Source organism: Seriola lalandi, unplaced genomic scaffold (genome assembly GCF_002814215.2).
Source record: "Seriola lalandi dorsalis isolate HSWRI2012SDOR001 ecotype SW California unplaced genomic scaffold, Sedor1 jcf7180002054758, whole genome shotgun sequence".
NCBI lineage: Eukaryota > Metazoa > Chordata > Actinopteri > Carangiformes > Carangidae > Seriola > Seriola lalandi.
In genome coordinates this window covers 824018-1047882 of record NW_019525311.1, presented here as the reverse complement: position 1 = coordinate 1047882, position 223865 = coordinate 824018, and the positions used below count along the sequence as shown (strand labels likewise).

The window sequence follows — 223865 nt, the reverse complement described above, 5'->3', positions numbered from 1 at the left end:
CTAGTTAAGACTCACACGGACGTAGTGCCAGTAGATCGTAGAAATATTCCAAATGAAGGCAATTACAAGGTCCAATTAGGTTTATAGAAACTATAAAATAAGTCAGAACTTCTGAAAAGTTGAAAAACAAATATTAAAAGTTAAAAAGTTAGGTTACCGGCGAGCAGCGGCAGCAAGTTGCGCCAGCGTTCACTCATGTTGCCATGGAAATATAAGTATAATATAAGTTATATGTAAAAAACAAAACAAAAGGGCTACAAGAAACCAAAGACTTTGTAAAAATCTCTCTTTACATTTGTGAAAAGCATTTAAATTTGTTTGTATATGTCTGTTTTTTAACTGGCTCTTAAAATATGTGCTTACTACATTTCCAATATATGAAATGTCTTTTTACATGTAACTGTTTTGAAATTTGTCCATGAAATTCTTCATACCTTGTAGCTGAATGGTTTTCAGAAGAGAATAGTTATTTGGTGAACATATAAAAAATGTGTTTTGACATAAGTGTCACTTCAGAGTTGTCAAATATCATCTCTGTACAAAAGGACTGTAATCTTCACTTCACTGATGACTTCAAAATGCCTCTTAGCAGAGCATCTTAACAGAGCATTGAATAATTATTCTGACAGTTGTTACTTTCCTTACTACTGACCACACTACATCTGTACTACATTGTTGTTCACATTTTGTAATTCAAATCTTTTCAGTCTCTGTAAAGTTCTTCTGCTAACGGAGCTTGTGATTTACTGTCTCTTGCAGGAGAAAAGCAACGACAGGATAACCAGGGAAAATAGGCAGATTTAGGCTGTCAGGTGTGTTTCAGTGAAAGGTTAGGCCTGTCACTAAAACAGGGGTGTGGAACAAAGCTGACACGTACTTACAGCTGCACATCCATCCCCTTCTATCGACATTGCTTTATCTCGAGCAATAATAACATTTTATAGATCTGTTGACGAACTGTCCAAGGCAGTCATTACAAACTGCTCCTGTCTTATCACAGCTGGCTGAAATTACATTAATGTTTGCTCTCTGTTCAGTGGCCATCATGGCTACAGATTGCAGTGATCTGGTGTCTAGCAATTCCTGGTAATATGTTTTCTCTGATAAATTGTGAAATCAATGCTGCCAGTGGAAGACTTGAATTCCAAACATCAAAGCAATTTCTTTGCATGGAGCATTTCTCTTTGTGGAGGCAGCTGTTTCTACAGTCTTTAATAACATCTTGGCACCAAACATTCTGGCTGTGGACAAATATCTTCCCTAAAAAGGACAAAATATCTAATTGCATGATGATAATATATTCTGTCATCATCTGTTTTAAGATGATGACACTGCTTTTCAGTGTTTTCTGGTGTATGGGAAATGGTAAATAAGAGATCCTACAGTATAATGAAGTGTATTTAGTAATTGTGTGTATTTGAGTGACACCTGTCAAATTCCAAAAACTACTGCTTTGTAGTTTATTTTTCACAAAGGGAAAAAATAGGATTCCAGTGACACTCTGTGACCCGACAGTTGGGGCTGCAATCTCTTTTGGTGTGGGTGTTGACAAAAGCCACAATATTATACCTCCAACTGTTCCAATTTCTCGTTCTCTGTTTCTGAAATGAGGCTGCCACTGTTGTAAGCTTGAAACTGAATTAATAATGAACAAAGTCAGTAGGTTTCAGGATCCTGTTCTCACAGGTATCACCTTGAAGTGACTTTGCTCAGGTATTGCGGTACGAAGTATGAAAGGAAATCCTACGCATTGCTAGAGTTAGACCAATCTGTACCCCATTACTACGTGAAAATGTGGTTGCAGTGATTTATTGTGTCAGACCTCAGATTTTATCTCCTTATGAGGCTTCGTTGCCCAAAGTAAATGGCAATTTCTAGTTAAACTCATGTCCAGCAGCAAGTGGGGTCTTTATATTTGTCCTTCTTGAAAGGAAAGACTTAAAGGAAAACAGCTTCTGAAATTGTGTAGCATGTCTGTCCCATGTTTTCTTTGTATTCACTGAGAGACATTTCAGTTCCACTGTCTGTAACTATTCGGAAATTAGATTGTTCTGTATCTGTTTTGTGCAAGCTAATAAAATATGCATCAGCTGGATGCTATTTGGAGCCCTGCTGATCGATACATGCGCCTGTTTTATGAGAATTCTCCAAAGAGAGTCCTTGTCAATCTGTCAGAGATCATTAGCAAGGCTGGCGATGTGATAGATTGTGGCTCTGGTGGGGAAAAAAATCAGGTAGGACTGACATTAATATCCCATTGCCCATTTTTCATTTGTCTCATTGTTACCACGTCATGTTGCTGAGAAATAGATTCAGTGAGGACAGACTTCTGTTTTTTTTTTTTTTTTTTTACTGCTCTAGATCTGCAATTCTGTCTTTGATAAATACAAGGATATCCTAGAGGCGAATACAAGTCTCCATGCATAATCCCCAATATATCACACAGCAATTTGATGCATTTCCCATTCATCTTTTTTTATTTTAAAACCTTTATTCCAGCAGGTAAAGTCATTTTGAGATTTACCTTTGAGGAAAGTATCTCCATGTGAGTACCTCTAGAAGTGTGTGTGTGTGTGTGTGTGTGTGTGTATATAAGCGATGTTCATTCAACCCCTGTCCACATTTTTTCCTGCCATACATGCTGCTTCTGCTGTTCGGTGCTGTTAATATATAACCATCAATCAGGGCATTATACTGTATTATAATTGCAGTTATTTTTAGATGCAACACTTCACTGGAGATATTTTTTTTTCATACAAGCAAGTTCATGTAATTATCATATTCATTGGTCTGATTCATCATAACTTAAACTCACACTGAAACCACAGCAGAAATTATCTGGAAAGTTACAACACTTAATGCACCTTTATGACCACATGGCAGAGCCTGCTGCATCATCAAGAACCAAAAGTGTGTAACTTGGCTACATGTAAAGAAAGCTGCTTGCTTATTTCACAATGAAAAATGTCAATTTTTTTTAGTGAAAATCTGAAAAGAAAATGCTCAAACAAGAACACGGTCTGCTGGATGCTATACATCTGTTAAAAACCTTTTGAAGCTGTGGGTATATTTAAGAACCATTATCCCTGATTCATTACTTTTGATGACCACTTATAAAACGTGCAGTTGTAGGCAGGTTCTGGCAGCATGTGCAGTAGATTTTCTATAGAGGACAATATACTGACTGTTAAACTAAATCCAACGGACATATTCACACACTTCAATAAAACCAAAGTCTTGTACTTTTGGCCAGTGAGAAGCTTCACTGGAGTAGTTGCAGATTCAATAAGTGTCTTGCTTTAGGGCACCACAGTGGAACAGTAGTGTTTGAGAGAGACGGGACCTGCTACGTCTGGATTTAATCTGACACAAACAGAACATAATCTTAATAGCAGAACTGCTTTAAACTGCACCTTTACATTGGGGGATCATGTGTAAGAATTTCATGGCAATATGAAGACTGACGTATAAATGGCTTGCGTGCTGCAGTGCATAAATTCAAGGAGCAGATGACATTTAGGTGAAATGTTCTGAGTTTGTCAGTTTCAGTTAAGTAGGAATTTCAAACTCTATGTTGTGATCACCTTTTCAGACGTTTCCTGCTGACTTGGAGACTCCAAAAATAAAAAGGAAAAATTCATATTTCCCCATTCAAACTGGCCTTTTTTGGATCCTTTGGTTGCTTTTTGACATTAGGTAACATTTATTGTTCTTGGCAGTAAGTTAAGCCTTCACAGTATACCGTTTGCTGGCTGAATAATTTTTGGTCTCAGATTTTTTTTGACCCCATTGTATATGCATTCACCCATTGGGATTTAATCTTAACTTTTTTTTTTTTTTTTTTTTTTTTTTTTTGGCATTGATTGTTGAGGCTGTACTCTCTTATTACGTCCTTGATTAGGCTAAGGTGCCTCTCTTAATTCTTCTGTAGATAAAACAAGGATATATAGTAGTAAAGATATGCTAATGGTATCCTTCTTTGGCAGGAGGCAGTCAAGGGTGTATGTCTGTTGCCTGAGTGAAAACATTGGCCAAATGGGCAGCTCAATTACTGTCTGGCTGAATGTCTTTCTCAATGTACTGTAGCATTAAGGGGGGGGCGCACATGCTCATTATCCCTCCTACAAAACTCTGCTTCTTCCTTGTTACTATTCCATGCACAGTTAATTTGTAAAGATGCAAAAGGTGACTGCAATGGCAATATTGCAAACTGACAGTATCACTACAGAAAGGCTTTTATTTGTGGTCATTGGAGAAACAACAAACCACAGTCCCTACAATCAGCAGGTCTACAGCAATGTTTTTTAATTTCATACACATTGTTTTCAAATATGATAAACATGAACTCTGAATAACCGGTGCGGGGTGTAATTTTCCCTGCAGGAAAAATCATCAAAAACCACACAGAAATATGAATTTGAATAGTATAAATTATATTAATAGTGGAACACTATTACTTTTGAATCACAGAGATGCCAGTGTGATAAGATCACTTGAGATGAGATAAAGGAATACTGTCAATCTCAGTGGTCCAAGTACATTATGCATATTAAATTGCTCTCCTACTTACTGAATAAATCCAGCATGAGTAGTATAATGCAGTAGGACAATGGAACATGTACCTGATTGAATTTAGAACTTGTTTTAGGGGCAAAACAACTGCTAACTGATTTCCTGTAAGATTAGCTGATCATTAAGCAGCGGGTGGCCTCTGGCATTCGATTCAAGCAGCCTACAAGCTGGACTTGCTTAAATTGACTTTTGACTAAGTGAAACTGCTGCTATATCAGCTGATATGATTTGCTGTGTGCCCTGGCAGAGATTAAAAGAAGGATGTGTTGCTTAGCCCTTCACAAGCCACTGTATCCCTGTATTTGTCTATTTTTCAATTAATGCTGTCCACTGTCTGCAACTCTGCCTCCTAGGAATTGGGTTTCTACACAGCTAAAATGCAACAGAAAAATATGCTTTGTAGGAAACCTAATTGTGACAAGATCAGGTTTTCTACTAATTTGATGAGGATATGCTGTTAATTAACATTTGCATGATGCAAATATGTTAATACTGAACATATTTGTTCTCCACCAAAATGTCTATCTTGCAGTACAATATCCAGAGAAAACAGCATTATTAAACTTTTATGTTTATACACTCACAGAACTTGGTTAAGGTTTGAGAAAGATCGTGGTCTGGTCTACAGAAAAAGTCCACAGTGAATTCAGACATGTTTGCTCTTGTAGTTGTAGAGAAATGTCATAAACTTCTTGGAGACAGGATTTGTCTCTGAAAACAATCTGCACTACTCAGGGGGAAAAAAATGAATCAAAAGAAAATTAGCATACAAAAATGACATTGACCCTTTTGCATTTGTTGGTACAACACATTGGTGTGTGTGTGTGTGTGCGCGCTTATGCAAGAAAAATAACAAGTAGTTCTTAGCCACAGGTGCGTTTGTCATTGAGATGTCAGGCTTTTGTCCCAAAGATTTAACTTGACAGCAAGGACGAGAAGGACCGAGAGTATCTGCACTGAATGATTGGCAGATCTACTGACAATTAAACTGTAGCTGTTAAGCAAAAGAGAGGATTTGGATCATGAGAGGTGTCCGCTAATGTCCCTGTGCATGTCATTCCTGCCTCTGTCTGCTCTGCCCCCTCCAGGCTTAAATGGACAAGCTTCGCTTGCACCTGTGACAACTGTAGTGGGCAATTACACTATCGCAACTCCTCGTCTGCTGTATTTTACTGCTATCTTTTAATTGGAGGAACAGGGGAGTCATTTTCTACCAAGGATGAAGGAGATGTGTTTTACCTGCCTTCAGCTTGCTAAGAATAGAGTGGAATAGAATAAGAATCTCTTGCTGTCTCTGTAATGTGATTTCACCTCTAGGCCACAATTTTAATAGTCGGGATGGCTCTCCCATTGAGGTTACTGCCATTTCACAGGCATGATGCTTCTTTTGTGCTGGCCTTGCACTATAGGGATGTAGGATTTTTTTCAGCTTTGTCATTAATAGTCCTGTATTTAAAAATTGCCATCACATTTCTGGAGGGGTTACATTAATCATATCGGCACAAATGGTCCAGCCATATGTGAGTTTCTTTTTTTTTTTTTTTTTTTTTTTTTTTTTTTTTTTACTTCTTTTAAATCAACGAAAGATAGTATTTAGGTTTAAAGTGATGAATGATATAATTGGGTTACAGACATACTTTCCAACCCTGTCCTTGCAAGCAGAAGAAAACTTCCCAAGAACTGCAAATCAGTTTGATTGATTTTGCCAAATGAAATGGTAAATTATGCATAACTTTTTAATTGGCTGGTGGTTGTGGAATTTCTTTTGAGAACGTGTGACGTGAAAGGTGAGGGCATGTTGTGTGTTTCAGAGGCAGGGTTGGATGGTTTCCAGAGGTCACATATCTGAACAGTAGGGAGCTCACAACCTGCTGTGCTGCCAGTCCCTTACATACCTCCTTCATTGCCCCCCACCCCTCGCCTGCCCCCACACTGCCTCTTGATAGCAGCCAGTTTACCCGGAGGCCAATAAAGGGGACATTTACCACATGTTCATGCAGCTCTGCTTCTGTCTGTATAAATAGTCTTAATATAGCTGCCCTCCTTACAATGAAGGTGTTGGAGAAAGGACATGATTTTGAACTTTAATTGGTTATCCAACAAATAATTTAACCAGAAAGGCCGACCTACCTGTGACTAAATGCTCCAGTCTTTACACATTTTCAAATTGAAGTGATTTTTCTATCCAAGAGAAAAGGATTAGTTACTTCCTTTACAATTATGTACAATAATTTGGCAAATATGTATTATTTTGTCACTCATTTCCACATGAAACAGGAAGTTACAGTAGAGCCATCATATCATGGAAGATGTGCAGGTGGCAGACTGACACCTACATGAGCACCTCTGAACTCACTGATCCAGTTAGACTGAAGGTAGACCTGTAGTTCTGGATGGATGGCTTTATGTGATGGCCCCAGAAATGATGCACATACCTGTAACTGGAATATGTCTGTTAAAATTTTGGCACACTGATGAGGGTGGGAATTTCATATAAAGATTTATGAAACACTAAATATACTTATCACAGTTACAGTGATCAACTGCTTATAAGGATAAAAAAAGCATGGGAAAGATTCATTCCTATACAAATGCTGTTTAAATAATTCACTTATAGTAATCAAGTAGTGTGCTTACAGTGTTATATTGTCTTTTCATACATACAATCTTAAATCGGTAAATAACAAAGCTGTCTCTTTCATGACTTTATGTAATAAACTTTCAAATGTCAATTAGATGCATGAGAAGTAAAGAAAATGGAAAATAATTTGGTTATACAAATCAACTGCTTATAGTGATCAATTTGACCCATACAGATTTGATCACTGTAAATAGTTTCCACTGTAGTTGCATATTTGTTGGTAGCAAAGCAATGTACCAAAGAGTTTTAAGTGAGAACATTTGAAAATGCATTTTCATTTCACTGGACCTTTTTGGTACAAACTAGTTTTGTACATGAAAGCATTTGTGCAACAGCTTTTATAATATACATTGACCTTTGGCTAAAACCTACATGTCAGCTGAGAAAACAAAGCCCTTACATGCTGTAAAGTGTAGCTGACATTTGCTGTGACAGCTTGCCTGGTGAACTCCCTTAAAGAGTCAGTAGATGTAATTACTGAGATTTGGTGAATCACTGCACTGGACCATTTGCAGCAGCTCAGTGTTTTTAAAGCAATGGCTAATATCAGCTTCAATAAATTGCAATTAACAGACCATTTTAAACAAGTTCTTCCACAGCTAATGATCCACTAGCTTTTCTACTGTGCAGTGTGCCTTTAGTCCAGCAGTAGACATCTTGGTGCATCCATATTTATGGCAATAGGAAAAAGACCCCAGAATTGAAAATGGTAGTCAAAAGTGGATGTATACTTAATTCATTTGCTAAATTAAATCGTTTACTTTTTAAAAATATCTTTAGATATCTGCAGTGAGAAATGATATTATCAGTGAGATACAGTATATGTATCCTTTGTGACCATTCTGTTGTACAGAATCAGAGCTAATTAAATTGGAAAGAAATCAGGTTTCTTTAGATAAGGCTAAAAAAAATAGCTTGTTTGCTGCAAGCTTGGACAGAAAGTAAAATCTGAAGCTGATAATGTGACTTATTGATGAAAATTCATTAATCAAGAGTTACAGATCATTGGAATTAAGACATAAATTTAATTAGTTACTGATTACTCACATTGACAGATATGTCTGTGCACAATTAAAAGCCAAAATGACACCTGTCATTGTAAATGGCAAATACAAAATCTAACCCAACAGGCAGTATGCTCTCTACTGAGGTGGCTCACCTGGCAGATTGCATACCATTAAGGCTTAGTCCTTGCCGCAGCGGAGAGGGTTTGATTCTGGCCTGTGGCCCTTTGCTGAATGTCAGCCCCTCTCTCTGTCGCCCCAACTTTCCTGTCTGTCTCTCACTGTGACAAAAGGCAAAAAAGCCCCAAAAAATTACTTTGAGAGAAATCTGTGGGCTAGATTTGAACTGAGACACAAGTTGCAACATCTTTGTATATGGACAGAGCCTTAGGCATCAATACTCAGTTGGGCTGTCAATGCAATAAAATTGTTAAAGGCCAAGTTTACAGGAAAACTCAAAAAGGCTTATTTATTCCTGAACTTCATCTTGTACAGAAGTTTCACTGCCTTTACATGAATGTGCTGCAGAATATATTCAGATAAATGTATTATGTTACATCAGTAAACCCTCCAGAAGTTGACCTCAAACCCAATCCCTGTGTCATGATACCTATTTTAAACTGCAAAGGCAGTACTTGCAGAGAGTAGTTGTAATAGTAGTTCAATATAGATCATGTAGCCTACATTTGAAGTTTTTTTTTTTTTTTTTTTTTTTTTTTTTTTTTTTTTTTTTGAAGTGTCTCAGAAAAATAACATCTTTGGCATATGTCCTCGAGTAGCTGTATTATCGTTACGTTTTACATGGTTTAAATGTCCTTTTCTGATGTGAGGATAATGGGAGTACACCTATTTTGAATCTCAATTGAACTATGAGCATGATGACATAAATGTCAGTGTTGCGCATTAACCTTGTACTCCATCTTACTCACAGTACTTTATAAATCACATTGATTGGATTTATCTGTGTACACGTAGACAAAGCCAATGTCAGCCAATGTAGTGAAGTGAATAGTCAAAACTGACAGTTTTATTGATATTTGAATGTTGTTAAAAATGAAAACTGAGTATGTACAGTACACAGATCTCAGCCATTTGACATATGTTGGTTGCTTCAATAAAAGCCCTGTCCATGGTCCTTAAAATTAGACCTTGGCTGCATTGCATAAGGATAGGAGAGTTTAAAAATGTGGTAAACCCATCTGATCCCTGCAGCTATGTGGCCACATCTACATACACTATGTTGCAAGCAAACAAATTTCATATCACAAAGTGATGCTTGAATGTTGTTAAAAATGAAAACTGAGTAGGTATAGAAAGCACGGCACTCAACCTTTTGACTGATGTTGGTTGCTTTTATAAAAGCGCTGTCCGGTGCTGAAGAATAGGACCTTGGATGCATTCATCAAGGATATCGAGGTTTAAAAATGTGTTAAACCCGTCTGGCCCTACAGCTAATGTATCTTCTCTACACATATTATAGCTGACATTGTTGTTTCAGCTGGTGATTCAAGCGAGTTTGACTATATGTTGTTTTGAAGTAACAATTTTAAACCTTATGTCTTTCAATGCTCATTGTACTAATGAATCTCTTTAAAAGCCAACTCATGGCTTGCCCACCTTACCAACTATTGTTTATGGTAGACAATGATCAGGGATGTTGTGCCAAGATGCAACTGTCTCTACCTTCCCACCTGCTATGGGAAGATCATCTAATGATGGTGGATCGGGGAAGTTTCTATATCACACATTCCTGAGACATGTATAAGCACAGAAAGAAAAGAGTGGGATAGAAGCTTTTCTGTTACTAGTGCTGTCAATAATAATGAGGCGAGTTTGAGTGGCCCTTCAAGAGCCTACTTTGACTTTCTTCTGTGATTAGGGGTCCATGCAGCTAAGCTACTGGACCCCAAATTTTCTTGGCATACAGTCAGAATCCTTATGCCATTTTTATCTCTCAATTCATCTGTATCTTTTTTCCATTGGTCTTCTGTTCTAAAAATGCCTTATTTTGTAGTTATTTTCTAAGAATGTAAAGCTAAAGTCAAACAAACTGTCTAATTTGCTCATAAAACAAAATTAGTTAAAATTATTGTAACCAAATTCAATGCATGTGTTCCATCACTAGGTCCTTGCTTTGCTATGCAGTCTTGGGGTATTCTGCCTCTAAGGGGTGCTATAAATGTGAAAACTTTATATTTCGTAAATGGCTGCATGGATCTAGGGTTATATCTCAATCCATGCATAAAATTTGACAATGATTGATTTAAAGTGGGCGTGTCTTATTACAAAATCAAATTTCACCTTCTAAACTTCAAAAAATCGAAATCATCCGTACGTCCTACAGAGCGAGAGTTTTTTCATCACATCCACTGAATCTGAGAGAGGTTTCAGAAGTCTGTAACTATATTTTTCACACTATGCAAAATCAATTATCTATAGCTCCAGTCTTCATTCAAATGCTACCAAAATTGGCACAGCTCTAGATGGTAGATATGAAGTCTATCAAATGGTGTTTGGGTTGGTCAAATGATATGAGTGATATTCACCATCTTACTGTAATTTGTACTGTATGCACAACATTTTCTGTTTTGCTCAAGTCACTAAAATATTTGATACACCCAAAATCAGCAGAATGTGTCATTTATTTTATTTTTTCAGGACTTTCGCAACAGCATGTTGACTATTGTGCTTTGAGGTTAAACAGAGAAAAGTACCCCAGTTTTGCACGTTTGCCTCAAGTTGTGAGAAGTGTTTGCGGGTCACGTTTCCCCAGTGGTACAGTCAGTAAGTCTCCTTCTCTGAGGATGTAAAGGTCAAGTGTTTGAAATTTGAAATGATGACCAAAGTCCTACTTTGGCAATAGTGTAGTAATTCATTCATATGGTATCCAAATGCTTGTGAGCTGCTTGCACCCTGATCATTTTGCTTGTGGCTGTATTTTCAATTAAAATGCTGTTTGTCCATTACTTTGGCATTGACAAATGGCAAGATGACCTCGCTACTTCTAAGGTTTCTGGCTAGTTTATATAGTTGCAAGTATTTAAAATATATTTGGTGTTGGTTACACTTTTATTTTTTTTTATTTTTTTCCCGAAAATATGACTATATCAGATAGTTGATATTACTGTATTCAGATAAGTCGTAGGATAATGGCATTGAGTGATTTCAATGGCTGAACTCAAAAATAGTTTTGCTGCTATCATCTCAGATCAAAAAGATCAATATCCTTAATGCAGCAAACATCAAGATTGCACTGTGGCAATTCTGGAGACAAAGTTGTATCAGATTGTTAGGAAGCTGAAAGTGTGGGTGCTTGTTTGTATCTATGTGGAGCAGCGATTTAGTGCTGATGCACAGAGGGAGGCCAGGATGAAACATTTATGCCCAAAGCAGCCTCCGAGACCCAGTTAGCCTGCAGCCACACCCGCAAGGCACTAGTGCACTCTTTTCAATATACCCAGGGGACTCGCTAAGAGGTGTGACAACTTTTTTCTTCTTAGATGCTGCTGCAATATGACATTGAGTATAACCGCTGGTCTTTAATAAAAGAATGATCCAATCCAGTAATGGAAAGATATGTTTTTCAATGAGTACCTTTGTCTGCACATTAATCACACCATATGCCAAAACCTAGTACAGTAAGACTGCATTAGGAAATGTGTTATGACATAACTACCGAATCCCTTGCATTACAGTATTGATATTGGAGCCATTGAGATCATGGAGGCTGCAGGTTCTTTCCTATATTTTTGTTTCAGTTTTTTTTTTTCCCCAACTATGAATAACTGCTAAGCAGAATGGGTAGTGATTAACCTCTTGACCTTCTACCTTACTCAAAGTTTTACAATTCCTGGATTTTAGTCTTACATCCACCACTTTCCTATTTGCCCTTTGTCTTTCTCATTTAGTTATCTGAGAACTAAGCTTTTCTAAACATACATGGTTAAAATGTATGTCTAAAAGTTTATCTACCATCCAAAAACCAGGGGGTCACTGTTTTTGTCATCTCAACAAACCCTTTGGCAGGGATTGATTGCTGCTCTGCTGATTCCTATGGACCTGCTGGGCTGTGCAAATGCCTTTTGACGTGGGGTGCATTTTTTATGTGTCAACTGAGACCTAAGGCGGACTTACCATGAACTAAATTACAAGCGTACTAATTTGGCAGTAAAAACAAAAAATGTATGAGGCTTTCAGGTGCAGGTCTCAGCGTTAGGTGAACTCTTGACTACTGGCAAAAGAAACTCATTTATCTGCTGAAGGCTGCTTTAGTGTCGTATGACCAATTATTATCCAACATAGCGAAGTAAAAGCGACAAGATTTTCAAGAACTTATTTTAATGAGGTTCTATTACATCAGCTAAAAAGGTGACATTGAGTTTCATTAAAGGCTGTTGTAAACACTGTATTGGGTTTTTGGGGAAGGTAATTTACCAACTGCAGTCTGTGCTTAGGTACACATGCCTTGTCTAGTTCACCACACCAAGAGGTGAAGTTGTAAAGAGCTGCTGTTCGAGCTAACACGCTGACAGCTGACCTGCATTCTGCCCGCAGCTGATGGGTTTATCCTACACATAGGTTGATCCCGTGGTAGGGAGCTGACTGACTGTGCTGGCACATCACTTAATTTTGCAATGCCTTGGTGAGCGCTGTTATCCACCACAGTTGGGTGTCCTTGGATCTGTGGATGGCCAGGACAAAATAAAATCAGCTAAATAGTACCAAAGGGCATCCTATTACTGTCAGAGAAATTAATTCCATTATACAGCTGCATTTTGAAGTCTTGGATTGGTCCAATCCTCGCAGCACCGAAGTACTGCTTATCAAAACAAACTCGCACTCCGATCTGCGACATATCAAAGATAACTCTAATCGTCAAGAACAAAACAGTTTTCCCATTACACAGAAAAGAAAAAGGAGCAGTGTGTTTACAAAAGCTGTTCTCATTATTCTCATGTCCCTTTTTAGCTTTCTCATAAGCTTAACTGACCTTCAGGTGATACTAATCATCTGTAGCTAATTACTGGTCTACCTGAGTAAACAATGTGTTTTTTCCATACTGCAATCCAAACATTAATCATAACACACAAGTACAGAGTTGTAATGAGTTAGATAATAATAATACATTTTTAAATATGGCCTACTGGTTCCACTAGAAAGGACACTTGGCATTAATTGTCTAATGTGACATTTTCTAAACAGACAATATGACTCCATTGAGTACTTTTCAAAAAACTTCATTTGAAATAAACTGATTAATAAAAATCAAATCGTTTTGCCTATTCTCATCTTGGAAATAGATGGATGAATGATTTTTCCACCAAATGGTCAGCTGACCCACATGGCAGGACATTATTTTAATTACAAACCCCTTAGTGGTGTTTAGTCCCAGACACGGGCTAGATATGATGGTTTAGACAAGGCTCTCATCTATTACCATTATATTTGAAGATGCAAAACTAAGCCTCCAATTTTTTTGAAAAATAAATACCTTGCAATCTTCAGTCACAGAATTCAACAAATCTTGCTGCTGTTCTTGAAGTATTTTCCAAAATACTCCTATCCAGAAAAATTTCCCATAGCTGTGCAATAAAACTTTTTTTTTCTTTTTTCTCAGCCAATCCCAAAAAAAAAAACCCCACAAAAAATGACGTTGGATCTGAGCAGGTAGTGTGCAGTGTATTTTTAGAGCTTTTTCTCTGTAAACAGCTGCCTGCTGTGGTTAAACCATATTGGTGACATAAAATTCTGGATGGCAAGATACTTCCTGATGTTAAATACAGATAAAACTAGGGATGTTATGGGAACATATTCTGTGGTACCAAGTCAGTGCCAAAAATCTGAAAATGTGACGGTACTTGTTTTTCTACAGTACCATAGATGTGACTTTTCCAGGAATGATCTGGGCAGATAACAGCCCTCCAAGTGTTTTAGTTTGATATCAAAGTTGCAGAGGATAAGAAGTCAGGCACAGTAAACAATAACACGTGGAATGGCTGCAGCAGGTGAGGGTGCAGCAACAAGTCTGATGTATGGAGATATTTTGCATTTGATGCAGACCAGCTAATGTTATTTTGTTTAGGCTAACATAGCAACAGCTCATAACGTTAGCTGGCGTTGTCATTGCGGCTCAATCTGTCAGAATATAATGTTGTCTTTTTAAATTAATTTTTTCATATCGCTGGTCTGTGACCTTGGTTGTCAATTTAAACTGCTTGCACACTTATTATATGGAGGCATGTGCATGTGTGTCAGCACACTGAGTGTGCAGCAGCTTATGTTGTTTTTTTTTTGCCGTGGTATCAAATTTGGTATCCAGAATTACAGATATTAGTTAAACCATTATGTTCAATTACTCTGTGTAAGTCAGGGAATGGAAGTGAATGAGCTTCAGCAGATGCTACAGATGTTTTGTGAAAGATGAGTTGTTCCTTGTGAGATGATCCACATTTCTATGTTTAAAACAGGTGACATTCTCATAAAATGGCATTCCACTACTCTGTGGTCTCTTCCATGACACTTTATAGAGCCTTGGATATAATATATATACTGTACATGCACAATATACAAATATTCCATTTTGCGTTTGTCAGTTTCTTGTTTGGTGAGGTCTGTGGGGCGATTCCAGTGAGGGGACGTCACTAGATTAGAACCATTCATCAAGTTTCTGTGGAGAGGATGGTCATGGTTACCAAACTGGGCTGTGTTTTTCTCAACAATTCATCTCATTTTCACATTTGACAGATTTGCTATACCAACCCCGTTGCTCATGCCGTGTAAAACTGTACAAATAAGTAATTTAGCAGTGAATTGGAGTCCCTTCAGCACAGGAAAAACATTCAAACTAATTTCTTGTTAGGCACCAAAACAATTATTCTTGCATTGTCACTTTAGTTTCTGCACTTTGAGTTTTCTCGTAGGACTAGCGCAGTTAGAGATTAACTAAAACATGCAGAATATATTAATTCTAGACCTCTATCATTCCATTTCCACCCATCCCTCTGAGGATGCTCATAGCTAATTTGCCCTTGAAGCTACATTTTCCTTGTTAAGACTGGAGGGCTTTTCTTTCATCTCAGCCCCGCCTGTACTGTGCATTTGGAGTACGCCTGATGTATGTGCAGTGAAAGGCCAAATGGAGCTTTGCATAGAGAGAAAATTGGATAAGCTGTCATTCTTATGGAGGAAAGCATTATTTTGGATCCCAAGGATTGGCTACTGTGCTTGGCAAACATATGCCATCAGGTAGAGAAGCATCCAGGATATTCTGCTTTCTTTCTGAAGCAAATGTTTGTACAAAGGTTACTTCAAGATGTGTGTATCCAGAAATGACACAGTTACCTTTCACACCCCACTGGTTAGGAGGGTTATTACTTAAAGAGGAAACACCTTAGTAGTCAAATCCATCTAAAAACTGAGTTACTGTATACCTTAGGCTGTATGATAATATCCACGGCACAATTAATTGAGGAAAAATGGTGAGAATACCTTGAGGGGAAAAAAACAACTGTGTGTATATATTATTGTACTAACCCCAGTTTAATCCGCCACTTGATGACAGATAAGCTTGTATTTGCATCTTTGCTTAGAAGAATAGCTTTATCTTTGAAGTTCAACACTTCAAGAATAAAGAACAAAATTATCTTTGCACACTGTTAATTGTAAATATAAATGATTAAAACATAAAAAGAGGGTTTCTCATCATTATCATTTCAACATATTTTAACTCTGTGTCAAAATGTCTGTTAGTTTAATTTTGTTTTCCCGTGAAAATCACAAAGTCAAACATGCAGAGTTCATGGTAGTTTCAGTGATGATTAGCGTGAACAACCACAAAGTTTTGACTATAAGAGGGTCAGAGAAGAGAGAGAAGCTTGTATTGTTTCTCTCTGGTCAGACTTAGAGGTTACAAAGAAATTGGACTTGTTCAGTGGGGGATGGTGGTGTTAAGTGTCTGATCAAGTTTGTTGTTCCAAACTCCAAGTTTGGCTTTACAGGTATTACTAATTGTAAGTTTTGTGTCTCTTTCACACATGGTGAAGAACTTCCACTCCAAAGGCGTGTGTGTGTGTGTGTGTGTGTGTGTGTGTGTGTGTGTGTGTGGCTGTGTCTCTGCTGCTGGGTCCGTGAACAATCATGTGACACATGAATGTTAGTCCGGCTGGCATAGAATCGGATATCTGAGACTGATCAGCCGGTCACCGATCATAGCTGATCACATTGAAAACTGGCCAATCGACTGGTGCATCCCTACTTAATAGCTTTTGGAACTTTGAATCTCATCATGTGATTTTCATACATGCTATAATGGAAGCCACGACTAGGTGTACTAGAATAATTATTATTACTCTGTAAACTCTTCTAATACTCAAGACTGGTCTGTTTACAATGAAGCAGTGTTCCTTTAAACACTGGTTTTACTCAGGTTTTGTGTCATAGGCACCAAAAGGGGAAAAAAAAAGAAGAAGAAAAAAAATGGTGGCATTTTGGCTCCCTCTCCACAGAATGTGTTGAGTCGGTGATGAAGGTTCACGATGCCAGGTGGGAAAACATTTCAGGCGGGAAGACTTGGAACTAGAGTCACCTTGCCTGGGGGGGTGAACTTATGCAGTTTCTGGAATTCTCTGGTGTTAGTGCTGAGGACATGGAACTAGTGACTCATGCTGGCCCAAGGCCACTGGAGTCTATCACCTTCAGATGGCCATTTGCCCAGTGGTGTAGAGACACTTTGAGTGCTGGTGCTCACAGGCTCAGCGTCATACACAGAGCAGGTGGCACGAACATACTGCCAATGGGGACGTCTTTCTCTGGCATCAGTCTTTAATGAACATGAAAGTCTTATCAGAATATTTCTACCCTGCATTGAGGACATTCACTCAATGGCTTTTTAATTACAGATAGGTGTTTGAGACATTTGATGCCTTACAGCAGAAAGTGGCAATAGCATTTCTCTCATGATTACCAACTTTTGACTTATTACAGTATCAGATGGTAATCTGGTGAAACCTGCAAAATGAACAAAAGAAATATGGTTCAGAGCATCAGCCACAATATACAGCTATCTAATTATATTTTGATGATATTAATAATTTTGACTTGCTCTGATTTGAGATCATTAATGGAATATGAATTAATGGATAATGACCAATAATTAAGATAGAAAAGATATTCCTTGTGACAAACCAAGCTATTCCAGCATAAAACACATTTTCTTCCTTTTCAGTTCACTGTTTGAGGGAGATTCCTCACAATATCTGATAGCTGTTTGTAGGGATGCTGTGGTGAGCTGAATTGTGCATGTGTGAATCCTTGGTGGTGTGTGGGGTTATTAATTGAGAACATCAATAACAGGCCCTGTTTCTATCTCTCTTGAGGAGAGCATTCATCATGTGAGGTCAGTGCAACCAGGCAAGAGAAAATAGGGCAGATTTGGTCATAGTAAGCAGAGTCTGGCTGAAGTGGAAATCTCCTCTTCCCTCACCAAAGTGACAAAATGCCATAACATCAGCCACGCTTTAGTGTGAAATTACTACAGCATGTTTCTGCCAGTGGTCATGTGCACGGGTGACAAATCCAATCAGGTCTTAGACGTGTCTTTTCTTTTCTTTTTTTTTTCTTTTTTTTTTTTCCCCATGTGTCCTTTTTTGTCTTTGCAAATTTGTCATAAGAGCTATAACCACAATTAGAAAATCCGGGGCCTGGAACACAATAAGGATTTACTGAGTTTATGAAATTCAGCTGAAAATCCTTCACTCCGAAAAATGACTGCAAACTTAGTCAAACAATTACACATTTTTTTGTTATGGTCTAGAATAGGCAAAGCATTTGTGAGCTCAAACAACAGTTTCTCCCAAACTGAAAACTTTAATATGAAAAGTTTAGCACTAGAATTAGTTGATTGGGGGAATATTTGAGAGGATCTGACTGACATTCTTAAAGAAGAAACAGAAAGAAAAAAAAAAAGCTTGCACTAACATTGTTACTGTCATGACCAACTAAACTCTAATTACTGGCACTGCATTATTCACATTGTGCTCCCATATAATGGAAACATTAACTCTCTCGTATTCCCAAAACAGCTATTAACCATCAAGCCAATCCTACACTACCAAGTTCTGACTACCAAAGCTCCTCCAGAGGTGTAATAAAATAATATAAAAAACACTGGATATTATTTCTGATAAATACTGTATACAGTATATTATAGTATTTCCAAACTCCTAAAACATCTCTCAAATGTTACATTACATCCAACAACTGACTTCTTAGTGACTTAAATGATACATCATCTGTGCACCAAAACAAAAGCAATGAACAGCCATTCTGCAAATTTTGTGTTCACTGTACAACTCTTACATCAGCCTTAAACTGAGCAAAAGTCTTTTCCTGCTTTATTATTAGGCGCAAACTCAGCAATATAATCAACGTAAACGAGCTTGACTACAGCGTTGTTTTTAATGGATCTGGTAAACCCACACAACATTGTCCCAAGACACTGATTAGTGCAAATAGTTCCATTCACTCCTTTCCATGCACCATTCACACACCCCTTGTAACAGCTCTGACCTTAGTCATTGGGTTGTTAGAATGTAATCCAAAGCACTAATTAAAACACTAATTACAAAGCATCAGCACTGATATTACCTTGCTGGTGTACAATATTACTACTTTGCATGGATCTGCAGAGATGTTTGACTGTTTTCTAGCTTTAGACTGAGGGGAAAATAGCTGTGTCAGAACATTTAATGTCATTGACTGCAGTACTACAAGGCTGTATTCTCTCTTTTGCTGCATATATTGTGCACAGATGACAAATTGTGTGCAATTTACTATAACTGAATCTTTTCTCCAGTGAGGTCACTGATGATCATGTGGATGAATTACTTCATTACTGGTGTGATGATGCTAGTCATGATATCAACTGTCACTCATGATTCCAGTTAAAGGCCTCATGCCTGCCAGGTACCATTATAAAAGTACTGTGGACTCTCTAGATGACAACACAATATTATTTGAAACACACACTTATTCCTTGTTTACAGTGGAGCTCTGACTGCATTGCTTAAAGAAGCTTGGTTTTCTTAGAATTGCACAAAGTCTGATTGTAAGTGTTGAGAGTTGTTGTATGATTTGTTTGTTTTACAGCTACACATAACAAATACAGGAATGCAATAAAAGTCCTCCTCCTGACTTTATCGTGTAAGACAAAGCAAGAGGGTTCTCCTCTGTTGATGCTGGCAGCAGGGCCAGTGTGCGGCATAAATGGCACAAATCAGTGGATTGATCCTACCTGAAGTCGGATGTGTACAGGCTGGTTGTGCAGTGGAGAATAGTTTCATGATATCTTGAGAAATGACCTTTAGTACTTACATTGCTTGATTATGGAAGAATCTATTATATCGACTTCAATGACACAAAACCACAAAAGCTAAAATTTCAAGAAAATCATAGCTAGCACTTTATTTAATCGCATCTTCAGAACCCGTCAATCTGCCTGATCGAATTATGAAACAAATCATTGAAAAAAAACATTGACTTTAGTTCTGAGTTTAGTAAAATTCTGCCATTTACTGCCTAATTTCATATTGTAGTAAAATTATGCATGTACACAATCCCTTATTTGAGCTATTTGGAGGATGCTTTGCATTCACACAATGTAGTTTTAGTGCAAACAAATCTGATTACAGTATAATGGAATTTTTCCTGTTCTTATTTTGTTCCACTTACGCTTCTAAGCATGAGGATTTGCAGTCTGTCAACATCAATCTACTTTCATCCACACACCGCAACATCTTAGAGATGTTTCTTTTAGTCTTAAAATTTTGTTTTCATGCCTCACAAACCTCTGTAGATGTCTTGAGGACTAACAGATATTTTCATTTTCACCATTGTCCTTACTGTTAAATTTCCTTGTTCAGCCTTGGCTAATATAAAATATTGTGGCAGTGCTGGCTTTGGGCATAAGCCACCTAGGTGGATGCCTAATGTGCCACCAGTTAGAGGAGCACCAAAGAGGAGGAAGTCATTTTTTTTTTTTTTTTTGAATTAAAACAAAAGTTAAAATATGAGCCACACCAGGATAAATTGTAATGGGATTTGGATAATATTGTATATCCACAGGTGTGTCCTCAACTCCAGTCTTGTAGTCAGTAAGTTGGTAGGTTTAACAAAAAGCCTATAATGATAAACAATTAGGCTACACTGAAATTCAAATAATGCCATTCATGTTGTGAGGCAGGTAAATCCAGGATTTTGATATAGGTCTCCTTTCAACTATAAATCCAGATGTTTACTTCTGGAGTGACAGCTGTCAAAATCACTGCTAAAACACTGAAGTGTGATGGCTTTGAGAGCAAGTGACTTGGAGCCACAAAATATATAAAAATAGCAGTTAACTTCAGTTTGTTATATAACAGCAGCAGTGAACGAAGTGAGAGCAGCTGTTTTGCATCCGTTTCAGTGATATTTAGCAGTTGAACACACCTCGACAGTGCTGCTGTTAGTTTGACATTTTGTTGCTGCTGATGTTAATGAGTATCCATCTAAATCCTGCCCAAACCTTCCTGATACAAAAAGTGCACACTGACATCCTCTCTCTCTATGGAGGCCTAAAGTGTGTACTGAAAGTATAAAAAAGGGAACTAAATTAAATATTGCATTGTAACGTGGTCAGGACAGCCATAAGTGGGAATCTCTAACTATGACACATTCTCTTCAGTACAACAATAAAAGATCGTGTAATGTAGAAGCATCAAAATTTCAGGTTAACAAAAATGATAATGTTAGAAACATACAGAGAAATGAACAATCAGATTATGATATCCTGAATATGGTTAAAACCAGGATGATGCATAAAATGGACTAGTTTGCATTTAAGCTGCTAATTGACAGATGGTATTGATGACATATCACCCAACAGAAGTAGAATAAAGGATCTGAAATGATTAAGTAATATAAAATTAGTATGATTGTCATAAAATAGTCTAAATAAATCAGACTCCCATGGGATGTCTCGCCTAAGGCACCAAAATGTTCAGACGGCCCTGTGTTGAGGATACTATATCTTGAAACTTTTTAAATAAACTAAATTAACTTAATAAACACACTATCCCAGTGCTTAAATAAAACAATATACCTTACTGCATTTTCAAATCCATGAGGTACAATGGTCATAAAATAGTTTATTATTTCTATTTTTCTAGTGTTATCATTTAAACTGGAATTGGAGAGAGGGATTGTGCAGCTACTCGGCTATAGTGGCTTACAAATCGGAAAGCTCAGTGGTACAAGCCATAGTTATTCATTAAATGAAGTCATATGTTGAGTCTGGTGGCTCCACACCTGTTTCCTGTGCAGACAAAAAAGCAGACGTTCGGTGAAAATGAGTCATGGTTGCAGTGAATGTTGGACGTGACTATATATTACCTGAAGGGCTTTTTTCTACATGATTTAGGTGAGACAGCTTCCTGTGCCAGAATCATTTAGACTGTCAGCATACGAGCTGTAACACGGTTTTTACATCTTGTACCTAATGAGGTCTTTATCAAAGCAACATTTCCACAGCCTTTCATTAAATATGTATAAGCTTAAATTCAGGTGTTGACATAATGTTGCCTTGGGAGTGCAGTGAAGAATATGTTATGTGCTTGAACTATTCAATACTGAACTGAGTCGCCCACTTTGAAACTCCTCATATTACATCATCTCTTTCTTGTTTAGACAAATTCACCTACAAGAAGGACATGTCCATACTAACTAGTGTTCCCTTCCTTAATTATTTATTTATTTTAAACATTGATTCACTTTGAACAACTTCAATTTTGAACAACTGTTTCATGTCTGCTTCCAGCACCACACTGTGCTTGCACTGCATTGGCATCGCAGCTGTGTCTCAGAGGAATAGCTAAATGCCAGCCCTTATTCAAGCCTCACAAAACAGCTACTAGCTATCTTGTACCTCAGAAAAGCAGCCGTCAAACAACCCATGGCTTACATTTTGACATCGCTGACAGCCAAGCTTAAAACAATCCCAAGAAGGGAGATGATGAGAGAGGAACACACAGTAAATTCATATTTTATTAAAACGGTTAATGTCACTCTAGACAAAGTTTTGCCTTTTGCTGTTTTGCACTATTTCTGCAGTTTAATTCTTTAACCTGATGAAGGATGCCTCATAAAAGTTTTAGCAGATATATTTTTCCTCTTTTTCCAATTTCATGGTCAAATGCATTTTTTTCCAGCAATTCAAGGTTTGTTGTCAAGACTTTCTGCTTTCAACATGAAACTAGCTGGAGAACATTCAAAAAGGACCACCCCCATAACACTGTCCTCCAAACTTTGCATCAAAGTGCCATTATAGTACTTTTGTGATTGCCACTCAGTGAATAACTTGAGTACCCATACAAGTACAAAACCCTCTCTTGTCATATTTGAAAGGTTGAAAGCCTTTCTCATCTTTTCAAGAGGAGGAATTGCTATCATTTTTGTTGCAAAGCTTGAAAGCTTTCAGCTTCTTCTTCCAAGAAGGAATCCCAATAATTCATTGAACAATAAGTAAGACAAGGCTGAGGTATTCAACAGAACCGGGAAAACTGGTAATGAAGAGTATTTGGGGAAAAAAAATCATGCCTGTACTCTAGTAGATGGGCAGACCCCAACAGATCACCTTGCCTCTTGCTTTAACTTGAACTGATGTGTAAAGCACTTTGACTGTCTACACAGGCTGAATATATCCTTTATGTACACTGGAGTGTCAGTGAGTCATTGTGATGGCCTGTCCCCTGACACCCAGTATAAAATATCCTGTCATACTCTAATAATATTTTGAATACCTGTACTGAGCCCTGTAACAGGGACATAGTGTTCAATAGTGTCTCAAGCAACAGTGTCTTTGTTCACTTTGTCTGAAATGTCCCTCTGGACCAAATAGCCTAAATAATCCCTTGATGGCCTCTTCCTCAGACTTGGAATCAGAAAAACATTATCGTCCATCACAAAGCAATTGAAAGTAGTCTTTGATGTGGCTCATGCGAAGCCTGGTTTAATGTTTGCCTGAGACTAAGCTCATACTGTGTGTGACTGTCATTCTTAATTGGATTCCATTAACAGTGCAGTAAGTAAACAGGACTTTCACAAGGCCCAGCGAAAATCAACACCTTTGGAAAACACCTCGTCTCCAAAAGTGAAAACGTTAATTGCATCTTTTGATGTGCGCATTGAACAAGTGACTCTGAGCATTTATTTCTTTTTTGGACATACTGATCTGTACTCAGTAGGAGCTGTAATAAACCTTTTTTTTTTTTTTTTTTTTTTTAAAGCACATGGCCTCAAACATTCTTTATGCTTCAATGCTAATTTTTTTTGAATTTGATTTTTTTGTTGGTACTCATTAAACAGTGAGGTAGTGCAGCATGATGACTACATATTGGTTTGGCTCTGTGGTCAGTTTTATAACTGAATCTGTAGTTTTTAACTCCAACTATAACAGATTCTTCCATTAGCACTGTTTGTTAGCACTGCTGTGGCTTCCTGATGTGGGTGTGATGAATATTCTGCTGACAGTGTTGACTAGTGCACGACAAAAGCCAACTGGCAAACATCTTTCCTCTTTTTGTAGGGAAACCCCTGAAGAGGTCACGCACAGTTAAAACTCAATCACAAAATTAGTCTTGAACTATGACAGAAATGATGAATAAAAAAGAAAACATTAATTTAGTTAAGTTTAACATATGATAATGGTAAGTCAGTAAACACTAAAGCTATTTTCCATGTTATAAATATGATACAATAAGTGAATGCAACTCTTAAGAAAAAATGTTTTAGGTCACCTATAGTACATGTATGCACAAGGAGATAAAACTCAAACATTATATGCCATTAATATAAGTCTTATATGAACTGATATTAAATCCAGTGTTTCCCCTTGATTAATTGTGCAGATTTGTTTTTCATGAGACTAATGAATCTCATTAGTACACTCACACTTTACTGATCTAAAATAGAGTTACATTAAACTGTGAAAGGGTTTAGTAGCAGGGTATGCCACCTTTTTTATATTGAATTCACGCAGCTTGTTATCTTAAATTTCAGTCTTTTCAAATGGTCACCACTGGCTTTGCCTATAACTCTTGATGTTGTAGGCGCTCAATGATATAGTCATGACCTCTTGTGATTTGTTTTTATAAAGCAGTGTGAAATATTTGCGTCCACTATGGAAAGAGTTTAATGCTAATTTCATCATGTTGCATTAGTCCAAAGGTGGTTAACACTGTGATAGGCTACGGATAGTTGAAGGTAATGTAGTTTCATAAGTAAAGCTGCATATTAACCATGACAGAGGCAGAGAGACAAAGTTGGAGGTAGAGCTTGTTGTTGTCAGCCAATAGCTTAATCATTCAGAATCTGTATAACTTTGAAAATGTTTTTTATGGGCCTCTAAAGCAAATATTTGGTTAATATTGCCTACATTATAACCTTATTTTAAACTTGGCGCAGTTTTAACATGACAGTGGACAGTACTCATCTGTGTATATTCTGTAGCAGAGCCACCTCTTCACATCAGTTTACATAATTAGACATGCATATCACACACAGGCACACACATACCCACTTTTATCTGCTTTGGTCATACCACGTCAGATTTAACAGACTACTGCTCCCACAGATTTTTGCTCTATGTTGCCATGACAGTTCATTACTGAAAAAAAACCCATGGATCCTCCTCAGATAAAAAATCAGTTCTGGGGGAGTGTTTATTTATAATTGCTCAGATTTAAAATAACCTGATGTGCTAATATGATTGGTGTGAATGATTTAATCACAAATCTTTGGTGGTCATTGCATTCATTATATTTTGTTCAAAGACATCAAGACAAACACCAGATTGAAGTGTCTTCAAATCTGCTCAGTGTGCCATAGAAATAAACACACACTTTGTTCTCACTCTAACTGCTAACAAGTACCTTGTGTCTCAATATGGCAAAGCTATTGCGAGCTCACTCTGTATTGCCAACCAAATGAGATCTTGCATTCCAATTTGCTGTGCAGTGCCTTACTACAATATAATTCATAGCTGTGTTGTGTATAATTCATAGTTGTTTGTGTTGATGGTGATGCTTAACAAGGCTCCCTAAAGATCACAAGTAAGCTGCTTTACTGCCCTTTTCCCCTTGCTCTTTATAAGAGAGCATGGATGGTACGGCACATATTAACCCAAATCGCAAGTTGTTGACAACCGTATTAATTAGCTGTATAAAGGTCATATACCAAGTAATGAAGCAAGTTCTACAATTCCACCACAACAAGACAGTGTTTTTGGTAATTCAGAGCAGGATGGTCAGACTGTTATTTTCATAGTTAATTACAATGGAGAGAGTATGAAAAAACACTACTTTCACTGGTCATTATTTACCACTTACACTGATTGGTTATAACATGTTTCTATGCCTGGATAATATAACCAAATCACATCAATCACGTCATGTTTTCTATCTATCTAATAATTTTCCTAAAGAATGTAATGAGCCTAGAAAGCTCATTGCATATGGCAGTGTGATAGTGCTGTTGAGAATTTGTGAAAATATGAAATTGGATTAAATGAATTTGATATTGCATGCGGTGTATAATATGTGGGTTATTCATTCTCATATGGGAATGATCATAACCATGGCATGTCAAAATAGTAGTTTCATAATCTTACATCTGCTTTGCATGACAGGGCACATCTGATGACCTTTCTATTTTATTTCCAGTACCACATGTCATGAATCATTGTCACAGAGATGTCACAGCCAGCTTTCTCCCTCATACTGTGCTCGATCAGTAGTGAGAGGTTGAGATGCTTAACAATCTCCCATTGCCATCCCTCCACCTTCAACGTCGGACACATCAAATTGATTTTAATCAGGCAATAAAGTAGATCTGATCCTCCCTCTGTTGACTCACTTTCATGCCCCAAGGGGGCTGACCTGATCGACTTTTCTGATGGATTTTACTCATAACTGCCTATAGCGCCGTTCAGTACAGAAAATCTCTTTCATTTTAGTTGCATTCAGAAAGAGACTGATGCTGTATTGGTGTTTGCTGTGAGGTTTCAGCAGTTTATTTATTCAATACTTTGATCCTTTAATTCCTGTCTTCCTGAGCTGCTCAAGAGGAAAAAAATTTGCAGGCCTGAATGTGAGAGTAAGCTTTTTTTTTTTTTCTTTTTTTTTTCCCTTATAGCTCATTCCGAAATGAGCATGGAAAGATCCAATAGCACCAAAATGACACTGAGATAATCAGTTTGCCTGCCTTATTCTCAGACACCTTTTATTTATTTTCACCTTTATTTATGTAGTGATGCCTGTAAATATGTGATTCTGGGATCTAAATACCAAAAATAGTGTTTGCACTGGTGTTCAGACTTTAGGGAGACTTATTTTAAGATCTGAGTTACTGTCTTCTCCTTAAAGGGAGGAGACACAGTATCCATTTATTGAAATTTTATAAACTAAATCTCCAGTTACCTCAGGACTACCTAATGTAATATTCAAAGTGAAAATTGTGATTTATTTATTTTTTAACCTTCAAACTGGCATCGCAATGGTTATATCAGTTAAGTATTTAACATTTTCAAACTATCTAATTTTTCCTGATGTGATTATCAAACAGTTGAATCTTTTGAGTTTAACTGTAACTGTAGTTTACTTAGTCTCCAAATTACCATAAACTGTACCAGTTACTATATAACAGTATACCAGTAATACCAGATCCTGAGGAGAGCCTGGTGTTTTTGAGTAATTGATGAAAACTATTTATGGTGCTATCAGTCACCACTGTTATTTATTTGAAGTTGACAATGAAAGGCTCTGTCAAACCTGCATACAGTGGGGTCACAAAAAAATCCCGAAAGTTGTGATATTCAAAGTCCCACATTGAAAATAATTTACATTTTAAAATGCGACCTTTATGCAAAGTTAAAGGGCAGCTAAACCCTTCAGCTCCATCATTTTGTTTGTCCTTTGTACATCTTAGTTGTTGCTTCAGATCGCATTTAAGATTTAAAGTCCCTTTGGAAATATTTGTGTAACCTGAGCATTGCAAAAACTAATGGGCAATAGTGATAAAACTGCTGCAGGGAGCACTGTGCATCTTGACAACAATATTCACATTAAAATGTATTTTAATAAATGCCCCATTGTGTTCAGAAGGCCCATGGTAGGTTTGTAAAAACCCTGTGAACAAAGATAATGAGTGGTCATAGGTCATCATCAAAAACCAGAAATGCCAGGATTTGCTTTTATATTCTTGGTTCATTCAGGATTCTACGAGGCCTTGCGTATAAGCCCATAATACAAATTGCATTATATATCTGCAAGGCTGCTCTTCTTGTCCTGCAGCTTTTGAGAGGAATTTAGATATTTTCTCTTTTTAGGAAGTATTAATGGAGCCAGATTAGTCTTTGCTTCAGGCTGAGATGTGGAAAGCACTCTGTTCCCAGCTTTGTTTAACAAGTAATGCGTGTTGCTTATCATTTCCTTACTTTTGTTAGACCTACGGCGGACACTAAACACGCAGTACACCCACATATATACACATTGGCATGTTAATACATAATTGATATTTATTAATCTACGGAATGGTTGAAACTCCACCACCATTTAAATTTATAATGTTGCCAGAGACAAGTTTATTCACAGTAGGCATAATCAACAAAGTGCACTACTTAAAGGTTTGACACCTATGTTTGCTGTCTGATTTTATACAAACATTTTTTTAATGGTGTTGAACTGCTTATTTACCATAGATCTGGTTCTGATTTTATGGTATTGTTAAAGAAAGAGTAGTAAATTAGAACTTTAGCAGTTTTGATAAAACTGTGTTCACCAAAGTAATTATTGAAATCTTATCTCAACGCTGCTATAAATAGAAGGGCCAATACAGCAACAAAGAGAGGTCAAAGGTGAACTAAAAACCTGGAATGGGAACTTTGATGTTTAAACAGTCAGCTTGGGTTGTAATTTTACAGTGTGACTTCATTTAATTTTCGAAATACATTTGACTAACATGGAGGCTATTCTATGGCTGCTTGAGTGGCTGAAAGATCATAGGATCATCCAAATTCTATGCCATTGTCTTCTGAGGTCTTTGCGATTACAAAATATAGAGCAAGAAAATAAAACCCATAAATAAACCATAGTTTTTCTTTTCTTTTTCTGCTTTTTTTTTTTTTTTTTTTTTTTTTTTTTTTTTTTTCAGAACGGAAAACGGAATTAATTGTTTGTTAGCTTGTAACCAGTGTTGCAAACTTCGCAGCTGTCACTAGATGTAGTGACTTTTCAGACCGTTTTTTTGTTTTTTCACTTTTTTTTCAAAAAAGTGCCTAGCAACAGATCTAGCAACTTTTTGAACGAGCCGTTTTGCTACTTTCCAGAGAGTTGCCAGTGCTGTGCTGTGGGCAGGAGAATAAATAAAATATATTAAAATACTGCATATGTGAACACAGAATAGGAGAGAAGCAAATGGTTAAAGGGCTGAGAGGAGGCTGAGTGCAAATACCATGTGATGACGTTGTGAATATGCTGATTAGCGTATTACGTCATCTAGCGACATTTAGTGACATTTCAAGCAGGCTTTAGCTACTTTCCATTGAAAGCAGTTGGCAATGGTGCTTGTAACTGGCACTGGCTGACACAGTGTTAGTGGTTGTGCTAATGCAAGTTTTCGCTCTCTGTACTAAGGTTTTGGTGACCAGTGAAAGAGCAGTCTGTATCAAGATGGTTGGTGTTAGAGGAAACATCAGTTAGACTCAGGTAAATGTTTGAGCCTCAGTCAGACCCAGACTCAGGTCAGTCTGTTGTGACCAAAATCGGTGACTGGCAGACTTATCAGAGCAGTTAGCCTAGTTAGCATCTTTTATTCGTTTATGTTGTTTGTTAGCTTGTAACTGGCAGGGGCTGACCGTGTTCGTGGTTGTGCTAATGCAAATTCTCACTCTCTGTACTAACAAGGTTTTGTATTTATTTTACCTGCCCCCCCATCCCTGCAAGTTGACAGGATTGGTTCCTTAGGTTGTATGGCGTATGAAACCCTTGCTGTCTGAAGCCATCATTGGTTCACTGCAGTTCCAAGGTGGAAATATGCAGTCATGGTGTTGTGGCCCTGTCTGTGCGGCTCATGCCTGCATGGCTCTGACTTCTTTCCAGAGTCCGAAGACATGCACGTTAAGTCGTGTTTTCACACCTGTGCTTTTTTTTAAATTAAGTATAGTTTGTCTGTAATTTTCTGTAGACTTTGTAGTTTATATATACACTATATTTCTTTTACTAATTCCAGTTCACACATGAAAAGTACAATGCAGTACTCCTGGAAGGCATTTTTTATCCAGTTCTTGGTTCACAGTTTAAACAGTAACACTGCTATCACAGCTAATAAGGCCTCTTTGTGTTGTAAGTCAGATTGGAAGAGACATGTTTTCCTATTTCTAATGGAATGAAGCTAATCAGATATGTGTAAGATGACTGCCAGCTGCGTAACTTTGCAGAATTCACTAGAGAGTAAAGTGGAAAAACTTAAATAAAGGGCAAGTCCATCTTAATCACATGCTTCTTTGCTCTGTGGCAGGCAATGAGACAGAAATGTCACATTAGTAATGCAGAATGGTTAATTACATCATATAGAGTTAAAGCAATGTGCCATTTGTTGATTTTGGCTTTTAATTGAAAGTTACATTTTGGCAGGTTAATTGCCATTAAAAAGAATCTTTCTTAAAGTACATTTACCGCCATAGACAATTTATTAAAAAAAAAAAATTGAATGTTAGGCTACAACAAAATACTATCATTACACAACGAATACACAGATGTTATTAGCCTTTTTGTCTTTAAAAATCAAAAGGTCAAAGTTTTTTCTGTCAGCCAGCCATGTCTGTTGACAATAGCTAAACAAAATGTACCACATGACTAATCACTGTTAAAGAAAACCTTTCTGTGAGGCTCATCCAGCCATTTATCTCTTATGTTTTATCTCCTTAATTGTTTCTTCTGAAGAGCTTCATGAAGAAGGCCTGCAACATGATGAATGCAGTATTTGTACTTGATTAAAATCAACTCCAGTGGGTGATTAGGGGGGAAACAAAAATCTACCAGTCTATTTTGTTTTGTTATTTTTTTCACTGGCAGTCTTGTGGAGGACATTATACTTACTGTATGTGGATTTGGGATATCCAGCCATTCCTTATTTCATGTGTCCTGGTAGATTTTGACTTTTGATATTATAGCAACCATTAAAATGCATCCCCCTATTAGCCATGTTTGTTCATGTAGTGTTATTTAATGAGTGCATGTTAATTTTATCTTTTATAATACTGTAGTTGAACTAGGTAACATTCAGGTACTATTGCAGATTTAGACTTGTTTGTACAGTTTTTATGACGTACTCCCTTGTGAGTTTCAAGGTGGATATGTAGTTGTTAGATAATGTACAGCTCACTTGGTGTCTGCAGTGGTACAGAGGTGGCCAGTGTGGATGTGATCCCTCACTATAACAGCTCTCACTCCACTCTGATAATGCAGTTTAATCTGGAGGCTACACCCAAGGCACTGACATGCCCCACAGAGTATCAGCCGGCATTGGACAAACGCAGTGGAAACCTTGACTGGCACTTCACCCCTCAGTGATGACAAAAACCCTGTCTGCTTAAGCAGCTATTACTCCACCTGATTGGTAATCATGACATGGAGTGAGACATAAATCCCTCAGACTGCTGCTGGTTAAGATAGAGGTCTTTGAAGGAACATAGTGATTAGGTGACCTTGGATGGAGCATGGAAAGGGGGCCAGGCGAGGGTAGGCTTGCAGGGGGGTTGTACTTTTCTATTATTGGCAGTATAATGACACATTCTTATGCAAATGAAATGCACACACATAGGCTACATTCAGGCTGGAGAGAACAGTTCAGAGCCCTTAAAAATGATTTCTTAGAGTATATGTAACAACTAGTATCACCGGTCTTATCAGCCTCAATCATACTGTACTTTATTTGCACACATTGAGATGCCATTAGTTCATCCCGTTTGCACACATTCATTTGTGCTTTTATATGAACTCTGGCCCCACGACGCAGGTTTACTGCGCCACTTAGTTTCACAGACTCTGAGTCAGACACATTTCGTGAGGTTTAAATCTTTTTTTTCTTGCAATTGTATAGCACACTTGGTCTCTTTTGATCTGTCATTTAACTGAGGACTAGTATTACATGTACAAATTTATTTTCTTGTACAGATTTATACCTTTTAGACTAAATTGAATTTTATTATATTGCATGGTTTTGCACGTAGTCATATTTGGTGTACTAATTGTATTTTTTTTTTTTTTTTGTGGTCTGATTTATTTTCTGTAAACACGTACTGTTAACAACAAAAACATGTTCATGTCGAACAGCTAGTTGTATTTACAGACACAATTCGGATAACTTTTCCAGCTCACTTATCTTGGCTGGTGTCACAAACGTTGGAAGTTATCTGATAATTGGTGGGAGACACTAAAAATCAGTCAGTATGTATCGTTTCCTGCTCACAGTGAACAAAAAGGGAAACATATCTACTATAGTTAATTTTTTGTTGATTTTAGAATTATTAATACATATGATTTTATTTTCGGGCATACTGTACAAACAAGCAAATCAACTACAATGCTTTAAACAAAAGTATTGACATGCTGCTCTTCAGAACAATAGGGTGAATAGCAACTGGCAAAATTAGATGGTTTTGGGTTATGAGGTGAAAGAAGCATGAAAAGGAAAATTATGAACATGTTGCTGTTCAAACATGCAGTCCAGTTCTGTGCTGACAAGATGTGCTTTGATAGGACACATTTTGGAGTTCTTACTCACAGCAGGAAGGTTCTGGGTTCAAACCGGGTTTCTTTGTGCAGTTGGCATGTTCTCCCTGTGCCTGCGTAGGTTCTCTTTGGGTACTCCAGCTTCCTCCCACAGTCCAAAAACATGCACAGTATGTTAATTGGAGAGCCTAAAGTGCCCATAGTTGTCAATGTGAATGTGAGCGTGACTCTCTGTTTGTCAGCCCTGTGATGGACTGACGACCTGTTCAGGATGTACCTCGCCCAATTGCAGCTGGGATTGGTTCCAGCCCCCCTGTGACCCTATAGGGATCAGCGGCATAGATAATGGATGGATGGATGTTCACCTTACTGTAGTTACTGTAAGGTCACCCAAACATAAAAATGTAAGAGGAGGCTTTCATTCATGAGAAAATTATTATATTTGTACCAATTGATGATAAACCAATGGGAAATTTAGACCCAAAAGGCCTGATTCTTCCAGTTAGCTCACCTGGTACGACAGAAAAACCAGCAGCTCCAGGATTAAATAGCAAAATTACCTTTTATTTATAGTTATCAGTAATAGGTTTGGGTTTTTTTCTCGGTTGAAGACTGGAGTAATTACACATTTAGCAGGATTCCTTGTGAGAGGTGACCCAGTGGCAGAGAAACCGGCAAGTATATAATAAGAATTGACCGATTTTTGCAGACTTTAAAATCAAAATCCTAATAATCAATGATCATCAGGAAAATGAAAAAATATTTCACAAATTGAATAAACAGGACAACATGAACAGAGATAATGCTTTTTAAGATTAATTTGACCTGCAACATTGTTCACAAAGTATAATAACTGAATAGTCATATTTCTCTTAACATAAAAATTTTTCAAAAATGTTCAGATAATCCTTGTAATATAGTTGTTTCTTTCTGTGAATGTAATGTGCTGTAAGGTATTCCCTTGCATGTGGAGTAAAAGGGCAGTAAACAGCATGCAGCTTAAGATCGGTCTTATGAATCATTCATTGTTTACTGGTGTAGGGATTTATGCCAGGGAGCAGGAGGCCATTCTATGATTGTCTTCTGAAACTTTTCATATGGCGCTTGCTTTCAATAATTTGTTGACATGCCCCTGCTGTTGTAGAGAAAATAAAAGTGACCTCGCTCTGTGGTGAAGGTCAGGCAGTATCTAATGAAAGCCCCAAAGTCTTACAACATTGATTTCTTACCCATTTCATGGGTAGAATGCAGAGTTGTTCAGTGTTGCCATGGGGGATGGCCCCCGGTATGAGCTGGTACGTTTCCTGGAGCCAGTTATACCTCAGATTCTGTAAATACCATTACTTTTCTCTCTTAGTACATCATTATTTTCGCTCTCTCCTTTTTTCTAACACAGCTCACTATCCTAAGCTGGCTCAGTGATTTCGAAGAATTCCTTTTTTAAAAGATATTTCTAGGATCTAGAGGGTAGCGAGGGATGAGTGCTGCTGAACTGACGTGCACATATAATTGTGGGCATGCGTCCAGAAGTGCTGTGACATTCTGAAATCATTCATCAGTCAGCAGAGCCATGGCTCTCTTTAGTCTCCATATTCTGATCAGACTTGACGTGGATGGCATTTAAGTCTAAATACCACATGTCGTATGTCACTTCTAGAGATACGGTTGTAATCAAGATTCATTATGCAGGTGAGGCATCATTGAGATGTATCACACTTCATTGCATCTTTTGGCAGATTAAAGATATGAAGATTAAGGGAGAGACTGCATTATACTGTTGTTATACTTAATAACCTGCTTAGTTTGGCTCATAGCCCTATGCTCATCCATAATGCATATGACCTCAAACTGGCCAGGACACTCTGCCTTCTCCGACACTGTGATAGAATCACAGATCCTTGTATGTATGTATGTATGTATGTATGTATGTGGGTTTCGTGTGTGTTTATGTGCACACAATTTCACTTTCAACATTTCCCAAAAATCTTTTTAAAAAGGCAGACTGAGTGAAAATGAATGACTTTTGGCATTCAACTATTGCTATGGGTTCAAATAAGATTCAAAAAGACTTTGAGCTCATAAAGCAATTGATGATCTCATATAATTCCAAAGTTTGTAGTTTACCTTTATAAACCTGTAAAAGGAACATGCCTGAGAAATTTAAGATACAGATACAATATTAGTCATTAGTGACAGTGTATGGGACTGGAAACTGTTTTTGAAAAACTGTTCCAAATTTTGGGAAATTTCTTTTCTTGCCAAGAGTTAAAAAATAAGATCAATACCACTCTCACATCTGATGTACGTTGCAGATATTCAACTTCAATTTTCTCTTTTCTCCCACACTGGTTGTTGGGTGACCTTGAGTGTCCTGAATGCAACACAGGTCTGATGGACTATCACTGCCCTGTCAAGTTCACACACAGCTCTTTAAGTACAGCTGACCAAGTTGGGTGAGCTTGAAATAGTCTGGTTGAGAAGCAGCTCTTTCCCAACGTGCAATTGTAAGATAGCTCTGACTTAGGAATATTCTCAGATCTGCTTTTTTCAGCTGTATAACATAGCTGATGTTTAATTCGCCACTTTGAGCTGTGTACTGCACTGCTGCTTTTATAACACAGGTTTTGTTTGAATAGGCCTGTGGCTTACGACTTATCCACTGTACCATATTGTGAACTGTGTGTCTGATGCAATTCAGGGGATTGTAATGCCTTAGTGCTTTGCAGCTTACGTCATTGGAATATAATATTGTTTAGAGAGATAAATGAAGACCTAAGCTCTCATGTAATTCAGAGTTTAATAGGACTGAGCAAATAGAAGAGGGGATGCTATACTGCAAAATGCAGGATGAAGAAATTAGTTTTGCTGTCTCAGTGTTCATGTTGCAGTTTACTGGTTAACAAAAAAAACTTGATCAAAATACAAGCTGCAAAGACGGCTGGCTGGTTTTCCTTCGGCAGGTTTGCAAACTATCTTTCCTGTCTGCCTGCTTCCAAATAACTCTTTGTTCCTCTGAAAATCTGGCACATTTCAAAGGCTCAATGGCTTTAATGAGCCACAATGTTGTGCCAGTGGTGGCCCCATGAAACTCATGATAATGTGCCCGACTGAGTGCCACTGTGTGTGTTTCCCACTGTTATGATAATGCCACCAGTTTGGGGTTATTTTTCCATTCACTGAAGGTAGCTGCTGCTTTTTTAACTTGCTATTCCTGTCATCACCACTCATTTGATGTTTGTATAGAATTGTGTGCAAAATACATAATGCTGTGTAATACTATACCTTTTGGCACCTTCTCATGCAAATGTAGTGGTATATGAAAAAGGAACAAAAGAACAGTAGGATGTTTACTTTTCTTCAGTTGTGCATTTGTCCCATTATTGTGCCCCCACCGGCTGCAGGGACAGTAGAGCCTGTGTCAAGGAGAGGCTGTCTGGAGAAGGGGGAGATTAATTGACATAAGAGGTCATATGCTCGACTCATATTCGGCCCCTTTCAAGGTGAAAGGAGGTAGAACATCAATAGGAAACTGGGCTGCTCTGAGATCCAGGGGCAGTTTCTTTCATGGCTTCCGTCGGTAGCTGAGGAAATGGCCCTTCTGTCACCAACCCTCTGCTTTTCAGTGGTAATCAATTCAGCTTTAAAGGCTTAGGAGACATCCCTTTAGAGACTTCAGCAAGTTGCCTCTGCCAACCTCAAGCCCAGCATGTGCTTATTGATGCCCTGTTAGTTCTTTGAGGAGAAATGTAAATAATGTAGTCAGCGAATTCAGCTCATATACAGTTCACATGTGTTTTGAAAGTACAGTGTTTAGACTAGATTATATGTTTCTGACATAAAATTAAATGTAAAATAGTTTGTTCCGGGTATAATTAATGTCACAAATATTTGTGACCCTCATTATGCTTTACCATTAAACTGTCAAATCATGCACAGTCCATCATATTATTATTAAATCTGGTGCTGAATGAATATTCAGTGCATGTGATAATCAGTATGCATTGAGGTTGATGGCATGTTTTGCCAAAAATCATAAAATTGTGGTGCTTGATGGTTTAAAGAAGCACATTTGACTGCAGCCAAGAATCTTGTCTTAGTACAAAAATATTGTGTTATGAAGTTAACAATGTTTTCAGAAATATTTGGCATGGTACATGTTTAATTCTGGTGCTTTTCCACTGTTTACAGTCAGAAATAATGATCATGCACCAATTCCTCTTGCAGTAAGCTACCTTGATATACCTTTTTTTTCTTATCAACATGATGTGAATTTAATTTAATATTTTAAAGGCTTGATGGCTTTGGTTTGCAATTTTGCAATGTCCCCCTTTAAAGCCTGAAAAAGTCTTTGAATATTTCAAAAGAGACCTTGATTCAAATTGTAAGATTTCAGATATATTGCATCAGTGGGAATAGAAGAGGTAGAATGGATAAGATGTTTGACCTTTTCAGATTTGTCCCTGGGTAGTGAATTTGCTGGAGGGTGCCAGGGCAGAGAGCAGCGGTGCGTTGAATTATCACTCCCACTGTTCAAACGCTGCAGACCTGATCCCCCACTTGCTCCACTCCCACCACTAATGGGTTAGGAACACACTGGAAAAAAGACGCTGATAGAGAAAGAGAGTGGGAGGGGGAGGGGGAGGTAGAGCCTGTCTGATTGTCTGTGGGTTAAGCTTAGAAACAAATTACCGTTTTTGCTTGGCACTGAGGAGAAGTAGCGGCAGGTCACTTTTTGGTGTCAGAGCTTTAGCAAAAGCTTATGTCATTCTGCAGAATGATCGAGCTGAGTCTCTGACAGCTACCGGCAGGAAACATGTCAACACTTTGACGGATGCTTGCTATATTGAAAGCCTATGATGACTTTTTAGTTGACTGGGCTTTCACTGAACTCCCCCCCATTCCACCATCCAATGAAAGCACACACCAAGGAGGCAAAAAGATAAGAACAAACTTGCCAAACTGCTTTGTAATAGTTTGCCAAGGCGCAGAGGACATCATGTCTTTGTTAGAGGAGAGTAGCTGTCAAAATCACAATGCCTGGGCAGCATCTGTGTCTGCCTCTTTTGGTACAGTTTTAATCTTCTGGAAAAATGTATGGCCTCCCGCTCCGACAAAGAACTGCGTTTTACAAAATACATACCACGTACAAAAGGACATACAATACTCTATTAATTGTCAACCTCAGTACTGTATATAAAGCACAGAGCTATAGCCTCTTGAAAAAACTTTCTCTGTTTCATTCAGCCAAATGCTCCCATTGCAGATAACTTAATGACAATTTTGCTTTTGTCAGTGCCTCTTCGCCATTTACCACATATGGTTCTAAAGAAAGTCCAAGTACAGCCATTTCCTGTCCTCCCACACGCATGTTTACATCTAGTACATGTTCTCTGGGGAAACATGTGATCCACCTGCTCAGTACCATCACCTCATGCTGCATCTTTTCTCCTGTCTCCTCCTTCACCCTTTCCTCATGCCATCCAGAAGCCATCCTGTGTGACATAGGGGAGTTTCACTGTCACGACCAGAAAACCTGCATTCCTGAGGCTTGGCTCTGTGATGGGGAGCCGGACTGCCCTGACGACTCAGACGAAACTGATCAAACTTGTAAGTCACCCATTCCATCCATCCCTCTCTAATGCAACACTGTCATATGGAATTTTGCCACACTCCCTCATCTGCCAGCGAGTCTCACCTTTATAGTATAAGGACTTGTGTTAACATGTATTAAGTGATATTCCACCAGAAAAGTACCTTCTTAGTATCGAATGCTACCCCCTCCAGACTTTAAAGTGCTAGAAGTCTGTGGATCCCTCTGTCACAGAGAACAGCTGCTGTGGTCATTTTGAAGACATGAAATGTACTTACATCTTGCTGTAGATGCCTTGAAAGCAGGCAGCAAACGAAATGGTGTGTTTAAGAATACTTCAGTGAAACTATGAGTGTTTGGAACACTTAGCACCCAGGTGGACAGCTGGATTGTGCTGCAGGAATGGTTTGAGATGTTGAGCTCTAAATAGGTATGTGTGAGTGTGAATTGTTACCAGCCCTGGGATAAACTGTCTGGGGTGTAGCTCACCCCTCCCCGTATGTATACTCGTATAGGTTCCAGCCTCTCAAGACACTGCACAAGATTGCAAGCAGGTATATATAATTTCAGTGGGAAGTATTAGTATTTGCTGATTTAAAAACTATCACCTGAAATATTATTATTGTCGCCCTATTTTCATTTCTGGTACCTGTAAACCCAGTGTTTGCTGCTGTGTTGTTTTTGTGTAGTGCGTTACACCGTATAGTATATTAGGATGATGATAAGAATACTAATAACGATAATGACTTGTATTGTATTTGTATTTTATTTCATATTGTATCAGTCATTATTAAAAATAAAATACTGCAGAAATGTCTCACTGATTATAGTTAAGATTTTCCAACTACAGCAATCATCTCTCACATGATAGACATTGAACTGTTGCTGTAGTAATGTCTTTTATATATTACCTACAATAGATTCATTCTTCAATAGATGTATTTTTATCAATTTACAAAATATGCTCTTAAAAAAAAAAAAAAGTATTTATCCATAGTGTTTTTTTTTTTCTTCACTTTAAAGAGTTATTTATCCAAGAGGACTCTTGACTACTACTTAACTCTCAAGGGCAGGACAGCACAAAAACAGCTAATCATTTCAGAATAAAACAAAACACCAGTCTGGCTGAAAATATGGAGTTATTGGGGGGTGTTGTATTCGGTGAACAAGTGGAAGTGCTGTATTATTCCTCGAAGAATATGCTTGACATGTTCGACTGCAGTCATGTAAACCTTCATTTGCCCTTCATACAAGGGTTGGTTGTAGCGGGCATGCTCTCTTTAGTATTAGTATTTACTCACTTATGGAACATAGATTTCCTTTAATGGACAAACGAAGCAGCAGTTTCACATTATTATGAGCTAAATTGGCTTTAGTAAATTATGAGGGTGGGAAAAAGCAACAAAACCAAATTATTAGCATTCACTGCAGGTTCCTCATCAATGTGAGTCATTGGGTATAATTAGGACTTTATAGTTTTGGCAGTGACATCTGTGCATAAATTGACCGCGGCATGCAATAATTATTAATCCCAAACAGGTCATTTATCAAGTAGGCTACTTGTGGGCTGGAAATGATTGTTACAAAAAAAGATGGAGGCCTCACTGCTTATATTGAAATTATATTACATTATATAGTAATACATTATATTGCATTGTCTCTAATGTATGAATGCAATAGTTTCCTAGACTCAATTCACACTGAGATAAAGCAGCACAAGTTTGTGCCCTTAGGTAGGATTGGGGAGGTATAGAAGACGGAAGGATGGATAGTCTTTCCTCAAGACTGCAAAATCAAATGTTGGACCAAGCACTTTTGCATCTTTTCCCTCAGATGCTTTGTTGATAAAGTGAGTTGTAGGCTTTGCTCATTGCTGCATATGTCGCTCCACCTTTTTATATCTTGTGCTTCTTATTGAATGCCTGTCACATGTAAGATCTTTTGTATTAGTGAAAGACTGTCTCAGAATTCTTAGTGCAAGTGCTCTTTTTAAAGGGGCACTCCAAGGATTTTACACCTTTAGGCATCATGAAAAATAGCTGAATAATTTATTCTGTGTTTAAGACACTTTCTAACATTTTGAAAGGTATAACCAGTTCAAGTGTTTTTTGGAGTTTGATCCACACTCGGAACTAAAAGTCATGATATCTAAACCTGCACTGCATTAGTGGGTTATCAGTCATCGGGCAATCAAGTCCTCCAATGTCAGATAGCTCTAAGACCCTTTGACACCTCAGACTGGATGGCTCAATAGAACATTAGCAAAAAGAGAATTTTTTTTTTGTAATTAAAACTGTTGTTGATTATTATTTCAACCTGAACAACAGGTGAGAGCTATAGAGGAGAGCTATGACAAGAGTTTGGTGCATATGAATGTAAGTTGAAAAGTAAATCATCTTAATTTATTTAGTTTCATTGTATGTAAAATTGTATACACTCGGGTCCCATGTGGTGTTTGCTGCAGATTTCTGATATCCTCTGTTATTGGTTTCTCTGTGTGCTATGATCTTTCACTCTCCCTTTTTGTGAAAGATGTTTTAAACATAATAGATATAATATAACCTCTGCACGGTCGCTGTGGGCCAAGTCGTATAATCTCCAGAAGGCCATTAATTATCCCTTCAATTAATGTTGGCACCATTTTATTTACAATGCCTGCAGAAAGACGACCTTGCATATTCATCTATGGAATCAGGCACAGCTCATTATAATGGATTATGTATTGATAGAAAGAGGAATTAGATCAGCTTTGCCCTGCAAACAGAAGACAGGATTGGAATATATTCTGCCTTCTTAAATGGTAGCAAGGGCTGCAATAACCTGTGGAGAAAAGAAAAATCCTTTCTATAGGATGATATTCACTGAGCACAGCCTTAGAGGATTAAAATAAAAGCACAAAAAATTCAGCATGGTGCCAAGCCATCAGTACTTTAATTTAACTGTGAACAGTTTGGGCATTATACAGAGGAATTTATTATCTTAAGAAAAAAGCAAGGTAATACATTATACACTATCACCTAGAAATATAAAAATGTTGGTGCAACTGATGGCCTCTCTCCACTCGATTCTGGCTCGGTCAGGGAGATGTAATCACTGCATCTTCAGAGCCTGTGGGGAGAAGGGAAGGGAAGGTGGCCTTGGACTGCAATATCTCAAGAGTAGAAGGAGGCACCGGTTTATCCGCTGAGCCACGGGTCCCGTGGGACAGGGCAGCTGACGACAGTTATTCAGGGAACTGGGAAAAACAGTCTGTCTCCATGAATGGCTAAAGAAAAGCCAGCAAAATGGCAATGTTCCAATTGTTTAGAAACTGTCAGATTGTGTGCTTTCTGTGCAATAAAGAGTCATACCTTTTGCTATATCGTGGAGCTAAGCAGCATCTAAGCAGTGGTGATGGTGAAAGCGGAAAGATTGAGAATTTGCCAAGAGCATGATAATCATATTCTTAGTTTTTGTATTATACTTACAAGGAAGTTTAAATGTCAAGACTGTCTGTGGGCAGGCAGATCTGCTGTTTGCTGTGCATTTGAGATAAAGTGGGACTGTCATAATTTACTTTCTGTAAATATCTTCTTCTAGAATTTAATAAACTTTCAGTTCTAATGGCTGTCAGCATGCAGCTCTCTCCCTTTGTTGATGCTACACGCTTGCAAACAGTGTCTTAGAACTTAAATCCTTCATGAATCCTTCAGGAAAGGATTTCATGGACTTTTGGCTCGTCTCAGTAGTGCTGCCATGAGACGCTTTGTGAATCTGGTGGACATGGAGACCAGTGAATCCTCTGATTGAATTGTCACTCCCAGAGGAAAAGACAATAAAAAGGGTCAGCGACTGACTTCAAAAACATGGTCACTGAAGCTGTGTTTCATGGCTGTAACTTGGCTCGACCCAGTCAAAAATTATGTTGATCTCGGTGTCCTCGAGGCACAGGGGAGGAGAACTGTACAAAGACAGCTCTCTCAGGGGTTTTTCCGTTTATTCTCCTTCAACTGCAGGGGAGGGCATGTCTCCCCATGCTTTGCTCTAAAGTCCTCAGATTCTCTATACTGAGTTCATTGATATCCTACAGAGTTTAAAAACAAACAGTATGGTAAAAACACAGCAAGAAAAGATAAACTCTTCTATGATGCAGCACTGAGTGCAGCATTTTTAGCAGCAGCAAGTTCTGTGTAGTTTTAAAACTGGTGAAGACAAGTCTTTTTCTTTTCAAACTTGTAAGAATACTACTGCATATAATGTTTGTCTTGACCCTTTTTCTATACATCTTGTGTGTTTATAGCAGTGTCAGGATTCCATCTTATTCCCCATATGGTTGTGTTTCACTCTGCATTGGAGAGTGTTTTACTATCTTTAAGCTATAGTTCTTTTGGTTTCCTGTCCCACAAACTCTGGACACTACTTGCCCAGCAACAAACAGCAGTGTAACATTCAACAAGCTCAAGAGGTGGATATTTTACTATGGGGCTGATGGATACCAAAGCAAAGCTAAAAAAAGGAAGTGCGTATTTGACATTTGTCAAGAGGTCACCGATAAAGATTAGTGTTTTTTTTTGTTTTTTTTTTTTGTTTTTTTTGTCATGTAGCCTACATGAAAAAGTAACTGACAAAACTGCCTGTTGCATAAGAATATTTATCATTATTGAAATAAATGACAGTTAATAATGATAAAGATTACAGAATATCATAGATTGTAAGGCCTTTTTTCTACAATTTTACTTAAATTAAATAACTTATGAACACATCACAGTAAGTTGGACACCAAACATTCTTCACTGCGCACTACTCATAGCGCTGCTTTTCATATCACTGTCTCAACATCGTGCCTAAATCCTTTCCATATGGACGCTCGGCAAAAAACAAATTTTGCCTCCTTACTATGTGGCCCTGAGGGGAAGGAGGGGCTGAGTGAATCAGTGCGCTGCGCGCAGCTCCACAAAGAAGTAAAGGCACAAATCACAACGTCAGACATATTTTATATTGGGCCTATATGAGAAGTGTGAATAAATCTTCAGTTCATTATAGAACTGTGGAAAAAATTAAGGTGATTTACCAGGTAGTAAGATAGAACACTTCTCCGCAGAGCCTTGTGTAACACTGCCTGTGTTACAAGCAGTGTATGCACATTGTACGCCTACATATTAGGCTACTCTCTTGATAATGCTCCTTAAAGGTGTAATGCGTAAGATCTGGCCAGAATTTTAGTTTAAAATGTCAAAAAAATAAACTAACACTATAAATAGTATGTGAAGGAGCCACAGTGATGATGTCATTACCAAGACCTCCATCGATTATATTTCAGAGATATCTACTGAAATGAGCATGCTAACAGACTAGCTGCATCCCAGGCCGTGTTGTAATACCACCTAAACATACTAAATGCTGTGGGGGTCAGTGTAGCGTCTAGTCTGCCCTCAGACCCACGAACAAGAACTTCCTCCTGAGCTTGAAGTAATGCTACAGCTCCCGACAAAAAAACCCCCCAAAACTCCCGACTAACATCACAGAAAAGCAGAGATGGCTGAAGCGCCTAGAAAGTGATCTTTGTCTCCATCCCAAAGGACCACTCCGACAAGAAACCACATTCAACAGCAAAGACAAGAAGAAAACACAAGTAAATCCTGGGGTGGCTTCCCACCGCTGGAGACAGCTCCGGGTAAAGAGATGTGGTTTGATGCCGAGCTGCAACTTTTCTTTTAGACTGGTGAGTAACATTTAATGTTGGACTGTAGCGAAAAGTATAATTATTGCAAATGACAAACCGTACCGACAAACTCTTTGTGGCATGAATGTATGATTGATGATGTTGACGGACGTTTTAGTGATTTAGTAGAATTTACCCTGTTCCTGTGGCCGTTGTCCAGCTAGATGAGTCAGTAAATTTATTTTACAAGTAAAACAAAGAGACTGTTTGTTTGTTTGATCCAGAACCAGCGAGTTCAGGATCGACTGCCTAATACTGTAATTATTTTAGCATATTCTTATCTATCCTTACTATTCATTATATACAGACAACAGACCTAACATGTTTGAATATAAAGAACTTGTACGCTCTAAACTAATTGTCCTATCACATGTTTGTCTGTATCACGACCAGAATTCCAGTCGAGTCATCCCCAGTGATGGACCAGCACCTGCCTTTTCTTCTGTGTCTGCCCTCATCAATCAACAACCATATTGCAGTAACACCTTGGAGTATTATCCCTGCACAGAACAGATATTGTCTATACTTTGATCTCTTGTACATCCTGCAGCAGGAGTTTTATCAACACTTTTGCGTAAAGTTTATTTCATAGTTTTATTTTTTAATAAGTCTAAGTATATTTATCTTTTTGACTATTGCGGTATTTTACCTTTTTTATTGTTTTCTTTTAATGTTTATTCTATACTGCACCAAACACCAAGCCAAATATATTACAAGTAAAAACCTACCTGGCAATAAACCTTATTTTCTGATTCTGCCTTTGTGATGTCGTCATACCTTGTTCATGCTACTGTAGCCTGACACCCATGTGTCATGCAGTATCCCCTTGCCTTCATATTTTTATAGGTAAATGAAAACATACTGTTTGCATTACAAATATTTATAATTTGTTTCAGTGCTATCAACAATAAATGCACATATAAATGATAAATTATAAGGAGCATGGAGAAAAAAACATGATTAACTCGACAGGGGCAAAGAGGTGAAATGCTGCCCCCTATGGAGGTGGAGCAAGTAGCACGATCTTACACATTACACCTTTAAAATAACATTGAAATATTGTGCCACTGACTTCAGACCACAGCGCAAGTGTATTTGCTATTTAAACACTCGGAGGTGGACGGGAAAATGAAACTGTCGTTCTGAAACTAGAAAAGACACTTGGTCTACATTAGCCTTGTACTGCTTTGCACTGGGTGTAAGACAGAGCCCTGCATCTGTGATGCACATAGCTGGTTGATGTGGGGATGAATTGTAGAAAGGAATAAACTTAGATTGTACTTCCTCTGTTTTCTGCTTGCCCCACACTGTGTCTCCCCTCTCACTCTGGCTACTAAAAATCAATCCATTTGACCCACACATAGCTGAGTTTAGCTAACCAGTTGTTTACAGGTATTCTTTCTAGTTTATGATTTGTCATGCTGCGCCTCCCTGAAGTTCTGTGGTGCCACCCAGGGAGGTGAGCCTCACACTTTGAAAACCACTGTTTATCATTTGTGTTTTCTTGTGCTGAATTTACATTCACTGCCAATGGAAGCAACATACCCTATATTTAGTGTGCCACATCAGACATTAATGCAGGTGACTGGAGTCTGTAACTGTAACCTTAAGGTCTTAGTTTTGAAATTAGGGTTGGCAATTAACTGGAAAAAAAAAATTAGAAGCGCCAATTAGAAACTCTCACATACTTAACCAAATTAACCGGCATGAGCAAGTTAATACTTTCCTCATTGCGTACGTTCATAAACCTTTTGTTCAACCTTCACCCTATCCAACTAACGTTAGTCTGCGCTTACTTAAACAAGGCTGATGATATGGATGACAGGAGAGCAAACGGTGAGCCTCAAACCAAGCAGCAGCACATCTTGACTTCAGTGAGGAAGACATGGAACAAAAATTCAAATGCAGACAATGCAGAAAAAAAGAAAATCACCGCTCAAAGGGTAACACTACCAATATGTTTAATTACATTAATTACAAAACATGCATGGTTCAAAAAAAGAGACTGATGAGCTTCAAACTTATCGTTAATTAATCGTGATTGAGGTAAAAGTTTGAAATAATCATGATCTTTCCCTAATCTTAACCATACTATTGTTGCTGTTATTGAAGAAATCATGAAAATTTTAAAAATGCTGATTTTGGGTTTCTCAGAATTCTCCAATATACAGTAGATGTTCTTGTCTTATGATACAGTTGGCAAATAACAGCTTTATGTTGCTTCAGCTGCATGAAGGTATAGTGAGATCATTTGACGGTCACAGCTAGATTCCTCTGACCATACCAGACCATTAAACGCAAGTCTGATCGTGATGCACATTTCTTTGATGTCAAACTCCCATTGTCAACTACTTCCGAATGTTTAAATGGCAAAGTCCCCATGGAAACACTGCTTAGAAGTGCAGAGAATATTTGGTCTGTCTGTCTGTGATGAAGCTGCAGTAATAGTCAGTGGATTCCAGGCTGCCTATCAACATCCTGCAGGGTATTTTATCTGGCAAGTGCCATATTGAAATAAATGTATCGCAAATGTGTCTGGTTCCCGTGAGAATTGGCACCAGTAGGATGGAGGTTTAGGGGGTAATGTAGCGTAGCACCTTGTTATTGAGCTGAAGGACAGGGCCTTTTGCATTATGTAACGTTTATTTTCCTTCCTCTTCGTCTCTCCCTCCCTCCCTGCTGAGTTGTAACCCTTCTGTTGACTCATCAACTAAAAAAATTCCCAAACATGCCATTATTACAATGCTGCATGTTTGTGTTCAAGCACCACTTCTGCATATTGTTAGAATTATTCACTGACAGTGCCCGACTCATTGAATGTTTAGGAGACCATTATATGTTCATGGTTCAGCTTTCATACTGCTGTCTTGTGTAACGATGATCTGGCGAAGTTATGAGAAAGCTCACAGGTTATATTGTCAGCACACTCGACAACATTTAATGTGACTGAGTGTTAGTAAAGTGAGAGTTAATTGGATATCATGTTAGGTTCCTCAGCCCTGCGCTTGACATCTGGATTTTATTTGAGATCAAATGCAGCACACTGTCCTCAGCTATCAATATATTTAACCTGCCACATGTGTATTTTGTTTGCAGGCTTCGTGATCTTGTGATTTTTAGTCTGCTATCAATATATTTAACCTGCCACACGTGTATTTTGTTTGCAGGCTTCGTGATCTTGTGATTTCTTTTTTTTCTTTTTTACAGCAGAAGGCATACGGCTTTGAAATAAGACTTTTAATTTACTATTTCTCTCCCACTCCCCCTCTACATTTGGAACAGAACTTATGTACACTTCCTAAGGCTTGTGCCATCTGTTTTACCAGTAGTTTCAGTAGGCAGAGAACAGACACAACAAATATTGTGAGTATGTGTGTCTTTGTGCTTGGAAACATTTATTCCCACGAAGGCACTGTATTTTTTTTCTTTAAGTCTCTGTGATTAAGACTTTCTCTTCTGTCAAAATGCGACAGAAAAATCATCCTCTTCGCCCTTAACATATAATTTGTTCCCATTCAGTCCTCTGCTTGCTGCATTGCCCTTGTTTCTGCAGTTTGACACATTTCTGTGTGTTTGAGTATTTGTCTTACGCAAAACCATTAGTGTGAGAATGAATTTCGTTGCCTGGTGACAATCTTGCACCCTCACCATGTCTCATCCATGTCAGAAGTGATGCACTGGGAGGAGCGCATTACTGCTTTGTCTTTGCTCTCACAGCCCCCATCTCAACAACTAAGCTGCACTGACACATTTTCCCTTTTGCATTCCCTCCTAGTACGAATATTATAAAGGACAGCATCCCAGCTTGTCACCTGAAGAACCAAAGAAAAGAGCATATTTTATAAACCTGACACGCTTACTGTCATGGAACCAGTGTGACATTAAAGTACTAAAGTCTAGATTATATCCCTGCTGCTACAGCAGAGAACAAAGCATCATAGTGATATGAGCTTTAACTGGGAGCAAACACAGTGACACATATTTACCATGACACCCAATGAGAATAATGGCCTGTAGCCTCAATGTGATGAGTGCTGTTCTTCTCACAGTTATACAGTAGCCAGGACTTGACTCTCAATGAGCATGAATCAGTGACATTGGCCTTTATTTATTTATTGATAATAAATAATGGCTACTCTAATAGATAGTGAAAGGAATAAGCTAACACCCTCTCTTCTAGCCACTCTATAAATATGGTCATAGTCCAATGATTATTTCAAGGGAGCTGGGATAGCGCCAGAGGATATTTACAGAAAAATACATGTCCTCCCACTTGCTGTGTTTATTATAGTCTAACCATGGTCCTCATTAAAGATATATATTCACAAAGAGTGAAACATAAATAACGGCAAAGGTCATGGCTTTTTGCTAGAGCTATTATAATTTAATGGAGGGATCCAAAGCCAAAGGATATAAGAACTCCTCCATTTTATTGGAAAGACATGTGGTTAGTTCACACTGTCATTCACATCCAAAGTTCAAACCGCATTTTGATTCAGTCCATCTCCTGCCTCCAGCACATGTGGCCAAACATTGACTGTAGTTATAACAACAACAAAAGGACCAAACAAATAAAGAAAAAGACAATTTCATTAGAAATTATAAATATAAAGGCAACCTATTGACTCCTGTCACTGTTACCCACTTAGATACAGTGTAGGAAGTACTGCAATTTAACTGGATCACAAGTCCTCCAAACTAAATGTTGTTTGTCCTTGCCTTAGGAAATGATTGATTTGAGTGTTTTCTCATTTTGCGCCTTCATTGGCAGCTGGTTAAGATTTAACTACTTGCTCTAAGTTTGTTCAGTAATCATGGTTTGTGTTAAAAAAAAAAAAATTCTTAGTGCAAGGGGCTGCTCATAGTGATGAACCCATAGACTATAGGTATATCTTGACTATGCACTTCCCTTGCTGCACTAAGCATTGCTTTAGCACCAAACATCTGAAAGGCAAAGTTTCCGCCTAGCTTTTGATGAGTTGGTGTGGAGCAAAACTCTGCTAAAAGCAGAGTGGCTATTGGACTTCATCAAGTGGCCAGAAATGCAATTCCAAATGAATGTTAATGTTGCTGTTTGTATACTGGATGTGTAAATGGCCAACTATGTGCTACAATGGCTGCCAATTCAATTTTATAAGATGATAAAATGGCAATATTGTGTTTAAAAGCTGTCATGCTCTCTCCAGGTGGCCAAAAACAATAAATCATTTCTGCATAGTTAGAAGAAACCAGCATTGACAGTTGGTAGAAGACAGGATACGGACAGCAGTGTCTTGTGTTAAAACTAAACACTTTTTTGAGTGTAAAACTTAAATAATTTTAGGCATGTGAACAAATAACCAGTGTTGGTGTTTTTTTTCATGAAGACAATCACTATAATAGATTTTTCTTATAGACTGTACGTTATAATGGTTATTGTTTACTGTAATTGTTTCCTCTCTGCACAAAGAGATCCCTTCATAAAACAATATCATTGTAAGTGATGGTAGACAAACTCCTCATTCTGTGCAAACAATGCATTCTCTAGATCAGTTGAATATAAATTGAGGCCTCAGCAGTCTGAGTTATACAAATCAAGTGGGGGGTCTTTTTAGTGTGAAAGCTGCAACATCCTTTAATCAACACTACAAATCTTCCTGCAGGGGATCCTAAGGTAATACTGACTCCATTTGGGGTCGGTAAACTATGTGCCTGTCTGAACATTTGTTATACAAAATACTGTATGTCAAAGAGCCATTAGCCTACAACACCACATACGGTGCATGGATTGAGGATTTGCAATGCAGTGACTCTGTGTGAATTCAGGGAAATGAATTCAGTTCAGACAATGCAATACATCAGAATCTCATTGCACCAATGATGACATTATCACAATTGTGTATTTGTTTCCTTGATGAAAGAATGCCAGCATTAAATACAACACTGTGCATTATACTCCTAATGAGATCATTTTCTCAGTGAATATTGGTTTGAGCCTCTCTGACTACAATATACTGTATGTATTATTCATTTGAAGCTGGCCCCAGAACAATTAGATTATAACATTTGCATAATGGTCGGTCACAAAAGTATCTCTATTGACTAATTATGTTGGTGTTTTCCAAATAATGATAAATTGGCCATTTTGCTGTTTTTTGTGTATGGTCTTTCTGAAGTGCAGCTTTAATACACTGTCCCACGACTCATTCCTCTCTGCGGACTGATGTATTGATTCTTTATTATAGAGCAGAGCCAGGATGTCAACATCTGGCTTCATTCCACTGCACAGTGGCAATATGTTTCCTCTTTCAAATAGATTTGATTGAATCCTCAGCATAATTTACAGCACATGATAAGATATACAGATTTTATCTGCAAGTGGTATTTAACATTTCCAAGATAAAAGAGCCTACAGGTGTGAATGTGCGTCTCTCATTCTCTGGTTGAGCCGACTCACTGGCTGTTTTTCCATCATAAATGCACAATGTCAAATATTTCCCTGACTATAAAATCAAGTTATGTACTAGCGACACCGAGTATAGCATATACAGTATTTAAGACATTTAAAACTAAGCGGTCAATCTGGGGTCTGGAGCGACCACAAACCTATCGGAGAAATGCAGCTGCACAGTTTAGCCTATTACACAGTCAGTAGAATGGTACAATTGGTTAAATGTTCACTGATAAAGCATTTTGTTCTGCCAAGTTATCTGATTTTACATTAGCTTACAATATCCAGTTAGGGTGACTGTAGAATTATTAAACTTCTGTATGGTTATGTCCAGGCACTAGCATCACTTTGGTCAAGGCTGGATCATGTCCAGTTTTAATACAGAAAAGGTTCAGTGACTTCTGATAGAATGTGTTTATAAAAGTGTAACCAAACCGTGATGTTTCCTTAACTTTATCCAAAGGTTAAGGAGCTTTAGTTACCCTGCCCTCTGGTGCCACAGTCCTGCACTTTTTACTTCAACCCTTTCAGCCCAACCACCCCTGGTCATTCTGCCGCTGTTAATAAATTTACCACATCGTTCATTCAAAAATGATGTTGCCTGTACATAATCCAGCTAGCAATTACAATTCTCATCACAATGTAATTGGTAACAATATTTAGTAACATATAAACACAGTTTCTCATAGCTGTCTTTCCCTCCCCTCATATTGCAAGCAGTACAATATATTTTCAAAGATTGTTGATGCCATAGCATAAGACCATGATAAACTACAGAACTTTTTCAATGCTTCAGTTATTTAAAAAGTCTAGGCTACAGTACTCGATGATGCCGACTGAGTATACTTAACAGTCTCAATGCAGCGTGATGTGACATTATACTGTAACACTTACTGCAGCATAAATGTGCTGTATTCACATAAAGGTGGTTTACCATGATGCAAGAGATTTGATGGAAGGGTTCATGTGAAATTTGCCTCTGTCTCGTCTCAGTAGAGAGACAGGTCAGGGACATGTAAGCTTGGGGGCTTGAGATGGGGGAGGAGGGCTGACCTCTGCTAAAAGATAAAAGTTGCACCATCCATCAACTCCAAACTTGTTTTATTAACATGCTGTGTCTTTTCAGCTGGCTATCCAGCTTCTGGTAGGCCACATGCAGGAATTAGTTGGGTGTGTGAACCCCGTGGCTTCACTGTGCTGCATGCAATCAGTGGGCCCAGGTTAACTACTGATAGCCAGCAAGTACCACCTAATTGTAGAGTGGCTGCTTTAAACACAATGTTTTGTTTTTATTTGAGTTAAATAAAGAACATATGACTTTTTGTTTGTGGAAGCTTTTAAATTGCTGGAAGGCTCCTCAGACAGAGCTTGGCTGAGTAACAAAAAGTATCGAGTATTATAACTAGCTATTGCAGATCTGATCCTTAATGTACAGACGGACAAACAATGGAGTTTTTTTAGAGCCAAACACAGTAATGTTCTTGATTGGCCAAGTTGGTTTGGCCTCTGTCCAAATCACATGTGGTTCATGTGCTGAAAGGTGTAAAGCTACTGAAATAAGCAAGAACTGAGGATGGCTGTAGTACAGGCCTGTCAGAGCATCACCAATTGCTGGCCATGCATACCCACAAACATGCAAAGCCATACGCATTTTTCCACATCCAGTTCATACTGTGCCACTGGCTGCTTCTCGGTAGCTCATTGGCACTCACTCACTCACTCGCACACATTGACGGACCCTTCTGCCAGATTGACTAAAAACAAAAATGCATACCTGTTTATTTGCATATAAAACGCGGAAGTGAGATCGGATCACAAGTGGTCACTCTAGATACATGCGGAGATGCAATTTAATACCAGATCTGAACATGGCCTGATTAGTTGCTCCTTGTTCTGATGATTCTGAGAAAGGAGACAAGTGCTATACATTGTCAGTTACCAAAGGCACCTTTATCTTTTTGTGTATTGAAAATTAGGCATTTAATCCAGTCATAATATGATTAAGTTGTTTCTTTCACTGTCTGTATGGAAACTTCTTGTCCTTGGGACGTTCTGATTTGTGGAAAATATTGTATATGTCAAGGGTCAGACAGATCCAGCAAAATAAGCTCTTATGGCAGAGTACATAATTTCAAATGCCAAGGATATAAAGGTCACACAGGAAAATAATCATTTTAAAGATCCCTTCGTGTTAAGAACACTGTGCTTTCTGAAAGACTGTGGCTGAGATGGTAGTAAACTCGTGTTTACTCCATTGCACTTTATCCGTCTGCATTTTAGCCGCTCACTTTGTTGCCATGGTACTTTTGCCACATACTTCAAGTGACACACGTTGTTCATGACAAGGAGCACGATAAGTAGTGCTGCCACACATCATAAATTTATCCAAAGACTGTTTGCCTTTGTGATATGAATGCAGTGCTGTGTACAAAGAGCACATGTAATCAAATCAAGCTGAGATATGGGGGAAATGGCTCATCAGCAGTACTCACACAGTGTTAATAATATCATTGCTTTCCATCCGTTACTCAAGTAATGCCATAACACCACAGTGCCCAGACACTTTGTAATCCAAACTTCCTCAAGCTTTAAGCATGACAAGAATAGTGACTTCACCACGGACAGACAACATGAGTTCAGTTTCCATGAGTTCTTGAAGCTTTAGCTCACACAAACACACACAGAGCTATACAAGCAGAATAACTGAAATATTCATGCCTTTTACACTTTATATTTATTCTTCCACACCAGTGACACAGCTCATGAGCTCATAGATGAATGCTAACAACTTCTGGCAAAATCATTTTTGTCATGGATTGTTTTTGTCAACTGTTTGTCCTTGAATTTTGTGAAAGTTAACACTGCTGCAGCTAATAGGACCAAGTTAACAATGTTTGTCATATAAAACCAAATTACGTTAATTGCACATTTGAATATATTGTGTTTAATTTTCAGTCTATGTGTATGTAACTCAAATCATACCACAGAAGCTATAATAATTACTGTTTGTTTATTTGACAGAAAAAAATTTAAATTGTGTACAGCTCCCAATTTCACTCTGCACTGCTGTGGAATTGAGGGGAAGCGTACTGTATATTCTCTCCTACCTATGCAGATGAATTTGTTATGACGTATAAGGCAATGTGTCAAAGGGCTTGTCGTTACTTGCCCACAGGCAAAGTAGCTGCACCGCAGCACAGTGCAACGATTGAAAGCTATTGCTGTCTCCGCCGTTTCTGACATTTTGGCTCAGGTTCAGATTTACCAAAATGAATTTGCACTGTCATCATGCTGTACTCATGATCATGATTAGATTAGAGATTTATGTAGGAAGAATATACGGTTAGGGTTGAAAAATGTAGTGCATACATGTCATTGTAATTGCAGATTCACCACAAAAGTGCCTGATACTGTTATGAAGCCATTATGGGAAGTCTGCATTGGCGTAGCCTCAGGTCAGACATCAGGATGCTACTTTAATCAAATCAATCAAATTTAACCATAAATTAAGGAAATTAAAGTGTTATTTCTTAGGGATATGATGAATCCCTCTATATGGAAGTTCAAGGAGCTTCCCCTGCTGATAGATTATCTGTTGTTTTTTTTTCCCGAGAAATTCATTATTCCACACAAACTGGCAGTGGCGCAGATTAACATGATTATCATAATGAACATAGCTGCTGAAATTTCCCCCTTGAAGCCTCTCATTTTACATTAAATAGAGGTATTAGTTTGGCCCAACTGATTCCTCCTCAGTCACTCCTCAAAGTAGGCAAATGGCAGCATGGTTTTTAATTAACATGTTCCTATATCTAAAAGCTTGCTAGTGCCCCCTACAGGCTACATTCTTCAGTAAACCTTCAGTGCAAAATTGTTGAACATAATGAATAGAAATTTGCTACTCTATCTAGAATTACCAGTAGTAGGGCTCAAAATGTGGGGCTTGTCCTGATGGTGTGGCAAAGCTACAGTCCAGGAATTGTCTGAAATTGAAAAGGTTCATCCTCTGGAGAACATGAAAAACACTCTACTGCCTAGCATCAACATGTTAGCATTGTCATTGTTACCAAATGAACATGCTGACATTAGCATTTAACTCAAAGCACTGCTGTGTCTAAGTACACACAGAGCTGCTAGTATCGCTGTAGACAGTGTTGTTGTCATAAACACAAAACAAATGGAATATTACTTAACTGTATATTTATGAGTAGAAAACCAAAACTATCTTTTCCCCTCAGCAGTAGTACACTAGTTATTAGTTTATCATATAATACTCGCTAGATATTTTAAGTGTGAAGCTCATAGTATAACTACAGGACAAATATGGGATTGATTGCAGCAGTGCCACTAATAAATGTGCAGTATTTCGACTAGATGGGAATGTTTTATTTTAATTAATAGTTGTGTTATAATAAAGTAAGTGATTGATAAATATTGATGCAGAACTTAACTGTTTCCCGCTTTGCCTGGATAAACATATCACACTATAATTTTTTTTTTTACCTCACCAGGGGAACATCTGCCTTCCACTCAAGGTGTTATGATTAAACTGGTATTGAAGTGCACTTGCCCATTTCATCTCTGGACATTATTCATTTATCAAACCATAACTGGGACTGCACAGTTTTTCTCTAAAATAATTGGAGATTTATACATCAGGAATTACCTAATTCAACAGGGACCCACCACAGTTTATCTGCTTTTGCCTCTCCTGTCTATTGATCTATCTTCTTGTCTGTCTCTGATGTGTTTAAATTAACTTTGTGTGCTTTGTGCATATTAACATATATATATATATATATATATATATATATATAATGCTAAAACTTATTCTGTATTTAGTGGCTATAACTAAATATACATATAAAAAGATTTTTAGTTTTTCAGAAGAATAAGGCTGTCATCACATTTCTAGAAACGCAGTTACCTTTCAATGAAACATACTAATAATATTTGCCTCTGAAGATGCTCATCTAACTGCTCATCATTACCAATGCTCTTTAGGGAGATGTAATTACCAGTGGATAGTATAGCTGTCTATCCTATAGCTGAGGATGTTGCATAAAATAGTGTACTATGCTGTATATTCAACTTTGAACAGTCATCCAACAAAGTACAGTAGTGTGGGAATTGACAGAGGAATTCTGAGTACCTCAGCCGTTGAAAGACCATCTGTGTACCCCTGCATGACGGATTAGAGCCACTGAATATTCATGCACCATCCCTCCCCTTATCACATTAGATTAGAACTCATGTGGTGAGAAAGCAAGGGGGAAAGGCTGACAACACTGTTATGTTGTCAGGGACCCTTACAGCTGTGTGTTAAATAGCATTTTTGCCAAATGGACATGTGCCATGGTGTGGCAATGGGTTGAATGCTCTGTGTTTCCTGTGTATTTTGAAACTTACATCAGTCACACTTTAACCTCCACCATCCTCACCCCATCCTCATTTAGCATTCATAATAAGTATGCAGATAAATGGTTTATGAAACACTACAATCTAGTTTTATAAGTGGATGTAAGAGACATATTTTATATTTATTTACAAGATAATGATCATTAGAAAGCAACTTATGCCTTTTTATAATACGTATTTTTAATATCATATTCTCTATATACGTATGTATCAAAAATATATTTTTTATATGCAGCTTGAAAGAAGTAGAGATATCAAAAAGTCCATCCCAAAAGTGAGACTTTAAACGCACACTGGAGCCCAGCAGATGAGGCTGCCAGTTTTCTCATGTATGAAATATGAACTCTCAGAGACAAGGTCACTTATATTTGACTTACCTGAATGTGGCATAAAATACTGTGAATCACTGGGGCTTAAAGATATAGCCAAGATATATTCATTAAGGACAAAGATCTCCTGTCACCCTTTTAAGGCAATAAAACGCTTGGGAGGAGAAACTAATATGAGTCATTATTGTGTCAATACAGACGCACGCCTACTTATCCACATATCCCTTCTGTAAATCAGCACAGGATGACAGCCCTCTTTGTAATAGCCACATTAATTGCGGCATCTCTTACCTTACAAAGTAAAAATGGATGCTGTGAATAAGTAATTACCCAGTCAAGATGGTCGAAGTGTGCTGCGATGTGAATTCGTATGGGTGGGCAAACTCCAGGGATTGTTACAGATCCCATCACGTGGGTGATAAATCTTCCAATTAAGTGGCTACAACGGCACATTGGTAATTGATACCAGTGTAGTTAAGGTGGAGATGTGACACATTTACAGTGATGGTGCAGTGGTCAGCTGTGTTTTATGTGCTCTTGTGGCTGCCACATGACTGAGGGTCACCTATGTGCCTCATGAATCCTTAAACAGCTGCTTTCCGCTGGCAGGGAGAGTCGGGCAGTTTGTTATCGGACTTCACCAGTGTGGCTGCAGAGCAGTGTGGTGAACATCTGTTTTGTGTAAAGAACAATGCTGTGAAGTATAAATACAATTGCATTTGCATATGAATAGGTTCTTCCCCCTCCTATAAAAGAGGTCATATCAGCACTTTGAGAAGAGGCACTCAAAAATACTGGAAAAATGTATTTACCTGTTTTTAAAAAAAAAAAAAAAAAAAAAAAAGATTATAATGACAATGAAATATTCAATTCTTTTTCACATATGGTGGGTATGATGATGTACACACACACACATATATATATACATACATACATATGGTGTAGTGCTACTCCACATGCTGAAATAATGCTTTGTTGAGCTCATCTGGCTTTGCTCTAAAGTGATACAGTACATGAATTAATGTTGAAATAAAATATTCTCAGGTTTTTGACACTATTTTTTCATTTCAGGTGCACAGGAGGTGGTGATCAGATGTCCCCTTAATCACATACAGTGTATCGGGACAAAAAAGTGTATTCATTTCAACAAACTTTGCAATGGGGCTAGAGACTGTGAGGACGGCTATGATGAAGGAGTTCACTGTAGAGGTAAGAGTTAATGATGTTTTTCTATCTGGATTCTTTTGCCTGGGGTTTAGAATACATAAATTAATAAGTATTCTCATTATTATGGTAATTAATTAGATAATTCACATTTTATTTGGATTATTAAGATTGTGAAATTTATTTTACCCATTAAATCTGTATTAAATTTATAAAATATATAGCTGTGGTAAATGTTTAACTTTTATTTCCTGCTAATGTGCTTTGCATAATAGGTTCATTTGTAAATTTAAGCTAACTTGTGGTTTTCTGTTATTGTAGGAGCTTAAGATTAATTTTCAAATGCACACAGATGAGCACTATTTGATCTATCCTATGTTACATCCAAATTCAACCCTTAGTGCTTTGTTTGGTGATGAAAATGCAAATACCTGATATGATGGCATGAGCTGGCACTTTTTAACTTTTGTGGTTAAACTGATTGCCAAGGTGACTTCTCATCATCCTTCCTGTCAGAGCAGACACAGCACGACCGTAGCACCAGGTGTTGTGTTGTACACAAGTTTTTGTTGTTGCTCACATTCTTAGCAACTATTGCAAGCTGCTATGGACACCTGGTTTCTGTGATAAGGTAGCATCTGCCTTGTGACTGCTGTAGTATTGGCACAACATTAGCCCCTGTCTGGCAGAAACCATGAACTTTTTTGACCTGTAAGACGGTTAAAGTCATGCTGTGCTTTGTCTCTGTGTGAGTGCTAGCTGTAAAGAAATGCTATAGCCTCTGATTCAAAGCTCTGTCCAAAAGCATGGTTGTAGTGGTTGTAGTGTTTCACTCCCTACATTAATACTTGATTTGATTAATTTACATGGTAGAAAGCCTCTGATGAGAGCATGGAATTGAATCATTATTGAATGAAGTGGGAACACATTGTAGCAGTGTACAATATAGCTGTTTTGGTTTAAAAGTTGCCATTGATGTTTATAGATCACCTCAAATGGATAGACCAGGGATAAATTGTTTACACAACCTGTCTTGTCGTTACACCAAGGCTTGGGATTTAGAGAAACTGTAATGTAACTGCAGTAGCATAAATCTGATTCCTTGTTCTGACTACTTCTCAAATCTGCTGAATTGTTTCTCAGCTGCACATCTTCAGTATTACTGCCTTAAGGTCTGTTCATCCAGCTTAACAGCGAAGCAGAATAAGAGGTCTGCAAGTGTGGTTCAAGAGACTGCGTTCATGTCATGTCAGGTTTAATGAAAATACAAAATGCCACCTGGGAGAATTGCTCAAGTCAGCCCCGCTAAAACAGGAAGGCAGTTCTTGCAGGCTCAGATATCTCCCATTACTTGTCTTGTACAGTAAAAGTGTGTCAACACAGGCTGAAAAATGACAGGTAATCCACCAACGCTGGAAGATGTAGTTGATAAAAGTCTAAATTATCTGCTGCTATATCAGCTACAATATTCAACAGTATGGAGTCCTTTATACTTACAGCATTATACATAATGATACACTAATTTTGCTTGTAACTTCTTAATTACCCGGTTACAGATCCCCCAAAAGGAAACTGATTAGACACTATTCTAATATACTGCTGGTATATGATGGCAATAACCCTTACCTTGCTCTGTCTTACTGGGAGCACAAATGAGTCACTGGCCACAATGTCCCAAAGAAAGAAAAATAAATTTTGAAAAAGAGAAGGTCAGACAGCTCTTTTAATGGCATTCTGCAATTGAATGTTTCATCTGTTTGAATAGGATGTGTGCTTCATTTTGCTTTTCTGTATTTTGGAGACCAAGCAACAGCTTCTTGGAATCTTCTCCATAAGCGTATCATTGCAACTTGCAATTACAGGGTATATATATATATATATATATATATATATATATATATATATATATATATATATATATGTGTGTGTGTATATATGTGTGTGTGTATAAAGTGTAACTTTATTTAAGTGTTGTCTTTAATCTTTACACAAGACAGCTGTATGATTTTATTACCTGTTGTGTGAAATTGTGGCAACAACATTATACAATTAATATACAGCTGTATGAATTCTCTCATTACTTTGTTGCAACTGCTGTTATTTTGTATGATTTTATTAGTAGCATGTTGAATGAAATACTGATGTAATCATTCCTAAGTGATGCCGGTGCCATATGCACTGTTACTTATTATTAATAATAAAAACACTCTGTGTGTAATACGGATCTTTTTCCACCAGATCCAGATTATCTGGATCTGCCCAAAATATTACAAACTCATTGATGTCAACACCATAAATGTCAGATTTTTTTTTTTTTTTTTTTTTTTTTACAAGATCCTTACAGTGTTCCTGAGAATTGCAGGAAATGTCAAATGTTCAAAATGTTAAGTGAAATGATAAAAAAAAAAGTCTTAGCTGTAACCCTTTAACCAAACAAACAACAAAACAGCCTTCTTGGTGGAAACAATAATGATTGTATAATCTTATATTATTGTTCATCAGAAATAGAATGAATTTATCTCATGATTAGTACTTAAACATATCTTGATATGTTAGTACATGGCATCTCACTTTTAAATGAATGAGCAACCAGATAACTTTTTTTTTGTCTTTTCAATATTTATACACTTTTGTAATGAATACTACTTAGTCAGTGGTATAACACATTTGCTGTTTTACACAAGTGAATCTGAAGCTTAAAGTGGTTTCACTGTCCCTGGTTCCAGGACGTCCCTCCACTTAAAACAACATTGTTTTTCTCTCTAACTTAAAATGCAACAAGTTAAAGGAAGGATAGAGCCACAGTTGAAATACTAATAAATCCACAGGCACATGGTCTCTTATTCATCAGCTTAATTCAAACATCAGGGTTAGAATGTCAGGCCTACAACTACCAAACAAGAGATGTAATATTACATGCTTCCTTTCACAGTGAGAACAACTTTCTATTGGACTGCAGTATTCATCATTGACATTGGTCCTTAAAATCTATGCAGAAACTATTTAAAATTTTTCCAATGTAACTTAAGAATCCCTGTTTTTTTTTACTATGAATACAGCTACACACCCGTAGGGCTGCACAATTAATCGAAATATAATCAAAATTGCAATATGGTCAAGTGCACTATCCAAATTGCAGGAACAGCAATTTTTTGATAAAGGTAAAATGTGTTACAACATTTGTTGTGCATTGTTAGCACCATAAGTGTGGTGCTACATAGATGTCCCAGCCTACAAATCCTATTCCAGACATAGGGAAACATACTTGTTTGGTACAAGACTCATTTTAAAATTTTTTCTTGGAAAAATTTCAACTTTCATTCATTCCAACTAAAACCATGACTCATATTGTAATTGCAATATCTGACAAAATAATTGCACTATATATATATATTCTTTTTTTTTGGATTAGCATTCAGCCCTAACGTCTACTTTTTATAGCTTTCAATAAAGGCACACTTTACAGGCTTAAATTTCTGGTGCACTGTGATAAATCATCTATTGCCTATGACAACTTGAACTGAAATCTAAATTTTAGTCGGCCTTCACTAAATTATAGTGGCTACCCATGAGTATTAGAGTTAGGCCTTTAATCAACCAACAAACTTTAAAACCCCCCGAAAGCTATAGCTCACCACTCGCTAACATCTGGCTCTTGTCCACCATGTGAAAGGGTGCAATCTGCATACACTCCCGGGGAAAATGACTCTTTAGTTGCATGTATTTATCACCTTCGGCTATGATTGGCAGTGATGTAAACATTACACCTGGGTGAACATGCTAATTTTTGCCCCTTTGCAGTGCTGTGACGTCTTTCAGAGAAAACGACGTACGATACTGTTAAACCAGAAACTCAGCGGCTACAACTTCCGTTGAGAGTGAGCTTTGTCAATAAATTTTGAAAATACCCACTCACTAACCAAAGCGTCTCACACAAAGTCTCCGACACTTCATAGAGCACAATCCCGGGGATGAGATGCGACGTATCCAGTGTACGGGTTTGCACAACAGCTAACAGCTCACTCTTTACATGTTGATCATAGACGACCAGTTTAAAGCTCATTCAAAACACCCTAGCAACACGAATGAAGATATAAATGATTAAACCTTAGTTAATATTGACAGTTCATTTTACAGAAACCATGAGTACAAAGTATAATTAATTCAGATTTACCAGCATCATAAACCAGTAAGATGGCCATACAGGGGTGACTCCCTACCGTAGAATTCCAATTGTTTGTCTGTTCCTCAATTATTTCTATTCTTCAAGTCTGTAAAGGTCCACCGATCAAAAGAATTAAGAGGATTTTTCATAAAAATAGGCTATTCCTAGTCGTGAATATTGTCATGTCATTAAATGAAAGAGCATAAACATAGCTTGCTTAAAATGCTGAAATGTTTGACCTAGAAGGTCCTGAGGGCTCCCCACTGCTAAATTATCTTTTGCTTTCATTAAAAACCATTTACAAATGCAATTCTATTTGTATTGGGCTGAAACAATTTTTATCAACACTCTTTATATCTATGGCTGTTATAAGTCCAGCAGAATCTGCTTTTGTGTTTATTTCCGATTGAGTCTTGGTCAGTCTTGTTAAATAACCTTGCTAAAGCCTTGGGAGATTTTACATTTCTTATCACTGATATATCTATTTTGGCCTCGTCTTCCTTATCTGGACTTTTTAAATAACTGCTGTTTGTTCCATTATGGGTTCAACACTGTCTTAATCTTGTGAATTGTAGACATCCTTTTTTTGTCTGTCATCTCACACATCCCTTGTCAGTTGATGTGTAACATGACACCTCTGTGCTCTAAATTTCTTTAAAAGGAACTATTTGATGTGTAAGAATCCATGATCTGAATTCTAACAATCTACCTCATAATGTGGCACTGCAGTCAGCTGCTTTGAACACTTCCTAGCCTGAAGCAGTAAAAAGATTTATTCTTCCTCATAGAATGAATTAATCTCTATAAAATATGAATTTATTTTCTTTCTTTACATTTGTTTTTACTTCATGTTAATGATAACACATTATGGCGTATCTGTGCTGTGCCAGCCTTCTGCTTAAGTGCACTCAGGGACACATACTGTATACTTTATGCTTAGTCCCACATGGACAGACTAAACTCATTGGGAAGCAGGAGAAATTGAGGTCACCAAAAAGAAGTTTTAGGCAACCAGCTGGGTCTGTTACAAAACTTTTTTCCCTCCCTTTCCTGCCCACCTCTTATGAATATACATGCTGAACATCCCGAGAGGCGTTGATATGAAGGTGCCCAGATGGAAAACCACTAAACTTCTTTTCGTTCACCTTCAGGAGACTTGCTCATTCTTAATCGCTTGCTCATGGCTGTGCTGGGGGATCTCTGAAGTCTCTACTGCTTTCACTGAGTAAGACAAATGTCAGACTTAAACACAATTCAGCATCAGACATCATATGTTATCTCTATGACAGTCCCAGTCTGTGAACACAAAAAAATTTCTCTCAAATGAACATGGTTAAAAGAACCAAGAGCCTGAAGCTGCTTAAAAACTTAATTTCCAGACTGCCAGTTAGTTCTCTACTAAATTTAAAAATGAAAGCTTAATTCTGATGCCAGGCTTAAACCATGTCTTGTCAAACAGTTTACTTCATGTTTTCACTTTTGCACCAAAAGGTGTTCAATATTAAAGTGGTGCAATCAGTTCTAACCCAGATAATTTACTGATATCCTAATCAGGGAAATGATTCTAGTTAATATCACAGTCTTCATTTTTATCTTTACCAATCAAGTATATTTTTTGTTGTGGGGAACAAATCATGATGACAAAATTATTAAATATAAATATTTGTCTTCTAAGTACAAAGTTCTTGAGTTTGCATTTTTTATTTATTTAAGCAGTGATGGAATCTTGCTCAAGACTGGATCATGATAGTATCGTCAAAGATCACTGACAGAATGATGCCAACTTACACTGTCATATTGATTTCAAATGCATGTAATATTGCTGAGTTTTCCCCTATCCTCTCTTAATCTGAGCCACATTTCTGTTAATTCTTTTCTTACTTTAGATCTGAGTGAGTGAATGTTGGGCGAGCGGTACATGTAAAAGGTAACTGCAGATACCTCTCCCGACATTTAGACAACACATTAAGAAGCACTCTGGTATTTTTTTCCCTGACTAAGCTTGACCCACACAATTACATTCATCATTAATAACCTCATTTAATTATAGCATGTGATTACTTGATATTTACTGCAAAAGCAGTCCATTTATTAATGGTGTGTGAAAGTGTGGAACAGAAAAAAATCTTGCACTGAAAACAGGTCAATTTGAGTATCATAAATGGCACACACACAATAGATATAATTCATGCCTTGTTAACCTTCCAGCCTTAAAAGAATGAAGCCTATGAAGCTAGTTAAGACAACTGGACTCACTGCAAAATTCACACAATACACTTGACTCACATACTGTATACACATATCCTGAGCCCTACTCTAATATAGTGTTCTGTTTAAGCTGTTACGCATGTGCTCACTCTCTTTGAAAGAGCAGCTTCACTGCTCACAATACAACCATAGCTGCCACAGTTATTGCTGGCACTTACTATTCTATTTCATCCTTCTGTAGGCTCCGAATCTGTGTTTACCCCCAGTAGGGAACTTTGTTGCTCTCTGATCTCTCTCCTCTCTCTTTGTGCTAAGCTTTCAAGGGTGATATCTTGGGAACAATTGATCAATGTTTTGTATCGACTATCTAGTATCTACTCTTATCTAAATTTGTTTCATGTGAGTTGTCTAAATGAACTGTAATTTTACCCTCGTGCTTCTACAGCTGTTCAAATATGCAGATTTCAACCCTATCTGTCCAACTGTTTAAGTCTCATAAGGACACATAAAAACAGACTCTCCAACTCCCTATTGGTATGGTCTGCCATATGGTATGCCAAATTACTTAGAAATGGCGTGATTGAATGTCCATTGGCTTGGTATGGTGGTGTTGTAAGCATAAGGCTCATAATTGCACATGCATTTAAAAACAAGACAAAACACAAAAGGGGATAAAAAAATTTGAGACAAATTCTACAACGTGAAACAGGATGGATAAGTTCAAGAAAAAAGGTACAAGTGCCTTTTATTCAAGTTTCAAAAAAAGGGAGGAAAAACAGAACGTTTAATTTTGTAGACAAACAATTTAGCAGTTGAAAAACATTTGCTTGTCTGCATCCTTTCAAAATCTTACTGGCGCCACATACCTGTGCTTATACAGCTGAAACTCTTGGCGCAGACTGATTATGTTCTTATAAAAAAATGACTCTTATACACTATACCCTATTTTTGTGGGCAAACTGAAAAATAACAAAACTCCACATGGGGAAGAAAATAAACATGAAAAATACTAAACAAAAGTCAAAAATCTCATGTACTAATATGAGACTTCAGGGTTGAACGGAACCAGCAGACAACTATTGTCAATGATGTTGGCTCTAGTCTATTAAGTGTAACACATCGTTCTACTCATACTATCAATAATCCTTCTGGTTATCCATGAGCCTTCAGGGGCATTGGCACCTGCCCCTAGTACAATATGACCTCACTCAGTTTCTTTGGGTCCTGAGCTGTTTTTGGTGTTCTTGCATAAATGTAAGATATTCTCTTACCCATCTTGAACAAAGGAGGTCATATATTGCACTGGCATAGTTATCATCCTGCCTGAAGATTCCTGGCAGCGATATGAGCTAAATCCTAGGTAGGAGCAGGTGGTTGGGTGTCAATGGTTCTAAATCATTTGCATTATTTGAAACAGCCATCTATTAAAGATTGCTTCTACTTCACTTATGACCATGGGTAGATTTTCGATGTTCAAAGTTTGTTATTTTACCATATAGAGCAAGATTCTTTTCAGCACCCCAGTTTCCTTTCCCATGCTCCTCCATGATGCGCAGGAGGATTAAAGATCCACTTCATGCCCTTTTGCTGCACAGTCTTCTCAGTCTTGTTTTAATTTTCAGTTTTGATTCCATGCCTCAATGAATTCCTTTAATTCTCTTTCTGATTAGACAGTTTAGTTACATTGTCAGAACCTAACTTCTGATTTTCCTTCTGCGGATGAAGTGCCTGAGTGCATTGATGCAGGAATCTGTTGAGGGAACAATACATTAGGTCAAATACGTAAAGATAACACCCTAGCGTTTTACACTACTTCTTCCTCATTTAACATTGATTGGACCAAAATAGTCCATTCCATCATGGATAAAGGGTGGTAATTCAGGCGCAGTTGTACCTAGTGGCAGGTCTGTTATCTTTTATACGCCAGCCTTCACAGATTCATTTTTGCATGTTACACAGTTCCAGAAGAGTTTTCTTGATAATGCGTTGGTGCAGGATATCCAATATTTTTGGCATAACACAGACAACATATGGTTTCATGGTTAGCCGATTTACTCCCTGCATACTCTCAGAATTCCTAGTAAGCTTGGCATGCAACTTGAAAATTGGACTTTTGTACATTTGCAGCACATCAATTTCCTCTGGAAAACTTTGTGCCTGACAAAATGTTGTGATGGCAATTTCTGCAGAATTTTGGTCTTAGTCCTTCTTACAGTTTAACTCTAGTAAAACAGCTTTGACCATTAGGACCCATCCTACAACTCTCTTTAGTTCATTTCATGTGGGCAGAATGGTGCATTAAAGCATCAGTCACACTGGACTTTGCAAGTAATAGGTTTGTTTTGACAACAAATATCTCCCTTTTAATATCAGGGTCACTTCTACAGGTTAATGGAGCCACTCTGTTTCAACATCAATGAGGAACTGGGGGCCTCCCTTTCAGAAATTGCACTTAACAAATGCTTCAGGAGTCATACCACAGGGACCAAAATCAGATGGATTAGATTTAGTGTTGATGTATGTCCACAGTCTGACTCTCTGTAGGCACCAAGACAGTTTGCAACAAACATGCAATTAACATCACTCTTAATATACTTTAGGGCAGTAGTACTGATGGGACATCCCTGATTGGTTACAGAGCTCTTGCAGGGGGTGCTTCATTGTGAAATTTTACGGTGCAAGGAATTCAAGTTTTGGAACCTTATCATGTTGGTACATGCTTTCAGTGTCCACCATGACTGCGACCGATTCCTGTTGGAAATGTGTAAGGTCTCCCAATAATGATAGTTGGTAAGGTTTGGCACACGACACAGGTTCAGGAAGGTTCCTTGAAACTGTACAGAACAGTCAAACACAGGAGGAATCTTCAGCTTTTTTGGGTGCCTCACTCCATGATGTGGTAAATACCAGACCTTGGCATTTTCCTGGGCCAGCTGGTTTTGCGGTACCTCCTGTGCATTGCCCTTTTTGATCATGTCCTCCAGGAAATCAGGTATTGTTGATGAAATTGTATTTTTCTGAAACTTTCTATTTAAATGATGACCTTGCTGCTCTGCCAGTGGGCGATTGTTAGGCATAGAAATGTTTTCTTAAAAGAATGGGAGTTTTAGCTTATGTCAACCATTCAGTCAGGTTGTTGTGGACATGATGTACATAAACTGCTTGCTCTCCACTGATATTTCTTATTCCTTTTGATTTATTTCCATTTGTTGGTTTTATAGTCATACATGTTTATCACTGAAAGTTGATGAGTATGATTCTGTTCACTGTTTTGCTGCGTAACTATTGCACCAACAAGCCCATTAATCACTCATCCTACCCATGTGTTAACAGCTTAGGGTCCATCATTTCTGTTGTTAATCGTCATCGTGCATCAATTTCAATCAGAAGTCCAATATCGGCTTCATTGATGGTCATTTTAACCTCTTTTATGTAATCCCATTTCCTCAGACCTTCTGATGTAGGAATTTGTAACTAGCATTTCATCTTGGTTCTAAGCTGTTAGTCTAGGAAATTAGTGCAGTATTCACTTGTGTCTCTTAACTGCTTCAGGGCAGGAGTTCTCAATATGCAAGATGCTAAAATGTTTCAGTGAACAAACCTCATACCTGAGTTTTGTCATGTGGTCCTTGCTAAAATGACTTTTGTTCACATACCCAAAGCAAATAGTTTTTAAAGAATGCAACCTTCCCCATGATTTTTTTACTCAACTCTTTACAGTATATGGTGGTATGGTCCTTTCACAGTATAAACACAACTTGTTTTGAGCTGTTGTAACTGATGGAGCTGCAAGGGTTTGTGCTCAACATGTTATTCCCAAACAATAGGTCACTTGTGATGTTTGCTTGTCTTTCAGTCGCTTTAAAAACAATTCTTTACGTATTGCATTCAAAATATTCATAAGCCTCTGAGCCTGTCATCTTTGTCAGCATCATACCTTATGTCAATACTGTCATGTCCAAAGGTGAAATAACTCAGCCTCCCCCCTTTCAAGAGAGAGTTTATTTTCAAGACCCTCTGCCTCAGCAATTAATGCTTCCCTCTGAGCTTCAGCTTTACATCCCTCTGATGATGCAGAGGAGGATCCACCATGTCTACTTAAACTTCTGACTTTTCCCAGAATTTCCCACAATATCCCAGCAGAAACAGCAGAATCTTGGTATTTCAGAAGTCCTCTGCTGTGTTGCCCTGGTAAGCCATTGTTGCGCCACATTTTGAAATTCTTAGAGCTGCAGCAATCTTTGGTACCACAGCATCTGATCAATTTCTGTTTTCTTCTGGTATCGGTTCACAAAGCAACCTTTACAGCTGAATAAATTCTGCAAACAGGTCATCAAAGGTATCAAATATCTGCTGTATAATCTCTTGCTTATCATATTCCACCACTAATGATTTGATCTGTTTTCTTGCCAGCTGCTTTAACTTGCTGGCCCTGACCTTTTATAGCTATTCAGTTTTTTTTTCCCAAAGCCCTTTTATATCATTTTAGGTACTGTTTTATGCTTCTCCTGTGAAAAATTGCTTTCCTCTTATATCTCTGTGAGTGGCATGTGAAAATGGTGGACATTTTGTCATGTGCATTTTGATTGCTGCTCCTTGTTGACATTGTTTCCTCGATTCAGCACCAGGTTACATTTACTGTTAATTGTGACATTTAAATATTTTTTTCCAGCTCAAACCATTTCACTATTTTCTTATTTCCTCCTTCAGAGATACTTTCTGAAAACAGAACAGTGTCCAGCATAGTAACCGATCTGTGAGTCCATTAATAACCATAACTATCAATAAATAAACAACAGAGTAGTCAGTCTTCTTTATATAAACAATGCCTTACATGTTTCAGTTTCAGAGAGGTAGCTCAACATACTACACATTTCGTCAGGCCACCAAAACAAAATATGTCAGCCGTGTGTAATTTTTACAAAGTGTATGAGAATGATATAATGTGCAGCATCTGCAATGCATGCCAAAAATTAGTGCTTTCGGCCAATCTCACTCATAGATGATTGGTATTGGTGGCAAAAAACTTGTTAGCAGCACCCTTAGTTTTCACTTAAACAGGCAAAATTTGCTCAGAAGTTGACCCATCTGAGGGAGGAGGACCTCAACAACAAGAAACTGCATTATTCTGTCAGCTTTTGTTAAAGTAGAAACAACATACTTTAAGTTGATGATAATATTTATTGTTATATACCATGTAGACCATTTGCAATATTGGTTAGAGAATAAGGGGAAATATTTTCTTAAAAGCGTACAGCCCATGGTTTACTTACAATTAGTCAGATTTCAGTAGTCGCATTTCTGTTTTATAATGAGCTATCTGACACCTTTTTAAGAATTTTAGAAATTTGTAGGTTAAATTCATCATGTATATAATCCATCTTGACTGCAACTATTCACATCAATGTTCTCTTAAATTTCAGATAGCCTGTTATCCTGCAAAAAGTGCATTATATCTGTATTTGAACTCATCTGTGAGGAAGATAAAAATGGAACTGAAAGGCATTTTTAACTTGGACTTTATAGGGTTAAACATGTATTCAGCTCTTTCTTTGAAGTCACCAATACAGATGTGATTGCACTTATCTCCAAGGAGATACTTTGAGATACTTTGTTTCACTGTAATGTTGGTGATCTCCCCCCAAACCTGAGTCCTATAGATGAACGAACAAACTCTGTAACAAATTGCTTTCTAAAGAGTATAGCTGCCTGTGATGACATATTTGATTGGACTTTCATTGTCATTGTCAGCCTGTGCCAATCTCACTCACTGCAACAGAAAACCATCAGCAAGAATAATTATCTGAATGTTGTTTAATGTTACAGTGATGAGGTACGACAGCCTTTCCCAGCACTCTGTTTTGACAAGCTCTCTGATAATTATGATCCCAAAATATATGGATCAGTTCCTGCCATGTAAGGGTAATCTGAACTTTTATACAGTAATGATTTCCATGTCATAGTACAAGTTGTCAAAGCTATTTGAGGATCTGAACTGTAGTTATCTCCCAACTACAGTGACAGAAAATGGCAGAAAAAAATCTTATTACTGACATGGAAGTGGAGAAAAGTATTGTCTCTTGGTTCATCTTCTTTGGCAAACACAAACCATAATTGTATGACTGACTTCTGATACTAAAAATAATTTAGAAGGTATGTGCTTTTCTTTTGTTATGATAAAGCCTCGGAAAATAAATGTCAAACATGCAACTTTCTTCACATAATCTGTTTCTGAACAACATTCAATTCTCTCACTTGATTAACTTTTCATGAAGACATCTCAAACAAACACAGGTTGAAGGAGCTTTGTGATAAGTGATGCTCTTTTTCCAAAACGACTAGCCATGAATTCCGCTCACTATTTTTTCCAGTGTTTCTCAGTAGGTTGAAAATGTGCTGCCAACCAGCCTTGTAGACTGTAACATATTAGCATATTTATTAAATTTTTGCCCCTCTAATGGATGGAACATTTGCAGTAAGTAGTCAAACTGATCGCTTTCCTCTCTCCGGTGCTACACTGTAATGTGCTGTGCTTTTAGTGTGTTATTCTACCTCACTGCAGTCACTTTACAAGAGAAGATGAGGCTGTAATTTTTAATGGCATTTTATTTCTTATTTGTGTGATGATTTTAAGGTCATTTCCAAGGCATTTCTCAAAGTATTGTATCAGACTCATCTAATTTTAAATTCTTTGTCCAATTTTGCTTTGCTGTTTGAGAAGTTGAAGTTCCAAGTCTTGTTATCCTGGTAACACTGGTTACGATTGACTGCCACTACACACTAACAGAAACACAAACAACACAAACAACAGCAGACACTGGCAATCAATATTTCATGCATCTTACTTTGTTGTTCCACAGTCTGGAAAGATATTGTCACTCATATCATTACTTTCCCTAATATGAGGAAACAATCTGGTGTCATCAAATCCTATTACAGCGGATTTTCTTCCTCAGGAGTGGTTGGAATTAAAATTTCATTGTTTGCTGGAAGATTTCTACACCCACACCCATGATGTTTCTTCCAATATTTAAGGGCATGTCAGAAGCCTGGCAGTGCACCAGTTCTCAAATCCCTCAGCAAATTGTGCTTTGAGGGATTAACAACATTTACTGTCACATTTGAGCCCTAGTTTGAGCTACAGGATTACATTTTTTGAAAAGTACATGTATATGCGCATGTAGCTCTCAATTTCTAGGGAAAATTATACCTTCAAGACCATCCGGACAGCTCTGTGTCACATCAAAGCTGACATACTTAAGCTTCTCAGATAACTGTCTAAAGACTTATCAATAAATTGTGTCACTGTGATCATAGCACATTTTATAGAATAAAATTTCCCTGTACTCAGTACTTGAATGTTTGAACTCCAGAGGATGTATGACCCAATTTCATCGTTGTGGAATCAATCCTGTCTTTGTTACCACCCAGAGGATACCAATCACAGATACAGACCTGGAGAATGGGTTAAGCTTTTAATTTATATAGAGGAAATTCCACTCATTAAAGGTCCTTGTGCCAGCCGTGGGTGTACCTTGTGTGTAGGGTTTGCATCTTAATTTGGTCCCAGTTTTGTGGAAAAGCTGGCTATTCACAGACAAGGGCCATAGCCATTCCTAAAGGGAAGCCATAATTAGGCCAGATGGGGCAATCTGACTGTTAGCCTTGGGTTGTTCTTTTCTTGCCCATGGTGTGGCTTCTCCATTTTTATCGGCAAATACAGTGCCACACTCACCGTACATTTTCTACCATCTGTGTGGCGGAATGTGGAAGGTCTGAGAAACTCCTGCTCAAGTGGTCTGCTAGAGTGTGACTTTTCATTTGACTGATGCTGTGGAATGAAATTTCTGTCCCAAATAGGCAAAAATCCAATGCTACTGTAGTTTTTCAATGTCAAGAATAGAACCAAAACTTTTAAAGCTGAATTAGTCACACTTTTTTTTGGAACTAATATAAACGAAGATGATACTGTAGCTATGGTGCATATTTTTTTTTTCCATTTTTCAAAAGAACAAAAACGGTAAACATAGAGTGGATTTACTTTTCTGGGGGAGGAAGAGTGATTTTAGTATATCGTCATATCTGGTTTCCTCAAGACATGATGCTTAGAATTGGGGCCAAACATTTCAATCTTGTTTTCATCAGACCAGAGAATCTTATTTCTCATAGTCTGAGAGTCCTTTAGGTGCTTGAGGTACTTTTTTGCAAACTTTGGCTGAGGAGAGGCTCCCGTGGCTTGGTTTTTGGTCTGAAAGAGTCTGAATACTTATTTAAACTTATATTAACCCCTGACACTCTAGGGACTTTAAATGTTTTTAGCTAAGGTGTATGTAAACTTCTGACTTCAATTGTATATTAACATTGTCACTTTCAGACCACTGAAGAGTCATAACTTTCTCAAAACCCCAACAACAAGGCAGCAAAGCTTAAAAAAAGGCATAATGGGAAAACGGATAGAATTGTTACTCATTCTGTTGATACATGTGATTATAGCAAATTACACTGCAGTACACTGCAAATTATACTGGGCTTGCTGTTGTGAATGCATATCCATCTGTGCTTCAGACTGAGTAACATTTGACTGCATATTTCAGTAATTCCAACATTTTACAAATTCCAGTTTTTCCCATTGTGAAAAGGTATTGGGTCATTAGGCTCAACTAGTTTCTTTTGTATCTGTTTGTTCAGCAACTCGTGAATACTCTTGCCTGTGCTCTGAACTTGAATAGTCACTTATTGAAGGTGCAGTCGTTATACTTTTAGCAGAAGATGATTGAACAATTTAATATCCTGTTTCTCAATTTTGTGCCTACAATTCATAATTCAAGGTAGTCTTTCCTTGCCAATGTGCCTTTTCACGGCTATATCGTCCTTCACAGTCAGGCTATATTGCAGACAACATAAAAGAGTCATCTATCAGGGATAAGTTTCAAGGTCTGTTTTTCATTAATGCCAGTATTTAATAATGTCAAATAAGAGAGATTATAGATGACAAAAAAATGAAAAGCTATTGTAAGTACACGGGGCATATGTCTTCAACATATAGCATATTTGCAGACCATAGTATCAACACTACTAAATGCACTTATCTATTGTCTCATGTTCTCAGACGTAGCACTTAGATATGTGAAAAGAATCAAGCAGGCTCAGTGACAGATATACAATCCCTGCAGCACTGTGTGTTTGCCAAGAGGGAAAGCCGATCTGGCGTTTTTGAACAGATATAAGGATTAGTTTTGAGTGTCTTCAGCCCGGCATGTAGTCATTTTGCATACTGCTTCACAACAGGGAAGCGTGCTAGTTACTGTTACCATGCAATGAATAATAATGCACAGGTCACATGGGGTCTACACACAAGCTTGAAAAGGAGTAAGCAGAAGTGGCTGGATCAGCGTCAGGGACTGACGAATTTTTTAAAAAGTACCTACTACTTCAAAATACTTAACCAGCCCACATTTTAAATACAAATTTGTCATTATGGTTTATAATTTATTTGTATTCATGAAGAAATGCTGAAAGGTTTGCAGAAGTTTGAGTAGCAAAGGAATGTAGACATACAGAGATGCATTATTTTGATCTGAATTGGAGCAGTAATCAAATAGGCAAACTTCTACATTACTATTAGACAACCTTTTGTCTATTTCCCCCACTTCCTGCTAATTCCTGTCCTGTCTCTGGTCTGTATGAGAATTCAAACAAAACTAATCTACAGATTTGTTCTAAGTTAGCAGAGAGGGAATAGTTTCAAAATGAAGCTTTCTTTCCCACCTGTACTGTAGAGCCACCCCAATAGCCAACCAGTCATGAACAAAGCCACTGTTTTTCTTTGATTTGATTGACATAAAATACATTCAAAGTGTATGGCATTCACAAGGGACTGATAAAGTCTGTTTTATACAGAACCATTCAGATGCTAATTCCTCAGGAAGATAGCATGGCAATGTATCTACCCAAGCATATAAAAATCTTACCGGCATGTGGTTCTTTGTATAATTATGGTTATTTTCAACCTGCACTGTTTTTCCAGCTATCACAATGGCCAAATATATTAAGTCCACCCAGATATGCTCATGACAGTATCACTCCATGTAACCCAAAACACATCTTCATCTTCTGCATTAGGTTGACATGAATATTTTGCTCCCCTTGCTTGTTTGCTCATATTCACAGAAAATATGGTTTGAAGTATAACACAGTGACTTCTGTAATATTTTGCTCACACATAAAATAGCCTTTAGTATGTAGTTTTCCTGTTAACCAAAGTTACCACTGTTCAGCTGTGACTATCATTTTGTCCTTCATGACATGATTGGAGAACAGCTGCCATTGTTAGCTGCAGTCACAAAGTAGAACAAGAGTTTATTAAGGTGCAGACTTTAAAAGCGTTCAATCATCCTGATGAAAGACGAGGACAGTATGGCTGTATGCAAACTGCGTGGTTGAAAATAAATGTAGCCATTCTTGTAATTTAGATCCTGCTTGGCCCTATAGAAAGAGTAAACTCAGGCCGAATGGCAGTGTGTATTCTGATCTGGAGTTAATCAATTTCTAAGGTATAATGTTTTTCTACTGCATGTTTTCAATTTAGCTTATCCCTTTAAGATAATTTCTATATAAACATGAGTAATTCAGAACTGAACAATGCCAGATAGATGCAGTTGTTTTTTACTATCTCATTATCAGTGCCACATTGTGTCAGTACATTAAAATGTTTTAACAATGAACCAACAGACTGTTACTTTCATTCTCAGAGGATAAAACTTTAATGTTGTTGTGTTCAATTGAGCTGAAAATGCATTTTAAAATTGTGGTTAGAGCCAAAAAGTGACAATTGTGTGTATTTCTGAGTGCTTGTATGCATCTACAGTATGTCTATTTTTTTGTTATATTACTATTGTTATATATTTTTTTTTTTTGTTTCTTTTTGTTCATGATGCTTCACCCTGTACATTTGAGATTTACGTTTTTATTTTTATTTTTTTACTTTTTTTTCTTTACATTTCTTGCAATCAAAAGAACTCTTCTTAAAGTACAGAGTAAAGGAATGACCTCTTTACATACGGTATTTTCTACCAGTGTACAGGCAAACATAATGAGAGCTGAAACTCAGTATAAATGTAGGCACTCATTTAACACAGACTATCAACAGAACCCTTGTAAAACTTACTGAGCTTTTTATGACGTCGTGTCTGAGAAACCATCTTTGCATTCTTACTCAACATAGACTGAAATAAACCCCATCCCCATCCACATAAATGTTTGTTACTTTAAAACATAATCTAGCAGCTTTACATTTCCTGCAAACTATTAACCAATGCAAATTATTTATATATGAAAATACAATTAAGGAGACAGGGGTATGTCTCCTGGGGTTATACTGTATAACTGCAGTAAACTCTGCAACAGGAACCAGAACTTGGATATGAGCTTCTTGCAGGCTTTAACATCATTGGCATTTTTAGGCCCTTGCTAACCTTTCTGACTTGTTTGGTGGTCTGAAAACTATTAGTTCTTCTTCTTCTAAAGATCTAACCTTGTCTTTAACTTAAGGTTTGTCTTGGTAGCGGTTAAAATTCACTTTGTTTGTGAAAATCTTTACAGGCTGCGTTGTTGGGGACTTTCATTTTGTGCTCAGTTTGAATCTTGGGTAGTTTCAGCAGTCAGAGAACGATTTGGCCTTTGACAACATCACTAAGCTCTTTTGACACGATTACAAACAACTGTGGTATTTTCTACTCAGCAAGAGCAGCATACAGGTTTACAGGTTTGAAATCACTCTCAAAAATTAGATATCTTTTTATAAATGGACTTGCATTACAACAACAACAAAATTTTTGTATTTTTCATGCACATCAGAAAAAAGGCTTTTATTTTCAGTTATGATCACTTGAGGGAAAATGCTGATTGTCAGCTGTAACTCAAAATCTCCCATTATTCATGTGAAACACTGCTTTTTATATTTGAATGAATTAATATTAGTAAAACTTCTAGAATAATGGGTTATAGTATAACCACAGAATGATTCATGTTAACAACATATACTATAAGCGCTGAAAAACAATGCCATGGCTTACGGGAATATATGTTACCAGATTCTCTTTAAGTTCATTCAGCTCCAGCTCTTTGCTGCCCTAGAATCATTTCACCACCATTTCACCAGTGAGGAGTATTAATAAATATCCAAGCAGACTCTCTCTGGTCAGTGAGGACCAGAGGCTACCAGGCTTTTACCATTTTAATACTTCTGTGTTTGCTTGCTCTCTATCAGCTCAAAAAAGAGTTTGCCCCTAAATGAAAATTTTGTCATTTTCCACTCAACCCTCTGTCAGTCAAAACTCCTCCGTGGGCTATATGAAAACCAAATACACATAAAGTTCACCCCTGTAGCTCCATCTCAGCCCTATCCGAAGCTGTTGAAGGTAACAGGGCTATTGTTTTACAACCTGCATATTTTAATATCAATAAAAGTACTTTTTACACAATGCAGTGGTGCTTAGAACAGTTTAAACATAGTTTATAACAATTTCTTTTTATTGTGAAGTTTTTTAAAAACCCTTTCAGATCCTAATACATATTAACAACAGTTAAGAAGTGTAGTTGTGTGTACATGTACATGTTTGTCAGAATGATCCATGCATACTGTAGCTCTGGCTTGTTAGTCACAGTCACATTCTATGCGATGTTTTTGTTTCCCTTCACTATTACACTGTTTTCTTGATTATCAGTTGACATATTGCTCTCCAACAAGCATTCAGAGATTTATATATCGCTCTCCAAACAATCCAACTGCACCATCCGTCTTAATGTGTCAGTGAGCTAGCAGGAAGTTTAGATACTGTAATGAAAAACAGACTTCTGATAACTGTGTTTAATAATGTCTGATCTACTGACATCACATAATTCCAACTCTTCAAAATCAAAAGCAAAGACTGTGTTTTCATTCAGAAGGAAATGATAACTGAAGCTTTGATTGTCATTCACTTCCCAATATTCTGTTGAATTAAATACACCCTGTCAAAAAAAAAAAAAAAAAAAAAGATTTTGTCTGCTGCTGCTGTCGCATTTCACAGTGTATTGAAATGGTTAGCACAGGAAAGACCAAGGACAATCAATGCAAGCCTTTATCTTTTGGGCTGTAAGTTGACATTAATTAATGTTCAGCAGTGGTATATCAATCTTTGTGCAATTAAAGCTTTGTTTTGAGGCTTATACTACTCAATTGTGCCACTTATTCTGTGTAACATTCATCATGCCACAATTAGCTGTCCTTTGTTCCTCTCTGTTTTAAAGATTAGTGCTATGCAGAGCATCGTCACCATCCACAACATTCAGTAAATACATGGGAAATGACAGTGTTTGCACTCAATTTGTCATTTGATGACTTTACAAAGCAAAGCTGGTAATACATTTTATCACTTCTTATAAGAGGTGTTAGATTGTTAAGTGTCATTAAACTTTACAGTAACAAACAACCTTTTACTGCCCACCTGTGTATACCATGTGACATTTAATAATTAACACAATGACATTTCTACAATTCTTTTCACACATAAAATCGTAAAAGTTTTTCATAAAAAAAAAAAGAATCATAGAAACTCTTGTCTAACAATGGTTTCAAACGCGTCATCATCAGTCGGAATCTTTTTCCAAATGAAATGAAATGAAAAAGTAATTTCCTAAATCAGAATGTAATTTCCCATTCCACCTACCCTTTCATACCATTTTCCTCCAATCCTCTTATTTTTTCTCTCTCCCCTGCAGAGCTCCTGTCAGCTTGCCACGAGCTCCGGTGCCGCTATGGCTGCGTCATGACAAGAAACGGCACCTTCTGTTTCTGCGCTGACGGCTTTGAGGTCGGCGAGGACGGAACGAGCTGCAGAGGTAGGATTCTGCAGCGCTGGTGGGGGCCTCCTGCCATGGAGCCCTCCCTGCTTTTCTTCCCTTGTCCTCACACCAATTTCTCCTTTTGCCCTCGGCCAGACCTCCTTCAGTTGAATAAGCAGGAGGTGCTGGGTATATGAGAACCATCTGTCTGCAGGCAGGGCCTCGTGTACAGTGCATTACACTCCTTACACACACGCATATTGTATACAGAGTACACCGTTTCTCTGTGTCTCTTTTTCTTCTTTATGCTCTTCTTATGTGCCACAGGCCTGGTTTCTGACAGCCAGTCAGGAAGACAGGATTTTGCTGTCAAAGGTGCCTCTAGAGTTCAGTCTAGAGTCTTACTTTACTCTGCACTTACCTTATGCCAACGTCATGGCACAAAATTGCATAATTGTGCTGGAGGAAGAGGTTTAACACAGTAGCAGTGCTTCCTGAATTTGATCCTGTTTGTGGAAGATATGAGAGAGTGGTTTATAGGGTACTGCAGCTCCAAAAAAGACTCATTGGTTATAAAAGTAATTATGCCTGAGGTGCCAGAGTGAGGCCACATTAAGTATACTTTATGTATTTGGGTCATGTTTGAGCACACCTAATTTGTTACAAATGACTCTCTTCCTTTTTCCATAAGATCATGATGAATGTGCCATGTATGGTGCATGCAGCCAAACCTGCACGAACACCTACGGGTCATACAGATGCAGCTGCACAGAGGGATATATCCTACAGCCTGACAGAAGATCTTGCAAAGCCAAACAAGGTGAGCGGCACACTGACATCAGGAAACAACATAATCTGCATAGTGTGTATGTTTCATTTCTAATAATAAACAGGGCAGTTTTGTTCAGCCGGAGTCGAATTCTAGCTTATCATCACTATGATTCTCACCAGTGTTGGAAGGGTAAGATTAATGTGCTTTAGGAGTGACCACATCTATCACCCATGTGGGAATAGGTAGACATGGTCAGGCCAGGATAATGATAAAATTAATGAGCATGAGACTTTAAGTGGGAGCAGTCTGGAGTATTTTGTGCAGAGACAATGCCCAGCGTCACCCTGATTTATGTTAATGCCTGATGCTGGTAACAAATCTGTCCCGATGAGTAAAATAGCCCACTTAGAAATAAAACAACCAAAAGAGAATTGTGTTTTGGTGGTCCACCAAGCACAAGTACAAGCTTAACCTTGTGCAGTATATATTTGTGTCATGCATTGAACCATAAAGTGAAATATATTACTTTGGGTGTTGTCACAATGGCATATATGGGTTGAAGATAGCTGGAGGCCCAATACACCTAGCTGGGGAGAACACCACTGTTGCAGCTTTTAATCAATGTGACTGGAGTCCTACCAGGAATAAACTGAATATGATTACCCATAAACTTAACTGAACCCAATGCTCACATGCATTAATATTAATTTAGCAGAGAGCGATAGTGGTACGGGGATAACTATCAGGTTACCATTAGTTGTAAAAGCTTATGAATATAAATTTCAGATAGAGCTCTCTGAGGCCAGAAGATGAGGAGCAGCATGATATGAAAAACATTAATGTGGTGAGTGTAAGATTGAAGTCAAAACTGTAGCATACAATTTTATTTTTTTATTTTTTTAGGAAGGAGGTGGGGGTGGATTAATCTTGATTTAATCTCTTCTCATTTGGCTCAGACTAAAGTGAATGGTATAATATCTATTTGTTCTCCTAACATAAATCTGACTCTACTGATGGTTTTCATGTCTGCTTGATTATGTGCTTCACTGATTCATGTTAAATACCAAATTACAGATTATGGAATTATGGGATAATTGCACATTGCCAACAAATACCTTTATCTGACCAATGCAGAATATATTTAATGGCAGGAATTGTGTGAATCTCCAAATAATGGACCCGCTACTGCTCATTCAAATAATGAGGGTAACTGTCTCTGTGTGTTAGTTTGTTTGTGTGTGTGTGTGTATGTATATATATATTTGAATATATAAATCCTTTAAAACAGGTCATGGGTATATAGCTATATGTATTTATTTTTGTAGAGGTAGTTTTCCTAACCAGCTGAGCACCTTAGTAGTTTTTTTTCTCAAAAAGCAGTAAATAGTGCATTTGCTGCGGATGAAATAAATTGCAGTGCCTACATTTGTTGTAAAAAAGCAACATGTAATTCTCAGCTTTGAAATATACTGTATGATGGTCTGTGTTCTAGAAAAGGTTTGCTGTTATTGCTACATTATCTAACAAAATCTGTATTAGATTGAGAGCTGGGACAGACCTCTATCAAAGAGTCTGGTCAAAACCCCATCTACCCCCTAGTGTGGGAGAAAAATGTGTCACTGCTAAAAGTTGGTTGATATGTGACCTCCCATTCTGATTAGAACTTAGACTTGAACTTGTGTGGAAGATCAGAATGAGTAAGTAAGGGTCCTTTTTGAGGGATGAACTTGATGTCGGAGAATTTGCACGGTCAATTAAGCCCATAAAGCAGCTTATCTCGGTTGTACCACCATGGATAGTCCTCTCATGAGTCCAAGCAGGAGAAACAGGCTCAGACAAAATCAAGTCCACCACCTAAGTGGAAGATGTTAATGCTCCTCAGTTTGTTGTGTAAGTTCAGCTCAATGGGCCTCATTCACCAATATCTGCAGTATTTTCTTAAATTCTTAAGTTGTTGAAAACTCTACGTCAGATTCATGAATGTGTTCCTAAACCGCAGAATTGTGCGCACCTGTTTTCTTAGATTGATGAATGCCAATCTCCTTCTAAATTGAAAGTGTGTGCCAGTTGGACCTAATTAGCATAGGTAAACACCTGAAAATGCACTTAAAAGGGCACGAGACTGAAGGGTTGTGTGCAGACATAGACAGAAGTCACAAAGAGATACCATAAGGGAAAGTTGAGGAAGTGCCAAAACGAAAATCGGTGCATCGGAATCAAAACTGCGAACGAGCGGTTAAGTGTTAATGTAGTGTTAATTAATTTTTTTTCAGACCATAATGCTTTGTAAAATAACAAGTTATTATTATTATTTTTTTTTATATTAAACATGACAAAAAATTATTGTAATTTAAATAATTTAATATTATATAACTGTAGAAAACGCAATAACCACTTATTTTGGTCAAACATGTCAGCGCTCAAATGTGCGTAAGAGTGCTCTTGAGTGTGCGTAGTTTCTGTTCTTAGCTGTGAACAAATCCCAAATAAGAAATCATTGGTGAATGTCAGAATTCCTTTCTTTCTTTCTTGAGTGTGATCCATGCCGAAGGACTCTTTCTCATGGCATACTTGCTGCCTATCTTTTGTTTTTTGTTTTTGGTCTCTGTGTTTCTGTGTTCCTCACAAGTATTTTTGAAACTATTTTCCACCTATTCCTTTCTTTAATGTAATCTTGTCTTTCCTTAAGGTCTCTTTGGTCTCTTGATGTTTCAACAGTAAAAATAGTGCTTTCGAAATAAAGGAACAAAATAATACCTCTGTTTTCCCTTTCATTCCAGATCCTGGTGACAGCCGTCCAGTGCTTCTCATTGGTGGTTCAGATCGTATTGTCATCACCCATCTAAATGGAACAGGCCTCAAGCCCCTAAGGTCTTTGGGATTAAATGGAACACTGGCATTAGATTTCCAGCACAAGCAAGAAAATGTGTGCTGGGTTCTGTCTACAGAGTCCTCTGGGCAGCTCCGCTGTGCTGAAACGAGGAATCTGCGTGGATTCACACGGGAACAGGAAATAAGAACACAACAAAGTTTGCAACGTACGTTTTCAGCTGTTCATACTTTACTTTTCTTACATACTCCTTTCCTTCCTTTTGTGATCATTTTTAAAGGATTATCTGAGATCTCTTACCTAACAATAGAGGATAGTGGTGCATCTTTTCAGCTACGATATACATCACTCAGCACACTTGCACAGAGACTCACCCTTCTATTGCCTTCTCTCTCTTTTTATCTTTTACATTCTCACCTGTGTTTCTCTCTCTCTCTCTCTCTCATTATTTGTGCAGTTTAATGCAGGTTAGGCTCAGTGGTTTGGACTGTGTGATACGCCAGCTTCGCAACTTCAACAGTGCTTTCTTTTCCTCCACTTAGTTGATCCAGTCCAGATTCTCACAAATATCAAACAAATTTGAGATTTTTTTCTGGTTTTCATGGTTTTCGTTTGTGAATTTTTTGAGACTGAGTCAAACTGTTGCTGATATTACTTCTTTATACTGAAACTGCAAATAAACACCTGCATCACAAATGTCAGGTTATAGGTGTCTGTCCTTCAGAAGGAAACAATGGAAACCTGTCAATTAATCAGGATTCTCATAGGCCATGGTATAATTTAAAGGGCCATTGCACCAACTTTACACATCAAGATTAGTTTACTCGTGGTGAATACTTGGAGACAGAATATTTTTGACAGAAACCTTGCACTACAAACTTGTGCATGGAGTTTGAAAGATGTTAAAAGATGCAAGTTGTAGTATGGGAGGTGTAGGATCCTTATGATCCAGTATATTTGGGGTTAGGCCTATGTGGCTTCTATTTTTTGTTTCATTATCAACTGTATTATATATTTTTGTTCAGTTTTTTTACACAATAATCTAAGCCTAGTTTGTTTCATTGCAGATGTGGAGTACATGGCCATTGACTGGCTGACGGGAAACTTCTATTTTGTTGACCGGGTCACTGACAAGATATTTGTCTGCAACCGTGGTGGGGACACATGTGTGACTATCCTACAGCTAGACTTACTGAATCCTAAAGGAATAGCTCTGGATCCTCTCATGGGGTGAGTATTCTGCAGCCTATATAATAAAACAACTCTGAAAGGCCTGCGAGGCTCATTTATCATCATGCATCTTTTGTGAAGAAAAAAAAAATCACAGAAGAAGAATAGGGAAAAAAAATACTATGCATAACAATCGACTTGTCTGGAAGAATGTGAGTGAGTTACAATTAAGGGATTTAAATGATTCCCTTTACTTCATCTCTGCCCTTTTCTCTTTGAGCTGTGTAATTTGGTGGATAGCTGTTGATGTTTCAGGCAGCTTCTACTGTCTAGACATTCATTTGTATTCACTGATTTCACCCCATCCCTCGATAGAAAATGCCCCAGCAGGACTTTTCATTACAGGATTTTTGTCTCTGTAGAGATCACAAAAAAACAAAGCAACTGCGGATTAAAAACTATTCCCACACTGCTCTCAGTGAAAACTGAAAAATTGGTGGTTTACAGTCACATGGATCACAAATTCGCAGAACTTATGATGGTTTCTTACCAGTTTCCTGTGCCATTGTGCAAAAGCACAGAATGTCTAAATAATTTAAATAAATTGCATGTACCAGCTGTACCCTGGTTATCAGCAGATCTGTCTTTTTTACGCTTTTATTTGCTGTAAGCAAAAGAAGCAAAAAGCCATTATATTACGAGGACAGAAGGACAGGCAGGTTGGAGTGGAAGCAAGTTTTAAATAATAAACCTTTTCTGAGATTTTGGAAATTGTCACATGCAATAATGACACATCTTTTCTGAAAAGAAAAAAAGTTGTGTGGCATTAGTACTGTAACTTGTAGCACAGTAATAACCACCTCCAAACATTGGTAGCATTGGCAGCATCTTACTGCTGTACACCAGTTGTGTTAAACTGTCATGATCAGCCCCCATAAGACCAAGGCAATATACATTAATATTTGTATAAAATATAATTAATTTGAATGTTGAAGCTGAACTATATTGCGTCTTTGTGGATTTCAGGTTTATAGACTGTGCTTAATTCTTTATTCAACAGCTTGGGTTACAACTGTAAGCCACTGGGTTTAATCAAAAACTAGCTGCTGGTTTCTTAGTGACTTGAACAACTTTGATTTGATTAGCAGCGTCTCTGTTCTCATTAAATGCTGGTCAACCACTGGAAATCAATATAGCTAATGGTAAATATAGTGTATGTCAATTTCTACTTAAGGCAGACAGCTGTGGATTAACTCAGATAAGTCAGGCTGGTTTTTCACTGGTATTTAATGTTATCACAAATGACACACACACACACACACACACACAGACACACACACACAAAAGTGCTCATTCTTTTCTTTGTATAGAGGGATGATTGTATGGATATAGAATCTGCTGGCCCACGAGGGAGCTGGACATGCAGGCTGCTGGCTGGATTGACTGTATAAGAAGTTTTCCAAGGCTTCTTCCTGACTCTAATTGGAGAGACATGGTTGTTTCTGTTTCTGTTTTCCGTTTCTTAAAAAGTGAGCCCGAGAGAGGTCTGTCAGCCTGGAGCAATGGAGTGAAAACAAAAGAAATCAAGGAGGTGTTATAGGAGCACAGCGTGAGGGGCAGTGTTTATAGAATATGCTCTAGTTTGGCACTCCATTTTTATTGTCCTGCCTCTCTTACTATTGAGTTGGGCATTTTAACTTTGCTATAGGAAAGCCTTTTGATGGACAACCTTTATTCTTTTATGGTCCGTTGGCTAAAATTCTTATCAGCACTACAAAACCGAAGCTTCCTGGGAGTCGCACTTTAGTTCATGCCTGTGACGGGAAAGGATGTACTTTGTTTTTTTAAAGTCCAATATAATCATGTTTGGCAAGATTAGTCAAGCCTAGATAATGTAGTATGCTATATTCACTGGTGTGTGTTGATCAGTGCAAGAATCAAGATTTCATATTAGCATTACATCACTGAGTCAGCCTTGTGTCCTGTGGAAATTATGAATTTATTTTACCAAACAAATTTTACTACCAGGATTATGTATCCTAAAGGAGTTTTTTAAATCGAAAACAACTGGACTAGGTTATTTGTCTGTGAAGACGTTTCACCTCTCATCCAAGAGGCTTCATCAGTTTGTGTACGCATCTGACCAGGCTAGGACCAGTCCTAGCCTGGTCAGATGCGTTTTCGATTTAAAAAACTCCTTTAGGATACTATGACCTGGACAAATGAGAATATACACAGGCCTACCAGGATTATGTTCAGTGGCAACATTTTGTTGAGTGAATGAAATTCTAAATTTTTTTTTACTGATGGTGCCTGACGATGGTGTTAGATTAAACATTATGGGCTCACCAAAGTTATTACAATCAGTCCTGTGGGAACCATGAAAGTCTGTACCAATTTTCATGGCAATCCATGTAAAAGTTGTTGAGATATTTTATGAAAACTCAAACATCACATCATGGTGGTACTGTAGGAAAAGTCAGGGGATAACAGAAGTCACCCTGAGTCATATTCTTGTCCTAAAGTTTCTACTTGTTGTGAGGCTTGTTCATACAAGTATTCAAAACAAAGAGTCCCTGTCTGAGAGCCGATCAAGGAGACAGTCGGATATTGAGATACTGAACTAGATAATATTGCAGCCTACAGTATGGTAATGTTACACTGTTAGGTGTTATAACAGAGGATGGAAATGGACCTGTATAAAGACCTTGTGGCATCTCTGTCATAGAATTTACCCAGCAACTACTGAAATGAATAAGCTGCTGTGACAAAATATGATATAATATGATGCAACATAAATGCTAAAATCTGAAAAACCTCTCAGTAAATTGGCAAGCCATGATGATGACGATATGGGAGAACAGAATATTATCCTGCATTAACTTTGTTATAGATTTCTTTTAGTCAATTAAATTTTACTATCAAAGCTACTATAATTCTTAAGGTAAACAAGTGTGCTCTCCCCCTGTGGAGGAAGGCAATCTATCTGCTCATGACTTGTACGACAGGTCTAGACCACCTGTGAATTTCACTTATACCAAATCAAAAAGTCTAGTCTACAGATTCTCCTAACTTGCTCGTAATCACAACTTGAACAAATCTTTTTGGATCCCTGGTTCTTACATAAGGTTCATTGTCTGTACAAAATCCAATGGTTGTTGTGATATTTAAGATTGGACCAAAGCAATGGATTGTCATCCATAGCACCAGGCTGCTAGTATGGCTGAAAAATGTAATATGGCCAGAATTACATTTCTGTCAAAATGTATTTGCTGTTGCGAATTAGTTGTATACGAATGTCATTTCTAGGAGATACTGTAGCTGCATCTAGATTTCCAAAAGCAATATCTGAACACTGCAGAGCACTAAAATGTTGTGTGGATTACAAAGGTTCTGGCAGTAGAAAAACTTTGACTTTTTCCATTTAATTTGACATGAATACAAAATAAATTCTCATATCATATATTGCTGTTTTAATTTTAAAGTTGCAAAAGATTAAAACTACAAAGACATACCTTACAACTTTCGAGCCACTTTCACTTTTCACTGTCAAACTAAGTGATTGAAGGATTATTGCAGAATTGAATTAGAAAAACACAAAGAAGTCCATAATTTTACAGTAGAGGTAATGGTTTAATTTTCTGCAATTGAAAGAAATGTTATAATATGTCAAAGGCATTTGCTCACAAGGTCAAAGTCCTTGACAATTTCCATGGTTGTTTTATAAAGATTATATATTATAAAGGGTATTACAGCATACAAACTGCAAATCTGAACAAAGCAGCTGAAGGAATTTAACTGTTTGGTTTAGTGCTGTATGAAATGGACAGAAACCTACTACCTAAAGAAAAACGAATTATATATGAAGTATATAATATACTATATAGCTTTTATTGCTTGTCAGTTATAACCATAGGGTTGTAACAGTGTCTACACAGTTTTCTGTCTCACTGTGAGATTTTCCGTGGTCCCACCATGCAGTTCATTTTATCAGGGGTGCTCAGTTCCAGAATCCAACATGGATCTCGTTGTAGCTGCAGATTTATAGTATAGCATCAGCACCATCCTAATCCCAGAAAGCTATCATTTGTATGCCACATGGAGGTGCACCTGTTTGGGGAGCTGGGTTCCTTGCTGACGCTGACAGTTTTTCAGTGCAGCCTGATCTGGGGTTCAAAGGGCAACCCATCTCTCCCCTGACTTGACTTGTGCAGATTAAGTCGGCTTCCCACTGCTCCCTGGCTAGAGCTCGTTATCATTGGAAGCTGTTGGCGCTCCGTCCTCACAGTGCCACAGTAAGACAGCATGGCAAGTCCTCCATGTTAATTACTTTATGTGCAGACCTTGCAATTTTAACTACTTAAAGTGACGGTCCAGGAGATCTTTACTTGAGTTAAAGGACATTACAGTTATTGTCTGATGTTATCCATTCCCTAAGAAACAAATGAGTCTACATATAACACCTCTTTTCCTTGAGTTACACTGGTTCCCTGGGTCTTTTTAGAATTGACTCTCAAGCCTTCCTCATGGTTTCAGAGGTACTTAAATGGTTTGGCTCCTCTGTGCAACACACATCGTCTATCAATTTATGTCTACTCACATAGCCTGAGGTCCTCTGCAGCCTGCCTTCTAAACGTCCCCAAAATTACCACAAAGAAAATGGGAAATGCTGCTTTTATTGCATTTGCCTCCATGTTATGGAGCTGCTATGCATCGAAGAGCAGCCTCACTGGGAATTTAAAACCATTCTGCTGCTGTTTCAATCTTGTTTCACTTTAATGTTATATATACCCCTTTAATGTGTTATTTTAATTTTTCGTTTGTTATCTGCTGTTTACCTTTGTGTTTTTATAGTTACTACTTTTTCCATTTCTTCAGCCACAACAAATACCTCCCATAATGACACAAATTAGTGTCCTCTGAACTGGAGCTTTCATCAGCTTTCAATGAGCCTTTCATCAGAACAACATTGTTACAAAGTGCTGCATAACTGGAACATATTATCGTGAGAAAAAACATTTATATTATTTTGAGATCACAGATTCTGACCACAGTTGTTAAGGTTTAGTTGGGTTTAGGCACAACATTTCTTGGTTAGGGTTTGATTATGATTATGGTTAATGGAAACCAACATTAACTGCTGGCAGGAAATGGGCTGTGAACAGCGGCTTCTAGTGTCAGTGATTTGCTTTGTTGACCAAACTATTCATTTCAACCTTTTCCCTAATCTGTTAACAGTTGTGGGGATTAAGTAAAATAGCTGAAGTGCTGTATTTCTACATTGAAGGAAAAATGAAAATTCATAGGTTTTTAGATTGTTAGATACTTAACTTGTGTCATCATCCACTCCTTTGGCTCCTCTTTCATTTCATGTTGTGCTGGGCAGACCACACACAGTTTGCACTAAGAATGAATGGGCTGAAAGGAGTATATTGACTTCAACAATTTTGACGGGTCACTGTCACAACGGAGGACTTTTTTCCAAACAAAATATCAGGAATCAGAATAATACAAGATGCTAAAACCACATACATTTGTAGCGGGCCCAGATCAGGTGTATAGATGCAATTGAGAGAGAAGTGCAGCCAGTTTCATGCAGCTGTGTTATAGCTTATATTATTTCCTCAGTTTGGAACTGTTTCGACTGGATGCAGGGCACTTACTGTGGGTAGAGCTTTGCTGACATAACCATAATCTAATATTAACACCTTATTGTAATTAGAGCCTGACGATGCAGCGAAGTGGTAGGTCTTATTGGAATCTGATCTAGCATGTGTAATCTGTCTGTTCATACTGTACAGTTACAGATTCATATGTTAGATTAACTATCCTGCTGTTGATTTCAAAAACACTTTCTTTATGTAGTTAAGACCAAGTGTCAGTGATCTTGGTAATTGTTAATACTGTGTGGGTCCTTTAATATATAGTATGACATGATAACATGTAAAAAAAAAAAAGAAAAAAGGATATTGCACAGAATCAGTTACATTTTAATAAAAAGTACTTTTTTTTAAGGCCCATCTTTCTTTCTTAGTGTCACTATGTCTGTCAGTGTCTCAGGCTTCTCACAGCACATATAAAGTTAACAATGAGAAGAATGGCAGACTTACAACTCAAAATTATGTATAATTTATAAAACAATGGTCCCGTCTTTGTAGACAAAAGGAGGACTCACATTTCTAGCAGGCAAATGTCAATTTTGACAGCTGAAATAAGTGTTGGAAGATTTTATGAGCTGGCAGTTTAATTAGCTAGCTGGCTAATGTTAGCTCCATAGCTGGTTAACTTGTTTTAAAAGAAGAATCCTGTAAATGGGGTCTCACACTTTCACTTGGCTTGATGGTTTTATTAATTTATCATGCAATTTTGTATTGCAGTGTAGTGCTAATTTGCCCTAGTATAATTGTATATAATAATTATGAAAAATATAGTGTCAGGCAGTGTTATTTCAGTTACCTCACATACTTGGCAAACAAGAGAGGGGATTACTCATACTTTTGCTCTTAGGTTTTTGGTTTTGGAAAGACTAAACAAATACAACCCACCCCTAATTCTGCCTTACTGTATCAGTCTTACTTAGAAGGCCATGCCACCACTTCAACATGTGGACATATCAAAAGCTTGAGATACCTGGTGTGCCTCATCATGAAAATTCTGTTTCATCAAATGTCTTGCTATATATGCAGCATCACATGAAACAAGCCTGAATAATACACTAATGTGTATTGCAAGGTAAAGTATGTCTGTACATATTGTGGTTGTGATGAACTTATTGTATGTAGAAGAAATAGCTCTTAGAAGATTCGGATCAAAGAATGCAACTCTGCTCTCACAATAAAGTAGAAAATTTCTTTTGTAGTATTTAATAATGTGATCACTCCACCCTCTACAGAATGCTCTTCTTCACTGACTATGGGAATGTGGCCAAGGTGGAGCGCTGCAACATGGACGGCACCAACAGGACCCGGCTGGTGGATTATAAAATTGAGCAGCCCACTGCTGTGGCATTGGATGTGGTCAAGAAACTGGTGTACTGGGCAGACGCCTACCTGGATTACATTGATGTGGTGGATTATCATGGCAGGAATAGGCACACCATTATCCATGGAAGCCAAGTGAGTATCACTTTTCACTGTAAGCGCTGCTTTTTGTCTTCCATGGGCTGCACATCATAAGGAACCATTGTGGACAAACGTCAGTAAGAATCTGAATAGACAACTGGCTCCTCTTATCATCACTTTCTCCCTCTTCATTTGAGAGACTTGCGAGATTGTGTCATGAGAGGGTGTTTCTGTGTTAATTTTCAGATTTAGGGCACTGTGCTTTATCACTGCAAGACAGGTGGTAAATTTAGTGCTTGTTATAATTCACTCTGCATTTTCATAGAAAAAGGTCTTTTGAATAGGAAACAGATGATTTATTAAATTGAAAAAACTGAGGCACATCTGTGGTTGTCTTCTAAATGAGCAAATGAATTGTCTTTCCTTGTAGTACTTTTGAGCCTTTTCATCATAGATTATGACTATTCATTAGATAACCCTTTAAAACAACTTGGAGTACATATTCACACTTTATAAGGAAAGAAAAATGTACATTTCAGGCACCTTATTGTGTTCCACAAACACTTGCATAATCTTAGGCCACTTACATGTTTCAAATGATAAGCTGTGTATGAGGTTGAATAATGATAAGCGAAAATTTGCCTTGTGTGTGCACATCACCTTCTCAGGGTCATTCTTTACCCTCTTGAAATGATCCACTTTGGATTTCCTGGCTGCCATATGACCACAGGGAGCAGCTGTGTAAACGATGTGTGTTTGTCAGTGTCACCACTTCCTGTGGAGTTGGATTTTTTTTTTTTTCCCCTGCGACCAACTGACCTATCAAAACATGGTTGACTAAAAGTCTTCTCATCAACTGTTTGGTTGACTTTTTGGGGGCAGCCCTTGTATGTTTTCTGCCAGTTTCCTCAAATTTGGCTCAGCTTCCTCACAGTAACACATGACATTTTGAAATAATCCTCAACTCTCTAAATGTCCTTCATTTATTATCATAGTCAGGATTAAAAATTCTGTTTGGGTGACATGGCCGTATTATTGCATTTTCTAGCTGTTGAGTTGATCATTTTGCACAAGGTGGCCTTCACGTCTGTGATGGCTACACACTGCTGTAGTACAGGGTTGTAGAAATCATTTCATCCTAATTAAACATCTGTTAATTACCTCGATCCTGCTTTTCTGTTTTACGTCTCATGAGGATTATCCTGTCTGGATAATTCTGTCATCATATTCAATCCAGCAAGTACTTAATAGAACACTTTACGTTCTGTAGGTAAAGATTCTAGCGTAGTATATGCACATCCTTTTGAAGCAATATGTGTGAAAGTTATGCTGAGGCAAACTCCACAGAGAGAGATGGTTGAGTGGTTTGTTTATTTATTTATTCTGACGCATGTTTTCTTGCTGCCCCTCATGTTAAGGTGTCACCTAGTGAGCCTAGGTTTACTTCTTGTGAATACAGATCATCCAGCCATGTCGCTTAGCGTGTGTGTCAGCCTGCTAAATGTAGCATGGAGGCTGTGGTGTCAGGGCCAGTAGCTTCCCCGTGGAGTCGAGTTTTTGACCCTGTTTATGCTGCCAAATGTACAGACAGCACTACCACTCTCTCCATCCCCCTCACGCTTGCTGCATGTTGAAAGAAAAAAGTCCTCTTGTTAATTTACTTTGGTTATTGTTCTTTTTATATTCCTCTTGTGGTTTTACTTATTTTTGGCTTCAGGGATAAAGGAAAAAAAAAAAAGGGACCATGAATCTGCCTTGTTTTTCAGGTGTCGTACATTTATGCATTAGCTGTGTTTGAGGACTACATCTATGCTACCCACTTTGACCCTTCCAAAGGGAGTTCGTCTGTGGAGCTGCTGCAGATCCAGAGGTTCAACATCACAGCAGAGAGTACGACACTGGCTAGCCTGGGGAATACTAGAGGACTCTGTGTTTACCACGAACTCACTCAGCCAAAAGGTAAAGAACATTTTCTATATAGGTTAACAAGTGTCAGAATCTGCCTCATTTTATGGCTCACATGTTGGAGTCTGGGTCAGAAACATGATGCTTCCTTGACTTATAATGATTTGGCTGTCCTTTCTGATTTTCTCCACAGTCAGGAGTCATGCATGTGACATGGATTCATATGGAAAACCAGGCGGCTGCTCTCATATCTGCCTTTTGAGTGGCAGCTACAAGTCCAGAACCTGCCGCTGTCGTACTGGCTACAGCCTGGGCTCTAATGGACAGTCCTGCAAAAGTCAGTACATACAGTATTTTGCTTTGGATGGAATTAGATATATAATTGTGTATTTTGGTACATATCCTTAATAATGTTTTTTTCCATTAAAATCCCCTTCTATAGGATTGTCATGAATAAGATTCCTGAGTTATGCCTGAAAAGAACGTTCTACATCACTGCTCTCTTTGATATTGACGTGGGCCTGTAAAGGTCACGTGTCATATTAGAGCTGATGGTGTGCCACACATGCATCATTCATTGACTGACAGTGATAAAGATGAGCGCTGGTGGACACAGACCAATTTGAAAGTGACGTTCCGCTATCGACCTTTCGCGATCCTGATTGATTATTATCATAATGAGGTTTTAAGTTTGTCTGCATTTGTTGTCTGTTCTGATCAATTGCTGGACATTGTGCAGTTGACAATAAAAGCATAAGATCAAATTGATGACACAATCTGAGGGCCCACCACGTTTCGATTGGGGTAAAGAAGCACTGGGAGGCTTGGCATGACACATTTGATTTATTCCCCTCTCAGAGATGTTCTGATGACACCAGCTATCTCTCTCTTGCTCACGCTTTCTCTCTTCCTAAGCATAATGAGATTCGGTGCTAAATGGTAGTGCTTCTTCATACAGCAGTCACGGTGGGGTTTGATATCTGGGTCTCTTGCAATGTTTAATTGTCTCTTGGGTAGTTGGTCTCTCCCTCACAAAATGATAAATTGAAGTGAGGCATGTGTGGTCCTCACCCCCAGCATCCCAGTCTCTTGGGTGGGGGCTGAGAGTGAGGAGAGGTCTGCTTTTCTCACTGGAAGCCCTCTTCTTCATTCCTGCTCTTGCCTCTCTGGAGGATCCCAAAGGGTTCGGGAACGTACAGCCCCCTGAGTGGCTAGCGGGCCACTGAGGAGCTGCCTCAGCTTTCTAGGCCTCTTTGTTTGCCTTTCTACCCAGACTCCATGTTATTTTAGATCAGAAGCAGTGTTCACAGCCAAGGTAAGTATTGCCATTGTGTGTTTGCTCATGCATTTTCCTTCTCTTACTGTCAAGGCAGCATTGTGGCAGGAGTGTGATTGAGGGAGGAGAGTATAGTCATTGGCACTGATTACTGGCTCCATTAAGGTGAATGGATGGCCCTGGCTCTTGCTCACATATAAGAACAATGTGGCCAGTAAGAGAGTTTAATGCTGAGATCAGCATTGATGAATTAGGCCAATTAATTGACAATAACAGTAAAATGGATCCGTCCTTTCTTGCCTTGTAGAGCCCAAAAATGATCTCTTCCTGTTCTACGGCAAGGGGCGTCCCGGCGTTATCCGAGGCCTGGATATGAACATAAAGTCCAGCGATGAGCACATGGTGCCAATTGAGGATCTGGTCAACCCTCGAGCCATCGACTACCACACAGAATTGGGACACATCTACTTTGCTGACACCACCAGTTTCCTTATTGGGCGGCAGAAAATAGATGGAAGCAACAGAGAGACGATACTCAAAGATGGTGGGTCTAAAAGCTGTTTTTATACTAACTGCAGCATTTCCCTACAATGAATTCAGCTGACTGTATGCAGTATCTTATAACAGTGACCTTCTAATGTAAGGTATACTGTACATCTCATATATTTTAAAGCGGTTATTTTTTATTCGTTTTACTAATCTGGCAAATCTGTATTATTTATATAAACACCATATAGTACAATGTTAAATACATTTTGATGCCACTGGATGACAAAACTATTTCTCACCAAACAATGTTTGGTTGCCCGAGTGTGCAAAATAAAGTACTGTATATTTGAAAGCTGATGTAATTAATACTTATTATTTGATGATTGCATGTGTAAGATCTTTCCTTCACAGTTTCCTTAGACACTTTATCATCCGAATGCTGTTTTAAGCACTCTTATTTTCCAAACATTAAATATGGATATTCCTGTTTTTCATGGTACTGCATCAAAGTTTTCTTTAAAAAGTTATAATCAGATGACATTTGTATCTGGTGATCCTGTTGAATTCTGTGCTGAGGATTCTGTTCTAGAGCTCGACAATGTTGAGGGAATCTCAGTGGACTGGATTGGGAATAATTTGTATTGGACCAACGATGGCTACAGGAAGACAATCAGCGTTGCCAGGCTGGAGAGAGCATCACAGACCAGGAAGACTCTGTTGGAAGGGAATATGTCGCACCCACGGGCCATTGTGGTCGACCCTCTTAACAGGTCAGGGGAAAAAAGCACCATTCATGGTATTGTACTGTATTGTACCGTGGATATGAAAGAGACACCCTAAAAATCCTGTGGCCAGAAGCTAATAGGTATTTTAAGCAAAAGATGCTTGTAACATGTACGGCTAAGGAGACAGGTATGGGTTGGTTCAAAATTAGATGTGTGCAGGCTGTGGGTGATGTAAGAACAAAGAGAAAAAAGTGTCCTGTTTGTAGTCTGTTTCAGTGTAATTTCCTTCGCCACTGACAGTCAATAAGATCATGCCACTCACATCTCATAATGGGTTAAGTTAAAAAAGTTGGTCAGGCTTTCTATCATTTTCTATCACAATTTTGCCTATACTGCTTTTACCAGCAACCTGCTCTAAGCCATTTTGACTGGTTGGTTAGTTCTGTTACTGAACTTTTTGGTTGTGGTGCATGTATGGGTTGGCAAACCTGGACCCATGCAGGACTTTGGCTAAAGTCTATGTTCACCTGCTTTGTTATAACTGTAATAGGCGTAGGTTTGACAAAATTGACAAATGGAATTTAAACAAAAAAGTTTTTTTATTCAGATTTTACAAGCCAGACTTAACAAATTAAGATTACATGTAAATCTCAAATTGCTTAAAATAAATTTGTTTTTGCATCTTTTTTTCATCTCGGATACCAATGTAGGGATTTAATCAGTTTTTTTTCCCCAACACAGCCAACGACAATCGTCATCAATGAACCATGAAGTAGATAAAAAAGGGGGAGTACTACAGTGGCCTACCAGGGGGTGATTCATGTTATCCAGATCCAAAGACCACTGTGCCTTTTTGTAGATATTGATATCACTTTGCTTCAAATACTAATCCCGAAGATCATCTGTTTTAGCGGACATCTGCTTTGACTGATGATTTGACTAAGCACCTTTCAAAAGAAAATATGTAAGTGTTGGGAGCATCCTAACCTCCAAGTAAACCAGCACGGTTAAATTAAGAGAATCTTAGGCAATCTGCTGTTTTAATGAGAAGGAGGCTGTAGGGGATTTTTGAGAGAGAAAATGGTGGCTCATCTTGTTCCCTTAACCCAAAGCAGAGCTATCCGCTCGTTAACCACAATAAACCTGTGTGATGGCTGTTTCTCCATAGTGCTCATAGATCATCTCTTTGCTCTTCCAGTGCAAATTTATATATGGAGAATCCCACCAGCAGAGATGGTAATTAACATATAGAGAAGATGCTGCAAATCTCAAATTCATTGAGTGTCTTAAGGATCTTAAGGATTAACACTTTCAGGCTTAAATCGTATTAACACACACCAAATCCATAGCAGTCAGAGATTAGTTTTCAAGCCTCAACGGGGTTGTTCTGAACATTTTGCTATACACAGCTATTTCATTGCTATACTGCAGGCACATACACCAAAACCAGAAACCAGAAGTTATTCATTGTTAGTTTTTTTTTTTATTCCACTTGTCTGTAACAATTATCAGTACTTTCAAGTCCTAAAGTTGTGCACCGTCAGGACAAGTAAGGTAAGCAGTCCTTGACCAGCTAAAGCTTGAAAATAGCCATCAATGAGAATGATACTGAAGTGGAAGTGATATCTCTGCGATAGCCTGTTTGCATTTATCTTGAAATTTACAGGTTTCTTGTTGCTGCAGTAGGGTGTTGTCTGTAGTAGCTAGATTGCCTACCAACCATTAGTTTCTATCATTTTTGTAGGTGTCCTGTTGATAAAGGGTGGGGCTCAGAGGTGACTGCCTGTATCCAAAGTGTACTTGTCAAGCTTTCCATGACTCGGGTTTCTGCTGTTTTGAGATTAATTATGATATACCACGTATTATTATACACATGCACAGATGTGTGTGGACACTGAACCAAAGCATTAAAAAGAAAATACTGTTATTTTCTAAGTATTAACAGGATGCAATAGCAATAAAACAAGTAAATTACACTGTGACTTATCTACATCACTGCAAGTTGTCTTACTAATCACCTTGGTCAACATGTGTGACGGCAAGGAGTAAGGGTGGATTGTGGAGCTGCTTTTAATAACCCCTTTTGCAAGGAAAACTCAGACATATTTATTCAGTTTACATATTTACAGTTAACCATGTAACATACTATCCAAGCCTGTTCTGCTGTTTAGTTAACATATGAATGTTTTTGGCTGGACAGCAACTGTAGGACCAGCTCGTGAATGTCAATGAGTTACTGAGTTGGAGTCTCCCCATTGGCTGTTGCTCTTTGAAAATGAAATAGCGCAAACAGTTTCTATTAGGGGCATTTACAGCCTGCAGTGTTGGTAGATTTAAAGACTTTTTGGCTGGACTGCAATTGCAGAGCAGGGCCTTTATTTACTTCAACTACTGCAAGTAACAGGTATTTATTTTTAATTTCCACTGTTTGGTATGTATAGTTGGTCATAGTGGTACAAAGCCTAGTTTTGATCCACTCCTATAGAAATTGCTACATTACGTGTTAATACAAACTTTTTTTGTAACCATTTCAGATTAAAAGCTCTCTAGCGTTTCAGTGAACAGAAACCCTTTATTTCTTAATTGTTTTTTTTTTTTTTGCTTTGCTGACATGTTGCAGTAAGTGTTTTTTCTCATTTTCGGTTGCTGGCATTTCTGTCATTTACATGCATTTCAGATCTGCTAGTTTTTCATCTTAGTAGTTACCAATGGCATCTCCCTCCCTCCCAGGCTGAGAGAGACAAAATAAGAAACATATTTTGGCGCTTCTAACTTTCTCCCTGAATGATAATTTTACAAGTTAAGTTAGCTGATATCACAGCACAGTCTGTGTTAAATTTATGTATTTGGGGATCAAATCAGGATTATTGCAACTGCAGAGCAGCAGCTTTGAAATGTCTTGGAAATTAACATGTAGTCCTAATGGGCTGCATTTCAGTCACTATTTCAAACTTGTTCCATTTGACATTTATCACAGATTTAAAAAAAACAAACAAACAAAAAAAACAATGATTTTAAAACATCAAATATATGCCTATGTTTCATCTGCAGAATAAAACAACTGAAGTGAGAACACAGTCTTAAACCTTTGAGACTATAGTGAGGAAATAGCATGCTGTCCTTTGTTTGTAGGATTTCAGCCCTGACAGACCATAGCAGCAGTGTTGGGGAATGGGGGGATATCATGTGACGTTTCTGTATAAGGATTAATAAGTTTTACTCTGAGCCTCCCACCGACAGCACAAATAATTAGAAAAGCTTGTTTTGGGGTTCTGAGGGAGCGTTCAGCGTGAACCCCACAGTCCTTTGATCTCTATCTGCTCTACAGGAAGGGTCTCTTCAGGTGAAATGGATGCATGTCTCCAACAGATTTCTTGAATGCATTCTGCAACCTTATTTCCTGCTCTGTTTGCCACATTCAGTCTGTGTTGACATGATAAGGACTACTGGCGTCAACTTAACAGTGTCATACCTCTCTATCTGTGCTGCATTAGGAACCTCATACATGTATTCATATAAAAAAACCTCATACAAATACCATTTGACTTGAGTGGTGCTTCACTCAGCTTTGCTCATGTCTGGATGCCTGGATGAGGGTGTATTTATGACTGTTGTCACATACTGGCATAGACAGCGTTGTAGCAACATTAATGCATTTTCAAATTTTAAGTTTATTTATGAAATTAATTTCAATAATAAGGACATGAACACATCCTCTAAAGATACAATAACTAATAATACATTGTACTAAATGAAAAATGGGGCTGCAACTCATAATTACGTTTGTTAGCTTTTAATCTACTACATTTTTTTCTCTTAATTGATAATTATTTTGTCTATTAAATGTCAGCAAATTGTGAAAATGATTACTTTAAATGTCTTGTTTTGTGTAACCAACAGTCTAAAACTCAAATATATTGAGATTACTATCACATAAAAGCAAAAAGTTTCTCTAAAATTTTTGCCATTTTCCTTGAAGATTACAGTCAGTTTATTGACACTGCAGCTCTAAATGAAAATATTGATCATGGATAATTTCAGTTATTATATCCAGTCTTTATTCAACAGAATGGAAGTAGTATTAACATTTTCTTACTATAAAAGTGCCACTGCATGGTGTCCATCAGATTATCTGATGTGGCGTCTATGTCTGTGTGCATGTTAGTGTGGAGCACCACTGAATAATTCATGAGGTTGTAAAGATGACTTCGAGACAGAGGGAGTCTTCATTCACCTCCATATCCCATTCTGTTTCATCTTCTCTTAGCCAGCCCTCTATCATTGATGAGAAACAGGGGGCCACATGGCTAAGTCAGCAACACTCAAACAGAGCAAATCCTCTGGGCATGGTTACTAGAGAACAGATCACGTCAAATCGTTGATCCAATCATGTTTCAAATACCAATGGCCCACTGGGAGTTGCAGTCTCAGCATACATAAGATAAACTAAAAACTTTTCTTTTTTTTTTTTTTTTTTTTGTTGGTGGGGAATATGAGACCTCTAACTTTGCCTTGATGTGCAGTCAAGCAGCACTTTAACTTAATAAGCCTCAATAATTTCTTAGGTTATGATGCACCCTCTTTCGACTACCAAAGATGTTTGATTATTTTGTTTTACATATGGGAAATCTGGATCCCAGTTTATTTCCATTTCACTTGAGAACACTCATTTCGTGAATATAAAACTGGTTTTCTGAACTAATGCTTATGTTATGTATTTGGCAGAACAGGTCCTGTTCTCTGTAATGTTCCCTGCATGAATCAAATCAGCATGTGAAAAATTCAGTATGGGACCACACTCATACCTTCCCATGGGTGCATAGAACAGAACACACAAGATCCATTTCACTCTAATAAGGAATATCTCATTTTGAGAGAGGCCTGCAGAAATGGGCTGTCACATGTGTATTGACTAATAAGAAATCAAAGCAGGAGGACGCTGGTGGATGGACCAACAAGCACAACTAGGAGGAGGGGCAGACAGCTAGAATGAAATTACTTAGTTTGACTGTGAGATGTAATGAGTGTTAGTTCGGATCTTATGAGCTACTGATTTTGCTGCATGATTAACATGTCCCCTCTGAACTAAAGCAATGCCTCATTATGCTGGTTTATTGCAGCATTAATTGCTTTTTGTTTGCCTGTACTGTATGGTCCTATCTCTCTTTATGATAGCTGGATGTACTGGACAGATTGGGAAGAGGATGAGGTCAATGACAGCATAGGGCGGATTGAGAAATCCTGGATGGACGGATCCAACCGCCGCATTTTCGTCACCTCCAACATGTTGTGGCCCAATGGTCTGACCCTGGACCACGGCACCAGCACCATGTACTGGTGTGATGCCTACTACGATCACATCGAGAAGATTCATCTCAATGGAACTGGAAGAATGGTGAGTTTCAATATGTAGCAATCACGCACAGTAGCTGCATTGTGGAGGAACTTATTTGCAGGAGTTTTGGTGGCTGTTGTTCTAGTTAAATTTAAAGTTAGGCAGCTTGTGAGAGTTTAATAGAGGGCATTAGGTGGAATTCAACTGAATAAACAATTCATTTTAATGTGTCAATGTAGGTAGTTCTTTTGCATCCTAAAAAAAAGGTTCTCCAAACTCCAAATCATTAACTAAAGAATGCAGTTAAATTTTTTCCTGGCTTTTTTTTTTTTTGCAGTTTTTCATTTTTTCTAGATTTTGTGTTGCAAAGTTACAAAGCTAGATTTTAATTTATGTTTGATTAGAAGAACTTGTAAATTCTTTGAAATAATCTGAATAACTTTTTGAATCAAACCATAGACTCGTGTATTATTGCCATCTTAATATAATATTAAATGAGTGATTTAACTCTAAATTGAAATTATATCCATTGAGTGTTAAAAAATAATTTCAGAAGGGGTTTTTATTGACATGTTGGTGCCTTAGGCAAGATGTCTCCTGAAGGCTCTGATTTACTCATTTTAATATCTAATTATTTTATAATACTTAATCATTTCATATCTAACTTTGTATAATTTCCGTTTAACAGCAGCAGTAATAAAATGCCCAACTAACAGTGCCACTGTCGAGGTGTGTTCACCTGCTAAATATCACTGAAACAGATGCAAAACAGCTGCACTCTCGCTTCGCTCACCGCTGCTGTTATATAACTGAAACTGCTAACAGCTATTTTTATATATTTCGTGGCTCAGAGAATCGCTTGCTCTCAAAGCCATCCCTTCAGTGTTTTAATGCAGCACAGTGGATGATTTTGACAGCTGTTATTCCAGGAGCAAACATCTGGATTTATAGCTCATAGTCTATCTGAATGCCTGATAACATCAATGACATTAAGTTAAATTCAGGGTGACCTAACTGTTAAAATAAACCTTCCAACTCACTGACCGGAGTTGAGGACACACATACAGTATTATCCCTATTGTGATTATGACTTATCTTGGTGTAGGTCATATTCTAATGTTTACATGGAACATAAGTAACCTGGTTAGTCATGTGATTCCTACATTGTAGGAGAAAGAGAAAGTCAGCCCCCAGCAGTGTTGTTTACCGTCTTTCTGTACTTTGCTTATACTGCACTAAACACCTGATACTGAGTGAAGAGATTTCTAACAATGTAAGGGGTGCACAGACTTTTAAAAATAGATCAGAAGGAGTTATTAGAACATATTTCACCTTCTACCTCTTGGGCCCCTGAATTTCAAGGTCCAAACTGGTTTTGATATTTTAAATATGATACAATGTTAATCTGTAAAGCAGTGGTATGATTGAAAACTCTTCCTCGTCCCACATTAACTGCCAACAAAACATCCCTTCATCCTCAACTGCTCCTGTCGACTGTGGCTGTACTGGCATATTAAGCTAATGAATTATTTGCAAATGCTATTTAATCAATGCCAAGATTCTAGCAAACATTATTATAAGCAGACAGCGCTCCGTGAATAAATTTGTGCAAAGAAATTGAATCACATTCATCATATACTGTGATCAAATCATTTCTAAGCCAGTATCCAAACAGCTAGAACCCTGTTTGACATTGATTTTTTTCTGTGGCTGGTGGTGTCTTGATGTAACTCTCCTAATCTTCTGATTACACTGCATGTTTGTTTCATGTTGCAGGTGGTGTACAACGGAAAAGAGCTAAACCATCCATTTGGAATCTCCCATTATCATAATTTCATCTTTTGGACGGAGTACATGAACGCTTCGGTCTTCCAGCTGGACCTAACCACTGGCGATGTCACTCTGCTGCGGAGTGAGAGACCACCACTCTTTGGCCTGCGTGTCTACGATGCACAGAGTCAGCAAGGTTGGCTGCTTTCTCTTCATTTACTCCTCATCCAGTGCCAGTGAACCATGGCTTCCCTAACAGAGAAAGTGGGTGTCTTGCACTGAAAATAGAACCACTCTGTGCCTCATGTCAAGACGTGTATCCCCTATTCAGCTTTCTTTAATGGGGAGTACTTTATAGGATATATACACCAGAGATTTACTGTACTGGCCAAAAGTTTTAGAACACCTACATTTTTTCCAGCTATTATTTAAATAATTCAGTGTGTCAGTGTTTCTGAAATTAAAGCAATGTAAAAAATAAAAATAAAAAATTGGAGATAAGGATTAAGTTTTTGTTGAACTAAATTTAATCTAGATTATTTTCTCATTCAGCAGCTGAACACACTCGAGATGTTCTTCATACAATACATATCAAACATTTTTCAGAAAATTTCTCCTAACACTGTTGCAGATGTTTCCACTCATGTGTTAAGACTGTGCTGCTCTTCTATCTCGTGAAGCCACCGTCTGGTTCTTTGCTTCTAATGTTTTGGCTCATTAACTTTCTGTAGGATGAACCCCAGACCAACCAGTCTGTGTTCCTTTGTTACTTGCCTTTTCTCACCATGCTGATAGTAATATAAAGTGCTACTTCCTGCAGTACAATTTTGTCTTAATAATGCATCAGCAGGTGTAGTAACACAGTTTGTTCCAACATTTCCTTGGTACAGACAGAGGGTTTGTAAGTCATCTGCAGAAGTCATCTGTAAGAATTGTTTGCATTCACTTTCAAGGCTGATTTCTATGAAAATAAATACATATTCAAGTACAATTTGTACCTTGGGCAGTTCAGCACATACCATTTAAGATTATTCACTGAACTGAACTCAATTTCAGTAACAACTAGAAAAACATATGTGTTCTAAACCTTTTGACCAGTAGTATACATATATGCCAACTGGTGTCAAATTTCATGGTGAAAAGCAGTACTGATCAGCACTGACTTTGCCTTTGAAATCACTTGGGGCTCCACTCTATGAAGTAAAACAAGGTGACCAAGGTTTGGAGGGGTTTGCTTACTTCTGTAACAAATGATGATGGATTCATGCTGTTAGAGAACTGAAAAGAACAGATAGGACAGGGACTGGATACGGCTGACAGTGGAGAACTGCATAGGCCTCCACAGCAGGCATTTCTTTTGTTATTCCATAATAGGTATGTAAAAACCAGTGCTCAGACAGAACCTCCACAATCAGGGGAGATTGACACTATTACTCCAAATGAAGAAAAAATTAATTGTTCCCAGTCCAGTGATGAGCTTTGACGTGAGATTGTTTCAATCTTGTGACAATGATTTTCATACAAGAACTTGCATGAAGATTTTGTGTAGGAAAGTCCCAAGTATATGATGCTGATAAATGGTTTGCTACTGTATGCACAGTGCAATTCACACCATGCACAGAATTTTTATTGGACATTTTTCCATTGTTCATGTCACTGAGTAGATTAATTGGCTGTCCAGTTCTCTGAGTATTACTGATTGGCTCTTACAAAACCAAAGGCTTTATCTCATTGGCTCAGGCACTGCCTTTGCGCTCAGTGTTAAATGAAAGTGACAAAGGTGTCTTGTGCCTTAACTTTATATGTGACAGTATTTTCTGTTTTTTCATTTGGAGATTGTCCGCTTTGTCCAGAAAGACAAATTGTTCCTCCAAAAAGGATAAAAATGTCAAATGTCTTTCTCCCACAGTGTTCACAATAATTCACTTGACAAATAGTTATATATCACATGACATAGACCCGGCATGTCTCCCTAAGACAGGGGTTTTGTAATAATCAGGTGATTTATTTTTATAGAATTTAAAGTGACCCCTGGACCTCTGCTATCCACTATACAGAATAGAGAATGGACAAAACAACAACAAAATCACGTGTCACTTGAGGTGGGCTTCAGAAAATGTAGCTTTGAATGTGTAAGACACCTTATTCGGGATCTATTCTTCCAGGTGACAATGCATGCAGTGTGAATTATGGGGGCTGCGATACCCTCTGCCTTGCCATCCCAGGAGGCAGAGTGTGTGCCTGCGCTGACAACCAGGTCCTGGAGAAGAACAATGTCACCTGTGCAGGTAGGAGGACATAATGAATCAGACAGAGCAAGAGGCCTAAGCTCATCTTGTCCCAGTATACTGTAATACTGGCTTCATCCTATGGGACAAAGACCAAATAAGAACCTTATCTATTCACATGCAAATCTGCTAATAAACAAATAAATAAAGGTGATAGAATTCCCCAGTGGTTTTCCAGAAATACAAGGTAAATCCCTGTTGCGACACTCGTTACACATAAGGTCATGAGACGTTATTAACATGTTTTATGTGCTATTATACCTATGCCAATAATTTCCCCCAAACACATAGTTCATAGGATGTCTCTTGTTGATTTTGTCTCCCCGCTGTTTCTCCCAGAAGCCTCCAGCAGTGGGTCAGAGCCACAGCGATGTAAAAGCGATGAGTTCCAGTGCCATAATCATCGCTGCATTCGGGCCTTGTGGAAATGTGATGGAGATGATGACTGTCTGGATGGAAGTGATGAGGAGAGCCACAGCTGCTGTGAGGATTTTAAAATTATGCTACAGGCCGACACACAAATATATGTACAGATAGCTTCATCATATGATACACTTATTGTAAATGCAGAGCTTTTCACCAAGCAAGGAAAGCCCAAGCTGTTTAAGGCTGATTCTCTCTTTCTGTCAACTGTTACTCAAGTCGCTGAGGTCGGGGTGAAAAGTGTTCCTCCTCTGCGCTGCTGTCTCCCCTCTTGCTCTTGCTGAAGTGGTTTTTGCTCTTTAACAAACCGGTCATGTAAACACTACGTTAAATGCTTGGATGCTGTTTTGTTTGTGATACTATTCTCAAATATCTGTCTGGATATCATACACATCAACTATCATCTAACATGGTTTGTTTTAGTGGGTAGGGCTGTATGAAGGGTGTTTTAAATTGCAAATGTTGTCATGTGGTGAGTTTGCTTTCTCACAACCTGTTATTGAATTAAAATTAAGTTCAATAGATTGAAATAACGCCTGTGATAAGAGACCCGATATTTAGAGAATTTATCTGACCACTGGTCTCAGTGTAGCACGGTCTTGCAGCATCTGGCACTGAGATATTTCTTAGCACTACCACCACTGTCTTAATTATTAGGAATTAAATCAAAGGTAATTCATCATTTACACAGAGCTGTGTCACAGTACCTCAGAACTACAAAGAAATTTGCTCACATTAATTTAGTATGATTTATGAGTGGTGTGGCTTAATGAATCTGAATGGTCAATGTGTAATTAAAGTTAAATGACATGATTGAAAAGAAAATAAGGAGCTTGGCTGCTACTTCCAGTGATGGATATTTTGTGAAAGTGGCTTCATACAAAACAAAAAAGAAACTAAATCCTACTACCACTAAAACCACACAGCAAATATATTTAAGACTTCTTATGGAGACTCTGTCAATTAAAGGACAAACCACCAAGGAGAAGTTGAGCGAGATTCTCATCTAAAATATTTCCTTTTATGTTTTTTATGTTTCCTGATGCTGGTGCATCAGTACAAGTCAAGATTAGTTGAGCTAAGGATCTGTGAATAAACTGTATATGAACATTAACCTTTTTTTTTCCGTAGGATCAAGAGAGATGATGAGCTGGAGAATAGATAAAGCTTTAATGTTAAAAAATCAAACAGTTCTAGCGCCTTTGCTACTACAGAAACTGAAAATGTGATGCTTAATGTTAGTGCTTTTTCTTTTTTAATTTGTCAATTACGATAACATTTTTAATTGACGCAAGAGCTGCAAGGCCACTGACTGACTTTTGATGTGTGAACTTTTGACAGATAATCACAGCTGTCCCATTGATCAGTTCAAATGCAGCAACAATCGCTGCATTCCCAAAAAGTGGCTTTGCGATGGAACAAATGACTGTGGTAACAATGAGGACGAGGCCAATACTACCTGTACAGGTATGTACTGTACCATCATTATGTTTGTCTTAGATGTAGTTTTGCTTTGGCTGCAGTTTGATAACTGTATTATTATATCACTTGAATATAGATAATACTGTGGAAACCGCTTATAGTGATCACATCTGTCCAGGTCAAATTGGTCACTATAAACGGATGGTAACTACAGATTTTTTTTTTTTTTAGCTTTATAATTGTTACATGATTATAAAGTAATGAAATGGACAGCTTTGCTGTTTAGTTATTTAAAGAAAAAACAACATGAGCAGCACTTTGGCCATCTCCTGCTCCAGGCCTAGTCTGAATGATCAGGGTGAAAACATTACACTCCACTCATGTAACACATCTGCTGCTATGAGAGAGTGGGGATGATAATTACGCACTGTAAAAGTCCCAAAGCAGGAGCAGAGCAGGAACAAGAGAGAAAAATAACTAAGCCATGGCAGTGAGTGCGCACAGCACACACACACACACACACACACACACACACACAATATGACAGTATTACAATAGCAGGCTAAAACAAAAGTTCTTTACATATGTTGTCATTTATGAAAAGACCCAAAATGAACACTGTAAGTGGACTACTAATTATTTAAACAGCATTTGTAGAAAAATTATTCTGTCCCAAATTGTATCCAATAGTTTCCACTGTATTTTACAATTTAGGCATTTTTTGCAAAAATGATTTGTTTCCAGTGGTTCTCTTTGCACACTGAGTGATTTTCAAACTTTATACACTTGTTTGTCTCCAAACATGCATCAGTCATTTTGTGAATGTATACTGAAGTGTCATTTTCTGAAATAGTGATATCACCACGACATATTGTGATTTCAGCCTATTGTTCAGTTAACTGATCTAGTTTTGAATTGATTTTCATGAAGCTTATGCAAACAGTAAGAATTAAAGATTAAACATATCTCTCATCTATAGAGTAAGGCAATTCAAAGCACTTTACATAATGCATCAAAAGTATTAAAACAAGAAAGGGAAACGGCATAAATAATATTTTTCAGTGCCGTTTTTTGATGAGATTCTCTCATTTCAGATGTACTTTATTCATCAAAGTCTTGAACAGAGGTTTACTATGCTGTCAAAGCAGTCATTACTGTTATAACTTGTGACTCCTGAGTAGCTTTAGTACAATGCAATCAATCTCATTGTGTGAGAGTACTCTCCAGTATCAAAGAGCTGTAGCACCTACGTGGGGCGACTGTATGTCAGGAACACTTACGATATATCACATTGCTTCCCATGTCCTCAATGGTATCTCTTAGGAGCTTTTTATCCTTAGAGGATCAATCAACCTGCATTAGGCAGAGGATGATGAATTCTCCTTCATCGTCAGATTGACATGAATATCCCACATCAGCAAGAAATCACTTGGGTGCTGTCTGTGGCCAAGCAGCATGTAACTGACAGCCCATCAAGTAACAGCACATTTCCAATGGCCTTTACACCGTCCATGCTCTGTGTGATTGAGTGATAAGGAGTATCCACTGGGCGGACACTGATATCCTGGTGTAGTAGTGATTATTAGCGTTGTTGTGCACATCCTGCATTGACTTATGCACATGTGATTGAATTAAGTAGCTTCTTTCGTATTTCTCAGCCCAGCCCTGTCAGGCCGACCAGTTCTCCTGCCATAACAGACGATGTATACCTCAAGCCTGGAGCTGCGACCGGGAGGATGACTGCGGGGACATGTCTGATGAAGTATCATGCAGTGAGTCACACATGGCTATTTGCCACATGTCACATGTGTCACTCTGTATGGATTGTTGCTCTAATGGGTCAAGATGTAAGATAGTCCAGCTGTGTGAATGAAGCAAGTACTAATAAGAGCATTATGGCAAAGACTTTTTAATCATCACACGTGTTTTTGGGGTCAATCATTCCATTCTTGAAAGTGCGATGTCCCAGTCATGCCTTTAAGGAATCCTTTCAAATCTGGCACAAACATTCACTTGGACTGAAAGATGACCTGATTGGATTTTGGTTGTCAAAAGTCAAATTTCAAGGTCATTGTGACCTCAAAAATCACATTTCTGGTCTCTTGAATTTGATATCTCAAGATTGCCTTCAGGGGAGTTTGTCAGATTTTTCACAAACATTCAATTGGACTAAAAAGATGAACTGATTAGACTTTGGTTGTCAAAGTCGCGATCACAGTGACCTCATGTTCTTGTAAATGGAATATATCAGGAACGCTTGGAGGGAATTTTGTTACATCTGGCATAAACATACACTTGGATTAAAGGATGAACTGATTAGAAATTGGTGGTCAAAGGTCAAAAGTCACTGTGACCTCTCAAAAGAAGTTTTGAGCCATAATTCAACAATTCATACACTAATTATGATGTGATAAAATATAGGATAAAATGTGTATACAAAGTGATGACATTTTCTATCCAAACTTCACTTTGACATAATGTTCTGCAAAAACACTTCTGGTCATTCACTGCTGTAACTCAGGAAGGGGAGATTGTGACCATATTTACTGCATTTGACTGGTTGGCGGAGGCGTACAACCGTGAGGTGGTAATCCCACTGTCTTATAAAACATCTATGAGGGGTGATAGGGTTGTTGATTTGAACTGCTAACTCAATGATTATGTCATTAGGTGTTTGTGTTGCTCTTTGAGGTCAAGATGTAAAACAGGCCACCCAGTGAATTAATCAAACACTAATTTAGGTATTTCGGGCAATCACTAATTGTTTACTCATCACAGTTGTTAATGATATACCTAATCAGAGGAGATTTGAAGTTACAATAAGTAAGATGTCTTTGTGCCTCAGTGCTGGCGAGAGCTACAGCCGGAGCCATTATATTTTTGGGTTTTCCATTTGTTCCATTCTCGTACATGAAAAATTTCAAAAATCACTTTCCATTCTGCACGTGGAACACTCTAAATGTGACTTTATCAACTGTCAACTGTGCCAGAACCTTGTAAACTTTTTTCTTCTTATGGATAAAACTTCAGGTTTAACCTCTAATGGATAGGGAGAAGATATGGATTCATTTGATGTAATTTGTTAAGAACGTTCTTTTTTTTAAACATAATGTCTTTTAAAAGCAAAACTTGTAAAGCTAATAAAATTAATTGGACCTAGACACTTCTGGCTTTCATTCCCATTTAACATTCATGTTGCAGTTTTCCACCTATAGTGCTGTTAGTGATATATAAAACATAAATCACATATAACAGCCCCCCCACCCCTGAGCCTCAGCACTTTGTGTTTAGTGGTAATCATTTGTAGCATGCTGACATTAGCATTCGAGCCGGTATAGTGTGGCTGTAGACTTATAGTGTTGTTCTATATCAAGTTAGACACAGATAAAATAATGATTTTATTGATAATTATTAAAGATAATTATATCCTATGCTTACGTTAAAACAGGGAATTGAGAAAGGAAAAATAAAACATTTAAAAACCATATATTTGGAAAGAATTAAGTTACTTTTACGCAAATGGTTTCAAAGAATTTCAAACATCCATATTTGTTGATGCATCACTTGCCAAACAGTCAAGCTCTTTGAAAATAATGCTGCTCACAACTACTTATCATTTTCGTTACTTCCTGAATATTTCCTGAATATGTCTCTTTCACATGTATCACTTAATAAGAGTGAGAGAGTTTTAGGAGTTGATCTATTGATGTTTTGTTCATTAGACCAAGAAGTAGACATGAGCTCACTGATGGCATTAACTTAGAGGGGTGGTGCTGAGTAAACGGCATACTTTTGTGCAGTAGTTCACTGTTCTTAGTTGTTTCTCAGTGGTATTATAACCTCAGTCAGCTTCAGTTGGCAAAAAGTTGCAGGCTGTGTTTTGGATTAATCTTGGTAAATATAAAGGAGGAAAATACGTGGCACACCATGATGGCCTGAGCTTTGCGAAGTTCTTTGAAGTTTAACCTTTTCTTTATGGAAGGGAAAAGAGCGTTTTAGGCTGTAAAATATGTTTTCAGCAGGGAAAGTTGAACTGGATGAATTACCAGCATGCATTTAAAAGATGGGGGTAAAGGTTTAAAGATTCTCCCTTAATCACTATTTGTACTAAATCAGCCTTTTACAGTGATTGATGTTTGCGAAACGCTGCACTGTGCTCTATCGCCCCAGCCTCCCTTTGTGTGTCCTAAGCTGCTTCAATACACAGTCACAAACAGCCAGGGTGTAAGCAGTAATTAAAGTTGCTCATGCTCGGCTTCATTCAGTCAAAATCAAGCTGTGCAGCAAAACATATTCTCTCCCATATTGTTGTCTGAGCTTCCTCAGGCATTACTTCTCTATAGGCACTGTACTGTGCAGCTTTGGCAGCTCATTTAGCTTCAGTGGCGCTACTGTGGGTTTTGGAACACCTGAAGCTCAGTGGTGGCCGCCTTAGAGATTGATGCTAATTTGGATTTTGTTTGTCAGTAGTTTAGTAGTTGTCACACAGTGTCTCATATTTGGCTCTCTGTTCACTTGAAGCAGTCATTATTAATGGATGCTGGTGTTTCATTTTTAGCCAAGCTCACTGTTTGCTTGAAACCTTCATTATTTATGGATGTTCGTGCTTCATTTTTAATGAATGTTAAATTCCAGCCAGTCATGCCCTGTCAGTGAGACCTAACACATTTGATGGAAATATAGAAGACACTTTGACAAAGATATAGTATGTCTCTGCGACAGTGCCTAAGGTATTTCAGGCAGCAGCAGTAGATGCCAACAAATCAATTCAAATGAATACTTTTCATTCTTTTCATTTCATACTGAAGTCAATAAAGCTTCAGGCATCCAGTAAGGATATTTTAAAAGTTCTGTATGTACAGTATCTTAAAATCCGGAACAGGACTGGTATCTGATGGGAATAAAAATGTTGATCCTAACAATGTCATTAGACCACAAAATGCAGTAGAATCTGTATTCCTATACCTCCTGCAGCACTGCTAGAGAATATTGATGCTATAACATTGACCAATTTAGTTCATGTAGTCTCCTTGACTGCAGTGATGGATGTTGGATCAAATATTGGCTGACTACAGAGGTAGTAATTTGCTCTCACCAGCTTACATTGTCAAGTTAAGTTTGCAAACGGTCTATAGCTCAGTATCACATACATGTTGTCTCAATTGACTGGCCCAGATCAGCAGCAAACGCAAAAACTTATAAATAAGAATAAAAATGCAACACAGAGACATCCCTTTCCAGACTTTGCAGTGGGAGCTGTTAAAATATACAGTTTCAGAAATGAAAAAGTGGCTGGGACTGCATGGTGACTGTTGAATTTCCAACCAAGTCAGTTAGTTGATGAAAGTATTCTCAAGACAATAATCTACAAATACATCATTTTTCTTTCCCTCTTTATCACCAACCCCTGATATGGACCCAGCTCATAGTAGTTTCAGAATCTATGTCATCTGGATTAAAGATTATGCAGACTCACCATGATGTGTCCATTGGATTACAACTCAAAGCTGTTTTCTATTATATTTCACCCAAAACAACAGATATCAATTGTAGAATTGCAGTGTAAATACTGTATGTCTTTAAGTTGGATTGGACTAGTAGTTGATGTTTATCTGTTTGTAAACCTTTCCAGGCTTCCCCACCTGTGAGCCCCTGACCCAGTTCAGCTGTTCCAATGGACGATGTGTCAGTGTGAAGTGGCATTGCGATTCAGGCAAGGCCAAGAACAGAAATCTGTTGATTTTCTAACATTACATTTTTCAGCCATGGTATTTTGTGTGTTTGTTTGGTGACACCTTTCATGAATGTTCGCGCATATGTGTAGATGATGACTGTGGAGATGGCAGCGATGAGGTGGGCTGCATCCAGTCTTGCTCCAACACCCAGTTCCAGTGCACCAGTGGCCGTTGTATCCCAGACCACTGGGCCTGTGATGGTGACAATGACTGTGGAGATTTCAGCGATGAGAACACGACCTGCAGAGGTGGATCAGCACGTAAGAATGCCAGCATTACCTTTTTAAAATGCTGTGAAGTATTGAGTCAGATAAAAAGTACGTAGACTAAAACATCCCCTCCAGCATAAGACAAATCTTGTTATTATTCATGTTTTACATCAAGATATTAGTAGTATGAAGCCAGCTTATTTATAATGATCCCATTATATATTAAGTCATCACAAGGATATGCTCCTTTGGAATTTCACGAAATACTGTATCTGCTCTGCTTCGAGGCAGAGCTGTCTGCCAGCACCTTTGTCAGGGTGGAGTTGCCTTTATATCTGTTTCAGTGTGCTAATGATTTTATTTGCAATTCTAATCAATGCTTGAATTTAGGTGCTGTAATTACAAGTTTAACAATTAATCAGCTTGAGTCCAATAACTTTGTTTTCACACTCACGTGTGACTAATCTTATCCAGTCTGTCTGGGGGAATTTTACCATCAGGAGTTGAATCATTTAATCTAATTACCACAGAAACCTCATGCAAGCTCCTAGAAAACTCACAGCTCACTTGCTTGTCACTAGAATGTGTAGACTATTCATCAAACCATTTCCTGATGGGAGCTGCAGGCTTCTCCACTCCCCCGTGCCTGCTTTTACCCTAGGGGACTGAATCTGTCTTAGCTTTGCTCCGGCTGTTGAGGAAATGTTTTTTGGATTTGACTATAACATATTAAGTTTATGGATAATCAGATTCCGAACATCATATAGACTGAATTAAAAATGCAATAACACAATTTAATTTATAATGCTGTTTATTATGCAATTATGTTATGTTCTCTTGGTTTTATTTGGTTTACAAATTCTTTATATAATTTAAAATATACTATTTCGTTTCCTATTAAATGATTGAGGGATATTAAACCATTACGGAAAACCCTCACAGAAAAAGTGTGATGTATTTCCCCCCAGCCATATAGCATTTTTTATCAATAGAGGATCTATGCAGTGACTCCAATATTTGCAATGCAACACATACAACATAATGGTCTAGTGGTACCAGTTTCTTTTATTTGTAATGAATCCCTGCTGGAGAGAGATATAGTGAACATTAAAAGAGACAGAAACATCTTAGAGACGTAAAACTTAAATGCTAGAAGTGAAATAACATCCCTCTTTGGAACTCACTGACCTATTATAGCTGCCAAGTGCCCTGCTTGCGAAGATAAATATTTGTAAACAGTAAAAGATGTCTTGTAAAATAATAGTTCAATACTGCCGTGCCTTTGCCCATGACACTGTGCTGTAGATTCGTGAAGCACTCGTAAAATGACTTTTGTTTCAGTGCTGCCACCTGTGATTGAGTGCAGTGGGGAGGAATTCCACTGTGTCACAGATGGAACCTGCATCCCTGAGCGCTGGAGATGTGACGGAGACAAGGACTGTGAAGATGGAAGCGACGAGAAAGACTGTGAGGGCACCAAAAGGATGTGTGACCCCAAGGCCAAGTTTACCTGCAAAGATACAGGTAGTGAGGACAGTACACTGTGAAATGACACAATGGGTCCCAGAAGTGAAATATGTCTTGATACAAGCTATTGATGCTAAAGATGCAAAAAGATGCTAAAGGTGGTGTTTCCTTTTTATTGACAGTTTTAGTTGGTGAGTATATATATAAATCTTGTCCAGTTGATCAGTTGTCTGAAGCAGATGTTAAACTTCTAGCATAAGGGACGTCTGACTGAACTAATGGATAGAGGAAGGACAGTGAGTATAAGTGAGGCACATCAAAAGAGACATAGCCCCATCAGCTTACCTGATTGACTATTGTTTCACATATAGAAATCACTTCAAGAAACAAAAGACAGAGATTCATCATTTTACCGTTCTGTATGTGGGTTATATCCTAGAAAACGATCCAAAACAATTCACAATTTCACTTTAAATTAAACATGATCGTGTGGATTTTTATCAAAGCCTAAAGCAAATGTAGTTTATCTTCTTAACCTTCACAGAGAAAGCTGTAATAAACAGGATATATTCGACTAAATAAAAGACCATCTTTACTCCAGTCTCTTTTTTTGGTTTTTTAGAAAGGTGGAAAGAATCTTAATCGTTTCATGGGCATTTTTGTCTCCATCAGTTGTAAATTAAGCTGCAAAATGGCTCTTTCCTTTCATAAAATTTATTTTCTGATGATGGGCTTAAGAAATATCAACTGTGGAAGAGCACAGTGAAGTTTTCATGTACTTGTTCGAAGAGTTAAGAGAAACCATTTAAATGGTCTATTTAAACAGCCTCTTGTACCCAAGCCCAACATCCACGTTCTTTCAACAACTGAAAGCAGAAGGTCAGAGAAATGTTCTTTGCTTTCTGTTTTTAACTCTACAGCTTTCTGCTCATCCCTTGACAGTATTATCAAGAATGGAAGCAGTGCTGCATGGTGAAGGGTTGCTTAGACCACACAATTATTATTCACCCTAATTCTGCAGTGTCACACCCCTGTGCACTGGTGCAGTTTGCTCTGTCCTCCCCAGAAGAACGGAGTGCCCTTTCTAGCAATACTCAAAAAGGCTTTATGAAAAAGGCCATTTTAACTGTTCAGTTGAAATACAGGGAAAGATTCTGTTTCTTTATTTACACTTTTATTTTACTTTACTTGACCTTATATTTATAAGGCAAACATGTCAGAGTACATGTGGATGCAAATACACATGTAGAGGATAAAATGCTGCTGAATTTTCAATGTGGACAACAGTACAACAAAACAACCTTGGTATGGTCATCCGCACACAGGTTTATTTGTTTGTCAGTGTCCATTTGGAAAAACATATGTAGAAAAAAACATATAATAAACCTACAACAAATAAACACAAAGAATAGGTGAGCTTACAGTAAGAACTAGTAAGTATTTATCCAGCAGTAAATAAAAAAGATATAAAAAATTAGAAAACAACGTATCTTGAACAATTCTAATATTTTGTAAAAGAGGGATGTGTTGAGGTCGACTGTCATGCAGAGCATCCACTGTTCTCAGGCTCAGTTCAGGATCACTGCTTTGCTCAAAATGAATGAGTTTATTTGAATAGTCAGTGTTTCCAGCTCTTACCCCTTACCATTTTTCTACCTATGTGCATGTATTACACATGAGTTAGAAAACAAAAACATGTACAGGATGACAAAAAAATTTGAAGATATTTGCAAAGTTGATAATGACAATAATGAGCAAAGTTCTTTTTTTTAAGTTATGAGTATTTTTGCCTTTACTTTTGATGGTACATTGAAATAGACAGGGGAGTCTGAGGGGATGACATGCAGCAAAGGGCCATGGGTCGGTTTTGAACCCATGGCCGCTGCAGTTAGGATTAAGCCCATGTGGTGCACACTCTTCCAGGTGAGCCACCGAGGCGCTCCCAGTAATCAGCAAAGTTAAACAAAAAAAAATCAACACATGAATTTACTCATGTTATTTAAAAATACAGGAAGGACCACCATAAATAAAAAAGTTGCCAGCTCTGTAGGCAGTCCATCTGTGGATATGCTTCAGTTTTGTTGAATTAAAGATGAAACTTTTAGATGTTTAAGATTTTCTATGTTTGGAAAGAACATAAAAAATTTATTTCATACTAAAAATAATAGGCAACGGTTATGTTTAATAAACTCACTCAGAAGTACTCCTTCCTTTTTGTTCCTCCTTCTCCCTGAATAGAATCATGATTTTTCCTTCCTCTGCTTTCTACACACTCATGAAACTCATCAGGTTGAAGTAGTGGGATTTTTTTTTTTTTGCTGTATCATTCAAGGTGAATTTGCCAGAATCAAGACTGGTTAATTCAATTATACAAATGATTAACCTCCTTGTCTATATGCATTACCACAAGCATGCATTTTGATTCCACTTAAAAGGGAAGATTTTTGTGCCTCAAGTGTTGTCCATATTTTACACATGGAAAAGCTTGTGCACTTGAAGTTCACATAACCTTTCATTTTTATCTGTGCAGCTGCAGTGGCGTCGCATTAAGCATTTAGAAACATGAAGGGTTAAATCAAAAATGTTGTGGGACTATATTTTTGTAGGGCCAACTGGAAAGCTTAAAAGTGATATGAAACCAAAAATACACACAGACATACCTGAACACACACAAGATCCACACACCCTCAGCAGTTGCTTCAGCTTCCCACATCCGTTTGCACTGATGCGGCACCAAGCACAAACCAGTGGGATCTCAAAACCCTATGATGTAGCTTTGATGGAAAAACTGTAAATTGGAATATGCTGCGATCCAGGCTTCACCTGGGAGAGTGCAAAAATGATGATACATCCCGGTATCTGTGTTGTTTTCTTCCTCGCCTCTCCCAGTGGTTCCACCTCTTTCTAACTTGCACAGTGAGGGAATTACACATTACACTCTAGTGCAAGTATCAGCATAAGGACTATTGATCTGTGGATTTTTTTTCCTGAAGATGAACATTAAGTACAGAACTGAGAAAGAGTTTGTTGTTGATTGAGCCCCCCTTGAGAAATAAGATTCTTGCTATGTAATGTTTAATCTTAGGATATGATTAAGAGCATTGCAAGCACTGAATTTATCACGTTAACTTTGGGGCCAGTAATGCCAGGAAATGTATTTATGAATCCCATGTTATTTGTATAAAAGAAACGAACCGCAGTCAAACTTGGAATTGTTAATTCTCAAATGTTTACATGCTTAAAACAATTAATGTCTGCCTATCTCCACATCCTATATGCTACAGGCAAGTGTATCACAAAGAGCTGGGTGTGTGATGGAGACATTGACTGTGAGGACCGCTCAGATGAGGAGTCCTGTGAATCTGCTATCTGCAAGCCACCCAAGTACCCCTGTGCAAACAACACCTCTGTCTGTCTCACACCTGATAAGATCTGCAATGGCAAAGTGGACTGTGCAGACCGCTCGGATGAAGGACCCATCTGTGGTAATGTTTGTCCTGTCCGTGCATGTCATATCTTTTTTGTTTTGGTTTTGTTTTTATTTATAAAGTGATACTCCACTCAAATACACTACAAAAAAATTGGTATTGCTGCTGTAAGAGCCATCACTCTTCTTGGAAGGCTTTCCACAAGATTTTGGAGGCTGGGCAACGAACTAGCTCAGTCGGTGTTCCAATTAATTCCAAACATGTTTGATGGGGTTGAAGTCAGGGCTCTGTGCAGACCAATCAACTCCTTCCCCACTAAGCTTGAAAAAAACATATCTCTCTGGACATGGCTTTGTGCATTCTATCCAACCATCGTGTCTGAACTACTAATCTGGGTGTGGGTCACAGTGGCAGCAGACTAAGCAAGACAGCCAATACATTCTTCTGTTTAGTGCATTGTCATATTAAAATGATAAAAGGCCATTCACAAACTGGTGTCACAACCTTGGAAGAAATGTATCAGTGTCTGTCCCCAATATTGACTAAATATACTTCTTCCTGAGTTCCAAGGAGGGTGATGGACTAGATGTAAGATTTGTGCAAAGTTTGAGAAGTTGTAGTTGTTTTGATACTTTACGCCATCAAAACTTGTCAACATTGGAATCTGTTGTTATCAAAATTCAAGCTGACCACAGCTGCTGCTCTTCATTAGGAACTTTTTATAGCCACGTTTCAAGCCTACAGGGGGTGAGTGTTTGATAGTCAAAAGATATATTTTGAGCGAAAATCACTTTTAAGTGAAAAGATCAAGAACACCTGTCAGAAATAATGACTTCCATGGACTCTTAGGCATTTTGGATCTTGCAGTGCTCCAACTGTGTTTGAGTTCTTTTGATTGCCATGTCTTGCAAGTATAGAAACATTGGAGTCAGTGGTGTTGTTTTAATGGAAAATAAAACAAAGAAAATGGTGACAAATAAGTAAACCACATTTACATTGCAAATTAAAACCAAGCAATTTCTTCTGTGCAAATCTTTATTTAGATAAAGCACTTTTTAATTTACATAAGATCAGCTAAGAGCTGCAAAAAGCTTTAGTGGAAATATTGCAGCTCTGTCACATTTCAATTTTCACTGTCGAGGTTGAGGACATGTTACCTGCTGAGGCTCCTCACAGCATCTGTGCTAACTCTCACTTTTTTCACCTAATGTTATATCAGGGGATGTTGAGAAATATCTACCAGTGAAGTTGTGCTCTCATCTTCTCCTTCACATTCAACAGCTTAGTGCCTGACGAGGAACCAGTGTGTGTTGTCACAGAGACCGAAGGGACAAAACATAAAGAAATACTCTGCTTTCTCGATAATTGCAAATGTGGAAATGTTTGTCCATCAGCCTTAAGAGGGAAGAAAGGGATCTCATGTGACTAGCCCCAGCCATCTAATCTGTTAAAGTGAGCAGTGTAAACATGGAGGTTCATTCGCTACAGGACTCTCGAGTGTCTGTTATTGTAGCTGAAAAGAGCTTTTGCCTGCTCATAGACAATTAGGATGTGTTCAGAAGGACCTTGAGGATCCGATTGATTTGCACCAGCTCAGCAGGATTTGCACCCACTGTTGACAACTATGACCACATAGTCCATTTACCCCCAGCTGAGGGATTGTCCTTGCCCACAAGACACGTCTTAATCACGGTGGGAAAAGGGAGGCCAGATCAGTTTCATTTTCACTGATATTCTTTGCTGTTTTGACCTGGCAACTTCAAACAAGAATTGGGTGTGCTTGGCAGAAAAACAACTTTCTTACAAGATTAAAGAGCATGAGCAAGTTAAGACATGTCTGTCTTTATATCACATCTGAAAGGAACAGCGCATTATGGTCTTTTTCCAGTTTTGTTTTTGAAGCGGTGTCAGAAATAAAACCCTTTCACCCCTCAGGTGAATTCACACAGCTGCTGTACTGAGGCTGGTTTGTTATGCAACACTTTTGTCTTCATTAGATTGTGAAAACATTCCTTGTACTTGACTTATGATCTCTTGCTGTGAGTGAAAAGTGTGTTATCCTTGCAACATTATGTTCACATATAAAACATTTCAGTTGTTGGAAATTAGAGGATCTGTAAGATGGCCAGATACTACTTTGTTACAGAGCCACCACACACATTTTTCATTCATCATTCATACATAATGCTATTTTAAATCTCTTTCTCTGGGCACCCCGTTGGTTCAACCGGGAGAGTGCGTACCACTTAGGCTCAGTCTTTACTGCAGCGGCCATGGGCTTGAGTCCAAGCCGTGGCCCTTTGCCGCATGTTATCCCCTCTTTCTCCGCGACTTTCCTGTCCCTATCCGAATAAAGGCAAAAATTGCCCAAAAAAATAACTTAAAAAAAAAAGAAAAGAAAAATCTCATTCTCTTTCTCAGAATCTGTAAAGCTTCTAAGACTCTCTGTCCTCTCTTCACCCCAGATATGTGTCTTGTAGCCAGAGGGGGCTGCAGTCACCAGTGCACCGTGGCACCGGGGAAAGGGGTTGTGTGTTCTTGTCCCCCTGGGCTTCACCTGGACTCCAGCAACAAGACGTGTGAGGTGGTGGACTACTGCAGCCATCACCTGAAGTGCAGCCAGGTGTGTGAGCAGTACAAGACCACAGTGAAGTGTTCCTGTTATCCAGGATGGATGCTCGACCCAGACGGAGACAGCTGTCACAGCACAGGTAACAGACCCTAGCTTTTTAATATTTGTTTTATTGATGCTGTTGGTTGTCATGATGCTGAGCGGCTTTGGGTTTGTCTGCTGTAATATTAAATTTGATCCTAGGGCAAACTTGTACCTCTACAGTCTTTGCTTCTGAGCTGGAATCTTTGCTCTTAGACTGTATTCTTGCTGTGTTGGTGCCTGGAAATATGAGTTTTACATTACTTACTTAAAACTCATTTTCCAGAAGCAAAGACTCACACCATAGAAACTGGAAAAAAACATAAGTCAAACTACAGAATTAGAAGGTTCTTGTGTTAGGGCCTCTGAGTGCTGAACGAGTGCAGGGGGTGGTCTGACGAATAGCAATAGATGGTGATTGAGAGTACTGTCAGGTCAAATTCAATCAGCCTCAAATCTGAAGCGACATCTGTGTGATAGGTCCTGTCTGTTTCTATCCGTGCTGATGCTGAGTGAAAGAAACATGTTCTCCTGTCGTAAACCCCCTGAGATTTGTTACTTCACTTTTTTGTGCAGAGGTTCACCTCAGGCCTAATCTCATACAACCACAAACATTGTACCAGTGTAATATCACATTATAAATTCAAACTTTCCGCTATTCTGATTGCTGTCATTGAATAATCTGTTTGATGGAACCTCTTGAAATACAATAGTTACACACACATGCTGTTGGCTTGTCATATGCAGATTTATGGACCTCGTTTGATTACTCGCCTCTCTATTTCACTTCAAGATTGATGGCAGTTGCAGCTCTAATCTTGCATTAACGCAGGAAGAGACTACACAATTTTCTCTGCAAGCAGATCAGAATTCTACAGCTTCATCATAAATCAAGTTTTGCATACAAACACAAACAATCCAGTTTCATATTGAGAGAGGTGTTATTGGATTCTTTGTGAAGTCCCGAGCACAAATCTACCCCTCTTTTTCCTTTGCTTATCTCCGTAATAAAATATTTGTGCGGAAGTACAAGTACAAATCTTCTCTCTGGTAGCATTGTAGCAAGTTTGGTTACAATACTGAAACGTATCATTGAAACAAGGACATAATTTTAATTGCATTTGTGTGCAAACAGTTCTGTTCCCTAAAGTATTGTTTAGTCTAGAGTGCTGTGAAGATAAGGCTCACAAAAAAAAAAAAAAAAAAAAAAAAAAAAAACATATTTGAAAGACTGTGCGTGTATGTACAGGGTGGGTTCTGTGTGTTGTTAAATTAGTTTAAGTGTGTTCAAGTGTCATTGTGTGATGGATTTCAAGTTTTAGTTTTCTCAGAAGCTGAGCTGTTCTGGAGCTAGAAATAATCTTACTGATTGAGCTAAGCCTCAGTGGGCAAGGCCAGACAAGTTGAGTATGTGAGCACTGTTGCCAGCTTTAGGACTTGTCGCTAGATTTAGCGACTTCTTAGAGACCCTGCAAAATGTATTTCTCAAAAGAGACTACTCTCAAATGTATCTACTTTTTAAGAAAATGGAAAAAAGGAATTTTTTTTATTCCCAAAGTATTTGGTAACAAATTGGTTTGGCTGTAACTGATGCATATAAATTTAGACTACATGATGGTGGAAACATGTCCTCTACACAGTGGATCAACAGAGAGAGCAAGCTAAGTGAAAGAACTAGATTAAATTGTTAAATTGTTTCAGGTCCTCTGCAAATTTTATATATTAATATAAGCATACAACTATAATACATACAGAAATTTTGACATGTCGAAGTAGGAAAAGCAAAGGTGTTGATCAAAGCGTTTACAATGGTTTTCTTCTTTTCAAGTGTCCGATTAGTCGATGACTCTATGACAGTGAACTAGCACACACAATATCAATCTGAACCAGCAAAACAAAATTCCTTCTATGAAAGAGGCCTGTAATGTGCGTCTCTTTTGCCTTTGTACCTGTAGGTCCCAGATGCTCAAAAACACAGTGCAACACATCTATTGGCTTTTTAGCTAATCTTAAGTGTGTCCCCTTGGTACATTGAAAAAGTAGCAATTATCTCTGCTCCCAGACCAGAGGAACAGTCTTGGTTAAGTTTCTCTTTTGCTGCTTTTATGCAAATGTTATGTCATCTGGTGAGTTCTTTAGCAGCTACAGATTTACTCAGAAGCTAGCAGATAACGGTTATCTGTAATGTGAAGTATTGTTTTGGGTGTTTTCTTTGATCCCTTGCCTTTTTCATCCAGCCTGAAATCAATTTATTTACAAAGCACACTGTAAGCAAAAAATGATGACCGACGTAATAAGCACTGATGTTAAAAACATATGTTGGTACTTTCATGAAAAATTAGTAAAGATGAGATGTAAGGGCCCCTGCGGTGAGCTAGGGGCCCAAGGGTGTCCTGATACTGTATGTATTTTAAAAGTAGTCAATACAATGATAAACTGTGACCTTAAAGTTATACAACAGCTTCGGTTCTATCAAATACTTGAACAAAGCAGAACATGCAATATATATTAGTGTATGGGCAGATACTTATAGGTAGCTTTGTTTCTCCGAGCACATGTCCATAATGTCGACACTCTTCCTTCTTTCAAATCCCACCTCAAAACGCACCTCCTTAATTTTGCCTATTCTGTTTGACACCAGCGCTAGCATTCTATGCATTTCTGTTTATTCTTACTTATTTTATATGTTATGCCTTGTTGGATTACTGTCTGTCGCTATTCTTGATTACTTACTGTGTGTTGCGAGGTGTCCATGAGTGCCTTGAGAGGGACCTAATAGATAAAATGTATTATTATTATTAATGATGTTATGTGTTCTGTATGTAAGGTGTATGTGTGCATCTCTGCATGCTTGCGAATATGCACAGTGGCTGATCATTTTCACATCTTGTCTTGACCTCACAAAACTGTCATGGTTTGATCTGATACAATTTTTAATTGTCTAAGTGTCTTAACACTGTCCACAACATGATTTCACACATTGCTGATCAACTAATAGTCAAGATGTTGCGCTTAGACCAAGGTGGCACTCTTATAAAATGTTGTGATTGTTTCTTGTCTCTCCCCATGACCAGATCCCTTTGAGGCTTTCATCATTTTCTCAATCCGGCATGAGATAAGACGAATAGACCTTCACAAGCGGGACTACAGCCTGTTGGTGCCAGGGCTGAGGAACACCATCGCACTGGACTTCCACTTTAATCAAAGCCTACTTTACTGGACAGATGTGGTGGAGGATAAGATCTACAGGGGAAGGCTCTCTGAGTCTGGCGGTATGCACACACATGAGTACACATGGCCATTTACACAAACATTTGTTATATATCTAAAGACTGCTGTGATGTATTAGCTAAAGAGTCATGTTTTGCAATTGATAACACTGTTCCACACTATTACCAACTACCACTACTACCAACACTATTCCATTGCGTTTACACATAGTCAGCTCTGATAGTCAGTTGATATTGTCACTGTTACCAAAGCTAAAAATACTGGTATTGCAGGTCTAGAGATCCTCAGCTGTTACAGTACAATATCTCCCTCTCATAAAATTATGAATCAGAACTTCTCCTTCACACTGTATTTTTGTGGGTGGCATTTGCTGAATTCTTGTGCCTTTATTTCCCTCCATGGAACTGTACAAATCGCCTCTTAGTTGTGCTATTCCACCCTTTTGTGAAACACACATAAAAGCCCCAAATTCTGAAAATAATTGTAAACAACTGGATTATAAATATTGTGGAAAATCCCTTTTGATATGTTTAATGGAACCCAGTAGAAAGCAATCTTATTTATATAAAAGAGCATTCCTCTAGAGTTTGAAAGTTTTCTCTTCTGCTTTTCAAATGATTTCCTGAACACTTGAGAGAGACACCAACCACTGCTGCCCCTTGAATACAATGTCTGTCATAGCCCTTGTCCACCAGCTCAACCCAAGCTTGGCTCTACTCACCTTTTTGGTTTTCCATCAGGCAAAAATTGTGGATAGTACCTGGTACTTTTTTTTGGTGTCACCTCCGCTGAGGTTCCAAGCACTGCAGACTACTAATAGGTCAATCTTCACTACTGCATTATCATTGTGCGAGATGGGACGTTCTGAACAAACCGACCATTTTCAAACAGCCAAACTGTACACCGCTGACTGTAGGCTGTTAGATTTCTTTTATTTATTGTACTATACTTTTAGTATGACAACCCGCAAAACCATGCCGTGATCAATTGAGGTGATGCAGACATTTTGTATCCCATTTGTATCCCATATTCCATTATTCATGTGTGCTGAAGATGACATCACAATAGCTTCATGCATCGTCGCTATAGTAATAGTGCCACATTGAGGGTGAACTATCTGCAATACAAAAAGAAGTACCTGGTACCAAAAGTCAAGTACTGTCGGTACCATGTGGTGGAAAAACTATATTAGTTCTACATAGTAATATTGTGATGTTCCTGTTGTTGTTGTTGTTGTTTCAGGGGTGACAGGGATTGAGGTGGTTGTGCAGCATGGCCTGGCCACCCCAGAGGGCCTGGCTGTGGACTGGATTACAGGGAAACTGTATTGGATTGACAGCAATCTGGACCAGATTGAGGTGGCCAAGCTTAATGGAGATATGCGCACCACACTGATTGCTGGAGGCATGGAGCATCCACGGGCCATTGCTCTCGACCCAGGGCAGGGGTATGTTATGCACTAACTCCCACACAGAACCTGCTGGTAGCCTTGCCATCCATCAGGCCCCAAGATTATTGGAATAAAGTAAAATTACAACCTCCTTGTATTCCTCACTTCTGCATCTGCCTTGATGTATGAAGATGTCTGCTGTGTTAAGGTCCATTAAGGCAGCAGATATAGAATACATCAATAACAGTGCTGTGCTCTCCATTCCAGTAATGACAACTGATGTGGGTAATACCACCCCGACCATTTCTTCCATTTTATATGCTTTACTATCCTTTCACCCTTGTTCCCCGAGAATGTTTTTCTTTAAAACATTTCTAGCAAGGCCTTCAAATAAACAGCCCAAAATATGCTATGTTCTTGTTTGTTCATCATTCCTCTCAGGGCCCAATTTTCAAAATCATAGTTGTTTATCCTGCTGAGATGCATGGGGAGAGCATTTGTAGACTGATTCGTGGCTCTGAAATGGCAGCCTTTACTTCATTTTACTGTAAGCAAGCAAGTCATTAGAGGAGACACAGCACCTGTTGCAGAGCACTGATTATATTTTCTTTTCCTTGTTATAACGAGAGTTCTGATAAACCTTTTAATTTGTTAAATAAGGTTGTTGGTGGGTCAGCACCGACATCACACGGGTCTGACTCATTATTTCCCTCTGATGCCACACACCTGGAAGAGTTTGTTTTGCACTACGTAACAATTTAGATCTTTGCCATTCACCCTTTTGAAATGAAAGTAAACTGCCTAAACAGAACACACTCACATGGGACAAAAAGGAAACTCCTCACATCAAACTTGCAACAACAGGGGAAGGCTCTTAGGCTGCAGGCATGACATACATGTTTGTCATGTTATAATACATGTTTTTCTTATTGTGAAATCCAAACTTTTTGCAGTAATCTTGTTGTAATGACAAACAAAGTAGTTTTGTTATCTCCTTATTATAAGAAATATATTTCATTTTACAAGATAACAAAACACATTACATGTTATTCTAGAGAGGAGAATTTAAGAGATAAGGTATCTGTAGCCCTTGAACATTAAAGAAATTGTGTGTATGTTTGGGAGGTGCTCACTAATCTGTAAGTGCCTGCGCATGTGTTATTTACTATTGATGTTGATTGTACTTTTTAATCTGATAATAAGATTTACTGAGTGGTGCATCATTTTATAGAGCCTTGTGGAAAATACATTATAATGTATCATAATTGTTAGGCATTCTGTTTTTGTATTTAACCATTGACATAGCCTTAAATTCATGCAAGATGTCATGGTTGGATGTGTAGTGATATGGTTCATGTCAGTATTATTCAGTATTTTATTATGGTTGTCTGTCCACAGATCAACATTATCTTTGGATGGAGTGTTTTAATCCAGGGTTAAGAACATAGTTTTATTAAGTCTAATTAGCTGCCATGATTTTTATGCGCTGGCAACATCTGTGGCTGGAGACGTTATGTTTTGAGGTTGTCCGTCGATACTTACCCCACTTTACGTCTGTCCATCTATCCCATTCTCATGAAGGCGATATCTCAGGAACACCTTGAGGGAATTTCTTCAAATCTGGTACTAACATTCACTTGGACTGAAGTATGAACTGGAAGAATGCTGTGGTCAAAGGCCAAGGTCAATTAGTTATTTATTTGTGTGTTCTCAACACAATTGTAAGTGTACAAAGGTCTGAAAATGTATTCCGTGCACATGGCTAGGATTTGTGTCAATGCAGCCCTCTCTGGCTTTTAAGCTGACCTAAGAAATTCACAGAAAACTATTTCAGGTTACTTCAAATTAATTTGGTAGTGGAACTGGAGGTGGGTATATAATAGTGAGAAGTCAAAATATCTTACATCAAATATAATCATTTTAGAAAAAAGCTGAATTTATTTCAACCACATAGGCCCCGAAGGATTTTGCTTGTTAGGAAAACATCAAACTAAGTTTAATTTTAATAAATAATGGTTAAGATGTACACTTTTTGTTTATATATATAATATATAGCTTTAATATATAATGCAGGTATAAATTGTTGCCTAGCAGCAGCTGCTTTGAATCAGAGAAATGAGGTTTGCAAGGAGCGATACTGAAAAGATTTAAAAAATTTAGGGACATCCGAGGAAGGTAGGGAAGAAGCACTCACCCACCACTGCAGAGAACGAGGTTCACTTCCCAGCAGGTATGCCTCTGTCTGGCCATTCAACCCATCAAACCCAACAGTCAGTGTTTGCCAGAGCAAACAGCTGATGGGGCTGCTGAAGGATCATTTCCATGCCATGGCACTGTGACTTTAACGGTTGGTTAGGGAACCTGGTAGAGAAGGGTGGAATCTGGGCAGGATGCCATGATCCTTTATGCATCTGAAGATACGGTTACATTAATTCACATGCAATGAAACTGCCCTGCAGGAAAAAATTTGAGATCTTGATTTTGATATGAATAATAAATATTTGGTGGAGTGGAGGGAGCAATGCTGCAGTTTGCAGTCTTTGTTTTGTGGATTGTAGGCCTGAACTTGTGTGCGTGTTCTGTGTGTTGTTGAGCATACATACATACATACTTTGATTTTGTCTTGAGAAATGTGATGGGATAATGCCATCTTTGTTAGAACCCGGCCTTGCGTGTTGCAAGTCTGAGGTCCTGTTTGTTCCTTGTGAGTGTGGTTTGTTTCCTGGGCCTGCAAGACAGACTCCAGCCACAGGACTGGAATCTTCACACACGACATCCTTATACAAGGATGGTGGTGATGGTAGCTATCTGGCTGGTAGGCCTCTTGCGCTGCTCCTCTCTGGATGTAGGCAATTAATAGTAGCTTTTGTTATATGGGTAAAAGACACAGATGGTAAAAAAAAAAAAAAGGAAAGCTCAGAGTTCACCCTTGCAGGATCTTCTCGGCACAACTCAACATTTCAACAGCTGCTCTCCCTATGTGTCTCAGGTGATTTGCATCAGCAACTAATCATGAGTCAGGCCTGGGATTTCAGCTCTGACCTTCCAACCTCTTCCTACACCCATACAAAGTGTACTGCTTGCTTAAAATAGCATTCAGGGTAAATTTTGGTCCATCCAGGTGCTTTCCACTTTGATAGATTTGTATACATATTCGTTAAATATAAACATTCAATCAATTAAAAGTGTTTACTTTTATCAGAGATTAATGACAAACTAATTATCTATTAACTGAAACAAGTAGTCATTAACTCTCTCTCACAAACCACTGCAGTGCAGGGAAGTTTTACGGTCCAACTTTTCACAGAATCTGGCAATATGTTAGTAGATGATACAAATAGGTGACAAATGAAAGGAAAAACCAACATAATGCTCCTTAGTAAGGCTTTGGGCCACCACGTGCTGCCAGAACAGCTTCAATGATCCTTTGCATTGACCCTACAAGTTGCCGGACTCCACTGAAGGAATGACCACCATTCATCCAAAAGATACTCTCTCATTTAGCGTTTTGACGACAGTAGAGTGCTGTGTAGCACGTCAGTCAAAAATCTCCCATAGTTGTTCTACTGGGTTAAGATCTGGTGACTTTGAAGGTCATAGGATATGATTCACATAATTTTCATACTCATCAAACCATTCAGTGACCCCTCATGCCCTATGGATGGGGGCATTGTCATCCTGGAAGAGACAGCTCTCATAGGATAGAAAAGTTTCATCACAGGATAAAGGTGTTCACTCAGAACAACACTGTATTGGCAGTGACTCAAACCATGACAATAAAATCATCCAGTCAGCAGAGAAGAAGGTATGCTACTTGCGTTTCTGTGGAACAGCTTATTCAGCATTGCAATGTCTGGTGTGCGTGAGAAGATGATGCAGCAGTGGAGGTGTGGGGATGAAGATTCTGATGAAGTTGAGGTTATCAGAGCAACGTCGAGACAAAATGGGACACCTACAGCATCAGTTACAAAGGAAATCCACATTCCAGGAAATGGCCTTATAAAAGAGTTTCTTAGGGTGGCTGTGAGTGAACACACATAACAGTTCTATCCTTGATTATGTCTACCCAACGAAGGTCTTGGAGGTCAAACAACAGTTAAAGCATGGCAGCAGCCCGTGCAATCTCCAATGTGGCTCTCCAGAGCCTTGGATGTCTGTCTTGTATTCTGCTTGTTTAACTGTACCACGCACTGCACCTGTGTGGAAGCATCTGCATTTGTTATGTTATTCCAATCATTAATTTTTAAGGTTTTTCCTTTCATTTGTCACCATGTGAATATGTTCATGCAAATTACACAAAAATGCTGAATCATTTTTTTTCTGCTGCTGGTGTGTTGCTGGTATATCATATTAGGTGCTTACTTTGGATTAATGCCTCTAAGAACTAGCCAGTGGTTGTATACTGTGGCCAGTATATTTCAGATTAAAGCAAAACCCAGACATTCCTAAAATCAATTTAACACTCTTAAAAAATGAGTAATCTGCTCATGCACTCTCTCCTATAGTGCTCTTTCACATTTGGGAGGATGACTACATTTCGTGGCTGTGCAGAGTAGGATTAATGGGTGCTTTTGGTGCCTAAAGACGCATTTCCATTCCAGGGCAATAATTCTAATCTAATTACTTGAATCCACTCAAAGGAGTGGGTCATTGATCAGGGAGGCCTTATCAAGTGAATACGGCTATTGATCTGGACATGGATATTTCTTCCTAACACTGTTTCGTTGTCGTCAGTATGTGATTTAACCTCAGACACCCATTTTCTCCCGCATTCTAGCTGACTTTGTGGACCAAGTCAGGACATAAGTGATGTGTGATGGGGTGTGAGTAGGACTCAAGATACTGTCGATGGTCACATCAATGACAGTGTTCATTTTCAGACCTCATTGAGCTATGAAAAAAGTCATAAAAAAACAGATGGCCTCCCATGTCAAGGCCTGTCACAGATGTTGAGGGTTGCACTGGATCGCTGGTGCTGTTCTCGGACAGTCTTCACCATCACTGTCTGTGTTAATGCATACAGTCTCAAGAGCATTATATATGTGATTACTGTTCCGTTGACAAACAAGTATAAATAGCTGAGGAATCGCTTTCATATTCTTTTTTTTCCATAAGGTTTTTGTTTATTGTTGTTCTTTGTAACAGCAAATGGATAATAATCAATACTAACTGTTCTCTTTTGGGTTTCTTCTCCAAGGATCCTCTTCTGGACTGACTGGGATGCTACTTTCCCCCGAATTGAGGCTGCATCAATGAGTGGAGGGGGTCGACACATTGTGTTTAAAGATATGGAAATTGGCGCCTGGCCTAATGGACTGACTCTGGATCATCTGGAAAAGAGGATCGTCTGGACAGATGCACGGTATACCACTATAATAGTTTCATGTTGTATGCAGAAGCATTCACACCTGTTCTAACTTTTAACATGTGAGACAGTATACACTGCAAAGGATTCACCATTCCCTGAGTCAAAATGTAACTTGAGTCTCCAATCTACCATTGGGCATTTAATAATGGAGGGAATGTAATATTTAGAGATCTTAGTGCAATGGCCATATTTGGTTTTAAGTGGGTCTTGAACAATTTAACAGTTTCATCAGTGGACCGGTGGGTTACACTTTGATCTGCCTATTTCTACTGTTCCCTTTCAATGCATTTGAAGAGCAGTTTAAACTTTGATATGGCCCTTTGTGTTGATCTCTTTTGAACAGCTCCGATGCCATTTTCTCTGCACTCTATGATGGTAGTGGGGTCATTGAAATCCTCAGGGGCCATGAATACCTGTCCCATCCCTTCGCTGTGTCTCTGTATGGAGGCAATGTGTACTGGACAGACTGGAGGACGAACACTTTAGCGAGAGCCAATAAGTGGACTGGGCGAAATGTCACAGTCATCCAGAAGACAAGTGCTCAACCTTTTGACTTGCAGATCTTCCACCCCAGCAGGCAGCCACAAGGTGAGAACAGTTTTCTGGCTTTGCTGCTCGAGGTGTGACACTCATAGAAAAGAGACAATTCACTATGTTAGCTGGAATGAGGTCTGTATATAATTATTCGGTTATGCTTAGGTGACACACTTGCTGTATTACCAAATTTTGCATGGCATCTAGTTCTAAGTATACATTATTTGAAAGCACAAAGCCTTACATAAATCATCTTAAGATTTTGTAACAGGATACAAAACCGAAATGTGACATAAATGCTTCTTTATCATGTCTGTGCCCTTGTAAATTTGGAGATATTCTTACCTTGTGACTTGAAACTCTAAAGAATTATCATTAAAAATAGAGCAGAATGAGAACTCAAATTAAAAAGGTTCAAGAACAGTAATCATGTTTTTTAGGAATTTCACTTTTAGTGTGTGCCTGTTAAGAGCTTTAAGGTTCAAACTCATCACATCCTATCACATTATCCTACTGTAGGTAAACAAGGAGCATCCAGATAGAATTTCACTATGATCCTCCGTGAACCACTGGTTATTGACTGAGGATACATTATCTTTTAAAACAGAATTTATTCTCATGTACTGACAGGAGAGAAAAAACAGGACAATGTAATTAATTTCAGCTTCTGCCTTCATTTGGCCTGTCAATCAGCAAGCATGTGTCTAAATGAAAAAGGTACTCATGCAGAGAATTAGCTAGCTTGAGTTAATGGTACCTCTGAATGTGTTTTTCTCACCATCCAAATTATTGTAATTGGATCATACTACTATATTAAAACTTAATCTTTTTTTTTTTTCTTTTTCACCCTGAATGTGAATAAAGACAGACACAGAATGAGAAATACATCCACCAATGAATACTTGTGGCATATCCGATAATCAAATTAGTTAGTAATATGAATAGTGTGTTGTGATGACAGGAAATGCATAAAATAGTTCTGAAACTTCATTAATATTCCCAGCAATTTCTTTTCAGTGAACGCCTCTGAATCTGTTAGTGTCACAGTTGAATAGGTAATCAATTTTGTGAGCAACCAAGTAATCCAAGATTCTGACCACAAAAATAACACTGCTGATGTGCTGTCTGACAGAAGGCCTACACATGTAAGCCAATTTTTATTTGATATGCAGATCAGCTTGTAAGATTTATTGCCGAGCTTAAAATTAATGGCATGAAATCTTTTTTCAATTCACTTTATCATTCTTTTTTTTCTGTAAATAGGTTGTTTGAAATAGATTTTTTGCCTGATTTGTAAAGCAGATCCACCAAAATGAAACACTGGATTATGGATCATTTTGGCCTATGTGCCAGGACCAACTGACTGATGGATCAGACTCTGCCACAACTGCCTTTTTCTCCTTTGCCAAGTTTGAAATGTATCCCCCTCGGATCTCTTCGTTTGCGAGCCACCCTCCTGAAATGGGCATTATTACGGTGGTAATCGGGTTTACATCTATTTAGCAATTCCACTGCTACTCCAGTGTGTCACAAGTTAATTTACTTGTTTCCTTCCTGTATCTGCATTCTCATGACTGTTCACCATAGATAAGTGTGAGCAAAATGGGACTGCTTTTCCAAAGATGACAGTAAGCGTGTCTAATCCGATTTAAAAGAGCTCAGCGGCGGGGGGGTGGTGGGGGCTAGCATTTACATCAGGCTATTATACACTGTAGCTGGAACCAAGGCCTTGAAGCTGTGAGGCTCCACTAGACCCCAAACATCTGGACCAGAGAAAAAGAAAGGGACAGATGTGATGAAGATGGACGAACTCAACAGTAATAATATGCTGCTGGTCTCAGGAGCTATTTGCCAGGTGCCACAGTGAAAGCTCTACATGTATCGACACTATGGAGTCTTCAGCTGAACTACCAGTACTATTATTTTTCCTGCTTATATTTGTCATTTTCCCTTAAGTGAACAAGGAATAAAAAGCGGTGGAGCTGAAGACGATTAACTTGGATCTTTTTACTGTCACAACGGTGCAAAACTTTCCATAATCAGTATAATATTTATGCCACTTAGAACATAGTTATTTGCAGGCAGCCAAACCACACTGTCAGCAGCACTATCATGACAAATGTAACAGGCTTTGAAACAAATCAGCACAGCAAATACAGGTCTCTCAGTGGAAGGAATCACATACTAAATTGTATCATCACTACACTGGGCCTTCTCTGAATCTGACTTTTGGATTAAAAATAAGCATTTCTCCTTATTTTTAGAGAGTACCACTATTTTTCACCATTTCTTACAAGGAAATCTGACAGTTTAGAGCAAACAAACAACTCGGCTCCGTTGTCGCCGCCTCTCATCCCTCAAGAGCATGATTCAGGTGAATGCAGCGCTGTAGTGATGTCGCCCTATTAGCATACTCAGTCAGATGGGTGCCGTTTCCATTTTGCAGAGACAGTGGTACATTTTTGTCGTAAATAAGCCACATTTGTGATGCAATGTCGCTCTCCAATGTGTCACTTAAGGAGTCCAGGAAATGAACTTTGAATGAGCTTGTTTGACATGAATCATTCAGGGTAGATGGAGGAATGGATGTTTTTGATGCATGAAATGTGATTGCAGCATAATGTAAAATAACTGAACTATGGGTGACTTTCTTTAGTTTTGCTGAGATGATTTATTAGATAGGTAAGAAATTCATGAAAACTGACTCCTTCAAATGTGCCGCTCGTTTGATATTACTGTGCAGTTGTTAAAAGCTGTTGAAACTCAGCCTGCTGTGTACATCTGGTAGAAAATGTCAGCAGATAAGGGTCTTAACCTGTATATTCTGCTACCCTTCCATAACAGAGTAACTGACATTATCTTACCTTTAATTCCTGTGAGCTTACATGTAAACAATTTTTAAAATTTGTAATTTATTTCCACATCTCTTAAACTTCTTAAGATCCAGTTGAATAGGAAACAAACCTAAAAAGCTATGTGTGTGCAGAAGATGAGTAGAGCTCAGTCAAACTCAGTATCGCTGTTCCAAACCAGACGTTTTGTAATTAAAATGAGACCTACTTAAACATTACACATATACTGTGCCATTTCTCTTGAAGTCTGTAAACTTGTTATAAATGGATGCCATTTTTTTTTTCTGTTACACAACAGCTATGTTTTCAGCTATGCCTCCTTTGTCCGTTTAAAAATTCACATTTTCTTTGAGTTTCAGAATGAGACTGGTTTGTAAATGTCTTTTTTTTTAAGTACATGTTTTAAATGTCAGCCTATAATGGTGGCAGTCTACTCAAATTCTGAAGTGTGCTCTCTTTACTCTGTGTAGTTGTTGTTTATCATCCCCTAGACCCAATTCAGTCTTCCTCTCCCTCAGCCGCCTCTGAATTCCAGTTGTACATGTATTTGTTTAGAAAAAAAATGTTCTAGGCCTCACAGATAACCGTGACCCTTGACTTAGTGTTCACACATGGTTTGATTAACATCACCTCAAGTAAGCCTTGAGTCTCAACCACTCTTATAACATCTTTGACACCATACTCCAAGCTGAAACAGCAAATCAGAATGCACTGTTTGTGAAACTAGTCCTGCTGATATTGATGGACTAGTAGAAATCTTTAATTTCCTCTTTGCTTCCACTAGTTGCCAGACAACTTTGCCCTTATAAAAGCCAGATTTAAAAATAATAGGGGTCTTTCATCTTGGCTCAGTGAAGACATCTGCAAGTTTGAGTGACACCACTCTCCAAGTTCAGTCTCAGCAGATGAAGACACTGTTGACATCATAATATAATTAAGACTGAAAGAGCAAAATATGTTTCAGATGTAATCACTATGCCCAAGCATTGTCCCAGAACTCTTTTTAAGTTTGGTGATTGCCGGTTAAGCCCGCTTTTAGTGGTTTTACCTCATCCAGTGAGGAGTTGACAGTGTCAGGTCCAATGTCTCCACTCCTCCCTCATAGACAACTCCTGCCTGGATCGTCCCGTTTTCAGCCACCACACGCCAACTTCTGTTGACAAACTAGTGAACATTGTGCTTCACATGAACTTCTTCTCTAGTGCAGTTGATGTCATTCCCTATAGATTTTTATCTCAAGTTTAAAATGTGGTTGCCCCCTGTCTGCTCAATATAATGAACACCTCCTTTTCACTAGCTGTGTCCCTGACTACTTCAAGACAGCCTGTGTCCAGCCCCTTCTCAACAAACCTACTCTTGATCCCTCTGTCTGCAATAACTGCAGACTGGTTTCCAAGCTTCACTTAACTGCCAAAATTGTAGAAAAGTCCATCTCATTACAGCCCGTGGAAGCTCTGTCAGATAACAGTATTTTTGAAAGAATTATTTTTTTTATCACTTCTTAAAGGTCATTTTTTATAGATTAGCCTATGAATAATAGTAATATATTATATATTGTTTGTTGAGTGTAAAGTGCTTTTTAACAAGGTGCTATACAAGTAAACTTAATTATCATGATAATTATGCAAAAGCTGTTAGTCCAGTTCATGACAAGTATTTATCCTGGCCTATCTCTTAACTTCTTCTGCTAAGTGTTCTTGAATTCTTGAATGATTCCCTATGTGTGTGCGCCCCCCCCCCCATCAGCGTCTAACCCATGTGAAGAGAATGATGGACGTGGTCCCTGTTCACATCTGTGTCTCATCAATTATAATCGCACTGCGTCCTGCACCTGTCCACACCTTATGAAGCTTTCAACCAACAAACAATCTTGTTACGGTGAGCGAGGACACATTCCTCATTTTTCATGCTTTCTCCTATGTCATCAGAGTAAAAATATAGGATATTGTGTAAACAGCAGGATAGGTGTTCTTGTTTTACATATGATATTCATCCCTTTTGGTTGACACTAGCATTTACGTCAGGCTGTTATCACACTCTCCTCTGGCGCTGACAGAAAGGTCAGCAAAGGTGCACTTTTTCAAATTCTTGATTTCCTGATTATCTCACCAGCACTGAAAAGGTTCCTCCTGTATGTGCGTCGGTCTGAAATCCGCGGTGTGGACATTGACAACCCTTACATGAATGTCATGACGGCGCTTACGGTGCCAGACATTGATGATGTCACCATGGTGGACTATGATGCTCAGGAGGAGAGGATCTACTGGGCCGACATCAAAACTCAAACCATCAAACGGGCCTTCATCAATGGCACCCAGCTAGAGACCATCATTTCTGCAGGTGGGTTCATTTCAAGTATTCATACAATATACAGTGTAAACTGTGTCTGTTGTAATAAATACAGTGGGTCCAAAAGTCTGTCAAATCTTTAATCTCATAACTTTAATTGTTATTAATTGTAATAATTATTTGCTGTTATTTTGTCTCTTTGACATTATTGCAAGGTGCACCAAAATATATAAGTAAAAACATGTAATTTGTTGAAGCTTATACCTTTGATACTGTTCATAACTTTATTTTGCTTATGTTAGATGCAGTTTACCTTAGCTCATTTGCATAATAGTTTTAGCACACAGGCATGACAGCTTTTTTATGCTCTTCCTGACAGACATAGTGAACTGTCGTGGCCTGGCTTTAGACTGGCTTTCCAGGAACTTATACTGGCTCAGCTCTGAAAATGACGAGTCGCAAATCAATGTGGCTCGCTTTGATGGCTCCCTGAAGACTTCCATCATCCACGGCATTGATAAGCCAAGGTGCCTCGTAGTGCACCCCGCCAAGGGGTAAGTAGATTAGAGCAGAGTGCGCACTTCGTCAGTACCTCACTCTCAATGCATAGTATTAGGAAACCTGACGACAGACCTCACCTGTACTAAAGAGGGATCAAAGCCTCGTTGTAAACAGTCTATGCTTTACAAGCTCAAAATGTTTGCAGATCTTTACAAGGTTGTCGGGTGGAACAAAATCTATTGCCTTACTTTCAGTTTCCAGTTATAATTAATAAAAACATAACACGCATTGATTGTTATAAACGTCATGACATCTTGTGCCTAATTGGATCACTACCTATCCACCTCACACCTTCCCACACAGGAAAATCTACTGGACTGATGGAAACACCATTAACATGGCCAACATGGATGGGAGTAACAGCAAGGTCCTCCATCAGAATCAGAGGGATCCTGTAGGTCAGTAGCTCTTGATACCTGTTATTAAGCTGTACCTCAAAATTTATTTTACATTTATTTTCAAGTTCTGTCTGTACAGTTTTCATAAACTTGGTATATTTACATGTATGTTTTAGCCTGATTTGTTCTGAATGCAAATGACAAGATTACATGGTTTGTAGTAACAGTTTCCCCAATAACTCAAGGTCACTTAATTTGCTGCCGTCTGGACGGATATGTGATAGCCCATTTCAAACAACTTAGCACCACAAAACAAGAAATAAAACTGAGGGAATTTGTCAGATTTGTTTGGTTATGGATTCAATTTATGGTAATTTAATTCAATTAAATTTTCCAGCATCAACAGCTGTGCCTCTGCATGTACCACTTTGCATCTGTGTTCACTTCATTCCAAATTCATTTGAAGTAATTCCCTTATTTGAACTGTAATTTGATGAAGATAACCCGATAAAGGTGTTTACCTGAAAGTTGTAATAATTTCATTTAGCCTTAATCTGTTTATAATCAATTTATTTCCATGCATGTACATGCACTAACTTTACAAACTGAATCAGATGTGATGTTTGTAACTGCTGACATTTTCTCTGGTTCGACAATGTCAACAAGAATCAGAAAGAGCACCCACCTGCTCACTGGTGATGTTATCTCAACAGGCAACGTCAAAGAAATTCCTTAAGTAAAGGTGTGAAAGTGTCTGGTAAAGACTGGCCAAGGCTTGACAAGTCTATCAATGCTGGAGTTTCTTTGAAACCCAGACAAACATTAACACAAGGCTATACTGAAAATGCATGCTACATGTGTACACTTGCATGCTTTACTATTTGATTCCCAAAGAAACCCTTTCCTTGAATTTAATTTAAAAGTAAAAAAAAAAAAAAATGTGCTACCTCGTTTTGAGGGTGAACCAACACACATCAGTACATTTTTATTTCCAGATGCTCTTACAGGTTACATGCATGTTCATCCATGGATGTTAATTTCACGGATTCATATTTCAGATTGTACTGACCAAATCATTTATTTGATTTTACCTGAATGTTCCATGAACCAATCCTGTACAAATATTTCCATTATCATTTCAATTTGGGTAGAACATGATGGCTATGAAAGGATGAACCTGGTTTTCTGTGAAGTTAAAATACGCTCTTATCTTCTCAAGATGTGTGCAGGTATAGAGTAAAAGGATCATTGTATATCAAAACTTGTGCTACAGTTTCTTTGTAATGGTCATGGCTTTACTTCAGACTGCATATTGCTCAAGCCCAGTGTCCACATTACATAAGGAGGTCTTGTGTTCCGTTTCATTTATTGTACAAGTTGATCGTTCACTCATTTCACTCAATTGTTTATTTCAGTTTGTTAAAATACAAGGGAAAATAAAAGGGAAGATAGGAGAAAACACCTATATAAAAACTATTTTAAGAAATCTATCCAAGGTAATGATTAGGATGATTACTCACTCAAACTCCCTTCAAACAGCTGTTGAGAAGGCTTAGCCTATACAGTAGGTGTCTAACTGACAGGCATATATAACTGGAAATCATTCACTGAGCATTGGTTATGCATGTCAGTTAGGGGAGCGATCAATGTGAGATGTTGCTGTTGGTGCCTCATTGAATATCTGGGCCTGAATTTCCACAAATGTCCATATCTGACAATATTCATGAAAAATGGGGTAAGAGAACAGCCTCTTGAACTGCAGAAATTGCAGCATTTTGAAAACTTAGTCCCTTAAGATCTTTTATTTTTACATAGCAATCTTGCCTAACTTGCTGATTCCCACAGAGAGGATATTAGCACAACTGATTAGTCAGTGCTGTTTGATTTTGACAATTTTCTACTCGTCCATAAAATACATATTTCTGTTACTTTTTTAATTGTAAACTCTATCCCCATGAAGTGTGCTTGAGTGACTTATTGTGAATTGTAGTCTGATTTAGCAAAAACAATCAGCTGGTCCTCTTCTCTAGTAGCTGGGCTTCTAAGCAATTCACATAGCAGAGTGGACTGAATTTCACTGGCTTCATTTATGATTATGGGATAGACCAGGGGACAAGACCAAATTAATGACGCATTGTGGCTGTGAATCTGCCAGACATAAATCCGGCACATGGTGAGATACAGTGAGTTGTTCAGAGGCCCACAATTGAAATTGCTTTTACTTCCCACCACTAACAGGGGTATTCCATGAAAACCATGAAGTCGGCCAGGGAATGGATGTAAAAGGAGTCATTCTCATTTGTTTATCTTGCCAGCTGGAGTTGTTATAAAGAGATCCCAGCAAACATCAGCCAACAAACACATAAATATTTCCATTAAACCACACTCAGCCCAAATGCATAGAAAATGCAGTAAATGTGAACATATAGTGTGTCTTATCTACTATCTCTTCATATTGTTATCCATTGATTATTTACTTTGTATGTGTCTGGATGATGAGTTTTGGTGATGTTAAAAATCCTGCCATTTTTTGAAGTCAAGCTCTGTATCTCTGGTCCTGTTCCGAACTGGCATTAGTGTCTCGGGTGATCTGGTCACCAGTGGACAGCTCTACCTACGTATGAATGAATGTGGCCATATGTGACCGAAACCACCTCTGAATGTGGTCTGAGTAATTGGATCTCAAATGTGTCTTAGGTGTGTTCACACCTGTACCTAGATCTGTCCACTTGTGGTTGGATCATCCAAGGCGGATGTTAATGCCAGGTCTGAACAGGGCCCTAGTGAATCTTAGCACAATGAATGCTAATCTGGTATTCTCTCTTCACTTGTCTTTCTCTCAGGTCTCTCAATGGACTACACTGCCAACAAGCTGTACTGGATAAGCTCAGCCAATGGCACTATCAACAGGTGCAATCTGGATGGCAGTGGGCTGGAAGTGCTGGAGAGTCTAAAGAGGGAGTTAGCCAAAGGCACAGCTCTGGCTGTGATGGGTGAGTGGAGCTTGTCACAAGTGCATCAGATTGCCATTGGGGATTAGTCAGAGAGTGTTGAGGGTTTACGCGTTTAACCAGTTAAGTGGCTGTAGAATGGAGCCATTTAGGCAGTCCTTGCAACAGTTGTGCTTCACATCGTGTGAAGTAGCAGTGGCAATAGATAATTAAAACACCGCCCAGCAGTGATTGATGATTGATTCTCTCACCTCTTTTGTAATGAAAAGGGAGGAGGATGTTCATTACATGTTGATTCTTGGCATCAATGCTGAATCTAGTGAGTCTAATCATCCATCAAATCATATGTTCATTTAGAAAGTTAATTTAGTCAACAACCAACAAACAAACAAACCTCTTATCTAGCTTGCAGTGTCTGGCTCCTCAAACCTTTTTTTTCAGCTTTTCCTTTTAATTGTCTTCATACATACAAGCTGCCAATAGGTCATATGTCAGTGTAAATTAGTTCTTTTCCACCAGTTTAGCCATAACTCATTCTGGTATTATACCACCCAGAAGGTATGCAAAGCTGCCGAAATTCAGAAACAGCAATGTGTCCAGATTGCAGTACTCAATCACCGACCTTTCTGATTGGTCTACCAACCAAACATGTATTTGGAGAGAAGGGAAATTACTTATGTATTTGATGTACTTTAAATTAAATTGGAATAAGTCAGTGGCACCTACAATGTTAAAATAAGCATAACTTCAAAAGCAAATGAATTCCTGTAGCTAACCACTATATAAAAACAAACCTTGACATATACGGTTTATATGTGTGTCCTTCTTTTCAAAAAAATGACGAATATTAATTTCTCTTTTATTTCATTTTATATATTTATTTTTAAAACAGACTGGAATATGAATTTTAAATCATCTCATATCCACAGGGCAGCAATCTTGACAGTGAGCTATGTGAATGCATTGTGCTTGCCAAGATTGGTAATGAGAAGGGGGCAGACACACTGAAAAGAGTGTGTGTGTCTCCCTGGATGGTGTGTCTGGATGGACCAAAGTGTAATTTTTATTTTTTTAAATAAAAACATAATCAATATTGTTGTCATGGTGATACTTCGTGTTCTTGAAGCATGTTATTAATCATGGCAGGGCTTCGTTTCCTGCATCGTGGGTATCTGTCAGTATGTGCAGAGTATAATTACAATGTTATAGAATAACACAGCTGTGTCAGAATGGAATACCGTTGTTTTGTTAGCTGTTACCTTTCTGCAACTCTAGGACACATCTTAACATATTTATAGTTCATTTTTGTGGCTTTTCTACAGTTTAGATTTTATGGGGAACTGTCGTGGTTGAAACAAACAGTTAAATGCTGCTCCGTCAAGCACAATTAATAAAAAATTTTTATGTTGAGGGAATTGTTGAACGGTCGCATGAATAGCAGTTCACTGTATTACTATCTTTGCACTGTTAAACAGAGAAATTCCACAGTGGTTCAACATTGCATTTGTTGCATGGTAATGTTTTATTATACATAGAAGATAGCAATCTAATGGATTTGTTCATTTAAACTTGGATTCATGCATGAAAGTGTATGTAATACTAGTCTTTGCATGGGGTGATTGGCTTCCCCCACTCTTAGTATAGATGTTGATCTATCAATTACTGTAAATACAGTAAATTATTAATGTTAAACTTAGTGTTTAATAAGATGTATAACATATCATATCCCCTTTCCACCCTATACCAGATTATATGTCTGCAATGATGAACAGTTTTCATAAAGTATGCGATAACACTTAAGATGCCTCACCGAGTTTTACAACTGCACAGTTCACTCTATGTGTATATTTAACTATTTATATCAATGTCACACTACAACATTAATGCTTACTATAAATACTGGTGAAAGAGTAGATTTAAATGTATTTTTAGCCTGCGATTAGCATCTAGCATTTAGTGAAATGTTCACTGGTAGTTTATTGTCTGTTAGGCAGTCAGTTTCTCATACCATGATGCCTTCCTCTCTACTATAAACTATTGAGTACATACTAGTGAGTCTTGCAGGGTCAGCTGAAAATGAGACTTGGGGGAAGACAGCAGGACAGCAGCCAGACAGGTCATTTTCCACTCCTGAGCTTCTTTTGCTGTTGGCAAGTGAATAGACTATTGGTGATGCCCATTACAGAGTAATATCCTGTCTTCAGATTATTATTTTTTTGTCTCCATGGTGAAAGATGCAATTAAGTGCATTTGCTGACAATTCACTATGTTTACCACCTCACTTTGCTTGTTTTCTATATCTCCTCTCTTTCTGCTTTTTCTTACCTGCTCAGCAAACTATGATTATATACCTAATGGAACATGAGCAAATATATAACTAGTATTAGAATTATGTAGCGTTAACGCCATAATTTAGAATTTACTCTCGTTGAAATGGGGCACCAGTCCGCTAGGAGGAAAACAATGAATTACTTCATTGCCAAATTTATCAATCTCATATCGGAAGCCATGACTTCTCGATTTAATGGATCTCCAGTCTCTACGTCAAAAGAATACAACAGGACAACAACTGGGTGTAAATAAAGGATTTTATTTAACTAAACTACTATCTACAGAGTAAATGCAAGGTGTAATAATCATAAAGATGAAAATAATAATGAAATGAGCAGTGTGATGAGTTGGCAATGGTGGGAAAGGATATGTTATGGCTATACACTATGGCTACACAGCTAATGATGCTACATCTATGAATTAGGTTTGATGATTAAATATTGCTGTATTTCGACATCAAGCCAATAATAATAATATGGACATTCTGGATGTCATGTAGTGTGTTACCTTGTGTGAAGGATGCTGACAGTATGGTCACATGAAGGACATTGTCTTAAAATCTACATGTTACATTTCAAACATTCTATGGGATAGAAGTTTGGGATTAAACTATTGCATAGGAACATCTCATGAGTTACAGAACAGCTAGATATTTAATTTTACATTCTTCCTTAGATCTGTGTCTGTGAAGAGTGTTCTGCTTGTCACTACCCAGGATTGGAATGTGGGTTGTAGTTTATGACTCTTATCTAGAGAGGGGCAGAGGAAGGGAGGTTGGTGTGTGTGTGCGTGTGTGTGTGTTCATGCATGGCACAGAAAGGCCAGGATTCACACCTTAATGTTAATCAGTCCTTTTGTTGTTACTTGTCCTATAAAAAACAAAAAAATATCAATAGACAGTCTTATTGTTACAAGCTGGAGATTTTGCCTATATTCTCCAGGTGCCTGGTGTCCATTGGTTGATCCTCTGGAGCTGACCCTTTGACCTTTGGTCTGGTTCTGTGTCGTTCGGCCATGCTAAAAGCATGGTCTGTTTGTGGAAGAGGGGTCCTTTGTCCCTGTTTCCTATCAATTTGATAGTTTGATGGTGGGAAGAGTCACAAAGTGTCAACTGTGGGTCTGTAACTCTGCATGTCCTTACAATGAACTTCCTTAATAGCTTGTGACTGATGCCAGGCCAGGTATGTATGCTACAATTACAATATGAATGTACATGCAGTATAATACAGTACATGCATGTGAAATCTGCTTTGGCAGGGAAATAACTTCATCATAAGGCGAGTATGGGTATTAAGAGCTTCTGAGACCTCTGTGGGGAATCAACATTAACGAGTATTAATCTAACAATGGTTCTACTCTCCCTTCTGGTCTGTGATCTGTTGGTCGTGTTTGAAGTGGTTGAGGTTGCTCCAAAGAAGCATCATGTGAAAACAAGGAAAGCTTGAGTTCTATCAAGATTTCTAGCTCCCTCACAGCAGGAGATGAAGGCAGACACACAATCATGAAAGGGTTTTCCAAAGGTTATTTCTCTGCACTGATAATCTGTGGAGTGCGGTTCTTAGACAGGAATCAGACATTTTGTCTCGCTGAGGTTCTTGTTTCCTTTCAGCTTTTTCATTTTGCGTGCATGTCGTAGTGATTGCTCATGCTGGTTGTGAAAAGGTATAATGAAGGCACTGTTACTGACACAAGGTCGATCCACTCAGGTCCTAGGGCTCTGTAATAATTGGATTGGCTTGAGGGAAAGGTGAGGGTTTCTATTTAGAAGGTGTGAGTGATCCATCAGCCTCGACTTGCCTGGAATGAAACGAGCAGTTGAGATGGAAATTGAATATGATGTGCCAAAACCGAGCAATCACAGCTAGCCAGCGATCCCCACGGCATCAAATTAACACAGGGTGCAAAGCTAATCTAGGCTAACATGCCCTCCAGGGTCAAATGTTTTGTAAACTGCATGTAGACTGTCATTCTCACTCATGGGAATTTGTCTGATTTGTGGAAACGAGTTTACGTTCCATTGAGCCTGAAGCTATTAATGCAAGTGGGAATCGTTTGTATGTGTGTCTGTTTTTGTTTTTTTTTCTTAATAAACCTTTGAGGGATTGATGATGTGAAACCAAACATTTGCTGGTTGTATTTGTAAATAAAAAAAATGCTGCTAAGTTATCAGATTAAAAACAATTTCTTTATGACATACTGTCTTGACTGCAAAATTATCTTTTTTCAATTATGTGAGGTTGCTGATATAATTGAAGTGGGTAATTCACTGAACCAGGTTGTGTGCAGCAACAATGCTGCTCAGATTCATTGGATTAGTGTATGGTTGCTGGTTGCTTCTGCCTGGCTTCCAAAATGTGATTTCGAATACCAAATAATTTTGATAATTTATTCCAAATTTAAATTGGTTTGTCTTTCCTCCTTAATGTAATGTTTTGAAGTTTTGGTCAATCAAAAAATAGCAAAGACATATATATGTCCCCAACCCCCTATTTACAATGTGTATTGCGAGGGGAAGAGGAGCCACCTGATTTTTCTCCACTTAGCACTTCAGTGGGTTTTTAAAATTGAGAGTTCAAATCACATCTGTTGTCAGTGGCAAAGTGCCGGGGACTGTGTATCACTGATTTCTGCAGAGGACAGAGGTGGGGATGGAAATTGGAGGACAGAGTGGTGGTGATGGTCAGGGTCAGGAGCCTATTGTGCATGTGCCTATTTACAAAGACACACTCATCACTTATGCTCAGAACAGCAGAACTGCTGAAGAATGGAGGTTCACTGTCACACAGAGCCAGACAGGACAGGTGACGCTGCTTCAGTATCACTAAACGTTTGTGTATGTTATCTAAAATCAGCAAGTTTGATTGACATTTATTATACTGCTGAATATACATAATGAAAAAGTATATAATTGTTCATGATATAAATAAATACACACTATAAATGTAAATATATTATGATTATGTATATATGTGTAAATCTTCCCTGATCTACAGTATTTGTAGATATGGCATTGAGAATCACAGTTGTGCTCATTTTACTCTATTATGGCAACTCCTTCAAACTGAAGTGCATGGGAGAGCCTTTGTTGGTGTAAACCTTTCCCAGACATCAAAGTAACTATGATGCACACATCAGTGGCAAGTGGGCAGAGCGGGATATCCCACTCTTTAATCTCAAATCAGCTCAGAGAATGCTTCAATTATTTAGGGGCTTAACGGTATAAGAGTGCCGGCCTCGGTGGATTAGAGTGCGCGCTAAAGCACACCGTTTGCACTTGGAATTGGTGATGAAGGGTGGTATTTGATTGTGCTGTAGTGTTTTTGAATGCTTGTTTGCATCGCAACGTGATTTGCATACATATCGCAGTGAGGAAGACAATGCTGCAGTATTATCTAAAGCCAAAAGTAGAATTTGCTCTTGCATTGCAGTTTTATTAATCTGTGTGTGTGTGGCCAGATTTTGTAAGAAATGGACATTGATGGTTGCAGGTGGCAAACTCTGGTGGGCAGATGAGGATTCGGCCCAGCTAGGAACGGTTACCAAGAGAGACGGACGGAACCCGGTGATCTTGAGAAACAAGACGAGCGGGGTGGTTCATATGAAGGTGTACGACAGAGAGGGTCAGAAAGGTAAGCAGGCTCACACATAACACGCAAACACACGGATAAAGACAAAGGAAGACGCACACTACCCACGTGCACATATGGTACCTTACTATTTACGTTTTGTTGGTTGTGTGTAACTTTTAGGAAGAAACCCGTGCCAGATAAACAATGGAGGATGCTCACAGCTCTGTTTTCCCACTTCTGAGAACACCCGTAGCTGCTCCTGCACTGTTGGCTACAACTTGCGTAGCGACCGCATGTCTTGCGAAGGCAAGTTTTCCAAATACTTGCTCTACAGCTACCAATATGTTTCCATTAACATTTGACTTACTATGACTATTCTAAGTTTGAAAGAATGCATTCCTATTTCAGTGTATGTGATGAATCTCTGCATAGGTCAAAAGCATTCATAATTTTGCATGCTTTGGTACTTTTGTTTAGGTTGTAATTGGTCATTTGTCATTCTTTAGGTGTTGACTCATTTCTGATGTATTCCATCCATGAGGGAATCCGTGGAATTGCTCTTGACCCAAATGACAACAGTGAAGCCCTAATGCCCATCACAGGGACACTATTTGCTGTGGGAGTTGATTTTCATGCAGGTATGATACCATGCAGCCAGACAGATGGAGGGGTTTTCACTGTTTTATCACTGTTTGATATTGAGTTTAAGACAGCACATACATATCCCAGAGACCAACTGAAGCTCAAAGAGTTATTATGTCCGATATATGGTTAAATGTACACACTCCATGTTGTTCCTTGTATTGTTGTTTAGAAATGTGAAGTTAATTTGCAGGCATAGGAATTGCTTTTGTGTATGGTTTACTTGCAAAACAAAGCAGGTTGATCAAAAAACAACAGTTTGGAGGATGGATGGTATAATTCATTTTTTCAAATGTTTATTTTACAGATGAGATTATGTAAACGTGGCAATTCTAATCCAGTAATATTTTAAATGTCTATTTATAAGAAAGGCTTTAATGGCTCACACTTTCACTAAGCAGTTTGGTTAAAAGGCTATGTACCTATCTTGACCTCTACAGTATATCAGATTGAAGCCTTGTAATTTTAGATTATGATTTAATTTAATAATACAATGTACAAATCTTTTATGAAACACCAATAATAATGGTAAAAGAATTTTACAGTGAGTAGCAACGCCATCGCTCAACTACAGGTTCAAGGCTCGTGTTGGCACATTCCCCCCTGAAGTGTGTGAGACATGGAACCCTTGAAGGCAAGCTGCTTTGTTCTGGGCTTTAAAATGTCAAGTGGAGAGAAAATTGATGACACAGTTGCCACTCTCTTGCCCATTTTCTAGTCATACTTTACTGTACACAATCAAGCAGGAAGTTATGAACTATAGTATGGGACCTAACAGTATGACATAATCTAATTTTCATGTACAGAAAATACAGGTGTTTTATGTAGCCAGTGTTGGGGCTAACTACAAACCTTTTCCTTCATTTCCAATCCTAAAACAATAAAGGGGAGTCAAGGTCTTTCTTATACTGGGTACTAACCTTGTGAATAATGGTTTGTGGGCTTGTGGAGTGCAGTGTAGATGAATGAGTAATAAGTTCACATTATAGAGGAACCTCAGCATGAATAAGATTAAACTATTTCCTCACAAGCCTCTGAAACAATCCTTATACAAAGCAATTCCCAAGATATTGTATCAAATGAAGGTAACCTAACATGCATTGGAAAGCATGAAGCCAATAGCTTGTGCTGTCATTTGTTACATCCCTTCTTATGATAAAAATGATAGATTTATTACACCAACAAATGCTATGAATATACTATGGGCTGGCAGTGTTCCATATATGTAATAGGTTGCCACTGATGGCATGATAACAAATGCTGTATAAAGGAAAATGCATATGTACAACTGAAGCAAATTACATATACACATGTGTTTATATACTAAGGATATGCAGCAATTATTTTTAGAAAAACAGAGGAGCAAAGCTGTGTTGGGATAATTCCACATGTATGCTGTGAGTTTCCTATGTAGGTTCACAAAAAATGAGGTTAGGAAATGTAAATTTATATAAAGGTCGCTGCAACCGATTTAATATTCCCACCGGCTGACTGTGCCAGAGGCAGAGATCAGCAGCCGTCCCATCATTTGACAGGAACTAATATCCACAGAATATTATCTATTGAAGGGAGAAAACGATACCAGAGCACTGTTCACAACAAAGTCTCTGGATTATATGGACATTGTTTGCACTGGAACATTGTTTTTTACTTTTTCAGATGTTGCTTTTCAATGCATTGACCACCACAAATAAAATACTATTGAAATGCCATCTCAACAACAGGGCACACTTCCTCATCAGGTCAAAATTTGCCAATCTATCAAATATTTACTGTACTTCTGTTGCAGAAACTACAAAGAGCTGCCTGCTAATCCTCATCTATACTTTGTATGCCTCCACGCTGGCAACAGCCAGGGCCAGTGGCATTATTTTTTGGGGCTGTCTGTCCATCGGACTGCCCGTCCATCCATCCGTCCGTCCCATTCTCGTGAAAATGATATCTCAGCGCTTCCTTTGGGAAGATTCCTTCAAATTTGATGCAAGCATTAGCTTTGAGACAAAGATGAACAAATTAGTCTTTGGTGGTCAAAGGTCTAGGTCACTCTGACTTCACAAAACATGTTTTTGGCCATAACTCATGAGTTCATACAATAATTATGACACAATTTAACACAAATGTCTAATGGGCTAAAATGATGAAGGCATGAGAATTAATATCCAAATGGTCAAAGGTCAACTTCACTGTGCCATAATGATGTTCTGCAAAAACACATTTCTCATCTGCAAGGACACTTATAAATAATTAATGACAGAAATTTACAGTAGTCACTATAAATTAGTCACAAGGGGTGTAAATGGCCAGTGTAATTACATACAGTACACACACACACACACACACACACACACATATATATATATATATATTACAGATAAAGTCAGAGTTCAGGAGAGCAAAAGCAGGTTGGGTCACTCACAGGTTTCTGTGTTCTGAGTTTGTCATCCAATAACTATCGAGAGCCCGGAATATGAGCAACTTCAAAGGTCGACAGCAAACTTGATGTGTAACCACGACTTTTGGAAAGAGAAAATAAGCCGAATCCAAGCCAAATTTAGACATTGCCAAAGTATAGAACAAGATTGCCAATCGTCCTTTCCTTTGTTACTTTGTGCAGGTGAACATGCAAATACATTACTAAGCCCATCCAAAAGAAGCAGCGGACAGCACACGCATAGCATTTGCATGTCATTACAGATGCCAGGCTGCCAGAGCAGAACAGATGAAAGCCCTGGAGCTTTATTCTGTCATAGGTGAGCTACATGTTAAGTGTGTCAAGGCAGCAGGAACAAGAAAGTACAAATAAACATACAACGCCCCCTAAACTCCTAATAACCTGTACAGAACCAAACTGACAGGCATGCACGGAGATACACTGGAGGACTTGGAAGTCTGCACCATTAATGAATTATGTACTATTTCAAATGCTTATGTAATAGGGCTGTAAAATCAGAAAGGGCCTATAAGAGTTTTACCAACACCATGTTTTGCATGAAGCAATATACTACCCTGTAAAATTTGGCCGACAATAACCTTTCCTGTTCATGCACTACGAGTCAACAAAGAGCTGTGGCTGAACTGTGTGGGTATTTTCGCCATCATGCTTTATAGACCTACACAACATTTGGTGAAATGGGCCGAGCTGCTGTAAAATGTGGTTTTATGAGCTGCTTTGTTTGATGGTGTAAATACTTTTGTGGCATCATCCCATGTATCCCATTTTCTCTTGTCATTAACTGTATTGCGTATTTTGCAGGAAATGACACCGTGTACTGGACAGACATGGGCTTGAACAGAATCTCTCGCTCCAAACGTGATCAGACCTGGAGGGAAGACATCATTACTACCGGGATTAGCCGGGTGGAAGGGATTGCTGTTGACTGGATCGCTGGTTAGTATCGTGATTCCCTGGACCTGCAGTCTAATACTGCAGGCCATCAAGTTGGTATTGTCTGTTGAAAATTCTCAATTTATGTGCACAGACTTTAGTTACAGTATTAAGTTAAAAAAACAAAACAAAACTAAGCCTTAGGAACAAAAGCGGGTACCTTTGTTGACACTCTAAAATCATTCACAGTGTAAATATGTGAGCAAAAATTTGTTGTTATATACAGTATGTTAATGATGGGATCTTTTTTTGTATCTTGTGCCCTTTAGAATATATAAACCTCTGCTTACTATTTCTTCTTTCTACACAGGAAACCTGTATTGGACAGATCATGGTTTCAACCTAATAGAAATTTCCCGTCTGAATGGTGCGTACCGATCAGTGGTCATATCTGAAGGACTTGATCAGCCCAGGGCCATTGCCGTACATCCACAGAAGGGGTAGGAAATGTCTTGTTTTCAAGCTTTTGTGAAAATATCCGCACTTTTAGTCCGTATTTTTCTTAATTAATGTTCAAACTATTTTGTTTTCATTTACAAATTTCAAAATTGACTACTGTCTTACTGACATAATGAAGTCTATTATTGAACTGTTAAATATCTTGCCTCAGTCCACAAGTTTCCCCAGTCCCAGGTCACCCTGTTGACCAAACCAAATTTAAAGAAATACTACAAAAAGTAAAATATTAATTCTTTAATGTCTATTAGGCAACTAAACTGGCAGTATCTTAATTACATTTTTTTCAAGTACACACTGTGTTTGTGTGTTGCTATGCTGGCCAGGTATCTTTTTTGGACTGAGTGGGGCCAGAACCCGTGCATTGGCCGCTCCCGCCTTGATGGTTCGGACCAGGTTACCTTGGTCAACTCAGGCATCATGTGGCCCAACGGAATTTCCATAGATTATGAGGTGCAGTTGCACACAGTTGCACAAACACTCTCATCAACCTCTTGCACCTCCACTCCGTTCTTACACACTGTGCCTCCTATGTCATACAGTCTTACTCTTTTGTGGCTGAAATATGACTATGTCTAACTGGTTTCAGAGTGTGATATGTTTTTTAAAATTATCCTTCAGGAAAATACATTATACTGGTGCGATGCTCGCACAGATAAGATCGAGAGGATCAACCTTGAGACAGGTGAGGGCCGGGAGATTGTACTGTCGGTGGCCAACGTAGACCTGTTCTCAGTGGCTGTGTTTGGACCTTATATCTACTGGTCTGACAGGTAATTTATTATTTTCTTAAATGTACACGTATGCATTGGCGTGCAAAGCCTGCAATACTAACCTGACATTAACCCCTCCCTTTACAGGTCTCATGAAAATATTAAGAATAGCAGTTCCTTATAACAAGGGTCACCACCATAGTGAATACTCCAGACACAGTTCAGGGTTATCAGCAAGAGAAGATTCTTCTCAAACCATGTGTAAAATCACACATTGTTAAATTCAATTACACCTTATTTCCTTTCATGAAGTCAGTCACTTAATGCATATTTGTACACTCCTGTGGTTCTTTGGAACAGTGTTGTGGGCTCTCTGAAGCACCAACAGACTAAGACAGGTTTTACAGTATTAGTAAAGAAATGGTTGGTAAGTAGTTAATCACATGTCTCTTCTGTTTGTTTTGATTGTTTTTAACCTTTCTTGCATGACTTGACAATCAATCATCTCATTCCCTCCCCTTTATAACGAGGACGACATTGGAAAGAAGCTATTAGCTTTATTGTGCTTTTATCTTCAGCAGCTTGAATTGTGTGTCAGGACTGGCTGATTGCAGTCTTGGATTTTGCTTTACTTTTGTCAAATGAAATTATTTGTCATCATGTCGATCTAACTTTGTCATTACCCTGCCGCAGTGAAAAGTCAATACAATATGCTTTCTTCTCTGAAAATTAAATCACTTATTTTGCCCCCTTCATCTCTTCTGGTGTTGTTCAGGGCCCACTCCAATGGTTCAATCCGCCGTGGCTTCAAGACTGACACCAGTGAGGCTGTAACCATGAGGAGTGGTCTAGGGGTTAATTTAAAGGATGTGACAGTCTTCAATAGAGGCAGAGAAAAAGGTAGACGTTTCATTTTTACAGTCTTATTAATTTACATGATGACAATTTTCACCTCTGCAATCTTATTTTTACTTTTGCGGTCATGACTTTAATTCGTTTTTATAGGCTTTTATAAAAAGCACTTCAAACTCCACCTGTAATTTTCTTTTATGTATAGTCACATACAATTTAAACATGATTGCACAGAGGCAGAAACTGAGACTAAACAGTAACTGAACATGTGTTGGGTTTTGAAGGCACCAACCCCTGTGCCAGGAGTAATGGAGGCTGCCAGCAGCTCTGCTTTCACCTGGGCAGTGGTCGCCGGACCTGCTCCTGCGCCCATGGCCGCTTGGCAGAGGATGGCTTCGCCTGTGAGCGCTATGAAGGTTATTTACTCTACTCTGAGAGGACTATACTGAAAAGCATCCATCTCTCAGATGAGAACGACCTTAATTCACCTGTCCAGCCTTTTGAAAATCCTACATTTTTCAAGAATGTCATAGCGCTGGCCTTTGACTATAGTCAGAAGACAGCTGGAACCAACCGCATCTTTTTCAGTGACGTCCATTTTGGAAATATCCAGATGATTAATGATGACTGGACAGGAAGATCTATTATCGCAGAAAGTAAGTGAATGTTATACTCCCACACTGTTTTTCCATTATGTGAATGTTAGCATACACTTGCACTCATACAATCATATACCCTTGTTAAGCCAATTTCAAGAGCTTCACATTTGCTACAGTATTAATGGTGATATAGTGGTAATTGTACCCTGTTTGGCCTGAGTTTGTTTCAGCTGTGTTTTCAGTCATGTGTCCCACGTGCATTTCAATGAAAAAGATGCGCTTCAGTTGTAATCCATGCAGCTGTCTAAACGGCTATGTAATTGCTCACTTTTTACTTGCACTTTAAGTACATAACTGCTACCCGAAGCGTATTTTTATGCTACAAGTCTGATTTCCTCTGACTTATGTGTAACTGCATTGATTGTGTATTGGGATGTATGTGAGATGAGTGCCGCCAACATGTTTCTAGTGCACAGTGGCACTGAGGCTGAGCAGCTCCACTGTAGACACTGATCCAATCCTGCAGCTGCTGCTGTTATGCTTCTGACATGCTGCTTCTGCTACACAAACATTGTTACCTAGCTGTTGTTTTTACTGCAGTCTCAATTATAGGACAACCTCTTTCAGACTATAACATTGACATAGCATCATTGGCATTTATGTTTTCCACTCTTCCTTTCTTTTCTGTCATTACTCCTTTGAAAACTTACCACTTATCATTAAATGCTATAGTGTAATACCTATGTTTAAAAGTGTTACTGTTACAGACTGTATGATGGGTCCAGTCCCTCTCTATTTCTTCACTAAAGCTCAGTCAGTCCTGTCTTGATAAGCATGACTGAGTTCAGATGAACAGCAAAAGCCTCTGTTCTGCTCGGCTAGCACCCTCTGCCATTCTGTGAAGTTTCCACTGGGAGCAGAGCTCAGCACCTTCCCACCCCCTCCTCACACTGGGAGACTGGCAGTGTAACTGATCCACTCCCACCCATCCCCCCATGCCATCTCCCAAACCCTGCTGAGGGAGCTTTCAGCTTATTTATTTATTTTCTAGAACCATCTTTTGAACCATCTGTCAGGATTTGTAAGTGTCCTTCACACCTTAGCACTTGTGAAATGTAAAATCAGAGCGGTGTAAACAATTACAATTTTATCGTCCTTGTTTTCAATTATCTTATTTGGTGTTGAGTGAAAGCAGCATGCCCTTGCAGTCCATACTACTTTTGATGGAATCAACACCTTTAGGCAGCATCTACCCTTGCACTGTATATAAAAGCAAGACTCTACTCCTTTTCTATAAAGGTTTCTGCCTGCATCTCGTCATTGAGGAAAGGTTAAGATGTTAATCATCCATATTTCCCTAATTAAACTCCTTGTCCCCCATTAATTACTCTCTCGCCCCGCCAACAATTTGTGAGAAACTCCAAGCTGCCAGACGGCTTTTATTGCAAACTATTAATTAGTGATTGGCTGACTCAGGTAGTGTCTTAAATATTCTAGAGTATGGTTTATGGGTTTTTAGATAAGGGGATACAGCCAAATTGTGTTGCATTGGCCACATGTTCACCATTTAGACAAAATATGGGCTGCATGGACAGATGAAAGTGTGAAAATTCAAGTCACAGAAAAGAGGCGAACAATATTTGCCAAATGGTGGACCCAGATGTTTTGACAATACTAAACCATTATTAAATTTATTTTATTTTTTTCATTTTCTCGTTGAATTGAATGTTGGTAGTTTTATTGAACTGAAAGATGAAGTAAATTCTTTGGCCTTTCTAAGTGTGTACATCTTATGAAAGGTAATCTCTTGTTTTATCAAGCAATAAACAAACGTACTTGCGAACAGAAGAGTTACACATGAACAAACACACACACACGGATTCCGGTTCATGCAGGTAATCTTCCCAAAGCCTTAACAAACCGCATTTCCTATCTGGTTGACAAACTGTGATATCTGACAGTGTAGGGTCCAGTGGCTTTGTAGAGTGCAACTTTATTGAATTTTCATAAATTAGGAGTTTAATTTGTTCTTGTTTATACTGGTGTATTGGCCTTTTCTACTGCCTTTTGCATGCTGTCAATATTTTTTACTGCTCTGGGATGGTTTTTTTTGTTTGTTTTTTTTGCCAAAAACTACATTCGTTCTTTTCTCCCAGTCATAAGCTTCCACAAATATGCTACAGTTGTCCTTGGGGAAGTAGTCATATTCATGTATGAGTACATGGCAACTCAACAACACTGTATTACTGTTATTATATACTGTATACTGTATGTGTATATATTATTCTGACATTGCTTCTTCAGATTGATACTTGTGTAATATGGAAACATTGGAAGCCATATTCAGTAGGTCATTTATAAAACCACTGCAAAACAAATCTACAGTGAATGATAAAACATGAACATGGCCAGATTTTCTGTCTGTGATCATTGTCTCTCTCTGGAGGTTCTCTCCCTGTCAGTCACATTCTTGCACCAGCCTGGGAGCCTGCGGAGGCTTTTTCATATTCTGTCTTTAAGAAAATTGTTTCGCAGTGAAAACATTCAGGAACTGAGTGACTGTTGCATCAACAAATACCTTTCTGTCCAGTGTAGTGAGGCATGAAGTTATTTCCCTGTCAATCACCAAGAAAACATAATCCCAATTCCAACACAATTGGAGTCTGCCATCTGTTACAGGCAAAGTCAGTATTTTTACCTAAATCTGCACCACAGTCAACTTATTTTTTACATGTGGGTAGCAAAACAGGTTATCAATAAACTACATGAACACTTGAATTTTAACTATATTATTATTTATGTGTGTGCATTCCACATTTTTCATTTAAACAACTAATGATGAGATGCACATGGCTACAGCCATAATGTGTGATGTAGACTAATTTGGCAGATGTGTTTTCTACATTAAGGTGTTGCCAAGCACAGCTTTAAACATGAGTGTCCTTCTGACAGGTCTGTGCTTTCACTGAGCCATGCTTCTATGCAGTGGATGAATTCAATTACATGGCAGCAACTTGAGCATTGGTCTTATGTGTTTGTTCTTTTAGATGTGGGTTCAGTGGAGGGCCTCTCCTACCACCGGGCGTGGGACACTTTGTATTGGACCAGCTCCACTACCTCCACCATCACCAGGCAAACCGTGGACCAGAAACGAGTCGGTGCCTTTAGCAGGGAGGCTGTGGTCACACTTTCGGAGGAAGACCATCCACATGTCTTGGCTCTGGATGAGTGTCAAAAGTCAGTCAAACTCACTCACTTTTTCTCCACATTATTTTATCAGTTAATGCAAAAATGTCTGGACCTAAGTTTAGTCTTAGACACTGTGACTCCCAAAATTTTCATTTAGGTTGATATATATTCAGCTATACTCAGTTTTATTATCACCAAGGGCCATCATCGTCAAGCATATACCATACCCTATATAGCTTTTGATGCTCGTTATCTTGTTTAGCAGCAAAAGACTATTTAATGGTCCAGGAAAATATATAATAACATAACATAAAAGCATTATATGTTTATGTGTTTTCTCCCTCCCTATGATACAGGCTTGTATATACCTTTCTTACAACACTACTTCAATGCATTGCTCTGAGTTTCCCATCAAGTTGTTAAATAAGATGCACTTAATAAAGAAGGTCACTGCCAGAGTTTTAACTGGAAGAAAAAAAAAAAAAACTTGCATTACTGCTGTTTTAAAATCTGTGCACTGGCCTATGGGTTTTAGGACAGATTTTATGACCTTCGTACTTGTCTATTAATCTGTTCATTGACTATATTGTTGATATGCTGCCAGATGTGTCCAAGGTAGAGCTCTCAAATCCATGTGCTTTCTACACTGTAACAAAAATGCAGGCAAATTGAGTCTTCCCTCTGAATCTTAGGGCAGAAACATCAATTGAGGCTTTTAATTTTTTTTTACCTTCTAATGGCATGTCGTTTTTGCTTTAAGGAATAAGATATGTATGTCATCTACGTATGTTAGTAAAAAAAAAAAAAAAAAAAAAAGTGTTATGTTCTTCAAAAAAATCATCAAAGTACATCAGTATTCCTGTTGCATCTGGTGCAGATTGTTACAGTGAGCATTCTACTGAAGAGTCAGTATCTCACTCCTGCTGTTGGACTAACTAAATTAATTTCATGACCTCAGTCTATATCCTTGGTTGGCAATTTGGCACCATATCCATCCCACTCCAGAAACACTGTCTGATAATTAGAATTCAAACTCAAGTGATTAATTAGCAGTCCATGGTTGTGACTTCTGACCAGAATCCTTATTATCGCACTAGAGTGGACTTCCATGACTTAATTTCAGTAAGAAGTGAGAGGCCAGGAGCTGAAAAAAAGCTTAGCAATTTGAAAACACATCCAGCTCTTTTCTTCAGTGATTTGTTTACATAGCTGTGGATTTAAAACGTGTACCGCCCATATTGCAAAATCCATATAAAACAAGATATAAATCCTTTATTTACTCTGCTGCTATTATCTGTGTTTTATACTCTCCTAAGTCCGCACAGAGAAGAATATGAATGAATGACCTCTATCTCACAAGCTGTGATGCTAATCTGTTTTATCAAATTGAAACTGAGCTACACTTTGTCACTGATGAGCTCCTTCGGGGCATAGAGAGGGTAAGCTGATGACAGCCATGGAGGTTTTGGGAGCTATGGAAGGTTGTTGATAACTGACCTAATAGTAATGATAATAACAATAATAATAAAAAACTTCATTTGTATAGCACCTTTCATACAAAAGATGCAGCTCAAAGTACTTTACAACAAAGAAATTACATGCACAAGTGCTTCACATGAAAAGACATAAAATTTAAAAATCTAAAAAAAAAAAAAAATTAAAATGAGAAAAAATTATTATAAAATGATAACAGGAAAATGAGAATAAATAAAAAGGGAAAAATAGGTGAAGAATAATATACACACAATGCATAAATTTAAGTAAGAAAAAATTTCTTTTTGACAAAAACCTTTCTTTTTTGCCTCAGTGTACACCTCAGCTCTGAGGCATAAAGAACTACAGAACATCTTTTTTACTGAGGGATGCAAATGCACCACAGGTTTTGATTATACCGGGGTGAATCTCTTTCAGCTGCCCTAGAATATTTTCCCTATGGGTGCAATGTAACTGTGGGTTTTATCTGTGCCAGGCACAACCCGAAATTGCCCCAAATAACCACCCTCTTCGGTGGCGCTGCGGGGGGTGACACACACAGCACACTCTTTTTCTTACAATTCAAAGTGCAAAATTTCAGAGCTAGTTAAAGGCTAAGGTGAAGAGATAAGATATTAGCTCTCTTTTAAAAATACTAAGTGAGCTGGCTTCTCTGATATCTATAGTTAGCGTGTTCCATAGTTTTGGGTTGTAATTGACAAAGGCTGCATCCCCGAGTTAGCAATGTAGCTTGGTCCTAACCAGTAGGGGTTTTGTATATAAGAATGAGGACCTTAAAGTCAATTCTAAATGTAACAGGAAGCCATTGTAGGGCAACTAAAACTGGACTAATGTGCTCTCTCCTCTGGGTTCTGGTTAATAGCCAAGCTACAGTTTTGAATGAGCTGAAGTCTCAGTGTTTCTTTTCAGAAGGCCAGTAAAAAGTGCATTACAGTAATCAAGTCAGCTTGAAATAAAGGGATGAATCAGTCATCTTGCTGATTTATAAATGGCCGTACCTTAGCTATGTTTCTAGGGTAAAAAGAATCGTGTGTTCGTCACCTTTCTGATGTGGGACTTGAAGCTTCGATCAGAGTCTAAGATAACAGAGACTTGTAACTTCAGATTTAACCCAGGGAGTTAATTTCCCCAGATTATTGAACAGCATTTCTCTGTTTGTTTTGGGGCCGACTGTTTCATTTTTTTTCTCATTTAATTTTCATTTATTTATTGCTAGAGGACGCTATGTAACTATGGAAGTCCCCAGGTGGCAGCATGTACAGTGAGAATAACAATGGACCAAGGCAGCTTCCACAACCAACCCCCACAGCAGATGTCATGTTTCTCAGACACATTATCTCCAAGATTCAACAAACAGTCATAGAGAGAATGACCAACTTATCAAGACGATTAATCAGCATATCTGGTCTACCGTATCAAACGCTGTGCTTAGGTCTAAGAGAACATTATTTTAGTTAGAGCAGTTTCAGTGCTGCAGGTTTTTCTAAAGTCTGACTGAAATTCCTCCAGGATATTGTTTTATTCAAGAAAAGAGTTTATTTGCACTGAAACGATCTTTTCAAGTATCTTACTCATGAATGGAAGGCTGGATACCGGCCTATAGGTAAAGAACAAAGCATGACTGTGTAAACCTCCAGCCGTTTAATTCAGTAAAAAAAGACTTTCCTATTTATTAGCGCTTGTTTTGCCAGCGTGGGAGAGAGTTCTCTGCTTGACATATTAGTGTGGAGGCTCTTATAAAAAGGTCCACATATTTTGTAGTTGACATCTGCACATGAAGCTGAAGCCACTTGCTGTTGCTGAAAACAAAAAATAAAGAACAATACTGTATGTTTCTCACTACTAATTAAATGCTTGGTTTGGTTTGTCCATTACCCTTTTTAGCCTGATGTTTTGGACCAACTGGAATGAGCAGAGGCCGAGTATCATGAGATCCACGTTAGCAGGCAAGAACATGAGGATTATCATCAGTTCGGACATTCTGACACCCAATGGACTGACTATTGACCACAAAGCAGAGAAGCTCTACTTTTCAGATGGAAGCCTTGGGAAGATTGAGAGATGTGACTATGATGGTTCCAGCAGATATGTGAGTATGGAAATAATGGCCCCCAAGTAAAAGATATTACTTGTGGTTACTCAATCTAAAGCAATTTTTTAATTTATTTGACTATAAAATCATTGGTGTTGGACCATTATACAAGGTATAGACCCATCTTTTTAATTTCTACATAAAGCTCTTAATTTATGTACCTTTTGAAATTCCCATGAGTCAAGGAATGTTTTTATGAAAGAGACCCAGTGACTCACCGGATAGAATCTATTTTCCACTTCTGTTTCATTACAAAACATCTGAGAATCGAGGCACATATTCAGGGACAGAAAGTCAAATTGATCTGCCCTTTTCTCCTGAAATGAAACTGTTTTTCTGTCTCCCATTTAATCTGCCATCCCTATTGAGCTCCTGGAACATAATCCTTTATACAGCGAACAGGATATGAAACACCTCTTGATGTTCTTTCTGATATTTCATCTCTGGGGGTACAGATGGTTTCCTTAATCACAGAAGTCATTCCGTGGTAAAGTAAAGACGCTCAGTCAGGGGAGTTCTCATTTTGTCCACGAAAAGTTGCTTGCATAATGTATGACATCCCAACTGGATTTATATCCTCTGTATCCCATGTGTGCCAAGGATTACAGTACAAGATGGTCTTTTTTGCTATGGATGTCAGTTTTTGCTTGACATGACCTCTGCAGCTCATCACCTTGGCCCATTTCAATTAGTTGCCCATATGTTTGCTGAGCCGGGTCACAAGGCTCAGAAAGTCTCCACCTTTGGGTCCCCACCTGCCCTTACTGCAGTCAAGTCCTGCTAATGAAGGCTTTGCACTCAGACTGCTCTGGGTGCAGATTCTCCATTCCAATTAAAATGTGTAAATTAAACAGAGGAAGCTGATTGTCAACTTCAGCACTTTCCCACACTGTGGTTCTGGAAATCTTTAGACAATTCACTATATACAAGACATTTCCTCTGGAGATGGCGGCTTAAGGCTCCTTGTCACTTTAAAGTCTTGTGGTTGTTTCATTTTTGTCTTGAGTCACACGAATGTAAACTTGGATGGCAGCGGAATATCCTCGAGGGCCCAGCTACTCCTCACTGCAGCAGTGCCATTACATGCTGCCAGTGTAGTTAGTGACAAAGAAGGATAAAAGATATGGCATGATTTTCTCCCCCGTGCCATTTTGAGAGTGGAGGCTCATGTCATTAATGAAGGCAGTGCTTCACAAAGGGCAGCGGAGTGCATGATAAGGGAATATGTCAGTATGTTTAGCCAAGAAAAGATGCCCTTTTCACGATGAGTAGAGGAAATATGAATTGAGAGCTGTCGGCAGTTGAAGTACGATATTTGAATATTGTTGAGGAGTGAAAGAATGATAAGAATGAATGAAATATGTTCACATTTACTCAAAACATGAGTTCGGCTCAAAAATAATGTGTAGCTGGCTATAAACCTAATGTGTCCCAAATCTAATTTCCTATCAATATGTTCAGTCCTACCCCATCTGGCGTTTCCCTCTCTTTCTCTCTCTGTCTCTGTCTCTTACTCGCCTGATGGCCAGTTGTTGCTTCCACAAGCTGGGCTCCTTTAATCAACACCTGTCCTATTAATCCCAGTATGGCACAGGGCTAATGTGATGCTGCTTACAAGCCTGTCCCACTAATGGCTTAGACTACAGAGCTGCTGGAAGCCCTGATCCCCCCCCACACACACACGCACAAGCCTAGAGAGTCCCACAAGGAGGCATCTGATGGATTCCTGCCTCCCTGCCAATGACACTGTCATTTACTCCCCCAACATCTGGGTTAAGCAGTCATGTAGGCGGCAGGGGTGTTGTGTTGATTGAGTTGAATCATTATTTTTCACATTTATTCCTAGGGTTGCACTAGGGAAAAATTCTGTTGATGCTCTCTCCAGCCAGATCTTGAAAAGACATGTGTTTTTGGTCTGTGGGTGGAAGTGCAAATATTGACAGTATGAAATGTATGAATTCACCTTGTGTTATAGCTGTATTGTGTATGCCAGCAAATAGAATAATTTACATAACCTGAGACTTGAAAAGCATATTGGAAAGCAGTCCTAACACCAGTGCTCTGCTCTACAATTTTAGGTCATAGTTAAATCAGGACCTGGAAACTTCTATGGGCTCGCCATCTATGCAGATTTCATCTACTGGTCAGACTGGGCCCGCAGGTCTGTGCTGCGATCAAACAAATACACAGGCGGTGACACCAAGGTACTTCGAGCAGATATACCCCATCAACCAATGGGAATTATAGCTCTGGCCAGGGACACAAACAACTGTGAGTATTTAAACACCTGGAAATGAGCTTAATTTAATGACCAATGGATGCGGTGAATTGTCTGCAAATATTTGTGTATTATGTGTTTGCAGATGCCTGGGTGTTCATGTGTGCTTATTGGCGGGATTTTGTACATGTGCATATTTATTATGTTAGTGTAGGTTAGGACAACAGACCAAAATAAATATGTGACTGCATGCACTTTCTACTGTAGCAATACAAAAATATTAGAGGAAGCAGTTCTTATCTGTGTCACTACTGCAGTTTGCATGCACCCACTGGCTTGATAATAAAAGACGTAATAAAGCCAGACTGATTCTGACTGTTTGAGGCCAGTACCAGTATCAACATTTTGGATTTTTTATAAATCTGATCAGTTTTTTTATTATTTTTTTTTGGGCAAGGATTTCTGTAAGTTGTTTTTCAATAACTTATGACAAGGCTATGCATTAAGGCAGGGTATTTATATGACATTTATAGTTGAGTCAAGCTACATTGTAGTCAGATATTCTACACATATATGATATATCAATGATCAGCCAACATTGGTGAACAATACCAGCCCACTGATACGTCATCTGGGCTCTGCTAACTAAAAGCAAAAGATTTAAAATGTGGTCTCATTTTGATGTACAAAAAACAGCAGGGATGATAAATGAATGTGGTCTTATTTAGAATCGCTAGAAAACTAAAGTTTCAGAGGTAATTAATATAAAAAGTAGCCTATGTTGTAGAGGGAGTTTCTTAAGTGCCATATAAAGTTTAATTTCCAAGTAGGACAAAGGGAAGTGTGCGTTGGTGTGTCCCAATGGTTGGACTTGGATGCAGAGAGCCACACTCTTCCTCGTTTATCTCGTCATGGGAAATAATCACATCCTATGACCCGCATGTGCACAGCTGCAAGAAAAACAGCGAGTCTACAGCATGATGTGCAATGACCAGCAATTTATTCTTTTTGATCTTTATGTTGTTCACCTCGTGTTGTGTTTTTCTTGTAACAAATATCCTGACTATAAATAATCATACAAATGGTTTACGTGAGCTGCAAAACAGGAACAGCTTCTTCTCTTGTGAATAAAATACTCGAGGCTCAAGGGCAGGTAATAACAGAGGGTCTCCATTGGATGTATATGTCTCTTAACGCTTATAATTAAGAGTATGTCTGTTGTTTCTAATCTTCTATGCATTTTTTCTCTGGACTGGATTAGCACTCACATTTTCTTTCACAGGTTATGTCTTCACTTGGTCATGCGGTGTAGTGCAATACACGAATCCCACACAGTTACACACAGCGTTTTCACATAACACCCCGGGCAGAGAAAGACAAAATATCCAGTACAGTAATACTTTTGCTACCTGTCAGTGAGCATACCTCCCTGTGGTCAGTATTAGTGCAGGCATTTAGCAACACAACTGTCCTTTTATTCATATGTTGACCACTGATGATCCTTTAAATTAAGACTGAATTTAAGTGCAAGTATTCAACACTTAAATCAGCGTCACTCTTAATATATCCTCCTAAATTAGGTCTTAGATAAGGATTTGAATAATTTAAGTTGTTTAGCAGTTTCCTCATCCAGTCTCATGCCTTAGCATTTCACATCGACACTTTTCCAATCTCAACTGTAATAAATCTTACAGGAGAAAAATCAACATCAACTGTCTCACCCGTTAACAGCAAAGGTGTCAGGCCTTCAGATTCAAAAAGAAAGAGCTCCTTTCTAGATTTATCATTCATTTTCCATGATATGCAGAGAAGCCAAAGTCCGTGCCTTGTCCCTTGGGATTTTGAAAACTTATTTGAAATATAACTTTGGACTATCACTCACTGGCCTCATTACTGATACAAGATACTATTTTAAGGTAAATTTAATTGGAATATCAATATTTGGAATGCCACTAACTAACAGATAAGGAAGACTGAAGCTAAAGTCCAACAGAAAGATAATAACTGCGGGTCCTCAGAAGATAACTCCAGGAATGTACTAAAAATCTCTCACTCATTATATTTAAAAGAGAAAGTGTGTCCTTGGAGACTGCGTCAGACCGCTTAATGATTTCTCTTTGATTTTTATTGAAGGTGAGCTGTCCCCATGCCGACACATGAATGGAGGCTGCGGTGACCTTTGTCTCCTCACCCCGGATGGGAGGGTCAATTGCACTTGCCGTGGACAGCGTGTCCTGTTAGACAACAACAGATGCGTGTGTAAGTCATGAGAATCTTCAGATGGAATTATAGTGAGGTCACAACTTCTAACCCATAGAGCATTCCCCAGTACCAGGTATTGATTTTAATGGCACTCTATATTGATTAATTATTTTGAAAGAAGTCAGTGTCTACATTTATATGCATAGCATAACCTGGGTTCTGTACACATTCAGGGTAAGATATCATTTGCACTGTTTACACGAACCTTTTGACATCTTTGAATTGATCCCTTTGCACATAACCACACACAAACAGGAAAGCATGACCAGCTGCTGTCTCTTCATCTTTGTCTAAGCAGTGAATTTGTAATGATTCCAGAAGTCATAGTCAATACTGCTCATGGAAAATAAAGCTTTAATGTTGTGCTACTTTAAGTTTAGGCAGACAGCAGAAAACACAGTTGAGAGGAGTAGGATGTTTGTCACAATTACTTGCCTGAAGTCACAAGGAGAAAGCATTCCTAATTTGACACATTGCTGGTTGAATCTGAAATGCAGTGTGAGGACAGAACATAAGGTGGGAGGAGCTGTTCAAACGAGGGAAGTTTGGCCAGAGTAAACATGGCAAGTGACTCAGAAGAGCTGGATGGTAGCCTGGATGTCGTTGTTGACGACAGCAGGCTTTCAGTTGCACCTCAATTCAACTCATTACTAGAAGAGGAAAAAGTGAGAGGGTGGTCAAAGTATATATTGTTGGAATTTTTAGTTTTATTGACTAAAATCACTAAAAGTACAAAGTTGACATTTATTATTCAATCAATGCTCTACAGTAGATCAATTTGGAAATTGCTACTAAAACAAAGTCAGAATACACTTCGCACTTTAGGCAGTTAGAGTTCCCTCAAGTTAAGGTATAAGGCTAATGCGGTTATCGAATGCTTTTATGGCATTTACAAATGCTGACCCCAAACAGGATTTATGGAGAAAATGTGGAGTACTGTGCATTAAAACATACCCCCAGTGTTCATCTGTATGAATGAAGTTTGTCCAATACACACAGTTCAGCTTTGAGATTTTGACAGTCATGGTTCATCACCCTTATTGTCTTTTTCTGCAGCAGAAAATTCCTCCTGCAACATCCACACTGAATTTGAGTGTGGGAATGGAGAGTGCATAAACTACCAGCTAACCTGTGATGGAATAGCACACTGCAAAGATAAATCAGATGAAAAGATGCAATACTGTGGTAAGAAACACCTCACAGCTCTATCTAAAGGATATACAGAAAAGTAGAGTATTAAAAATTATGTACCTGTTGATTTCTGTCTATCATTGACATTTCTGGTAATAAAAAGTGGCAAATATGTACCCATTTCTAACATATTTGTACAATTAAATTTGTTCAGACAACAGGAGCTGCCGGAAGGGTTTCAGGCCCTGCTACAACCAACGGTGTGTGGCCAACAGTCGTTTCTGTGACGGGATCGATGACTGTGGGGATAACTCAGATGAAGCTTTCTGTAGCAGTGAGTCACAGCCGTTTGATCTCCTGTTCAATCCGTCCTGCCTCTGAGGGCTGGATCCAGCCACACTAATGCTTGTATTAATACAGCACACTAGGCCACATGCTGTGCTAAGCCTTCACTGTCTAATGAGCCCCAAGATCATAAAGAGTGCATAAATTCAAAGGAGCTCCCAACCTCCAGCCTAAAAAGCTGCTTCTGAGAGAACAATACTTTGTGTCCATTCAACACAGCCAGAGTGATTTTGTTTTGACCTTAATGGTTCTTTCAGGAAGGAGTTTATTTCACTATGATGTGTCATCTTGAGCCTTGCATTTTCTTTTTATTGGGACATCAACAGTAACTTTTTTCTATTATCATTAAAACATTTAATTATAGTCATACAGTCGTATATATACTGATAATAAAATGCAGACAGGTGAAATGACCAGAGCCATTGTGCAATAGTTGATAAATGAACAAAACCAAGAAGCACCTCTTGCATATTAACTGTGAATTGCTCTTGCACAGCACTAAGAGGGTCACGACAGTCAGACAATTTTTGTAGCACAGAGAGTCCAACTTCACAGATACTGCAACTCATCACAAACCTTTTTCTGTCTGGCAGTTCGCAACCAGGAGCTAATTTTCACCCGCCCCACAAAGAGGTTCTAAATATTGTTGCGAGCTGTACCTGTGACTGTGTCCAAGTGCTGTTTCTGTTATCTTCCTGAAATGCTAATTCTCTCCCCCAGATGTCACATGTGGCTCATCAGAATTATCTTGCAAGGATGGGAGCTGTGTACCCAGCTCAGCCTGGTGTAACCAGGTCATTGACTGTGCCGATGCCTCAGATGAAAAGAACTGCAGTAAGTCCTTTATGCCTTTCCTTTGCATTGTAGTGAAAATGTAAACGCACCACTGTACCTCTACCAGATCTGTTGGATCCATTGACTTAGATCTGTGGTTGTCACTCAGATCATATTGAATACTGCCACTCTCACCTTTACCTCCACCATCACTGCCTTTGTGACAAGACAGTTATTGTGGTGCTGTGTTTTGTATTCAGACCACACCGACTGCTCTCACTTTTACAAGCTGGGGGTGAAAGAAAAAGACTTCATTAGCTGCAACTCCACCTCGCTGTGCATCCACCTTTCGTGGATCTGTGATGGTGCAAATGACTGCGGCGACTATGCTGATGAGACCAACTGCCAGGGTGAGTACCCAGCACGCACAGACACACTTTGCGTGTACATTCAGAGGCAGATCAAGGAAGCCAACTTCAATTAGAAAAGACTTAAGACAGATCTCATTTTCAGAGATGATTATGACAGTGGAATAAGAGATTCTGTGAGCTTAGGATAAGATAATGACCTCAATCATTGCTAATGCCTAGTGGACTGACTTGGTTTTGTTGTTCATCCCAGTTTCCCATGGACAGAAGTGTGAGGAGGGCCACTTTGCTTGTCCAAGTGGGAACTGCATCTCCAGCGTGTGGCTGTGCGACGGCCAAAAAGACTGCGAGGACGGGGCAGATGAATTCCAGTGTGGTAAGCCAACAAATCTTACCTCTCATGGAGGAGCATCTGCACAATAAACTGAAATGATGTTTTGTTTTCTAACTGGCAGATTTACATTTGGTATTTGGTTGCTCCAAACAAGACTGTCAGTGGTTTGAAGTATATTTATTTTCTATTAACAAGAGGCTATTGGTTGTAATGTTTTTGTCATTTAGATTGATCCGGGCCCGCAACAGATATTATGTACAGTATATAAAGAGGAGACAGAAAGTCAAGAGATGATTGTTTATCATTCCATAAGGCAATTTCTCCCTACTTTATTTTGCTCCCTCCTCATTGGGAGATTTCTCAAGTGGGTGTTGCTGCTTGTTTGAAAGTCTAATCCCCTCCCTGAATTCACGGTGAGGCTGTTGAAGACAGAAGTTTTTTCCTTTCTCTCTTTGAATTATAATATACAGCACTTCCAGTGTAACAATTAATTAATGAGCCATCACTGAGACAGTTATACTAAAGAGGAAAATGGTGGATTCAGTGGAAAGCTGTGACATATGAAAGGATTACACATTACAATGCCACTCCTCTACTTTCTCTCACCAGAGGCAGCAAGAGCATTCTTACTTCTGCTTTGATCCATGCTAATATATGCAGAACCTACCATGACAAAGTCAAGATCTCTCCAATTAAACAGGAGGCCCATAATTAAGTCATGGTATGGATTAATATAATTTGCCCTCAAAACCAACGGCTCACACACATACCCATTCACATCTCATTGCTTTCGGCACCAAAGCAAAATTGACTGGATGCTTTAATGTACATGGTCAGAGTAGCTGTTAAGCTTCATTACTGTCACATACATAAACAAGGTAATTAGATTTGATGAAGTGGTCCCAACACACTGACAAAACACTTGCTGCCTGTATTTAAGTTGTCAGCCTATTGCGTTGTCTAACCCATAGACTGTGTGGTCTAACGGTTTGAAGTGTAAGAAGTCATGACGCACTTAGTACTGTAATTAGTATTGCACTGCATTCGCTGTGAGGTAAAAGGGATGCATCTTCCTTCCTCTTGCCTTTTCTCATGAGTGTGACTCAAGGGATCTAGTGTCGGTCAGGATGGATTGAGATGAAATTGGGTAAAGATTTTTGTGTTGCCCAGAGGATGAATTCTCATGACTTTGTTTATTTGACTTTTTGTCAAGCCCCACAAGCAGGTCACACTTTTCACACCAGTAAAATAACTTAAATCTAGGTTGACATTTTTGGCTTTGTATCAAATGTTACAAGCTGAATTTTTTTTCCTACACTTTGAATTTTAACCAAAAATCAAAAATACCAGCAGCCTCATTTTTACTTTGTGTTGTTAGTATGCTAACATGCTAAACTAAGACGGTTAACACTATAAACATTATACCTCCAACTCTGCTTGTGTGGCTGAAGACTATGATTCATTTTGCCTCGTAACCATCTAGACCCCAGCGGTTTGGGACTAATGACATCAGGAACCAATTTAAAGAAGAATAACACAAATAAAATGTGACCTTACATTTCTTTGCCTTCGAGAGTGTTTGACTAAGATGTTACAGGTGTCTAATTTGCCTGGTTCCATCTTCCTGTATAATTATCCAGCACCTTTGTTTACATTACATACATCACATACATCAGTTACAACAGAGAGAGGAACAATCCACTTTTCATATTTAATGCTCTTCCAGTTATCAAATTTATTTCATAAATTGTCCATGAATGTTGTTCGAGAGCTGCATAACGCATGAATACCATTTCCATTCCTTTATCTAAAAATGCCATTTGTGCCTGTGTGAAATGATAACATCACATGCTTCAAATGTGCTTATATCAGAACAGATATGAATTATGCCTCAGTTCTTTGAGATGTTCTGAATAGTTTTTTCAGGACAAATAGACAATATTCCCATTCCTCTCAGTTAATTATCATATAAAAAGCTCCAGCCACTGATAATGTGACTGCAAAGTGGTTTGAGAAAAATGACATTACATTTCAGAAGTTTCAAATTTTACAAATGATTAGATGAAATAGTCATTTGTCACTTCACAATGCATACAGAGCTTTTCTACTATGTGAGACACTATTGAAAATGAGACATGAAAGGCTCTCTTTGATACATTTAATGATCTGTAGACCTACTGTTTTGTCATACACTTGAAGCAGCTGTTCACATTTGAAGTGCAAATTTGGTGTCACATACAGGAAGTCTGGAAAATCATGGTTTCCGGGTTTAGCCACTTTGTTTGTCTCATCTTTATCTTACATCACTGCATTAGTGTGTGTAAAGCTGATATGATGTACAGAGTCTGACAGGACGTAAAGCTACACAGTGAGAGAGAAACCCCACCCTACTACAACCCTCCCTCCCTCAGCAGGATCCATAATTCCTTGTGCTGTGGTCTGACCTGGAGCACACATTTCCCCCTTCCTTCTCTCAACATCTCATCAAAGCTCTGGCAGACTTTGCCAGGCGTGACATCTGCGGGAAAGGGGAACTACTCTGCAGGGAGAGTGGTTGTGTGGTTCAGCGACACAAACTCAGCACTAATTACAAATATATCAACATTTTACACAATAGCTTTTACAAAGTGATCAGCAGCGTGCTCTCTGAGTTGACATTCAACTGTTTCCTATCACCCCTAGAACCCTAGTTTCTTTTGAAATAGAATAGGAAAAATTGAATCTTAATAAGCATTACTGAAGTGCTTTGATGTTGCGAAGGTATATAATTTAGACATTTGTTTTGTGTTCAGTTGATATATTTGTTTTCCTGCACATTAACTGGCATTTATAAAGATGTCTTCTTGTATGAGACAAAATGAATAGTGACAGCTAAACTCATACATGCCACTGAGCAGAAAAACAGGCAAGCCCAGGGGCAAACTTTATCAAAACAAAAATAAAAAAGAACTGCCCCCTCTATAGGGTATTCCACATTTGTTGTTGTTTCCTCCTCACTATGTTTGATTTATGGTATTGGAATTTCGCTGTCCTCTGCAGACTCGTCATGCTTATGGAACCAGTTTGCCTGCTCAAAGAACAAGTGCATTGCCAAACAGTGGCTGTGTGATGGAGAGAACGACTGCGAGGATGGCCTTGACGAGAGCGTGCAGATCTGTGGTAAGTGCCCTTTCGGATGTCAAGAGGAATCTACTGTCGGTATAAAAGGTCACAGCCGCTATAATATGTGTGACAGCTCCATGTGTTCCTCTAGCAGAGCTGGGAATGAATGGAAAGAAATATAACAATCTTAATGAGACAACAAATGAGACCATAGGAATTTCTGATGACTGCAGTGTGGGCACTGAGGCAAATAGATTTTTCATGACTGAGACCGAAGAGGAACAGCTATTTCAATGGGCAAATGAGATGTGTCTGTAATGAATACTACAATAAAACAAAAAGAAACCAACCACAATATAGAGACAGAAATTGCTATGAACATTGGTTGGATAATTAGACTCTAATGGAATGTCAAGGAGATATTAATGAATTGGCCCAAAGGTTTCTGAAGCACAATTCTAGGCAAAACACAATATGCATTTTAGCTCTACATGCCAAACTGAAAAACTCTACTAACCTTTGTATCTCAGTGCAGCCACGTTTCTTCAATTGTTTTTCCTTAAAGGGCAGCCCTAAGATAAGGACAGTATTGCTGACTTACAGAATTCAAGTAAATAGTTGTTACTCACAATAGCACGGCCATTATGTGTTAGCTCTGCTCAACGGGGACTGCTGCACAATAAAAAATTAGTTTGTTTGGGTCATAAAGGGATATCGCTTTAAAGCGTCTTAATATAGTGTGCTCTATTAGTTCAGAACAAGTGTTTTGATATTTTTGAAATAAATGGTAAATGTTCACAGATGTTCAAAAGATACCATCCTGACAAAACAAAATACATCTGTTCCAGTTCAGCATCCTTTGCACTCATTTCTCTGTGGTGGGTTTGACCCATTGTATTCATTGGCTTTTGAAAGTAGAGCATGCGGTCCTCTTTTCCTCTCAGGCTCAGTGACATGTGCTCCAGGGCTGTTCAGCTGCCCCGGGTCGTATGCCTGTGTTCCAAAACGTTGGCTCTGTGATGGCGAAAGGGACTGCCCTGATGGGAGTGATGAACTCTCTGCAGCTGGCTGTGGTAAAGTCTGTTCTCTAGTTCGAAACATTGAATAGCTCATTGCAATTATAGAACTTTTTCAGCAATTGTTGCTTGTTTACACCTTATTGTCCTTGTACAACTTTGGATTACATTGTATAAAACAATAGCTCATAGATCATAAAACCCACTAAACACCTACTATAAATTTCTGTGCAAAGTTTATTTCACGCATGAAAGAGAAAACCAGCACATAGTGGGAAGTAGTAGACAATAGGAAGCTTTTACACAATTGCAGCCCTCTCTAAATGGAGTAATCTGTATTTTCTCCCACAAATTGGTACTGGACCCTTCATCTTAACCTTCACTGTTTCTACCCTCTACCTCATTAGAAAACAGAGATCAGTTGATTAACATAAAGCTTACTAATGTTGATGTTACACACATACGGATTGGCATGTTTAGAAAAAAATGTTTATCCATTGATTAACACTTGAACCCACTTCTTTTCATGCATTAGCACCCAACAACACATGTGATGACAGCTCATTTCGCTGTCGCAACAAAGCGTGTATCCCTCAGCGATTTGTCTGCGATCATGATGATGACTGTGGAGATGGATCTGATGAATCAGTGGAATGTGGCAAGTAGATTTAGCTTGCTTTATTGCTCTTCATATTCACCTTTGGCACATGACTATGTCCTAATTGAAAGATGCACGATGCAAGTGTGAAAAAAATAAGTAATTGAACTCTACACATTTGTACATTCTTCTTTCAGAAAAGGGAAATATATGGTAATATGGTAATAATATGCATGGTAATATATCAGGTTTTAAAATGGATAAAACATCTAGAGCTGTTTGACTAATTAATCAATGAAAGAAGACTCACTCAGATTTATAGTATTACAGATATTAGGGCAGATCGATGGATACAGTGAAGAAAAGGCAAAGTCCCAATGCAAGTGCAGTCCTGAGTAAAGCCTGTTTGTGTTACCACAGTCTGGTTAAGGTGCTACATGAGGAGGACTCTATCATATCATAAAATTATGAGCTACAATACCATCGTTTAGAATGATGGAATGATTATCGATATGAATGATTGTCTATAGTATAAATATTTTTAATTAAATAAACTGCACTTTTCAAGCTTTTGAAAATCAAAATGCAGGTCTTTTTGCAGCTGGTCTATTATAGACCAGTCCATTTTTCTCTGGACTCATTAATTACTTTCTGTTATTTAAATTGATGATTGGAGATTATGATTCTTTGATGATATTATTCTGCCTTTGTTTGGAGTGCTGATGAAACATGTATTTATACTTGAAATATTGGCCAATGCAGCTGTGAACACCATTATGCCTCCAGATGGCTTTATTTGTTTATAAACAATGATATCATAACTCTATGAGGGTGATTTGTTGTAATATGAGGTCACAAATCTTGCTTTGTGCAGATTTATTCTACAGTATTAGTATTTCATTTTGCTAAGGTTCCGACCAAAACTGGAACTGTGTCACTGCCAAGCCCTCAAGTTGATGAAAAACTGTCTTTCTCTCTTTCTTCAGTCTATCGCTCCTGTGGATCTGAGGAATTCCGCTGCAGGGACGGCCGCTGTCTTCTCAGTTCTCAGTGGGAGTGTGACAGCTATGCAGACTGTCCCGACCGCTCTGACGAGCTGCCTCTGAACCTCAAATGTCTGGCCGCAGGTAAGACTCTCTGTTTGGCTCTCAGCTGGAAGCTCTTCATCAGTATCACTCGCCCAGGAAACGGGTGGGGACATATGGTGGAAACAAAAGGTGCAACAACCAGGAGACCTCTCCTGAAAGGAATTAATCTGTCAAGATCCATTGTTAGGTCAAAACCCAACTTTGCTGAGGAATTGGAGGACATTGTGCCAGTGACAGTCATGTGTTGCTCTTTTCAGGAAGCCTGTGCAATGGCTCCTTCTTCATGTGCTCCAATGGACGCTGCATTTCTGAGGGAAATCTCTGTGATGGGAGAGATGATTGTGGAGACCGGTCAGATGAGAGGAACTGTAATGTGAATGAATGCTTGAACCGTCGGGTCAGTGGGTGCACACAGGACTGCCAAGATCTTACTGTGGGATACAAGGTAAGTGACCAGTGGACTAGTTTAGGTGCTTGAACATGCATTCTTCCTCAGCATCGCTTTCTGACTACAGTTAGTCCATTAAGCCTAATTCATCCAGCTAAAGGTTAAACCAAGCTGCAGTAAATGAGTACAGATGGAGAGATAACGATTAGTGAAATATTCAAAACAACAGATAAGCAAGTCACTTGCAAAAGCAAACACCTTTAGTTAGCCCACTGCACAGTAAGTAGTCATTTCTAATTATGAGTCACAGCTGTGATATGTTCTACTTCAGAGTGTGACTTGCATCATAATATTCAAGCATATTACTATAGTATCAGATTTTAATTTAAAGACTTTACTGCCCTCCAATTTTAAGCAGTAGGATTATTAACAATTCACTGGCAGGTAAAATGTGGAGCTTATATTAATAGTGTGGACATGAATGATTAATGGCCAATAATGAATTAGGCCTAACTCCTCACATCATTAAACAGATAAAGATGGGTGGGAGCATACATACATTTTGTCTCTCACTTTCTGAATAACCTTGAACGCTATAAGGGGAGTTTAATGATATGCCAACAACTGTCTAGCCTCCCTGACTGTGCCGAGGGACTGTGGCATGTAATGTTAGGGTTGAATGCAGGTCAAGGCCACATCCGCTGGAGTGTCCCGTTGGCCATTCCCATTGTCAGACTGTGGTAGTTTATGCCTTGATCCCTGGATTTTGCTCTCCCACTCTTGCATGCAATGGTGCTCACTGGATCAGAAAAGTGTGTGAAAGCTCAGAAAACCCCTCTTCCCTGTCATGACAGGGGCAGAGCTGGACAGAGAGCACATCAATGCAGACCCTTAGCTCATCCATTTGTGGCCTGAAAAGGGAGATCAGCAGAAAGGCCCTCAAGGTTATAACTTTGGATAAGAAAGGGATTTGCAGTGGGTCCAGAGCAGCTGATACAAGCACTTTTAGTTATTTTTGGGGGCCCTGGTCACTGAAGTGAGATGGAAGTCTTCAGCCATAGTACAGTATGTGTGTATCATGGCTTTGACAACAAAGCATTATATAAAGAGAAAACTCAAATGTTCAGTGTTTGCAGCCAGGTCTCCGTCAGCAAGAACTTAAAACTTCAATAATTTGTTTTATAGTTCACATTGATAGTTCAGCGGAAGTGTCTTAACAGCTAAACCGAGTCCCTTGTCTTGCATTTCCTCCATTAATGATCAACACCCATTTGTGTGTCTTTCTGTGTCTATGTTTATGATCAGTGTAAGTGCTGGCCTGGTTTCCACCTGAAGGATGATGGGAAGACTTGTGTGGATATTGACGAATGCTCCACTACCCTTCCTTGTAGCCAGCGCTGCATCAACACTTACGGCTCTTACAAGTGTCTTTGTGTGGATGGCTACGAAGCCTTGGAGCGCAGTCCCAATACATGCAAGGCTCTGTCAGGTCAGCTTCATTTTTTTTAATTTTTTTTTTTTATATATATCTCAACTTGCAGAATTTCAGTTCCTAACTATGAGTCCTTCTAAAGCTGCATGTTCCTCATTTCAGCTGAAGAGCCTTTTCTCATTATGGCAGACCACCATGAGATCCGGAAGCTGAGTGTGGATGGCTCAAATTACACCATCTTGAAACAGGTAGGAGTTGTCTTCATCATCATGGAACTGTGTCTGTAGTAAAATATTTACAAGATAGAGGATTAGTTAGTTCACCATTATCAGATCCACATACTGCTAGGAGGCACCAACATCATTTTACCATCTTGTCCTCCTTTTGTGTTTAATTGTTCACCTCCCCTGTCTGTCGTACTCAGTCTGCCAGCTGAACAGTACAAGGAGGAAGTATGTGTTTAAATGGCTCTTGTTTGAAACTTTTGTAAACACAAATCTTTAATTGTGAATGCATTGCTTTGTATTGCAGAAATCGGGGACATTCATGTTGAGAAAGAATGATTGTTTGCTAAGTTAGCACTATGATAGTAGAACAATTGTGTTTCAACACACTAGTGTTGAATTGTTTGCAGTCTGTCACGTATCACTCAAAGTGTGCCACTCTCTATACTTTCTAAAGTTTGCTTTCTAGCTATACACTATCTCTGAGAAGCATTTGATTCAGCTGCACATTCATAAACTATGCACAGACAATCCACTTTCACTGAAGACTATGTATTGCCTCAGTAAAGGATATTCAGACTTAGTGAGTAAAACTCATCCTGCGTAGGTGAGTGTACTCCTCAGTACGTGTGCAAGTTTTGTGATTAAACCTGAAAATGGGGTGCAAGCCTTTGTCTAAGTATCGCTCTGTTTAAATGAGATATCTAATGTCCATCATGGTTTCCCAACCCCCACCATGCAGGGTAGAAAAATGGCTGATTGGCACAGAGCAAAATCACCCTATTTAGGTCCCATGAAAAAGCTATTTCAATCATTCCTAGGTCTCGTCACAGCTGCTCCAGGCAATGCTTGAATCTGACTGCTGATTACCATAAATGGTTGGCAGTGATTTACTGTAAATCAACCAATGGGTATCCTACAGTCTCCTCTCACAGTCATATTAACCTCTTGACTCCATGTACTCTGCTGTCTGTATAGGAGTTCTCAGTAGCTACAACTCACTTTAACTGCAGCATTTTAGCAGCAGCTGACCTCAACTCTTACCACTCCATTACTTACCCAGTTCAGATAATATGTTCATGACATTATGTGAATTATAACTGAACTTATCATTTTCTTTATGTATTGTTTTTGCTGTTAGCATATATTTGTCTTCCCACCACAAACACAAGTGGCTCACAATATTTTATCACTCCAACGCATTATTAAAACCCATTCGTTGTCTTTTAAATTGGCTCTGTTTATGTTCTCCTACATAGTTTTTTTAGTGCAGTTAATTAGAGCTGATATGTAGTTTGTGGCTCTTAGAGGAATAAGATTACCTGGGCTTTTTTACATTAAGTATATTGATTAATAAGTAAATTCAGGTTACAGAGTTATATAAATTAGTATTTTTGAGAAATCACTTAATTATGCCAAGTTCCACATGATTGGTAATTTTTAGCCTGTTGCCACCCCATTTGATTATTGGTTGGTTACTATAGAAACAATCCCCTCTTTAAAGTTGTGCTTGGGTTGGTTGCCAAAAGCCAAAACAAAGTGAAGTTAGTTTGCAAGCAAACTTTAGTGACTGCATCCATCACCCTAAGGTTTTACTGTCAGACGTGTCTTGTTTTAGAAAGAAATGTAGTAGAATACATAGAACAGGAAATCAGTGGCATGTGGATGCTGCTGTCAATATGAGTGCACTTATAAAAGTGGCATGCAGGTTTCATCTGTACAGCTGATGTTTGTAGTGAGGAAAGGTTCCCCCAGGACACTTTGGCGCCTGTCTGTGAGGGTGTTGATGATCTGATGAAGATGTCTCATTTCGCCTGTCAGATTATCTGACACCTTCTCTCAGCACCCACAGCGTCAGACAGCAGGGTGGGGGCACTTGTTTAGTGAGCGGTTCTGTCTGCCTGACAGTGGGGTCCTGTGAGCATCATAGAGAACGGAAGTGGCTCACTCTTCTGCTTTGATAGGTGTGCTTTTCACTGGCTCTTCAAATGCTTTTTGAAAAGCAGTGAAATGGGGAAAACCTCCAATGTCAATATTGCTTGCTCAGTAAATGACAGCACACAGATGCAGAAGTTGAGCTGATTTTCATGTATTTCATCCTGCTGGTATTTAACCTCTATCTATCTATAAACAGTGCTTGTGTTGTGTCTAATAAAATTAACATTTCCAAGTTGTATAAAAACCTTAATTCCAGTTTGCTTCATGGATGTGTTGTAAAAAAGAAATGAACAAGGGATTTTACAACCCTTTATTCTATAAACCCACATAATAAATAACCTTAAGGATAATGCTGTGTGGAATTTGAATATTTAATAATTTATACTGTCTGTTGCACCTTTGTTGCCAGTGAAAGTGCCTTACATTTAATTTTCACCCTCACTCAAGAACTAATCTAATTTGCATTCAAACTAAAAAATACATTCCAAAAATGACATTCTTATATACTCGTGTTGTCTCTCCTGTATTCTCAGGGCCTCAACAACATCATCCACATAGACTTTGACTACAAGAAGGAATTTATCTATTGGGTTGACTCAACCAGGCCAAGCGGTCGAAAAATCAACAGAATGCGCCTCAATGGGAGTGACCTCAAGGTACCACAGGATTTAGTTGCTGTGTTTGTGTGCCATATGGTGCCTTGTGCCACTTCACCCAAGATTCATTGGCTTTACTTTACTTGCTTCCTCTCCAGCTTGTATTCCTCATCTTCTCCATTCAGATGCATTTTTTTTTGTTTTGTTTTGTTTTTTTACTAATCCTTTAAATTATCAAGATGTTTCAAACAGCAACTTTTTCTATTCTGATGAGTTATCTATGTGAGAAATGTGTTCCTACGGCTCATTATCACCGCTGACGATGGGCACCCTTTATCATTTTATAGAATTGACTAAATGGGTTTCTTATGTCAACAGCCAACGGCCTTTTAGCTTGACATCAATGAATGTGTGTTAGTGATAATAGAAATACCACCAATGGCTTTCAAATAAGTACAGCAAGCACAATGATACAATGGTCCTCACTGGTGTAATCACCAAGGTTTGTCTGGGGCGTGGGATCGGAGCCCAGACACTGGGGACTCTGGGATTTCAGCAGAACACCTGCTGGGCCCCCGTCCTACATCTCATTAGAAGTGGTGTATGGGGGCATTAAGCTCAATTACTTCCACGGTCTTTGTTTGAGCCACTGCCACAGCTTAGCAAGAGGACAAACTGTCTGAGACACAGATGAGAGCTTCTCACATCAGGTTAATTAAGAGAGTCACTGATATCCAGTGCTCTTACTATAGCCTTACCATATTAGGAAGAAAAGATTTGGGAGCAGAAAACATTTCTACGGATTTTTCTTTCTACCAGTACATGATTTTCACTTGATCAAGACAGAGATTAATTGAATACTATGGTTTAATTAATGTAGCTACATTTTATATTGTGGGCGTTTATTTTGTTTATTTAATCTGTTTTAAACTGCTGTTACACTGCACTGTATGGTTTGAAACTACCAAGTATTGTACAGATACATTTCTGGCTACGCATCAGCAGATATTTGTATTTGATACCTGATAGAAAACACTCGCTGTGACAGCAATGATTGGTTTTATCCCATATGGTGATATGTAGCATAATTTTCCTGTCTTATGATATTGTTTTTATCTTTTTTATTTATTTATGTTTAAACACAAAAAAAGCACCAATGCCTTTGAGGAGTCTTCTGAGGAACATTTCAGTGCTGTATTAACTTTACTTTGCATGTCTGAAAGAAAAAAAGGCTTGTGTCAGCCCAAGGTGAAACCACTTTCAGTGACTGCACTGATCAAACATACTCTGCCGGCTTTATTTTTTGATGAGCCATATTCACATTATAACTTTCAGTTCCACACAAAGCAGTCTTTTTGATCAATACAAAGAGACTATTTGGATAAAGATACCCAGAGACTTAACGGACAGCCTGGTCTTTTGCAACAACAATATATTTTCATACAAATGACAGAAAAGGTAGTTTTTTTTGCTTTTTTTTGTTTGTTTTTTCATCTGCCAACTTGCAAATTCATAGGCTCGTGAGATGAATAAGATCTTTTATGTATTTATAGTTAACATTTACACAGTTAACAAATACCGTTACCTATATGGCAAATTGATTCATGTTTTCTGATGGAATTTATAGAGTTCTAGTCAGCCATCAGCGCCTCAGTCTCACAAATAGGTGCATGAAATACTGTGTTTTTTCTTCCTGCCAGACAATTAAATTCTTTCACATAGACTGTAAGTGAAATCATTTGGATTGTAGCAGGTTACAAGGATCCAATAAAGATGTCACAACACTCCTACTGTTGGGTTAAAAATATACTGTACTTTTATTATCTCACCAGAGCTGTCAGTTAATGTAAGGAGCATAAACAGACTTATTGCTTTCCCACAAAGTTAGCAGTTGTGGTTGCACTGTGCACACAGGAAGATAACCAAATATGCCTAAGTAGTTGGAGAAACACAGACCTTTATAATGAAACAAACACACTTTTCTGTCATATTAGTTATCTACTGAAGATTAACTTCTAAAGAAATGGGTGCTGTGATTATGCATGTATATGACTTTCAGTGTGAATTTGTGTAACTTAAAAAAAAAAAAAACTCTTATGTAAGCCAGTTTTTTCTAGCACTGTTTCTTCTTATCTGACACAGTCTTCTTGTATGTGACACGTGCAGTATTTAAAAAAAAAAAAAAAAATGCTCAGCTTGTGGTTTTCAGTTAGGATCATAAATGATCACCCTGCAGTTCTCTTTAGCAGCTTGGTGTGACTGAGAAAAGGGATTTGAAGTTATACTATGGCAACACAAGTAGACCTGAGCTTAAACAAATCTGTCCCACTCATCACCTGAATGTTCATTTCAGTTCTGGATATTAATAGGACTGTGTGTAAAGTAGTTGGGGGAAAAAAAGAGAGGCACTTGACTTTTACTTTGTTGGTGGAGATGATCATGTCACACTGAGAGCATCCTCATGTCTTTGGAGATCTTTAGATTGATGTTTTTGGGACATAAAAATATATTCTGATCGACTCAGATGTTCTTTTTTTATTTCTGTCTGGGTTAAAATAAGTTTCTCCTACCTGACAGAGGAAAACTCCAACCCTTGTACATGCTCCTCTGTCAGTTGTAAACCACTGAGAGAGCCAGATTTGCTTGTATCCCACCTGTTTCTTTACACTACTATTTGTTGTTTTATATTTTTTACATTTATCTGTTAAAAATCACTTTTGTAAGATGTGCAAAAACTGATTTTTCTCTCCCTGCCTTACTAGATAGTCCACAGAACAGCAGTGCCCAGCGCCTTAGCAGTTGATTGGATAGGAAAGAATCTATATTGGTGTGATGCTGAAAGGAAAACACTGGAGGTGTCCAAGTCCAACGGGCTCTATCCTACCATCCTTATCAGTTCTAGCCTCAAGAATCCCACAGATCTAGCTCTGGACCCCCAGACAGGGTAAGTATATTACTGTAAAGCTCACCATAGCACTTAAGTGTTTTCTTAATAAGGATTGATTTCACAGCTTGAGGGAGAACAGGGATAGAGCTGCTCTTTTTTGTGATGCTTAACCTGGAATCTGTAAGATACAGATTTCATTCTGTCATTTTTATTCCTATCATGTTTGCCTGCTGTAGTACATAACTCCTTGAACTCTGCCATACTTCTCACTAGGTACGTGTTCTGGGTGGACTGCTGTGAACCCCCCCACATTGGACGTATTGGCATGGATGGCCGAGGGCAAATGGTTATCATTGACACAGAGATCTATAGCCCCACTGCGCTCACTATTGATTATACCAACAAAAGGCTTTACTGGGCCGACGACAACCACATCCTGTTTGCCAACATGGATGGCACCCAAAGACGCAAAGGTGACACCAATGTGTTGTACATGCAAAGGAATAGTTTGTGATTTTGGGACAATTTTCTTGCCAAAAGTTGCATGAGAAGTCTGATAACATCCCATATCTGTCTCTTAAATATGACGCTGGAGCCAGCAGCTGGTTATCATAGCTGAGCACCCCAAATCTGGTTTAAATATTGTGTTTTAAATGTTTTACTCTGTCGGGCACAGTTACATTATAAGCATGAATGATGCTGAAGGTGGCATTATTTATCAGTTTTTAGGAGTCTCTGTATCAGTATTACTGCTGTTCATGACGATAAATGCTAGATGCTGGATGGTGGTGCAGGGGTATTGGAAATGATATCAAAACATATTAAATTAGTGGTTAACCTGATAAATGGGTATGCTGTGGTTATCACTGATCAGTCATTTGAAATGGTACTGCTGTAAATTACCAAGGAAATGTCTACTATAAGTGGCACTGTTACACAGCTGCTGCCTGGTTCCTAGACTGAATGAAACAGATTTTAATTTGTCCATTTCCAGTGTCCTATGACCACATCCAAGGGGTAATGGCACTGACTTTGTTTGAGGACTTTGTCTACTGGACGGATGGGAAGTCAAAATCACTACGACGTGCTCACAAAACAACTGGCTCTCAAGGGATAGAGCTCCTCAACTCCTGGCAAGCCATCAAATCCATTAAGGTCTACCACTCCCTGCGCCAGCCTGAAGGTATGAAGTCCAATTTGGCGCTCATATTCATTCTATCCTCCCATGAAAAACAGTGGTTACGGGCCTCCATTATACTTTTAAGAAGCATGTTGTTTGTGTAATTTAGTTTGAACTTGATCGTGTACTTCTGTCCTTCTGTACAGTACCCAAGCACCAGTGTCAGATTGCTAATGGAGGATGCAGCCACCTGTGTCTTCTATCCCCCGGTGGGGAACACAGATGCGCCTGTCCCACTAATTTTTACTTGGCTGCTGACAATAAGACCTGCCTTTCCAACTGCACCTCCAGTCAGGTAAGCTACATCTCTCTACCCTCTCATATCTATGTTTAGTTTGCCCAAGTCTTTTCTGTCCTGATCAGTATTTTCCCCCTGAAGGCAAATTGCTTTACTCTCATGTGCTTTCCACCTCTGACATGTAATGTAGGTTCTAGGAAATGGTTGTGTATTGATTTTGACTTTGGCTTTGAAGAATGCTGAAGCTTTAACAAAAAGTCAAGCATTCATGCTGACTTCAAATTCTGTGTGTTGTTTTATTTTTTTTTTTATTTTTTTATTTTTTTCTGTGGTTCTAATAGTTTCGCTGCGGGACAGATGAGTGTATCCCTTTCTGGTGGAAGTGTGACACGGTGGATGACTGTGGGGATGGATCAGACGAACCCGCTGACTGCCGTGAGTGTCATAGTACTCCAAAGGTGGCTTTAAAATAGTGATAAACAAGAAGTGAGCTCCTATTTTAATGAGCTTTGTGGGATATCAAAATTGAATGGGAACTGATGGGACTCACATCGAACGACCGTTTTTTTGTTTACATGTTTGCCATTCGTTGACCTCTTCCACACAAGCTCTGTATTGATTTTTATAGTCTCCACTTAAACTCTTACAGTAAATACACATGGTTATTGTTATGACTTCCTTCTCAACAGCGGAATTCAAATGTCAGCCTGGGCGTTTTCAGTGTGGTACTGGCCTCTGTGCTCTTCCTCCCTTCATCTGTGATGGAGAGAACGACTGTGGTGACAACTCGGATGAAGCTAACTGTGGTAAGGATAGAAATGCTTTGTTTTTAATTTTGTGTCCTTTGCTTTTAGTCGCTGATTGCTGTGTTTAGCTGTCTTACCACCTAAAGTAAGACATTTTATTTTATTGGATTTTCTGTGGCTGCAATATAAATTTGTAAGGACAGTGCTATTAAGTTCTAAAATGATTACTATTATAACTATTTTGATAAACTGTTCATCACATATCAATAAAAATTCAAAAGATTTTCTTTTTCCAGTCTCCTAAATGTTTTCAGATTTGTGTTATTGTCAGTTGAATATCTATGACATATATCAGGTCCTCACTGCACCAAATGTAAAGTTTTCATAAACTGTCTATAGTGTGTGTAAAACCTCTACCAGCCAGTCCAAACAATATAAATGCTTTTCTTTGTTTGGACTGAAAGCCTTTCCTATCGATTCAACCTTCCACTGCCCTTACCCATTTTCTCTTTCAGAGACATACATCTGTCTGTCAGGCCAGTTCAAGTGCACCAGGAAGCAGAAATGCATCCCTCTAAACCTTCGCTGCAACGGTCAGGATGACTGTGGTGATGGAGAGGACGAGACGGACTGCCGTAAGGCTCTGTATTATTACTTTCAGACTCATTGTCTTAGAAATGTACTGAGCTGTCAGAATTTGAAGCTTATGAATACATCCCCTGTTTGATCACTCTGTCCCAAAACTGCAGCAAAATCCTAGAAAAGTCACCATTTTAAAGTTTTTGATATTTTGCAAAGATATAATCTAACTGATTAAGATAAATCGCCTTAATTGTGCGTTTTGACATTAATTAATTTCTGTGCTTAGACAGAAAATGTGATGCCATTAACATCACATAGTCTTCATTAAGTATTCCAGGAGCAACCCTTGTTATGGCCTGTGCCTGTGAAAAGGGATTAGATATTGAATCACACAGAGGATAAGAGCAGATTTTCTCTGCCATGATGTAACTCATTAGAATATCACACCCCATTCAAGTCTTTCAGACTACTGCATTTGTCTTGCATGTGATTGCAAGAGGGGTGAGAGTGGGGGGAAGAGAATGCAAGAAAGTCAGGAGAAGGAAAAGAGACTTTAAAAAAAATCTTTAATTAAAGGAAGGCTAATTACTTCACCTCTTCTTAGACTTCCAGCATGATTGGATGCGGTTTTGAATGCACTCCTGTAATGAGCACTAGACTAAAATTAAAATGCTATCTGAAACAATGTGAGGTTTTATAACAATCAACCATTGCAACCTTGCTATAATAAAACACTGAAACAGTATTACTTCCTCACTGGTTCTTATATCACAATAGTTTTATGATTGCTTAGATGTTCAGGTTATTTCTACCAATCCAAATTTCTTCCTTCATGCTGATAGTGCATCGCATTCCTCTTTCCCACACACTTGTCTCTCTGGCTGCAGCTGAAAGCACCTGCTCCCCAGACCAGTTCCAGTGCAAGGCCTCCATGCACTGCATCTCCAAACTCTGGGTTTGTGATGAGGACCCTGACTGTGCTGACGGGTCAGACGAAGCTAATTGCGGTGAGTTGTGGAAACCCACTTAACCATAAATCACACCACTTCACTATTTCTCAGTTAAAGGGCAACAAATCTGATTTAATCTGAATTAATTTTACACTTGGCTTGATGCTGGCCTGACTCAGTCCTTCTACTTGCTCTCACTACCTATCTGATTGTGCTAAGGGAGGATGCCTTGAAGGACAGCTCTCCCTGTCATCAGTAAGGCCTTGGCATTATAATTTCGGTTTGCCTGGCATTTTCCGCATCTGTCAGTCTTTAAAAACACACACACACACACACACACAAAAACACACCTACTCAAATTGAGTTTATCTTCTATACCACAACTTTTAGGTCAAAGCCATTATTGCTACTGAGGGGAACAACTTTGGGAACTTTTTCTTCCTCTATGGAAAAAATAAACTTTCTAGCATTGGACCTTGTTTGGTTGACATGTATCTGTAAAGAGCGTGAATGCTTTTATTGTGACAACAGTCTGTAACATTTAACCACAAAAAAATAAGCAGTTGGACCAACCTCACTGTCTTGTCCACCCTGGAATAAACTAGACAAAACAACTATTCCTTCTGAAGTTCAAATCAAATAATCTGTAATCATGAAAAATGATGCAAACGGTAATCTCCTCTTTTGTCTATATTGTGCCTGCACTGTATTGTGTCTCTCTTATTCATCTCAATCCCTTTCGTGTCTAAATCTGATGATTTGACTTAATGGAATAGAAATGTTGAAATATCTGAAACAAACAAGTCCAGGACTAATCTACAAGAGGATTGATTATTATTTCCCTTGTGAGAATTTAGTCTCATCATTAAGCTTTTAATTTGCTTTTTAGGTTTGAAAGGATAGTTCACTATTCCACTTTAAACCTTGAGTGAATAATAGACATGGAGCAAAGTACAAAATAAAACTTTATAATCGTTGTAATGCAGACTTGAAATTGTGCTGCATGACATTTTCATGTTCAACAACTTCTGGGTGATCTTATACATAAAATATGATTAATAAAGATTTTCTTTAAAAACGGATAAAAAGTCTCTACTGCCACTGTTTATAAAGTCATACAGACAAATCTTCTAACACCTGAAGTGAGAGGATCTATCTTTGATATACTGTATACTGCACACAAATAAAAGCAGAAACAACTACAACATCTGTGATCAGTTGCAGGCAAAACAAAAATTGGATGTGTTTAGTCACCAAGCCTATGTAATATTATGACTGAAAAGTACAGTCCGTGTTTCTTTTGTTGGATATTTGTGGTCATATCTTACTCATGCCTGAAACATAAAACAGTCTTAAAATAGACTTTCTCTGCAATTCTGGGATTTAGTTAGCACAAGGAAACAGAATAATAGAGCAGATTATCTCAGTGTGGAAGCAGTTGCACAATGGGACTTTTATGTACATGTGGATGTATGTGTGTAGTAATGAGATAATATGTGTATATGTATCTGGAGGAATACAAGAAGAATAATACCTATTCTTCGTAATGTTATCTGTATATGTGACTTCCACAACATAGCAATTTGAGGATTATTATCTGCACCAAGGAGGTTACATTTCTACCCGTGTCCGCTTGTTTGTTTGTAGGTTCGTTTGTTTGTTTGTCAGTAGGATTACACAAAAAGAACTGAACTGATTTGCACCAAACTTGGTGGAGGGATGGGGTATTATACGCATTAAATTTCCTAAAAAGGCAAATCCAAGATTTTGTTTTTTTTATTATTTTCCTCAACATTGCAAGTGTAGGCGTTTTCCAACTTTTTTGTCACTTTCTCAGGAAATAATTTCTGGATCTCAATGTAAAATATCACACATCTCATCTCAGATCTGAGTATGTACAATTTGGTGCAGATCCAGATAATAATCCAGATTTGGTAAAAGAAAATGTTTAGCCTTGGCAGAGGTATGCGCTCTACTGAGTGCCATTCCAGTTGATAGAGCATTCATGCTTTGATGTTCGACATGTCACCACTTCTCTCGATAGATTCCTTTGCAATTTTAGGTTTATTTATGTGGCGGTTTTGCTGTTTTGATGCTGCTCTAATGTATATTAACTTGAGAAGACCCTGATGTAATATTGAGTAAATGGTTTCCCCACTGTATTTTACTGATGTTTGACTATAGCCCCTCAAACTGCATCCTCTGTAGTTTTTATCAATATCATCCAATAATTCATCATCTAAAATCTTCTCCCAGCTTCAGAGCACATATACAGATATTGTTGCTCTGTAGATATTTCACTTTGAATTACCTCAAACTGTTTAAGGAAGTTTTGCTTGTTAGCTCAGTAATGAGCTCTGACTTAGCAAAGAAATATTGCTTTTTTTTTTCTGTGTCACATCCTTTATGTTGTGTAAGTGACTGAGCTGGTTCCTAATGAATTGCTGCCTTGTGTCCTCTGCTGCTGCAGTCAGCTTTCCCTCCTGATTCTCTCCTCCTGCTGTCATGTTGGAAAGAGATCCAGGCAGAATCTGCCACCCTCTTCTTTTGACGCATCTCTTCCCTAACTGATAACAACATTACCTTGGCCATTATCCCTGATGTTGTCTGCACAGAGATTACTTTTTAAATGGAGGCTCTCAGTTTGACTTTGAAAACCCATAGTGAGGAAGTACTGCTGGAGCAAATATGAAAGCATCTGTTATTTTTGACGCAAATGCAGATATTTTGAATAATTCTAACCCTGGCCAACTCTGAGCTTTTCAGTCTGATTAACAGGCAAAACATTTTTGAGTTGGAAGCACCTTGAATTAGTGATCAATTTACTGTTGCCTTAAGTGTTAAAGGTGTGCAGTATTTCCAGACCTTGTTTACAAGATGACTAAGACTATTTAATTTTGTCACAAAAAATATACTGAAATATTTTTTTCTCCATTTCTCACGACAGCGTGTCAGTGAAAACTATGAAGATCCGTGTCCTCTTGCAGCAACATCTAGTCCTATCTGGTCTTTAACACATTTTTGGACTCACAGATAATAATTATTACAATAACCAAATGAATAACATTAAAGACAAAGAGGTGGTTTGCTGATATCCAGACCAGCAACTAAGCTGCTGCCACATTCTGACAGAGAAGACACTCTTTTGGTAGTTGTTAACAGTAACAAATGCACAGTTTGTGTTTGATATGTAACAAAGCCAAAGTCAAATTCTTTTACATTTGTATTGTTTTGTTTGTTTTTTTCCTTTTTTCCAATTTTTTGGATGTTTTCTTGAAGAAAGTTCAATCTTACCAACTTCCTGTCACAAATTCTGTTGAGGATGATTGGTAGCACAGTCAGGTATTTCATCTTACGGTGTGTTAGCCTCTTGAGTACAGACTGTGTTTTGAACTCAGCATCAGACTTGCTCAGGGAAACCCTCAGGAAACGATGATTACACCTACAAAATATGATAGCTAGCACACTATTAATATTCATGCTCTTTGAAGCCATTTTCATCTTCATGTTTGTTTGCTCCTGATGAAAAAGATGAAAAGACCTGCGGACCTCATGAATTCCGCTGTGAGAATAACAACTGCATCCCAGACCACTGGAGGTGTGACAGCCAGAATGACTGTGGAGACAACTCAGACGAGGAGAACTGCAGTGAGTACCTGACTCCTTCACTTTCTGTCAGCTCTGTTTGTTCGTTTATATACACTGTTTACGTCCTACACGCACTTAGGCAGCGAAGAATTGCACTTCTCTGAAGACACCTGACTGCCCCTCCCACCACCACAACCACCCTCTCTTTCTCCTACCCATATACACACACACACAATTCTGCAATCCTAGGTGATGTTTCTCACTATCGAGCCAGCCAGGCTCAACTCTCTCTTTCAAGCATGTTCTTATTATCTGTGCTGTTTCTCTGAGGGTAATGTGAAGCTCTTGAGCTCTTGATATTTTCTCTGTAATTTACCAGGCTCGTATTCCCTTTTGTTTAGATATTCATCATCACTTTTAGGAGAAAACTTTTTATTTACTCAAGATATGACACTAATGACCTACCTTTTTAAATGTAATATCTTTTGCGGGTTGTTTGTGGAATTGTTTGTGTGCACATCATGTGATTATGTGCGTGCGTACTTTGTGTTTTTGCTGAGTATGCATTATTTATGTGATTTATCAGATGCTTATTCCCCATACCTATTAATGTCACTTAAAATGCAAATTATAAGCCAGTCAAGTGTTGGATAGCAAAGAATTAAGCAGGTGGACCAGCAGACAGTGGAGAGGCCACAAATCAGATTTTGCTGCAATGCCTGCTGGGAGTCTCTGTTGCAGCGCAACTCATAATACACGCCCAGAGTTAGCTAACAGTCCATGATAACAAGGGGAGGGCCCAGACAGTGGATCTGATGCAGCTGTTTAGCTGCGTCCTAATATTGTCCTCAGGGACTGACTTGCTCTAAACGGCAGATACAAGATTTTTGGCTTCAGAGAGTGTGTTGCCCCCTCCATTGTGAGAGCAGCAATGAATGTATTTACATCTTGATTAAATTTGCCAGTTTCTCCACTTCTAATACAAAATGACACTAATTAGCTAAAGCAATGGTTTTGCCAATGCGTAAGCATGTGATCCTAAACACAGAACGGTTGGCTGATAAACATCAGGGAGTTTCTGTTTGTTGTGTAAGAAGAAGTTTGGCATGATTATGTATGTTTTGTGTTTTTCACACCTCAGAGCCAGTTACCTGTAACCACAAGGACTTTGCCTGTGCTAACGGAGACTGCATCTCCTCCCGATTTCGCTGTGACGGGGACTATGACTGCTTGGATAATTCAGATGAGGTCAGTGTTTGAGATATGTATACGACTTACTTATAAATCAAAAAGGAAGGTAAACCCACATGAGTGCTGTTAATGAGGCTCAGAAATTAGCGAAACACTAAATTAAGAATAAACTACTGAACACTTCAAAATAGCTTTCAAAGAAAAAAAACTTTTTAATCAAACACCAATGTTTTGGCACGATATTTTGCTTTTTTTCAGTGCGAGTAAAAAGCATACCAAGCATTCTTCTTGTTTGTGATGTATTATATCATTATGAGGTCAGCTAATATAAAATGTTCAGGTCACTCGACACAAAATGAAATATTATGAAGACAATACAGAGAACATAGATGTGCTTTAAACTTACAAATTACAGTGTACCCAGGCCAAATTCTAGCATATTTGTGTGGGTAGTATAATTTAGTCTGTAACTGATATCCTGGAAATGCGTGTTAGTATCTGAACTTGCGGCACAAGCACAGATTAAATATTCAAATTGGGAAAGGGAAATGAAATCGGATGGGTATATTGCCACTTACAAAGAAATAATCCCATTATAGGCATAATTCATTGTGCTGGTCTAAATCTCCTCATCATGGTTGCTATGTTCCAAAACAAAGCTGGACAGGAAATATCACTGTAATGAGTTATTGTACCTTCAAGTACATTAGTGCATGAAATACCTCATATTCTTTTGCTTTTGGAAATCCTAATCCACCATGCCTTTCAGCAAAACAAAGACTGCTTGTTTTGTTCATAAATATGCTTGAATATCTCAATTTATAAAGCTTCAAATTGCCATTGTAATTTTACACTGTTGTAATATGTGAAGAAATTAACTTAAAAGCGCTTTTATCTAATATTGCATGGTGTAAAGAGATTTTTGCAGGATTCATACAAAAATGGCCCATCAGTGGTAATGATGCAGTGCAGTACATAATTCAAGGACAAAGGCTTGTTATTATTATTCATTACTCTTGTTAATATATTGCTCTGTTCAACGTTTGCAAAGCAAATTCTACCCATGCAAAGCAGTGAAAACCCTAATTAACCCTTTATTTAACCCTTTCCCCAGTGCCAGCTTTCTGGGTCAGCATAGTCAAATAGTTTCAGGGGGGAAAGTTGCCTTTCCATCAGCAGTGGTAATACACAGTGATTATTAAATTTGTTATTCTCAGTGGCCATCGTGGGGTAGATTATCTACCTTGTTTTGGTGTTTTGAACAGCCAATATTATAAATGGTGTATAATATGGTGTTCTGAAAAGTGTGAAAGAGTAACGTGTTTGTGTACACTGAATCCAGCTTCAGCTTGATTTTTTTGTGGGTTGATAGGAAAGTGGATGTTTATCCATATTTCCAAGAATAAGAGCAAACCCCTATTATCATATTAATTAATAAACTTCAGAATAAACTTTTTGCAATACATTTTGGAACAAGGACTGTGGTTTTTGTCTCCCCTCACTAGGGATGGGTACCGAAACCCAGTATTAAATGGGCCCTGGGGCTAAATTTGAAAAAAAAAAAAAAACGGAGTATCGATAAGCTCCACGTTATTGGTTCTGTTCTCTGTACGTTAAGAGAAATTAAGAAAATAGATTTCCTGCTTATTATTGCGACATAAAAGTCCTTTTGCACGTTTTAGTTCATGTAAATCAAGTACATATGAGAAAATAAACAATGTTAATTCTGTTCTTAATTTGTTTTTTTTCCTCTTACAAAATAACAAAAAGTACAGATGAGAATACTGTTAAAGGACTGGATCAATAAGTGGTATCAATAAAAGTAGAATTACCGTTAGAATCTTAACGATACCCACTTACAACGGGAGTGCATTAATAAGGATCTCTCAAAGGCGAGTATGAACAGGGGGAATGATTACATTCTTTTTTGTGGGTGGAACAATGTGACGGCAAACAACAACAAAAAATGACATATAAGATGACATAACAGACAGGGGTTAACATATAGCATAATGGCAAAATAGTATGACAAGCCAAAAATAAAAAGAATGTAAAAAAAGGCAAGCATACACCTACATATAGGATGACACAGAAGACAAGTGCATCGATGTAATAACAAAGATGGGCCAACGTACAGATGATATTTGAGCCTGACTATTGTTTTAAGACTTGGAAAACTGTGACTTTGTCTTTGAAGGTACAATGACAATGATGATCTTATTCTGATAGTGATACTCAGTGATATATTTACTTCATATATTTTTTTTGTATTCATTTACAGAAAGGCTGTGAGGCACACTGTGCAGATGACCAGTTTCGGTGTCACAACAACCTCTGTATCTCACTGAAGTGGCTGTGTGACGGCCAAGAAGATTGTAAGATGGGGGAAGATGAGAAAAACTGCCAGGGAACAGGTGCAAAACAAATGTCCTCTAGTTTGTGAAAGAATATTAGTAAGTGCTAGTGAGTTGTACTTCTGAGCTTAAGTTGGTTCATTGATAATTGCCAAATTTCTAAACTGTGGGGTCTCTGCTCAGTGGCTTCAGTAAGCATTCAGAACCTTTCATTTTTTGTACACACTGTACTTTATTGTAGATTGCCATTTTTCCCCATCAATCTAAATTCAATAAACCAGAATGACAAAGAACATGCCGGGAAAAACATGTTTTTTGAATTTTTTTGTAATTTTATCAAAAATGAAAAACTGTAGAGTGTATTGATGGGCAAAAATTCTGAATGCTTTCCCAAGCCACTACATATATTTTTTCTATTCTGTAAGAGTGGAGTTCATACAATTCATGAATTTTTTTATCATTTTGCAATAAGTGAAAGAAAAGTTAAGTAGCTTGGAGAGGTCCTTGGTGTGTTTCTGTGAAAGATTCAGCTTAGCCCTGTGTAAGGTCATTGCTACCCTAAACAGTGTCAAAACCAATAGTAATGTTCCCTTATCAACATTTCTATTTAAAAGAAAATCCCCGTCATAACATAGGCATACATTATGTTTTCAAGACTGGCCTTATAATATATATATATATATAATCTATATATATATATAATCTATATATATATATATATATACATTACACATTATCTCAGTAGAAGTCAGCTGAAGAAATGGTCAATGTAGTGACATCCTGTCCTTAAGAAACTAACTATTTATACAATAAAAAGTATAGGGAAAATGGTTCTCTAATGTGACTGATTATCAGAAAATTCCCCAATAGTCTCCATGTACTTCCATGCTAATTGTAGAACTTGAAAATGTACTGCAATGCTATTCAGAGATCATTTTGTGGAGGAGGAGAAGAAATGGCCTTGGTTCTGCTGATTTACTGGTCTATTGAGTTCCACTGATCATCACTGACCAAATACTGTGAAACACTTTGTAAAGCAGCAGGTAGTACACAGTATGAAGTCTTTGGCTGGAGTCGACAACATCATACAGTATTTAGGAGCTCCAATAATCTACATTTTCACTCAGCATTATCTTGAAGTGGAGTTTTCCACTTGGTCATAGAACAGGAAACTGAAAAAGTCTCACTTGATTGATTTCTGGTAGAGAAAAGTGATTGTTACTGACTGTGTTACTTTGCCCTTTTCCAGTAGTCCCCTCATGTTCCTTGAATGAGTACGTGTGTGCCAGTGGTGGGTGTGTGTTAGCCAGCCTGCGGTGTGATGGACATGATAACTGTCTGGATGGCTCAGATGAGGTCAGTATAGCTTCAAAGAAGCAACCAAAAATAATTTGTCTTTTCAGTAGCGCAGTTTGACAGTGTACAGTACGTCAGTAGTGAGGAGCTGCTTTTCCGGTCATGTATTTTCTTTGATTGCAAATTAAAACGCCACTAGACTTCACCACTTTTGATGATTTACGGTGTGTGTTTGCTGACAGGTTGGTTGTGTGAAGGAGTGCAGAGAAGATGAGTTTCTATGTCTAAACCGTGCACACTGCATTCCTCGGCGCTGGCGCTGTGATGACGTGTTGGACTGCATGGACCACAGTGATGAGGAAAACTGCAGCCAGGGTAGGTATGAGTATGACTGTGCATAAAAATGCATGATAATAGAGGTTTTGATCCCTGAAAGTAAAAAGTGATTTTAATATGCCATTTCAAATCTTTACACTGCAATTATTTTTACTGAACAGGGAGGTCAGAAATAGATTCATACTTTGCTTTTGCAAGGCTTAATGATCCAGGGCTGTCCATCATTATGTAAAACAATCTGTCATTATAATCTTGTCATGGACAGGTTTTAGTCATATCTTATACAGTCTTGAATGCACTCTTCAATCTGAGTTAGTGTTAAAAGTCTTGGGGACCTATATGTGTAATTGCAGGTGCTTTCTTCTGCCGGGCTGATGAATTCATTTGCAACAACACCTTATGCAAACTCCACACATGGGTGTGTGATGGCAAGGATGATTGTGGGGATAACTCTGATGAAGACGGAGACATGTGTGGTGGGTTGATATTGTACTCTCACAAGGCTTTCCTTTGATAACAGTGGATGCATATTTTATAAGCCACAACTTTGCTATTTCCGGAGAGAGAATATTTCATTGTCTTCTCATATAAGATTCCATGCGTTTGTCTATATTTTAGTTTTTGAAAAGAGACATCCATTAGCTTTTTGTCTATTTTTTATTTACAGCAAAACTTCTCTGCCCTCCTACAAGGCCGTTCCGTTGCAGAAATGATCACGTGTGTCTGCGAACAGACCAAGTCTGCAACAAAGTAAATGACTGTGGGGACAACTCAGATGAAGAAGAGTGTGGTGAGTACAGAATGCACCAATATATATCTAACATTAAATCTGCATTAAGCAAGTCCTTATGTGGAAATACAATTAAAGTTATGGTCAGTTTATTAAACAGAGTGGAAAAGTCTAGTTCTATTATTTGATAACCATGCTTCCCTGATGTACTTGTCCTTGAACCACAGAGGCGAAGTTATTGTTTCATTCTGCTTGAAAATACAGCCATCTTATCAGCCTTACACAGTAATTGGGGCAGCATTTAGCAATCCGTGACCACTGTTGGTTGTGGACTTTTTGATGCAGGCAGAAAATGCCAAACAAAACTTCATAGTAAACTCCACACAGTACTTTAAAGCAGAGGTTCACAACCTTTTTATCATGTGAAAAGAAAGTGTTTTCTTACAACTCTCTTCACAGTTTTCCAGTATATGAGTTTAACTGTTGAATGAAAGTGACTTTTCTCTCTCTTCTCAATGGGTACATGCACTGCAAATCATCACCCTTGAGTTTGTTTACAAATTTAAGGCACAGGGTGGAGTATATGCTATTATATGTAACAGAGAGATTTACATTGTATTTAAAATTGATGTGCATTTAAAACATTTGGTGTGCTTAATATGCATTACTTTTTTATTAATCTATTTTTTTGTGTGTGTTTGTGGAAAATTGCTTTTTATTTTCTCTGTTATGCCCAAAGGCATATAGAGCCCTGACATCCCCCTCAATGAAAGCCTGCTGTGAATTGTCACACGGAGCAGACAGGAAAGAAAGGGACAAATCACTTCCCTCATCTTTTACTCTTTCATTCCTTCTGCCCTCCATTCATCTTCCTCTCCTATTCCATTAATACAACCATCCGTCTCTTACCTCACTCCATTACTTCTCACCATTGTATGCTTCGTCCCTCCATCCATCCCCTCAATCTCACCTTAATCCCACCGTTCCTCTCTCTCCATCTGCCTCTCCATCACATTGTTCCTTTCCTTCCCTCTCTTTGTCATGCTATGGGTGGATGTCAAGCACCCATTCTTTTTTGGCAAATTAGGAAAAATGAAAACTGTACAGTTAATTCAAGTAGATTTATGACAAAAGACAAAATATGCAAAGTACCCCACCATTAGCCTTACAGCTGTAATAGTTTCATCCTTTATTTTGGCAACAGATACAAATTGACAACATTCAGAAATAAAAGGTATTGTCTATAAAATGATCTGTTTTGCAGCAAGTGATGTAGGTAGAATGGGATATTGTTTTAGAGCAGTAGTATCACATTAATTTTCAAAGTTCAGTGTATTAAAAGTGAGAGTAATCAGATGTTTAAATAATTCTTAATAGCCTTTGTCTCCACTGATCTATGGTTGAGCACTAAATAGGTCTAATACTGCTCTCAATTTCAAATGATACTGCAGTGTATTTGTATGTGGTGTCACATGAGGTCAGTTATGAGTTCTTGTTGTCTGTTCAACTGACACTTTGTATTGAAGCAGAGGTGGTGGCTGGAAGACCTCGGCCATGTGGGAAGGCAGAGTTCACCTGCAGTAACCGACGCTGCATCCCAATTCAGCTGCAGTGCGACCTCTTCAACGACTGCGGGGATGGCGGCTCAGACGAGCAAGACTGCAAGGCCTGTAAGTGCAGCCCTAGTTGATTTGAGCAAACAGATCAAAGAAATGTTCACAAGAGATGAAAAGTACCGAGGGTGGTCATTATGTTATCGGGAAGCTCAGCAATCTCCTCATTTTAGATATGATGTTTTGTTATTTATGATAATATATGCATGCCCATGTTTGAGGTGTGTTGTGTACAACTATCATGAAAGATGATGGTGGCCTCTTGGCTTTTGCACATCAAAAGAGAAGCACAGCAGGTGTCTAAGATGTGGAGAACTGGTGTATAATCAAAGTCATGTCCTTATTTGTAGTTTCCAGTGGAGATGTGTGTGGAAAGAAAACAAATCCATGTGGAGAAGACGCAATTTGCAACCAGACAAATGCAAACGCTATATGCCAGTGCAAATCTGGCTTTAAGAGAAACCTAAAGACAGGCCAGTGTGAAGGTAATGTATGATCAATTATATTCTTCTTTCCCCATTATAAGAGTCAATGATTAGCTGAGGAAAAAAATTAGAATATCCATTACCTTTGTCAGATAACAGTCTATTGTATGTACTTGATTTTCCCATAGTGAGGTTAAACTATAGCATCAATAAAGTCATGTTGCAAAAACTGTCAAGAGTCACATATAAAATAAAATTCCTTGGGATTTTATTCTGAGTAAAATCATTTGAATTTCTATAACCCATTTAAGCATTTACAGCTTTAAAATGCTCACAGGCTAAATTAATTTATCTGCTAAACTAGACAAGACAGTTTTTGGGAATGAAGGATGGTCTAAATGGACACACATAATGTGACTTTTATTTTCATTTGTGTGAAATTATATAATTATATGCCAAACCTAAGGCCTCTAGTTTTACAGAAATAAGCTGCCACTCTTCCCCAATATGTGGAGATCAAACAGACTCCTTATAGTATTATACTGAAATGAAAAATATCATTGATATATATATTTAATAAGCTACAACAGAATGTATGTTGCTACATGAGACAATACATTAAAGCAAATGAAAATAAAGTTATAACGGAATAATAAAATAAAGTATATTATGGGTCAGATCATGTATTCATGGCATTCTGTAAATGACAACTTATACAACTCTATTTTTCTTCAACTGAACTTCTACATTTCAGGTGAAGAATTCTTGTCTGAAGTGATGATAGCTTTGATTATTTAGTGAACCCTGTGACTTGCTTCTTATTTCCCAGTTAATGGCTTTTTTCACTCAGTTATTTCTTCCATGCATTTCTTCTAGAAAATGTTATTTGTGGTATGCATATGTTTGCCTTTTTAAGAATAGGTCAAGGCACAACTTATTAGGGGAGAAAAATGAAACAAGTTTTATACTGTATATGTGCTTATACATATTATAAGCTGTGGGAATACTAATTTTGGCTTTGTCATTTATTGCTCATTATCTAAAGTGTTTCAATGATGATGAAAAATAGAAATACTTTCCAGCCTCTATTGTCACAGAAACTTTTCTAAAGCAGCATGCTCCTAAGTAACTCAGTCTCTCCTTTTTCAGAGATAAATGAATGTCTGCAGTTTGACACATGTCCTCATTACTGCACAAACACCAAAGGATCTTTTAAGTGCACATGTGACCGGAATTATAAGGAGATCAATGGTAACTGCATAGCAAAAGGTATGATCCTGAAGCTGCATACTTTAATGCATACTGCACACATTATAATCTGGTGATATGACCTTATTCTAAAATGAGCCTATTAGTAAACTGTATTTGTATGTTTGTACATATGTACTGTCCTTAAACCAAAATGGAATTCAGCCAATTTTCCTTTGTTTTCTTTTCTTTTTTTTTCTCATATTAATAACCCATCGGGCAGGACCAGAAGATCGAGTGCTCTACGTAGCAAATGACACTGAAATCCGAAGTTTTGTGTATCCATTTAACCAGAGCCATGGACACAAACTACTCACTCACATTGAGGACAATGCCCGCATTATTGGGATGGACGTTCTGTTTCACCAGCAAAAATTTATCTGGGCTACTCAGTTTAACCCAGGTGGAATTTTTTACAAAGACACTCTAGAAAGAAGTCAAACTAAAACAAATGTCAGGAACATTGTAAGTATATCTAACCTGTGGCCTTTTTTAAACAATACTGTAGCATTTTTTATATATGGTGTATACTTTCTCAGCTCTGTGATTGAGAAAATATGGGTTGTAAGCTAAAACATGCTATTTTATTTTTAAATATAATTTCATCTGTCAAAATAATTTCTAACATATCTAGTAATGTCCTCTGACCACAATGCTATCATAAGCATTATGCTAAAAAATGGTAATTTACTCCTGCTGATTTATATTAAATTGTTTCATTGCTATGGCTTTCATGCGCCCCAACTTGAAGTGAATGTATGCACACATTAAATAGAGCATCTGACTTTGTGGCTATTATTGGTTGCAGTGTTCAGACTTCCGTCGCCCCAGAGATATTTCTGCTGACTGGATCACAGGCAACATTTACTGGACTGATCACTCTCGGATGCACTGGTTCAGTTATTACACAGCCCACTGGACTAAATTACGATATTCCATAAATGTCGGCCAGCTGAAGGGACCAAATTGCACCCGCTTGATTACTGACATAGCAGGAGAACCATATGCCATTGCTGTCAACCCAGTCAAAGGGTAAGTTGTGTACTATTTTCCAGCTATTCTCTTTTCCTACTGACAATTTCTAACATACAATATATGCTCTGTAGAAAGGTGTGCAATTATTACAAAAATTCTGCACTCAACCACCAACTTTGGTCACTAGTTGGGAAACATGGCTTGCTTTTGCCTCATATTTAATTTTTAATTTCATAATAAGGCAGTGCAGCCTTATCCATCATGATAACTACGAGATGCAAATAAAAATATTAAGATATAGATCCTTGTCTGTTCACGTTTTACTGTGGCTCACTTTTCAGTACTGCAGAGAAACAGTGTTAAGCCTGGTTTATACTTCTGCACTGAATTAACACCATACGTAAGACGTAGCTGTGTATCCTAAACTGTAGGCCCTGGCGTAGACTGACGTGCGCCCCCCCCCCAGATGTGTAACTATGTGTCATCGCCATGCAGACCACAGTAGCTGTGATTGGTCCGCTTGATAGTATGTTTCATCTATGTCTCTTAGTGGCAAGCACAGAAAACTCCCCTGCCTCAGTCAGTTCAATGGTTGTACACCTCTCTTTACCTCACATACCACCTCTTCCATCTTGCATTAATTTCAGTAAGTAATTAACTGCTGTTCAATATTTAGTAGTGGAAGTAACTTAATCACATACGTTAGCTATTAAATCACTTATGTTAACTAAGACCAGCTCCATCAAAGACGTCTGCAAGCAACAAAAGTGGTACATCCACATGTGTTTGTGATAGATCAATGAACCTTGAGGCTCACATTAGACTGTTAGGATATGTACAAATCTATATTCAGGAACCCAGAATGTGTTGCAGTAGATGTCATTGTCAGGCTACATTCATGCATTTGTTAGGCCATAGGTATACTATAGACACAAAGGCATATTCTGTGCTGCACTGTCCACAATATTTTACAGGAAGATGGTGTCAGGGAGGTACAGTATGTGTCTTTGTCTATTGCAGGATGATGTACTGGAGTGTAATAGGTGATCACTCTCATATAGAGGAATCAGCCATGGATGGCTCCTTACGGAGAGTACTCTTGGAGAAAAACCTCAGGAGACCCACCGGTAGGTATTTCTTTTAAAGCCCATTAATTATATTATTTACATTGTTTCATCTTTCCTGTTATAATTTTGGTACCTTAAAGCTACCCTGTGGATTTCTCTTGTAAACAAAGAAAGTTATATTTATGTTTGGTGCTTTTCGTCGCTTAATATGTGTATACTTGAGGCATTTCATTTCTCATAAGACATTTTCAAAGCAAATTTGTGGAATACTTTGAAACAAGTGCGGCTGTACTTACACGTGCAGTTTTGACACTCTTTCCAATTCCATGTATGTACATGTTTGATCACCTGTCATAATTTCCATACTTTGATCACCTGTAGTTTTGAAACAATTAAATAGGCACTCTTTGAGGTCAGTTCAGTGATGTGATCAAATCATGATTGTGCATACACACCGCCACAGCCACAACTCTAAAACCACTGTCAGGTGAAGTGAATAATATTGTTTATCTTTATACAATGGCACCTGTCAAGGGGAGGGATATGTTGGGCAGCAAGTGAACAGTCAGCTCTTGAAGTTGATGTGTTGGGAGGATCTGAGCAACTTTAACAATCACAAAATTGTGATGGCTAGATGACTCGGTCAGAACCTCTCCAAAACAGAAGGTCTTGCTGGGTGTTCCCGGTCTGCAGTGGTCAGTCCAAGGAAGGACAACCAGTGAACTGATGACGGGTCATGGGAACCTAAGGCTGACTTATTCACATGGGGAGAGAAGGCTGGCCACAGAAGAGCTACTGTAGCGCACATTGCTGGCTATAAGAGAAAGCTGTCCGAACACACTGGGCATCACAACTTGCTGCATACAGGGGCTGCATTCGATAGGCACGTGATCCCCAGAACTGGAACATGGAGTAGTGGAAGATGGTGGCCAGGTCTGATTAATCACATTTTCTTTTACATCGTGGATGGCCTGGTGCATGTGCATCTTGGTGCCTGATGCTACAGGACACCTTCAGAGGTCTTGTGGAGTTCATATCTCTTTTCAGAGGTCTTGTGGAGTCCATGCCTCAATGAGTCAGAGCTGTTTTGGTGGCACCAAAGGAAACTTAGACAATATAAGGCAGGTGGTTTTAATGTTGTGGCTGATCGGTGTTATAAATGAGCTGAAAGTTTACCCTATGTTCAGAATGGATTTCTTGGGTGATGAAGCAGTGATAGGTTTGGAGTAACACCAGAATAAATGTAATTCTACCTTAAATATTCACTACAGTATATGGCAGAATGATTGAATAACATAAATAATAATAAGTAAATGTTGTGAATAGAATCGTTTGTATTGTGTGCATAAAGAAAAAAAATGACAAATACAGTACTGTATGTGTCAATTCCTTAGAAATAAAATAGAGCAGACATTCGTAGCAATGATGTTATTCTATCACAAACACAGAGGAGGAAGTAAGAAAACCATGGAAATTTGATACAATACATGCAAGTGTCTGTAATTCACAACAAGTGACTGAATACACAAAGCAGCGCAGGATATTGAATTAACTAATTACATTGGATGCTACTGCATCCACAGGAGCATTTTCACATTTCAACTCAAAAAATATCAATGAAAGATGTAACCTGCTTCAAAAATGTGAATTGTATATCTGACTAAATAACATTAGGTGCTCTGGTTATAGTGCTACATGGTACCCACAGAAACAAGTGTCATCAGATCCCCCAGTATAGAGTATGTTATGACCCATATACCACATTGTACAACTACAGTGAATATACATACAGTATGTTTATACATATTAGATATACACTGTAAATGATGTGCATTGTACAACCATGCAATCATAATGGTCTGTCTTTAATGTAGTATCTAAAGATATACAAAACGGCACAAAAGCAATTTATAAGTGAGGAATACTTTACAGCCACTTGAAGTGTGCGGGTGTGTCTATAGGGAGACACTTAGTGGTGATCTAGTTTTGAAGAGCTGCTTTGGCCTCCTTTAATTCAAAGGACCCATGCTAGGTCTTGGTCTCAGAAAGAGGAATTCATCATCGGTGGAAAAACGCAAACCTATTTAAATGCTGCAGCCTGGTGCTCAATTATCCAGTCAGACATTTGGGAGAAAGTAAAAGAGAGTCGCCGCTTTGAAATTGTAATGTAGGCGTGCCTAAACTTTGCTATCAAAATTGCGATGCACAACAAGATGGTAGATCTGCTGAGGTATTTTTGACACAAGCACAGTGACTGTTGAATGTAAATAGTAAAAAGGAGATAGACACAAAAGAAAATGTGTCTCTACAACCTGCTGATGATCTGCCACATACAATCATCCTGACCTTAAGGTCTCCTGTATTGAGAGATTCCATGATGATCCCTGTGTAATTTGTCAGGTAAATAAATGTCTTGCCTTCATCCTCCCACAGGGCTGGCCATTGATTATTTCAACCAACGTTTATACTGGGCTGATCCTGAGCTCTCACAGATAGGGAGCATGAGATTGGATGGCTCGGACCCTCTGGTGACAATCAGTGACAGACATGGTAAAGCCAACTGGAAAACAAAGCACAGCTTCTTCTTTGAAACATTTACAATTAGTGCTGCACTTTGGTTTCCTCAACTTTTTATCAATTAATTGCAACATAACACTGCGTGTTTGTCTCAGAAGGGTAAGCTTCTAAACATTATGTCTTAAGATCAACCTGCCTCTTCGTTCTTCCATCTGGCACTACAAACTTCATTATCCCAAGGCTGCAAGTGTGCTGAAAGGGTTACTTGATGTTATCTGCTTTATTTTCTCTGCTGGATCTACAGGAATCTCCCAACCATACAGAATTGATCTATTTGAAGACTACATCTATGGAACTGGACTTAAACATGAGGTGTTCAAGATCCACAAGTACAGAAAACAGTCTGTGGAATTTCTCAATTTGGGGGTGGAGAAACCCACAAATGTTTTGATCTCCCATCGTTACAAACAGCAGGATGGTAAGTTGTCTTGATAATCTGTTTCTTCTTTTTATGTGTTACGTCACATATGTTCATGCTGTGAGCATATATTTTCTTCTGAAGAATTACAGAGCTGTATATACAAAATTAGGAGGACCTAGAATAATTATGTCTTCATTTCACATTTTTAGTTTTTGTTAGTTTTCAGGGTGTATATAGTTGTAGTTTAATTTTTTATTTTCTTAAATAATGTTTTGTTTTTTCAGTTTTAGGTGTAATTATTTTCTTAAGTCTTGGACACACTTTGAGACTTATTCACAATATTTATCTGGAGATGAAAAACAGGCATGCAAGTCAAGACCCACATGTGATAGATGACATTTAACATTGGCAGCTAACCACACATTAGACTCACATTAAGACCAACAACAGATATTTTACCTAATGCAGCTTTTCGCTGTAGCCTAATAATATTTAATAATAAGGAATTAACTTTCTGTTATGGTCAAGGTGGTGAGCATCAGCCAAATGAAGCTATTTTAGATAACTCTGTATAGATCTCCTGTGTAGATTACACCCAGATAAAAGGCTCTTGTATACCATTAATACGAGGAGGGGGTCGGTCGCCAACAGCTGCTCTAACTGATGTAAGCGGATTTTTGATAAGTTTTGATTGATTGGATGTCATCTGGTAGTCCTGTATGTCTTGAACTGAGTTCTACAGTATATAAAAATTGCAGAATGAAACTACTGGATAAGGTGTGCTTGTTTTTGGGGTTTTTTTTTTGTTATACATCAGTTTATGAAATATTGTTTACCAATGCTTTTTTAAATGTTTTTTCTTATTGCTGTTGTCCTGTTTAGTCTAGTCTTTGTAACTGAAATATGTAGTTGAGGATTTTAAGTAGAATATAGGAGGGACAGAACGAACACTGAAAGTGACCTGGAGTTAAGCTTATACCGAGTTTAAGGCAATCCACTATATCAATCATTCTTAAAGTGGTTTCATTGAGGGGGTTCCTGGGGGCCCCAGCAAAAAGGGGAATACATTAATTTCACAACAATTCCATCCATAAGTAACACAATGCTAGATAATATATATATAATATATGACTATTTTGGTCATGAGTTTCAAACACTTTCTGTATTAAAACATCTAAAAGCAAAAATGTGTGCATCAGAAAAACACCTATCTGTATTCTTAGACACAGTCAATACAACTATGTCTTTCCTTCCACTTTCCTCATGTAGCAGGCCAACTTCAGTTATTTGTTACATCTCTGGTGTTAATGGCTATAGAACATCAGACAGCTCAGTCTTGGTCAGTTTTTCACTTAAAGGGCAGCTGTTCTATTCCCCAGACACTCATTAGGCCAGCCGTGTAGTCTGTGGAAAGAAGATGCACATGGCTTGCAAAAATGACATGAAGGCATGATATCTTCAGAAAAACCACCAAAGCAACCTTTTTTTTTTTCCAGGCTTTCATCCACATGTGCTGTGTAAGAAATCTGAGCACTGATTATTTTTAGTATATACTGAATGTACTAATACTGTTACCATTAATAACTTCATTATTTTATCCTTTTATTACCTACCTCTGAATCTATCTAAAGCACAATTACCAATCTGTCTAATGCACATACAGTTTGGACACATTTGATTTCTCCTCTTTAGCACTGTGTTGCTTTAAATTAAAATGTTAAATTTAATATTGTGATTGTCATCCTGTTTTATAGCTTCTATGCTAATTATCTGCACTGAACCTTTTCCATTCCATGTTTGCGGAAATGTTTGCGATTTTGATTAATTCAGAACGCGTTTCCATGAGATATTTATATTATTTTGTCTACCCACTGTAGGCAGCAACGAGAAGAGCACTTCAAGGTGTGGCTAATCAATTAGAAATTGAGAAATAACATTCATCAAATGCTGATTATTCAATCTGGAGTTGAGATGTGTGAAGTTATTCATATGCTTTTCAGCCTTGTGCCTCTCTGGCATTAAAACACTTGAAATTAAAAGCTTTACTCTGAAAAAGAACAAACACACTTTTCCTAAACAAACGGGTCTTTCACATCACAGCCAAGACTGACAGACCATCTTTTTTTCATTACTCTTTTTACTCTCTCCACAGCACCAAATCCATGCCTGAGAATGTCTTGTGATTTCATGTGTCTGCTCAACCCAACGGGAGCCAGATGTACCTGTCCAGAGGGGAAATTACTGGTCAATGGCACCTGTAGTGATGTCAACATCTCAGGTAGGACTACTCTTACATCTTCATGCCACAGGTAATGTGGCTGTTGTTACGGTATAAATTAGCAGTAATTTCAATGATTAATGCAGTGTGTCAATCAGAAACAATTTTCAAACTATATGCTCTCTGAACAGCACTGCAAACAAAATTATAGTACAAAATACAATTTCTGCAAATATTCATAGCTTTATTGTTCACACTGACGGTGAACAAAGCTTCTGCATGCAGTCAGGTGTTTTTTTTCATGCTCATGTACTTGAAAATTCAGTCTTACACCTCCATGGCTGCTGTTGTCTGACATTAGCAGCATAGCGCTGTTTGATGTGATCGACTGCAACACACTGCAGCACAGTAAGTGATACGGGCTTTGCTGTTGTGAAGGTGAACTGTGCCGTCCCCCCTGCGAGAATGGAGGCCGCTGCTTAGCCAATGAGAAAGGAGATTGGAGGTGCTACTGCTGGCCTGACTTTTCAGGGGAGCGCTGTGAGGTCAACCACTGTACAGACTACTGCCTAAATGGAGGCACTTGCATGGGTTCACCTCTGGGTAAGTCTACTTCAAAACACACTGTCAAACACCATTTGAGCCATCATTTATCCCTGCATTCCTTGCAGAGCTGCAGGCACTGCAATATATTTCACATTTGTGTTCACCCACTGTTCATTTGCATTCATATAGACATTTAGTTGTCAGTTATTTGTAATATTATTATCACTAAACTCAAACTTGGTTGTAATCCTGCTGAGGAATCAATCAAATTCAGTTCTCGGCCAAACTTGCTGAGAAAACCCATCCTTGCCACAGACAGACAATTTTCAATTCAGAGTTACCTGCACATTTCCTCCTGCACACTGACCCAGTGCATGATGGCATTCAGCAACATTTGTCTTCCTTTAAACTTTCACACCTTCCTCACTCCAGCTCTAATTCGCCACGTTACATCTGCCAGTTGAGCAGTTTTGTCATCGATGCTCCTGTCAAACAAGCCTCAAATATCAACCTTTTTTCAAGTCAAGGTCTCCTTTCATGCTCTCATGGTTCCTGGAACACCCAGTTTTACCCCACAGTTTAGTGAATGCATATGACTGTGCTGAGATGTCAGCGATGGAATTGAATCATGATATACACCCTTCTTAAATATGCAACCCTTGATTTACAAGGCTGTATGTTGTCATCCCATCATAGCCATTACCCACAACATCTTCATTTCCATTTGTTATATATAAAAGATTCACCAGAGCAAGTCCCTGATACAGATTGTGTGGCTTTCCTACATAAATGTAATGCCAGAACCTTATTCAAGGGGTTTTGAATTAATTAAAGGTGTATTAATTGAATGACATTAATACATAAGATATGAACCTGAGCAGTAAGTTTCTGTTTGAATCAGTCAAAGCTTTTAAGCCAACAATTGGGAGATAAAAAAGAAGCCTTTTGATTTGCGATGCAAATGATTTTGATTATATGTTTATTTCCTCTGACCTTTTACTCTGGTGGTCTTTTTAAAGCATAGAATAACATCTGTTTATTTTTCCTCCAGCCTTTGGGGAAACATGCAGGAAGTAAACAGATGTTTTTGATTATCAATGTTTTCTTTTTCTTTTTTTCAAGTTTTCTTTAGCTTTTTAAAACAGCTCTACGTGACATGTAGGGAAGCCAGGATAATCACCTCTGCTCATCAAATGAAATAGTTTCTATCAAGATAGAATAAGAATCATATTTCATGCTGCTAGCTCACTGCAGCAGAGCTTCAGGAATATATAAGGGTAGGCCAAGCTCCTATTGATTATAGTCAGTCTTATTTCACCAGTCACCAGCTAAATCCAAAATTATGTTCTGGATGATAAATTGCATGTTTATGGTGAACAGCTGAGAGGAAAATGAGAGGAAAGTGTTGTGAAATGTGTTGTACTGTTGGACACCAACTTTTATTTCATTTCTGCTTGACTTTTTCATATCGTAAGAGGTTTTACCACATTTGAGCACATGTCTTAAAGTCAGTCTAAATGAATGGTCAAACATGAGCAAAGGAGGGATTACAGTCAAACGACTTTCCTCAAGTTTCCACTGTGGTGATAAAAAAGGGTCTTAAGGCAACCTTACAATCAATCAGAGACTGTAATTCTTCCAATTTTATCTGTAAAAACGCAAGGTGTCACTGAATTCTTGCTCTCGTGCCTTTGCTTGGATTAGCGGCACTTTAATGGAACTTTTGGCAGCAAAGCTCATTTAAACCAGAGACAGGTCACAAGTCTTCTCTCTTTTCACAACATTAACGGGCAACAAAAACATTTTTATACTTTGTGAAATTATGAAACAGAGAAAATCATATGCATAAATTAAATGAATAAACATATAGCTCATCAGAGCAAAAGTCCACTTGGTTGGGGCTATAATTGTATAAATACAAGGTTTATTTATAATTCAGATTTGTGTGTGCCTCTGAACTATGGCTTATTTTTAGTGCAGTACAGGTGGAAAAAAAGATCCCATACTGATAGTTTTAAATTGTTTTTTTTTGTTTGTTTTTCTGCAGTGTGTATGTACTTTCACATCCACAAATTTATTATCAAGCTAAAATAAAGGTGTGAATGCTTTTTTAATTTGGCTGAGGCTAGTGACATCTGAAATAAGTGCTAGTAGTTTGGTCTGCCTCTGAGTCTTCTTCCTTTCGGGGCAACTCTGGCAATATTTGATCAAGGGATTCTCAATAGGCCACTTCACCGACTGTATTTCTGCAGTGTCACACAGCACACCCATTCTGATTGTCCATGAAATTAATAAGGGGCATGCTGAGGTCCTTACAGCCAAGAGTATTTAGTTTGTACTCTGCTGGCTGATGTGATAACAGAATTTTTTATATTATAGAACAAGCTGGAAGATGTCCCAAAGTGACTTAACACTTCCTGGTACCACCCATGATTTCCAGAGTTATGTCAAGTGAGATGGAATGTGGTGGAACCAGTTAAGATGTACTGTGTCTGTTCGAGATGATAACGTGTTTTTTTTATGAAAAATATCTGCATTAATTTACATGAGGTACCACTTATCACCTCCATTATCCTTTTTATTAACATAGCTGCCTCACTACTACCTTATTATTTTAAAATTATGAATCTTGACAGGAAAGTAAATTGTCATTGACTATACCTTTTATGTGTCCCATAGAATATTATTTTAAGTATTTAAATGTTCCCCTCATTTGTTAGCATATGCTCTGCAAAGATTGTACATGATGTATTATTAAGTAATTATTTGTTATTATTTGTGAAGTATTAAAACCGATGTTCCGTCAAATGTCCGCTATCATAGAAATATTCTGAATGTAAAAGAATGCATAAAAAATGATCCAATATCTATATATAAATAGCATGTATTCAGTGTTGGTACATTGAATAAATCTTGTGAAATCTTATATAAATGGGTTCTACCAAAATAAGGAGGTGAATAATGCTTAAGGTGCTCACAGTAAAACATGGCTCTTTATATCACATTTAGTAGCAGCCACAACCGCCAATGTTTTTGGTTGAACTGCAACAGTGGGGCCAGCTCTATAATTGGTTGAATGAGTGATCATATTCCCAGCATTGGTCGGCCAAATGCCACATGACTGAGTTGGAGTTTCCCCATTGGCAGTAACGCTAGAGGGCTTTTAATTTGAAATGGTCACAGGAAGTGTTGAGTTGGTATTAACATGTAACGGCAAACAGGAGTGAATGAAAGCTAGGCTTCATACTAAAATACCGGTATGACCAAACTGTTGTGAATCCCAGAGGGAGGCTGTTCACTGTGAGAGACAAAATAAGAAAGATATTCTGTCACTCTAACTTTCTCTCCGAGTGATCATTTTGCAAGTAAATGTAGCCAAAATCACAGAACAGTTGAATTAAACAAACAATATAAAGGACTGAAAACAGCTGGCACTAGGCAGAATGTAAATAGGACACTATGATGTCAGTTGTTTACAGCTCTGCCACATAGTTTTCAACTACATCCTCAATTTTGCACATTGGCCATATTTGTTCCAGCCATGTACTAGGTTTTAAACTAGTCTTGTTAAATTCTATACATTAAATTAGTATTTTTAAACCTACCCCTTGTTAGGTAACTGACTTTAAAAAAGGCCTGAGGACACACATAACATTTTTCACAGTCTGACAGTTGTGAATCCCCACTTCCACATGCCTGACTCAGGTCAGTGGTAGAAGTGGCAAAAGTAAAGGCTGAACTTTATGGCTCACATTTACAATTTGATTTAGAAAAAAAAAAAACACACTAGAGCATTTTTATTAAAGTTTACTAAATGCAAACGCTTTGCTGAGCAGACATTTGCAGTGTTGTGTCAACAAGAAACATTATACAGTATGTAACACTAACTACATTATAGGTTGCTTAGCTCTCCCAACTCTTCAGTATTTCTTTTTTTTTTTTTTTTTTTTTTTTTAACAAACTGATGCTCAGTCCAACTATGAAATGATTCCCAAATGGGTAGTTCAATGGCCCAGAGCTAGTCTGGCTTTGACTGTTTAGAAAGATTATAACTCCAGCACCGTTGCGGTAACAAAAGAGTGGCTGGAGGGAGAATGATTGTTTCTAGGACCTTTCAAACTCTGATTATGCCTGGGACAGAATTGTGAAATTACCAAGTAGTGTAGTGTGACCCACTATGCAAGTAGTCATGCCTGTGAGGTGACTATTGTTGCCTCTTCTGAACACCCCTTAAACCAGTCTTGATGCTCCTAATTGTGCATTAGGAAACAGTGTAGCCTATGTCATGGTGGGTTCCACTGTTAAAAGAAATGTAAGGATCTGATACTGTTTTACTCTCGTACTAACAATAAATCACACTCATTCTACTCCAACAGTGCAACGGGATACTGTTTCTATAGTGGTCATGACTCCAATCACCAAAACTGCAGTAAAAAGTGGGATGCACATATGTGAGCCTTATGTTTGTAGTTATATGTCAGGGTTATGTTCACAACTAAGACTACAATGGAGCATGAGATGAGAAGGACATTTCAGCTGCAGCTAGATTTTATGTCTGACCATGGTGGTGAATATGGAGCTGAGCTATAAGCTAAAGCTCTCGATTTACATACTGATCTGTTTCAGTCTGTGTTCTGACTGGCGCCTATAGGCATGAGCTCTGTGAATGAGACATTATATATTTTATATTAACTGTGGGGCTAATAACTATGTGTATGTGTCATTCATATAAATGAACCCACAGGGAATTATTATCTGACTGTTTTAGTTTTTACTTCATGGTTTTTGTTAACACCTACTGCTGCAGCAACACACAGACAAGGTTAGCGACTAGCTGATGAACATAGTGGAGGATTTAGCAGCTAATGAGCCAGATATTCCTTCAGGAGTTGGTGGAGACCAAAACAGAGCTAGAGTGAAACAAGAGCAGCAAGTGTCCAGAAACAATCTCCAAATGAATATCAATGTTGCCCTGTATGTACTAGGTGGGTTAATAAGGAACTGTTTAAATCCTTCACTGTAAAACATTTTTTGGCCCGTGGGTGTCTTCAAGTTCATCAAACTTTTAAAAATAGCCCACTTATATAACAGAAAAAGGAGCATTCACTCATAAATCCAACATGATGATTTTATTAAATGCTGGTATGGTTTTAGACCAGTCAAACTGCTTGGTGTTAAATGTATCTGATTCACAGTCTGGAGAGGTGTAGTTATGAGGAAGTACCCTACCTGGTAAAGGGGTGGTGTTTTTTTTCAAGTATGCAATAAAAAAGAAAATAAGGTTTGAAAAAGCTGAAAAATCTTGTTAGAAAATTGAAAATATGGAGAAAAGAAAAAAAAAGAAGGTAGAACCACCTTTCCCATGTTGAAACTAGTTGAGGTCATTTGGACATCTGATTAGGATGCTTCCTGACCACCTCCCTGTTAGAGATATTCCAGACATGTCTGACGAGTGAGGAAACCACGGGTAGACTCAGTGCACACTGGAGAAATTATATGCATCTTGCGTCTGGCCTGGAACAATTTGGGATCCCCAAGATAGACCTGGAGGATATAACTAAGAAAAAGGGCACCTTAACTACTCTGCACAGGTGCCAATCTACGGTCACCTTGAGCCACACATGAATATGTGTCTAAAAATGATGGATGTAAGAAGAGGATCTTTGCCTTTAGTCTCACCAAAGCACTGGATTTTATTTTACTGATTCTCTGGTACTGCACCTGTCTTAATGACTGTGGGAGTATCATTTCCATACAACACGTAACTGTGATTGACAGATTGTGACCCCCTTTTAAGAAAAAAAAGTGTGGAGGTCACAACTTGGTAATTTCATTTTTGAAGAAGAGTCAATTATTTCAGAAGACAGTTGGGCCATGTAGCTTTTTAGCAAACCTTACCCAAACAGAAAGTGCATTTGTTGGGGGCTATTTTCAGCCATAACCACAAGAGAGTGCTTACAGCAGAAAGACAGCGTAAGAGAGAGAGACTCAAAATAAACTACAGAGCCCGTGTTCACTTTAAAGGAACATGTCGCCCAGTGCAACAGTCTAGCTCATTAATGTATTTTTATTTTTATTAATTGTTTCTGGACAACAATGGAGCTCTGTGGCACAGAGGAATGAGCTATATCAAGATTTGGCTAGACAGACAATACTTGTGTGCAGGATTAATGAATTGTTTGATTTTCACTTTTGTCTTTTGTCTTTTTGTCGTCTTTTTTTCTTTTCCTTTTTTTGTTCTTTTTTTGTCCAGGTAAGCCTACATGCCGCTGTAATGTTGGTTTCTCAGGGCCTTTCTGTGAGAGGAGGATTTGTGACAACTACTGTTTAAATGGTGGAACATGTGACATCACCGAGGGGAACCAGCCGGTGTGCCGCTGTATGGCAGAATATACCGGGGACCGTTGTCTTTACCGTGAGTCCTGCACTCATGCATTTAGCCCTCGTGTGATTGACATTAGCCTCTCAAGCCAAGCCGCAAGCGAAACCACAACAAAGAAGTGCTGATCTGAATTCAGTTATTCTCCATAAATTCTATAGAACTAAGCATTTAAGTTCACAGAGAGTGTGGAATAAAAATAAGCCCTGAAAGTATTTTCCTTCTACAAACATCACATTTGCCTCTATTTATTTACAGATAAACAAAATCAAAATACTACCATCAAACAACCTTTGGGTGTTTCTGTGCTGAAGTGATAATGTATTATCTTTTGCAATGCTTTGACATAATGGGTTGTGGGAAAACAATTTCAACTGCACATCATTAGTATTTTCCTACTCTTGCTTGCCCAAGGGGTAATATGTTTTCATCTGTGGCTAAGATGTCATTTGATGTGGATAATTAAGTCCCATTAAAGCCCTGTACAATTCCAATCAAAACAGCTTAAGCTATGTTCCCAGATTCTCATTACACACTACTCCCTCTCTCTTATCTCTCTGAATGTGGTACAGACATCTGTCATCACTACTGTGTGAACTCCAAGGCCTGCACGTTATCCAGTAGTGGCTATGTGGAGTGTGTGTGTCCTGCCAGGTTTGAGGGAAACAAGTGCGAGGTGGACAAGTGTCTTCGATGCCACGGAGCTCCCTGCCTCATTAATGAGGAGACAGGAGATGTGGTTTGCAAGTGAGTGCTGGGTATCTACTCCCTATTCTTGTCTTTCATCCCTTTTGTTATAACACTAAGGCTTTATAGTCCTTTTCATTTATGGAAAATGCTGCTGGCTGGATTTGATTAAATCTCAAAAATGTATTAGGCCACATACCCTACAGCAATTTAGGTTTTGGTAATGTCAGTGAATTATAAACCAGATGAACTTATATGGATTATCCGTATGTTTGACAAAATCACCAATGAGTCATTTTTGCTTCTTGTAAAAGTGTAGCTTTCTGCTTGTCACTGACATCCATTATTTCTTCACCCCCTAGTTGCACAAATGGCAGAATAGCACCAAGCTGTCAACTCTGTGACGGATATTGCTACAATGGAGGCACCTGTCACCTGGACCCTGACACCAACCTGCCTTTCTGTCAGTAAGTCACTGCTTAATGGGTAAGGAAAGTGGGGGAAAAATTGAATGCTCTCCACTATTATCCACTCTTACTGTTTACATTCACATGCTGGCTTTGTGCTCCAGAAAGCCTGGCCTTAGAAGCAGAACTGAAAATCATCATGGGATGAAACTTTCCTGCTTTGAGAACAGTACAAGATAGATGTCTTCCTCTGGAAAGAAATCTCTGAGTTGAGGGAAGGTTTGATGTCACTATGTGGAGGCCAAGGCGCAGCAGGGGTCTGACTGCCGGTACATCATCTTATGCTGTGACACCTCACTGCAGCTTAAGGTTCTTAGGCAGATAAAAAAAAATTATTTCAAACCCCTTCAAAGCTTGCCATTCTGAACATATCACACTGTTCCTCCTTGCAGTTAAGAGCTGATGTCAGGCCTCTCTGACTCTCTTCAGTAGTAGGTTTTTAGAAGTTTGCTCTCTAAAAAATGAAGCTGAGGTGTGTGTCAGTGGTTGAACATGCCATGAAACTCAATGGCAAAAACTTGTAGCAGACAATAGTTTGACTGGCAGACATGAGGAAATCACTGTGAAAGGGCTGCCCATAGATTAATACCACCTCAGATATAATCAAATGCATTGCTGTGTTAAACTCTCTCCAAGGAGCAAATTGGAAATCCATTTCAAAAGCCAACTCTGTATTTTTTAACTGCCCATTGTCCACTGTGGTTATGTTGAAATTGGTGGTCTTCACTCACAAATTCCTGGGGATAGAATCAATTTCTATGCAAATGATCCCATCTTATTCAATGAGGTTAACGGATCCTGATAATGTGGTTTATCATTTGCTGCAAAGAACAGAGATTATGTGAGATGATGGATATGTCTGTGTCAAGAAATCATAACGTTTGACCTTAATACTATTTCATCAAGTCTTCCAAAAGTGTAAACCTTGCAGGGTAGAGCTGCTTCAATTGTAATAATAATTCTTGCATTAAACTCCTAAAAATGTTGATTTTCAGAATACATACAGTATTAAAGAAAACTATGGTAAACATCCAAGCCTTCATGATTCACAGTTCAAATAAAGTCCTCATTTATCTCAAACTGCCTGTGCGCCTATGCCTATGTAGCACCTCAGTTAAGCCTCTGGCATAAACTTAGAAGTAGCTAAAACTAACAGAACATAATTGATTAGAATATGACAGTGGACAGCACAAACATCCGAAGGATGTCTCCGTTTGGTAAATATTATACACATTACCTGCCTATTGTGTGATATAACCATGGATTTAGTCTTTCAATCCCAATCACAAAAATAAAATGTCTTCTATATATGCCCCTGTTGATAGTTGTACATGTGCAAAATTAGCTAAAATGCCAACTTAAGAGGAAAACGTCTGCTGCGAGGAAATACTAGTACATTAAATGCCTGTAATACTACTGGCATAGACTGTTTTGGGAAAACAAGCAGAGCTCGTGGGTGGATGATGTCAGCTTGTCACGGAAGTAGAAAGACCCGTTTGAAACCTTGCGTTCAGAGCAGTCTGATGTCTCAGGCACTTTACTCATATACGTTAACCTCATTAATTGAAACTTTGGCCAGGTTTAATATGGACATCTGATACTGTGACATGAAAGACATATATGACAGAAAATAAAGAAAAGGATATTAGATCCCCTTTAAATATTCTTTTTTTCTCAGTGACTCATGAGACACATGGCAAATCAGAATTACTGAGTGCTCATAGTTATGAAGAAGTAAACTGCAGGTGAATGCAAGGTGCTCCAGAAGTTAAACTGATCAACTGCAGACAAAGGGAAGCCTCGGGGCTTACTTCAGGCAAACTCGCACCAAGCCAAGGATGTAGTTAAAAAGCCTTTATTAGTTATGGCGAATCTAAGTAAAAAAATAAATCACAAAAAGGAAAATGCAGACCAGTTTCACCCCCACTGGGTCTTACAGAGCGTGACTGGAAAGAGGAGATTCTTGTTTCTAGTCATGCCCTGAGGCTTCCCTTTGTCTACCAGACAATCACAGTGACTTTGCAATTGCACTTGTGAGCACAGTCTTTTTTCTGAAAAAAGATGTTCTTGATGTGCCACAATGTTTATGTGACTTTGACTTTTTCATTCTATTTCTAAATAACATTCTTTCCTGACTAAGACAGGACTTTAGAAGGTTGTATTTGTATTACTGGCAAACGGTATCTAATGGACCTCAGTTTGAACAGGTCCCATGTTCTTCTGAAATTAATTGACATACTATGGTTTTATTGTTAGAGGTTAGTTCAGTTAGAGTAAACCAGATAAAAGGATTTTGCCTACTCCCTTACTGTATAAATAATGTTGCTGCAAAATCGACATACAGCAGTAAGTTTAGGCTCTAAAGTTTCCTCCTCAACAGTCCACCACTTTGAAATAGTGCAAATCCTTTCTACACTGATATGTTTTTACAGGCTTGAATCCGTTCAACAGGTCAGAAGAAAGTTCACTCCTGGTTGTCAAACTGCAAAACAATTATAGAGAGCCAAAGTCATAACGTCAGTTCTAGGCTAGCTACCTTTACTACTGCTCTCTTCTCAAGCCACTTTTCCAAATTTTTAGCCGTAACCTCTGCTGCCTAAAAACTTCCTGCTGTTTTCACAGACATGTCTGGACTAACCACGACCCCTCAACTCACTCATGGACCAGCCTCTTTTGTCGAACTGTGATGTTTAGCGTCAGTAGTTCTAGGCCTCGGAAGAAAAAGTGTTAATTAAAAGGCAGCTAAAATACGAAATATTGAATATGTTCAGATTTAACTTCGGCTCTCTATATGACCATACTTTTTATTTGTTTTTTCAAATGCTCCTGAATGTGTTTATGGATCACTTTAAGACTGTTGACTGGCTGTCAACGTCATAGTGTGATTGTGTTTTGTGTTTTTCTGTTTTTGATAGGATGTGATATTTACAGTACAATATCTTCAACAATGTACACTATATGATTGTATTTTTAAAACGTCTTACATTTTGATATTTTGGACATTTGGATATTTTTTGCCATCCACAACTATATGAAGTTAAGTGAAAATAACATTTTGCTTTTGTGTTGGTTTTCTTTTATGTTCGTTTTTTTTGTTGTTTGTTTTGTTAGTTTTTTGGTAATATATTGAAAACAAATATTTGTTAGTCTTCTTATTACAATCAGATACCTTGTTTCTGAAGAAAATACACATCTCAGAGGTGAGAGCCCTGTAACAGACTCTTCCCCTCACTTGGTGAGCAATGAAGTTGATTTGTCTTCATATTATTTGTTTGCTAATTTGCTTGATGCAGACACAACACTGATTTACTCCATCTTATAACTGAAGCTGCTGAAGTCTCCATCCATCAGGCAGCCAACAGTTCAACAGTATACATTCTCTGGGCCCTTTTATCACTCCCAACACAATGTTTTGCAGCTGCACGTCAGGGTTCAAGAACCAACGTTGTGATGAGCTGGCCAACCCCTGCGATTACTTCTGTCAGAATGAGGGGATGTGCACATTAACAGCTCTTAACAAACCACGCTGCAAGTAGGTCCCTCTCACCTCTCCAGCTGTATTCAGAGCCCACTCACCCCCTTTTGTCCACACCCCCACCCCAACTCCATCCGGCTTCATTCCAGCCTCAGTCGAGTACACGGGCTCTTTGTCACAGTGCTGCCTTGTAGCAACTTCTCATGTAATAAGTGATGGATAGAGTAATGACTTGTCAAAAAGTAATTCAAAATAGGCTGAAAATGGTGAACTGAAAGATAATTTAATGACATTATGTTGCTCTAGTAGTATTATTTCACTAAATTAGGATTGCTTTTATTCTGTTTGGATAAGTATGCATCTTTATTGAAGTAGGTTTTGATTGACAATCAATCAAATGACCTAGTAAATTATTACTATGTTACTGAGACCAACAGTAAGTTTTCAAACACTGTGTTTCCCTTTGTGCTTCTGCTCGCCTTGACACCAGCAATGATCACAGCTGTACATCACATTAACACAAGTGAGAAAATATTTTCTCGCACATTCATTTGAACTCTTCTATTAATAATTATGACTTCAAGTTAAAATTATGCATTACCTTAAGATGACTTAATTAACTGGTGGTGAGTATCAGAATTTTTATGAGGACTATTATTACACTATATTTGAATTATTGTTGTGAGTTGTGAAATTATCTTTTTCTTTTATTTAACTAGACAGTCTCTGAGATATTGTGTCTCTTTTACAAGAGAGACTTGTCCAAAATGGAAAGTAAATCAATTATAGCTTCTTTAGATTAGTCACTAATTAATGCAGTAGCCTAATGTGCTTTTAAAGGAGTAGTTTTGAGAAATATGCATATTTACTTTTTTGCAGAGAGTTACATGAGAGATTGAAACCATTCACATTTATGTACTGAACTGTACATGTGTTCTGTTCTGTTTTGGAAGCAGAGGGAAACAGCTAACGTGGCTCCATCCTGTGGTAACATAATTCAGACTTCCTGGAAACTCCACTAGTTTCCTGGCAACCTCACAATGACTACAACAACCTCAGGCCAAATAGTACTAGTTCAGCACACGCCCCCTGTAAAACTGCAACATGTCATTTGTTTTTTGTACAGATTAAACAAATAAGATGAAACATGTTAGATATTGAGCTTTAAAGGTGTTAGTAGGCAGCTTTTGCCAAAATGTTGAACTGCTCCTTTAAGGAGAATATTATAGTCAGTGGTAGCAGTAGTAGCAGCTGCAGCAGTTAAATACAGTAGATTAAGACATTCATATGAACTAATATCCTTTACTTATATTTTACCATCAATACTTTATGTTATTTTTGTTATATTTTGAGCAGGTGTTAGCCGGTATGGCACTTATTACATTATAAGTTGCTGCATGACTCTGCACCTTTGCTGCCCCTCACTGCCACCCATTCACCCATCTCATGCAGTCCTCACACAGCACACAGAATCAGGGGGGGAACTGGAACGTGACACTGTCTTTGTGATGTGGGCATCAGTCTGTGCATTTGCAACCTGTGCATGGTGGCAAGTTGAATATGTTATTGACCAGTCAGCACGTATAAGTACCGTATACCTTAGTAGGCCGAACATCTTATCAGTAGTTGATGTTTATCTTTAATGCCTTCAGCACAGGTTAAGAGAATTTATTCATCAGGGAATTAGTCTTTTCATGGTTTCCACTTCCTGAAGCAGATCAAACTCCCCATTGCCCCCAATTTCCCATTAAAATTCATGTTGTTGTGACATTTTGTTCTACGAAGCCGTGATTCATTTCCTATGTGTATGGGGCTGCATTCTTATTTTTTATAGCCTGATGTTCTGATTGTTAGAGTGCATGTAATTTAAAGTTATTTTATTCTGTCATCATCCAGTCACACCCACCAGATCACTCATGCTTTACAGACCCATCTGCGTCAGTCGTGTGAAATTAGATATCACCTCCTCTAACAAGGGTCATACATCACACCCATCGGAACCCATTGGAGCACAAATGAGATGACAACTTGTTGCCCCGCTGTCATCCTTTGATTTTTTTCTCTAAAATGAATAAATTTACTCACACTGTGTGTGGACACATCATGTATATACATAGTGCTCTCTCTGCAGGTGGTGTTTTGTTTGTGTTGGATCAAAGCACTTCATAGCAAGTCTGAATCATAATGTGTTGTACATGTAAGCCACAGTCACATCATACTGTAGTTCATTTTGCAAAGGTGTCTTCTCAGCAGTCTTTCTACTATGAAAAGTATGCTAATAATGAATTATTTATACTCTCTTTTGACCTCCTTCAGATGTTCAGCCAATTGGGCAGGAACACAATGTGAGAGACCCGCCCCTAAGAGCAGCAGATCAGACAATACCAGCGGAGGTGAGAACTGGGAATTTCAAGAAGCCTCATTATAAAGCCTTAAAATTCCTGTATGAATAAATGTATAAGGCATTTTTACATTCCAGGTAAATGATTTAAATGACTACTTGATCATGTGAAATTATCACATTCTTAATCATCCATACATTTTTACTGACAGGTTTATACTCAAACTTCATGCACCACAATTAGACTTGGCCCTGATTGGCAGCCTAGCTAAAGAATTACTGAACTCCATCCAAACTATCCAGTTTGCATTATTTGAACAGAAAAGCCTTGACAGGTTTATCTCGTTTGAATTGGAGGAGCTGCTGTTGCCGGCCCAAGGTTTAGTGATATGTTCTGTTTTCAAGCTCATTCTTGGAATACAATGAAGTCTCTTGAATAAAGTGAACAGATTTCCAAAAAAAAACAAAAAACTATAACATTCTGGTCCAGAGCTCTACATATCATATAGTCTTCTAAACCTTATTTTTGAACTAAGAGTTTTGCAGCTGATCAAATTAACGCACATCATTATAGTTACACATTTACGCAAGAAATACTGTGCAGTCAGCTTAACTCAGGGAAAAGAAAACACATTTTCTAAGGTGGCTATTTTACAGCTAGTGTTACTACCTGAACTTGTCTCAGCTCCTTTCAGTCATTACTCATCGCTACACACACTCTCTCCTCTTGTCTGTTCCATAGGGAGCATAGCTATCATTGTGCCTCTGGTCCTGCTGGTAATCTTGATTGTAATGGTGGTAGGAGGTGTTTACATCTGCAGACGGAGGCAAAGGTAAGTAAATAAATAAATAAAGAAAACATGAATAAAATAAGAGGCTTCTAAGCAGCAACAGATGATGAGAGATCCAACACCACACAGCTTTGAAGATGAATAGATAAGTTTGATTTATAAATGAAAAGTTTGTTTGCTTGTTTCAGTATGTTCTGCAGAAGACCTGACTTCTAAGTCTCTGCTGATAAATCAGCTTTTAGGTTTCCCCAGCAAACTTATGTATTCAGTGTGTGCCAAGTGGTGAAATGTGATTTGTTGAGTGGGACAGTCACGCGCTGTACAGTGTGTTGACCTGCATGTTGTGTGTCATGTTAATGATGGCTGGCTCCACACACCACAGGGGAAAACGTGTACAGAGGCAGCCCATGACAAACGGCGGGATAAACGTGGAGATTGGGAACCCGTCATACAACATGTATGAAGTGGACCAAGACAACCATGCTGATGCAGGCAGCCTGCTGCGACCCAACTTCACACTGGACCCTCACAAGGTTGGCTTCTTGAACTCAATATTAAACTAACCAGCAGCAGATCAACATATGTCTGAAAGTGTTTTCTCTCAGTTGAATGAATTGATTTAGCCAAATATGCTTTTGATGTGGTGAATATTCATGTCGAGGCATTTATTTTCAACTAGTATTAGAGTTGATATTTGCATTCACGTCTTTTAACACATTCTTTATAAATACTGCAGTGTTGAGCAAGGGAGTGAGACGAGTTGATTTAAGTGGCCTTGACTAGTGCCAATCCTCACCATACCTGCTAATTATAAAAGTTGTTGCAGGGCCATCACTGCTAAAAAAATAGTGGTAACCTATTGATCACACCCAACTGAACCTGCACAATTTCCTGTGCTTCAGTTAATTAAATCTGCATCTATGAATGTGAGTGCAAGAGTGTACACAACAAGCTCTCTGTAACTAACTCATCAAGTTTTTGCCAAAGTTGTTTAATTGTTGGAAGGAGCAAGGACACCGACTACCATTTCCAAACAATCTTCCAGCTTATAAAAAAAAGTTTGTGTTGTGTTATTGTCTCTGTTTCAGTAAGTAAGTGTTATAATATGATATCTAGAATTGGGATCCATGAAGCTGAATTCCATTTTGAAAACATTTTGTAAAAGCTGGCTAGTGGGAAGGAATGTACAGATGCCATGAACCAATAGGACTTTTCATCTGGCTGGTGATTTATTCTGTTCATGGCCCTCAGCCCCACTCTAACACTCAGCATAGCAAATGAATCATAACACCTTCACTGATGTTGTTCTCTAGCTCACCTGCTAGAGCTTCAAGCCTAATGCTATTGCGTCTTGCTCTGCCAACTCTGTCATCTGCTATTGTCAGTCCAATCTGGCTGTATTTTGAACGGAGACATGCTGGCTTGAATCTAAACTAGCTTCTGTATTCCTCTACACTCTCTCTGTCCCTCTATAATACCATACTTATTTAATGCAATACAATTTATTTCAATTTATTTTGATTTGAACAGTCTTGAAAAGTCTTATAACCCACAACTGGACTGATTATAAAGTTTGCACATGTAGATAACCAGTAGACTGTGATAGCTGTGTGAACTTAACACCTAAACACAGACAGTGCTTGTTGTGTTACAGGGCTGGTGTGTAAAATCCAGTGACCCTCGCACCTTGGGCATGAATAATGTGCCCAAGGAAGTAATCCCTGGACAGGTGAATGTTACAAACTTCACTTCATGCTTGAGGAAAAAAATTCATCCTCATTTAGATTGTAGGCAGCAGTGTGCACTGTGCAGTTACCTGGCAAATATTGTAAACAAGTTGATATGATTACCTGTACCAAATTTATGTTCATATTGAAACTTGTGTACCGAGTCAAGGTAACATCCACAGTCATTCATAGCTGTTCCCTGCAACATTCTGTGAAATCAGTTGCGACATCCTCCTACTGTCAAGTCAAATTGGCTTCTAAAGCTATTATGATAGAAAACCGAACCTGCATGGCTTTGTGTTGAACTCAACTACATCCTGCATGCTGCCATCTGTTAACTGTACATGCTTGCTGAGTATGAGGCTTGTGCTTCTCTTCGCACCATTTTACACAAATCACAACTTCAGTGTTTTCACAACTCACTCAAAACTTTGATTACAGTGAAATGTCCTTAAAGCTGCACTAATCATTTTTTTATATATTAACAATGAATTAAATGCCTTTGTAGTGAAGCAGAGTTACTTGGATACAAAGTGAATTCTAACAAGCTTTGGTTTTCTGAAAACTGGCCTGCAAACTCTGTTCTTATCACCTTCGGTTCCAGTCGCAGCAGGCAGCTGTACTCTTCGTGCCCAACACTAGCTAGTGAACATAGTGGAGCCTTTAGGAGCGAAAGAGCCAGATTCTCATGACCAGACAGAGCTAAGAGAACAAACACAACTCTAAATGAATAATAAATGTTGTTCTATGTTTGCTGGATTTGATTAAAATAAGCAGCTGTTTGCTTCAACCGCTTTGTAAGGTGATATGACACATGTTGAGTTCTCAGCTTGTTCCGCTGCCCCCAAGTGGCCGAAAAAAAAAAAAATCTATTAATGCAGCTACAAGGCTTTCACTGTTGTAATCTATATAAATAAATATTTACCCTGTTTTTTGCCTTCATCTTCTTCCCTTGCTTCACAGCCCATGAACTACTCCAACCCTGTGTATGCAAAGATTTATATCGATGGGCAAAACTGCAGGAAGCCAGTCATCAGTATCGACGAGAGGAGAGAGCTACTCCCAAAGAAACTAGAGGGGACAATTCATGAAACCGCCGCATAGCCTAACTTTAAACTTTGTACTTCTTTTTTACCACAGTGTAAAATGTATAAATATGAAGGAGGAAACAAGAATTTTTCTATTTCCTATGAGGCTCTTAGGTTTTACTGGTTTAGCATCAGCATAATGTCCTTGTTGGTGTGCTGAAGAGTTTATTTTCCATTTACTGTTTGCTTTCTAATGTTTGTCAAACATAAGTTATACAGCGCTATACTGTATACTGTATGACACTGAAGTAAAGCTGCTGATTTGCAAAAACTTTATTAACACCATAAGCCACACTTGTGCACAGTTTAAACCTTAAAATGCAGTGCTAAAATTTGTACCCATATCTGTTTATAGTTTAAGTGGAATATGGACTCTAAATATGGTTTTGTGAAGGTAATGAAAGCAGGTTTGGCTCAGTTTTTTGAACAAATTTAAGCATCGTATAGAAGAGTTACAAGGCTTTTTTCTGGGTTTTTTTTTGTTTTTTTGTTTTGTCCTTTCATCTCCTGTTACATACGGACCACAGAGCTTCACAACTGAGCAGTGAAGCTTGATTCCTTTTTGAGGTTTTGTCTCTTTTTTTCCTCTGTACCTGACGGATCTACTGACTGGATTTCCAGTGAAGGCCATAATATCAAGATGATCTTTTCTCACACAGTATGTAATTCCATTGGTCTTCTGTCTTTTCCATTTCCACAGATTTCAAGCTCCATTCACCCTGTTTCCACAGTAATATACCATATGAACTTATCTTTCGCTGAAAGAGGTTGAAGCCCACCTTGAATGTTCTCCAATCAGATTCCCAGGTCCTGTACTGTACACTGCAAAGACAGATACTGAATACCATATTTTTCTAGGTCATATGTCAACAGATGGATTAAAGATATAGGCAAGGAAGAGATTTACCACAGCTACAGAAAAGGTTATTAAGAGTTATTATAAAACACATCTGTTACTTCAGAGAAGGAAGATGATAAATATAAGAAATTTTATAATTTTGTATTTGATTTGTATGTTGTTTGGCTGCTTGTATTTTGAAGAAATGTACTAAATGTAAGTAATTTTTATATAAAATGTAAATCGATATTGAATAAAGGGGGCTTATTTCCACTTTGTGTCCTTTTCTCAGGCCACAACAGACCCACAAAATGCCCTTCAGTAGCCCTTTAAAATCGTTCACATCAAAGGGTGTTAAGAAATGTATAGAGTAATATATGACATGAATGAAAGTATATGTACAGTCATATCAGCCTACTCAAATAGTGATCACACTGACTGAGTTGTTCCACATGGCCACTGACCTGACAAGTCAATCAGCCGTGTGTCGTCTCTCAACTGCTGTGTACAGGAAGGTGGCTGATAGGAGATTATTGGCCTCCCTGTGTGTGTAGGTTGGCCAGCACCATTTGTTACCTGGTGGTGGGGACACAGCGTCAGTGCCACCTGCTGAATGGTAATTCAGTCTCCTTTTACTTAACTTACAATGGCTGTCTCTCCACACACTTCACCTCCTCCCTCACCATGGCAACCAGAGGAGGCAGCAGCAGCACTCCTCCTCTTTCTCCATCTGTCTGTGCGAGCGGCTGGATCTGCCAGCACAGTCAGCCCACTGCATTTTGATGATATACAAATAGATGTCACAGTTTCCAGCTCCCTGAATTGTCCTTCACATTAAACCTTGTAGCAATGAGGGCGTAAGTTATAAATCCTCAGTGATAACGTGACAGTTCCAAAATACAGCGCTATGAGAAAAATGTTTATCAAGGATTGATGATTTTATAGGCCAACATTCATCTTTTAACAATTTATTTAAAGTCATCAATTTTGTTTTCTAGAGGCGTTCCATGTCTTACAGTGAGCGTCATCTGTGGACATCATAAGAAAGAATGCAAACATAAACATACATAAACATTTTAAAATCTTTACCAATTCTTTGCCACATAAAAACAGCAGTAAAATTACTGAGGAACCTGTGTGTTTCTAATTAGTCATTTTTCTCTTGGATAAACTCAAGGCAGTGTGCCGAGAAGAAAATGTGCTGCAGTAACTTTAGCCAAGCAACGTGAACATTTTATTGTAACATACTGTGATTTCAAGATTTTTTTTTTCTTTTTTCAGTACAGGTTGTTCAAGGTTCTGGAAGTAAATGTCTTGTTCATTTTCAAACAAGCAATTTTAAGGTCACTGGCATTTGGAGCATTTCCAAAGCTTCGATCGACATGTAATTCAACTGGTTGAATCGTCTGCACAAAGGATGATCACCAATAGGATTTGATTCTTTGATAAAAAAGTAAAGTCTCTGTCCATGAAACCACAAGAAAAAAAAATTAATTACAACTCCCCAATAGCATTTCACTGAGCTTAAATTTCATTTTCTATTGTTTATGCTTACAGATGTGATGACTCTCTCTGCGTCAATTTTAGATGAATCCAACACAGTGTTTTGTTTGTTTCTCTGATCCACACATCCAACCTCTTCTTCTCAAAGGCTCATGGTTATTTTAGTAGTTACTGCCATCTGCCGTACCAAATTGCTGGCAGTTTGGTACGATGTTCAAAAAACAAAGTTTCCAGGAGCTTCCAGTGTTTTTACTTTGAGGAATATTCACCAAATTACAAAAAGAAAAAAAAAAAACGGTTTGAAATTGGAAACAAAAATACCTTTGAAACCAGAAGCTCCTCTAAAGTTGCTACTCCACAGTTTAATGATGTAAACAAAGAAATGTGGCCACCGATATAAGGGCTGACAACTACAACATGTCATAAGTGAGTTTGAAATGTTTTAGAGCTGTCTATACTTCCTGCAGCAAAGTAGAATAAATAAAAAGAGTTTTATATCTATGACCTGATAAGTATAGGTACTGTGTACTGATGAGCCAGTTCTTTGAATCCATTCAAGGATGATTTGCCCATTTCAGTTACTGTAAATTGCACATATTCATGACTCATGAATCGATGACTTTAAATAAAATGCACTTTAATAGCATGCAGTTTTATAGGATATGATGAATACCAGACCTTTTTGGCGGTCACTTTTGTTCTTCTACAAAATCATTGCAAACTAATTCAGTTGAAAGCATTAATTCGTTGGAAATGCCAGCTCAGCTCTGATGACACATCGCTGGCCACTGAATTAATGTTTTTGAATTGTTTTGGATCCTCATATACAATCACTAACACTGCTGAATGTGCTTGTTCTTTTTCACAGCTGATTTCCAACAGCAAGACTCCACAGTGTAAAGTTCTTTTTTTGCATGAGGCCCAGCACATCAAATTGCATAATTTCCAAAAGTATTCTCCAGTTTTGCTATTAAAAAAATGATCTCAACTTCAACTATATCTCCTCGTCTTCAGCAGCAAAATGTTGGCTATTCAAAAATGATAATAACCTTATCAATAACATTAGATGAGGAGAAAAGCTCAGAAAAAGTGGGTGTTGAGTGGAGACTAGTTTGTCACACATAAGGACAATAATAAACTGTCATTCTACAGTTTTGTCACCAGATTCAATCAACAGCCATTTACTGTTTAAAAAAAAATTAAAAAAAATTAGGAAACTGTACTGGATCATACAATTTCAGGTAATCCAGTAATAATTCTTCAATCATCAGCTTTTAATTTTGATAGTGTTAACTGTTGTCTCTGGTAGTCTTACATGATAATGGATACATCGGTGAAGAGATATTACAGTATATGCCGAGTAATTGAGGCAAAGTGTTCTGGGACGTTGAGGCCATTGTAAAGAAGCACGTGAAACAATACAAGTTCTCTCCACACAAAAGTTTTCACCTGACAGAGATCTCCAGCTCTACAGTGATAGAACTCAGCAGCACTAGGGGAAAAACATGAGGAAACAGCGGCTGGCCCACTCACTCTGCCCCTAAAGTGCATCAAAAGAAGAGAAAAACAGAAATTTGAAAACAAGGACTGAACTAAGAGATGGATGGCATTCCCCTCCCCTCACCTTGTTCATTGATTTTTTGTCTCCTTTCCACTTAGCAAGCATCACCATTCTCCTGCATAAACATCAGAAAAACCCAGAGGGCTCATCTCTCGGACAGAATCAATAACAGCAGGAGTCGTATTCACATTATAAACAACAGGTCCTGCATACTCATCCTACTGCCTGCGCCAAGGAAAGCTGCTTATCGGTCAATGTGCAGTGAGCGGGAGAGAGACTGTAAGAGTAAGAGAGGAAGAATGGAGCGAAGGAAACAACTACAAACTTTGACTTTAACAGTGCTCTGGGGAAATTACATGAGTAAAAACTCATATCTGACCTGACTGACAGCAGGACATAATATTTTCATAACTAGGAATCAGATAAAAATGAGAAAAGACTGAATATTAGAAGAAGAATTGAAATTTTGATGCACAGATGATGATGAAAAGTCATCGGGATGCATCGTCAGTAGGACATGAATACGTACAAAATGTTCATCCAACCAGTTGTTGAGATGTTTCATTTTTGCCAACTGACCAAATTTGCCATTCCTATAACCACACCACTAGTGTTGATGTATGGAAAACTTGTGTGTACAAAACTGGATTAAGGAAAAAAAAAACATCTTGGAGTTGCCTACCTTGCCTTGAGAGTAGAACATTTAATTTCTTAAAACTCATCAAAGTAGCCATCATTATTTCTTTGCTTGGACTTAAATGAACAGCCATCAATAAATTCAACAAGTAACATAGCATACCTTGCATGTTCACAACGTTTTGTGCCCATTTTGTTCCCACACAGGAATTTAATGTAACCAAACAAAGTCTATGTTCAGGCTTAATCCATGTAATCCAGTGGGCTTTTGCTTTAAAGATAAAAAATGTTTCTTGGTAGTACTCCAAATGCCAGTAATGCCAAGCAACAATCATCAGACCTTGTTTTATTACACAAAACTATGAGCTACATTTTTTTTATAGGGTCATGAATGCTTCCATTATATCTTTCATAATGTTTATTATTAAAATTCACAGTAAACAAGATCATATATCTGGAGGTTGGGAGTGAAAGGTAAGCATCATGACCTTGTAGAAATTGTTTGGGAATCCCAGGTAACAAATTATATTACAGAGAAAGTTTTTTTTATTACCGAGCATTTTAGTGCATATGCTCTGTCCTAAAAACACCTTTGAACTGCATTCTGAAGCTTTTATACAGACACCCATGTGTGTAATTTCTCAAGGCTGTTCACCAAAGAATGGATCTTTTGTTCTAAAAATGTTGGTCAACAAGCCGTTGTATTTACATGCAGCAGGGACAGCCTGAAGTGGAGGATGTTCTGTGTCCTCGCAAACCCTGAGTAATGACTGGATTAGGGGTGGGGGGGT

The 223865-nt window shown here is 38.3% G+C and overlaps 2 protein-coding genes across 2 annotated transcripts; both read left to right on the top strand.

Moving 5' to 3' along the window:
• Positions 1-91370: 91370 nt before the first annotated feature.
• Positions 91371-117895, top strand: LOC147818037 (low-density lipoprotein receptor-related protein 1B-like). Its single transcript, XM_087178944.1, has 16 exons — positions 91371-91407; positions 91681-91796; positions 91894-91918; positions 92187-92423; positions 92958-93138; positions 98269-98488; positions 100205-100394; positions 102364-102486; positions 102826-102969; positions 104251-104376; positions 105990-106103; positions 109964-110044; positions 110156-110326; positions 111617-111799; positions 115027-115227; positions 117636-117895. The coding sequence occupies exons 1-16, from the start codon at positions 91371-91373 to the stop codon at positions 117893-117895; spliced, it is 2409 nt and encodes an 802-aa protein (XP_087035070.1).
• A 2275-nt stretch (positions 117896-120170) lies between these two features.
• On the top strand, positions 120171-219647 carry lrp1bb (low density lipoprotein receptor-related protein 1Bb). Its single transcript, XM_087178943.1, has 69 exons — positions 120171-120192; positions 120898-121095; positions 122297-122501; positions 127642-127806; positions 128156-128400; positions 132945-133076; positions 133311-133538; positions 133867-134041; positions 134352-134446; positions 137230-137379; positions 143157-143297; positions 143418-143543; positions 143744-143875; positions 147133-147267; positions 147575-147704; positions 148047-148173; positions 148381-148493; positions 149209-149333; positions 149570-149941; positions 152932-153121; positions 156452-156656; positions 158738-158930; positions 161011-161136; positions 162196-162324; positions 162485-162604; positions 163336-163449; positions 163650-163799; positions 164011-164133; positions 167131-167250; positions 168138-168266; positions 168745-168871; positions 170157-170340; positions 171589-171772; positions 171878-171963; positions 174411-174533; positions 177236-177417; positions 177634-177833; positions 178355-178543; positions 178687-178835; positions 179120-179213; positions 179468-179584; positions 180040-180159; positions 180994-181113; positions 184588-184704; positions 185786-185892; positions 188117-188249; positions 189439-189545; positions 189728-189860; positions 190175-190297; positions 190489-190611; positions 192081-192221; positions 192515-192649; positions 193739-193858; positions 194061-194302; positions 194646-194869; positions 195833-195939; positions 198313-198429; positions 198701-198874; positions 200970-201095; positions 201474-201638; positions 207835-207996; positions 208533-208707; positions 209010-209114; positions 212533-212646; positions 214906-214982; positions 215673-215763; positions 216104-216254; positions 217376-217450; positions 218412-219647. Exons 1-69 carry the CDS (start codon positions 120171-120173, stop codon positions 218550-218552), a joined length of 9975 nt encoding a protein of 3324 aa, XP_087035069.1. The 3' UTR covers positions 218553-219647.
• The last annotated feature ends 4218 nt before the right edge of the window (positions 219648-223865 follow it).

Bases quoted from the DNA above. Each gene is read 5' to 3' on its own strand.
- LOC147818037 (XM_087178944.1), top strand. From the start codon at position 91,371: ATGACACAATCTGAGGGCCCACCACGTTTCGATTGGG. The intron at 91,797-91,893 runs GTACAGCCCCCT...ATGTTATTTTAG, and splicing joins ATCCCAAAGGGTTCGGGAAC to ATCAGAAGCAGTGTTCACAG. The intron at 106,104-109,963 runs GTGAGTCACACA...AAACCTTTCCAG, and splicing joins GTCTGATGAAGTATCATGCA to GCTTCCCCACCTGTGAGCCC.
- lrp1bb (XM_087178943.1), top strand. From the start codon at position 120,171: ATGAGATGTAAGGGCCCCTGCG. The intron at 128,401-132,944 runs GTGAGAACAGTT...CCCCCCCATCAG, and splicing joins CCCCAGCAGGCAGCCACAAG to CGTCTAACCCATGTGAAGAG. The intron at 209,115-212,532 runs GTAAGTCACTGC...AATGTTTTGCAG, and splicing joins ACCAACCTGCCTTTCTGTCA to CTGCACGTCAGGGTTCAAGA.